Genomic DNA, 265,962 nt, shown 5'->3' with positions numbered 1-265,962 from the left:
AACTTTTAATTGCAGCTCATCTTCTGGTCTGTTTGGAGTTCTTGAAAATATTAGAACGAAGATCAGAGAAAAGATTTGAATGAAGATCACCCTTTTTTTAATACATGAAACTTTTTTTTTTTTTTGTTGAATGCAATACGCTTCCCTTCAGCCTAAACTTTTAACCCCAAAAATCAAAATTAAATGTGTCACGTAAACTCAACAAAAGACTTCAGATCCGTCTTCTGTCTTTGGAGGAGTTCCTCCACTTTTCCATTTTTTGTGTTTGAACACATTCAGTTTAATTTGAAGCGTTTACAGAGAGAATCAATGAAACTGGAAATGTTGGAATAAATGTTTTAAAGAAAAAAGGAGGGAGAATGGGCGTGGCTTAGCTTAATGTGCTTTGAAGGTCATCCTTGATGGGGTTGGTAGGATTTTGGCGTCCGTCCTCTCTGACGTTTGACCTCTCAGAATGAGGATCAACACGCCGCCGCTCAGCACACGGATGCAGCTCTGAGGCAGTGGCGTGTGGATCTACGCCTAGACTCATCGATGAGGAGAGGAAGGGGAGTCGCTGCCGCCGATGAGCCACTCACCGCCCTTCAAACTGCTCGATGCAACCATTTGTGGGGCCCAGGCTCATTGCGTGGCTCCGCCAGCAGGTGGCACTGTTGCTGCGGGAATGAATGCGACCTGTGGGGGAGGAGTTGGGGGGGAGGCGGCCGGCATGCTCCCAGATATTTGAGTTTCTGTGTGAAATTACTGTGGAGACCTTTCTCTCCTCTCTGAGGCTTTTATTTGCAGAACTGAAAACTGAGAGGAGCCGGCGGCGACAAAGACGCCGTCGCCGCAGCATCACATCCAGCCTGTAAATACCCCCCTCCCCCCATCCTCCTCCCACCCCTGCATGCATCAACACAAACAACAAATGGATGAGAAAATGGAGAGGTGGAAGGACAAACAGGGAGCGATGGATGGTTAAAAATACAACAAAGGCGTACCTGCCTGCTGACAGTTCCACTCTTCACTTTGAGCGGATTCTTCTCTTTGCCGTTTGACCTCATTCAGCCTCCAGTTCAATAACTTGGCGGTCTGACGTGAAAGCCGGCTGTCAACGCTTAACGCAGCAATTCAGATGACGCTCGGTGGTGGCGCTGATGACCTTTCACCGCTTTCCTCCAGAAAACAATCTGAGAACAACATCTAAGCATAAAAAACGTGAAAAAGGACCCAAATTGGTTAAAGGTTCTGCTGCATTGGTTTTGATTTTGTTTTACAAAAAAAAGGGGGTTCCAATTTCTTGCCACTTTTTTCGGAAGAAAGAAAAAAGCTAAAAAACATCCAAATCACTAGAACACAGGTGCTTTTATTTTTTAAAAGGAAGTGCTACAAAAAAATGACAATTTAATTCACATCTGTCTTCCGAGGTGTTTCGTATTTTTTGTTTGTTTTGTACAGAATTTAGACGCCCCCACTTCTCCTGACCTACACTAATTTTTCTGTATAATACAAAATAAAATTTAAGTGAGCAAAAAAAAAAACATTTGAAAAACCATCCAGAAAGAGAAAAGGTAGTTTTGACATGGTGGTGGTAGTGTAATAATATGGGGCTAAAGCCTGTTTACTGTATATATTGGGACAAAAAGGTATTTTTTAGTCACATGTTGTGAGTTGTTTCACTTAAAAAGCTGAGTTTGGTGTATTATGTTTATCATATAAACACTTCAACTGGGAAAGGCAGAATATCAAAAATAAAAACCAAGAAAATCACAATATTTGATTTTCAAAGAATTTATTGGTATAACAACGCAGAAATAAACTAGTAAGAATTCTGTCCATCACAGTAACAGTTCTGTAACGCAGAGCTCTTCCATCCTCCACTTCTTACCTTAATGTCACCTGTCTGAACTGGTTACCTATGTAAAAACACCTGTCCACACTCTTAAAGAATCAGACTGCAACCTCTCCACCAAGACCACATGCTGTCAAAGGACAAGATGGTAGACCTGAACCAGACTGGGATGAACCAATCTACTTTAAGCAAACAGTTTGGACAGAATCTACATCAACTGTTGGAGCAGTCATTTGAAAATTGAAGGTATTCAAGATTCAAGATTACTGAAAATGTCCCTCCACCTGGAGATCCATGTGGAGTCTCACCTGATGTGGGAACAAATGATCGTGAGAACGGCGAGGAAACACCCCAGAGCTGTAACTGGCCATTTACCCAACGAGAACAGTAACAAATGTTACTATGGTAACATCCAACGTCTTCATGGATTCAAATCCTGCAGAACTCCAAAGGTCCACTGGCTTAGGCCAGCACACGTCCAGACCCGTCTAAAGTTCTCCAGAGACCATCCGGATGATCCAGAGAAGGAATGGGAGAAGGTTGTGTGGTCAGATGAGACCAAAATGGAACTCTTTGGGATAAACGCCATTCGCCGTGTTTGGAAGGAGAAGAATGTTGAAGAACATCGTACCCACTGTAAAGCATGGGGGTGGAAACATCATGGTTTGGGGCTGTTTTTCTACAAAGAATGGCTGAATGGAGCCATGTATTGGCAGATTTTGGAAAAAATAACCTCCTTCCATAAGCGAGAGGATTGACGATGGAACATGTCCGGATCTTCCAACACCACACGATCGCCATGGCAACAAGGGAGTGGCTATGTAAAAAGCATTTCGAGGTTCTGGAGTGTTCTAGCCAGTGTGTGGAACTCATTCCAACCGAGAATTGTTGGAGTTGAAAGTATGTGGGGGTTTTTTTCAGCCAAAAAACATCACAGCTCTAGAGGAGATCTGCATGGAACAATGGGCCAAACAGCTGGAGACATACAGGAAACCATCGACCGCAATCTCTGAAACCAATTATTGTCACCAAATACTTATTTTTTGCACTACTAAACAAAAAGAAATTTAATAATTTGACACAAAAATGTACCTTTTTCCTCTCTGTACCAAATATTGAGGGTCCAAAACCCTGACAGCAGCCACCATTTTCAGAATGACTTCAGGAAGGTTAAGAGAATGTGTTCACTTTAAAAAACTTGAATCATTGATCGAAATGAAGGTTTTACATTTTCTTTTTAATTAATTATTAACATTTATTAAAAAGAGTTTCTGCCTTGGTGGTCATAACATCTGGATCAGTGGAGACGAAGAGCGAAGCTGCTTCAGATGTGAAAGTGGGTCAGCGGTGCGAACGAGGCGTTCATGAGCTTCTCTGACCATCTTTGAATGGAACTCGCCATTATCTGCAGATCTTGTAATCTCTAATAAACCGAGTGAGCATAAAACAGATTAATGACATCATGTTAATCCGTTGGGAATTAATAAGAACCGATAATGATCGATGCTGCTCTGTTGCTCCATCAGATCAGGCTTTTGGTGGGTTGATGCTGCAGATACCGCAGAAACTTTCATGTTTACCTCATGGGGTTTAAATATCTGCCTTTCATACTTAGAGTAGGAAAAATACGTCGGAGGAAGCGCTGCTCAGATTGGCTGTAACTGAGATGTATAAGTGTGATTTCCTCCTCATATTGCAGACATACGGGAGGCAAAGGCCTTCTTTCACACTCAGCCGTCGCCACAGATAAAGTTAAATTTAAATGCTGACACGCAGAGCGCGAAAGTAACACCACGAGCCATCTGTTTGGATCGCAACAAACAGTGTTGTTATGCGACGTGACAGCGGAGTTCTCTGTCATATCCTCTGACATGTCAGATAATAGCGTTATTGATAATCTGTCTCCTGCGGCGCTTTATGAGTTGCTCTGCCTCAGACGGGAAATCTGAGAGGAAGACGCCTCCGGTCTTCATGGACTGTATCCATGCCACACTCCATCGACCCCACAGGGACACCCGAGCTCCTGCGACTTTATTTACTCTAATAATCACTTTACCAAAAGTGACATTCTTAATAAGTTTCACCCCCAAGACAGCAAACGTAAGGTTAGAAGATTAACCCTGATAACGCCGACATAATGCGTTGGTTTAGGAGGCGCAAACGATGCTAACAGTGCTAATTTTAAGCTAAAAAAGGCTAAATCAACGGCTAAAGGAGAAGAAAAATCTAAAACAATAAAAGGAAGCTAAACAATACGAATCAAAACAAAAACGTTTTTCATTATTGTAAAAAAAAAAAACCTCAACAAATGGGCAAGAATCCTAAAGTCAAAAAGGATCCATTGATCTAAAAAAGGATCCATTGATCTAAATCGATCCAATTAGAGATCGAAACCCTTTTCCAGTGACCTAGCTACTCTCGTGAGATTTGGCGAGATCAAGTTTTGCAACTTGGTGAAACATGGTAGATGACTGTTGGAGAGTTTACAAAATACAATCGGAAGGTTGATGGAGCATTACTAGAATACTCGGATACATCTAGAGTGTCATTTTAACAATAGCAGCAGTAAAACCAAAGTATGCTAGCTTGATGCTAACGTATAATGGAATTTCCCATTGGACGGCTAATGCTAATGCTCGGTTGTTCTAAACGTACATTTTTGACTAAATGAATATTTTTATAGACTTACAGGCAAGAATTTTCCAAACGCTGTGCTATCCTAGGCACTTTAATGTTGGGAGTTGGGTCATCTAGACCCACTAGACAGTGCGCTGAACCTTTTTTCTTCAATGATTTGTGATCTTCACTGGTATCCATGGATTACATGAAATCTTTCCACCTTTATCCACCTTTGTCATGGTAGGGAGAACACGTCAATGTAAGGGTGGGGTCATCTAAGATAGCTATCTTAGTAATCCATGAAAAAACATTAATTATTGAGCAGTTCGCTGACGATTGAATAAGATATTAAGACGTAAGTGAGAAATCCAAATGAAAGCTGAATATTCAAAAAGAATAATGTCATTATTTTAAAAAGATCAAGTTTATAATACGAGGAACAGAGAAAAATTCAACAAATTGGAAATAAATACTAAATCAATTAACAATGAGAGAAAAAACACCTCAATGTTGTGACAGTAAAATGTCAAATTCCTTGTTAATGAAGAAAATTAGCAAAAGAAATGTTAAAAATGTAAAAGGTTGTAAACATACATGGAAATTATGCCATTATAATTACTCTTCATCCCAAACAGACGTATTTGCTCTCCTACTCACGTTACACGACACATTTAATAATCAGAATAATAATATATTTTATTTGGAAAGAAATGCGCTTTATACTTTGAAAAAAATCTCTAAGCGCTGCATTATACAGCAGTTATAAAAACAGTTTACAAATAATGAGGACAAATCGCACGAAAAAGGATCATTGAAAAGGAATGTCTCTAAGCCTTTTTAATCTATCAAAGTCTGTAGATTAAAAGAATGAAAATATTTAATTAACACTTCAAAAGGAGGCATATCTACAAGATCCCACTTCTTCTGGTCTTGTTATGATAGTAAACTGGTTTATAACTTCTAGCTGGAGTAATTAATACTTTACAAGTCCAAATGTGATTTAGTCATTCAATCCAAAAGTGTTAATATCAAATACATAATTTCAATTTACAGAACCACACTTACTATAAACCATCTTAAAGGTTTTGATTCTATGCCTTTTAGGAATTAAAAAAAAAAAATTTGAATTTTATTTGAGTTTTTATTTTATTTTTTATAGTCCTCAACTGTGTCTGAGAACCGGACTGAGTGAGTGTGACGTCATCATAAAACAAGAAAAATATATGAAAAGAACAGAGCAGAACAGAACAGAACAGAGCAGAGCAGAGCAGAGCAGAACAGAGCAGAACAGAGCAGAACAGAGCAGAACAGAACAGAACAGAACAGAGCAGAGCAGAGCAGAGCAGAGCAGAACAGAACAGAACAGAGCAGAACAGAGCAGAGCAGAGCAGAGCAGAGCAGAGCAGAGCAGAACAGAGCAGAGCAGAACAGAACAGAACAGAACAGAACAGAACAGAACAGAGCAGAGCAGAGCAGAGCAGAGCAGAACAGAACAGAACAGAACAGAACAGAACAGAACAGAACAGAATAGAATAGAATAGAATAGAATAGAATACAACAGAACAGAACAGAACAGAACAGAACAGAACAGAACAGAATAGAATAGAATAGAATAGAATAGAGCAGAGCAGAGCAGAGCAGAGCAGAGCAGAGCAGAGCAGAACAGAGCAGAGCAGAGCAGAGCAGAGCAGAGCAGAGCAGAGCAGAGCAGAGCAGAACAGAACAGAACAGAACAGAACAGAACAGAACAGAACAGAACAGAGCAGAGCAGAGCAGAACAGAACAGAACAGAATAGAGCAGAATAGAATAGAATAGAAAAGAATAGTATAGTTAGAATTTCAAATATGTAATTTTTGGGACTTAATTTTAACTTCCTAATCAAATTCTACTGAAATCTGATTCTTACATTTAAATCTCGTCCTCAATCGTGATCCAAAATTTTGATTTTTTTCTCAAAAAACATCACATTTTCAGCTCAATATCGTCTGTTCATGCCACCAAAATCTGACGTTTTCTGCCATGTTGGAGCCAGATGACATTAGTGAGCGGCGAACGGTCTGAGTTAATGTTCCTGTGGGATTTTGGCTTCTAGGAACCGCCGTGTACTTCCTGTTTGGAACGCCAATGTCAATTTTTAAAATCTTATATCGAACTGAAACTAAACAGTGACCCGAAAATCAAGGTTTGAGCCAAATTATGGGGAAAAGGAATCGTTGCATCTCTCAAAAACCCAAAAACAAAACACCTTTCTGTGCATTTTATAAATCCAGTTCAAAATAAAAGCGTTTAGCCGTCTTTACTGCTCGTCCGCCTCCTCCAAACACATTGAGTTTATCTGAAATCCATAAAAAATGTTTAAAAAAAAACTTTTGCAGGTCTGATGCTGTTTCTGGACACTTTGCCTACTTTTTTTGTTTCCATTTCAGCTCTATCTTGTTCTCAAGATGTAAAAAGTCACGCAGAGCTGCAGCTTCCTGTTGACGTTTGAGCTGCTTTGGCTAAACTTTACCGCAACATTTCTCCTCATCTACGCTGGTATGAAACACCCGTGTGTGAAATTAGAGTTTGCACGCCTCAGAGGCGACATCTTTGTCTCTCAATTGAAATGCAAAAGCTTTTGCAGAGACCGCCGGGGCCTAAATCCAAACGCAGATTGCAGGTCTCTGAATGAGCTAATTAGCCTTTCTGATAAAGACTTGCTAGATAAATTTGATGCAGAGAGGAAGAAATGGGCCGACTCAGTTATCTTTGTGCGGATACAAATGGTTGCATTGAAAATGCGGTTTCCGTATCTTGAGGAACAGTCCTGTTCAAAAGCAGCGCCTCTGAGAACGCCACGTGTGCATCGGCCTTCTCTTTGCTTCCCGCACCTCTCTCCCTGGGAGCGCTCAGGTGAGGAGCGTCCAGGGTGATGGACATGCGCGAGCAGCCTTTCGCAGGATCTGGGGAGGAAGCGAGCGGTGAAAAAGAGCAGCGAGCTGCCTGATTGACACGCAGCAGCTGAGCCTCCTGCGGGGCTGTTAATCTTCCTCTGCGAGAGCCGCAGTGATCCTGCCAGACCTCACCGCCTCCTCGCCGAGAATGAGAAGTCAACTTTGAGAGTCAGATTACACCAGGACGTGCTCTGCCAGGTGGAGTTGCCAAAAAAAAAAAAAAACCTGCAGATTTTAGGTCAAAATTTATCCGTCAGAGTCAGGAATGTCCAAACTTTTCAATGGTCGGGGTCACGGTCAGAAACTTCACCATGGAAGGTGGGGGTCACCGGCCAAGCGGAGGTGACTCTGCTCATTATCTGCGTTTCTGTTCTTGTTCTGATCTGTGGGTCTGACGTTTGCTCCTCATGCATTTATCCTCTTTCATCAACGCTGCGGTTTCAAAGAAAATCTAAAGTCAGCTTTAGTGTTTGAAGCTCTCGGCGCCCATCAGAACGGCTTGTTGCTTCTGTAACAACATGAAAACGTTCTAATATGTTTAAGAAAATACTTTTAATGAGCTAAACTGACTGAATTTTTAACCTGGCATGACCGAGTTTAACCCTTGTCCTATCCTATGACCCCACCCTTACATTGACGGGTTCTCCATACCATGACAAAGGTGGATAAGATTAATGTAATCCATGGACACCAGTGAAGATCACAAAAAAGGTTCAGCGCACTGTCTAGTGGGTCTAGATGACCCAACTCCCAATGTTAAAGTACCTAGAATAACACAAGGGTTACAAACTGTTTTTCAACAGGTTCCTGCTCTGCAGTAGGTAACAAAAATCTAACATCATATCAGTTTTCTAGATGATGTCACTCTTGTGGGTGGAGTCTCCTCAATGTCATCTCGACTTCTGTACACAAACATTTTTCTTGACTTTGCTGCTCTGGTGACTTCTATGGATAAAAGTTCAGAAGTTGAAAAAATCCGGTTATTATTTTGCAATTCTTATTTTCCTGAAGTTTCTCTGTTTATACCGGAACATGTGAAATCTGTCATCCGTTTTTTTGGGGGGAGACTGACAGAGACCTCGGTTGTGTTTCTGTAAAGCTGTTACGGCGCTGCTGGGTGAAAAAAAAAAAAGTGTTTCATTGAGCGTAGACGCTCTGGCGTGTTCAGCACTGCTTCCTTTCGCCTGGTTGCCGTTGGTGTCATTGATGAGGCAACAGTCTGCTGTTTGATTTGGTGAAATAACTATTCCTGGTCGTGGAAACAGCTCGACAGCCTAGAGAGGCGTTCACGGAATAACGATGATTCCTGGAGCCGCGCGTTCAAACCCCGCCACGGTTTCACGGAGATGTTAGGACAAACAGAGCTGCTGAGCGCCGCCTGATGCATCCAGTCGTCTCTGCTGCTGCTCAACAAAACAACAAAGGTTGTTTCTGCTCAAGTTATTCATTCTTTCATTCATCAAACAGATTAAAACACCATTGGCTCTGACTCAGTTTTTCAGCAAGTTCCTTCTCTGCAGAACCACTGACTGTACCTGAGAACTGAACTGAGTAGCTCCTCCCCATTGGCGTGTCAAACAGGAAATCATTGTTTTTTTCTTAAAGGGCCTGTATCATACAAAATCAGCTTCAAAGTGTTTTCTAATGTTCTTTCCTCATAAAAAACAACAACCCCAAATTTATGTTTTGATCCATTCACGCATTTCTGACTTATCCTCTAGAAAGCTGCACTTTGAGCACCAGTACCTCCCAATCCACATAAAAAAAGCGGCTCCTTGCATTGTGACATCACAAAGTGGGGAACCGCCCCTTCTACCCCCAGGCTAACACACACACACTTTCTCAGTGGAGCTAGCAGTGCTAGCTGTGGTCTTTTGACTGTGGTCATGTCGAGGCGCCATATGAATGAAGGTGATTTTTTGAGCATCTGAAGCAGCTCCGTCACAGATCCTTCTTCTCTCTGAGCCTCAGTCTGTGAGGACGTTCGCCGACAGCCATCCTTTCTTCTCACCAATTAAAAAGCAGAGGTCCTGTTGTCAGGAACCTGACAGGCCTCCTTCCTGGATTCAGGTGTTTTTGTGGCAGCTGCTCCTCCTCCATCCTTTGGCGTTCCTCCTCACTCACCTTCTGACGGGCCGAGGATGGAGGAAAGCGAGGGAGGCTGCAGGTGAGAGTCAGGTGACGATTTAATGAGGCAGCCGTTCATTATTTCAGCTTTCCAGAGCCTAAACTGGTCATTATGTGCATGTAAACGGGGCCATTGTGAACGCTGAGCAGCTCCTCCAGTTGAACACATTACTATTCCAGTCTGCTCTGCGTCTGTGCTTTTGTCTGAGCTTCTCAATTTCTCACTTCCACTTGAGAGCAAGCTGTTGGTTAATTGGATTTTTCTTCCTCAGCCGGCAAACGGAGGACTGCGGGCCTGCGAAGGCGTCTCGCACGCGCACAAACACTTGCTGCATACCCAATCCATTAGTGTTTGGCCCGGACAATATGCTGATCGCAGCTGCTGTCCACTCGTGTCTTCTAATCGCTGTGATTATCGCCAGAGAGATGATGCTGGTCCACGGCAGAGAAGAATCAGAGACGAGTCCAACGCACACGCCGCCAACCCATCAACCACGCCTAAATCAAAGCCAACCACCTTTTCTATGTTTCTGTAACAACATTGGCGTTTTAATATTGAAGTTGATGTTTTAGCAACGATGTTTCGGTGACAACGCTGATGTATCCTTAAGGAGATTTCTTGTTGTTTCTATAACAATGTTGGTGTTTCTACAAAAAGGTTTTTGTTTCCACAACAATGTTTTTGTTTCCAAATAAACGTTGATGTTTTGGTAACTATGTTGGTGTTTCCACAAGAATGTTGGTGTTTCCACAACAACGTTGGTGTTTCCACAACATTGTTGGTGTTTCCACAACAACGTTGGTGTTTCCATAACAACGTTGGTGTTTCCATAACAACGTTGGTGTTTCCATAACAATGTTGGTGTTTCCATAACAACGTTGGTGTTTCCACAAAAATGTTGGTGTTTCCATAACAATGTTGGTGTTTCCATAACAATGTTGGTGTTTCCACAACAATGTTGGTGTTTCCAAATAAACGTTGATGTTTTGGTAACTATGTTGTTGTTTCGACAACAACGTTCTGGTTCCACAACAACGTTGGTGTTTCCACAACAATGTTGGTGTTTCCATAACAACATTGGTGTTTCCATAACAACATTGGTGTTTCCATAACAACGTTAGTGTTTCCATAACAACGTTGGTGTTTCCATAACAATGTTGGTGTTTCCATAACAACGTTGGTGTTTCCATAACAATGTTGGTGTTTCCATAACAATGTTGGTGTTTCCACAACCATGTTGGTGTTTCCAAATAAACGTTGATGTTTTGGTAACTATGTTGTTGTTTCGACAACAACGTTCTGGTTCCACAACAACGTTGGTGTTTCCACAACAATGTTGGTGTTTCCATAACAACATTGGTGTTTCCATAACAACGTTAGTGTTTCCATAACAACGTTAGTGTTTCCATAACAACGTTAGTGTTTCCACAACAACGTTGGTGTTTCCATAACAACGTTGGTGTTTCCATAACAACGTTGGTGTTTCCATAACAACGTTGGTGTTTCCATAACAACGTTGGTGTTTCTACAACAACGTTGGTGTTTCTATAACAACGTTGGTGTTTCCATAACAATGTTGGTGTTTCTACAACAATGTTGGTGTTTCAATAACAACGCTGTTTTTTTCATAACAAGGCTGTTGTTTCCAAAACAACATGTTTTGGTAGTGAAGTTGGTTTTTACATAATGACAGTTATGTCTTCTTAACAATGTTAATGTTCTTGTAACAATTTGTAACAGTTTTTAGAAACCATATTTTTCGCTCTAATGGAAATTTTTGTCTGATAAAACTTTATTGCTATGTCTGGCTCATCACCCTAGAACTGTTTTTCACGGGAGACCCTTGCAGGATCTGTTCTAGGGTTACTAGACGGCTCAACCCCTCCTTTCTCGTGTTCCCAAATAGGAATTCCCCTTGCTTCCTGATACGGACACAGCCATGTTGAAACCAGTCGACAATGATTGGTCCATCTCGGTCTGAGTCATCGTTCGTGAAATATTGCCTCCCTATGCGAAGCCGTGGATGAGGCATTTTCTACGAGGGACGTCACACCTCGATTGTATTTAACGGTCTTTGCTTCAAAACCTTCCACCACATTAAGGTGATCGTTCTTGGAGGGGGGCCTTTCAAACAAATGAAATTACATTTTAAGTAAAATAAATAAATAACATTTCTCTTTTGCTTTTAATTTTCACAGAATTTTGCCATGTGGATTTGTAACGAGTTTTTTCCCCGACAGCAGTATCACAGAGGGAAGCGTCTCGTTGTGTTGTGTAATTGCAATTATTTTTACAATTTTCTGTCATTAAATGCAGTATTTGAACACATTCAAACTAATTTGAATGCAACATTTTTATTTGAAAGAGCAGTTTCCTTGAATAAAAGCATGCAGGGCATTAATTCTTATGTATGGTATGTTAGTCTCCAAACCACAATCAGATCATAACAGTCTTTGTCTGAGGAAAATCCTGTTAGCAAATATAATAATCACTTTTGTTTGTTCATAATAATAATACTATAAATAATACATTGTATTTGTCTGGTGCCTTTCTTGGAACCCAAGGTCGCTGATAACTAGAGACAAGAAATATTTGTTCTCCTATCAGGAAATATCAACAAACAAACAAAGTTATTGACCGGCTCAGCGGTGTATAATTCTGCACATGATTTCTCTTTTGCTAAATGCTTTACTTTATGTCTCATTTATTGTTTCTCTTATTTTTCTTCTGTTCTGATCCGCTCAGAAAAGCATAGTCAGAAAAGCAGTGAAAGACAGACTTTCACCTTTAACTTAAATATTTCAACCAAAATACACAACATGTGCAGAAATCATTTTTGGTTTTAAACCAGTATTGAGTTGATGTGTGATTAACACATTAATCAGTTACTTCCTGCCTAATCCTGCTAAAATACAAAATCAAGTGTCAAAAGGAAATTTGAAGTGTAAAAGAAAAGAATCCAAAAGTTAAGCCTCTAAATATTAAATAAGCTGCTCAAAATCGTAGTAGAGGAAGAAGCCGAAAAGATGATGCTAGGTAAAACACTTACTTGGTTAAAAAATGCTAATACAGCGTAACATTTAGCACTTTAAATGACTTTGGTTTATGACATTGTCTAAGTGGTTCATTAGCTAAATATTAAAACTAAAATACAGCTAAAATAAAGTTTATAAATCTTAAAAATGCTAAAAATGTATGGCTATATTAACGTTAAAAAGTACAAGTTAGAAAACGGGGAGGTTCCTTAACTGACTAATAGCACTTTTTTGGCTTTAAAGGGCTTATATCATGCTTTTCTTAAGCATAAGTTCAAATATCTGACCTTTGGTGAGCGAGGTTGTCATGTTGTGTCAACCAATCAGGTACTCAGCTTTGGGTGCGCGACATTTTCAGTGACTTGATCAGCGAGTGAAGCACAAATCCAGTACGGCGGATAGATGCGAGGGTTCTGGTTCATCCATCCATCCATTGAGACCTGGACAGAGTAAAATTACAATCAGACGATTAAACTGACTGCTAAACTATTAATCATCTGAACAAAAGGTCTGATGTTTGAAAATGAATTAAAAAAAATAAAACAAATGGCTTTTAGATATTAAATGAACTGAAAAAAAGGTCAGACAGCCCATAAAACTTAGCAAAACCTGATGCTAAACCTGATAAATTTGCAGCTTTAAAGTGAGTCAGACAACAGAAAATGTATTCCATAAAGTCAAACAGAGCTAATGTTGCTTAAGTGATTGCTAAACACCAAATAAGTCAAATAAAAGGTGTGACAGAAATAAGCTTAATGAATGTATTCAATACTGAGAAAAACCCTAAATTAGCTAAATGTAACTAAATAAAAGCAAACGCTGCTTTGACTGTCAACAAACTGCTAGATACTAAATTAACCAAATAAAAATTTTAATCAGCTTTGATGTAAATTTGACTTAGTAAAGTGCAGAGGCTGATAAACTGATCACTAATGCTGCTTTAGCTTAATTCTTAGATGTTTGTGTATAAATGTGAATTTATTTATTTTTAAAAAATTAATAAAACTAAACCGAAAAATGAATGAAGATTTACCAGTTTGAAAAACCCTCTTAAAATTTCTAGATTTTTCTGATTTTTCAAAGTAAAAACTAAAACTAACATGTCAAACATTTGTCTGTAGAAGCAGTCAAACGCTTTTTCTTTCTCTGAATCACCTCAGATTGATGTCTTACAACAATTTAACAGTGTGGTATTGGATGCTGGTACACATATTTTTTTTTCTTTTACTCAGGTGTATCACCATGGCAACAGATGATAGAAGATAAGGGGATCAACAAAGCTTTAAAGCTTTCTTCACAACCAGTAAATGTGTTTTTTGGGTCTCAGAAGTGAAGGCTGCTTTCTCAAAATTTAAATGAGGTTTACACACACACGCACACACACACACACACACACACACACACACACACACACACACACACACACGTGATGTGTTGAAGCTCATTCACATCACTCGGGAACTGAAAGCCTTTCTTTCATTGAACATTTGAGACGCTGGACGGCAGAAAATGAACAGAGACGTTCCAATCAGCCACTGACCGCTGTTTGTTTTGGGCTTCATCACAGAGCGTTTCTAAGAGCCACATCTCATCTGACAGAATCAGACTGAGACTTCCCCACAGCTCAGCGCGTTCACCTCATCAAACACGTCGCCCTCGGAGCGGCTTATCCGTGAATACATTCGCACGGGCGGCGTTCTGCTTCGTCTGGCTCCACAGTCATGGTTTTTCACATTAAAAAATGTTCTCGACAAACTAACTTTCCAAGATGAGATTAAAGGAACTGGATTAAGGCCGTAGCGTAGAGCTAGAGCGGTCGAAGGTTTGATTCCTGGAACAGTTCTTCTCAAAACAAGTTAAAAAATATAGAAAACAAAATACATTTCCCATGTTAAAAGTGAAAAAAAATGCCAATAAAACTTGTCTTGGTAAGATTTCTTAAAACAAGTTGTGATGTTCTCCACCAAAACGTAATCTTTGAATTAGCTATAAACATTGATGATTAGGTCTATGTTTTAAATATCAAGGAAAGCTGAAGATAAACTCAAACGTCCAGCTCCATGATGATGATGATGAAGGTTCTTGTTCGTCCAGGACGTCATGATGACGCCACAAGGTTGAGCGAGGTTATGTTTTCAAAAAAATAAAAAAATAAAAATAAAAAAGAGCCCAGGTCCAGCCCGTCAACTTTTTAAGAGAACTGGAGTGAGTGAGTATGACGTCCCCCGTAGAAAAACGTCCATCCATCCATCAGGGTCGAGGGGTTGCCGGAGCCTGAGCCCCCACAGTTGGGCGAAGCAGACCCTGGACAGGTCGCCAGGCTGTCACAGCGCCACACATACTGTAGGCAATCAACCCATGAAGCATGTTTTTGGACTGTGGGAGGAAGCCAGAGTGGGCTCCAACCAACTGAAGTCGCCTTTTTTTTTTCTTACGATATGGACCCCGCCCTGTTGGAGACGTTGTCAATTTGGGTTTCTATGGCAACAGCCCTTCCACTTGAAAGTGGGCTACATGACATTTTATAAGTTGGACGTGGGGGCCAGCAGCCTCCACCTACTTATTGAGGCATCTGATTGGTCAATTTGAATAACTTGAACTACAGAAAAATGTAATAAAAAAAGGTAATTATGTTAAAAAACAGTATCGGAGCAAGAACGGTTATTCTGACCAACAGAATGACAAGGTAACAGCTGTTTGTTTCTCTATAGAAGACTGTGAGATTTTGGGTTCTTGGGGGCCAGCAAGTACTTCCTGTTTGGAACACCAGGGAGAGGGGTCACTCTGTCCAGTTCTCTGAACCAGCTCCATATTTACCATCACGGTTCCTGAATGCACCCCAGTGACAGCTGTGAGTCTGAAGAAGTAAAAAAGTCTTGGAGAAGACTTAAGATGTCGCTCTGTAGACCTAAACGTGTGTCTCTGTGCTCTCGCTTGACTGTTCAAATAATTCACTTCCTCTCCCTGTTGGATGCCCCCTTAATGCCCCATAAATATTCCATTTGGTCAAACTGCTGAATGTGTGGAGATCTCCACCCCGTAAAGCCAAATGGGTTTGTTTATAAACTGATTCAAGCGAAGAGCATCGTCTCCAGCGCACCTCATTAACTCAACCTGCCTGTTTCTTCAAGCTAAAAGCAGCACCTGTGCTCCAGGGGGTGGGGGTGGGGGTTTCTCCCACTGCACAAACAAAACTCTAAGGAAGTCAATGAAATAAAAACTGGCGTTTCTGCGGGTTGTTAGACTCATGGGCGAAGCAGGAGACTCAAACTAGGGACAACAGTTGGTAAATGAAACACATGTGAACCCATCTGGGAAATTCAAAATGAGCAGCAGCTGTGAGATTCTTTCCAGCATGGAATCATTGCATTACTTTATCAAGCTGATAGAGCTTTGCTCGTCACAATGTGTGTCTGCTGTGCTCTGCCCAATTTAGCAAGATTGGTATGGATGATTATGCTCAGGAACCTCGGTGTACACAGATGGCGTCCCGTCGCACTGCACGCTCCCAGCTTCCACGACAAGGATGGCAACCTTGACAAATGTGGCTTTGGGTCACAAAAAATTGGGTGTTTTGTGAGCAGTAGGGAGTGCAGACAGGAGCGGCAAGGCGGGGAGACGTCGAAGTAGTTTATTTAAGATCCAAATCAAACAGGAAAACAGCAGCTGCAACACAAGGAGGAGAAAACCCGGATGCAGGGGAAGGAATCCAATATGGCACTAGGGGTGGGTACCGCTTGGATTTCTGAAAGGATTCTGAACGGTACTTTAAAAGTGAAGAATTTAGTCCAGAGAGCGCTTGAATGTGCCTGAAGGTATGTACACGACAGCCTTGTTGACTCGTGTTCAAGCAGCAACTTCCAAGGAAAAATCCACGCAAACATACGTAAACCCTTGTTTCAGGCTTCCACATTCAAAACTCTGACGCTCATGCGTCTCCACGCAAGGTTTTAAGTCTGGTCGTGGCTTCTTCCTATTGCGGCTGGGTTGGTAAGGTGAAGGACTGACATGCAGGAAACCAGGGTTCGATTCCCGGGAGGGAATAAACAAACAAGCAATTGGTGAGCAGTTAACGCCACCCCTTTACGCTACTGCCTAATGTGCATGAATGACCGCGAACTGGAAGCCACGCCTCTACCATCTCCGAGTATGAATGAAGAGTGAATGAATAATGGACACATTGTAAGCGCTTTGAGCGTCTGGAAAGGCGCAGATTACGTACAAAACGAGCGCCAATTGATTGCGAGCTGGAAGTTCAACCAGTTGGACAGGGACTCGGCTTAGGCAATGACGTGTGGGTAGCGTCCTTTCCAAAATACAGGAGCGCTAACCATTTTAAACATGATCGCGAAGGAGAAATTAATCATTGCAATTTGTGCCCAGAATTCTATGACCCCAGGGCTTTAAAGCATAATACATCAGAATTGAGCTCTACAAACTGTAGGTTGCCATGACGACGCCATGTTTGAGTTAAATTTCAATAACAGTTAAAGCTGGGGAAGCTGGGGAAAGTATGGTGCCCTGGGTTTCTGTCCTCTATTCTCATCTTCTTTTCTCCTCCATTCTTTTTATAATTTATTTATCATTTAGTTCTCCATGCTTTTGGTTGGTTTAGTGCGATTCACTTGGCCATGGACCTCGTCTCTGACTCGTCTCGTGCCCCCAGCTGTAGTTGTAGAGTTAGGTCAGCTAATTCTTCCTTAATAGTCCTGGTACATCGCCTGTCTTGGGCTCAAAGTCAGAAAAAGGGCAGCAAAAAAGCACCTTTTATGTCCTTTAAATAATACAGAAATGAAGTAAAAAACAAACAAACGAATAGATAAATACTCAGCTACTGAAGGTCAAAGGGATACAATTGTCATCTTTTTATGTAAACAAATTATTGTCAATTATTGTGAATTCTTTCGCTTTATCATAGACCTAGAGGACATCAAAGCAAAAAAACACCAGAGGCTATTTATGTCGGCACAATGTGCTGCAAGCACAATAAACATGAATAAAGTTTTATACAGATGGTAATATTTTAAACACAGACGTCTTACAACTTTTGTCCCCAGAATTCGGAAATTACTAATAATATTTAATGTTATCATATTGCTGCTGTGAGGATTCTGCAGTTTGGTTCAGTTTTTCAGTGTTTTGGTCATGTTCTGTCCACTGTCAGTCACTTCTGGTTCATGTCAGTCATCCACAGCTGTCTTCATTTCTGTTTCGTCAGTCAGTCGTCAGTCAGTAGAAGAAGTGTCTGGTTTTTCAGCTCTGCGTTGTCAAGTCATCTGCATTTTGTTTCTCCTCTGCTTTTTTCCTCTTTAAGTTTAAATATTAGCCCTTGTGCTATCTTGTGGGGTCAAAATGACCCCACCCTTACATTGACGTGTTCTCCCTACCATGACAAAGGTGGATAAAGGTGGAAAGATTTCATGTAATCCATGGACACCAGTGAAGATGACAAACCATTGAAGAAAATAGGTTCAGTGCACTGTCTAGTGGGTCTAGATGACCCAACTCCCAACGTTAACATGCCTAGCAAGGTCATCTGGAACCCACAAGATAGCACAAGGGTTAAATGTTTATGCCTCTGCCTCCAGTTTCCCAATGTGACTCTTGTTCTAATTGGGATTCACAGCCAAATTCTCTTTTGCATTTGTTCCTCTAAACAATTTTGTTGTGATTGGAAAGAATTTAATAGTTTAATACAGAAGATTGTGAATGAATGATACAGAGTTTAAAGAAGGCATTTCTAATTAAAAAAAATATTACGTCAAACAGATAAATGTAGTGCCAGACCCGTAGTGAGAAAACTATGAGCTAGGACCCCCCCCCCCTTTGATTTTGTTTGTATTGATTAAAATGAAAAACCTTCCTTCTGGATTCCGAGGGATCCATGTCCCTCACTAAGCCTCACTTACATAAAAGAGGCTGCAGTCATCGTCCTTTGGAGTGACTTTTTTAAAGTGTTCAGTCCATCTGAACCACTTGGTCAGTCCTGAAAAATCATTTTTCTATCAAACCAAACACAGAATTCCTCTGCAGGAAAAAGGAACATCAAAAGATTCAAACCCACATCCCTAAAGGCTCACAAATCGACTTTCCTGCTCTCCTTATCTGCTAAATTCCTCAATAGCTTGTTTTTTTTATATTTATTTTTTTCATTTTTTGCCTTTTACTGATGCCAGCATGACGCAAATTTAGATAAAAAGTTTGCATAGAATTTCTCTATTTAAAAACTGCAGCTTTTGGGAGATGATGAAATATAAGTTATGCAGTTGAGTAAAACAAGTGTAGAAGTCCTCTTTCCTTTAAACCCCCCCCTCAAGTTTAAGCTAATCTGTGTTTATTGATGGTAAATACTCTCCCATTTGCCATGAAAATAATCCCCTCTTGCTTTGGACCCATTTGGTATTCTGGGATGTGTGATTATGTAAATGAGTCTCCGTGCCGCCTGCTGGCTGTCCCTGGAAGCCCGTCGACTGCTCCCACGAGGTCGGCCGTGTCGGTCAACAACCCGCAAAGCGGTTTGCTTTTTCACGCTGGGGAGGGAAGCCCAGCTTAGAGTTGAAACGCGCACGCAGGCCGGCTCTGCTTCAGCAGATTAACACCTGCTGGGTTGGAGAGAAGTCACTTTCATCCAGTGATTTGACAAGTTGTCAGTTCCTGTAACTTCTGCCCCCTCTTAGCACGGCTTAAATCTGCTTTGCTGCAGAATCACAGCGCGTGGAGCTTCGGGTCAGCTGGCGTTCAGCTGCTGGGAGTTCACAACCAGAGCTTTGTCACCTGAACCATGAGGAGTTCTGTTTTAGCATTTTAACAGTTTAAAAACAAAACACAAACACAACTTGTCTTGTCCAGGGGGGTCCAAACTTCTTGCAAAGACGGCCACATTTAGTGAGGTGATAATGTTCGAGGGCCAACCCATCAGCCGGGCATTTTTTGAACCAAATAAATGCAAATGAACTGTTAAATTAACATTTTATTGCAAAGGTATAATTTTCCTTTCTTAACATAAAAAAACAAGTAACCCTTGTGCTATCCTAGGCACTTTAACATTAGGAGTTGGGTCATCTAGACCCACTAGACCTTTTTTTCTTCAATGATTTGTGATCTTCACTGGTGTCCATGGATTACATGAAATCTTTCCACCTTCATCCACCTTTATCATGGTAGGGAGAACACATCAATGTAAGGGTGAGATTATAGGATAGCACAAGGGATAAGTTTTTACCTAAATTACTGTCAACGTTTCACACCGTTCATTCTCAGTTAGCTTGTCGTGGCTAGCATGTCTTGTCTGCTCCTTGAAAACAGTCACAGTCTCTTGGCTTATTAGGCAGACACAGTTGGTTCATATTTCACTGAAAAATGTGGCCCTTAACGGTCAACTTCTATTTTTTAATTTACAGTTGACATTCAAGAAATGAGCTGGGAAGTGTCACGAAAGGGTCACACAACAATGATGTCACAGGTTTACAATAGTTTAAAAGGTAATTTCGCCAACCACAGTCGATAATCTGCAAATGCAGTTTTTAGAAAAATCTTGACACAGCATATTATTGATTTTATGGAAGAAGCCTGTGGGCCGGTGGAAATTTGAACATGGGCCATTTGATCCATGGGCCGGACTTTGGACATGCCTGATCTAGTTACAAGCTACAAACTCTCCAGTGACGTGCGGCAAGTGAGGCACAGCTTCACCTGTCATAACCGTGATAAAATAGAAAGAGGTAAATTAAGTAAATATTATTTTCCACTGATCTGTGTTAAATATGCATTTTCAGTCAACTCAACACATTTTTTCACAGTTTCTGAGGTTAAAATCGCTGAATTTGAGTGTTGCGCGATCACAGACGGAACGGAAACTCCAGGTGAGGCTCTGAAGCGCTGTGCCTCATGTCTGACGGCAGGACTCAAACAGAGACGTGCGGTGGAAGCCCTGCTATAGGCCCGCAGAAAAGGCTTTAGGTAAGGCAAGCCTCACCAGGGGGGAGATGTGAGCTGACAGCTGCCACTGGTGCCGTAGAAACAGACTAAGGATGTTTGTCTCCATTGAGAGGGAGAAGCTCATATAAAATAAAGGAAAATAAGGAAGACTTTTCCAACAGACCATAGAGCTTTTTGTGGAGAAAGATTGACACACGGACTCTAAAAACAAGGCCATACATGTTTTTCAATGTTTGTTTTTTAAAGATAACATGGGAGTGAGAGTTAAAAAATGTAAGTAAAATCATTTACTTTATTTTTTATCATCATTTTCACAGATAACATTTGATAACACTGATTACAGCTCCAGAATTTGAAGTTGGAAAATGCCAGAAATAGTTACAGAGGGTCAAATGTGTGCTGAACACATCTATATATTTTAATTTGTTTACAGTACGTATGAATAATTTGTACACAAGAGTGTTCTATCCATGTCTACAAAAGAAATATTCTCTGTAGGACAAATATTTTCTTGTGTGTATTTTATAAACTGTTAGCTGCCATTAACCTCACCGCACGTCACTGAAACTCTCTAATTTTATTCTAACTTTCCCCTTTTTTTTTTAAATCTACAAAAATATTTGCCTTTTTTACTGATATTTGACAACACACTTTAATATAGGGTCATAAAATGTCATTTGCCATCTTTTGGACGTTTTTTTTACTTTAAATTACTTGTGTACCTGGACAGTGTAAAAGAGTTATAAATGTACTAGAAGTACTATTTTAGCTCTTTTTTTCATGAACAAATGCTTTGATAAACGTTGAATAAATGTTTTGTTTTCATTTAAATGTGTCCATTTGATCGTTTTAGTGTCTTAAATGCATTCCTAACAAAAACAAGAAAACTACAGTCATTTATCAGAATATATCAAAAGTATTATTATTTTGAATTGTTTTTGCCTTGCCTTTGCCTAATATTTCATTTTTATTTCTTTTTTTTCTATATGTGCATTTATAACGTTTGTTCACCCTAATTTGGTTTGTATATGAGCATCTACAAAAAAAAAAAAGGTACACACATTGTTAAAAATATTACTGTTTTTTGTTTTTTCGGTCTTATATGTGTGTTAGATATTAACAATTGTTTATTGTGCAAGTGACTGTGAATGTCTGTAAATTGAAAAATGTACAATAAAAAAAAAAAAAAAAAAAAAATTTGATCGTTTTAGACGTTTTCTTTTGAAAACCGGATGTGCGCGCGGTTTCCGCTGGTGCCATCCCGCTCACACCATCCTGCTCTCGGTGCGTAGCGAGCTGTGGAGGGTAAGCCTCTGTTTGCGGACCCCCCCCCCCCCCCCCCTTATTTAACGTTTTGATTTTGTTCACACCTTGATTTGTTTGAACAAAACTGTGTTTTTTTTAGACGCCGTGGTCTTCGTTTAATGTCCGTTTATGAGTTTAATATAAATGTTCTGTATTTTCCCGCCCAAATGTATTTTAGCTAGCTTAACAGGTGCGGCTAGCAGAACGTACATGTAGGTAAGAAGCGGCCATTTTATAATGCAGTTTGGGGTTTTTAGGGGCCCAGATGTGTTTTTGATCGTGGATGCAAACAGTATTTTCTTTCAAGCCCGTCACAGGTACATTAACCCTTATGTGGTGTTCGGGTCTGTGGGACCCGTTTTCATTTTTTATCAAAAGAAAAATGATACAATTAATTAATTTTTCAAACTCAGACTCACTGGCCTTGGCTCATTTTCTGTGAAGAACATATATCAGAATACATTTTTAATGACCACACACCGTATAGCCCCCCCAACACATTTCTATTACATATAGATGTTCGGGTCCACTGGACCCGGGGCTAATAGAAGTGTGGAAATTGATGTTTTATTTACCTACACTCTGTCCTCCACCTGTCTGGGCCTGCTGTGTGTGTGTGGGTGTGTGTGTAGGTGTGTGTGTGTGTGACCAGTGAGAAAGAGAGAGAGAGAGAGAGTGGCAGAGAGAGAAAGTTTCACTGTAAATGTGAGTTCTGTTTCTGCACCTGCGGTTCCCGCACAAGGTTGCAACATTGCTAGAATAATTCAAGCATCAACTCTGTTTGCTCTCGTTCTCCCGCACATTTGACATTTAACCATTTGACTTTCTTGCGGGAATCTTTAATATCTCGCTCTTTATCTGCTACAAATTGGAGGCGGGACACGTTAAATATAGATTGCCAGTGTGGTTTCTTATCACAACTGATCAAAATGGCCAAAAGACTTTCTGCGCAGAGGGCCCTGGAATTGATTTTAGAAGAGAGAGACATTTTTGATGATGATGTAGAGGGAGACGATTCAGAAGAGGAGGTTTCAGAATTAGAGGATCACATTTCTGAAAATTCAGAGTCTGACAGTGACTCTGAAGAAGATGATTAGATTGGGACGGCCGTGGAGCAGCGGTAGGGCGGTCGACCCATGATCATAAGATTGCAGGTTCAATTCCCGCCTTGCACGCCCATGAGTCGAAGTGTCCTTGGGCAAGACACTGAACCCCACCTTGCCTCTGGTGGTAGGCAGGCGCCTGTGCTTTGCAGCGGAGCCGCCACGTGTGTGTGACTGGGTGAATGGGTCTGTGACTGTAAAGCGCTTTGTCCTTGTTGGGAGAAAGGTGCTACATAAGTATACGCAATTTACAATTTACCATTTAGATTGAGCATCAGCCAGTTCCAAAACGAAGCCATCAGCACCCAGCCACAGGACCAGGCCGTCAGCAGCCAGGACCATGTGTTGCACAGGCTAGTGGCTAGAAGGCCATGTGTTCAATGGGGCTGATGTGTTGTCTTGACTAATAGGTTTACTCCTTGTGTTCAGCTTGTGTTGTGCAGCTGAATGGGTTCAGTTTCTGTGTTCAAATAAATAAAAGTCAGTAGTTTTGAAAACCCTTGCTTCACTTGAAAATTTGTTTCCACTCATATCTTGATTTTAATTGATTTTCTTTATCATGTTTTAAATAATGAGTTATGAATGTGATCTAAAAAAGGTAAAGGGCAAATATTAACCAAATATACTGATTGTAATTGGATGAGGTAAACATCTGTCGAGTATTTTAACATCAAAGTGTTCGATTGTGAGGCATTAAAAACCACAACATGCAACGGGTCCACCAGACCCACGAACACTGGCTGAGTAACAACAATATGAACACCACACAAGGGTTAATATCATTTATAGCAGTGTTTTTCAACCTTTTTTGAGCCACGGCACACTTTAACCCGGACAAAAATCCCGCGGCACACCAGCATCCAAAAAAAAAGAAGCAGAAATTCATGGTCTGTATTGATCGACAGCCCCCCCCCCCCCCCGCGCAATCTCACGTGGATTTTTGTGATAATTGTGGCAGAAAAAGCAGGAAGTTGCGGCTGTTTTTTTCTAAGAGATGAACCACCAGCTAAAGACGAGCTCTAGCTGGTATTTTTGTTAGAACTGAGCGACTTTATCAGCAGAATTAAGAACAAGGAAGTGAAGACTTTAACCACTTCTGATTGGTCAGACTGATGACATGTGATTAAGTCTTCAAGAATGATTGGCGGAGAGAGTTAAAGGGGCGGGACTTTTCCTTACACAGTTATAGCTGCAGCTAAATCGCGGTACCGTGATTCTTATCAAAATGTCCTTAATAGAATTAAATAAACACAAAGAAAAAGTAATTTTAAGATCTTTTATATTCCTAACTACTCAGTGTTTTATCAGGGCCTGTTTGGATGAACAAAGAGCTGATTTCCTGGAGATGGAAAATGTTTTTAGATCAGTTAATGAGGGCAATTTCTCCACGGCGCACTTGACCATCTCCCACGGCACACTGGTTGAAAAACACTGATTTATAGACATAGAACATTTTAATTTTTTTTATCTTTCATTTTGCCATTTATTCTGCGTTTCTTCATCCACGGTAATTTCACATATTTGATTAATTTATTTTTGTTTGTTCATATAAAGTTAAACTTATTACAGTTGTAAGAGTTGATTGTATTAATTTAATTAATATCGCTGTTACAGACTCACCGTTAGGGCGTAGACCTCCACCCGATGTCCCTGGTTCCTGGATGGACGGAGGTCAAGATCCACACCCGTTTCACCTGATCAGGTGGGGTACAAAGGGGTCAGAAAGCTCATTAGGAGTAACAGTAGGTGAACTGCATCATGGGATGTGACATCATGGAGGCAAATAGTTCCTCAGTTGTTTTTTCTTTTTCTTTTTATCCGTCCGTCTTAAAATGTCATGTTAGCAGACGAATCAGTTTATCTTATATTAAGTTCTTTTTTTCCCTTGTTGCTGAACATTTTAAGGAAAGTAAAATTCATCTTTGCTTAATTTAAACAGTTTTTCCTTCTCAGTACAACACAACATCTAAGGGACTTTTTGTTAGATCAAAGTTAATTCAGTCTGTTTAGCTTTTATTATAGCATTAATTAGCATCAATTTTTTACAATAGTTTAGCAAAATCAGAACTTTAAAGACTTTGTTTACACATTTGCTTACTTGCTAATTTCACTGTTTAACATTTAAATTCATATTATCTGCAGTCTGTCTAACAGATGTCGTTTACTATTTTTCACTTTTAAATTTTAGCTTATTTTAGTCTCATTAGCATCAATAGCCTTGGGATTTTTCTTTTGTTTCATTAATTATTACTTCGTTAAACTGTCATTTTAAAATTTTCCATTTCTAGTTAAATTAGTTATTTAAATAGTTTTTTGGAGGTTCTTCAAATAATTTTGTGTTGAGTAGTTTTGTTTTAGTAGATATTTAGCATTTTAGCTTTTAAGCTTGGTATAGAAGATTTCTATTCAACATTTAACGTAGTTTTCATTTATCATGTTAAGCTTCCAAATCTTGTATTATTATTACCTTTTTTATTTATTATGTTTTAGGCCTGCACAATAGATCTCAAATTTGTCGTTATCGCGATATCAAGCCGTGCAACACGCAAATCGCAAAGATGGCAAACATTGTGATAGATGGTTACCTTAAATGTACTGAAACAATCTTATTGCAGCTCGAAGTATTTAACGAATCAAATAAATCCCTTTATGGATTTGAAAAGATTAGATGGACGTCTTCAAGTTTTTTGCTATTTGTTCATGTATCGCAAGTTATATCGTCATCGCAATATTGATCACTAATAATCGCAAATCGCGAGTTTTCCTCATATCGTGCAGCCATATTATGTTTGATTTAAATTTTGTTTATTTTTGGCTTCAGCATGCTTTATTGCGTTAAAAATTACAGGGACTGGGGTTTCCCTTAAATATTTAGTTTTTTTTATTTATCATTTTTAGCATTCTTAGAGGTAAATTAGAAGTTTTAAAAACTTCACCAGTTCTTGTTTCATTTAGATTATGTAGAATGTTGCTGTCAAATATTTGGTTCAGTTCTTGTACATTTTCTTTAATTATAACAGTTATTTATTCTTCACTCTCTTAAAATTACCTTAATATCTACTATTTATTTGTGCTAATAATATACCCCATTTTTTGAGTAAATATTATGCATTTATAAGTTGTGTCACCCTAATTTTCTTTTGCACTTTGCGTCTTTTAGCAGAAAAAACACAAATCTTTTAGGTTTGAGTTTTCAACACTAAAGATTTTTGCTTAAAATAAATGCAAAAAAATGGTTAAAAAGTTTGGATTATTGATGTTTTATGATTTTGGCTCCTATTTCTGTCCCTGAAATGTTTTTGGTGCATGAAGGGTATAAAGTGTGACTGTGAAGGTGGAGTTGCCAAACCAACGACCCCTGATTGACTTTGATTGCATTATTACGGTCAATCATAAAGGAGCAGCACATTCAAGTTAATGTATTTCATGATGATGTTGCCTGACAGCGGATGTTGGAACAAACATAGCTCCCAGTACATAACCCTGTGGAACACCATAATTAATTGCATCATCGCTAAAAAGAACTACAGAGTTTAACCCAGAGGACAAAATGGTGAATTGAGGATTTGTGAGTTTCTTAACCTTTCTTCAATTATGTTAAACTAATGTGGACTATAATTAGAACATGTTTGACAAAATTTAATTAAAGCGATCCTCACAGATGATAGATAATTGGGTTAAATGAGACTGCATTCAGTTTATGTTAAATTAATGTTCTGTGGATTGAAGTTCGGCTTGTTTGGTTTCTCTGCTTTGTGCGACTTTTGTTTATGAAATGACGCTGCGTGAGAAAGCCAAACCGGCTCCAATTGATCTTCCTGGGCTCTTGTTTTGAGGAGGAAAAAGTGCGTTATGACTCTCATCAGGAGTGTTTAGAAGACTGTGCAAAACTGCATTCATGTGCACCTACTATGAATGCAAGTTGATTAATGGAGCGAACGGCGTACAATAAATAAATGAGCTCTTGTGGCTCCAACTCACCTCATTTCTTTTTATTTCTTGTCCTCAATGGGCAGTCAGATCGAGTCTGTCACCCAACCAGAGAGATTATTACGCTGATTAATAGACTGGCTCACAGGATAGTGATTAACCACCACAACCCTGCAATTTATACCCCGGCCCTTTTGTGAACGCTACAATGCGCATGAAGCGGCGAAGCGCCGGCCTCTCATTTTCTTCATGAATTGGTTCAGACTGCAGAGTCATCCCGAGCGTTTACTCTCCGAGCCCTTTGCTCCACACACATCGCTCTGACATCACAACAGATTCTTTGATGGAATCAATGAGGAACTCGCTCACTGGAGAAGTTCACTTTCAGCTTGATTTTTTCATTCAGCGCCAGCGTGGAACCTAAATGTCAGATTTGTTGATTCAGTAAAAAACTTCAGGTCAGAAAACTAAAGCGTTTCATAAATTTCAGATCTAATTCAGCATGTCTGGCAAATGAAAAAGCATTTTGGGTTTGTAATTGGCATTTGAAGTAGTTTAATTCAGCTTTATTGGCTTTTATGTCTTCTTACTTAACATTTTTGGCCTTTGAACTTTTGCTTCAGTATTTTTACTTTTAGCCTTTTTGTATTTTTAAAGAATTTGTATTAATTTTAGCAGTTTTATTATTTTTGCCTTTTATCTTCATAATTTTTAATCTCCAGACTAGTTTTTCAGCCTTTGCTTTGGATTTTTATTACTCTAGTGATTCAGAATTAAAATAACAATCTTTATTATGTTGTAAATGAGGCTCGTTTTGGTGAAAGTCTCTGTTGATTGGAACAAAGACCGCCTGTTGCTGTCAGAGCTGACATGTCAAACGTCTCCTCTGACTAACAAACACTCCCAGAACATTTCAGAAACTCCTCATCCTCCGTTCTTTCTATAAGAAATAACATGAAAGTCCTCCACGCGTTCCCTGTAATCCTCCATAATCATTCGCCATCATCGGAGGCTTCAAAGTGAACGTAAATAAGCTGCTCGTCCGTCACGAGTGGCTTCCTAAACATAATTCACGCCGTCACACATCCACTGCTGCTTTCAGCCCCACTTAGACGTGACATGGACTTGGAGACGGGAGGAATATTTGGAGAAAGCTCGATAACTTCTGATGAAAGGACTGTTGGAATGAAGCGTGAAGCAGCAGAGAGCAGGTGAGCTGAAAAACTCATTTCTGCTGATGTCAAATGAGAAGCAGCTCTTAAAGCAGCAGGGGGGCAGAACAAACTCGGATTCCTGTAAGACACTTAACGAGTCTCTGCAATGCAAAAAAAAAGAGAGAAGAAAATCTAATTTAAGAGAATATTTTTGTTCAACAAGAGGAAAGACAAACAAAGTGACCTGTCTGGGGTGTACACCGCCGTCACTCAGCAGTAACTGGGATAGGCTCCAGCAACCCAGAGACCACTGAAGGGATTCAGCAGGTTTAGAACATTGATGGATGGGAAAGGATGACATCTATAAAACCTCAAGAGAGCTGTACCACATGCATCAAACCAATTTGAATTGGAATTCAGGCCGTTTTTCAGAAGAACCAAACTCTGACGGTGACACGTCTTTAGAGGCGATACGAGAAAATGACTCTTCCTCGAACCATCGGGTCCTGTCAGCTTTTAATAACAGAAGCTTCTTTTCCACTGAGTGGTCTGTTCCAGTTTGGTTTTTTTAGGCATTTGTATTATAAAATGGCTCTGTTAAGCTGGACCGAACCAAACCATTTTTGGGACCCCCTTTGGTTGTTGGTCCATAGAAAAGTGAAACGGACTTGTTGGGCGGAGCTACTGTTAAAACCCATAGACTTGCTGAAGGTCACTACGACACTCAGAAGTTCATCACAGGAACTGCAGGCAGTTGCAAGCAAAGCCAGCCGACATTGGTACGAACTAGACTGCGCGATTGTGTATACGGTTGATGCGATGGTATAAACTGGGCTTTAAGCATTAGTCACAACTGCCCTTAGGGCTCGATACTGTGTATCTGTGTATCTGTGGGCAAATACATGGGCAAACCTGTACAGGGCACGTAAGGATCGCACACATACCACGTGAACAGCACTGACAAGCCCTTTGCACAGTCTGCAGGATTGGAAAGGGTTGAAAAAAATGTAAAAAATCCATACAACACGCCTGGATCTCACTTACTTAACCCTTACTTACCTTTGTGTGGCGTTTCAGCAGTCAATACAAAAATGTGCATGAACATTTTTGCTCTGTGGCAGGGGTGGGCAAACTTTTTGACTCGGTGGCCACAAAGGGTTCTAAAATTTGATGGAAGGGCCGGGCCAGGAGTGGATGCGTGGCGGGATTTGGCAATCCACCTCCACAGAGAAAGAAATATTAAGGAATCTGAAAAAAAAAAACATGTTTCATCTCTGATTGAAAATGATTATGTATATTTTAAAACCAAACATTTTGGTATTTTTATCTTAAACCTGTGACTTTTGTTCTCACTTTTAATGCCAGTTGCAGCAACGGCGTGATGTCCTTCACAGAAAGAAGCAAACTTAGAAAAACTGATGCATTTTTCAGCAGTTGTAATGCTTAGACAAACTAAACATTAGAAAAACAACAAATCTTCCAACACAACACCAAAGCTTTACAAGTTTCTTCACCTAAACAATAGTCATTTTATTTGTGAAGTGTCATCTATGGGGAGGCACCAGAATTACAGGGAAAATAAATCAATAAGAGCTATCAATATATTTGATTTCAGTGTGGCGGCCCAGATTAAATAGTTTGAGGGGCCGCATGTGGCCCCCGGGCCATAGTTTGCCCACCCCTGCTCTGCGGGATCTATGACTCATATTTCGTTCAGGCCATCCGAATTACCTGTACAGGTTGGTCCATTTTTTACCCACAAACAGACCGTATCCACCCTTAAGGGCAGTGGGGACTAAGGTTTTAATGGAGGATAGAAATAAATCTGCAGCAAACTTTTCTATTAATTTTGGACATTTAAAGAAGTGAAGCCCCACCCCTGATGTTGAGATGCCAAACTGAGGCCTCAGCAGAGTATATTTACCACAGGGGGCAGTATTCAGGGATGATTCAAGAAGATTTTTTTGTCCCAGAAAAGCAAGGTTTTTTTTTTTTGGGCAAACATAAGTCTTTTGCTGGAGGTTTTTCTCAGGCTTCAGATGTGAAGCTGCTGAGAGTCTGTTGACTAAAAATCTTTAACTGCCGCCTGATTCACCTTATGATAGTTTGGAACGTTTGAAGGTTAGCCGTCAGACTCAGAACACTGTTGGACTTGAAGAAAGTTGTTTTTTTTTTCATTTTAAAGAAGTGTTTTTGGTCTTCATTAAAGCATATTTGTTGGTTTGACGAAAATCTGAAGTTGTTCTGTTCAAAGTGGCGTCTTTGATGAGGACATTTTTACGGAAACGATAGGATCCCGGCTCTTTCCCGGACTCTGGCTCAGTCAGTCAGTTGGCATCCGTCTGGTTTCACAAAGATCTGAACAACCGTCCCTTTTGAAAGCTTTACAGTCAAAGTGCTGCCAGCCTGTGAGCCTCCTCTGTTTGACAGCACTTCACACGATTCATGGTGGAGGAGCATCATCGCCATGCCGACACAACCACACAACAGAGCACTAATAATATATTTGTTTTATTAATAAATTATACATCTATACAATAGATCCTTAATAAAACTGCAGCTATACAAATCATTAAGAAGTGATCACACACTGCGTTAAAACCTAGACACTCAGAGGTATGTTTTTATCCACTGAAGGAGGAAGTCTGCGTTCTATCACACCCAAACTAGCAGGACATGCACAGAGGGGGAGGGGGAGGGGGAGGGGGAGGGGGGGGGGTCCTGTTCATCTTCATCAATGGGCTCCTCTTAATTGCTCTTTCGGTTCCTTTGCTGACCGAATGCGGGGCTGTCGTTTGGATGGGTAAAATGTTTTCTCTCATGAGCTTCACTTTCTGCTCGTGTTTGGCTCGATGGCGTATCCGTCATAACGGAGATCAACCCCCCCCCTTGTTTCTGCATTTTCTTTTTTTGCGTTTCTCGTGAAACACGTGAATGAAAGTGCTAAATGTGATGATGTGAGATGTAAAAAGCGTGGGACCACTGAAAAGAAGCTGAATGATGCCTGGAAATCGTTTTCATGCTAAGAGCAAAAATTGCAAAATATGAATTAAACTAAAATGTGAAACAGCTGAAATAAACAGAGAAGAAGAAATCAAGTCCAAAAACCTGCCGAAGAAAAGTTAAAGGAGGCTGAAAAGACACAAGCTGATAGATATCCTTAACAAGTTAACAGAAGCAGGAGACTGCAATGCTAAAAGGTTACGAAACTATAAACGGAATATTACAAAACAAAATAAAACCAAAGCAAATCAAAGACCAACAAAGAATGAAAGTAAAGAAGCTGAACAAAAAATAAAAATGAGAAACTGAGGACCAGTGTATCTAATTTACCAGCCGGACGCAGAACGAACCTGAAAAAAGGCCAATAAGTCTAACATAACAGCAAAAGGCTGAATGAGGTGCTTTACATCCACGGTAAAGGTTTAAAAACAAACACTTCAGTTTAGAAAAGTTCTAAGCACAAAACAGATGAAAAAGCTTAAAATTGTTGCAATGCAGAATCATCTTCCTCTTAAACCAGTTGTCGCATTATTTGACATTTTCAGCTTAACCCTTGTGCTATCCTGTGGGGTCCAGATGACCCCACCCTTACATTGACGTGTTCTCCCCACCATGACAAAGGTGGATAAAGGTGGAAAGATTTCATGTAATCCATGGACACCAGTGAAGATCACAAATCATTGAAGAAAAAAGGTTCAGCACACTGTCTATTGGGTCTAGATGACCCCACTCCCAATGTTAAAGTGCCTAAGATAGCACAAGGGTTACACACAGCAGTTTCAGGAAATGAAAGTCTGAGCAGACATGCTGTGATGTTTTAAGGGTTCACACAGTGTTTTGGATTTTGTAGAGAGGCTGACTTTTTTACCCCACGCTGATGTCAAAATTAACTTTACAAAACTTTACATTCTGAGCTAAATTTTAGGTTATTTTTCATTAAACATGGGTTGAGGGGCCGATTAAAGACCATCTCAGATGGGGTTTGGATAACACAGACTCCACGGTTATTCAGAATTCCCTGGAGAAAAAGCAAATTGACCCAAAGATGCTGAAACGAACCCAGAAATCTATGTTCTGCTGTCAGCCACCTGTCCAGCGTTTCTTTGGACTCGACCTCCACTTGTCCTGTCAGAGAGCAGCTAATTATGAGCCAAATGAGACCAGCTGACTGTAATGTGAGCATCAGCTGCAGGTCAAAATCTTCTTCTGCCCCTCCAGAAGCAAAGATCTGTGAAAAGCAGTCGCTTGGATTTTTCTTTATCAGTGTTAAAAACAGCATAAATATGTAAAAAAGAAATGAAAGAGAAACAAACCCAGGTAGCAAGTTGGGGCTTTTTTTTCCCCTCAATTGCAGAAAGCTGCTGCTAAAAAAACGTTTGTACAATCCGACCTTCTGCTGCAGATGTTTGGACTCACCACTGCCTGGAGAACAAAGAAGCTGCTGCGTGAAGCACAAACTGACGATGGAGCCGCGCCTCCTGACAGCCTGCGGCGTTCGAGCTCTTTTGTGTTGATGAAAATGCATCATATCAGTTCTTATTTCTGGAACTTTCAAGTATTACCTCATGCAGACTCACTGCAACAGAGCCTCATTCATCAAAGAGCTTAATGTAGAGTAGAAAACCTCCAGTTTCAGAAAAACGAGAAATTACTTTGCACTGCAGATTAAAAAAAACATTTCTAATGAAGTACAACTAAAAGCATACATAGTTAAAATACTTTTTTTGTTCTGGATCGTGTTCTCATGTGGGTTCTTCTCTGACCGTTATGCACTGCTGGCAGAATCACAGTTTGGGTTATAGCGGTGCTGCCCGACATCCATTATGATGTTCTGTGATGCACAGAGATTTCGTCAAATACTTTTGACATGTTTATTTTATAAAGAACTATAATGAAATGTTCCAAGTCTGGAGATTACATCAGAAGATCTCCACATCGCTGACCTGCTGTCAGTTATTATTTAGCAGCAGGAGTGAAACTTGCAGGGATAAACGACAGAATTAGTCTTTAACCTTCAGCATTTTTGACATGTTCAACAAGAGCAAATGTTCAACCATTTATATGGTAGAAATGCAAAGATTATAAATTAAGAAGAGAATAAGCAGTCAACCGTCAGTGCTAATTAATTAAATGTCCAAAAACACTCAATGCTGAACCAAACTAAAAGCAAAAACCATGAAATACGTTAAAGAAAGCTAAAACAACACTAAGGAGCCTAAAGCATAATACTGCATAGCAAATTAAAACGGTAAAGGGTGGGTTTATGCTAAAGGCCAAACAAGCTGACATGCTGGCTACAACAGCCTAAAGCGCTCCAAAAATACTCAATGCTAAAAATCTCAGTCAGCTGATAACGTTTTACAGAAAAAGATGAACAATAAAATTAAATGTTACAATAAAAGCTAAATAAGCTGAAGCTAAAAAAGAAAAAGAAAACTAACTACAAGCTAATCAAGCATAAATCTAGCAATAACGCTGTTCTAAAAGCTAAAAAGAAGCAACATACCAGTAGTTCTGAACAAACAAATTAAACTTCAGCAAAACCTGTAGGGAAATCATAAAGACTCAATCTTAGAAGAAAAGTTGGAGCAAAACCCTAAGACACTGAAACCATTTAACCCTTTTCAATTAATATATTTCTGGTGGATTCTGAAGTGGAGAAAGCAGCTTTGCATGGATGTGCTGTGTTAACCACTTTATTCTACTAACATGGTGTGTTAAACTTGCAGTAGTCCAAAGAGCAAGTGATGTTTAGGCGTCGCCGGCTACAGCTTTAGTGTTACAGGGTTAAAAACCACAAACATGTAGAAGTAGCTTTTATCTTCAGTGCTACCTAATGGTTTAGAAATTAAATTTCAGGTTTCAAGACTTTATTGTAATTGCAGGGGCAATTAAAGTGCTTTGTTTTAAAAAGCGCTTTCTGTGCTTTTCTGATTGAACTTCAATTTTTCGACATTTACCAATGGTTGTCCATATTTCCAATAAGTTGTGTTTTTATTTACTTTAAAACTTGTAAAAAAAGTTTTTCACACTAACTTTATTATCTCGACAAAAGTAGAGCCTACGACTCAAAATAAACAAGTTATTTTGACCAATTATGTTAAAGAGCCATTCAAGATGGTCTAAAACAAAGCTCCAAATGAACACAAGGCTTTCTTTCTTTTAGCGACTATCAAGGCTGTTCAGGAAAACGTCCATCCTTTTCCGTCAGAGGTCTGACCAATCACCACAGCTTTTTTTCTTTTGTCACAAAATCCATCAGTCTGTCAGCGTTTTACTTGCACAGCCTTTAAAGCGTTTATCTTGGTTCTCTTCCTTCCTGGTACATTCATGTAAATGAACATTAAATCAAAGGATGGAGAAACTTCAAGGTAAAATCATCAAAAAAAATAGACACTTGTCTTCACTGTTTTACAAATTGAACCTTTTTTTTTGATGGGTCATCGAATTGGCAAAGGGGGCGGAGCCAATTCTAACCCTCAGAAGATAACAATGTTGCACTTCAGTCATATAAATTATTTTTCGTATTAACCACAGAAACTCGAATCAAATTTGACAAACACCTCAGGCTAGGTCTTTCACTGGCCACTCCAAAACGTTCCCATGGCAACTGCGAAACAATTTTTGATCATCAGTCTATGAAAGCAAAACAAAACAAAAACACAATTAAGAAATTTGGTAATAGTTTGTTAAAAAGTAGTGATTTTAGAAGTCTGTCACGTCAGATTACAACATTTCAATGCTTCTTTGTGAAGTAAAAAAAAAGGTTAGCATTTAGTTTAGCTTTAGAGCTTTTCTTACTGTGACCTTACCGAGAGGACGTCTTACTTTGGCAGAGAAATCCTTACAAGCTACGCTTACGATGTGAGACCGACACAGAAGCACAAGGGATAAAGATCCTGTCCATATGTGAGCACATTAATACAAAAGTTTGTCTTGTTTTCATTGAGGCTAATAATGTTAGCGATGCTAGCAAAAAAGCTAAGGTAAATTTTAGAACCCCTTATCAAGTACGGACACGAGGTATTCATCTGCCCCAAACGGGATGAAACACTTCCGGGTTTGACGTGCTTCAAGTTTAAGTTGTTTTCCTGAAGTGAACCGAAAGGGTCATCGCTGGTTTGTTGAGCGTTTTCTGCTCTTTGTTTGCTGAATGAGGCTCTGGGAGTGTTTGGAGCTCCTGATCGCAGCAGACAGCCGGTGTAATGGCTCAGCGTGTGAAGGTCAAGCCCGACTCGGTGGCATATCATGAGCACGACTTAGAACATGTTAGGAACAAAAGGAAAATGCAAATTAGGCACTCATACAGTATAGGCAGTTTTGTCCCTGTTTCTTGGAAAGCATTCAAAACTACTGGAGGTCCAAACAGCAGCAGCATCCCACAGACCTGACCTCAGCATATCCGTTCAGGGAGTCTGCTTAGCTCTGTAGGAAATATCCAGGGGTGTGGCCCGCGGTGCTGCCACCATGCCATCCATCCCTGCAGCGCGCTCATCTGATGCTTTTACACATTTTTGCAATGACAGAAACCACAGCAGCTCGATTCTGAAAACGTCACCAACATCAAAGACACTAACAGCTGCAAAGGTTCAGCCACTAGCTTGTAAAGGAGCGAAGAAAGAGTTTGGAGCGTCCCCGTGAACCTCCAGGGCGCCCACACGCGTTGAAGAAGACCCAACAGCAACGCCTCCACCTGCCGGCTCTGTCCCCAGGAGATACGGAGGCGGAGCAGGCTGCACGCCCCCAACCTTTAGATGTAGTATTCCTTCACGCTGTCCCTGATAGTGTTGTGGACGTGGAGCTCAGTCCTGTAGTCCGTGCACATGCCGTGTCTGTGCTCGTCCTTCATGCTGCCCCCACCGTTCCTTTGGGCTCGCCTCTGCTGGTAGAGGAGGCGGCTGATGACAGCCAAAGCGCACACAGCGATGAAAACCACCGCCGTCACCACGCCTGGGAAAGACAACAGGCAGCTTGTATTAATGTCTGCGACTTACATGGAGGCCAAGCACCAGGTGTTCTGTCATATCCGGACATTTTGCCTCCAAAAAGTGAAATGTCTTCAACTTAAATATTTCACTTAAATATTGGACCATGTTGCATCATTGCTTTGGTTTTCTTTGGAGAACATTTGACCTCAAAGGTTCTTTTGGTTGGTAAGATCTTGCTGTTCTTAGGTCAGACATGATAAAGCCAACCTTCTGGTTCTGGACCCTTAATGGTTCCAATGGTACAGATTTGGTGTAATCCTAAACATGGTGAGGTTAATCGTGTTCACTCTGTTCCAGTGTGTTCGCCATAAAACCACCAAGTAAAAACCAAACAAACAAGCAAGACCAAAATGGAAAATAGAAAATTAGGCTTTCTTTCAGTAACAGGAGGTAGAGCCACCTACAGGGTGAAGCGGGTAAAAACATTGGCGTTGCATTTGCGCTTGTTATAATCAAATAAAATGTTGGCTAAGAAGGTCCAGAATAGACACCTGAAAAGTTCCTACAAAGTTCCTAAAACAGATGACTTTCACTTATGTGGGTCAACTCTCTTGACTGTCATTTTGGGATTTCAACCCTAAGTTACATAAACAATTGTCAAGATGATTGTGTACCCCACTGGCATACAACACTACTATTTTTTCCTGTCTTGGGTGGATAAATATGTGCACTACCAATTGTTTTTTCTCTGGCTCAAAGCCATTGACTATATAAGAACTGGACTCGTGAGTGTGACGTCATCCAACTCAAACAAGATGAGGTCAATTCAATCGCCATTTTTTAATGAGTGAGCTTGTCAGAAGTTCACACCCCTACCACTAAAATTTGTCAACCGTTTCCAGCATTTGATGTGAAACCACATGCTGTTATTGAGGCATCTGATTGGCCAGTTAATAACTTGCACTGAAGAAAAAATATGGAATAAAAAGAGAATTATCAAGACTGTGCTAAAAAAATGTATCAAAGCCAGAATTATTATTCTGACAAATAGAATGACAGATACAGCTGTTTATTTCTCTATAGGCGTCTGTGGGATTTTGACTTCTTGGGACCGACGGGTACTCTTGTTTTTGGATTGCCAGCGGGGAGTGGTCACCTGTTTTTATAAACAGTATTAAGTAAAAGTACAATTTTTCTAGATTTCAGCTTCTGTCGCCATGCCCATCTGGTTTCCACGACTTCTTTAGGTTCTGGACACAAAAACTGAGTTTGATGCCTTTTCTGTTCAGGAATCTCTCCTACAAAAAAAAGATCACCACAGAAATGCCAGGTCTGTTGCTGAAAAGACTTAAACATTTAAAGTTCAGACACATAACTTCATCTCCAAACAGGCAACATTTGTCTCTGTTGCTCTGCAAAGTTCACTGATGTTAGTTTTACATTTTGAACTGTTGCGTCTTTTGGTCAGCAGGCAGACATGGTTGGAAAACATAAGCACAGATTATCTCCTAGCAGTTTTTCTCTGAGCTCTTTCACTCTGCATTCGGTTCGGCCATTGGACGTCGGAGATTTCAGTTGCTTTGGAGTGAAATTGCGATCCGACGATCGTTTCTTCCACTACAGAAACATTTACATCAAGCCTCCTGCTCCTCTTGCTCCCCGCTGGGGTTTTTTCTGTCACGGCTAAAAATGCAACAAGCAACACATTTGAACTTCTTGATTTCTCTCCAACATTTTATCTGGTAAATCTGTGGAGAAAAGCATGTGTGACTCATATTTATTCCTGCCTCATGTTTAGGAGCAACAATGAGGATCTGCCTTAGTTGAGGCACAATATTGAAGCTTGAATATTTCATTTCAAGTTGGGGCCATAAAAATCAATTGAAACGCATATCTGTTCATAAAGCTCCTCCTGGTCCATGAAGGTTTAGCAGAGGAAACATCCAACGCGAGCTTCCCATCAGATTCTTTTTATCCTTAGCATCTTCATCTTTGCTGCCTCAAGCCCCGCCTCCTCATGGTCTGAAAACTGACCACCATTTTGCGCTCTCACCACTGTCCACCCTTTTTCACTTCTCTTTCCAGTCTTAGGAGATTTCAAGATACACGGCTTCTGCTACACAGTTCAGCAGAAATCTTATTGACTGATGCTCAGGTGACTTCAAATATTTGTCGGTTCTTTCTTGGTTCCATACATTTCATTACAGATACATTTTTAGTGGGAACTTTTGGATTTTTTTTCCTGCTGAATCATTTACAGTTCAAAGTTGGGATTTGAACAGCTAACCAATTGACTGGCAGACGTTTCTAGAAGGTGGTGGTGAATAGAAGAATATCTGCTCTTTGTAAATTTCTGCGAACACTGTTTAGTGCAAACTCCAAATCTTTCAAACAGTTTGTGTTCATCATTCTGTGGAACTGGAGGAGAACCAAAGACCGGATCAAGTCCCAGTCCCGGTTTCTTACCAGCCATGGAGACGCATGGTGACAGTGGGCTTCCAGCTCTCAGCCTGGACAGCAAAAGCACCGCAGCTCCTCCTCAGTCTGCCTGATCGACACATTTTCCGTTTTGATAAACATCTCTTCCAACCACTTGATCATCTGGGCTCTACAAAGCTCCTGAAGAGAATTCTTTGAACCATAAATAAGTTTGTTTTAAGACTTTGTTTTCCTGCATCTCTGCCCCCCTCAGTGATATCAAAGTGGACTCCATTAACTTTTGGCAGATGACAGCTTCTCCTGTCATCTGAAGCTGCCTCTAAGGGACTTGCATGAAAAGAAGAAGTTCAAGTTGTATTTTGTTGACAACAATGACAACAAAATGGTCCGATGAGCTGAAAGACACAGGAGTTTTTTTTTCTGAAGTATTTGAGGAGACAAAGCACAAAGGCTTCCTCCTGAGAACGAAGGCAGCTCCGGTGAACGTGACGAGAACAGCAGGAGAAATGGGAGGAATAACAAACAGCTGGAGTTAATTTCAATTAAACATGGAGAGAAAAGCAGCAGAGGAGACAGACCTGCGATCACTGCCAGATCCTTCTGGGTGCTGCCGCCATGCTGCTTCTTATCTTCACTGGCAGCTTCATCTGGAAAAACACAAATGAAGAAACACAATCACTCATTATGGTCATGAAAGGAACATCGAGATGTGGGATCCCTGCCTCTTTACAGCAGAACTTCATCTTTTGAGCTTCTCGTTTGAAAAGGTGATGAGATGTGAGCATCTTTGCACCTCAAGCAGCGGAGAACCCTGAGCAGCGTTACCCGTAACGATGGAAACGCACAGAAATGTTCATTACTAAAATAAATTCCCGCTCAGCTCTAATTATGAAAACGAGCTGTCAGAGAAAGAGCCGGAGGCCTGAGTGACAGAAAACAAGGCTTTAACAAGAGAGCTGTCAGCCCAACGCCTCCTCAGACCCAGAATTCAGTGCAGCCCATAAAAAGACAAGGGGGAACACATGGAACCAGAGCAGAGGGTCATGGCAGACAATGACAAAAAAGGTGGAATGACAAAAACATCTTTTCTTAGTTTTACTGACATAAAACTCAAAATAAGTTCCATCTTTTTATTCATGTGTTCATGAAATTCAGAAAAAGTTTGACAATCGAATTGGACATTTTAATAAAATCAATATTTTTGTGTCAAATTTTGTCAAAATATTCCTAAATTTTAAAATATTTAATTTTACAAAATCCCATTGTTAAAATGAAGTTTGTCTCCTGTTTTCCTGAATTTTTTCTGAGTGCTTATGATGGAAATGTTTTTATTTTACAATCGGAGTTGTGCGATACCTCCTCAAGTGTGTTGCCATAGAACCCTTTTGTAGATGAAGCTGATCTTTAAGAACTGCAAGAGACACACCAGCCCCCCATCCCCAGCCACCACAGTGCACACAGCCCCCAGGGAGGAGCCAGGCTAGATACCAGAGCAAAGCAAATCCCCAACTCCAAGCGACCAGGTCCCCAATGGAAGCTCTGGTCCCCAGGCATCTGAACCCCAGACCTATCAGGCGACCCCTACCGATCACCAAGCACTCCCACCAGGGGGCTGAGGGCTCCATCCCCACCAACCCATAAGCCCTGGCAGAGACGAAGGGAGACACCTGGGCCACAGGCAGGCCAGTCAGGATGGCCCCAACCAACCCCCAGAACCAAAGGCAATAGGGTCCCAGCCACAGACGTAGGTGAGCACCTCACCTGGCGCAGCCCCAAGCAGCCGGGGAACTGACCCACTACAGCCACACCTGGAGGACGAGACAACCCCCCCCAGCTGAGCAGACCCCCACCCACACCCAATACAGAGACTCTGCATCCTCCACCCGCAGGCCCCGATGAGGAGCACTGATGCCACCCACCCCACTAGGTGACTGTGCTGTGACTGTAGTTCTTGTCTATAGTTTTTGTTAGCAGCTGATGTCAACTCCAAGCTTATATGATCCAAAAGCAGATGGATTATAACTGATGCCGTTCTTACTTTTCCAATTCCCTTCTCCTTTGTTTTAATTCAAGGTCTTCATGAAGGTCATGGTCCATAGCAACCTTTCGAAATCCTTCATGTCTTGGGCAGATAATTATGGGCTGAGATTTTGATGTTTCTACCTCCAAGTGATTTTTGTTATTTTCCTTAGCAACCAGTGTCTCTGCTCGTCATACCCATCATTAAACGGATGTTGTTGAAGTCACTCATTCTGCTGTAAGTTGTCCCACTGAAAAAGACAAAAAGGTCCGTATTCCATGCAGTTCTCATTCAGAGCTGTGATGTTTTGGGGCTGTTGCTGGGCAACACAAACTTTCAACTCCCTCCACAGATTCTCTATTGGATTGATGTCCACAGACTGGCTAGAACACTCCAGAACCTTGAAATACTTTATATGAAGCCACTCCATGGTTGCCATGGTGATGTGTTTGGGATCATTTTTCTGCTGGAAGATCCAAACATATTTCATCCGCAATGCTCCCCCTGATGGAAGGATGTTTTGTCTAAAATCTCATCATACATCGTCCCATTTATCCTTTTCTTAATATGGATCAATCGTTTAGTCCCTTTTGCTGAAATGCAGACCCAAACCATGATGCTTCCACCCAAATGCTTCACAGTGGGTATGGTGTTTTTGGGATGAAACTGGATTAAAAAACAAACGATAAAAATGTTTAGCAAGTGGCGTTTATGTGAGAGGCTTGCATCTTGGTGCTTTAAGCCTTCTAGACTGTGGAGCAGCGGGCACTAAACTGGACTGGTAATCAGCAAGATTTCTGTGCAAGACTGAAACTGAAATCACATAATCAATGAAGAATGATTGCTGAAAAACATTTTTTGAAGACCACTTTTTCCACTTCAATACCAGATAAGCCCTATTTTAAAGACCAGGGAAGAAGGCGGGGCGTTCAAGTCTCAGTAAGGCTGTTATAGAGCTGAGGATGGAACCTTCACAAGTCACTCAAATGGACACGCCCCTGTTTGGGTGAAATTTTAACCTTCAATAAACATTTTTAAATAGGTTATTTAACTTTATGGATGTGATCAGTAACAACTCTAACCTCAGAAGTTAGATAAAAGCTGTAATTTCATTGCTTTTTGTAAGTTGGGGTGTTTTATATTGAATAAGAAAATCTCCCTAGTAGTTATAAAGTGAACTGACCTTGCAGCAGATTGGTTTCATATTTGAAGCAGCTTGAAACAGGAAGTACTTCACCTTGTAGAGTGTGTGAGGTTGACTCGGCCAGAGCGCCACAGTTTGACTCCACCAGGTCACCCCGAATGGTGACCAGTGAGCTTCCCCGATTGGTCAGAGCCGCCTTTAGCGGGGCCACGTGGTTGAACTGCACGGAGGACAGGCAGCCAAAGAAACCTTTTAAAGCCGCTCTCCGAACCTCCTCGTCCAGGTTCTCCATACCTGCAGCGGGGAGGGTAAAGGAAAACGTCCTGGTGATTCACTGATGTCCCTGACCTCACCTGAACAGAAGCTGAGCATGAATTCCTACCAGTGACTTTCCCTAAAGTCAAGGACCTGATGGAGATCAGCTCTGCATCGGATGACAGTGTGTACTTTCTGTGGACGTCCTGGTCGATCTGGTTGAGTGGAGACAAATCAAATAACAGGGCAATTACAGGAAATGTAAAGCGAGGCAGGAGCAGCATCAGCAGCTTGTTGTAATATTTTATGGATTGTTTTTTGTGTTCTTTGCGGCCTCGCATGAAACCGCCCCTGCCCACAGATGGCTGATGGAGGGATTCTGACCTGCCCTCAGTGCTCCGGCATGCTGACTCACTCAACACTTAACACGAAGCCCTGCAGGGCTCTCAGTCCTCTGCCTTTAACCCAACATGATCCAGAGGAGAGAAAATGCTTTAAGCAGAGACCACTTTACCACGTTTAACTTCTTAGGTTCTGTGGCGACGCAATCATGACCGAGACCTCAGAATGACGCGACAGAGTCTAACTCTTTCTGTGCTGGCTCTGTCCCAACGGCATTAACATTTCACAATGGCAACAGGGAAAAGCTCACCATTTTGATCAGTCTTATGAGCAAAAAAAAAAAATAAAAAATTACTTTTCCCTCCAGTTCAGGATTGTTGGAGACTTGGTCCATTATATCGAGAAAATGGCCTTTAAAAATCCAGAAAGGCTTTTTCTTTAGTCCAAAATCTGTGGTTTGAACCTTTATTGAACCACTTTATTATTATTGAACCACTAATCATCTTTTCATCTATTTTCAAAGTGTTACCAGTGGTCTTTTAGTCATGATTATGCAGTTTTTAGCCAAAATCTAAAAAAACTGTCGCTTTCTTGGACACAGTTTGTGTAGAGGGGCAGGAGTTCATTAGAAATTGCCCGAGTTGTGGGCGGGACCACTGCAACGGAGTTGCACTAACTTACAGCTCCCACATCCCAACCTATGCAACAAAAATGGCGAGCAATATTGGAGCTATCCTGCCATATGGTTTTGAGCCAAATGCCATCTCAAATAAAGACAACAACGACATACATGGATCTTTTAGTCTGCAAGTGGATGCATCAGAGTAGAGCAGAGCAGGAAGGGGGAGGATCCCTCCAAGTGGACACCCCTGAGGTTTCTTCTTTTTTGTCCCTGCTGTTTTCTTGTTTTTAGGAGTTTTTTCAAACCGCAAAGGAGGGTCTAAGGGAAGGGGTGCCCAGTTAAGTATTTTCATATTGGATTCTATGAATTCATGATCCTTTTGATTTTAGGTGTACTTTACAATTACTGGTACGAACCGGTACGGTTGTTATGATTTTGGGCTGTATAAATAAAATTGATTTGGATTGAAGCTCGTGGCCTGCTCAGCGAATTTTCTGTCACAAACACCTTTTTCAAGCAGCTTTTTTATCCTCTCTTAATTCATTGATTTGAATGAAGAAATACTCAGAAATGCATTTTTTTCCGTAATTTTCTTTATGCTTTAAAAGAAAAAAAAATATTCCAAATGTTATGAAAATTTATTGGAGGAAGCTTCATCCTACACTGAAGGCATCAAAATATAAGATCATGTCAACATAATGATCCGATTAAAAACTAAAAATTTGATGCTAAAAGAAATTCTAAACTCTACTTTCAAGCAGAGACAAACATCGGAACAGACAACATTTAATCGGAAATAGTTATGGTTGCTATGGAGATAAGCTGATGGAGGCCAGTTGAAATCCGCAAAATTTTGACTTTTTAGTAAATTTAATGCTTATAAATCAATAATCAAATTAATTGGTGGTAGTGGGGGTGTACATGTGCTACATGGGGGGGGGGGTAGTTTTTTTTTGCAATATTAGCAGCACAGTGTGGAGATCTTCTAAAAAGTCGTGATCGATTATGTGTACTTTGCTAGGATTTCTCCGTTTTGTTGTTGCTGTTGAAGTCCACTCCACGTCATTGTTCTGCTTAATTTGTTCTTATACTGATGAGAACTTTCTTAAATGACTGTGATCTGAAGTTCTGGACTGGAAAAAAAGCCCAAAATAAAGATCACAGAATTTAATCTGAACTAGAGCCCGTCACAATGCAGATCTTCATACATGGTAAAAATGTACGGCTAGACTGCGATTTCTTCGTTTTCATTCAATAAATAATGACAGCGTGTAACGTGTCGTATGTTGTTGTTTATCTGAGGTCGCGTTTATCTTGTTTTAAGACCCGCTGAGAACCACACGAGCCCTTTTCCATTACGTTTTTCATCAGCCGAGTTAAAAGCTTCTGTGAAATGTCAGCCAGTGTTTCATTTGGTATTCTTTCAACAACCTGGGATCCAGGCCACTAAAACCACTTAGAAAAGGTCACAGGAAAATGTGGTTACAAAGCAACCCGACACCGCCTGAAAACCTCTGGCTGACCTTCAGCGGCTTATCTTGTCATCCTGCTGCGGCGTTTTCCACATCGGCTGGAAGGTAAAACAATCTCCATCACTGCTATGAAAGAAAATTCCCCCAACAATCAATGCCAAACTGATAATGAATAATTTAGAGCGCACATATCTGCTGTGTCTGGGTCAGCCATCACTCCATCAGGCTGCAACAACAAGATACGCCTTATTGGAAAAGAAAGAAACTGTTACATGAGATCACAGATCCTTAGTGAAGAACAGAGATCTTCATCAATCAAGTTCAACTTCCTCACACAGCAGCGTGAAAAATGAGCATTTGTGGACGCCTGTCACACTTGGTTTGTTTGTTTCCTGGAGGAAAGGTGCTCTGTCCCCCAGAGAAATGACTTCATCATCAGCAAACCTAATGACTTTTCTACAGGCCCGTCCGTCTTTGTTCACTGCTCCATTGTCCCGTCGACTGCAGGCTGGCTGAATGTACTCATCTCTTTCTTAATCTCGTTTCTTTCTGATAACTTTATGCAGAAGAACCAGTTTTGAACCGTTCTTGCTCAGAGGTTAAGATCCAGCTAAGCAAGAAGAAGCTACATAACAGTGAAGGAGTTGAACGGGTTTAGCTGACAGCTCTTGTCTTGGGTGGTGTTTCCTGTCAATCATTTGGCAGCAATAGCTCGTTAGGATCTGGATGCTTCCTCTGTTAACCCAGTGGTTATTTGCATACGGCAGCTCCAAATGCGTGGTGATTCCATCCTTTCATTCTATGCATAAATGCAACGATTTAATGCAGGATTTGAATGTATAAAACACGATGGTTCAAGTCTGTCATATCTGTTAATTTCTTTTAACCCCTAGGAATAAATCTGAACTCGAACTTCGGCAAAGCTAGGGGGCCGCATGCCTTCAGTGGGTAAATCTAATGAAGCGCTCTGCTTAAATGGCTTCAGCCTGCATACCATTATCTTCCTTTCACAATCTACCCCCTCCACCCACCTCCTCCTTTTCACAGTCTGTCAGACTAAATGTCATTTCTGTCATTGATAGGTCCTTGCCTGCTCTCTGCTCACTCACTACATGACATGATAGAAGCACTTGAAGGTCCCAGAGTAGAAAAATACGATCGAATTTCAAATGAATTCATGCAAATGTACATTATTAAAAGGCCCCGGCACTGCCAATGAGCATTCCTACCCATTTGGAGAGTGGTTGTAATGAAGCTACCCCTCAGCATCACAATAAAAGGATAATGTAAAGCAGCCATGACTGCTTTAAAGTCAAATTGTAATTGCAAAATACCAGCCTTCATGAAGGCAGTGGGCCATAACAACGCGTACATTCTCTTTATGTCTTGGGAGGACAAATATGTGTATTAAATTTTAACTCTCCATGTTAAAGTAAATTTACCTTAGCAACAAATACTTATTTTGCCCCACCCACAGGTTTAATGTGATAATGATAAGCTGTAGTTTGAAACTTTTTTGTTTTGATAACAGACATATATGACCTACAGGGAGGAGTTTAAGTTACAAAACCATCAGTTCAAGATAAAACAAACAAAGAAACATGGCAACAAAAGGCAATAAAAACATATTTTGATTTGTAAAAATGGCCTCAGTGAGTCCGTAATGTCTGAGGTAGATTGTTTTTAATCAATTAAATATATATTTTTAAGTTACTTTTTTTTTTTTTTTCCACAACTTTTTATTTAAAGAATTAGTCATGACAACACAGCAACTTCAATAATACCAGTTACGTTTTCCTTATAAAAAGACAAAAAGCAAAAAGGAAATAAAATAATAAAAAAAAAAAAAAAAAAAAAAAAAAAAAAAACTAAATTGTATTGTATGACATTTCACTCAAAACAAATAAAAATTATAATTACATAAAACAAAACTTAACAACGAACATTGCTTCTCTTACATGATACCATCACAGCTCTCCTTTTCAAAAGCTTTTAAACTGAGGTTGCAAAATTCCGTGCGGTTGAGATCAAAAATCTGTTGAATCATCTATTAGTTCTAATTTTTGAATATAATTAATAAAGGGTCCCCAAATTTCCTCAAATAGGTGTTGTTTGCTTTTATGGATATACATTATTCTTTCCAAAGGAAGGCAATACAACATTTGTTTTAGCCACTGATTTATGCTAGGTCTGCTCATGTTTTTCCAAGCCTGTGCAATACACCTTTTAGCCGTTAAGAAACTGATATCAATAAATGTACTCTCTGTATTACTAAAATTATGTTTCACTGGATATATAGTCAAAAGAAATAGGGTAGGGCTCAATGTAAGTTGTTTTGAGATTATTTTTTCTATTGTAATTTTAACTTCTTCCAAAAAGATTTGTATTTGGTGACATTCCCACATGCAATGCTTCAATGTGCCTTTAAATCCACATTTTGCACAAACATCTGGTATGTTCTTATTATATTTATTTAGTTGCACTGGTGTCGTATATAAACGCATTAACCATTTAAATTGTAGTATTCTCAGTCGACTGTTAATAGACATAGAATGAATCTTACAACATGCCCTTGTCCAATCATTTTCATTAATATTGAGTGATAAGTCATCATTCCATGATTTTAATTTACCATTTGAGTTCTCTGATGTATTAGATGTCAATAAGTTATAGAGGTCCGAAATTATGCCTTTTCTTAATTTGTTTTTCATCATCTGGGTTTCCAGCTGTGAAAGAGGAATTTTGTTAAGACTCTTTTGGTTTGCATTCACAAAGCTTCTTAACTGAAGATATTTAAAGTAGTGTTTTTTATCCAGGTCGTACATAGATTTTAGCTCCTCAAAGGACATAAAGGTATCAGACTGTGAGGGGTACAAATCTCTAATTGTTCTAAGTCCTTTGGATGCCCACGTTTTAAACGTTGTATCCATTCTTCCTGGTACAAAACACTGGTGACCCCAGATTGGGCTGAATTGTGATAAAGAATTTACTTCTTTTAAATAGTTTTTGACCTCAAACCAGACCTTTATCATGTTTCAAGATAATTTTTGATTTGTCTTTGTAACTTTCTTATTTTATCGGAGTATAAGAACGACGGTAAAGGTATTTTTAAATTGTGGGACTCCATTTCCACCCAATGTGGATTATTCTCATTAGAGAAGTAAAACATAATGGAACGCAGATGTGTAGCCCAGAAGTAATGCTTAAAATTAGGGCATTTTAGCCCCCCTCCATCAAATGGTAAGTATAGTAAAGTAAGACGGAGTTTAGGTTTTCTGTTGTTCCATATAAAGGCTACTGTGATTTTCTTTAACCAAGCAAATAATTCTAGAGGGGGTGCCAGAGGGATATTTTGGAACAAGTATAGCAGTTTTGGCAATACGTTCATTTTTAGGATATTTATTCTTCCCATTATAGTTATGGGCAGCTTCATCCATCTGTCTATTGAATCTTTGATTTTTTCTTTTAAGTAATCATAGTTACGTTGGACAACTTGATCCAGCTTTGGTACAATTACCACTCCTAAGTATTCAAAATGTTCAACTACTTTAAAGTGAGATGTTTTGGAAGTGGGGTTTTGCCTTTCCATAGAATTTAGCATTAAAATTGAGGATTTTGCATTATTCACTTTATATCCTGAAATACTTCCAAATATTTGAATCACTTCCAGCACTGCTGGGATTGATGAAGTAAGGTTACTCAAATATAAAATGACATCGTCTGCAAACAAAGAAATTTTGTGTTCAGTGGGTCCTATTGTGATTCCAGTTATCTGTGTATGTGCACGAATCGCTGCTGCAAATGGTTCTATTGCTAAAGTAAAAAGCAAAGGAGAGAGAGGACATCCTTGCCGACATCCTCTCTTAATTTTAATTGGCTTAGAGAAATTTCTATTTGTTAAAACTTCCGCTGTCGGGTCTTTATACAAAATCTTGATCCATTTTATAAAGTTGGATCCGCATCCAAATCTTTCCAAGATACTGAAAAGATAGGGCCACTCAACCCTATCAAATGCTTTTTCTGCATCTAATGACAGGAGAGCAGTATCTCTGTTTTCTTTTTTATGATGAATGATATTTAAAACTCTTCTCACATTATGAGATCCTAGTCTTCCAGCAACAAAGCCATTCTGATCTCTATTTATTATATGTGGCAGAACGTTTTGGAGACGCCTTGCTAACAATTTGCAAATAATTTTAAGATCAGAATTCAGTAAACTAATAGGCCTCATATTCTCGCATTTGTTAGGTGGTTTACCTGGTTTTGGCAGTAATGTGATAAGGGCTTGATTCATGGAGAGTGGAAGACATTCTTTTTCAAATGCCTCAGTAAACATTTCCAGTAGGGGTGTTAGCAATTTATCCTTAAATTTTTTATATATTTCAATCGGAATACCATCTGGACCTGGACTTTTTCCTAATTTCATGTTTTCAATAGTTTGTGCGACTTCTATGTTATTAAACTTTAAATTCAAATTGATCTTATTCTTATTTGAGATAACTGGAATATTCAGCCTATTTAGGAAACTATTAATGTCAGTAGGATTGCAGTTCCCTTGAGCGTCATACAGTTTCTGGTAATACTCTCTAAAGGCGTCGTTGATATCTTTTGGATTGACTAAGTTTTGTTCATTTTTTGTGATACATGTGATAGAGGTTTTAGTTTCCAGTTGTTTTATTTGCCATGCCAATAATTTTCCAGCCTTGTCACCTTGTTCATAAAATGTTTGTTTTAACCTTAAAAGGCTTGATGCAGCCCTGTTACTGGACTGTTTGTCATATTCCGCTCTTAGGAGTAATAACTCTTTTGCTTCCAGATCCCCATTTTCGTAAATTTTTTGTTGTGTGTGTTTTATTTTGTTCTCTAGTTGTGCAAAATTTTGTTTGTCTTTCTTATTTTTATAGCTTGTGTAACTAATTATTTTTCCTCTAAGAAATGCCTTAAAGGCATCCCATCTAATGCAGGCTGAAGTTTGATCTGTGTTGAAGTAGAAAAAGTCATCTATTTGTTTTCCTATGTATTTAACAAACTCTCCGTCCTGCAGCCATTTGTGTTGGAATCGCCATCTAGGAGGGTCGCTGGATATTTTTTCATCCCTGTATACTAGGCAACATGGAGCATGGTCCGAAATTACAATATTGTCATATGTACATTTTTGGATTTTGGACATCAATTCAGAAGAAATTAGGAAGTAATCTATACGTGAGTAGGTTTGAAATGTTGCAGAATAGCATGAATAGGCCTTGGTTTGCTGATTTAATTCCCTCCAAATATCTAGCAGTTTTAGTTCTTTCATTGATCTCAGAATACTCAGTCTACAGTTGTTATGAGTTTGGTCGGTTCCTGTGGATCTATCCTGGCTTGGATTTAAGGTACAGTTAAAGTCCCCAGCTATTATAAATTGCCCGGGCAGCGCTGAAAGTGTAAGGAACAGGTCTTCATAAAACTTAAAATCATCAGAATTAGGACTGTAAATATTAACCAAATTTAATGTTTCCAACAATAATGATCCTTGTATTATTAAATATGTCACGGTGAGGGGGTGGCTCGAAAGCCGGTTGGACCCAGATGCAGAGGCAGGAGGCAAGGATCAGGGCTAGTGGGTTTTAATGCACAAAAAGAACAAACAAAAAGCGCTGCAGAGCAGGATGACAAAGGAAACAAAAACTTACTTGGCGTGGCATGAAACATGGACGAGGAACATGGCATGAACACCATAACAGGGGTAACTAATGGACCAACACAGGAGGAAGGCAGAGACAAGACTTAAATACAGACAGGGCAGACAAGACACAGGTGGACACGATCAGGGCTGATGGGGACCAAAGGAAGCAAAACTCAAGAAAACAGACAAGACAGGAGACTTTCAAAATAAAACAGGAAACAGAAACAAGACAGAACAAGGACCAAAAACAAGACAACAAATTCAAATCATGACAGTACCCCCCCCTCAAGGAACCGCTCCGAGGTTCCAAAAGTCACATGAGGGGGGGGCCCCGGAGGACAAACCTCGACGGGCACAAGAGTCCAGAGGACGGCCGGGGGTCCGAGCGGTCCGGCGAGGCAGGTCCGGAGGACGGCCGGGGGGCCGAGCGGTCCGGCGAGGCAGGTCCGGAGGACGGCCGGGGGGCCGCGCGGTCCGGCGAGGCAGGTCCGGAGGACGGCCGGGGGGCCGAGCGGTCCGGCATGAGAGGCTTGGAGGCGTCGTCAGGCTTGGAGGCGTCGTCAGGCTTGGAGGCGTCGTCAGGCTTGGAGGCGTCGTCAGGCTTGGAGGCGTCGTCAGGCTTGGAGGCGTCGTCAGGCTTGGAGGCGTCGTCAGGCTTGGAGGCGTCGTCAGGCTTGGAGGAGGCGTCAGGCGTGGAGGCGTCGTCAGGCGTGGAGGCGTCGTCAGGCGTGGAGGCGTCGTCAGGCGTGGAGGCGTCGTCAGGCGTGGAGTCGCCAGGCGTGGAGTCGCCAGGCGTGGAGTCGCCAGGCGTGGAGTCGCCAGGCGTGGAGTCGCCAGGCGTGGAGTCGTCAGGCGTGGAGTCGTCAGGCGTGGAGTCGTCAGGCGTGGAGTCGTCAGGCGTGGAGTCGTCAGGCGTGGAGTCGTCGTCGGGCCAGCAGTCAGGCTCTGGCGGGTCGGGCCAGCAGTCAGGCTCTGGCGGGTCGGGCCAGCAGTCAGGCTCTGGCGGGTCGGGCCAGCAGTCAGGCTCTGGCGGGTCGGGCCAGCAGTCAGGCTCTGGCGGGTCGGGCCAGCAGTCAGGCTCTGGCGGGTCGGGCCAGCAGTCAGGCTCTGGCGGGTCGGGCCAGCAGTCAGGCTCTGGCGGGTCGGGCCAGCAGTCAGGCTCTGGCGGGTCGGGCCAGCAGTCAGGCTCTGGCGGGTCGGGCCAGCAGTCAGGCTCTGGCGGGTCGGGCCAGCAGTCAGGCTCTGGCGGGTCGGGCCAGCAGTCAGGCTCTGGCGGGTCGGGCCAGCAGTCAGGCTCTGGCGGGTCAGGCGTGGAGCCGAGCTCAGGCGGGTCAGGCGTGGAGCCGAGCTCGGGCGGGTCAGGCGTGGAGCCGAGCTCGGGCGGGTCAGGCGTGGAGCCGAGCTCAGGCGGGTCAGGCGTGGAGCCGAGCTCAGGCGGGTCAGGCGTGGAGCCGAGCTCAGGCGGGTCAGGCGTGGCAGTGGAACCGGGGAACCGTCGGGGCGCAGGCGGCACCCCCCTGGGAGCCGGGACGGGTCGGGGCGCAGGCGGCACCCCCCTGGGAGCAGGAACGGGTCGGGGCGCAGGCGGCACCCCCCTGGGAGCAGGAACGGGTCGGGGCGCAGGCGGCACCCCCCTGGGAGCTGGGATGGGTCGGGGTGCGTCCGGGACCACCACTGAACGTGGTTGTGGTGCATCCGGGACCACCACCGGAACATGACGGGGATGGGGTGCATCTGGCACCACCACTGGAAAGCGATGTGGTGCGTGCCGGACCACCTCTGGAACAGGAAGGGGACGGCGGGGACGACGGCGACGACCCCCCCTCAGGGCAAGACGGCTCCCTGTGAAGTCCAGGTGGCTCCCACTCCAGGCATACGAGGCAAACTGGGCCTGGTCGAAAACCCAGTAAGACCTCGTGCGCTCGGCTTCCTGACAATAAGCCTCTAGGAGCTGCATGTCCCGCTCTGCTGGGTCCAAAAAATATGGTTGGTCCATTCTGTCACGGTGAGGGGGTGGCTCGAAAGCCGGTTGGACCCAGATGCAGAGGCAGGAGGCAAGGATCAGGGCTAGTGGGTTTTAATGCACAAAAAGAACAAACAAAAAGCGCTGCAGAGCAGGATGACAAAGGAAACAAAAACTTACTTGGCGTGGCATGAAACATGGACGAGGAACATGGCATGAACACCATAACAGGGGTAACTAATGGACCAACACAGGAGGAAGGCAGAGACAAGACTTAAATACAGACAGGGCAGACAAGACACAGGTGGACACGATCAGGGCTGATGGGGACCAAAGGAAGCAAAACTCAAGAAAACAGACAAGACAGGAGACTTTCAAAATAAAACAGGAAACAGAAACAAGACAGAACAAGGACCAAAAACAAGACAACAAATTCAAATCATGACAAAATATCTACCCCTCTTGTCTTTAATCACATTACTGACATGGAATGGTACAGATTCATGAATAAGAGTCATCACTCCTCTTGCTCTGGAAGAAAATGCTGAAGCAAATACGCTCCCTCGCCACCTTCTTCTAATTCTTTTTTCGTCTTCCTCTAGAAGATGGGTCTCCTGAAGAAAGACTATTTTGGACCCCATATCTTTTATTTTGTTTATTACTTTTTTGACCTTTTTGAAACGTTGCAATCCCCTGCAATTCCATGTTACAAAGTTTAGATCTACTCCTTGCATTAATTTGGACAGATCAAAGTATTTATTTGCATTTAGAGTAAATTGTCTCTTGAAAAAAAAAAAAGAGATCTGTATTTCTTTTCAGCTGCTGTGAAACTTTCACATAATACAATGAACATTTTTTTAAAGAGAAGCCTAACTAACCTGGATATAAGAGAACATATCCAAAACACCAAACTTGAACACCCGTTACCCCATTTACCCAACTGAATGGGTTTCCCTCCCCCCACATTGTGTCTCCCGCCATGGCACGTGCCTGATCCTCTCTCTGGGAGGAGCAGTCTGCCCATGTCACTCAAATCGAACATTAACGCACGCCACTGCTGGTCGTGCCTTGACCAAAAATAATTTTTCTACGCTGCTAATTTTCACTTAATGTATACAGTTGTAGAAATTGTTTCAAAAAATATTATTAATTAAGAAAAAGAAAAATAAAGGAAGAAGAAAAAAAAGTCACTCAGATGTTTCCATATTGGAATGCCAATTTTCCCGTCCCGTTACCTGTTTCTCACAACTGTTGAGAGAATAGTATGTCAGATCAGAATCACTTTCACTCGGAGTTCTTCTGGATCTTCTTGAGAAACTCTCGAGCCTCTGTCGGTGTTTTAAAGGCGTGCGTCTTCCCCTCGTAGGTCACCAGTAACTTTGCTGGGTGAATCACTCCGTGCTTTATCCCCAATCTGCGCAGATCCTCTCGAACCGAGTCGAACTGTTTCTGAAGCTGGTGCACTCCCGCCGCGAGGTCCGGGTAGAATCGGATCCGCTGCTCCTTGTAGCGAAGATCCTTTTTGGCCCGCGCCGCAGAGACAACAGCCAGCTTATCCTTATAGTTAAGGAATCTCATGATGAGAGTGCGAGGTGGAGCGTTGCCGTCTCTCCGCGGTCCGATTCGGTGCGCTCTTTCTATGGTCAGCGGAGTCTGAAGCATTTCGGTGCCGAGCGCCTCTGGAAGCCACTTTTCCAAGAACAGGCACGGGTCCTGTCCTTCAGCTCCTTCTGGCAAATTGACAAGTCTTAAATTGTTCCGCCTTGATCTTGATTCCAAATCTAAGACTTTGTCCTCCAGAACTTTTCCTTTGGCTTCCAGTGCGCTCACCTTGGCCTGCAAAACGCTGATGTCGTCCTCCGTGTTGGAAATGCGCACCTCCGTTTGTGTCACTCGTTCAGCGCAATCATTCAGTTCCTGTTTTATGTCTTCGACTGCCAATAAAAGTTTGTCAAATCTTGTAGAAAAGTCTGTCTTCATGGAGGTCACAACAGACAGTATTTTATCCACCTTGCTGCTTTCCTCCTCGCGCGTCTCCGCCATTTGGACAGTGGCAGCGTTAGCCTTCGCTTCCCCTCGAAGACGAAACTCCGTTAACTTGGGTTGCTTAGAATTTTCAGTTGTTTCTTTTGCAGTTTTAGGTTTTTTAGGCATTATTCCTTCATTCCTCTTGTAATTTAGTTTTGGATAGCAGCAAGTAAAGTTCTTGGTATAGCACGAGCTGCAGAGCGGCAGAAAACACGACTTTTCACATGGCCGCCATAACCGGAAGTATTTTTAAGTTACTTTATTAATAAAATAATGTTCCATGGTGTTTATCGACTCAATTATCAAAGAAAATATTAGTATAGCCAATATTGATGAATATGTGCAAGTTAGAAAGGTTTTTTGTGTTTTTTTTAACTGAAAATTTGCAGGCCCTCCAGGCTGTTAGGTAAAAACAGTCAAAAGTTTGAAAAGTTTTATGTGGTTTTTGAAATATTGCTAAATCAAAGGAAGGACCAAAAAAACAAAAACAAACTACTGTTAATAAGACTATTCCTACACACAGAGATGTTTATTACCGTCCCAATTTTTAAAGATAATTGAGAATTTATTTGTAAAATTACAGAAAAACATATAATATTGTGTGATAAACAATATAGTTATAGTGCCAGCAGATCCACCACAAAGGCTGTTATGAATTTGATTGAACACATTGCTGGTGCAATAGACTGTAAGAAAAATTTAGTGGAGTTGTTTTTAAATGTTTTGATGTACACATATAGATCTCAGTAAACAGTTGAATAAACCAGGAAGTGTTGCACCAGAGGGCCTGTAAATATATAAATCACTTAAATACTTAAATACATGCTTAAATAATTAAAAAACAAAAACCAGTTTATTACAATGAAAAATCAGAAATGCTAAAAGGCTTCATGTGGCCTTCAGAAAGCATTAGTGTTTTGCCACACTGTTCTTAATTGTTCCATTTAGTTATGTATGCAGGTGATACCACCCAATATTGTTCAGGGCAAAACCTGGAACAGCTTCTCAAGGATGTTTAGAAAAAGATATAGACAGAAAATATTTGATACCTAAAGACTAACCTTAAACCTGTATATAACTAGTCTTAAACTAAATATATTACATTTAATAATCCACAAAATAAAAAAGTTGTTTTCATTATCGTGGCGCAGTGGTTAGCGCTCCTGCCTCACAGCAAGAAGGCCCCTGGTTCAAGTCCTGGCAGGGGGACCTGAAACAGAACACCAATGGGGGACCTTTCTGTGTGGAGTTTGGATTTTTTCCCTGCGCATGCGTGAGTTTTTACTCGAAATCTGATGATACATTGCCCCAATCATTCTTTCCTTTACACGTATCAGTCGTCCTGCTTCTTTTGCTGAAAAACAGCCCCAAAGCCTGATGTTTCCACCCCCATGCTTTACAGTAGGTATAGTGTTCTTTGCAACTCAGTATTAGACGGGCCTGCACATGCACTGGCTTTAGCAGTGGGACACGTCTGGCACTGCAGGATTTGAGTCCCTGACAGCATAGTGTGTTCCTGATGGTAGCCTTTGTTACTTTGGTCCCAGCTCTCTGCAGATCATTCTGTAGGTCCCCCCATGTGGTTCTGGGATTTTTGCTCACCGTTCTTGTGATCATTTTGACCCCGCGGGGTAAGAACTTGCGGAGAGCTACAGGTGGAGGGAGATCATCAGTGGTCTTGTATGTCTTCCATTTCCTAATTACGTTGATTTCTTTACACCAAGCTGCTTAGCTATTGCAGATTCAGGCTTCCCAGCCTGGTGCAGGTCAACAATTTGGTTTCTGGTGTCCTTAGACAGCTCTTTGGCCTTGGCCACAGTGGAGTTTGGAGTGTGACAGTTTGAGGTTGTGAACAGGTGTCTTTCATAGAGAAAAGTTCAATTAGGTGTCATTTATACAGGTAATGAGTGGAGGACAGAGGATCCTCTTACAGAAAAAGTTACAGGTCTGTAAGAGCCAGAAATCTTGCTTGTTTAAAGATGACCAAATAATTATTTTTCCACCAAAATTTACAGATAAATTCTTTAAAAACAATTTTTTCTCATATTATCTCTCATAGTTGAGAAAATTACAATTACATCTTTTTAAGTGGGAGGACCTGCACATTGGTGGCTGGCTAAGTACTGTTTTCCCCCACTGTTTTCTCATGTTTATGCCACCAACTGTGTTAAATTATATCCAAATACTCATAATAACAAAAAAACTAAAATAGCAATTCCAACAGCTAAACCCATTTATATTAAATTTAAAGCTCTATAGATCTATGATCTTTTTAGTCTTTATGTAGCTCTGGTTAGGTACGAAGTTCAAACTATTTTAAAATAACTATAATCTGTTGAGTTTGGATATGTTTGAAAGACAGTTGTTAAAAAAACGTAACTTTCTGTTAAAGGTGTAAAACTGGAACTGTTAGAGATGTAACTTCGTTTCATTCTTTAAATATTGTTTAAAACTTGATCAATACAGGTGTAAAATCTGTGATTTTTTGTTTTATATAGGAACATTGGTTGCAGAGTGAGGTGGAAAAGGATGATTCGCTGTGGCGACCCCTGATGGGAAAAGCCGAAAGAGAAAGAAGATAGGAACATTGGTTGCAACAACAATATGAAAAATCTTTGTGAAAACTTGACAATAAATGTTTATCATTAGGACTGAAATGTCATTGAAACAGGGCAGAGTAAGCCATGGATTTGGCCGACATCATTCTGGTGAAATGTTTTGCTTTTTTGAAGTAATAATTAACTATTGACAACTTGTGGCAGTTATGTCGTCATGACAACAGCACGTGAGGGGAAGAGTCATAGATAATGCAGTAAAAGTCTGCTGAATTTGAGATTTTGAATGTTGTGATGAAAACGTATTGTTTCAATTTCACAATATTATTTCATTTATATATGTAACTGTTTATGATACAGTCGTATTGACTCAAACAATTTTTTGTGTGAAACGTATGCTATGTACAGCAGAAAAAAAAATCACTTTGATTCATTTGAACTTGCACTTTAGCATTCTGGAGGCAAAATTTCTCTCATATATAATTACATTTTACTAATCACTTTTTAATGAGCAAACAGAGCGTGGTACCACTACAGTAATTCTTCATCATGATTTTTAAATGATGGCTGCTGGCCAAAAAGATGCTAAAGCCCTCTGTGTGTCTGTGGCTCACCTGCACATAAAGGTTTTTGCCCACTCTGTGAATTCTGATCCGATGAAGACGGCCGTCTGCCAGGTTACCAGGGGTGGGATTGAACACATCCGGGCTCCTGTCCGTCTGAAGGCGATACCAGATCTGCAGAGTCCCTGAGAAGAGAGCAAAAAAAAACATCTGAAGGATTGCACTTTTGTTTTAAAAGCTGGAGTTGATGTAGCAAATAGACAGAGGTGCAAACTCTGTCTTCTTTTGCCATCTGTTAAACACTTACTCCAAGGATAATAGTTTTTTGTTTTTTTTAAACTCATTCTTGTAGCATTATTCTCATGATGGACCAGATATATCAGAAAATTGAAATAAAAACTGTGTTACTGAGTATTTCCTTTGTCAAATCGTGGTAAATCAGGAGCAGACAAAACAATGTCATTTGGGTCATGGCGTTGTTGGAGCCTATCCCAGCTACTGTTGAGCAAAGTCCGGCTCACCCTGGATGGTTTGGCAGTTCACACAGAGGCAGGAGATTGTGTATTTAGTATGAAAACATCAGCAGCAATAAAGTAAATAAAACAGCACAAAAGCAGGAAGAACAATTCCCCCCCCCCCCCCCCCCCCCCCCCCCAAATTAGGATTTTTCCAGTTATAGTTTTTATGAACAAGACGCTGAAAGTTTATGGAATGGTGGTACACTTAACCGGTGCTGGTTTACATCCAGTTTACACCTTAAGGTGCTTTGCAGAGAAGGACTGTAATGATCTAGTCCTTGTGGATTTTAGTCAACAATGGTCCTCCAGCTGTCCTGATTTTTAAATCAAAGAGTGTCGGAAAGGACTAGCAGTCTTGGACCAAACCGCATGACTAGCATTATGACTCAAGGTCTAGCAGGCCAAAAACAAGATCAACAATTTTATCTAACAGTGAAGTTTAAAGTCCAGCCTTGAAGACCGTGAAGGCGCCTTCCTTCTAAACCACAGAAGCTTATTCCACAAAAGAGGAATTAGAGACTCTGCCCCCTCACAATGATACAAAACCTAAGACGAACACATTTCTAAATAGAAATAGTAATTTATAAAAATGCCAATAGATAAAAGGTCAGAAAAGTGAACAATATGACTTGAAGTTTTGTTAAAAGGAAAATGACAATGAAAACTGAAGCTAATTTCTTGACTTCTGTTAGTGAATATATAAACACTTTGGGATCCAAGCATAACTTGAGGTTCCACAGTTGGATCAGCTAGCGACCTTTATGTGAACTTCTAGAATAACTAAATAGTGCAAAAAATGTTTAAGGAAGTATCGAACACAGAAAACTCCTGTTTTTTTCGTTCACCTTAGTTAGTTTGGATCAAACAATTTTCTATCAGTGACATCAGACGATAAAATAATCCCATCCAGTACAATGACATAACTAATCTAATTTTAAAAACCATCAGAAATTATCTTTATGGTCAAATTTGAAGTCAACTCAACAATTTTCTCCTGGTTTTATCAGATATATTAAAGTGTCATCAGCATAAAACTAGACTTTAACAGATTTTCTTCGCTGTGCAGTCTAATAAATAGTTTTACGTGATTGAAGCATGAAAGTGGAAGTCTGAGTGAAGAAGTCTTCATGTTTATATTAAAATAAAACACCTAAAAAATCTAGACTTGGGTTGGAGACATTTAGCTAACGTTCCTGCATAAATTCAGTCTTGTCCATGCAGAGGACATCTGTGTATGGAAACAGTGGACGAACATGTGTACTGTGCTCTCCAGAAGAAAACTTTATTCTTTAAGAAAAGAGCCTTATTTTTGAGCTTTGTCAGATCTTTTCTGAGAGTCTACAAATATTTATCTCAAAGCTCTTCTTCTCAGAAGTCTAGTCAATATGTGCTCAGTGTTTCTCTGTCTGTAACACACACAAACACACTTGCACTGAGCCGCTGCCAGATCAAAGAGTCAGAAAGCTATGCATTGTCAAGTGGAGCTGGGTCAATATTACAATTCCCACTGTGCGAGTGAAGGGCTTTGTGTTGTGATTCATTTCAGATACCCAGAGTGCTCCAGCAGATGAAGGTCAGTGTGTATAAAGTGTCTCCCCTGCCCTTCACTGTTTGCACACACCTGAGGGGCGCTGGCGTCAAGCTTCAACACACAGCGGCGGATTTCGGGCTCCAAAGTGCACACTGAAGCCACACATGTCACCGTGGGGGGATTGGCGTGGAAACAGATTAGACATTGGCAGATGAATCCAGCCGGAAAATGCAGGGATCACAAACATGAAACGTGGAGTGTGGAGGGTTAGGCCCAGTTTTTGTTGTTTTTGCTGAAATTCTTGGTTCTTTTGAGCAGAGGAGCATCAGAAGGAAACTTTACATCATCTTCTGAACAGCAGCGTCAAGGGTGGGGGCGGTTCAGATGACAGAAACCGTCCCGTCAGGCTCCCTCTGCGTTAAGAAAAGTATTTAACATAGCCTGTGCAGGAGCCTGAAATATTCAGAATAAGTCTGAGACCGGAGGTGAGTGAAAGATGAAGGTGGGATTTGATCTGAAAAGGTTCTGCAGCGTTTCCTGATGTTCTTCAGGTCTGCCATGGCTGCAGAACTCTTCTGTTTAATTTCATGCTACAATGGCATGAGTTTGCTGCCCCCAGAGTTTGGCTGAAGCTGAATAGATGATGAAGAAAACTACTGCTCCACTTCCAAACGGTGCCTCAGCTCTACCGTAAAGCCTCTGCTGCTGGAGCGTCAGCCTCCTCTCAGGCCTCAGCGAGTCGTCGTCTGACAGCACAGACGGCAGCCTGACAGGCATCCGCTGAGCTGAATGGAGGAATCTGCAGCAGCAGTGTCCTCCGGTTATTCCTGTCTTCTTCTGAAAGCAACGATTCAACGTTTTGTGGAGCTTAACAACGTTTAGAGTCAGTCATTTCTGTCAAATGAGCCGAGCGTTGTTCAGGTGGAAGTCATGAAAAGCAGAAATATGGTTTCTGCTGATGGAACCAGTCATGAACACAAACAGGAAGTCAAACAGGCAGAGAGGGGCACTGCACCGCTCCAACATGACTGCCAGTGTAGGTACCGTAACCATTCGGCCTGCAATAACCGTTTGGGGTCCTTTCAACTGAGGATAACGTCACACTACGGTAGCCCCACTTGGACAAACTATGTAGCGTGGAGGTCTACATATTTCATTTCACGTTTCCTTTTGCAACCCAAAGTTCTTTTCCCTCATAATTTGTGTCTGACATTATTTTTTGTAATGTTTATAGAGAGATTTTGCCACAACCCACTTTGTAAAAGATCTGTGGCTGTTAGAGTGAACCTGCTGCTCTACATGAGCGAACCGTGTCTCTGATCAGAGCAGCTGGAGTATCGTAGCTTCGCGTTAACAGGCAGGGAAGGTGCTTTGTTATAGTGTGCGGTCCAGAGAAGAGTTTGGACCGCAATCTGTTCGGCTGCAAAAGCACTTAATAATAATTATGACAATAATAAAAGCACGTTCAGAAGATAATCTCGCTCCACGTTGGAGCTCTGTTTGTTTACAACGGATCGCATAATATCTTCTTCTATGGTAGTATCGTAATTTGTCCAAACCAATCACTATCTGACACGTCATCTGACCAACGGACAGCCAATCACTTAATGTGACGTCAGCACTAGTTGAAGGACCCCGAACGGATGAGCAGGCTGAATGGTTATGGTACCTACACCGTGACGTCATTTTAGCACTGTTGAACTTTTTGATAAAGTGAATGCACTTCAGAGAAGACGGATACTATCATTCTTACATATTTCTGTAGTTTAGTAATTTTTTACATTTAGTTGTCATTCTTTTTCTCTTTTTGTTTTGATTCCATTATAATTAAGGATGTGTTGGAGCAGTCGGGGGTCCATAAGGTGTGATATTTTACCTATTTCATTCTTAAACTCCACCCTCACAGGAACCTTTTCATATCAATCCAGGCTGGTTTTGTCTCAGCTTTGGCTCGAATGTTGGGAGTAATGGTTTGGTGAGAATGTGGGTCAGAGAAACGGCAGATGTAGGTCAGCTTTGAGTCTGAAAACACCTGCAGTCTGATGCTCCTCGTGTCTAGAATTTGGGAGACGGCCGTTTCAAATAAAGGTTTTTAAAAAAAGAGTCAACTAATACACTAAACATCGCTTAAAAAAATGTTAAAATTTAAGTTTGCACCTGTTGCAACTGTGACATCCTGGATGTTTTAAAAAACTTGCTGTACTGTAGTCATGTGAGGATTTTTTTCTGGTTTTGGGCAGTTTTATAAATTGTATATTCTTATTCTTGTTTGTCGAGGGCCTATATCACATTTTCAGAATAAGCTATATCCATATATGAAAATATATTACCTTTGACACACTAAAGATAACTCATATTTTTATGGAAATTAGTTATTTTTCGCAGCTCATTTTTCTACCCGGAACTAAGACGACCCCACTTGCTCAGGCTCCGCCTTTTGCTCCTTGTGGGTGTTGCCCAATTTCATAATGGCAACCTAGATTTGGCCTAAGCAGTAAGTCCAAACTTTAGCAAAGATGGATGAGCATATAGTGCATATAAAATGGAAGCATTTAGCAATCACCGCTAGCTCCATGGAGAAAGTGGGTGTGTGTGTTAGCCTGGGGGTGGTAAAAATAACCTGGAATAGAGTAGACTTTTTTACTTTTTACAATTATTTTAGATGTTTTAAGGCAGTAGAATTTCTCACTACACACGTTCTACACTTTTCTTAGACTGACACGAACATTCTCACGTCTTTCTTTCTCATTTAAACCCGTCGTACAGAATCAAGACCAGTATTATAGATGAAAACAATGATTTGATCACGATCAAAAATTTAGGTAGGCAAACTGAATGCACTCTGTACAGGAGAGACATGACATGGAGCAGGGGTCGGGAACCTTTTTGGCCAAGAGAGCCATAAATGCCACATATTTTGAAATGTAATTTCGAAAGAGCCATACAATAATGTAGTGTTCTTTTCCCACACTGAGGCACGGAGACTTAACCTCTTTTAAAGTTCTTTATTCCGATTACTGCAGACCGTAACAAACGCCGTACAATTAATTCAGCAACTCCTGAATCTCTCCCGCCGACACGAGAGAGAGCGCTTCTCCCAACTTTTTATTCCCCTGCTCCTGCTCCAGCCCTCCCATTTCCCTTATTCGGCCCATAGCTGAACCCCATTGGTCCAAACTACCTAACAACAGGCTGAGCGACAGAACTGAGAGCCAATCAGATCTCTGCTTGACGCGTTCAATGAACTCCAGAACTTTTAACGCGGCCCAACAGCCAAGTTAAACTCAGTCCGCGACAATTTGTTTAAAACTAAATATACAAATGAATGTGTGCATTTGATTTAATTTCAACATTTTTAAAGTACAATAAGTCTGTGGATTCTTTTTAATAACATTGTTATTCTGTTGCTAATAAATGATGAGTATTTCTCGTGGTAGTTTTGCTGATGGTCTCTAGTCTGGTTGATACGTGGTGAGTTTCTGCTTCATGCAGGCGTTGAGACTTTAAACGTGATCGTAGGTCTGAATGTTCTGTAGATGTGACAAAGACTGCTCACATGCAGACGGGGAGCCAAACACACACTCACACGCCGCAGTGAGTGACGGGCAGCGGGTTTTACGTTTTTATAATCCCTGCGCGATTCACCTGCAGCCGGTCCCCACAACACCTCAGCCCCACCCTCTGCTTTCTCCCTCACACATCCCGTCTCCGCATCTGCGCGCTCTTTCTCAGAGACGGGAGCGCGCAGTTTTAGGCACGTCAATTCACAGGTTTCCGGCTGGTACAAACTCTGTGAAATAATAGATAATAATAACTGATAGCGCTGGCGCAGATTTCTCTCTCTAAGCACTGCTACTACTGCGCGCCTCTGGCATCGCGCCCGAGAAGGACTGGTCTAATGAAAGAAAAAAGTATAATTAAAGATTTGTCTGCGAGCCACATGTGACCATCAAAAGAGCCATATATGGCTCGCGAGCCATAGGTTCCCGACCCCTGACATGGAGGATTGATTGACAACGGTCTACAGCCAATCAGAACACAGAACACAATTTTCTGTAAAAAAACTTAAGTCATATTGCACTAAAGAAATTTCACAAAACAGTCAGGCAGCAAAAGATGAAGTGCAATAAAGCGAGGGAACACTGCCGTTCCTAACTCTACTCATATCCATGAATGACGGCAGGAAGTCCCGCCTGCTGCAACAGACATACCGTTCCTGGCGAGGATGACTGCAATGTATCGCTGGCCGGAGGTGCTGACGGTCAGCAGCATGGCCGGCCTCTGGGAGGTGACGAAGCTGAAGGCCACGTCCTCTCGTGCCCGGCTGTCCGGGGAGACGCCGGAGGCCTTTGAGCTCCTGTTCTGCATGACGGAGAAGGGCTCCTGGAAGGTGTAGGTTACGGAGGACTCCCTGTCAAAGGACACAGAGACCTCTGCAGAGGTCCAGGAGGAAAAAAAAACAAAAGTTAGACAGTGCTGCAGCCCACACAGTCATCAACTGCGACGGACATGCACTTTGCTGTGTAAGTGCAGCCGCACTGAAAGCCACTCAAGCTGCATCAGTGGATATTATTGACAGTTCATCAGCAAACCCACAGGGTTTCTGGGAAATGTGACCAAAGGAAACGTGTTCCTTAGACATCGGGTTGTTGAAACAAGGAACTCTTTCTAAGAATAGCCGGCAATGGTGTCCGTGCTGCAGAGCCCGCTGCAGGATTCCAGGTCACATCACTGGGGGCAGATTTAAGCAGCTCCCTCTGGAGCCGCAAAATCCTTCACATGAGGAGCTTCTGCAGACCTACAAACAACCGCCACGCAGAAAAATGCCCTAATCCCTTTTTAAAGCCCTCAATCCAGACAATCCTTCCACCTTAAAACAAGCCTGGAAAGTAGAACAAGGACAGCCTGCAAAGTCATTTCTAAGAACAAGCAATTTTTTTGTTTCAGAAATGAGGTAAATGCAGGAACGTTTTGATCAAAATAAAAGCAATTGTGTTAAAATAAACAGGTCCCCTGCAGATGCTCAGGTTGTGCAGGACACCAGCGTACTTGATGACTCAGAAGAAAACAGAAGTTACCAACTGAATGCTGTGAAAGAGCTCGTATCTGAAGTGAGATCAGGATCTCCTCAGATCCTAACAAGTGATGCTGCAAACCAGCTACTGGTTTATGGTCTGAATGGATCCTGGGTCCAGTTCCAGCTTTACTTTCTGGGTTGTTGTGGAAAAACATCACCATCCTCCTCATCCTCAGCAGCATGTTTGCATGAAAGCAGAGGAATGAGGCAGATCTTTGGGAAGGAGCCGCTGTGAGCCAAGACATTGTCAGATTTATGCCGTCTTACCTCACAGCAGAAGACACATCAGTGTGTTTGATTATTCACAATAAGAAAACACTTGGAGAATCATTTTGTCTGGTTCTGTTTGGTTAGACACAAATATGATAGGATTTTGAATAGACCAGGGTCTACTCCACCAACTTAAATGGAGGATTGCGGGGGGGCAGAGTGAAGTAATAAGATGGAGAAAGGTCTCAGGATCTCACATGACCCAAACCACCTGCTAAATAAACATGGTAGTTGTACTTTGACTCAAATCGGTGACCTTAATGAAGCGAAGGTCTTCAACCACAGTATTTTTTTGGACATCTGTAGTTTATAAAATGGTCAAATGTTTTAAAGTCTCTGCATTAAAGTAGATTTTAAAATGTTTCCATGGAACAAATGTTTATTCTACTCACACTCTGATAATCAGCTAATACCATTGACTGTATCTGATAACTGGAGCGAGTCAATGCGATGTCAAACAGAGAAAATGGTTTACTTCTGGCTCCAATTAAATTAAGTCAATTCTCCACCATGTTCTCGCCAGAAAACATCAGTAAGCAGTGATTTATCTGAGTCAGTCTGAGTCGATGTTTCTATGGAAACCAGTCTGGCCAATCAGCTTGTTGGAAGGCCACACCCTTATCAATTTGAAAGCAGTCTACACAAAATCTGTCAATCAAATGTTTTGAACGTTGGTCGTGGGGAGCCGACAGGCACCACCAACTTTTATTGAGGCATCTGATTGGCCTGTTTATAACTTGAATAATATGCACTCAAGAAAAAAATATTATAAAAAACAGAGATTATCAAAAGCATGTTAAAAAAAGTTGGGCAGTTTTGTTTTGGTTGATAAAAGTACGCAGAATTAAGGCGTCATCTTTTCTAGCCACAAGCTTTCCAATTAATTAAGAGCGCCACAGGAAAGAAGTTTTATTTTTTCTAATTAGGGAGAACCATGAGAAAGCTCTGCTAGACAGGTCTGCCTACATCCACATTCACTTAATTTTGGCATTTCTAATTTTTCCTTTGGTTACCATGGCAACCTCAGGGGCAAGAGGTGGATTCTTTAAATCTCTGATGTCTGCTCCAGTGGAAGCAGGTTTTGTTGAAGGTTCATGTGTGAAATGTGTCATTCTATGGTGATGAGCGAAGGAAGAATTGGTTTCTAGTCTGAGCGTGTGACCTTCATCGTGCTGAGGCTCCACGCCGCAGTAAACCAGCTGACTGAGGCGTGAAACACAGTCTCATCTGTGAAATGAAACGGCGTCTTTACGACCAAACTCCCTGAGAGCAGCTCACCCGAGCTGGACCCAGATCTGCCTCCTTCTTCCAGCTTTGCTGTTTTGTTGGCCCCTCGCAGACTGCAGCAGATAATTTGTTCTAATGCATTTTAAATGTTCTCCGACTCTGCAGTCATGACAAGTATTAATTGTCTCTGGCGCTGCTGCTGCTTGCATTGGTGCTCTGTAATGAAATAACCTTGAGAGTGATCGAGTTTCTGTTGGTTATAATCAGCGCTCATTGATGAAAAACGGCGCGCGGCTTTTGTTTGCGCTCGTAGCGCCTCACCTTGGTTGCAGGTGGTGCCTCCGTAGGCGGACTGCGAGCAGTCGCAGATGTAGCCATTGCTCTTCTCAATGCACTTCCCTCGGTTGTGGCAGAGGTTGCTGGAGCCGCTGCAGTAGCCGGGGCAGCCGGCGCTAACTCCGGGCGTCATCTTGGCCCGCTCCTCCAGGTCAAAACCCATGCCGTTGACCGTCAGGGAGCGAATGCAGCCCAGGAAGCCCCTCTGCTGGGACGCCGTGCCCCCTGAAATTAGCCCAAACAGACGCGCGCACCAACTTTAAAATCCACAATATGATGGACAACTCAGGTTTTTCAAAAGAAATCTGGTGACAGCTGGGAATTTTTACCCCCCAGGGGTAAAAGACTGATGACTTCAGAAGGAAAATGAATCACACTGTTGTGCTGGTGATTTGTCTGAGGGAAAAATATAAACCTGTGGGTATAATCTCCTTTCATGATTCCTTAAGGCTGATAAATGATGCTTGTTAAACCCCATATTGTTTGAGATGAAGAGAAGCTCTGCCTCTGTATGTTGCATGCATTTCTAATGAGATCCCTCATTTGAAATCTGCTACCTCGACTGAACTGCTGTGTGCTTCTGTAACTGGCTGTAATATTCTTCCTGAATGCTATTCTGAGAGCTATTAACCCTTCGTGCTGCTCAGTGCTCTGCAGCCGGAGCCTCGTCGTCATCACTTTACCTAGACTCAAAGGATAAAGAGACTGCAGCTACCGCAAAAACACAAATGAAGGTTCTGGCTCTGTTGCGGGGAGTGGGACAAAGATTTCTACAAGTGAACATCTACCTGTGAAAAATTATATAGATAAACCTCGAATTACTTGTTGCCTCTTTTTTTAATCTAACACCTTGTGTGTTTAAAAAAAAAAAAAAAGAAATCTCCAACTTTTTTACCACGTTTTTCCCTTGAGCCCCATCTCTTAATATCTCACTCTCCTTCTGTTTTTCATCTGGTCCAAAAAGAAATGCCCACAGATAAAAATATAGATTAGCCTTCAATACAATACGGGTTTATACAAATATACAACTCGTGTGACCAAAGCTACAAAACCCCCTATTGCAACAGTAATGTCTCTCAGCTAAGGCTCTTGGTTCTTATCCATTTGGTTAGCTGCTGGACAAGAGAAAAACAGATTTTTACATGCAGGTTTCCTCTATGGTTAGGGCCTTTTGTGGCTTTGTTAGCATAACATTTGACAACTATAGCTACATTACCTCTTTTGGTAAATTGAGTTCTTCAGCATAGTATCTCAATATTTGATTTTGAACATTTAGCATTTTTAGGCATGATTCCCTGTGAAATTTCATCGTCCCTCTTCACCACCAACTCTATCACAGGTTTATGTGCTAATGTGGAAATAAGCATTTTGAGAAAAAACAAAAGTCTTTTCAAATATTTAGATTTTCCTACAGCCTTTAATCAATTAGATGGTAATTAAACTCAAAGGTAAACTGCTCACCATTGTTCTCCTAAAAAGTTGTTCCAAATTAGTCATATTCTTTTTCATTTTGGCCACTTTTTAAACCCCTTTGGCGATTTTTTTAACTGCGATTTGCAATAAATCTGGAGACCTTATATGGAGTTTGGAGACAGATTTAAAAGCATGTATAGTTTTGCGTGTTCTCATCAAGCACCAACAGGTTGTGACAGTTAGCTCTGAGCAGCTGCAGTAAAACAGAGAAATGAGTGAACCATTTGTGCTGTTGCAGCAGATACAACCCAATTTCAGTACAACGTTCACGCTCTCTTCTTTTTTAATTTTAACGATAATTTAAACAAAAAGCCAAAAAAGACGTTTGTATGAAGTTCCGTTTCACTTTTTTTGTCTTTCTGGTCTCTTTCTCCTGCAGAAAATATGCTAATAAACTGATGACATAATCTAACCAGTTTTTAAGTCAGCCAATAGCAACTTTTCTTTTTGAAGAGTTGCAAAAACTACATACAGCTACTTTGGGATTGCACTTTAACCCTTTAACGCTGGTGCTTTGGCTCCATCGTTGACCTTCTTTGAACTACCGTAACTCTTCCAATTGTTTACGCAATTATCATAATTCCAATGGATTCTGGTGTCGAGAGAAGCAATGTTTATGCAATCAAGGAAATTTACCCGTAAAGTCAAGTGTTGCAGATTGGCGCAAAGCCGCTTTTGTAATCCTTTGGGATTACATTAATTGAGTCAACAGTTAAAGGGTTTTGGTAGCTCAAATAGCGTGTAATATTTTGCCAGCGACGGCTCGGGTGTACTACTAGATTATGTTTTTAGCTCATTTTGATGCTCTTCTTTCTTTTTGTCTGATAATCCTGTCATTTGCATTCAGACTCCATCGGTGGAGGAAGATGAAATCTTTCTACATTCAGACAAGTCTTTACAGAGATCTCGAACTGAAAAAAAATGCTTCCAGGTGTAACAGAGAGCCAAATGTTGCAAAGAAACACTAAATTACAAGTGAGAGCAGAAGACTTGAAGCAAATAGAAAGACATGTATTTCAGACGGTGTTTCTCTTAGATTTAAGAAATACTAAGGAAGATAAAAACATTCGATGAGCTCTCTTGTTCCAACAGCAGTAAGTTGGTCATTTTTTGTTGAAAAATGAACCTTTCATTTCTTAACATTCAAGCCCTAAAAGGCACACTATTCATTTCATTTTTTTTATTATTAGCCCATTAACTATGTTTTCTTAGAAAGAAATGAAATCTTCTACACTCCACTTGTCCTTTCACACAACCTATAAATAATTTTAAAGGTAAATGATCCATTAGGTGGACTAACTGTGGCCTCAGATGGAGATAAAATTCAAATGAATATAAAGTTTTTCATGTTATCTGTGCCGGAGTGTCAGTAAAGAGGCAGATTTAAATGTCAGCAGCGATGGCTGCAGCAACAGTGTGACGGCGAAACGACAGCGGCCACGCACCTTGACCAGGGCAGTAATGAAAAAAACAATAAAATAAATTAGTTTTCTAGAAATTGGATTTTTACCAAGAGAGACGTGCATACATTAACACAACGCCGCAGTGATGTATGCTTTTTTAAAGAGCTTTATTCCATGTTACTTTGCATGCTGGCTGCAGGGAGATGATAGAGAGACGTCCCTGTGAACGGAAGCTTATCTTTACTGTTAAAAAATTGCACCATGTTAAAATTTAAAATATGACAACCAAAACTGTTTGATTTGTGTTTTAACAAACCTGCAGGGAAAGATTTGAAGGTTTTACAACTAGAATAGCATGTGTCACACAGACGAAAGCTTTTACTTTACACATATTTACACTGCAACTTAGAAAATGAGAAATACATTATGTATGTGTATATATATATATATATATATATATATATATATATATATATATATATATATATATATATATGTATATGTATATATATATGTATATGTATATATATATATGTATATATATATATATATGTATATATATATATATATATATATATATATATATATATATATATACACACACACACACACACACACACACACACACATATACATATACACATGTTTACACACACACACAATATATATATATATATATATATATATATATATATATATATATATATATATATTCACATATTCTTTATTTTTCAACTATTAAGCTACCATTCATTTAGCATTTTACAGTTAGGGATTCACAGTAATTGTAAGCTGTGTTTTGCACAAGACTTACAATGTTTAGTGTTTTTTCTATTTAATGATCTTTAACTAATAATTTGCATTCAGCAGAACATTTACCTTTACTGCTGAGGTTGATGGTTCTTCAAATTCTTTTGTACATTTTCTCTCTTTTAGGATTTATTTATAGTTGCACTTTTAACCTTTAGTTTTTACTATGTTAGTAGTTTGTGTTTCTTTTAAGCTGCCTTCCTTAAAAGGTTTACAGTGTTTTAGGTATTTAGGTGTCAGCCTTTGAAGATTTTAATTCTATTTCTTTAATTTATTGTTCAACTTGTTTAAAAATAAATCAGACCAACTTGGTAAAGGATTTAGTTAAAACGGAATTTTGTCTTCATTAGGCTTAAAAAACAGCAAAATGTGAACTTTAAGCACTGTCCAGGACCATTACATTCTTTTTGGCCCCCTTACACTTGTTCGGAACATTTAGGCCTTTCCAAATCTCGTTCTTTTTCGGTCTTTCGTGTTACATGCTCGATATACGTAATTCATTGGTGTTTCTTGTCAATGTGCACAGATGTCTGTCGAGAGGTTCAGCCGTCGGATCTTTATCCTTTAGTGTGTGAGCGGTTTAAAATTTCTGGTCGGATGAGAAATACACAGTTATGGATATTTTACGTAGTTTAAACAGAATTATTATGTAAATCTTACACAACTGTGCCTTATTTTTGCAAGATGCATCCACAAATTTATGGCTTTCCCTGACAGTATGTCTAACGAACTTTTCACACATGTACCTTCAATGTATAACTTTTATATTGCGTATTTGGCGCACATATGGCGTTAAAATGAAATAATTAACGCACACATTTTAGCTTTGACTTTTACGTTGATTTACGTGTTCTTCATGTGATTTATTTGTACTTCTTCTGGGGTTTTAATGTGGTTCACTCAATACATCTGTGAAAATGTCGCGTAAAGGCCACAACATTTCTGACTATTTCCATGTATATTCACGGATGACCAATTTTCATCTGTGCAATATGCGCAATGTGTACATAGAGGCTGTGTGACATGACCTTAAGAAAGAAGCCAGGTTTGAACCGAAGAGCCAGCACTTGAATCCGGACTTTGCGTCCTGATCTGCACTAGTTTAACTGGACAGATTTTGTTGTCTTGGTTCACCCTTAAAACTCTTTTCCAGCAGCTGCTGTTGGTGAAACAAACCCTCTCCACCGTTCATCAGCTGCAGCAAACAGCAGATGGTCAAAGTCAGCCACCAGCTGCCGAGCAGACCGGATACTTATCAGAGATCGAGCTTTTCTACCAACATAAAACTAACATTGAATGTTCAGCTCTTTCCACTTCTGTTTTCTGTGACGGTAACGGAGAGCCGGACGAGTTGTTGCCCACGGAATCTCACTGAAAAACATAAATTCCTGTTGCTGCTGTCAATCCGACCTCTAACTGTCAGAGACTTTCTAAATCTTTCTGGTAGTCCTTCACAATAAAAACCCTGCTTGGAGAGTAGGGGGCTGCAGTACCGCTAACACAAAGCCAGACTACTCGCTCTGCTGTGCCAAGCCCCACATTAAGCTAACGAAATCACACAAACATACATTACAGGTGCAATTACATAAAAGTGGAAAGACACTGGTGGGAGGGGGTGCAGCTATCATCTTCCTGAAGAACAGGCTTAATAGAAAACTCCACGAAGGCCTCAGAACCTCTGAAAGAGAATTATTGCTTGCTGCGCCTGAAAGTTTAATCTTCTCTAACTTGACATTTTTGAGGCTTTCAATCAGCTAGCTGTTGTGAGTGGGAGGGGGTGCATATTTATCTGAGGAGGGTTTGTCCTCCATGTGCTGGTGCTGGAAAATGACAGAGTGAGCTGAGCCAAAGAATCTGGAAGAAACGGCTTCCAGTTCGGGAAATATTAGTTTCCAGAAAGACAGGACAAGGTGCATAGCCTAAGAAGAGTTTGGACTCTTCTGCTGATTTTTATTTTCTGTAGCTAACTTAGCATTTAATGTAAAGTTAACATTTGTAGCCTTTTATTTAACATTATAAAAGTTTGTTCAAAAGTTTTAGGAGTTTTTAGGCTTGATTCAGTATCAGTATATGTCAAATGTCCTACAAATTATCAGCAAACAAAGCATTTATTATATCATTCTATTTTAACACTTATTGTTAGAATGGTGAAACAATCTTTAGCCAGCTCTTGAGTTGCACAGAATTAGCATTTTAAACTGTCCAACAGCTGAGCAAACATAAGAGCTGAAGGCCTCTAGTGTTGAACAGATTTTACTGCTACAACAGGGGGTTATAAATCTTCCGACACACGTGGTGTTTATCTGTATAAACCCCTTTTGTAGTTGAAGCTAAACCTTTTCTGTATTGAGGGGAAAAAGGGAAGGAGAGGGTGGGATGCGCTAATTTGTCTGTAATTAATTAATCATTATTATTGGGATAATTTAAACCACTACCAAATCCTTCACACAAAAATATGCAAACACAAAACAGCAACAGCCCACACACACATACTTATGCATACAAAGAAGCACGTCAACCAGGACAAGGCCCAACCCACCAAAGAGTTTCCCCTGCAGCCTCAGACGAGCAGCCCACCACCACCCGAGAGTTTTAAGCAACCTCCCCACCCCAACCCCAGACACGAAGGGGCCCCCCATGGAAGACCCACCCCACGCTCCAGGAAACCACCTGCCCAACCTGCGGGAAGTCTAGTAAAAAGCAAAGGAGGGGCCTGTCCCCCCTCATCCAAGAGGAGAGCGCCTAAGAGGGATGTGGGTCCCTGATGAGCATGAAGCAGCACACAGAGGCAAGAACCAGAACCAGAACCAGCACCATAGGGACTCGGAAACCCTCAGGCTTGGATGCTATCCCAAGCTCATGGCTTAGCCAGACAACTCAGCACCCAATGGGACATGGGAAATGGTCACCGCCGCTGAGGGCCTGGTTACCCCCATAAATGATAGGGTAGGGGACAGAAGATCAGTTCTTTCTACCTACTTAAGTAAATTCCACTATAATTTGGCCTTTTTATTCATCTTGCACTTATAGCATTTTGTATCGTAATGGTCGGACTCTGCAGAAATGTGGTGAGACTTTGCATGTCAAAGCTTTATTTCTTTCAATCTTTAGCCTTTTCTTTAGATATACAGCTTTTAGCCGATCGGCAACACCATCAAGCTTTCAATTGAAGTCATGATGACTTTTTGCATTTGTTGGCTAAGGTAATTTAGTGTTTTGTATTAGAACATCAATGGCAGATAAAAAAAAAAACAGTTTCAGCTTTTGGAGTTTACTTATTAACCTGCTGTTTTCAAACACATTTTAAAATGGAAAATGTATTTGTGGACATTAACAACAACAACAAAAAAGCTTAAGCTTAGCTTAAGTTCAGAGAAAAGAAAAAAAAAAACTTTCCTTTGGAAGGATAGGATCTTGTCACCGAAGCAGCTGCTTTACCAAAAGTCCTTGAGCTTTTACTTTGTAGGGAATTCTGACTCTAGTTACTTTAAAAATATTAAATAGGAAACATTTTTTTGTTCAAATTTTAAGAAGAAATAATTAGCAGAGGTCTGGAGAAACCTCTTCCTTCCTAATAATAATCGTTTGGGCTTACCCACAAAAAGCTGGCTGCTGAGCCGCAAGCGGAGCCGCCCGTCTGCCGGCGCCGCCAGGATGCGGAGCGGCAACTGGTCGACCTGCAGCGAGGACTCCTTGACGTTGCGCTCGGCCCTTACATAGTGCCACTGCCTGTCGTTGAGAGGGAGGGGGGACTTCACGGACAGCAGTGCCGGACCGTCGCCCACATCAAAGGAGAACGTGACCACGGACGGAGCTGCACACAAACAGATCAGACGGAATGAGAAATGAGCCTCCTCCTGCTGCAGCACTGATGCAACCCGATACAATGCTGCTGAAAACATGATGACCTGCACACATTTGGGGGGTGGGGTTGTTTAGGTGACAGCTTGTCAATATTTTACCATCTGTCTGCAGCTGCAGCGATACATGAACTTCCTCCAAGAGTCAGGTTTGGGAATAAAGAAACAATCGGCATGTAGACGTAACTTCAATCTCTGATTAAAACTTTATTGATCATGAAGTTAAAACAGTGATGTCAGAGTCGTCATGAAAGGTCTTGAAGTAAGGCGAGCACCGCCTCAAGCTTATCACACGTCTACTTAAAGGGTGGCAGAGTTTTTTAACACAAACTTGAACTTTTCATTGTTGCGGTAAATCTTTTCCTTCCTTTCTTCGTCTGCCATCTTCATGGCGCTTTGAGCGTCTATGACAGCACACGATTGAAGCTGACTGCGCCGCTGGGATTACATCACGCCGCGCAGACCTGACAGCCTGCTTCTCTGGGAAATTGAGCTGTCAGCTACAGTGCAGCCAGAGAAAAGCAAAGCACATCCTTGATGGCTTTTGTAGTCGCTCTTGTGTACGGACACTCTCCTGCAGTTTACAGTCTAATCGTGCTTTGAATTTCTCTTATTGGAGCGTGAACGGTCACTCACAGCTCAGCTCCACTCTGATGAAGTCCTTGAGGCCCTGGTTCTCCAGGAAGACTCCAGAGGGAGTGCTGGTTTTGAAGTAGAAAGAGATGTCGGAGGCCAGCTCTGCCTGCAGGGTGGGGAAGTAGAGGTACGAGGACTCCTGGTAGAAGGAGGCTGCGTTCCATATAGACTCTGGAGGGACAGAGAACGTTTTCTCACAGTGACATGAAAGCAAAGCAGAATGTCTGGAGACATGAGGACACGGTTCAGGCTTAGAATGTATCATCTTGTTGTTGTTATCCACCCTTGTCATTTTCAGAAGAGAGCAAATATTTATCAACATACCATATTTCTGGACCATACAGTTTGGTTTTTGCTGTTTGATGGATTTGTTTTTACTTCTCATATTGGTTCACTCCATGTTGTTGCTCTATGTCCAAACCTAATGCTAATAATAGAATCAGATTAAAGCATCAAGACTTTTGTGTGTCTGCATGTACACCAAGCTCTGTTATGTCTCCTAAAGACCCGCTCAAATTGAAATGGTGTTTTTTGGTGTTTTTAACGGGTTCTTGTAGCATTTTTTTTATGATGGAGGACATGCGTAAAGAAAATTTAGCTTAAAATTGCATTTCTTTTTTTATACAAATGTGTTGGGAAAGCCACGGTGTCCCTGCTCCTCTCCATTCCAATGCATCCACTTGCAGACAAATACAACCATTAATGTTTTTATTTTTGTCGTCCGAGCTGCCATCTAGCTGAAAACCATACGGGGTTGGGCTGGTGAGGGGCTGTAAGCTAGTGGAAGAGAGTGTAGGCAAAGTCTTGATGGGATATTAGTCCAGGCTTACTTACAACGGTTCTGCCCTCAAATCAGAGGTGAATTTCTAATGAGCTACTGCCGCTCTGCAGAAACTATGTACTAGAAAATGACCCAGATTTTTCAATTTTGCCTAAAAACTTCAAAAATCATAATTAACAAACCACTGGGAATGATTTTACAACAGATCAAGAATGATTGGAGTTTCATCAATTTAACCCTCTGTCACAGTTTGTTCTTGTTTTTTGGACCTTGTAAAAAACACCTAAATCCCTTCAAGTTTCTCATCAAATCAACAATGTGTTACGTCTAAATTCTGGTGCTTTTAAATGACCTGGAACAGATTTTCTGTGGTACACGGCACTCAAAAACCTGTCAAACGGTTGTAGTACAACTGGTAAACTATGAATCTGCACCACTTGATGGATAACTGAAGCATTGTTGTACTGTAATCTGCAGTCTCGCAGAGTGGTACCTACTGTGCTTCAACATAATAGTGAAGCTGCCAACTGAAAAAAAGTCGGACTATTGTTTTATATTTTATGTGTTTTGACTGTGTTTGAAAACTGGACAGAGCGAGTGTGATGTCAACCAAAAATATGGCTTACTTCTTGCTCCAATGAAATTAAATCAATTCAGTTCCAATTTATTTTGCAATACAGACACCGCCATGTTAAAGCCAGATGACTTCAGGCACCAATGATTTGTCCAAGTCATTGTTTCTATGGCTACCACTCACCAATCAGGGAAAATCCACACCCCTTTTACTGAAAGCGGGCTCTAGAGAATCTGTCAAATGTTTCAAACGTTGGACGTGGGGTCCAGTGGGGGCCACCTGCTTTTATTGAGGCAACCAATTGGTCAGATTGTAACTTCAAAAAAGAGAATGACCAAGAACATGTTAAAGAAAAGTAGTAAAGCAAGAATCTGAAAAGCAGAATGACTAAGCAACAGCCGTTTGTTTCTCTGTAGAAGTTTGTTTGAAATCTGGGGGGAGGGATCAATCACTCCAGTTCTCCTATTCAGTCAATGGTTACAACTGCACAATATTGAAAGTTATTGTGAATAAAGTTTGACTTATCAATCGTGTAGAACATTAAGAGCAACACGGTTCTCTAAACAAAAAAAATTCCCATCAACCCCTCTGATCTACTCCCTGCCTCTTCAGCCTGCTTGGTATTTTGTGTAGTGTAGTTGTACCGCACTATAAGACTGTTTTGATTAGGTTAATGCGCTTTATGGTCCAAAAATACCATAACTTGTTATTGACTTTGAAACCTTTTTTACAATATTGTACATGCGATTATTGCAATGGATGGATGGATAGAAGGGCTGGTTGATCTAACAATGCACATAGATTTTATTATCTTGCTATACTTGATGTTTTTTCTTTCTTTTCTTTGTTGTCTGGAGACGACCTCTGTGGTACAATTGGCACTTCATGAATAAACTGCATTTCCTTGAAGGTGGTTGTATAAAATCATTTTGTAAAAAAGCTCAATTAGCCCGAAGCTTTTAGCTTTAAAGTTTGATGCATGTATGATTCTTCTTTTAGTTGCAGTAAATGTAAAAGAAAAGGCATTAACATTGTTGTGTGAGGAGCATCATTAGACGGAGACAATCAAAGGTCTCTTGATGTACAGACTCTCACCATCGCTGAAGAGATTTGAAACACGCTTTTCAGCTTCTGAGTGTTTTGCTGCTTCGCCTGAAAAAAAACCCCTGCAGACGCCAAACTGTGCAAAACAACGACAAAAGCAGTGTTTTGTTGTGATCACACGTTCAGATGAACTTGGATGGGAGCGAGCTTGTAAACCAGCGGCACTGATGTTTTCCTGTTGGCTGCAGGTTGCGCTCAGATGTTCTTCTGCCTTTGCTGCTCTGTGTGGGAGCAGACGGAGCTTAGCTCTCAATCCACAGACAAACACAGAGGCTGCCGACACAAAGTTGTGGCGTGAACACGGTTCGTCTCTAATCTGCCACCATCTGCAGCCGGCTGGCAGCTGCAGCGGTGAGGTGATCACCTACTGTCTCCATAACAACGCAGAGGCCCGGCGTGGACCACGGCCCGCGAGCCCGTCCTGTTGGTGTCGCCGATCACAATCTGGCTGAGCGGGAGGTGCTCTTTGTAGGAGAGTAGTCCTGTGTCGTTAGCCCTGCAAGAGACAGCAACACAGGAGTCAGGCGGGCCCTCCGGGCTCGGCTACACACACCTTTTCTTCTCCATTAGCACAGAAAGCGCAGTAAACACTCTGAAAAGAGAGCAATCAATCACAAGGCAGACAGGTGCCGGTGGAAAAGCGCGCAGAGCGCAGCCGCGCTTTGGAGCGGATCGCCGAGCCGTAAACAAAGACATTGGGAACGCCGTTTCTAAATCCACCGACAGAAAACCACAGGGATCTAACGAAGGCGCCGCAATTAATCATTTCTAAGGAAACGCTGGAAGAAGAAAAGAGGTGGACACATTTTCACACATAAAACATTTAATGAGGAGAAGAGGTGAAGAGATGACCGATGGCTGCCTGGGGGATTCGTGAAAACAGACGGTAAATGTTGAAAGGCTGTTAGAGCTGCGTTTGAAGTCACCACTGATTTCTGTTTAGGAAAAAGATGAATGAAAGCTGCTATGAGTGGCCCTCGCCTCCGCCCCGACCCGCCCTGCACAGTGACCCCTGTGGCTCATGAGCACAACAAGCCGTGGTTCAACGCCCTCATCATCAACGGCCCCGCTAAGTGACGTGGTCAGTTCATGACAAGCGCTCATTTCATCTAACTTGGAAAAACTTTTGAAGCTGTGCGTCTGCCGTGTTGGCGAGCACGCCATGTGGAAATCCTGTGAAGAATGAGAAAAACATCCGTCCTCTTACTCAACCAACCAGAGTCTGTGCATTAATCAAAACGTTGAGTTTGAAAAAGTTAAGAAGGGATGAAGGTCTGTAGTTTCTGTAGGTGGCTCAAAGTAAAACCATTTAAATGATCTCTTTAGTGACGTTTTTTTTATGTCTTGATTTGAAAAACACGTGTGGGAACTTTCGTGGCTCTACGATCAATTTTCATTTTTGCAGCTCAAACATGAAACTACTTCAAAGAGAAAAATTGACATTATTCTAAGATATCAGTTGGAAAAATCCAGATGGAAGAGACTCAAAAGAATTTCAACATTAAAAGATTCGTTTTCGATGATTTCTGCAGCTTCATAGCAAAATAATGGCAAACAATCAATCAGTTTAAGCCTAAATCACAGCTGCCCTTATGGGTGGATACGGGTTGTCTGCTGGTCAAAAACGGACTAACTTGTATCTGGTTCGCACGAAATACCAAGGTCATTGACCGCTCAGTGAGCCTGTGGAGAGAAAATGTTCAAGCACATTTTTCTACAGGCATTCTGCGGGCCACAGGTTGTGTGAAAACCTAAACAAAAAGGGTCAAGTAAGAGAGACGCAGGCATGTCGTACAGATTTTTCATTTTTTCAACCCTCCCAAATCAAATACGTGTGCGCTCAGGAAGATCTGCAGTCCAGAAAATCATGGCCCCAAACATGAAGGTTTGACCACGCGATTCAGGTTTCACACGTCCAACCTTTCAAATCATCAGGACCGCTGGTGACAAAGGTTTTGGGTCTCATGACCAGTCAGGATGGGTCACTGAGAGACCAGCATTGGACTGTTCCCGTCTAAACACACAGAGGTTAATCTCCACTCCACTGTTTGTAGAAATCCCGGACAGAAACCAACAATCTCATCTCGTTGTTTTTTCTGTAATGAGATGCTCCCATGATATTTATATTTTATTTAACAGATGTAGTACTTCGCCGTAAAGGGTTTAATCTTTCTACCTTTCATTGCAATTTTGTAGAAACGTCCATATTTTTCTGAAAGGATGATGAGCGTTTCAGCGTTCACCAGTTAATCAAAGGTAAATGTTTACATTCAATCTGAACACGCCCAATCTCATCAGTTTGTTTACATCACAGCAGATTATTGTAAACAAATCTGTTTTTGTGTTCTGTTTGACTCTACGCTCAGCCGGGATCACAGCTTGAGCTGAAAAGTCCTGAACTTTCAAACTGCAGAGCTTTGAAAAGCATGAAAGCTTTTTCGTACCAGCAGAAATTGTGAAAGTGCGACCTCGATCACACAGGGTTTGCTTCATGCTGCTGCTTTGGCTTTCAGTGTTTTGAGCAAAAGCAAGAAGAACCAGATTCCAGTAAGAGACGACAGAAAAATAGTTTGTGACGTACCAGGCGTCTGTATCGGCATCACAGTTGCAGAAGTAGTTCAGGTCTAAGCAGTTCTCCTCCAGGCTGCAGGAGCACTGCTGGACTCCGGGCAGAAATCCACCCCAGTAGCTCCTCCGCTCTCCTTCACGGTCCAGCCACCATGACAGTGGGCTTCCATCTGCAACAAACACCATCAAGAAATTAGCAAGGTCAAGAAATGCATTACATCAAACCCCACAGGGAGACAAAGGTAGACAGATAACTTACTGTAAAGTGATTCATCAGTGAATGTTGCCTCACACTGAATCTACAGCTGAGGAAAAACAGGACGTTTACTGCTGTTTCTCCCCAGAAGACAAAGCCAAAAGCTGTCCCTTATTTCACGTAGGCTAGTTAGCATTCAACAAACTAAAGTCAAGCCCACCTTCTGATGCTTTTGGTTATTTTAGAGTGTCTTTTTCTTTGATAGAAATACTTTTAAAAAGGGTTGAGACAAAGAAATACCAACAGCATTGATTTCAGGTGTACCTGGAAACAGTAGAGTTTCTTCTGTTTTCAAGTTCTATTGAAATCAAGCCCAAGAAATGGTCCAAGATCCACAACACAGGAGGATGCAGGCTCCAATCTGAATAATGCCACAGTCAGAGAGCGCACGGTGAGTTAAATCTACGTTTTTCAGCAAGTGGCCGTGCGGCAGCATTTGTAATCTCGCTGCGGGTGGCTGCCTAGGTTTTATGGAAAAGTGACCGGACAATTGTTCTCTAAATGTTCACATCAGTCATTGGCCACCCAGGCACTTTTCGAGGCCATGCAGTGGTAGTCCAGTGACAGATGGCCATGGCCCCATTATCAAATCAGGCAAAAGTTGGGCGGCCACAGGTGGTTGGCAGCTATGATTGGACAATGTGTACATTTTTCCAGACGGCAGCCATCCATTTCATGTGCCACGGGCCGCTAGTCACCTGGTAGTCCCGGGACTATTTAAAAAGCAGGCCATTCTGCACGCCTGACTGCCGCTGTCCACAATAAGAAAAAATTGGGCAGCGGCAAGAAATCTTGAAGATTCTGTCGATGCCTCCCCATTGTGCAGAGGCAACTGTATTAGCGACCGTAGCATTAAGCGCAGAGACAGAAGCTGAAACACATATGTTTAGGATAAGCCTGTCTGAACCGGTCCTCGCTCTTAATTCAGCTCCGTCTGTCTTTTCTATCGGGCCTGTCCAGTCTCACTCTTTTGAACTTGTAAAATAAACCACCCCCTTTTCTGAGAAAGAAAAAAAAAATCAGATTTTCTTTTAATCTGAATTTCATGTAAGGAACCGTGTTTTAATCCTGACATTAGAGAATTCAGATTAAAAAAAAACTACAGGTCAACGCTCAGAACTGAACTGTACATAAAACCTGCACAGGAAGATAACCCCATTCTTCCAAGTCCAGGTCCTCAAAGGCGTCCCTCGTCTTGTGAACACAGGTGAAGTATGGTTGCTCTCCTGAAGGATCATATCAACTGACAGACAGACTTTAGCGCTGCTTCAAAGGCATCACTCATCACCTGAGCGAAGGGCACAGGTGTTTCAGCTTCAGCCATCCATCACACAGCGGGACCCTTTATTGCAAAGGGGCCAACTTCTAGAGAAAAGCCCATCAACCATTTTGTCACAATTCATGATCGCATGTCAGTGGTCACACTGCCTCTCCCCCTCCCGCAAACATTATAGCTCCACAGATGCAAAGAGCCATACGGAGGTCTGAGGCAGAAAACAGCTTTCACTTTCATCGCTGGACCAGACAACATTTGCATCACAAAGACCTGTTCTCCACCCTCGTACGCACATCTCTGCTACCGCCCTGATTTGCTTTCAGGCGGCATTCAGACACCAAGCAGGCCAACAAATAAGAAAAGGCAACAATCAATAGCTCCTGTGGGGGAGGTCACCCTCTCCCCTTAAATTGCCTCATATTGACACAACTTATTCTCATCAAGAAGCAAATGCATCTTCCTGTTTCACTGATGCATGAAACTCCAAAGCAGCAGCGCTAACAGCACAGGGGTGACACACAAGATACACAACAGCGGGGTGAAGCTCATTCCCAATAAGCAGCAAGAAACAAAATAATTGCTTATCCAACAACTAAGTCATAATTGAATCCCAATAGAATTTACAAGTACAGCACAACAATCTCTTTACACGGTCTCAGTCCATCCATACAGTTGTCTTTAACAGTCGAAACACTGGAACTTTGAATGTAGCACAACTTTTTGGACAGCTTAACCACATCTACTAAAAGAAATACACATAAAAACAATTCAAGTTTGAGTAAAATACTGTAATGCCAACTGCAGGACCTGTAGTGGGTATAATGCATTGTGGGAAGTTCTGTTCGGTTTAGGGTGTTTTCTGTGTTCTGGTACAGGTTTTGCAATGGTTTTGGTTGTTGCCTTGTTTAGTGTTGTGGTTGTGTTGCTGTGGTTTGCACCACAAGTTAGTGAGTTTCTCACAGGGGTGACATTGCCATTGCAAAAGCGGTTAAACATTTGTAACATCCTACATCAGCTGGATTACCACTTGGCTAACCTAGCATGTAGTATACAATAAACAAAATGTTTAGGGGTTCCATTTTTCATCATGCCATGCATTATTCTAGTTTTTTTCCCTAAATTTAGTCAGTAGTGAATTTTTATTTCATTAATCAATTTAGCTTTGTTTTTTGTCAAATTTGGATTCTCCTAATCAAAGTCATTTTGCTAGCTTAAACTTCGATTAGCACACTTCCGTTTTCAGCTAGCATCACGTCTTTTGGTATGGTTTATGTCGTAGTACGTTTTGTCCCCATAATTTGTTTTTAAAACTCAGTTTGTTCAGCTTTTAGATTTCGTTTTTGCTTTGAGGAAACATATTGGAGCAGAAACTCAAAATCCCATGAATGCTTTATGAGTTTTGATGAAAATTAGACCCGTTTGTTTTTGACAGACGTTCTACCTTGTAGAAAAGAGGAAGACTTCCAGCTCAGACTGTCTTTCTGTGGTGATTGCTGTCGCAGCAAACCTGAACAAACTGAAAAGACATTCTGTGACTCTTGACTGTCTTTTTGTTGACTCACAGGAGAATTTTAAAAAGCCTCTTGATGCCGTTCAAACAACAGCAGCAGCAGCTGCTGGAACACAACAGCGTCCTCTTCCTGCTTCATGAAAGCGTACTCCAAACACCAACACGTCTCTAACCTTTGTGGCCTCACTGCCGTTAAATCTACATAAAGTACGGCGGCACAGCACCATGTTCCAGAGAAGACACGAAATAAAAACCCAGACTAGAAAAACGGTTCTGGAAACAAGTGAAAGTGTGAAAATAACAAGCAAAACAGAAGGAGGACAGTGAGAGGAGCCACAATTATCCTGCTGCTGCGAATGTTTTCATTTCGACGTAAATGCTGGCGTTACCTCGCAGCAACCTCAGCTCATTACAGCTGATAAATAAGGAAAAAGCAAACAGAGAAAACAGGCGCCTGCACGTCCGTGTTTTAAGTGAACAGCACAGACATGTTTTACAGTTAAACTCCAGAGCTGGAGGTGAGCGTCAGACGTTTTGGCATCCGCCTGCATCTTGTATTCCCAGGAGGCTTCTTTGAACAGCTGCTGCTCTTGTTATTTTCCTGTAAATTAGCATGATGAGTGGCATTTTGTCAAAATCTTAGGATAAGCCTTAGACTGTTGTTCTTAAAAGAGATATTGTTTGCATCAGTAACTCAGAGAAGTGATGTACAAAGGGACTCTGCACTTTTAAAAGTTGTTTAAACAACAAAGTGGAGCATTAAAAAAAATGCAGGAGTGCGTTTGCGCGGCTCCAAAATGGCTCTTTCAGCCTCTCCCAGCCTCTCTTTGATGTCTGAGGCGATTATGAACTTGTTTATTTGTGTGCGCTGCATCCGGGGAGCGGCACAAGCCGGGACTTCATGAATGTTTCATGACTTAAGAGTAAACGTGGAGATGTAGGGACCAAAGGTGCCGCAGCAGCTGCAGATGAATGAATGCCAGCACAGAGCGAGCGTCGCCTCCCCACTTATTGTTGAGAAATAACAAGAGGAGCGAGCAGGGGGCTGCTGAGGGGGCAGCCGCTTCCCAAGAGGGAAAACCCACAAATGTGACCTCGGCCTCACAATGCAACATCGGAAGGCGCACAGCAGCTAATCTGGAGGGACGCTGACGTCGCCCATCGTGGAGAGGAGGAAACTGGGGGCAGAAAAGACGGAAATCCAACTGCAGCCCATTTTACTTGAGGTCTATTCTAAAGGAGACTTTCAAAATTCCTCATATTTCCCCTCACAAACCCTCTCTATACTCGAGCACTGAAGGACTTTCTGAGGTACTCATGGAAAAACTACTTTATGAAGTAGGGATGTAACAATTCATAGTCATCGGTTCGGTTTAAACAATTCAACAGTTTGCCTCAGACAGATTGATCAGATAGAATAAATTATTTAATATTTACATCCAGCGGCGGAGCCACAGGGTAGGTTAAGGGGGGGCGGCTGTCCCCCAGCAAAATATTTTGCTGCACACTTGGCCCCCCAATTTTTAAGTCAATAAAAGTATCATTGTTGACAAAGAACAATAAATCATCAATACAAGCTCATTTAAGCATTGCAAACTGAACAAAAAGCAAAATTTTTAAATACAATCAAAACTGTTAGAAATACGTATTTTTTATCCTTTCTTAATGGCCTTTCACGCTTGTTCTTGTTTTAACAGAATCATGCTGTGCTTCCACTAGCACCCCCCCCCCCCCAAAAAAAAAAAAAACAACAACAACAAAACACAACAAAAAGGCGGGAAGCAAACAAAACATTTACAACTTTTTTTTTTTTTAGATTTTGCATTTTTTTGAGGATACAATGGGGGACGTGAGCAGAAGTTAGCTTTGCCTTCCTCTAATGTCTTTACCAACATTATCATAAAAGTAGCACTTTTGTTAGATAACTAGCATCGTTAGCTGGAGCTTCATCCTTAGCTTAAAAGTTTTACATTGGTTTACCTTTTCCAGATGACCTATAATTTATTTAGGAGTATTTGCATTTGTTACATTTTTAAAGCATCTCAAATGTCTACGATTTAACACATTAGTGATCAATATTGTGATAACGATATAACTTGCGGTACATGAACAAATAGAAAACCAACCAAAAACATAATTTCCATTTCACTGAAGCAGTTTAAAAATTATACTCCAAATGACCCTCGTTTACATCGTCAAACATAAAAGGGATCCATCTGATTGGTCAACAACGTGAAGGGGTGCATCTGATTGGTCAAATGAATAAATAGATTAATTTGATTCATTAAGTACTTCAAGCTGCCATAAGATTATTTTAGCACATTTAAGGTAACTATTTATTGTAATTTCCGCCGACTTTTGCGATTTGCATATTGCACAGCTTGATCTCACGATAACTATAGATTTGCGATTTATTGTGCAGGCCAGATTTACATAATAATTGCGTATAAACTAAGTAAAATACACGCAAACTGCGCAATTTTCAACAGACCGAACATTCTGAACAGCTCAAAACCCAATTCGTGCAAAGACCCGTTTGCAGAAACCCTTGACGGACATCTGCACACATCGACGAATGCAAGAAATTACGTTCAGTATATCACGCATGTATCACCAAAATTACAGACATGGAAAATGGGCAAAATGTGTGGAGGGGCTGTATGAAGAGGCCTTTAGACTGCAGGCTTTGTTTTCAATCTCCTTATAATATAGCGTCTCAAACAGGAAGAAATAAAACTAAAGCTTTACATTTTGAAGCACAGTGAACTCACCCTTTGCATTAAAGAGGCGGGACTTTTTGCAGTTGTACACCACTTCCTGCTGACAGTGTTCCGACCCAGAGACGATCGAGCGCATCTGTTCGGCCGATGCGTTGTAGCTCAACCTCACGATGTGCGGCCTCTTTGGCGAGGAGCCTTGGACTTGAATGGGAGCCGTGCCGTTATGTGACAACACCGTCCACACCTTCTTCTCTGCAAAGACACGTTGACAGGTTACCATAAAACCATTAGGAGTAGAGCATTTTTTTAAAAAATGACGGCGAAGTTCTTCAAATTTGATTCATCTATTTAAAATTCATGAACAGTCAGTCTATATTCGGGTCAGGGCGGTTGAGCATTTAAAGGGATATTCTGGCGTTTTGAAGTGAGGCTGTTTGAAGTACTTGAAAGCCATAAGTACATATTGGATTTTGGTCCAAATCTGAGATGTTATTTTAAAGCCAATGTCGGTCCATCACATTGAGGACCCTGACAGTACTTGGCACGCTGTCACATCTGCAGCGGTCTGCCTATAAATGCAGATGCACGTTCAGGAACGGTTGATCAGCTAAAGGATATGCAGAGCCAGAGAGCACACGCCGACAGCGCTTTGCATTTTCTTCTCCTGACAAAACAGTTTATTTCTATGCAAATGTGTTCAGATACAAACAATAATTCACCCGGTAATCACATCGCACATCCAGGCTCTCCGATTGTGCAATTGCTCTATCGCGTACGTGGCACAAAATGTTTTCTGTTCATCAGTTCAGGATCATTATGCTCACCGTGAGCTGGACCTGTCATTCCTAAAACTGCTGCTGCCGCAGCAGCAGAGAGCAGCATGAAGAATAAAGTGGAGGACACAAATGAGCTGATTTTAAAACTACAAAATGTACAATCAGCAAATAAAACTTTTATAAATTATTAATATTATAGTCAATGTCTTTTTTACTATGCACTATTGAGCAGGGCTTTCACAGAAAGGCTCAGGATCCCGTTCAACATTCTCACAGAGAATAGGAAAATTAGATGAGGCTTCGCTTTTTTAAACCTCCTGGTTTTGGCACTAGGTGGCGCTCCTGCCATCAACAGCTTTTTTACAAAACAAGATTGTTGCGTCAATGCTAACACAGTATTCCCTCGCTCAATTGCGGTTCATCTTTTTGGTTCTTGCTGTTTTTGTCTTTTTCAGTACAACTTTGTTTGCCTTTGCATTGTGGTCTGCAACCTGACTTGCTGCAGTCAGTCAACAACCTCCATGCTGTGTCTGCTTTACAAAATTACATAAGTCTTCAATGGCAATCAGATTACTGCATAACACTGGACTAATTTTCTATAAAATCTTTGAACTTTAAGAGTTTAAACAAGAGAGAAAAGTGTGAAGATGTTGAATGTCTGAGAAAGTCGAAAAAAGTGTGTAGAGAGGAGTTTTACAGCCTTAAAAAATCTCACATCACTAAAAAAGAAAGTTAAGTGATTTATAGATTTTGTGAATCGTAGGAAGTTTTTAAAACAACTCCCCTGATAAACAAGGTACTGATATACTTTGTTCTGTAAAAACTGTTCCAATTTACAAAAAAAAAAAAAATCAGCAAAAATATTTTGTTTTATTTAAATTCTATTTAAATTAACAGAAAAAAATCAAATCATTACAAAAGAATTTCTGACCACAAGGGGCATGGGCATGGATTATTATTCTTTTTCGTGTCTTTGTTATTGTACTGAAGACCCACTTTGGGGAACAATATCCTCAATTTCAACAAACTCAAAGAGTAAAAACAGAAACTCTAACGATGCAGCGGATAGATTTGTTTCCCTGACTTGGTGCGTTATTTCATTAAACCTTCAGGACTTTTTTTCCTCTGCAAAGTCACTTGCTGCATTTCAAAAAGCAAAGAACTTCAACATTAATGTGCACGGCAAGTTCTAATACCTGCATACGTGTAGCATCCATCATGATTTAGGAATATGGGATTTGGTCTTTGAAATGTTGAAGATTCAGACGGTAAAAATGTGATGAAGATTGAGGGCAAAGCAGAAACCCTAAAGGCTGATTTACACTGGTCTGTTTGCGGTGCAAAAAAAAGAACAGATATTAATCAATCAGAATGTTTACATCTCCAACTTTATATCTGCGTCTGACGTTCGTCCCGCTGCAACGGAAACGCAAGCTTGATGCTTCCACTTCCAATTTTGGAAGCACAAAAACAACAATTTATGACACAAAACATACATTTTATATAAGGACTCAGTGAGGAAAGGCGATAGCTTGAGTTTTGAATGATTGAAGAGAGAGGGACAAACGACTTGACACGGGGTGGCAGGACAAACCACTCCTCCGGGTGTGAGGAGGGAGGGAGGACGGACGGACCGGAGAAGCAACAGAAACAATGTAAACTAACGAACGGTCGTGAGACGGACTCTGGTTTACCAATGCAGAGACGCACCGCAGACCAGTGGATATCCAGGGTACAGAAGAAAGTTAGGAGTGTTTTCATGAATCTCACAACAGAAATCCTGATACAAGAGCAAATACTCCGTTGCAGATGTTCCTCACAGATTCAGCAGTTCAGTAACTAATGAGTCTATGGAAGGATACAAATCTGTTTAATCTTTCACAGATGATTATTCAGCTGCAATATGTGATTATTGTCTAAAGATGAAGAAGATATTCACTGCAGAAACCTTTCTAGCAGATGTTTCCCTTTTGGGAAAAGTAAACTGTTTCAAATCTGACAGGAGAACATGGTTTACGTACAGATTTTCAAAGTTTTTAAGGAAAAAACCCCACAAAACATGAGATCAGCCTCATATTCACTGAATCAGAATGCTGCTGCTGACAGAGGCCAGTGAAGATTTTGTGAGATGGGAGGTGGCACGCTTATTGAAAGTCAGCTAAATATCAGTGAACTACGCCGTCCAAACGGCCACTGTAATATGAAACCGATGCTTTAATAGGCAAACGGAAAGACCTCTAACCAAATGCTGACAGATGAAAGGGCTGACTCATCAAAAATGCAGAAAGGTGGGTCTGTGTGTTAAACATTTAAACAGGACAAAGGAAAGCTCAGTTCCAAACGTGACCATAGAGGTTTGTCGGTTATGATGAGAAGGACAAGTTTTATCCATCTTATGACTCGTACTCAATCAAATGTAAGGTTTGTGGTGATAAAATCAACACAACATTGGTGTGAATCAACACAAGAACAAGGAGGAACAGTTATGCAGGTGTCCATACATGTCTGAGGAATCACAGTTTGGGCAAATGACACTACAGCCTGGTGTAGAAGCCACTCTAAGAAAAGGTCATTAGTTTCATGGAAAATCAAGAAACAGCCTATGGCAGTATGGGTGTATATATTTAGAGGAGCTATTATAATGAGTGGATGATGACCAACATTCACAGACAAGAGTGAATGAGGTCAAGCAGCTTTAGCAAAAAACCCTGTGAGTCCACAAAGGTCCAAACATGGGGAGAATGAAGAGGAATTGGTGAAATCTATTGTTAATGGAGATATGTTTGATATATAGTTGATACTACAACCAAACTTAGTTGTAGGTTTAAGCCTTAGTCGTAACTGCTCTTACGGGTGGATATGGGCTGTCTGCAAGCGAAAAATGGACAAACCTGAACATGAAAGGTCGTAGACACCTTATTGAGCTTGTAGAGCGAAAATGTTCATGAAGCTTTTTTTTTTTTCCTATGGGGATGTTGCAAGTGACAGGTTGTAGTGAACGCTTACGCAACATGCAGGGGTGAGTAAGGATAAAGGAGTAGGATGCCGATTTTGTATTTTGTCGACCACCAAAGAAATTCTGGGAACTGCACGAGGAGCCTGTTAGTGCTGTTCACGTGATAACTGCGCGATCCTTGTGCACCCCATCAGACCTGCCAATTTCCTCTGCAGACAGCCCATAACTAACTGACTGTAAGTACAGTTGTGTCTTATGTATGGTGTAAGGTCACCGCACTTTATAAGTGCATGCAACTTCCATTAGTCTTAGGAAAACTTAACAATTCGCTTACCACGTGTGACAATAGTGCATTTCACTTTCATGTTGCATCTTAAAGGGGCTGCTACACACTTGCACTCCCTTTAAGATGCAACTACTCCTCTCTATGCCCATCCACAGGCCTGGATAACCCAAAAAGCTGCAGTGCCTGTACAGGTGCATAAGACTACACCTTAAAACTTTGGAAGTTTTCAAACGTCATGTTTGTTGCCGGTTAGAATGGCAGAGATCCACATTCAGTCAATTACTGTGTTATTATTTAACTTTGGATTTAATCAGTGCGAGTTCTATTGGGATGTTGAGAGATTTTATTTATGCAGTAACGTTGAAAATGGGATTTGTACCTCATTACTGGGGCATCTGTTTGGTCAGTTCATAACTTGAATAACTTGCGATACAAAAAAATGTGATAAGATGTTAAACAGGTATCAGAGAGCAAGATGGATAGAATGATGAGCAATATCCATTTATTTCTCTATAGAGAAAAATAAAGAGCCAGCAGGTGCTTCCTGTTGGAACGCGATTGGGGAGGGGTCACTCTGTCGAGTTCTCTATATCTAGTCAATGGTTTTGGCAAAATGTAGATGAAAACCTTGTTCAGTGAATGACCCTCCCTCTGTTTTTTTCCTGGATGAAAACCTCAGAGCAAAGGTAGAAACCTCTGAAGCAAAACGTTTGCTACAACAGCACTTCGTGCCGACGGTGTCATATCACACGTAAAGGTTTTACATCTCTGAAAACCACATAAACAGCCCAGTTTCTGGGCAACAATCAGTGCAAAGACCTTCTTCTCATATCCTAAAGATAACATGATCTGAGCTGATGGAACACTTCAGCCAGGAAGGCGCCCTGATTCCACACACTCTCCTGAACGAGGACTTGATGTTTGCTTTGCACCAGAGGCATTCCTCCTCCACTTCATCATTATTCTTCTCAGGTTGTCTGGCTTACTCTTATTTACATGTCTAATTGATTTGTTAATCGAGGTCAAGCTGCGGCTGATCCGCTGCAGAACGATCACACTCCAGAAAGTGGATCATCTTTACAATAACCCCGTGGAGGAGAAAACAGCAGGAAACCTCAGACAGCCGACAGATGGAAACCATCTCCAGAGTCAGAACTTTGAGAAATCTCAGCTGAAAGTACGAAGATCTCCACTTTCATCAAAGTTCACAAAAAGGATGTAGACATTCATGACAACTGTTTTTTTAAAATCTGTTAACAAATTGAAGGAACTGCTTTCATTTCTGGTCCTGTATGTCAAAAATACTGACTCGTTTGGAAATCTAGAAAAAGACCTGATGCAAAGAAATGTGACAATTTGGGTTTGGTCCTGAAACGCCACGATGCTAACTTTCTGCTATAACGGCCGTAAATGAGGTGCAGTATCAACATTCCTGTATTTTCTTTAGAAACTCCCATTCCACCTAGGACAGGGGTCGGCAACCCAAAATGTTGGATGAGCCAAATTGGACGAACAAAACAAAAAACAAACATGTCTGGAGCTGCAAAATATCAAAAGCCCTATTTAAGCCTTATAATGAAGGCAACACATGCAATATGTATCTATAGGAGAACGACGCGTCACGTGACTGCTCTGTAACTTCAATACAATAATATTGTAACCACCCAGCCGGGACGTCTTTTTAGCTGGGAACACAACGCCAAGCTGCTAGCGTAGTGCTTAATTGAAAAGCTATCCATATCTCAAACACCGCACGACCCCGGATAGTCTCTAGCAATAATAAACAAGAAGGGGACCGAAATTCCTTTTCAGCATTAAACCTGTTTATCCAAGCACATGAACAGCCGAAACAGCATGGAAGTGACTTCAATTCACAACACTCTCACTCAAGGTTTTACCCCGAAACTCCCCACTTCCCATGAGCCTTAGGGGCTGAAGGCGGGGCTAACCCCCAGGTTGCAATGAATATGAACCACTATCAATGAATTATGTTTCCTTGCTTTGATAAAAAATAAAGAAATGAAATAAAGAAATCCGATTTTTGATGTCATTTTTATTTTGAGGATTCGAACAAAAGAATGCTCCCCTAGCATATCTGAAGTTTAATTTGTAAATTTGTGTTTTGTATTGTACTTTCGTTTTGTACAATAAAGTTAAAAAAAAAAAAGTCATGTGCATTTTAGGTCTGTTAGCAGCAGGGGATTGTGGGATGCGGTTTCCTGATCTAATTAGGGCTCAGCATGAGCGTTTCTGTTTGCCCACGTTTCTTTTCATATGGCAGTTTTGTTGTTCCACCTTAGTTTATTCTTCCTCTTATGTTGTTTCTTTATGTTGGACCGTGAGTGTGGGAGGGAGAGAGGTTGATGACTTCTGTGCAATGTTCAATGTGGTGTGTGTGTTAAGTAAACAGGCTTGCAATGCCAGGAAGGAGTCTATACTCTCAGCTAAGTTTGCTGCCTGCTCCTCTTAGAAACTGTGCGGAGACGTGGCTTTCATGGGTCACGGACATTTCTCTAGCGCAGCCAATAGATTTATAGCTCTACTTTTTGACAGTGTGGCTCCCGTTTGGCCCTCTGCAACTGACGTACCTGCTTGACAATACAAAGTTTTTTCTACACATTCTTACAGCATTGGAAAACGTTAATAATGTTTGTGTCTTGTTTTTCCTCCTATATAAACCATATTAAAACAAAAAATATATTTCTCTTCCCCATCATCTTACATTTTCCAACATTTTTGAAAATGCTCCAGGGAGCCACTAGGGCAGCGCCAAAGAGCCGCTTCCGGCTCCTGAGCCGCGGGTTGCCGACCCCTGACCTAGTATGTAAAATCATTTGGGTGGGATATGAATGTAAATTCTGTTTGTTATTTTTCTTTAGTAGTTTCTAAATGGTCTAATGGTCTGGCTTAGAATGGTCCCGGTAACTTAGGCGAGCGTTCCACTCAAAGTTGGACCGTCGGTGCGGGGTGCAGACCGATTGCGTTGCTTTGCATCATAGTAGTGCGACTACTCCTAATGAGGTCTGCTTGGCTTTTGGTACCTTGTATATCCAAGTCATTTGATGTTACTTGGGAGAAGATTGCAGGCAGTGAAGAGGAATACGCTGTTGCTGGTTTGGTGCTTTTTTTGTTGAAAATGACCTTCTGCCAATTGGAGGGCTTAAAGAGTTGCTCCGGCCTAAACTAGGCTGTTCCATTTTTCTAAGACCTACAACCAACGAGGGCCCAAAAAGCTCCATTTTATAATGGAAACGCTTAAATTACCGGACCGTACCGCTCAGTGGATACGAGGCTTCGGTGACAGCGGGGACAGTGATGAGGAATCCAGGTGGTTACGCAGTCATGTTATCACATATCAAGGGGTTAAAGCCCTATGTGAAGCTGTACTAATGTAAAGTTTAACATAACGTGTTTTCAAAACATTTTGCTGATGAAGAACACTTCACTACTGTAAAGAGTGAAGTTATAAAGCTGCTTATTTGCGCCCCAGAATCCGTTGGATTTACATTAACTGTGCAAACAGCCGAAGAGTAACGGCAGTCGAAAGAACATCAACACTGGAGCTAAAGCGCTAGTATCAAGATTTAGATGAAGAAATTTGAAACTTAAAGGTGTCTATTCTTGAATGTCTAACAGACACAATGACCTGCGTGGTTTTTCCTCAAAAAAACTTGTTTTTTTTTCTTCTGGTCCTCTCTGAGCTGAGCAGCTGCAGATGCTTTCTAGTTGTGTTTCTGCTTCCTTCTGTTCGCGGGGAGTCCTTCCTCTCCACAATCGCCTCACCACATTGTTTTGAATTCAAATTGGACGCAGAGCATCTCCAGTCTGTTGCATTTAGGGGACAACTCGGCGCCCTGCAGCTTCTAAAATGGAAATGCTCACTCATGATGTCCTCCAGTGTGTAAAAAGCAGCCTATGAATAAGTTAACAAGGTTAAAAACTCAATTTCCCTTCAAGTAACACATCACTGGTTTCTAGGTGACATTCAGGTTCTGAGCAGGACACCGAAGGCGGCCAAAGTCCCAAACGGTCCCTGAGAGATCCCAATGTCAATCAGCTTTAGAATAAACACAAATAAACACGAGTGAGGATCATTAGCTCGTCCATCATGCGTTGATGAGATCAGGCCGTCCGCCCTGCACACACAAACGCTGATTGATGCTCCGCGGGGGATTACCCCTTTTGACTTGAACGCTCCACAGAAAATTGCAGCCTCTGGAGGCCGCTGGCGAGAGGGGGTGGGGTGGGGCTTCAGATCCATAAGCTTGTTAAGTTGTAATCTGTTCCTGCACGGCTGCTCCCGGTGACACTCCAGAGCACGAGATACCCTTTTAACAGAGGCACGCCTGCGTGATTCGATTTGGCGTCTTGATAACTTGTTTAATTAATCTTCACGGCGGGATGCGCCACAAACACGGCAACGCTGCGCTCCGAGGTGGCGGGTGGGGATCGACTCTGTGATTTTTAGGCAGCTGTTTTAAGACCTCACACCTTTTCTTCCTCTGCTTTGAGGATCTCCCCCCTCATAGTGAGGCTGCAAAGGTCGTAAAAAGCACAAGGGCTCCAATGATCTCACCTGTCATGTTGCAGTAAACCTGTGTGGGCCCCAGGGGGCCACTCCCATCTGGATCAATGAAGTAGAAGCCCGACGAGCTGCCGCTGAGCTTGTAGGCCTCACAGGACGACTCGTAGATGGCTGAAAGAGAGAGTTGGGGTTTACAGATTTCTATTTATTTAAAAACGGGCACAGTGGGGGGGCAGAGTACGGCTTGAGGCTGATATCTAAATATTCCTCTACAAATATTTGTGTAGTCATTCAGCAGAGGATTTATCCAAAACATCTCACAGGTTTCTGACGCTTAGATGCCCCACCCACAAACACACGGAGCATCACGGCTGGGATTCGAACCCCCAACCAGCAGCTCAAACCGTTGAACCACAGCCACAGCATAATAAAACAGCTCAAACATGAGGACTTTTTTCATGTTCCTCATTTTGAACCAGGGGCGGAGCTACAGGGGGGCAAGTGTGGGGCAACAGTTTTTGCTGCCCCATGTTTTGAGTCAATAATAGCATCATTGCTGCCAAAGATTAAGAAATCATCAATACTGAAATAAACATAATAATAGAAATACATAGTTTTAATCCTGTTATGTGTAATGGCTTTCTTGGTGTTTAGCCACCCTTCCACAGCCTTCTGCCCCCCCCATATAAAATGTTGTACCTCCGCCCCTGTTTTAGCCTTCTTATGAACAATTCAACAGAGAGAACGCTCCATTGAAATAAGTTAAAAAAAACGTTTTCAATTCTCATAAACTTTGCTTTTTTTAATCATCATTTCAGCTTTCACTGAAATCAAATTAAAATCCTCAAGAACTCAAATTATAAGATTTTAAATGAAATTTAGGTTTTTAACTGTTTATTTATTGTCTAGTTTTGCTGAATTGTCATTGTCCAGATGTTAGTTTAGTGTTTCCCATAAACTTTGTCTTTTTAATTCATACTATTTCCGCTTTCACTGAGAAGTTAGAATGAAGTCCTTTAAAAATTACAATATTCATTGAAATCGTTTCTTTTACACCTTTCAGAAAAACCAAACTTTAAAAAAAATCTCCAATCAATCCACGCACTCCTCCATCCATCAATCATCCATCCATCCATTCATTTATTTATCCATTCATTCATCTATGGAATCAGCCTGATTCCACATTTTAAAGCTGTTTGTTGCTAAAATTAGCATGTGGAGGTTTTCAGAGTTAATTTGCGTAGCTTTAATTTATTTTATTTAATCCACACTTTGGCAGGTCTTTAATATTATATTTGTATTAAATTCATAGCTTATATTCTTTAAGCTCGCTTTGCATTTGTTTCATTTGGGATTCATGTTCTGGTAATGATTCACAGCATATTTATGAGAACATTTCTTCAACTCATTTCCAGCGTCTATATAAAGGATCTTAAGTTAAATTTGTAGTTTTAGAGCTTAATTTTTTTTTATTTGATTACTTAATTTTCCCCCTCCTCTCTTATTCAGGGTTTAGTTTGCAAATTTTTTTTTTACACTCTTGAGGAGTTTGAAATTCCTCCAGTCAATGTGAAATCAGCCTTTATTTGTGCTTTAATAAGTAAGATGCCATCAATTAAAACAAAGTTTGTAAATAGATAAGTTAGCCTTAGGAATCGCTGCTCTGTGGACCACTTCCACTCTTTGTTGAACTCAGAATTTCCACAAAGGAGAAACATTTTCTAAACATTTGCTTCCACACGAAGCGTCTAGCTGTGAAATAAAGAACTTTACGTTAAAGTCATGTTTGGTGTTGGATAATGACACATAAAGGAAAAAGTGTTGAAGAAAGCAAAGAAACTACCGCCGCCGCCTGCAGCAGCAGCAGCAGGAAGTGCTGAGCGCAGGAAACAAAGTCTCCATGAAAATGGAATGTTCTTATTTTCTCACTCTGTGAAAGGATGGAGCCACGCCGGACTGTGACAAAAGGAAACGGCGGCGAAGGAGCGGGGGAAACACAATCGAGTGAGTCTCTGCAGCTGTTTATAGGCCGGATTTATCAGCTGTTTATGTGCGCATTCACGGCGAGGAAATCCAAACACGACCATGAATTATACAGGTGTAGGAGAGCAGGGGCGAGACGGAAAACTACAGACTGTTGGGGAATGTTGCCACGGGAACATCCCTTACTGCAGCTTCTCATGTTGAATTTTAATCCGTCTACATTTACTTTCACTCGTTTTCTGGATTTTGGTCCATTTTTTTCTGTGAATTTATCTCAAAATGATCAAAAGTATATAAAAAAAATCTGGTTTTTGAAACATCAAAGCTCTTGTAAAACTCATCGAGTGCTGAACTCCAACTCTTGGTGTCGCCATGGCAACAGCACAATGGTCCAATTTCGACACTGTTTTCCGGTTCTTCTCTGGTTTTGTTTTTCAGTCTAGAACCTTAAAAGACTTTAACCGAAAAGTCGATCTTATGGCAGGAAGTTGATCTTTTGGCACCTAAAATCTGCGTCCATTTAAAAAAATGACTGTTTTCACATTTGCAAAGTGGGCGGAGCAACAACAGTTGCTTTTGGACCTTTCAAATGCACTGTGCCATGGACGTATAAAATCTTGTTTACGTGATCTTCATCCTCTGATATGAAGAGGGCTGTAAGGTTGCTGTGGCGCTACTGTCACAACTGTTCAGCTTTTTATGTTTGTTTTTACTGTTGCTGCTGTGACGTCTTCTCAAACTTTGTGTGATTTTAAGGGGAAATCGCTCCCTCCGCATTTCTCACTTTAAATGATTAGATCAACTTCTATTCTACAAAGAATTCATTCCCTCTTTTTTGAATTTCAAAGCATTTTCTCTACTCTTTCCTTTTCTTCTGCGTTTGCTTCCATCTTCTGGTCTCTTTCTCCCCGCAGCGTCTCGTCAGAATACTTTTCCTCACATTTTCCTTTTGATGTAACCTTGAGATAAATTAGGTCCAGAGACGGATAAGGTTCTCTCTGAACGCGCTGCTCACATGCCAGCTTGCGTGCACGTCCCGGTGCCGGCTGCCTCTGCGGATTTCACAGGCACTTAAAGGATGAATCTGTGCCACAGCGGCAGAAATCACACCCAGTTTAATGTCACATTTCAGGGGGGGTGAAAGTCACGCTGCTGAATCGGCAAAATTTCAGCAGAGAATGACAACTTTGAGGATTAAAAATGAGCGTCAACAGATTCTAATCCGAGCATTTTAAACACTTAAGAGAAAACCTAACAATTAATTTATAAAGATAAATTAAGTAAGGATTAATGGCCGACGAAGTGTGCATTATCACTTTTTAACGCACGCCATGGAAACCTGAAGACGGTTGCTTCTGCAAAGTGCATTAAAAAGTGATAATGTACACTTTGAAGGCCATTAACCCGCTTATACCATGGTTACTTACAAAAGAAATAAATATTAACCAGTTTTTAGTCCTTAATTCTTGTTTTTTTTCCGATTTGGATCGCTTTTCTCACAAAAAGTGAACTATTTGTAACGTGGTGCGGCGCGTAACAAATAGTCTGCGTCGCGCCGCACCACTGCAGCAGTCAAGATTCGACGATATATATATATATATATATATATATATATATATATATATATATATATATATATATATATATATATATATATATATGCTGATCTTTCCGATGGGTTGAATAAAGCATCAGTTCAGAGAGAAAGTTCTCCTCTTACCGCTTGATTTTGTCCTGATGTTGAAGCAAAATGTTGTTTTAAAGAAGCCGGCGCAGTGATACAAAACATTTAAGCTAGGTGACCGGAACTTCTTTTTTCACCGTGCGGTTATCCTGTGGTATATCACTTTTTAATGCACACCCAGCAGCCAATCAGAATCGAGTATTGACCCGGACCATGGTATAAATCACAGTTAAAACATGAACATTTCGTTTCAGAAGCAGTGACAACGTGACAAATAGTCCGCTTTTTGTGAAAAAAAGCTATCCAAACCGAACCTATAACAAGAATAAAGTACTAAAAACTGGTTGAATATTTATTTCTTTTGTAAATGACCATGGTACAAGCGGGTTAATGGTCTTCATAGTGTGCATCCTCAGAATTTCTGATAATGCACACTACCAAGGCCAATAAAACGGAAACTAAACACAGCGCATCATCGGAAATACAGCATCCCCACTATGAAGCATGGTGGTGGCAGCATCATGCTGTGGGAATGTTTCTCGGCAGCAGGCCCTGGAAAGCTTGTAAAGATCGAGGGCTTAATGAATTCTGCAGAATACACTGAAATCTTTTTCGGTCTTCAGGAGAACTACGGCTTGGGAGGAGATTCATTTTCCAACAAGACAAGGATCCAAAGCAGACAGCAGAAAGCTACACAGAATGGTTTAAAAAGAAGCGGGTAAATGTTCTGGAGTGGCACAGACCTAAATCCCATGGAGAATTTCTCACTAAATACTGACTTGAAGGGGCGAATAGTTATGCAAACAATGATATGTCATTTCATATTTTTGTTTCATTGAAATTACTTTGTAGAAATCTGTTTTTACATTGACATTGAAGGTTTTTTTCTTGACAGTTTTTGTGTGAGGACAGACAAATTTCACTGACCGTGAGTGATTTGCGAAACAGCAAAAGAGTCAGCAAGGCACTGCAAAGGGGAACCCAGTTCCAGAGGGGTTATACTGGTGGGAACGAGCTCTTATAGAAATCATTTTTTCTTTTGTTTGGGACTCATAAATCCCATCATTTTTTTCTTGAGTGTCTTATTTTAACGTTAATAAGAACCACGTCATAATTTGAATAAACTGTACAGAGAAACGCGACGGACTTAATGTAAACAACAGAACTTCCTTTGGCTTCATCTGATGATGTTTGTTCTGAAACGTTTCTGCATAAACTGAGTTGAAACCTCGTCAGTCTGCCAGCGTGTGGATAACAAAAGCTGCTTCAGATGCAGCAGAGGCTCTTATCTGCCATGTTTCCCCAGGAACCACACAGCAACGTGTCAACCTGACATCGGCATTCAGCCGGAGCCGTCCTCTGAAGAGATGAAGGCCATGTCAGGAAGTGTCACCTGGAAGGGAAGCCTTTGACACACCGGGTGCCTCTGAAGCTCCCGCTTGTGTTAGTGTGCGGCGGAAAAACAACACAAAACCCCAAAAACAAAAGAAATAAGGAGCGCTAAATGTGTGAGACTCAAAGAGCTGAAGCCGCTTGAAGGCAGAAGAAGAAGCGCTTACAGGTGTGACACGTGGCTCCGGAGTATCCCGTTCCAGAGCAGTCGCAGGAGAAGGAGCTCCACGTCTGGGAACATCTGGCTCCGTGTTCACACAGGTTAGGGAGGCATCTGGGAAAAAAACAACACGTAAGTTCAGAAAAACATCGCCATGACTGCTATCACTTCAGGAAAAGACAGATGCAATAACAACAGGAGTTTTCGCTCAAATCGTTTAAAACATTTTAATCGATTCAACCCTTTAACACAGCAGCTTTTGCCTACTGCTACTCTTTAACAGTTATAGCAATTACCGGAATTACCGCAGTTAAAAGCGGCTTTGTAGAAATGCAACACTTAACCAGTGAAGTGTTTAAACAGTCATCTTAAATCAGCTGATTCCGATGCATTTTCATAATTTCCCACATTTTTCCACTTCTTTTCAGCTCTCTTAAAAGCTTTAGCTACTTTATCCGTTCATGCAGATTTATTTATTTGGCATTAGCATCCTTAATTCTCTCTTACTTGTTCTTACATTATGAAGTTTTAAGTCTTTCACAAAATGTTCAGCTTTTTTACTTTAACAGTTAAGTCAGGACAGACCAACCGGACTGATCTTTTGAGACATTTATGAATTTCTGCTGCTAAAAACGACATTTAGCCTTTTTTTGTTTAGCTTAGAAGTTAAAAAACATTTCAGCTTTTTCTGCTTCTGTCACTTTATCAGTAGTAGCTTAACAAAAAAACAGAAAAATCTTCCTTGTTGCGTTATTGGCCTGTTAATGATAATTTATCATTAAGATAGTTTGTAGTTGTATTTTGTAGTATTTTGTATTTTGAAGTTTAAATAATGAAAAAAGAAGGTAATTAAATATTAAATCCACTTATTAAATTGTAAAAAGAGAAAAAAAAAAAAGAATCAAGAAAAAGCACAAAAGCGGTCAGCCAAAAATACTGCATCCCAGCTCACCCCCCACCCCCCCCCCCCCTTCCATCTTACACAGAGAAAAACCACAGGTGAGTCAAAGTCAATTAATGTCTCCGCCCACAAACATGTGACCCACCAGCTGATTACCTACTCAATAATCAAAACATAGAAAAAATATATTTATTCACTTTTATAATAATAATTTTGGCATAATTCAGCTTTTAGATTTTTTTCTTCATTTTTCTTTAAAATGAGAAAATTCTCTAATTATCTACAAACATAAATGAGGCATAAAAAAGCAGCCAGTTTCAGATTTTTGGCTTGAATCCAGGCTGATCTGGGGATCTGAGATGGTTTGTCGCTACGCCAACATCTGTGTTGCTTTCAGCTTCTCCGTAATTATTCCCTCCACTCGTCTGCAGGCTTGGAGGTGAGGGACTTCCCTCTGTGCGCCGGTGTTGCAGCTTTCTCAGCGCACAGATGTTGATCAGGCCGTTATTAATCCCCACTGCGGCGTTCTCTGCAGGCGCTCTCGTGATGGACGCCTCGGCTGCTTCCCTTCACTGTTGTGCGGCAGACCTGCTGTGTGACAGAAGCCACGCCTCCATCTTGATCCCGGCAGCACCGGGAGGCCTCTCCGCCCTCCACCAACAGCAGCGGGCGCATTTTAAGATCAGACACAGCTCGGTGCTCGAACCTCTGGGCTGCGAAGGGGCTCGCCTGGAGAAACGTTCAGTTATTTCCTAGAAAAAACGACCCCGGTGGGCGTCTGTGAAGCCAGGCGGTGTCCTGCACCGCTGTGAGGACATGACATGAGAGACTGATTACAAGCCTGATATTAGCTGTCATTTCTCTTCCCCTGGCCTACTTAACGACCCCAGAGTCCAGCAGAAAATTAACTTTTATCAGAGCTAATCTGCTCTTCTCTCAGTCTAATTACACCTGATTTTTTTTGGCTTCTCTGCACTTAAGCACACCGTCTGCTGTGATTCCTGTAAGGGCAGCTGTGGACACAACAACAGAAAAATAGCACGGCGGTAATTAAAGCGGCGGCGGCAACCTTATCCATGTTGCGGCTGGGCTGCTGTGCTGCAGTTAATAGGTGAAAGATGAAGTGTCTGAAATTATAGATGCATGCCAGAAAGGCTGGCAATTACGGGAAACCTTAGGAGCCTCAAGGAAGGGACTATTAATCAGACGAGCGAGGGTTGAAATTTTCTGAGCCCAGATGCCGCTAATGGCCGTTCTCTGAAGGTGACGGCGTTTGGAAGGAGAGGCTTCTCATTTGGTTTTTTTTTTCCACCAAACATCAGCCGTCAGCAGAACCAGTCGTCGACCGGACAAAGATGAGGAGGAGGACAAAGGGGAGCGAGCGGCGTCCCGGTACTGAAGAACATCGGCTCGTCTCGGTTCTACGATTTTGTGCTGACCGCCGCAAAAACCCTGACAGGTCTCACAATGGAAGACAAAATAACGAGGAGGTTTTCAATTAGTCAGCTGACAAGAAAATTAATTAGCAACTCCACTGATTATCAGTTAATTACAAGAATCACACTCATTACAGAATTATGTTTTCTCATCGCTGGTTTGAAATGTGATAATTGGTTCAACTCTTAGTCTCATGGATTTCAATTTACAATTGTGGCAATTTCTACGACCAGCTCGGCAGCAAACGACAAAAACGGAAAGGTGTGTGAGCTGTCGACACATGCAGGTGAGGCTCAGGTGTCACGATTTAACATTAATCTGCTAACGACGGCTAACACTTCATGCTACTTCACAGTGAAGAGGTGGAGCTAGCATGGGGAGCTATGCTAAGCTAAAAATCCAAAATGCTGACGCCAAACACAAAACTACACAGAACAAAAATAACATTAGCATAAGATGGAAAAAAATCTAAAACAATAATGTTGTATGATGCCAACAATTCTTACTAGTGTTTTTTTCTCGTAGGAGTTACTTTTTAAAAATAACTGGCAAAAGACAAAATTCAAAAGTCCAAAGCTTACATGTTCACATTTTTCTCTCGTTTCAACTCAAAGTACAAACTTTCTTTTGAAGAAAAACAAAGTCCAGGATTACACGAAGAAAGATTTTGTTTCAAAAAGAGAAATTTAAAAAGCAAATACAAAAGACATGTCACGAAGGAGATAGATTGACAGGTTTAACAGCCAATCAAGGCACTAAAAAAACTTGTGAAACAGTGAAAGGTGAACCATGATATAGAGGGAACACTAGTTTGCTAAATACCAAGTTAGATGGTAAAAGAGCGAGTAAACCCCTTAACAATTCAAACACACAGAGATGTTAAACAGGTCAAAACATGCTAAATATAGAGCGATATGGCTTATAGGAAACAAAACAATGATTCATAAAGATGCTAGACAACTGCCTTCAAAAAGTAGGCGTAAAGCACTGAGACTTCATTGTTCTACCAACCTGCCAATCAAAAAACAGTAACGCAGAAATGTGATCTCTAATGATGTAATACACCAATATACTTTTGAAATCAGGATTATTATTTTCAAACTTAAAACATTTTGATTTGCTCCAACGCCAGCCCCCAGTGGTCATTTGAGGAACTGAATTTGAAAGAACATTTGGTTCTTTAACCCTTGTGCTATCCTATGACCCCATCCTTACATTGACGTGTTCTCCCTACCATGACAAAGGTGGATAAAGGTGGAAAGATTTCATGTAATCCATGGACACCAGTGAAGATCACAAATCATTGAAGAAAAAAGGTTCAGAGCACTGTTTAGTGGGTCTAGATCAGTGTTTTTCAACCAGTGTGCCGCGGCACACTAGTGTGCCGTGGGAGATGGTCAAGTGTGCCATGGAAAATTGCCCTCATTCACTGATCTAAAAACATTTCCCATCAGGAAATCAGCTCTTTGTTCATCCAAACAGGTCCTGATAAAACACTGAGTAGTTAGGAATATGAAAGATCATAAAATACTTTTTTCTTTGTGTTTATTTGATTCTATTAAAGACATTTTGATAAGAATGATGGTAACGCGATTTAGCTGCAGCTATAACTGTTTTCTGAAAAGTCCCGCAGCTTTTACCGTCTCCACGACTCCACCAATCATTCTTGAAGGCTTAATCACATGTCATCAGTCTGACCAATCAGAAGTGTTTAAAGTATTCACTTCCTTGTTCCAATTTAGCTCATAACTCACTCAGTTCCAACAAAAACACCAGCTAAAGCTCGTCTTTAGCGGTGTAGCTTTCCACAGCAGTGATGAAAGTCTTCCGGGAATTCCCGGAAATCCGGGTTTTTGAGCAAACCGAACGTACTTTCCGGGAAATAAAGACCTGATCTCTACGGACAAATCGCTTTCCGGATTAAAAAATGGTCTGAAATCAGCTAATTTTTGCTTTATTTTCTATATTTCTCCGCAGATCGCTTCCTCTATGGTCGTGGCCATCTCTCGTCTTCCCGGCCTAATTGACCAATGACGGGACGTTTTAGTTGCTTTCGGATGCGTCGACGGGTCTGATTGGCTCTGTCTGCACCACGTGGTCAGCGTGACTTGCTTCCCTAGAGACCAAAACTGGCGGACCCACGCTAAACTTTCACAAACACATCTGAAGAGTTTGCGATCAAATTTGTGTTAAAATAATGGCAGGCATCGTCATTATTGAGCGTGGTCACGACCTCAGTTGTGAGAAGACGATAAAAAACAAATTGAAGTGGTCTTGGCTGGAAAAAAAAGATTTTTAAGGTAGTGTAGGTCAAATACTTTTTTGTGTAAAATAATCTCAAAACCACATTTTGAAATAATTTCAATTTTAGTTTTGAGTTTCAGTTTTTATTTTGAATACATTTCTTTATCTAATTTATTTGTATTTCCTAATTACCATGATTTAGTTCAGTATAGTTGACATTAATTACAAGTATTTGATGGTTTGGACCCGCACTCCCTTAAAAAATAATGTTTACAATGTTTAGCTTAGTTTGTATGTTTGTTTTGATATTTCCCAGATTACTTAGTATTGGTGTTAAATAATTGATGTATTATGTTATAGAATTATAGTTTAAAGCAGATCCCATATTTTGATGTAATTATAGTTTGAGAAAACAGTGCAAGTGGATGTTATACATCAGTCATTTCTAAAGCAGAAATAATGTATAAATAACTGAGGTATTTTCATAGAATATCATAGTTACTGGTGTTCTTTTTGCCATTTGGGGCTTTGATGTTACTATATTTTAGTAATTGTATGTTTTGCAGCTTTAAGGAAAAGCGTAGATTGTAGGATTGTGTTACTTTGAGCAATTTTCCAAATTCTTTTTTAGGACCAGCAAGTCTTTAATGGAGAGTCAAACTAGGGGTTTGAATGACAAATCATGATGCTCCAATTAGTCTTAGTTTCTTGATTCTTTTCTTCTTTCTCTTTCGGCTTTTCCCATCAGGGGTCGCCACAGCGAATCATCCTTTTCCACCTCACTCTATCATGAACATCTTCTACCCTAACGTTAGCCAACTTAGTTTCTTGATAAAGAAGTGAATAACTAGCTGCCAGAATGCACCAGAATGCATCTAAGACCACGTATTTTTCCAAAATTTCGCTCTGTGCCCGCCATATCGCTCAAAGAAAAGTTCAGGGATTTTTTCCTTGCCTGACTTTCATCACTGCACGCCGGTATCAGACCGTGGAACAAGTGAACAAAACCATGAAGCTCAGAGACGCGAGTCTTTCTGCCGTTTTCTCGCAGGTTTTACACTACATCTCCCATGATGCATTGGCTTAAAGGGACAGCGCCTCAGCGTACAATAAGTCGTCCTTACACGTCTTGAAACCACAACGAACATACAGTTTGTATGTAACTTAACTTTTATTACATCTTTTAGAAAAAAACATCTGCAACGTCCTGCTTTTTCTGCCACAATTATCACAAAAATGCACGTCAGATTGCCGGGGGGGGGGGGGGGGGGGCTGTAGATCAAAACAGACTATGAGTTTCTGCTTTTTCTTTTTTTTGGGGATGCTGGTGTGCCGCGGGATTTTTGTCAAGGTTAAAGTGTGCCGTGGCTCAAAAAAGGTTGAAAAACACTGGTCTAGATGACCCAATCCCAACGTTACAGTGACTAGGATAGCACAAGGGTTAAGTCAAATTGGGAAAGGGGGGGCTTGAATGTTCGTTGGAGGTGCTCCCTATAGAGTCAGCACTAAAAATTATAATAAAGTGAAGGTTGGAGACCTGTCGGGTGATGCTGAGCCGTCTTTTCACACGGTGGTCATCAAACGGTAGAAGCTCTTCATTGGTGGAGGCTTCGGTCGTTATCAGAAGGAGGGATTTTAGGTCACTGAGTCTGAAGTTTTTTCAGAGAGGAAGAAGATCCAGAGACATCTGTTCACGCCCGCAAGCTATAAGAGCCAACGTGGCAGAAGACTCGTTGCCTGTGGGTACAACGCCGACTGCTGCAGGAGATCTTTGTTACCTGCAGCTATTGGACCGAGTAATCGCTGCTTTTGTTCCAGGGAGACCCCCCCCTACATAGTTCTTCTCTGTATTCCAGTGTTTTATCGTCCATTTTTGGAGGAATTGGTGCTGTAGATCTTTTTAGCAACACACAGACTTCCAGTTTTCTTCAGAATCCAGAAATAAAGCATCAAAATCCAGAAAACACATTCCAACTTTGTAAAATCTTTTCTGTAGACGTCCGGTTCTCATCTCATTCAAGAAGCTTATTGTAATTCGCTTTTTACTTGTTTTAACAAAGCTCATGAAAACTTTGTCCAAAACTCTACCGCGAGGGTTTTACCCGAATCAAGCTCACATAACTCCTCCACTGTCCTCTTTACATCCCATTGGATTCTAAAGTGGAGAAAAGCAGCTTTGTGCTTATATGCAATACTTTACAAAGTAGTGAAGTGTTAACGCAATTAACATAAATCAGCTGATTCTGTTGTGGAGAAAAGCCGCCTTTCTTTGTGACAGAATCAGCTGATATACATTAATACACTAAATTACTAAAGGATTGGCTCAACCATTCAAATGATCAGAATCGGGTGTCCTAATCACTTAGCCTGGCCACAGGTGTATAGAATGAAGCACTCAGGCATGCATACTGTCTTTACAAACATTAGTGAAAGAATGGGCCGCCCCCAGGAGATCAGTGAATTCCAGCGTGGAACTGTCACAGGATGCCACCTGTGCAACAAATCTAGTGGTGACATTTCCTCAATATTCCATAGTCAGCTTTCAGCTCTATCAGAGCAAAGTGGAAGTGTTTGGGAAAAACAGCAACTCAGCCATGAAGTGGTAGACCACGTAAACTGATGGAGAAGGGTCAGCGGATCCAGAAGCGCATAGTTCAAAAAGGTCACAGACTTTCTGCAGTCAATGGCTACAGAGCTTCAAACTTCATTTGACCTTCATATTAGCCCAAGTCCAGCACGCAGAGAGCTTCATGGAATGGGTTTCTATGGCTGAGCAGCTGCATCCAAGCCACACATCACCAAGTGCAATGCAAAGCGTTAGATTCAGTGGAGTAAAGGACGCCGCCACTGCACACTAGAGTGGGGAGACGCCTTCTCTGGAGTGATGAATCACGCTTTTTCATCTGGCAATCTGATGGACGAGTCTGGGTTTGGAGGTTGCCAGGATAACGGTACATTTGGGACTGATTTGTGCCAAGAGTGACATTATGGTATGGGATTGTTTTTCAGGCCCCTTAAATTCAGTGAAAGGGGCCTTTCACAGGATACCAAAACATTTTGGACAATTCCATGCTCCAACCTTGTGGGAACAGTTTGGAGCGGCCCCTTCCTCTTCCAACATGACTGTGCACCAGAGCACAAAGCGAGGTCCATGAAGACATGGACACAGAGTCTGGTGTGGATGAACTGGACTGGCCTGCACAGAGTCCTGACCTGAACCCCATTGAACACCTTTGGGATGAATTAGAATGGTGACGGAGGGACAGACCTTCTCCACCAACATCAGTGTGTGACCTCTCCAACGTGCTTTTGCAAATATGGTCCAAGCTTCCTATAAACTCACTCCTAAACCTTGTGGACAGCCTTCCTAGAAGAGTTGAAGCTGTTATTCTAAGTTTTTTTTTAAGGTTTTCACCCTATCATGTTCATTTAATATCAGAGAACTACCTGCCAAAATAAACGCAAAGGCAAAGCAGAGTATACGAGTGATTGAGTTGATTCCATGTCCTTCGGAAAACATGGTCTATTGAGTCGAACAGGAGCTGGGGGAGACCAAAAGACTCAACCCCAGAGTGTATGTTTGGTTAATCTTCAATCTGCTACTTTTTTCTGATAATTGGTTGAATGCTGTATAGCATTCAACCCTTTGTTTTCCTCTTACGCTATCTTCCGCCGTTTTTCGGCACTTAACTCCTACAATTTTCAACCTATTTTAACCATTCAACTATTAAACTGTTCAGCTCTTTCAGCTTATTACTGCTATGACTTTTGGTTTTTCAAATCCTTGAACTTTTTAAGATATTCCAGGATTTTCCATGATTTTTTCTCCATTGAAATACATGAAGAATTTTTCGTGCAGAAGTTCACAGTTAAACTTCTTCTACAATTTTTCACCTATTTTAACCATTCAACTATTAAAATGTTCAGCTCTTTCATCTTATTCCAGCTATGACATTTTGTCCTTCAAATCCTTGAACTTTTCCAGATATTCCCGGTTATTCCCGGATTTTCAATATTTTTGCTCCATTGGCCACACCTTTGCTTCTTTAAACAATTGTAACTTTAACATTCTTTTGGCTAGAGACACCGTTCAAACATTGAAATGTTCACAAGGTTTTGGACTTAAATATAAGACTCAAAATTATTATGGGATGGCAACACCACCTACAGTTTGGCGGCCATTTTTTGCCAAAATGTGAGGCAATTTTAAACTTCTTCAAACTTTCACCTATTTCAATCATTCTACTATTTCAGTGTTCAACTCCTTCAGCTTATTCCTTTCGGCTATTACTTTTGGTCCTTCAAATCTTTGAACTTTTCAAGATATTACAGGATTTTCCAAGATTTTCGCTCCATTTAAATACATTGAGAATCCTTGAAAACCTTTGGTTCTTTCAACCATTGTAACTTCAACATGCCTTTAGCTAGAGATACCGTTCAAACGTTAAATTGATCACAAGGCTTTGTACTATAAAATAGGTTTAGAAATCATTATGGGATGTCGACACAACCTACTGTTTGGTGGCCATTTTTTGACCAAATCTGAAGCAAATATTGCATTTAACTTCATCCATGGCTGGAACTGAACATATTGAAATTCACTGGATCTGGACTTATAAGGAATGTGGGCGTGGTTAGCAAACAAACTTCGTTGCTATGGACGTCCAAAGGTTTACTTTTTCTGATTTGTCTGAAACTGACGTCGATTGGTTCGTCATCCCCAGGCGACCTAAACATAAAATGGTTGCTATGGAGATAGAATTAATAGAAAAGCCGCCATTTTGAAAAAAGTGGATTTTCTATCAACTTAGACATGTAGCTTTTACCAATATGATACTCTCAAACAATGTGTTTTTTTGAGTCGGTTGATGATGCTGATTCCAATGCTAGCACTTTTAGCCATTTTAGCAACATCTTCAAATTTTCAACAGTTCAGCCATTTTTTCAACAATTTCAGCTTCAATGCTTAACTCCTTCTACAAATTTTGACCTATTTTAGACATTCTACTATTACAATGTTCACCTTTTTCAGCTTATTCCTACTAGGACTTTGATCATTTAACTTTTCAAGGTTTTTCCAGTACAGTTCAGACATTTCTTCAGCAAATTTAGCTTTCATTCAGCAGTACAGCATTCAACCCTGCATTTTCTTCTGGAAATGCAGCTCCTTCTAGTTCAAAATAAAATCCATCATTTAAATGAGAAAACTCACATCTCAAACCTGCTGAAAGCACAGCGGTGGAGGGCTGATGATGTGGGCTGGCGGGGAATAAAACCTCTGTTTCTAAAAGCTATTTCGGGCTAAACTTGGTCTTCAGGAAGTGGTGGAGCTGAGAGAGCAATGCTGAAACCTGAAAGTACATTTCAATACAGAAAGGTTGCCGCCGCTGGAAACGGCGAGCACGCGTTTTTACCTCAGCTCAACTCATTTGTGGCCCATTATTAGGCTGTACCATGGAGGACAGAAGCAGTTTCTCTTTCAGCACCAGTATTTTTATGTCCAAAGCGTGTTTCATGCCTCCCCAGGCTGAGGCTGTTCAGGCCACGCCCACCGCTGCTCCGACAGAAACCGTCACACCGCATTTGTACGCTGCACTTCAACAGTCACGGTGGAAACTTCCTTTCTTCGGATCCCTCGGGCCACCGGGGCAAAGCGGGAGTCACTGAGAGGAGCCCCCCCCCCCTTCCACCTATTCATCTGATGTGACCAAAGAACAGCAAAGCCAAGTCTGCCTTCGCCTGGGAAAAGAAAACGTCCTCCATCATTCTGTCCTTTCCTACGGTGCCTCCCTCCCTCGCCGTCGTGTTTGTTTTTCCTCCAGCTGAGAACAATCTGGATTCGGAGCAGACGCCAGAGTCTGACAAAGGAGGGCTTCTCCCCCGGGGAAAAACACGAGGGAAGTGGAAGTTTTCACAAACGTTCAGGGGCTCCCCCAGGTCCGCCGGGTCCCACGGCTGCGGCGGATAATGAGGAGGAGCGTGGGGCGGGAGGAGGCGCCTCATTAGCATGGTCCTCCGCTGGAAAAGGTACAGCAGAACCTCCGCCACGCTTTAATTGGACGGTTCGATCGTCTCGTTTGTCAGCGACTCTCTGACGAACGTGGTGGGGGTGGGGGTGGGGTGCAGCAGTGGCATCAGGCCGCCGGCCTGGATCGGCTCTGACATTCAAGTTTAGATTCTTCACGGCTGATTTCTGCCAGAACTGAAGCTCAAACCAGCTCACCTGTCTTTGATGTTGCAGATGTCAAACTGCAGCTCGTTAAAATTTCCCAGCAACCCTTGCTGCACAAGGCTGAGGCTCTGCGGCTGGTTGTCGATGAAGATGAGCTGCATGCACCCCCGGAAGGCCGGGGTCTCCAGCCGGCAGTCTTTGGGAGGACAGCCTGCACACAGACAGAGGTCAGCGTCTGCGCTCGCAGACGGCGGCGAGGAAAACGAAGGCGGCGGTTCTTACCTCCAAAGAAGAAGCTGCCTCGCACTTTCACCGGCTTCCAAAGCTCAATGTTGGAGGGGGGGTCGCCGTCCACGCTCAGAGAGAGCTGCAGGTTCTTGCAGGTGAGACTGAGCGAGTGCCACAGCCCGTCATTGACCTTGCGACCTGCAAACCACAAGAAGACTCGCTTTGATCAGCAGCTGTTTGATCAGAATCCATGTTTGATGAAAAAAGAAAACTTTCTTAAAAAAAGCTGAAAAAAATGTACATCCTGATGGTAAACCACCATTTTAGCCTTTACATCCCAAACAAGCCCTTGTGCTATCTTGCGGGGTCAAGACGACCCCACTCCCAACGTTAGGCACGTAAACATTGGGAGTGGGGTCATCTGGACCCCACAAGGTAGCACAAAGGCTAGGGGTGTGTGGGATACTTAGGTGGCGATCGGATTCGATTTACAAATCAAGCTCAACGGTCTGCAGTGAGAACCATGACACACATTCACACACACACACTGATGTAGACATGGAGTTGTCCGATCAGTGGCTGACCACTCTACCTCTGCGCCGCCCCAGCTGTAAAGTAAAATCCTCTGAATGGTGGTGAGATGGTTTTATTTTAAAGACTGGTTTTATAGACCATAGAGTCAAAGTGACTTTCGTGAGTTTATAATTATTTCATGGATTTCTCCGTCTGTCGTTCCCTTTTCCTGTTTTCTGCGGAGCCTCAACGTGTCACGTGGTTTAAGAAATGCAAACATTGAGCTATAAGGGAAACCTTTGTTGCACAAAATGCCTTCGCTGTTTTTTTTATTTATATCAAGATATAAGCAAACACTACGGGTTGCCATGGAGACGGTTGGTTCAACCTGAATGTGTCATGTGGACCAACTTAGCCAAACATAGAACCGGTTGTTGACGCTCATGTGAGTTTCTCTTTTTAACCCCCTACAGCTCACACAAGTGGGATTCTGGTTGAACAGAAGACCCGCCCACCCGAGCCAGATCCTGGTTCGGATGAACCGTAGAGGCCAACCTGTGTTCTGGTGGAGCTCGTGAGCTCGATTCCTGCCGGTTCGTGATGGCTTTACATAAGCGGAACGGCACAGACGAACTGTTTGACTTTAGGAGAGCATCTCCAGCTCTGAAGAGCCTTCAAATGGAACCAGAAGCGCTGTTCCTCCGCAGCTCCCTTGGAGAACGCAGGTGCTTACCGCTGCTCATCTATGTGGCGCCGCAGCGACGAAAGGCCAAAAGGACGTTAAAAAAAGGTAAAAAAAGAGCGGCGAGGACCAGGAACCTCCGCTGCCTTCTGAGAGGGGCACTTGTGAGGCTGCACGCTCTCCCACTTCTCCATCAAACTCCAGCCGTGCGACCGCTTCATCACCTGAAACGGAGCTGAAGGGCGCCCCAGAGGCTCCGGCGTCTCCGCCTGCTTTGGCCTCGGGGCCGCCGTCAGAGGTGAGCAGGAAGAGGCGGAGCAAGGTGAGAAAAAAATCTCTCACATCCTTCCTGCTGCATCGAAAATTTCACAGCTCCGTTCCCACCGATAATGTGACACCTCTCTTCACATCACGCTTGCATTTCCACTTAAGGCAACCCTGACGGCGCCGCCGCCGCCCCCCCACGGCCCGCCGTTTGGCACCGCGGGAAGCAGATTTATCAGCGGCGAGTCCGGTTTTCTCAGTTTGCGTCTCACAGCTTGCTTGTGTTTCAGAGCATCCATCACAGAGACGCCTCCAGCTGCTGCCAGCCCCCCCCCCCTCCTCACAGCGTCGATATCCTGCTGTAATTAAGGAACCGGCCCCCCCACCAGGGAGGCACGTTCGCTCCGGATCAGCGCCGATCTCAGGGATTGCTCTCCGTCTGTTTGATATGATAATGCGTCTCCCCACCGCCTGAATTTGCAACCGAGATGCTATCGGAGCTTCAGCTCGATAATGAATTCAGCTGTGACCTCCAAGAGTCCCCCCCCCAGAAAGACGCTGGACAAATGATTTCCATCAACCGGCGTCAGATTACAGCAGAACCGAATCCATTCTGGAATCTGCTTTGATCCGATTAAAGCCAAACTTCTGTGTTTCTCTTTATTTGAAAGCTTCCTGACGACCAGAACCTGAACCCATCAAACTGGATGGGACGCTCGCGGACAGAACTTCCACGGACTGAACACTAAATGTTAAGAAGTCCTCTGAAAGGAAGTCTGGACTGTTCTGGATTTAACCAAACACACTAGAGGCGAAACAACTTTATTCCTTTTATTTGTATCTGTTTTTTTATTTACTTCTTCTGTAAATTCAGTGATCCTGACAGTTCTTAAAAACACACTCCGATAAAAATCGTGGTCTTGTGCCGTTTTTCTGATGAAGCAAAATAGGCTAAAATAGCGTTTCTGAGTATTTCTTTATTTTTTAATAATTTTGAATCAGGATCAGATCAAAAAACACAGCAGTAGTGACGCAGAAAATACGCCGGGCGGGCCGCCACAAATGTTAGGTGGGCTGTTAGCTAGTGGGACAGCATGTAAACAGAGAGCTCTCAGCAACAGGGGAAGGGAAGAGGGGTGGGGTTGCCGCCCACAACTCGGAGGTGAATTTCTAATGAACTGCTGCACCTCTGCAGAAACTACGTCCTAGAGACAGTTTTGTTTGCTTTGGCTAAAAACGACATCAACGCTTTGAAAAGAGGATGGGAGAGGGACTTTAAAGTCTGTGACAGAACTTTCTTTGCATACAAATTTGAACTCAGTTTGGATCTTTGTTCTGCTGCAAAACAATGAAACCGGCATCCGATGGAGCCTCAAACCATCACACTACCACCACCTGTCTGACTGGTGCTCTGATGTTCAGAAATGTTATCAGTCTGACTCCACACGTAATCCGTCCGGTCGGTTCCAGATCTGCTTCATGTCTGGTCGATGGATCTCACTGAAGATTTCTAGAGACTCAAAGCTGCAGAAATTTCCGATCTTCATCTGCAGCCAGATGACTTTTGTTTACGTTTTTATTCCTACTTAATATACATTTTTAGCGTTTATTTCATATGTTGAATTATTTTTCTTTTTAAAACAGAGATGTTTGTAGACCTGAAAACGACTCCACATCCTTTATTCAGAGGAAGAGCAGAGTGGAGCTTGTTGGAACTCACCGGCAGTGACCTCGGTCCTCTGGCCCCCGGCGCCGTGGAGGGTGAGGAGCAGCCAGCTGTTGCTGATCTGCATCTCCAGTTTCTGTGGGCTGGGGTCGAGCTGCACCGAGAGCAGAAGCCCGTCTGGGTTCCAGGTCCTGAACTGGAAGCGAACGGAGAAGTCCCCCGCGGCGGGGGCGTGTGACGGGAGTGTCAGGAAGCTGCTGCCGGCGCTCAGAAAGGTGCACGCCACCAGCTGGGGCTGTGAACACGAGAAGGTCACATTGCCCTGGAGGGGAGCAGGAGGAAAAAAAAAAGAAGAGCATAAATAAAATAAAAAAACAAAAATATTCACGCGCAGTTTTAGCGTCCTGTCAGGAGAGGACGCTCTCGCGGGAATTCCCCCGCGGTGCGTCTGCAAATGTCATGACAGCCGACGGTTAGAGCGGCGTGACCTTATTCCAACCGCACCAGAAATATTAATGAGGCGGAGTACCTGTCACACGCAGCAGCAGCCTGTATGAGCAGAGAAATTCATGAAATTTATGTACCAACGCTGCAACATCGCAGAGCACAAAAATAAAAAATTTATTTAGTTCCACAGCGACCCGCCCCGAGGGCCACAGCCTGGCGGGGTGTGGGTCCGAAAGAAAGACTGTTCTACACAAGTGGTGGACTCTACCGGTCAAAGGTCATGAGCTTTTTTTCATCGGTTTGACTTTTATTATCGGCTGCCCCTCATCTCCCCCATTTTAACCCCTCATCCCCCATCTCTAACATCCCACTCTCTCTCTCTCTCTTCTTTTCTTCCGTCCGTTCTAACATGGAATGCATCCAAATATACTTTTCAGAAATAAAGCTTAGCCTCAAATACAAAAGGGGTTTATACAAATATACTCCGAGTATAAACCCGTAATGCAACAGTAAAATCTGTTCAACCCAAGAGGCCTTCAGCTCTGATCGGTTTACTCATCTGTTGGAGAAATAAATAAAAAAGCTGAATTCTGTCATCTGGGCGCCTCATTGGTGGAAGGTTGGCTCACAGTGACGCATCAAATGTCTGCTTAATGCTGTTCATACAATGAAAGCACACCTGGAGCCGGCTGATCCACGGATGTATGCAGGTCAGAAGGATTTATGGAGTTTATGCAACAAACCTCTGTACCTATTTATGCAGCAGTTTTCCGCTCCACTGTGTTATGTTTATTCCTTACAGAAATTCAACTCAACCTCTGAGCAGCAGCCCCTGTCATAATGGGTCCCCACATTATGACATCACAAAGTGAGTCCGCCCCAGGCTAACACACACTTTGCAGAGGTAGCGGTGATCAGCAAAACGCTTTCCTTTTATGTGCACGCTATGCACATCCGTCTTTGTAAAGGTTCGGATGTTGTTTTGTTTTCGTGGACGAAACACAGACACGCAGCAGAGGCCGGCTCAAGGTTGACGTCATAAAAAGGTGCGACACTCACAAGGAGAGAAAGGCGGAGCCTCAGAGATCGAGTCGTCTTGCTTACGGATAGAAAAAGGATGAATTTAGTTTAAAAGGCCAAAGAAAAGCGTGAGACCCTTTAGGGTTTGCTTTGGTAACAAACCTCGTCCAAGCAGAGCCAAGTTTTAGCTGTGAGTAACTTTGTGTTTAGACGTTGGATCCTTATCATTTTCAAGTTATCACACAAAACATATAGATAAATGTAAACCTATAAATCCATTTTCTAATCCCACTAGGTCATGTTTTGGGGTCAAAGGGTCACTGGAGTCTATGCAGCCTCTGTTCAGGTGAATGCAAACATTCCAGCTGTTTGGCTCAGTCCTCACTGCAGAATATATGTTTGGAGGCTGTAGAGTTAACTCCAAAGAATTGGATTTTAAACCAGCTTTCCAGGGCTCAAATGTCACTAAATGACAGCCAGCACCACCTCCTCCCTCCACGTCCCCAGGACCACCTTAAATCACGGAATGATGTGTAAAAGTTTGGAGACGGTTCCCACCTGTATCTCCTTTGAACAAAGTAAGTCCAATTCCCTCACTGCTTAGTGCACCATGTAGTGCATTCGCCATTTTGTTGGTAATCTGCAATTTCAAATTTCAGTGCCCTGGAAATTTCCCAGAAGTCTCGGTGAGCATCGATGCTCACTAGATTGGCAAATATAGACCACAATGCAATGTGTTTGAACAGTTTTTGTATAAAGTAATGTACTATTTTTTTATAACCCTTGTGCTATCTTGTGGGGTCCAGATGACCCCACTCCCAATGTTAGCGTGCCTTTTTAGGATAAACCATCTTTGATAATATTAATGACGTCATACTTGCTGTTTAAGATAAATTACAGAAGAGTACTGAGGATGGTGTCTGATGTGCTTTTACCATCCGGGGCAGTAAATATTCCCGTGCTATATCGCTTTTATTCGTTAGGGAGTAAGGAGGGAATTCGGACACAGTCATGATTACTCTTTAATGTACGGCCGCCATCTTTGGGAGGCGGGAACAGGAACAGCAATCAAGTAACAACACATTTCTGATCAAATCTGATTGAAAAGTCTGCTTCTCGGCCGCTGCAGCGACCAGATGATTGGCAGAGGATGGATGGATGGATGATGGCCTAAAACAAACCTCATGACTGAAATTCAAGAGGTGGCTGGGTCCCAATTCACACTTTGACCCCTAACTACTAAAAGAACTATGTAGTGCCCTGAAACTTAAAAGCAACTCTAACTCCACGCTCACTACTTTTTTGTTGTCGTTCTTTTTAAACGGCGGATATGACATCATCAATTTCACAAAGTTAAAATCTAATTCAAATGAGCGTTTTGCGACGATTATTATGAGTCCACCGTCTTCTGAAGACAAAAACGTTGATGGTTTATCAAAAAAAAATACATTTTTTTTGAAAAAAAAAAACAAACATTTTTTTGGATAGAAATTGTTCCGACGCAATGCATTGTGGTCTATATTCGCCAATCTAGTGAGAATCGATGCACACTGGTTTTTCACAGAGTCTTCTGGGAAACCTCTAGGGCACTCGATTTTGGAATTGTGGATTCAGACGGGACTAGAAAATGGCTAGCGCTCTAGATAGGAGTGAAAGAATTCAGAAAGAAGCGATGCGTTTGCAAAAATGACCACATTTTGAGAGGATGGCGGCGTTCTCAAAAGCCAAGCAACAAGATCCCATCCTGAGGTTTTTAACCCCCTGATGTGGTAAAAACATTTGTACCCATTTTGCTGACAGTAGGTACAAATATTTGAAATAACTTATGTGCCTCATAGACAGACTTTAGTCAATTTCAAATGTATTTGCGTTGCCATGGAGACATGAGTTTTATAGAATAATGTTTTCTACACGTCTGGAATTTAGAAGATTCGTTTTTGGATGGGGGTCAAATTTTTCTTTTTTTTCAGAGAAAAAAAGCCAAACCACGATAATGAAATATTCTTTTGTTTAGGGACAAAACCAGGACAGAAAAGATGATTGAAGGAATTGTGTGACATTTATTATATAATGTCTGCCTGTAACACGTGAGGGCCGGACTTACAAGTGAAACCTGTTCAGGACATCGTTTCTCTGTAATGGATGAAGTCCACACAGGTCAGGGACAGTCCACTTGGGAAATCACAGAATCCCTCAAACTGCATTCAGATTTAATCCTTAATTTGTGTTCTGAGCCCAAACATTCATGACTTTAGACCACTTTGATGTCTTTCCCTCCCATCAGGCCATGGGAGAACGTCCCATTGAAATTCCATTACAGCGCCCATCATTCCCACTGGAGCGTCTGCTGCTGTCACAGAAGGCAGCAGGCACCACAGATGACGGGTAGGGGCTGACTCCAGGTCTATCATATTATTGTGGGGGCTTATTAACTGGACCATTTTTATCACATTTTTAAGAGTTTAAAGTCTTGGGAGGGGAGTTTGATGGCCTTCAAAGTGGCCGTCAACTTCCGAAGTGGTTTCGCCAAACATGGCAACGTTTGGCAATTAACGCGCTTCTACCATGGTGACTTACAAAAGAAATAAATATTCAATCAGTTCTTGGTACTTTATTCTTGTTCTTTCTTCGGTTTAGATCGCTTTTTTCACAAATAGTTGACTATTTCTTTCGTTGTGGGTCAAGTTACCGTCAATGCACCGTTTAACCGGCGCCGACCTGGAATGCAGCGGCAAAGAAAAGCAATATATATGCTGATGATCACGATGTGTTACATAAAGCATCTGTTCAGACAGAAAGTTAAGAAGAGTTAAACTATGTGACTGGAACTTCTTTTTAGGTGTGGATGATCACTTTTTAACCCCTGTGCTATCTTGTGGGGTCAAAATGACCCCACCCTTACATTGACATGTTCTCCCTACCATGACAAAGGTGGATAAAGGTGGAAAGATTTCATGTAATCCATGGACACCAGTGAAGATCACAAATCATTGAAGAAAAAAGGTTCAGCGCACTGTCTAGTGGGTCTAGATGACCCCACTCCCAACGTCAGAGTGCCTAGGATAGCACAAGGGTTAATCCACACCCAGCAGCCGTTCAGAATTGATTAATCACCCAGACCATGGTATAATATATCAAAATGGTTTTATCTCTAGATTCCACCTTAAATATGATGGCGGTGACTAACTAGACTGTGGCAGATCAGGATAACCGCCATCAAAGTAGCAACATTTTTATCTGGAAAGGGCTTTGAAAGGAAGTTGCTCAAACAAGTTTGGTTAAAGGTTGGTGCCACGGCCGCAGGGACCGTAGAGGTTTTTGTGAAGACCCGCCTTTTTAAAGTCACATGACTACTGTAATGGTTTAGTTTGATCTTTTCTATTGATTTTTTTCCCCCCTATTAAAAACATTTTACAGTTATTCTACATACATGAATATTTTTTTAATATATTCATTTTAGTATCATTAATATTCACATTTTTAAGGTTTATGCATCCCCCATTTTTCTGGGGAGCCACCGGCTGTTGCTGTGGTTTTCATTGTGGTCTAATAGCGGCGGGGGGGGGGGGGGGGGGGGGGGGGGGGGGCTGTGTTGGGCGGGGCCCTGCATTAACTGGATCCCCGTTTCTTTTCCCAGCCAGACAGTTTCTTTCCAGCTGCAGCTCTTCAGTCTTTGTTACGTTTTAATATAAGGCACAGGTGTCAAACTCCAGTTTTGCATATTTTCTAACCAACCTGCCATTAAAGCTCCTTATTGGTGGAAAACACCTGATCCAGGTAATCAACAGTCAGGATTTCTGAAAAACCAGTCTGACACCCCTGATATAAGGGTTCTAGTGGGGGAACTGGGCGGGTGGAGGGAGTGTTTTTATTTTAATCACATAATTTTTTACGAGCATTTTATTTTATGTAAAAAGCAGTTGAATAAAGTTTGACATTCAAAGTTTAAAGTAAAAAAAAAAAGTACTGACCAGGGTTTTGTCTGAATTCCTTAATATTCACTACATAGTGCACTTTATAGTGCGTTGGCCGTTTTCTAGTGCTGTCCGAATCTCCGATTCCAAAATCCATCGATGCTCGAATATAGACCACAATGCATTGCGCCTGAACATTTTTTGCCCCCCCCCCCAAAAAAAAAGTATTAATTTTTTTTTTTTAATAAACCAGTAACGTTTTTATCTTCAGAGGAAAGTGGATTCAAAAATAATTGCTGCAATACGCTCACATTAATTCGATTTTAACTTTGTTAAATAGTAGTGAGCGTGGTGCTAGAATTGCTTTTAAAATCCGGAGGACTACATAGAGCCGCACTGTCTAGTTTTTTAGGAGTTAGGGTGGATCTCTGATTGAGGCTCTGCAGCTCATTTAGGGAAACTGAAAACCCTCTGAAGCTGTTGTGGGATGTTTGGGAATAAAGTCTATATTTTAGTTAAAATACCTTTTAAAACAAATTATTGAAAGGAAACCACGATATTTTTTCTCTGCATCAGGTCTGAAGCTGAATATCTGACCTGTAACACAAATACTAGATTATCATTTCAGCGCCTTCCACGATCTGTCCTCCAGTGGGTGACCTGAAGGGGCCCCAGAGGCCGTTTGGCCCCTCGAAAGGCTTCCGCTTCAATCTGGAAGTTTCTCCTCAGACTGTGAGGATGCAGAGCAGACGTCACAGGAGCAGCAGTGGGCAGGTAGGAGCTTCACCTCCACCGTTTTCCCTTCCAAACGCTTCTGAAGCGGCATTATGCAACCGCACTTCACATGAGAGCGCGGTTACCAAATTAAACTGTTACTGTAATAGTTGCATTCCCCCCCCCCCCCCTCCCTGCGGTTCAATCGCCCACTTCCTCCTCCTCGCCCACTCCTGCGCTCAGCCTCTCTGATTCGGTTCCATCGTTCTCGCCGCTCTGAGAGGAGCTGCTTCACATTTCTGAGCCGTTAGAGGAAGCACATGTTCCTTTAACGCCCTCATCCTGAACGGGCAGCAGCTCGCCATTTCCTAACCCTTTGCTATCCTGTGGGGTCAAGATGACCCCACTCTCAATGTTAACGTGCCTCCAAGGCACGTTAACGTTAATGGGGTCATCTGGACCCCACAGGATAGCAAAGGCCTAAAAGTCGGACGGGCGTCAGACTCACCACGCTGTGGATCTGCGGCTTGCGCCTCTTGGCCAGGTCGATGATGTTGATGCCGTTGTAGTAGAGGTTCTCCATGCAGCCGTGGAAGTTCTTCCTCAGGAAGGTGCCGGGTTTTCCAGGCAGAGGGATCCCGCCGAAACTCAGCTGTGATGAAGGAAAACACAAGACGTGGCTTCAGGAACCGGCTGGAGTCTCATCCGCCAAACCTGGGATTCGCTTTTCCCAAAAAACCATCGGCAACATTTTTCTCACTCGGAAGGTTTTGGTTTTTTTTTCCCCCAAACTCAAAGCAACAGGTTTCACATGTGAGGCTTCAAATGCAACTGCAGGGAGAACTTCAGGGAGTTCATGACGGATGGAGGAGAACTTGCTGCAGGACGTCTTGATTGATGTTGCAGCTTTCCATTTTCATTTCCAGTTTGGCAGATGACCGTGTCTGGAAACTTTCACAAGTTTTAGCAAAGCAGACGAAAAGAAATGACAGAGAAACAGAAGAATTTAGTCAGAAAATGAGCTAAAAGAAACGCTTCTTTCCTCGTCTGTCTCCATATTTGCTTTCTTTAATTCGGCGTGTTTATCCGGAAATCCCTCCTCTGGTTTAATGTTGACAATAGCAGCTCTGCAGTTTGTTCTGCAGCTCAAAGCTCAGCAGACGTTCCTCAGTGTCTCCCACTGACGCCTCATTAGCATTTGGAACAGGGAACATACATCACTTATGCTGGTTTTTGAACTCGTTTCTGGATCATTCAGGAATTTAAGGCTTTTTTGAGTTAAAGGTCACGTTCATCCCGTCTGCTGATGGGGTCACTAGCGGCGTTGCCATCACACATACGGGCAAAAATTCATCAAAATTCTAGAAATGTCGAGAAAAAGAAACACAATTTTGCATTTAATCATAACTAGACGAATACACACAAACCAATTCATGCAATAAGTCACTCAAAAACGTGGATGTGCACAAGATTTTGATTGACAGCAGATGCATTCACACTAGCGCTCATCATCATCGATCAAAGGAGACGTCGGCGTCTATCGTGAACGCAGCTTTACAGGTAATGTGCAGACGCTAACGTGTGTAGCGTGTTTTCCAATGACTGAACACTGTTTAGTCTGTGCATCTTTTATGTGATATAAGTTTAAATCATTCATTGACATAGTGCAGAAATAACAGTTTAAGTAACAGTTGGCTGAAGGAGATAATTGTTAAACATTCAAAACTTGCTTTTGTGTTTTAAAATCCAGCGTCATGGCGATGGCTGCTGGTTTGAGCGTTTTGCTGTGTTTGCAGCAGTAAAAGTCTCTTTACGGCAGCTCGGGCGTTTGCCCCCCGTCCCCCCCATCCCCTCACCTCGTAGTCCACCTCCAGCGAGTGCCCCTCCCCGGCGGTGTGGAAGTGCTGCGTGTGCGAGTCCACGGTCAGGTTGACCTGCTTGTTGAAGCGCTCGATGTGGACGGAATGCCAGTGCTGGTCGTCCAGCAGGCTGCCGGCGCTCACGGCCGCGCGGCGGCTGCCGAACCTCGGCCTGCTGTCGTCTGCAAACACACACGCACACACACACACGCACACACCCGTCATCCTTCACGCCTCTGAGGAGAAACCTTCTGGGCTTCTGTTGTCAGATTTAGCAATTTGACCAAATAACTTTGTCTGGGAATGAAATGTCAACTCAATCATGGAGGCTTCCTCCAAAAGTACAGCTCTCATATCCTCTCAATCGCTGCCAATCTGGGGTTCAATCTCAGCCGATGATTCCCACGATGACCACGGAGGACAGCAGCTGATTCTGCAGAGGGATAGAGAGGAAGCCCCCTCACCTAGATTGAGGTAGAGGTCCAGCCTGCCTCGGTGCAGCTCCAGGGTGATGTAATCTCCTCTCTGGCCCTCGCCGTGCAGCAGGACGCCCTCGGCCTGGTGGCTCTTGAAGCGCAGAGAAATCACGTCCTTCACCGTGGAAATGGACTTCTGGTAGAACCGATACAGCAGGGAGCTTCTGCCGTCAAAGTCCGCCACGTACGACTCTGCGGGGAAATCACAGCGCATGAGGAACCGAGGAGAACCGGCCGCTCAGGAACGCCAAAGGAAACCGCTTTTCATTCCGTTCCTCTCCTGTTTTCAACAAACCTTCAGGGACTGGACGCCATTTTTCTGTTTGATGAACCTCCAGTTCATAAGCAGTGAGACGCGTTTGAAGAGATTCTGAAAATTTGAATCCTTTATTAGGAAAAAAAGGAAAATAATTTACATCTGAGTGTTTGGTCATTTAGCAGCCTTGACGGTGGAATCTGACAACCAAACATTTGAAGTTTGTAAAAGAAATCCCTATATTTTTAAATTAGGGTCCATTTTTATTTAGATAACACTATTTTAAATCAAATTTTTAAATTAATTCTATGTAAAAATATGCATTGATATATATTTATTTTTTGTCTAAAGCAAATTGTTAGTAAAAAACTAAACATTGATATGATTCAAACTGGAAAAAATGAGGAAAGTTTTATGAAAATTAAAACAAAACAGAAAATATGTTGTTTTTTTTGTCTTAACATGTAAAAAAATAAAATAAAAATGCGACTCAGATGAATACAACGGAGTTTTACGACCACCAAAAAAAAAACATTAAAACGTTATTGATAACATTAAAAATGTTTGGAAGCTCCTTTGTTTGATTTACGATTTATTAAGGTTTAATCAGGATCTCTGCAGCCGTTGATGAAGACGTCGGTGTCCCTGCAGGCAGATGTTCACTTTAATCCTTTGTCCCTTCACCAAAGACCAGATCTCTACGTCTGTGTGACGCTTCCCTCTGAGGAGGAGCAGCACTTTCTGGCATTTTCAGCGTTCTAATGCTAATATAACAGACTATTTTCATTCCTCTTTGTTGTTTTATTTTAAACAGGACGTTTCATCTGGAGGAGGGGGGGTATGTAACTGTTTGACACATTAGTGTTCTGAACATGACCGGTTCATGACGTAATGAGACAAATGCACTTCTGGGTACGTGAATGAAAAGTAGCGGTCCTCTGCACCCAAAGGTGTCTCTGAGCTCCTTATGTTCCAGATGAAACTCCGCTTTACCGACACCGACAGACGGCTCCACTGAAAATAATCTGATTTTGAGTCACCAAAAGGTTCAGACTCTCTTTGTTTTTGATTTGGAAATAAAGCTTCACAAAAGACTCCACATATTTCATCTTCAAGCTAGGCTCCGATAAATGACTCTTTTTCTTTTTCTCATAAATTTACGAGATTTTAAGTAGTAAAACCACAAGCTCCCCGCTCCACTCCATTTTAGCCCTTGTGGGGTCCAGATGACCCCCACTCCCAAGACAGTACAAGGAAATGAAGCATACAGATGTTAGAGGATGAAACAGGACTGGATGTTCACTTCCTTCCCGCTCCCGTTCATTACGGTCCAGCTCCCTTATATTTTTGTCTTTGTTATTATTTGACTCTCGCGAATTTTTAAAAATCGTGTCCGACTTTCCCACCAGATCTCTGAACGTGACGTCAATCATCCTGACGCCACATTGGACGTCATGGTTTCCGTCATCACGCTTGCCGTGGGCTGCAGTTGTCTCCGTCGCTGACGTTGATAGATGATCGCTGCGCTTTAGATTTTAGTGGGGGGACCGTCACTCAGAACACAGATGGCTTCTGGGTAATGTAGTAGTCATTTTTTGTCAATGGAGTTTCAAAGGGATAATGGGAAATAAGCGGAGGCTTACTTCCACACCAACAGACTCGTTTTATGGAGACTCTGTCATTGAAAATCAGGCTTTGGGAAAAGATCAAAAGATGATCTTAATTCTTTTAATAATCTCTCATAAATTCTGTTTTCACTTCGGTATCCGACTGAGATCCAAATCAAAATCCCTCCCCTGACCACAGATGGATGCGGTTACCGTGGTGACGATGTCTGAAGGATGCAGCGATTTACTGAATGAAAAGTGTGGGGTGAGTCTGCTAATTTCTTAAATTCTTATTTAAAGTTAAGGGGCCAAGATGGAGAGGAATTAAGGTGGAATGAAGACCCCCAAAAGTCAGCGGTTGACCTTTCACCCCCACGCGGCGCTGGAGCTTTAATTAAAGCAAGTGTGTCTCCTAGAGCGGCGCCTGCTGCTTGTGGATGCGCTGGATGGTCGCAGGAGGAGGCGGGATTGAGCTGCAGACGCTACTTGGAGTAGAAACACACAGATGGAGGGATCTGCTTAAGTCGGGCGGATTTCCGTTGTGGTGGATCGGAGCCTCCTGGAACTGCAGATGGTTTTTTTGTGGAGCTTCGCTCAGCCCGTCGCTTTGTTTCAGGGAAACACGGAGTGGCGAAGGCTGCCGCCAACTGAACTGTGACGACGAGCCCGGACAAACCCCCAAAACTCTGAGAAGGAGGAGAAGTCCGATGTGGAACCGCTCGGCGTGACGCGTCCCCGCTTTGTTCCACGCCACGCCTGTCGAGAGCGGCCGCTGTCGCACAAGTCCACCCTTCCCCTGAATCGTCTCCAAATCCTATAACTTAATGAAATCTTCCACAATTGTTCTCAGACGCGTTACTGAGCGGATTACAGGAGCCTTCGTGGTCCTAAGACGGTTGCATAAAGCGCGGTATTGAGGGCAGCTCATTTGAGCGGCGTGTCCAGGACTCCTCAACACGAGTGCAGATTGTTTTTGATCGTAAAGCTCCGCCGTCCAGCTCTAAATCACTGCTGCCGTTTGCATATCTGCTGCCGCCGCTGCACAGCCTTCATCTGCTGAGAGGGGCCGGGGGGGGGGAGATGATTTAGTTTCCCTTTTATTGCTCCCAATGCGTCAGCAGAATCCAGCACGGAGGAATTATGGTCCGCCCCTCTTTACGGCATCACTTCAGTCCGTTGAGGTCTGGGAGACGATCCCGGCGCAGAATTTCAAAGATCTGGAGGTGAGTGGACCGTCCCAGCATGAACCCTCAACCACGACGCCACGTCTCTCTACATTGTCCAACCAAAGTTTCATTGGTTCTTGAAAGAACCTTCTTGTTCTTTTGGGACAGATGAGGTTTAAGCTTTAGCCCAACAAACAAACTGCTGGAGAAGATTTTCCTGCTTTCAGGCGAAGCAGAACTCTTGAACCTGTGGATCTCCTGCATTAAAAAATGATGATTAACCTCAGATCACCTCTAATCTGTTCGTATTGGTTACCATCAGCGGTGTCCTCCTTTCACCATGACGACGCTGCTTCTGAACTTCTGCTTTACTGTAGTTTAACTGGCTTTGAGTTCAGGTGGTTTCTGGAGGTCCGTCAGAACCCGACCTCCTTCCACACAGAGATACAGACCAGCGGGCAGATTTCCCGTTTGACACAGAAACTATTCCAGCTTTGTGAAGCCTGAAGGGGGGGTTGACATAAAAACTGCCGGCTTTTAGCAGGTCATTGGTGTTACAAATAAAAACAATTTGGTATGGGCTTTTTTACAAATAGCTCCATGACAGTTAAGAGTTTTTTTGGGTGTTTTGGACATGTTCTTGTAGGGAAATTAAGTCTAAATCTTTTTTTAGTCAAATCGTTGTGAATCAGGAGCAGACAACAAAAACAAATGTAAAGGAGCTTATTCATGACGAAGAAAACACGAACTCCCGCTCCATTCTGAAGCATGACAATAGATCCATGAAGGTCTTTGTTTTCTGTGTTTCAGCTGGAATCTGGATCCAAACTGTACGGCTACCGCTAATGTTAGGTTGGGGGTTTGAGGGGCTGTAAGCTAGCAGGAGAGAGTGTAAACTGTAGGGGGATAATTTAATGATTCATCTCAATAAGACTTTAGAACAAGATTCCTTAATAAACTACCTAGAAAACATTTACAATCATCTGTGTCGTAGTTCTCAGTTCATTGAGTGTTTGGAATGTTTTGGAAGTAGTTTGATCAGGAATCTTTTACTTTTATTTTGAAATCACGTGTGAGTGAAACCAAGAGAGAGTCCAGAACTCAAAGAAACCTTTCCTTAAACCCTTTGTTAAAATGAAAAAACGTTTCAGGACATGTCAGTTACCGGTTCAGCAGAAGTGGGCGGAGCTTTGGTACTCACTGTAGGAGCAGCCGAACACCTCCACCCTGAGGCCGATCCAGCCGCTGGGGTTCCAGTCGAGCGGGACGAAGCGCAGGAAGCGCGCCCTCACCGTGTGGGAAAGCTTGTTCTGGACCACGGCCTCGGCGTTCATGTTCCCCGCCAGTCTCTGCGGGGGGGGCAGAAGGAGGGATAACCCGATGCAGGAGCGGGAAATACGTCAATGTTGACAGGAAGGAAACATGAGAGCATCCGTCTAAAATGAAGCCAGTGACACCAGTGATAAATTAACCCCCCCCCCCCCCCCCCCCCCCCCACATACTAAAGAAAAAGCTGGAAAACAATAACTGCTGAGACCCCCCCCCCCAGTCTGCACCAGAGGCTGAGTGAAAGAAGGAGGCCAAGACAAACTGCCTTTCCTCCTGGATGACTGATGAGGCCCCCCCCCCTGCTGTCCCAGCCAGGTGACACGTTCAATCAGCGGGGGCGAGGGGGTGGGGCTGCAGAGCTCCGAGCTTTTTAGGGAAACTTCAGCACAGTGGGACAGGAGAACAGCAACAGCAGAGCGAGGAGATCCCTCACCTTCTGCAGGGGGGTGGGGTGGGGGGCATTTAGCTGCTTTCCCGGGTACCAGAACAGTTTCCTGCAGCGGGCCGGACCCAGGACTGAAGCTCGATTCCAAACAGAAGAAGAGCTAAACCGTTTCTACAAATGACACATCTTGAGAGGAGTCTTTGGTAGAAATGTCATTTGGCTTTGATTTGGTAAACTATGGTTTTAGGGGCGGAGCTATGTATTTTAAATTCATTTATTCATTTTCTAAACCCGTTTTGTCCCTTTCTGGGTCACGGGGCTGCTGGAGCCTATCCTGGCCACTCATGGGCGATTGCAGAGGACGTCCTGGACAGATTGCCAGTCTGTCCCAGGGTCACACCCATGCACACTCACACACACACCTGTGGACAATTCAGAGAAAACAATGAACCTCAGTAGTTTTTGGACGGTGGGAGGAAGCCAGAGTCCCCGGAAAAAACCCTTGCATGCACGGGGAGAACATGCAAACTCCATACAGAAAGGCCCCCCCCTCCCATCTCTGCTGGAATGAAAGCCTCTTTTTTCCAAAGTCCCACATTAGCCGTCCCGGTAAATCCTATATATTCTTCCTTTTGTCAGAGTCACTGCAACACAAAAACCTCCTAAGAAAAACATTCAGTATTAAGATTGATGAAAGGACAGACATTTGTCTTTAGAACCAAATCTAAACAGAAAATCAAAAGGAATACTAAAGAGAATAATTTCTTCACGTCTTGTATTCTTTTTTTCTCTCAAAAAAAACACACGGAAAAACCTTTTGAAGAATCTTCCAGACCGACGAGTAAAGACGTCGACACAAATACAAACAGAACAAAACACCAGAGCTTTGGCTCCAGTGTTGCCGTTCCCTGAATTACAGCAACTCTTCAACCGTTCACGCCGTTAAGGTCATTCCAGAGAAAAGCAGCTTTGTGCTGATATGCAGCACTTTAAAGTGCTGATGTCACCAGTTTGGGCGTGGACTAAATGGAAACGTGGTCAGGAACCTGGACTTAATGGTCTTGAACAAAACTGGAGCTGAACTGGAGAAACTAAGAACAAAGTTGCCGCCCCAGAAATCACACCAGCTAAAGCGCCTCTCCGTAAAGTCCCGCCCCTAAAAGCAATTCTCATGAATTCTGACGCAGAGAAAAGCAACTTTTCATGTCAGAATTACATTCATTACCTAAACAGTCAAAGACTTTGGGTCATTCTAATTTGGTGTCACGGTGACATTACTGCTCTCAAAGGGTTATTAATGTGCGATTGCTTCTACTAACTTTACGACTCACACACTCCCGTTTTTAGTCTTTGGTATGATTCGGATTCTAACTCACGACCTTTCAGTCTCAGGGTGGACAAGGGCTAAACTGTCTGCCCCCCCCCCCCCCCCCCATGCTCTGTATGCTGCTGGATGTCACAACACGCCTTAGTCAGAGTAGAATTTCAATATAGAAGTAGTTGGGGCTAATTGTTGCAAGGTTGCCTCAAACTGCAAACCTGCGGCACTTCCGTGTGGTTTTTAGAGTCTCGTGACAACAAAGACCACCACGGTCGCGCTGCTGGGTCTTCAAGTTAGTCAAGCATTGAAATCAAAGGATTCAAACACGGACAGACGCTGCCACACAGTCTCCAGGTTCATTAAAAGGTGAACCTGGTGAAAAACCATCATCTCATCCACCTCCGTCTGAGCCACAGTCACACACCTGAATCTGCTCGGTTCTGGACGCCAACACCCCACTGATGCTGAGACGGATCTAATGTTTGTCTTGGTGACGCCAAATAACGACTTCTCCTGTTCCTTTTGGCTTTTCTGTCAGGGGTCGCCGCGGCGAATCAGCTTCCTCCATCTACCCCCGTCTTCTGCATCCTCCCCTCCAAAACCAGCTGCCTCCATGTCTTCAGTTCTCTTTTCTCTGTTCCTTTGAACATTCCTGCTGTTCTTCAACCAACAGCAGTCCAGTTTCCACCGGCAGCCCGTCGGTGAACACCACCAATGGCGCTCGTTCTGGACCCCGGCCCGACCGATCCGGTATGGATGTCAAAGGTCTGATTCGCACATTTGGTCTGGCAAGGTATTGACGTCGGTTGCCCTTCCTACCGAGGGTTGTGTCACCCCCCCCCTCCGAGCCCCACTAGCATAAGTCCCATTTCTATCAATTTTCTAGTTTTGAATGTTTGTCCTGAAGGATCTGGGTCGGGTTCCTGCGGCGCAGCAGGAATAGAAGATGGATGGATGTTTTCAAATGTACCAGACGGCTATGACAGCCTAACCCCCCCCGGGGGAATGAATCCTGTCGTCCCTCTATCCCTCTATAACGCCATCAGACCCGTTTGTGTTTGGAAACGCTGCAGTCCAGATCAAGTCTGCGCGGTTGGAACCAAAGCCTCAGCGGCACAGAGCGCCGAACATCAGAACGACTGAAACCAGAGGTCAAAGTGTTTTTGAGGTCAAACTCAACAGTTTGTCTCCGTCGGTTCTGTTAGATTTAGTTCAAAACGCAGAAAACAGAATTCCAGTTATTTGTAAAACGAATCCCGTTTGGTTTTGAGAAGAACTTCTCGTAACTATTGATACAGACCGAACAGAACGGACCTCTTTCAGTTGGAACATTCAAAATAAACCCAAAACTGTGTTTTGCCTAAAAAAAATGTCTTGATGGTTCTGCAGAATTATTGTTGCAGTATTAAGTTCAAATCGATTTAAGAACGCGGACGTGAAAAAGCTGCAGAAGGTTCTTCTTGGGTCTCATTAGACGGAGGGGATCAAACCTCAGAGCGACGTCAGCCGGAGACGTCGCTCTGGGATCTCTGCCGCCGCCGCCCCTCCCCGTGACGTCCTCAACCGGCGGAAAATCCTACGACAGACGCTCCCACAGCTCCGACCCGGGGGTGAAGTTTGGTCCGTGAGGAGCCCGGCCGCCCCCACCTCCTCCTCACCAACTCCATTACTTCTATTTATGTAGCCGTCACTGTGGAACAGCCCCCCCACCCCGTTAATTAAGACTCTTTATGCTTCCCCTGCGGTGATGAGCTCCCCTGGGTGACACTTTTCCTTTTCGGCGCACACAGAGGCGCACATACCTTTATTTTAATCAATTCACCGGGGGGCCTTAAGACTCCAGTCTGTTCCAGGAGGTTAGCGGCAAGTTAAACAGCCTGGGGGGGGAACGCCGAGAGCGACGCCGCAGTGATTGTCTGTCAGCTGAAAGACTCGCTGCCGCTCTGAACACGGAGGAAAAAACCTTTCTGGGTTTCTTCTCTTTTACCGAAGACAGGGACGAAGTTTAGCGACACAAAAACGACTGTTTTAAATAAAGATTTGTTTTATTTAAGAAGAAAAAACCCTGTCAGAGCTACTGATGCTCCTTCATAATCTGTAATCAGTCCCTGATGGACTTATGGAACTAATAGTGAAACAGCTGACAGAACCCAGTCAGAACCTCAACATGCTGCATCTAAAGTAAGTCGAGTCGAAAAGAGTCAGAAAGTCCTCTTTTTTTAACCCTTGTGTTATCTTAGATGACCCCACCCTAACATTGACGTGTTATTCCTACCATGACAAAGGAAAAATTTCATGTAATCCATAGACACCAGTGAAGATCACAAATCATTGAAGAAAAAAGGTTCAGCGCTCTGTCTAGTGGGTCCAGATGACCCAAACACCAATGTTAATGTGTCTCCAAGGCTTAAATGTAAACGTCTGTGCTTCAGAGCACACCCATGTGCTTCTCCTCCGCACCACAGCGGGCCGCGGATCACCCTTCCGGCAGAGGGATACCCATCCCTAAGTCACACCTAAAAAAAACAAAAAACACTACAGCTTCAAATACCCCTACAACTGCAGCACTAGGGAGGAGCCAGAGGGATAAGGGAGCAATTCAGATTTAGCTGTTGTGTATTCAACATAAAACCTCATGAGAATCCCAAACAGAACAACTTGGTTGTGCAGAACACAGAGTTCAACAGGAGAGAATGTTTTCCGGTGGCGACCCCTAAAGGGAACGAGAAAGAGGCAAAGAACAGGAACTGCAGTCTCAGAATAACTCCTCAGACAAACCCGGGTCCCACCAGGCGCCGTCACAGAGCGCCACACATGAAAACCCGCCCCATCCAGAGCATCTTCTCTGGTCCCACTGAAGCATATCCACCTTCAGCACAGCTTGACCCACTTCTGAAATCTCCCGAGTTTAATGTCGAAAGAAAAACAAACAAGCAGGAAGTAGGCCAAAATGATGTTTATGCCAAGAGTGACTCCTTCCTCTGAAACGAGCTTCTAAACTCCAGAAGAAAAGGTTCCCTTTTCTGAAACGCTTCACATGCCTCATCTCAGCGTAGCTCAGGTGAGCTCTCACACCTGTCCGTCACAGACCGCCAGAGGTGGGAACAACGTGTTCAGAACCGTTTCCAACTCCACTGAGATGCACAGATCTGAAAGATTTAGGTAGAAGTAAGAGGCGGGCCCACTGAGTGGGACGCTCCGAATGTGCAGCTGCAACGTCCGAGACTTCCCACCGCAACTCCAGGAAGAACATATGAGATCATTGCAGCAGAACATCACCAAAGAACCTGCAGAACCCTAAAGTCCATGAAGCTGGACGGAGGCCTGAAGAACGAGCAGAGCTGGAAACGCTTCTGTTCTAGTCAACAACAAACCAATGTGTAAGACTGATGGGGGCTTTTATTACGATTCGATTTTTATTTTTTTATAACAATAGAGTTCATTGCGGTAGTTCTGCTTTAAAAATAACCCATAATAGACCAAATCAGCAAAGTAGTCCTTTTTTACCATTTACAATAATCCGAGATTAAGATGTAAAATCCCTCACTACAAGCTTTTCTCAGACAGACTTTTTAAATGCAGAATAATCTAAAAAAGGTGGAATTTTAAAAATTATGCAATGAAACGGCTAACCAATGTAAAGAACTTTGAGGTGTTCTGCAACAAGAAAAGTGCTCTATAAATGAGGTTGCAGTTGAAAACGGTTTGTCGTAGCCACGCCCACAAAACACTGACCTGTCAGAAAGTAGTGAAATAGAAGGGGAGGGGCTTAACAGAGTTTCCGTTGAAAACTCCCGCCTTCACGTGTAGCTAAGCAGATTTCAACGATCGCTTTGGGGCTTGACAGGTCAATCTTTAGCTAATTAGGGACTTTAGGGACTTTGATTAGGTAGTAATGTATGGATGGGGTCCCCTTCATTTCAATGCTCGTTGTGAACGTAGCTTAAGAACCAACAATGTTTACTGTAAGCGTTTTACCTCCACTAACATGACTTTTTTTTCACTTTACAGAAGTGGGGTCCACAGATAGATGTCTCTTCATACTGAGGCTCTAAATCAAACCCCTCTGATTGGTGAATACATTTCCTATTTAAAGGTGTGTGCGCTTTGCATAACGACCTGCTAGCCTTTCTTAAAGCTGCCAGAACGGAAGCTGAGCAGATGATTAACTGCATAATGATGAGCAGGCCAGAGCGGACGGCAGCGGGGTTTGAACCCCGTCAGCTGCGCCTGTCCGTCATTATTCCGGCCTGAAGTGTTACTGCCGGTCTGTTAGCAGAAGAAAGGATATTAGCGGCCGAAAATGGTCCTTTAGCGCTCATGCAAACACATTTTAATCCTCGTTAGATCCCATCTACCTGTGCCGTTAACATGCAGCAAAATGAATGTTTAAACAGCCCCCCGGAGGAGGAGAATTTGTTTCACACATTTATTCAATGCTGCATTAAAAAGAGATTTTTAAATAAGGCTTTGCAAGGATAATGAAGGATAATATGGACTCCCTGCTGGAAAACATTCCTCTTTTCACCTATGAATATTTGCATCTAATAAACTCTGGAGGAGACGGCAAATATCCCAGATTTAGGTTAAAGGAGGATTTCAAAGTGGGCCATTGCCGCTTTGATTAGTTCAAACAGTTTGCTTTGAATGTGCGAGCAGGAAACTCCAACGTGAGACGGCGTCAGCTTCCTACTTCAGAGAAAATAGACCTTCAGGAGGAGACGTCCACGCTGAAAGGCAGAACCTGCTCAAACCAACACAACCCAGAAGGAACGAGGGAATTAAAAAAAAAAAAAAATATCTGCCACACAACCACCAATGACATTTATTTTGTTTTTTTTTAAAGAGAGCAGATCAAAAAGAGCACAGGAAGTATCAAACTATCAAAATCCAGATCATCCAAGGAGGCCAAGCTGTCTTAACTTGATAGTAGTGCCCGAATAGTAAACCAACATTGAACATCAAAGAGTTTTTGGAATAAAATCCAGATTTACAGAAACAAAAAGGAGAAATCGAGACCAAGAGCGTCCAACCTTTTTACCCTCAGTGTTTCGCGGATGGCAGAGCGCTTGTCAAACTCATACTGTGAAAGTGTTCATGCACAGCTTTTTCTACAGGCGTGCTGCAGGCAACAGGTGGTGGAGAACACTCTCACAACATTAAAGGGTGAAGTAGGTAAGATGTAGGGATTTCACATTTCTTCAACCCTCCGAATCCTGTTGACTGCAAAAGCTAGTGCTGTTCATGTGATACGTGCGCGTTCCTTGCATGCAGCCTGACTGTTAGAAATAAGGAAATTAAACAATCAGAGTGTATTTTGTGTGGACATCCTACATGCACATGCGTGCCACCTAAGTGCACGGTCAGTAAGGAGCCAGTACTCACACCGTCCGACAGCATCACCTGGACCTCCCAAGTGCGAGTAGCTTCCATTATCCTTCCAAAGACTTCCCGGTACACCTACCACTCGCACCACAATAGCACGTCCTTTGTTTACCCATTGAGGTGGCCGTATTAGACCCTAGGGAACTTCAAGACAAACCTACACCTCAATTCTATTCTATTTAGCTCAAATTCACAACAACAGTTGTCTCAATGGACTTAAGATGTGGCTGCTCTTCTCTACAACCCTCCACGGGGGGTGGGGGGGGGCACACTATACAACCCCTGCATGTGACTAAGGCTTTAGGATGTCCGTCAGTTCACCGCGTCCTCAACATCAGCAGTTTAATGACTTTTTGATTCCAAAAGACTTGAATGCAGACAGGTGCATGTTTGCCCCACGACACTCATGAGGTCAGAAAGAGCAACATTTCTATCAAGTTTAGCTCTTCTGGCACGAGCTGGTTAAACTAGATCAAACTCTAAAATTAATTTGTTTTTGTTTTTTTCCCCCACAAAAGATCTTGGAATGCTGTATGAATCTAAGAGAGAGGAGTTCAAGGAGGCGTGGTGCTCAGAAGTGATGCATTTCTTCTAAAGCTTCGCTGGAAAGTACATTTTGTGAAGCAGCTTTGGACATTTTTCCCACTGAGTCAAACTACAACAGCAACAGTTAGGCAGCTACACCCAAATCCTCCAGGGTTTTGTCTCAAAGTGCAGATCGGACCTCAGAACCGAACGTCAACCTGACAGCGCAGCGTGTGACGAACGTTACAGCTTCTGCTTTATGATGAACTTCATTTCTGCAGATTAAACCAGCAAACAATGGAGCCTTTTAACTCTCAGCAGGTGAGTGACCCAGATAAAAGCAGACGGTAGGAAAAGCTCAGAATAACTGGTCCAGACGGCTACCCTGTGATGTACATTAATTACTATCGTCAACTTTATCCCCAAAATTTCAAGTGCTTGTGTAACCGGATCACTTCTGCGTTGTGTTTTAGGGAGTCAAAAGATGTCGAGACACAACAGCACCCTTGGAGACCACCTCCACTTATTGCGGATCTGACAATTTTCCAAAAAGAAAATAGAAACCACTGTGTTAGCATCCCGTATGAGCGCCTACATGAGGGTGAGAGGTAGAGGGAGCTCAGGAAATTCTTATTCTGAAATAAATGTCAACATCCATAAAGGTTCATAACAGATTTTAAATCATAACAGTATATCGGACATAACTAACATAAAATGAGGATTCATATCGCTAACATTACAGGACACCTACCTCTACGCTGGACGATAAGAAAGAAAGGGGAGAGGGAAAGCAAGCGCCAAACTTATGAAGGGAAAACCAGCGAAGAAGAACACATTAAGGGGCTACAACCCAACACTGAATACAGGGGGGAAAGAAACTTAGGGGCACCCAATATTTTGTGTAATTAAAACAAACAGATCTCATCCTGTTACACTTGGCTCCAGTTTTCTGGCAGATGCCTTTCCAGATCCAGCCATCTTCATTTGCCGACAATTGGAATCCCAGGACAGCGCCCTCTTCAGGCTCAGAGCACCTTAATGGTGGTTTCCTAACCAAACTCAACCCTGTTAAGCATCATTTTGAAGGCGGTACGGCTGTATAAGCTAGTCCACACATTTGTCTAAGACACACGTTCATCAGTCTATTATCAGCACATTGTTCTAATATTCATCAATGTTTTAAACATTTGTGTTTCCATATTTCATGGAGTATAAGTCGCTTTTTTTTTGCTAAATTCTTTTTGCTTAATTCTCCCTGATGTTTCATTAAAACAGACATTAATGTGTTGGTGGTGAAGCGTGTTTATATTCCATTCATTATTACTATCTATTTCATTATGATTTGCCTTTCAAGATCAAATTCATGTGAGTACGACTTATTACGGTGGCCCAGAAGGGTCACAACACAACACATTAACTTTATACACAACACACTAACTTTACACACAACACACTAACTTTACACACAACACATTAACTTTACACACAACACATTAACTTTACACACAACACATTAACTCACAACACAATAGCTCACAGCACAACACATTAACTCACAACACAACACATTAACTCACAACACAACACAATAACTCACAACACAACACATTAACTCACAACACAATAACTCACAACACAACACATTAACTCACAATACATTAACTCATGGCCCAGAAGGGTCACAACACAACACATTAACTTACCTCACAACACATTAACTCACAACGGAAGTAAAGCAGCAATTGAAGTGCTTTTATTCTGAAATTTCTACTGGGCTGAGCAGCTAACTACCTAACAGAAAGTAATGTCACAGTAAGCTGTGGAGGGAGCATGTTATTGCTACAAGAGAAGCTAGCAGCAGTGTTGCCAGAAACTTTGTCTTTACTACGGTTCTCCTTCCTCTAAACACACACAATATGAACACACACTCCTCCCTCCGCTCTGACACCCCCCTCTGTCGCTGCACGCGCGCTCCTCTCCTCTCCTTTTTTCCGCTCCGTCCTGTGTGTGCGTGTGTGAGAGGACGGAGCGGAATAAAAAAGGAGAGGAGAGGAGAGGAGCGCGCGTGCAGCTCCCTCCACAGCTCACTGTGACATTACTTTCTGTTAGGCAGTTAGCTGCTCAGCCCAGTAGAAATTTCAGAATAAAAGCACTTCAATTGCTGCTTTACTTCCGTTGTGAGTTAATGTGTTGTGAGGTAAGTTAATGTGTTGTGTTGTGACCCTTCTGGGCCATGAGTTAATGTGTTGTGTTGTGAGTTAATGTGTTGTGTTGTGAGTTATTGTGTTGTGAGTTAATGTGTTGTGTTGTGAGGTGTTGTGTTGTGAGTTAATGTGTTGTGTGTTAAGTTAATGTGTTGTGTGTTAATGTGTTGTGTGTAAAGTTAATCTGTTGTGTGTAAAGTTAGTGTGTTGTATGTAAAGTTAGTGTGTTGTGTGTAAAGTTATTGTGTAAAGTTAATGTGTTGTGTGTAAAGTTCGTGTGTTGTGTATAAAGTTAATGTGTTGTGTTGTGACCCTTCTGGGCCACCGTAACTTATAGTGTGGAATATACGGTAGTTAGAAAAGCAGAAAATATGTAAACCAACTTTTGATTTTCCATTTTGTACAATTTTGCTCTCCACATTTCCTCACCCACATCAGCTACGAACTGACCGAGTTTTTTGTTATACGTTGGACTTCTCAGACCATTTCGACAATTTCTCAGAGGCGGCTAATGATAGAGCAAAAAGCAAAACAACAAACACTTTTTTTTTAAAAGGATCTATAGAAGAGTTTAAGTGACTTAGGTGTGATGCATAGAATGCGGTTAGCTATTTTTGGCAAACAGCTGATGTTACAGCCAGTGACTCAGCCCCTCCCACAGTTAGCTTAAACATGCGTTTTTTTTCTAACCCTTGTGCTATGTGTTAGTTAACCCAACCTTAACGTGCCTCCCAAGGCAGTGGGGTCATCTGGACCCACAAGATAGCACAAGGGCTAAAGCAAGAAAAAATAAATGAATTCAAATGTAATGATTAAAAAAGCAAAATACACCAAATTGTTCAGCTATGAATTCTTTGTAGCAGGCATTTGATGATGACATGAAAACTGATTCTTTTTTACGCTTGAACTGTTAAATCAACGGCTTTAACGGAGAAAACCCTTAAAATGGAAGGAAACTGTTCAGACAGCAGCGTGTGGTTTGCTACACACAGACTTCCTGGGAAGATGTGAAATATCCCACAGAACCTCACTGCAGGCTTCACACCGACGAGCCTCGCTGAGGTGTTTTCAAATCATGTTTGATAGAAAATAAATGTGAAGGAAATCAGACCGCATGCCGACTCTCCGCTGAATCCAAAAACGGATAAATATGTGGAAGTTATGGGAACAAAACCATCAATTGTTGATGGTTCTGGTTTAGTAGAAGGGGCAAACGTTGGGAGAGGTCTCCCACCTTCCTGCTGGGTTGCTTGCTTGTTAGAGTTGGTGAGATGGTGCAGGACTGGAAAGACATGCAGCCTCTCGCACACGGAAACCTGAAGTAATTAAGCAGCCGAGAGATGGAGAAGAAACTGCTGAGCTGGTCTGCCTTGGGCGATGGATTTAAATAGAGTCTGATTGATCAAAACTTCAAAAGCTGAAAGGAAAGGTTTTCACCGCCGTGTGTACAAAACGGGAGAAACAAAAGAAAATGTGTGTTCTCTGCTTGAAGGACGATTAAAGCCGCACTCTGTGTCAGAACATTGAACCAATAGTCAAGCTTTAGGAGTTTTAGGAGTAGTCAGTTTTGTTTTTTTCCCCAATACTTCTAGATGTTTTCATGCACTAACAGTCCTCATGACACACTTTATAGATTTCCTCAGACAGACATGAACATTTTCATTTTTCTCTCTTGTTTTAACTCTCAGAGATCAAACCTTCACAGCAACGTACGTCCAGTTTTATTAAATAAAAAACACAGATCATCTTTGCAAACTGAACGCATTCTGTTCAGGAGACACGACATGGAGGACATGGATTGACAAGGTCTACAGCCAATCAGGACGCAGTTAAAAAATAAAAGCACAAAAAAATTTGCTAAATAGCGAGATGACGACAGGTGATCCGTAATATAGCAAGGAAAAACTGTAGAGCAATTCAACAATAACGTGCGGAGGTTTTATCGCCTATTTAAAGCTCAAAGAATGACAAGTAAAAATAACACTAAGCAAAAGTAAAAGTGAATGCAATAAAAAGTGTTTCAATCATGTTAAGTTGAAGTGGTCACAACACTAGGAATTCTGACCATAGATGGCGCGAAACGTAATGTTAGCTAATAACGATAACCGATATTTCAGCATTTTCATTCATCGTCGATGTCAAGAACTGCAGGTGAAAGTCCCAAAATGCAGGAGACCATGAGGCTCAGCGGCAAGAACGTCAACTATTTAATAAATAAAACTCAAAGTGAGACAAAACCATGAAACAAATTGAGAAATAAAAAGATGAGAGTCCAGATGACCCGACAAGAAGAAAACCAGAAACTGAAAAACACTGAGGATGATTAACTTAACCCTGTAAACTCCCAAGATCAAAGAACAGAAAATTCTTTATTTTGGAATTCAGATGTTAGAATAATTCCACTGAGATCTAGATTGTATCAATTATGATCCATTGGGTGATATGGTCAGTTTTTGCTCACAGCAATGTTATTTTAAGAAACAAGAAAAGTGACACAAGTGTTCAGGAAGAAAAAGCACCTTATTTACCCACCGTCTCAATTATGATCCACACATTTTTAAAAAGGTGTAACTGTATTAAAATGACTTAAGGATTTATCAACTGATGTTCCATTCTTTCAAAAATAGCTGACAATAGATGACTTTTTCTCGACACAGAAAATTAGCAATACTTTTCCCGCCAAAAACATTTCTGGGTTTTCAGTGAGGCAGCCATTTTGAAATAAGCATGAAAAGCCCTTCTACTGCCTCTAGTGGAATGATGAGGAACTACAGAGTAAAATACATGAATCTAGTTCTATCCAGAGGGTTTTTAGTGAGAGTTTGGATCATGCTGATGAGGTGGGGCTCCCAGAAATGCGTGGATCACATGATCATGATTAACAAGTTGAATCTACGTGACTGACGGTATGTAAACTTGTAGATGGAACACCAGAAGAATCATACGGAGTCCGTGATCGGACATGGGTTAAAAAAAAAAAGTATTCATTCCCAAGAAATAATATTTCGTTAACACGAAATAATAATTAGTTTCCACGAAATAGTATTTTTTTTCATGAAAAAATTAATTAGTGGGAACGAAATAATAATTCAAGTAATAAGTCATTCAAAACATGGATGTGAGGAATACTTTACAGCAGATACCTTGACATTTCTGTCTATGTGTATCTCATTACAACACATTTACTGTCGAACAGGAATAATAATATTCAGGACTTGTCTTTTGTTAACATAATCGTTAGCAGTCACTTTACATCCGAAGGCTACATGCTACGTATCCAATCATGCATCACACATATCCCATAATGCATCTCGACCAATCACAGTGTCCCTGTAACTGTGGTGCATTCAAATACAACAGGATCAATGTATATCAGAATATTATTTCGTGGGAACAAATAAATTTATTTTTTTATCTGTCAGGCTCCACAGAATAACGAAAACAGTAAAGATTAGACTAAAAAGCTTACTATAATGTAGAAAAAACTCATTGCTATAACAGCATTCATATGCACCTCATTATGTATATGTGGATCTAAAAGTTTGATGTTTTGTGCATAATTTCTCTTTTTTTTGCTCAAAATACATTTGAGGATGAGCAGTTCTCATATTTTAAAGTCATTCTATCCCAGTTCTCAATTCTATTTCCTGTGAGGTTTTTGTGAACGAAATCAGGAGCAAAGGCTAATTTGACAAGAAGTCGGACCAAAAACGCAATTAAATGGAGAGTTTTTCACTGTGGGAAAACTGTGTGGTTGCCATGGTGACATTTTATTTTCTAAAGGAGGATGGGTGATCATCAAACATCCTGGGAATAAATCTCCCTCCCTGCCTGGAGACTAAGCCACTTTTGATGTGTTTTATATAAAGATGGCCGAGTTGGGGTTTGACGCCGTGGGAATGAGTGGATCTTGAGGAGACCACACCTCCACGAGAAACCCCGCCTTCGCTTCGCTCTGGAAGGATTCTTGGGGTTCATAAATATTTAAGGTGCAATTAATGAAGATATTAATAATGGCACGTTACTGAGGTAGAAGTACACATCTCGGCAGGGATTCATATAATTATTGGAACAAAGGAAAAATGTTTTCCAGGCGAACAGAGCCGGACTTCCCAGCAGTCCGTGAGAGCGGCGAGCCACCAATTCTTCAAATCCTTCCCCAAAAGCGCGCTTTCATTATTGTGCTTTACTCAGCCCGTGCTGCTGCTGTTTAACTCTTTTTTTTCCCCCATATCATTTAATATTCGATTTTCTTCTTCCAATGCTCTCTTTCTTCTGCACTTTCATTTAACTACGAGGCAATTACGCTTTGAGCGGGGCAATAAAAACGCAATATCATTATTGTAGCTATAATAAATATTCTGTGCCCAGTTGAAAAATGACTTTGAAAACATGAAAACAATCATCTTTTTTTCCCACATTTCCAACAGCACAGAGCTTGTTTGCAGCTCGGAGCCGTTTTTCTTTTTATACCTCTGAGCCTCCAGACGGACGTGGATGAGATCAGGGGGGCAGCAGGGATGGAGGTGGGGGGGTGTCTGCAGAAATGTGCTTTCTAATACAATAAATCAGAGGCTGCTTTTCTGGCCTGCAGCAGCTCTGCACAGCGGCATCACCTCCTTTCCGGCCGACAGCTGCAGCAGGAAGCCGAGAAGCCGCTCATCTGAACGCCGCAGCCAAGCTGTCAGGCTGCACCTGCAGGAGCGGCGGCGCGGCCCCACAGCGTCCCACATCGTGGTGCCTAAATTCTCCAAAATGATCCCAAACACATTTACAGAAACAAAATGTCAACTAGGGAGTTGGGATATTACTATGAGATGACTAATAATGATAAAAATGAGAATGTAATTCACATGATCTCACCACTACAGACACCAACACACACATCTTCTGCTCCGAGATGATTGATCGCTTTGAATGTTTGGATTCATTCCAGAAGCAGAGACATAAACCTGAGCTTCATCTAAAGAAAACAAACTAACTTGATCAGGAAAAACTTTTCACACATTAACGGTAAGGATATTTGCTTTTCTAACAAAAAAATCAGTTTAAACGGTCAGAGATTGCATGTTTGTTTCGGGGCTGAGTCTGTCTCCCCCTCTGGTCACCGCCGGGAGCCGTCCCCAGAGTTCCAACCACACTACATCTCCCAGCAACCCCGGCGCACACTTCCTGTCACTTCCGCACACCTGACTCATTTATTCAATCAACCACAGTCTACTTAAGCACTGCACTGAGCCTCAGTCAGTGTGAAGTATTGTTTGTGCCACTCTGCCTTCATTACCGAGCGTTAGATCTGGACCTGATCTTTAGTCTTCTGACCCTGACTCTGTTTGCCTGCCCCGACTCTCCCCTGATGATCTCATGCTGGTTATCGACCCCAGCCTGCCTGTACCTGATTTAGCTTTGTGGACTTTTAGCTGAGCTAATAAACCTGCTGCATTTGGATCCAGCCGTCTGCCTGTTCCTGCGACACTGGGTTGCTGATTCACTTTCTTCACAGCCAATCGCAATCAAACCCCTTCCTCGTTTATCTGCATTCCAGACATTTCGCCGGCCCGACTCCCCCCCATTCTCCTCCTGGCTCTTCTCTTCAGGGTGGTCTGGCCTTGACCACCACCTGCACACGGTCATCCCAAGCAAACAAGATGTCTCCGGCTCAGAGTCTGACAGCCAGGAACTTTAGACTATTTCATGCTCAATTCCTTTTTCACTCTTCAATCTTTCAATCACACTTTCAGCATCTCTCCTCATTGACATTTAGCTTCATGAAGCACAGGGTGAATCTAGTGCCACGTCCGAATTCCCATCCTAACCCTAAATACTAAAAAACTATATAGGCACTATGTAGTGCCCTGGATTTTAAAAGTCGGACACCATGCTCACTACTTTTTTTATTTATTTTTTAACTGCTGATATGACATCATCGATTTCAAGTTAAAATCGAATTAAAATGAGCGTTTTGAGACGATTATTTATGACTCCACTGTCTTCTGAAGATAAAAACGTTGATGGTTTATTAAAAAAAATAAAAATATTTGGGCAAAATTGTTCAGGCGCAATGCATTGTGGTCTATATTTGCTGATCTGGTGAGCATCGATGCACACTGGTTTTTCGCAGAATCTTCTGGGAAATTTCCAGGGCCCTTGATTTTGGATTCATAGATTCCAAAATGGCAAACGCACTATACAGTGCACTATGTAGTGAAGGAATTTGGACACAACCCTAGTATTTTAGCGCAACTTATGAACAAGTACTCAGATAATCATAGCATGAAAATCATGCTAACAAGTCAACTAGACTCTATTTACCGTCAAATCACTAAATCAGTTGAATTTTTCATCCCCTGTGTCGCTTTGGAACAACCGTCTGACTCCTGGCTACGTGGAGTTGCGTTGCTGTCAGTAGAAAATACTGATCTAAATGGATAGCTCCCTCTAGTGGTCGTCAGTGTTGGTGGGAAACTAAAGACACACGAGCATATTTATCAAATAAAAAAAAATATATAACATAGAGGTCGCACCCCCAGCCAACAACTATGCAAAAAGCTGTGACTCCAGAAAATAATGGTACATATTGAAAACTCAATTAAAAAAAACTGTAGAGCTATTATTGCCGTTCTTTTAATTTTCAACTTTAGTTTGTGGTGACGCGGCGTGCAGTAGTGACAACGCTCTACCAAAGTCGGTTACATCATAGGAGGGATGACGCACAAGCAGCCAGGAGCAGGAATTAAATCACCGTCAAATCATGACCAATGAGCTCAAAGCCCCGCCCCCATGAAAGATCAGGCTCCAAAAAGGAAGATTCAGATTTCAAACCAGATTGAAAGTAAAAAAAACATGAACTGAAAATCCAAAGCAGAAGCTGTTACTAACAAATATTTTAGTTATTAATATTTTCTCGAGTTTATTTCATTTCAAGGTTTCAGTTTCTCTAGAAATTATTTTTTTTCCAAATCTTTTATTATTTCTTTTAGGTTTTGTAATTTAAGTTAAATTTTTTTATTTAAAATCCAGTTTTTTATTCACTTAAAGTTGACCTGATTTGACCCCCTCCTCTAATGAACTTTGAAAACTTTTCCCTCCATATTCGCCTCTTTGTTCGGAACCATGTGCCCCCCCCCCCCAGCCCCCCCTTCACACCTCAACGCCGTTAGCAGGCGTGTGGAGGCGGCCTCAGACTGCAGCGCCTTCTTATTTTAGCCTCCTTCATTCCCACACTCTCCTGCATTCCCGATGATCCATTTTTAAATAGGTGGGGGGGATAAATAATTGAAAGCTGGCACAGAACTACAGAAATTGTTCGCTTTTTGTGTTTCTCCATAATTTCAACACAATGAAAAAAAGATCATTCTGCCGCAGCCAGTGGGCAAGTGCCGCCCGCCATGCTAATTGGAGCGGCGAGTAGAAAAACACTCCGAAATAGAGTCGAACATCTCGTTGGCAGCCTTTGACATAACTGGGGCAAACACAATAAAGAATTGATGACATGTGCCAACGTGGGGGCCATTTTCGTAGCCTCTGCACCCGTGAGCGGGCTGCTGGGAGTTTACACGCGGGACAGAAAGAGGCAGCATTATAATCGTGTTGACACCAGACACTTCCCACACCTTGAGAGGCGTCGGAGGAAGTGAGAGGATGTTATCCCACGCTGACCCGCCGCCATCAATACTGCAGAGAGTCCGGATCAGGAGACGGAGATGCTATCGCCCATGACTGAGGCCAGACCATCGCCGCAGATAAGCAGAGGCTGGGAAGCACAAAGCTGCAGGAATCGGGAGCGTTTCCTGATGCTGCCTCCATCTTTCTATTTAAAGACAGTTTGAGCCGTGGAGCGTCCTTCAGCTGTAGCTCTACCACCGGAAAGGCTCAGATGGTTGTTTTTGTTTAAATCCTTACAACACCAGAGCTTTTGACTACCGTAACTTTCGGTAAGCGTAACTGGGCGGCAGTTTACCTCAGGCTGTAGAGCAGGTCCAACAACCGAAGGGTTGGCGGATCGACTCCCGCCCTCCCCAGGGGATGGGTCAAATGCGGAGAACAATTTCCCCAATGTGGGGTAAATTAAGGTAAACAAAAAATAAAAATAAAAAACTCTTCAACAGTATGAACGGAATTCCAGGTGATTCTGAGGCAGACGAAAGCAGCTGATATACAACATTTTATATTTTTGTGTTTGCATATCATATAAAAAAACGTTTTTCTGTTCGTCAAAATCAGCTGATTCCTGTTGATCGACTGAAAAGTCAGATTTACAGTATGTCAAAGATGTTATTTAGGTGTCGCCAGCGCCGGTGTCGAAAGGTTACAGACCCCCTCCGATCAAAGGTTTTTGGTGTTTTTGGCATTTTTCTGACGATAGAGGACAACTATAAAAAAATGAAGCTTAAGATGTATTTATTGATTGCATTTCTTGATTCAAAATGTGAATTAGGAGCCGTGAAAAGTTGGAAAAAGATTGTATCAGTGACATAGAAACTACGTCTCCCTACGAGCTCCCTGCTCTAAAACTACGACTGGATAGCTCCGACATCGCTCGCCATTTTTGTTGCATCGCTAATGTTAGGTTGAGGGTGGGAGGGGCTGTAAGCTAGTGGCAGATCCTGTAAATAGAAGGATGATGGGAAAAGAGAGAAGGCTTACTCTGCACCAACAGTCCCGCCCACAACTTGGAGGTGAACTTCTAATGAACTACTGCCGCTCTGCAGAAACTATGTCCTAGAAAACGACACTGGTTTTTGATAATGATAAAATTCCACTGGGAAGGTTTTGGAAAATAAGATCAAACGATGATCAGAGTGGGACTTTAAAGGCCGTCTTCAGCTGTTAAAATGTTTATAAAGAGGTGGACCAACCCTGATGATGACTGGAAGAACCAGAAACTGACGACATTTTGTGTGACCCTTTAACACCGGAGCCGTCGCCGGCGACAGCAAAATAACACACACCGTTTGATCTACCATAACTGAGCGTTCACGGAACAAACATAATTATAATCAATTAGATAAACGGGTTATTTTGTTCCGCGTTAGAATCAGCTGATACACGATGTTTAGGTAAACACTTCCGACTGTAAGGTGTTGCTGCTTTGCTTCAGAATCCACTGCAATCACATTCATCGCCAGAAGATTTAGGGACGTTTAAAAACATAAACACTGGAGCCAAAGCTCCGATGTTTACTGGTTAACCAAACTAAAAATACAGTTTTCCTCCAGCAAAATTGGTTCTAAAAGCTTTAAAATGTAAAAAATTCAGGTTTTATTAGTGTTGAGGCTCATTAAAAACTTTCACTTGGAGGTTCCACCTCCGATTGGTTGATTGCAGGTTCGATTCCCAGCTTGGCTGCCCATGTGTCCTTGGGCAAGACACCGAACCCCACCCTGCCTCCGGTGGAAGGTTGGCGCCAGTGTGTGAATGTGTGACTGTAAAGCGCTTTGGGACTCTGAGGAAGGTAGAAAAGCGCTATACAAGTATACAAGTTTTTCGAGTATACAAGTACATAAGTTGCACAGTAGATCGCAAAGTTATCGTCATCGCGATATCAAGCTGTGCAATATACATATCGCAAAAAAAGACGAAAATCCCAATAAACGGTTACTTTAAATGTGCCAAAACAATCTTGTGGCAGTTTGAAGTATTTAACGAATCAAATAAATCCTGTTATGCATTTGACCAATCAGATGGAAGCTTTGATGTTAGATATAGACGGGGTCACATAGAGTATAATTGAAGTTATGTTGACTCTCGTTCAAATTAAACGGTTGCAGTGAAATGGAAATAGAAACGATGTTTATGCTATTTGTTGCTTTATCGCAGGTTATGGGGTCATCACAATATCAATGACTAATATTGTGTGTCGCGAGTTTATCTCATATCGCGCAGCCCTAACGCAAGTATACAAATATACAAGTAAACACCATTTACCATAAAGTCTGATCGGGTGTCTATTGTGATTTTTTTGTACGTTTTTGTCCCCGTAACAGAAGGATAACAGTATTGTGTGTGAGTGTGTGTGGGGAGTGATTACACACACACACACATTTGTGCAACAAAGGTCATCGGAATGATTGCGTGTTCAGGAAGTGTTCATGAAGCACTTGAAGCCTTTTGGTTGTGTCGTTGACCTTAACGCCGCTCGCTTTTTTGTCTTTTCTTGTGCTTCCAAACACGTTTTTCTGTTCAATCCTGACACCACAAACGGAGAATCCAACTGCTGCTTTTGCACATTTCTCTTTCTACTATTGATTATACAAACTGTCAGTGACCTTCTAGGTACAGCCCCCCCACCCCCCTCGCTCAGCTTCCAGAGTTCATGCTAATTCATGCTAATCAGCTCCATGTTTTGACAACCGACAACAATCGCTTCAGAGTGTTTCCGTGAAGCCCCAAACAAAAGCAGAACCCGTCAGGCTGGATGGGGCAGCAGCGGACGGTCAGAGCGCGACTCACCTCCACGCCGTCCTCCTGCCTGTACTGCTTCCAGATGCGGCCCGTGTCGCTGAGCAGCAGCAGGTAACTGCTGACCCAGTCCCAGCTGTCGTGGCGGCCCTGCGTGGCCACGGCCGTCACCTCCATCTGTTCCCCGAGGTCCACCTGCAGCCAGGGGTTTTGGTCCGTCACCATGGGAGACCAGCCTCCTGCTCCTGGAGGAGAAACACAAAGTGAAACCTCCAGGCAGATGTTTTTGGAGCCTCCTCTGAGGGGCAGGCGCTCATCAGGCGGGTTTTTGCTTGAATGCTGGTGCTTGAAAACAGATTTTCAGGTTTTTGTTTGACTGAAAATGTTATTCTGAAGTCTCCCTCCGATTATCTTTTGATCTATTTTCAAAGTGTTCTCAGTGGTCTTTTAAGCGATGATCCCGTGTGGTTTTATAGGACATAGTTTCTGTAGTATGGCAGAAATAGAGTTGTGGGCGGGACTATTGGGGAGGAGCAGCTATTTTGGCGTCTGCTCCTGATTCACAACGATTTGTATCAAGAAATATTCATTGTCAGAAAACGTTGGGAGTAGGGTCATCTGGACCCTCAAGACACACAAAGTACACTCTGTCTGATTTCCTCATGTCAGCATCTTCTAACACTTCTAACATGAACAGCACTACAGGACCGTTCTGCAGGATTTAGAAGGTTGTAAAAAGGAAAATCCATACGACTGCGTCTCACCCGTTCTTTACGTTACATGTTGGATAAGAGTTCGCTATGACCCGTCGCCCGCAGCATGCATGTGGAAAACATGTGCATAAGCATTTTCTCTCTTTGGCTTCATCATCCGTCCTGTTTTCTGACTGCAGGTGGCTTCACCGCCGACAGTCATCCTCTCCATTCCCTCCTCTTCCAGCCGGGCTGTACTTTGGTGAGCGGTGGAAGCCGTGCGCAGTGGTGTGTCCAAACGCTGCCGGTTGTTTATTTATGTCATTATGTTCTTTTTTATCCATTTTTGTGACTTCAAGCAGGATGTCTGAAGAAAAGCCGAAGATCTCAGATCTACAGACCCTTCATCGGTGTAGTAATGCATGCGGAGGGGAACCGAGGGATTCTTCTTCATAAATAATTATGAGTGCTAACCTTTTCCTGCAGGGAGGGAAGTGCGGACATCCAACGCTGTAATTATCATGTAATGTCTCATGTCAGCAGCTTCCACATACTAATTCTGTCATCTGTGAACCTTTTGGAATTTAGCGGCTTCTTCCACACTTCCCTGCTTCAGCTGGCATGTGTGTGAATCCAAAGTCTTCCCGCGTCCGCAATCGATTCTGAGAGGCGAATCCGATCGTCGTGAGGAAGCTCCGCCCTCGCCGCCTTCATTTAACCTCCATTTACGACATTATGTAAAGACAACTCTGATCTGAACGGCTACAAACTGGAAATCACAGACGACTGTCAGACGCGGGAGCACTTTGGAAAACTACAGTCAGTGAAAGCATCACTGCATCCAAACGTGAGGCTAAAGCCAGCAGAGGAGAATCCACAAGCTTGGCTGAACCCCCCAACATTAAAATGTGTCCTTGGAGGGTGAAAAAATACACGTTTAGAGGCTAAATTCCCAGATTACGGTATAAGTATAACAAAAAAAACAAAAAGTGTATTTAGTAGGGGTGTTTGTTGTCAATAGCTAGCATTATGATACTTATGTATCTCACAACACGATGCGTATCGCGATACTTCCAACGACTCTACCTGAACGATTTCTTAATATTTTTAAAAGTATATGACAAAAAAATCTGCCGGAATATTTATTCGCTTTAACATGGAGACATTCATTTTATTGAATGTACCACAACTGTGGTTGTATCCGAATTCCCTCACTACTAACTACATAGAGCACTAAATAGTGGGGTCGCCAAGTCAACATTGTCCGATTTACACAACAAAATATTTCTCAGTGTAACAAAAACAAAACAGAATGAATGTTCTTTAACCAATGAGGTTCTGTAGGTAGAGCATGTCTCCTAACAACAAAAACCGCAAGTTTGACTGAATATTTAATAAGAGCTGCTTCTGCCTGAGATCTCTGTTTTGTGCGTTTAGAGCTGCTCAAAGACGCTCGTTGTGTTTTCAGCTAGAGGTCAGGTGTGGAAAACAAAAGTCAGACGCTCATAAAACAATTAAATACCGTCTTGACAGCATTTTGAAATTGATTAAAAAAATACATTAAAAAAAAAAAATCGATAGAAAATGCACTTAAAAACGCATAATCTGGAATGCTATTATCAACTAATCAACTACTGTTTTGGGTCATGTTGACCCATCGCCACAACAGAGGATCTTCATAGTGACATATATATATGTATATATGTACACACACTAATTAAAGTACAAAAGAAAGTTTTAGTGAGAATGATGAACTTCAAATGTGGAAAGATTGTCATCTTTTTATTATTTTGAAACTGACATTAATTTAAATGTTCAGAATTGGAAAAACTGTAACCGCTGGGGTTGCTGGTTCACATCAAGTTATTGTTGAGCGATATGGAGGACTGATGAGGTCTGCAGCCCGGCCCCCCCTGGGTTCCTTTTCTACAGAACTGGAAAAGATGGCCTCTGGGTGGAGGTCCCACTCACCGTCTCTCCTGTTCAGGATGGCGTTGAAGGCGGCGGCGCTGGCCGCCGACTGCGAGGAGCTCTGAAAGGACGACTGCGGCAACGCAGACACCAGAGGACCATTGCAACTGTCTGGAAAAGCAGATAAAAAGGAAGCAGATTCTGATCAATTTTCAGTGAAATCAAATCACTTTACAAATGTGCGCAGTCATCGTCTCCATTCCTGAAAGCAACAGGGATCTGATTCACTTCTGCGGCCCACAAATGACTCCAGCAGTCCATTAACCCCTGCAGTGACCCTCCAGAGAGCGGCGCAAAGGCCGCGGCGCCCGCTCGCTGGCTTTACGTGTGCTCGTTCTAATCCCTCACTGTGAGATTACATCATGCCAACAGGCAGCAGATTAAGAGTGCAGCGATCTAAAGCTGTCAGCGTTTCATCTGCGCCTCATTCCGGGTCTGAGCTGCTTTAAGGGGACGTGATGAGAACTGGCACCGGCCTGATTACAATTATCCTCCATCGGGGGGTGAGGGTGGGGTGGGGGGCCTGGGCACATCTGGAGTTTAAAGTCAGAGCCAAGGCTTTCCTTCAGGACAACCTGCAGAATTTCTGCCGACCCGATTCCAGCGCTCCTCTCATCCGCTGCCAGGAGATTTCTCTAATCCTGATTTCAAGTGTGACTAAAGTGGATCAAGCCGTTTGGTCCAAGTGTTCTGCGGCGCCTGTGCAGATGTTCCACCGGCCGAGCCACAGCATCTTGACGCGAGCGCCGGGGGGGGGCTATGCAAGGACCGCTCCCCTGTCCGTCAAAAGTCTCCCCGCCGCCGTCTGTCTCACCTTCATCCGCCGCCCTTTGATGTGAGCGCCCGGGAGCCCGGCCAACCGGTTCTATCCTCCATTCGGTCCACAACAACGAGGAACACTTTGAAGATCCTCTGTTGTGGCGAGGGGTCATAATGACCCGAAAGCGAAGAGTATCCCCTCGCCTGTGATTGGCTGCTGCTCAGCTCCACCTCCAAAGGTCTCTGCTGGTATTGAGGTTTACTAAATATTCACACTGCATAAACAGACCCCCCCCCACCCCCCGGAAGAAAAATCTGGTCTTCTGGTCACTAAGACGCCTTTGCTCAACCTAAGATTTTGTTTTAAAACTTTCTTGCAAGACAGAAAATAAGAATTTTTCGTGAAACACGTTTTGTTTTTCTTCTTTCTACCGAGTTCCAAAACTCCAGGGACACAAACCGAAGCCGCCATGGGTCACATGACCACCAGAAGAGGGTGATTTCACCCACGAGTCTCTGTTCAGTCGACACAAGAAAAAAAGAAAGACGGAACAAAGCCAAAACTAAGAAATTATATTAACCCTATCCTATGGGGTCCAGATGACCCCACCCTAGCATTGACGTGTTCTCCCTACCATGACAAAGGTGGATAAAGGTGGAAAGATTTCATGTAATCCATGGACACCAGTGAAGATCACAAATCATTGAAGAAAAAAGGTTCAGCGCACTTTTTAGTGGGTCTAGATGACCTCCAGGTCCCTTGGAGGCACATCAACGTTGGGATTGGGGTCATCTGGACCCCACAAGACAGCACAAGGGTTAAAGGAAAAAAACAAATTCATGCATTCAGGAATATTTGCTGAGTAAACACATTTGACGTTCTTCAGACTGAAGCTTCTTACAGCAGAATCCATGAAACGTTCGCTTTAAGGTCGTGTCACACGGTCAACGCACATTTTGCGAATTTTCCACGCATGAAATTTCAGGTTTTTTTGTGATTCATGTATCCTTAAGTGTTTCTTGCGTTCGTCGATGTGCGCAGACGTCTGTTAAGGGTTTCAGCCGACGGCTCTTTACGTGAATTCGGTTTTGGTTTGAAAATGACGCACTTCATGGATATTCTACGTAGATGATACGCAGTCATTACGTAAATCTGACGCAATTGTTCGTGATTTTTGCAAGATGCATACGCTTTCCAAGACCACTCCACGTGTGTCTAAAGGACTGTTCAAGCATGTACCAATTTTACTACACGGATGTCTCAATGGGCTTCACACCGGTTACTGTAAACAAACAATAAATCAGTTCTAAAATGCCGTCACTGATGGCTAAACTAAACAAACTAAGCTGAACTGGGCCTCCCTGTTTACCACCAATGTATAACTTTTATATCTCGTATACGGCGCAAGAAATATTCTGTGCGTCAGTTATTTACGTAACTGACGCACAGATCACTAATGAATTGCATATCAACAGATCACTGACAGTTCATGTTCTACGTCGTTTTACGTGTTCTTTGCGTGGTTTATTCGTACTTCTTTCGTGGTTTTTTAATGTGGGATACATCGGTAAAAACCACAACTCTTCTCATTCTTTCCATTATATTTATGTTATGACCAATTTCCATCTGAGCGATATGCACAAAATGTTCGTAGCGGACGTTTAAGTCCCTCTCTGATCATCTTTTGATCTATTGTCAATTGTTCCCAGTCGTCTTTTTAGTTATGAATTGATCTAAAAATCTGTCGCTTTCCAGGACATAGTTTCTGCAGAGCTGCAGGAGTTCATCAGAAATCACCTCAGAGTTGTGGGCGGTACTGTCGGCGCAAAGCAACCCCGCCCTCCTTCTCTCCTTGATGTTAGAGCTCTCTGTTTACATCCTCTCCCGCTAGCTTACAGTCCCTATACCTAATATTAGCAGTGCTACAAAAATGGCAAAGAATTTTGGTTCCATCCAGTCGTAACGCCGGGATCCAGATTTCAGCTCAGACCAGGAAAACAAAGACAATCGTGGAAATGGAAGCAGCAGAAATGGGGCGGAGCCTTTTATAAATAACTCTAATAACTAAATAACTTAATATTTAAGTTCATATTGATAACCATTTCTTCTGCACACAGAGCGCCACGCAGGCGCAGCCTTTCCACACAACTGTGACATGATTTGTCTTAATGATTCCATTTTTATCCTCCACTACAACAAAGAAAAAAAAACAAGTAATGAAAAATCTATTTTATTTGGAACCAAACGTTTCACCATCGGTAGTGAAATGTTCCCAAAAATAAACTGTTTTCTGTTTGGATTTTCTGCTCGCTGCACAAACAAAGTGCAACACGAGTTTGTGTGCACGTCTGTTATTTATAGCAGTGTTTGTTCGTGCGTTATCCCTAACGAAGATAAGAGCGGCGCTCCACGGCTCAGAGGAATCCTGCCCGGCGACACAGACAATCCCCCATAATAGGATCAATTCACACTCAGTTGAGGATTTTTCAAAACCGCTTTCTGGCAATAAAAACACAACATATTTCAAGTCTTTCAATAATTCTGCAGCTTCTTATTTCAGAAGGCAAAACGTGAATTCCTCTTCCTTCCTGGAATCGATGGCGGCCGCCGCGCGGGTGAGAAGCGGCCTCGTCTTTGTCCTTTTCCCTCCGTTGCTAAATCGATATCTGCGTCACGTGAAGGGAAATCTGTAATTAACTTTGCAGAAAATTATCTTCTCGGTTCAAGGACGCCCAGAGAAACTGGAGCCGCGCTCGGCTGCAGGTTTCACTTCAAGTGGGATGAAAGGAGACGCGGCCCCTGCCTCGCATCTGCACGTCGAGAGAGCCGCTCCCTCCCCCGGCGCGCAGAAATAGACGCCGCCGCACAAAGACATCAAACGCACATCACAACAGAGCGAGCGTGGCGGCGCGGGCTGCACGAGCACCTGAAACTCTGCGGAAACAGCCGGAAAAACGCCGCAGGGAGGGGCTAAAAATAGAAGAAGTAAATGTTGAAGGAAAAGAGCAGCCTGGGGAGGGATGTGTGTGTGGGGGGGCCGTCTGTGCCGGCTGGATGGAGCTCAGGTGATTAAAGTTACACTCGCCCAACTAAGAGAGCGGGGGGGGGGGGGGGGGGGGGGGGGGGGGGGGTTTGATGGAAGACAGACATTCCTCCTGCTGAGGTTCTGCCTGATGTCTCCTCAGATCTCCACGCCGTTCTGTTGTGTCTCCTTGCTGGCGTGGACCCATAAACGCCAGCAAGTTTAGGAACTTCCACTTAATGACGCCACGTTTAGAAACCAACAAAGAAAACGCCAGAAACAGAAGATCTAAAGGGTTTTGTATGCAGGATCGACACAACTTTCATTATCAGTGAGAAGTCTTTGATGGGGGAGAAAATGCCAGATGTCTCCCTTCTGAAACCAGCCTCCAGCGGTTTTTACTTGGATTCTAACCCCCCTGTTATGTTCTGGGTCAAATGGACCCATTTGAAATGTAAAAGTCTAACAATTGATGCACTTAGAAGTATTGCTTCACTTCTCCTGCTGGCCTATTTACTGTAGTCAGCATAAAAATCAAAAACATGTTCAAGGGTCAAATTGACCCAAGGTTGTTGTTGTTTTTAGTGGGGGGGGGGGGTTTACACTATTTTTACCCATCTCCTTTTTTATTTATTGTGGTCAAATTGACTCGTTTTGAAATGTTAAAGTCCAACAAATGACAAACTTAAAAGGTTTTTTTTTCACTTCTCCTGCTTGGGTTATTTACTGTAATCAGCTCAAACAATACAAATGGTCCGGTTCAAATTGACCCAACAAAGGGGGAGGGGGGGTTAAGTGTTTTTTTGCACTTATTTTTCTTGTTTATTTAATGTAATCAACTCTAATAAAAAAAATTGCCGTGGATCTTATTGACTATTTTTAAAATGTTATAGCCTAATGTTATATATTTAAAATGATGCAGGTATTCGTCCACTTACACTTATCGGGTCACTTAATGTAATTAGCTTAAAAAATTGAAATGGTCTGGGTCAAATTGAACCGTTTTGGAAATAAAGATTTAACAAATTAAAGGTATTTTTAGGCATTTTCTATTTTTTATTTAATTTAGTCAACAAAAAAAATACAATGTTCTGGGTCAAATTGACCCGTTTAAAGAAAAATAATTGAAGCAAAAAAACAAACAAACTCAAAAGTATTTTTCCACGTCTTCTGCTTTGCTTGTTGGCGTCATCTCCTCCATTCATTCATCTTCTAAACCCGTTTTTCCTCCCTGTCGGGGTCACGGGGCTGCTGGAGCCTATCCTGCCCGCTTATGGGCGAAGGCAGGGGACGTCCTGGACAGGTCGCCAGTCTGACGCGGGACCACAATCACATACATGCACACTCTCATTCATGGACAATTTACATGAACCAATGAACCTATGGAGCCTGTTTTGGGACGGTGGGAGGAAGCCGGAGAGAAAACCCACACATGAACGGGGAGAACATGCAAACTCCACACAGGAAGGTCCCTGAACCTGAAGTGTCATTAAAATAAATAAAATAAAACAGTTCAGCTATTCTGTTTGTAAATTAAATGGTAACAAACAATAATACTGGTCATCAAAAATTAACAAAACAGGGGAGTTAATTTAGAGCAAAAAATATTCTCATATGAAAAGAGGCAGATTAGATGCGTTTTCAATCCATTTCTCAATTTACTTTTATATCCGTAAACCAAGTATTATTATTTAGGCAAATATGAAACCTTTTACCAGTACTAAAAAGCTAAAACTGTCCTTCCTCTCTGTGCATCGACACTGCTGAGCCAAATGAGGAATAACCATGAAATGTAACCGTTTTTTACAGTAGCTTCATATAAACTCTCACTGACCCGTCAGCTTCATATTCAGGAAACCTGTACCGTTTTCAGCTTAAATCAAGGACTGCCACACAGCTTTCATTGGATCCTGCTGCAATAATCTTCCTGAACTTCCTGCAGGCGAAAGCAGAACGTAGACAAAAGGCCGACTGCTTCAGGAAGCAGGAAAAGCAATCAGGAGGCGATCAAAAGAAAAGCAATAAAAACTTTCACCAACAGAAGATCAAGCAGACAAACAGCTTCTTCTCCAAGAATCAAGTCAAACCTTCATCTATTTCGTTTTTAGATCTACAATATCTAATCATTTCAGGGGGAAAAAAATTAAAAAAAGAACTTTCCCTCTTCGTATGTCAATATTCCATATGTTAAGAGTTTTCATCGTTTTCTCTCAGATTTCATGATTCCTTTACGTCTCAACGTTATTGCTAAATAATTTCTGTGCCTTTTGTGTTAAAACTTTTGGCAAAATATATAAATTACACAATATTTATATTATACTCATATTTACATCTCCATACAAACATGAGCCAAAAGAAATGCTGCAGCTTTATTACAGCAGTTTCCGAAGTTTTGTACAAAAATAAATAAAAAAACAAACATAAAAGGTTTGGTTTAAGAAAATTACTCTGAGGACTTCTTTTTACATTTTTACATTAAACTGAGTAAAAATGACCTTTGCAGAGAATCGTTTGTATCAGGCCTCGGTGAAAAGTCGATTGAATGAATTAATTCAAATTCTTTGTTACGGGCGATTTAAAAAAATAACTAAATCGAGTTTTTGTGTAATGGCACATTTTTGGCTCCCCAGAGCTTCCGTAGCGTTAGTTAGTTTCACATGTTCTACAACACCGATACAGTTAGTTCATTAGTTAGTCGTTAGTTGTTACTGTTATTTGTTAATAAAGACTACTGCGTTGCAATTATCAATTGTATTCATTTGCGACGTGGCCACCGGGGGATTTTGTGTTCGGCGGGGCGGTTGTGGGGGGGGGGGGGGGGGGGTTGACCGACTCCTGTTTGCTTTCACACCGTCACAGCTCTAGTTGATTTCTCCAGTACCGATAGCAGAACCGTTGAGGTCAGATCTTAACGATACTGTGGTCTTGAAGAATGTTGCCCCGGGGATCGTTCAGTACCGGGGATCGGTACCCGTAGGAAAGGGGCACGGTGGAGAACAGTCACCGAAGCGGTCGCTTTGCATATCGCCAAAGACATGGGACCCATATATACTGTGGAGAAGACGGGGTTTATTAATTTAATTAAAACCTTAGACCCCAGATATGAGCTGTATTGTTAATCCTTTAGAAAATGGTGCTACTCTGAAGGTGAATGTTTGTCTCCTTTTAGTCTAGACTACAAAGAAAAACACAGCTGGGACTTTGATTCCAAGAATGTTCATTTATTTATTATTTATCCCAGAAATGGGGGTTACATTTGTGCTGCGTTTGATTAAATAAAAGCAAAATTTGCTTTAAGTTGTCTGCTGTTTGTACTTAGTGCTTTCCTTAAGGGGGGGGGGGTATCGGAAATTGAAAAAACATCAAATCTCCGAGTTGATTTTTAGGCCATATCGCCCAGCCCTAGTCTGTATTGAGCTACAGGGGGGCGGGCAAAAACCTTTGCCCCATACTTGCCCTCCCCATTTCCGAGTCAATCTCAGTATTATTGACAAAGGTTAAGGCATTTTCTAAACAAGCTTCCTTAACCCTTGTGCTATCTTGTGGGGTCCAGATGACCCCACTCCCAACGTTAACGTAAATTGGTGAAAATAAACATAAAAGGATTCACTGAAGTGAGATACTGGACAGTAACTTAAAGAAACGTTGGGACTTTTTTTTGAAGGTCTGTTCTGATGTTGCACATGCGAAGGAAGAGAAGACAACAACAACAACAACAACAACAACAACAACAACAACAACAACAACAACAACAAAAGAAACTCTGCATCTAAGATTTTATGACTTGTCTGCCCTTCTGTAAAAATGATGGCCGCCTCTAAAGATATGTAGGATTATATAAACTCGCTTCTTCCCACCCCCTTTCAAGCTAACATACAATGTGTGTGTACTGTATCCCTCTTGTGGGGTCCAGATGACCCCACCCTTACATTGACGTGTTCTCCCTACCATGACAAAGGTGGATAAAGGTGGAAAGATTTCATGTAATCCATGGACACCAGTGAAGATCACAAATCATTGAAGAAAAAACGTTCAGAGCACTGTATAGTGGGTCTAGATGACCCAACTCCCAACGTTAACGTGCCTCAAGGCACAAGATAGCACAAGGGTTATGGATGAGTGCAAGTCTGTCCATTTATGATTAGATTCAATAATAATGTCGAGAACACGGCATCCTTTTCTTCATTTTCGAATATATTTATGAATTAATATATCAAATAGCATACTGTGTATATTTATTTTACACACTCTACTTGAAACAAACCAATAAAAGTACTTATGGTCAAAAAACGGACCCTCCAGTCGTGCCTTAAAGGTGTAAAACGTTTCTATTGTTGCTGGTTCTTTCTAACTGAAGCTGTTGGTGGACCTGCAGTCAGTTTGTTTACAGGATCCTACAGAGAAGAAGCAGACAGAGTAACCTTCACTCAGACGAGCACATCTACACCAAGACCACCTTTAATTGTCTGTCCCCCTTTTCTTTTTCCTGGTACTCGTTCTTCTATAATTACTTTCTTTTTCTGGTGAGGAGAGACGCATCCATCAAACTGACTTGTAGGTAAAACAACACAGGTGTGTTTCTCTTTGATGGATGCTTGGTTTGTTTGAGGAAGCCGATCTTTCTGCGGGAAGAAACGCGGACGGCCTTTGATGTGGCGCGTTCTAAAGGAGACGAGCGCAGCGATCCGTCTGAAGATGGATCCCGAAGGACGGCAAATTCTGTAGGAGGCGATGCCAAAACATTTTCCATCAGGTCTTCAACAGTTCAAGCAGTTTTTTTTCTTGTTTGTAAAGAATACTTATACCAGGAAGCAGTGGATGCAGTTTGTTTTTTGGACATAAACAAGCTAACTAAGTTTTTTGATTTAACCCTTTAACACCAGGACTTTAGCTCCAGTGTTAATGAACTTTGAATTACCGCCAATCTTTAACCTTCTACGCAATTATCGTAATTCCACTGGATTCTAAAGCGGGAAAAAATTATACTTTTAGATAATAAACCTTTTTTTTTTAAACGTACCATAATGGCCCAACATGTAAACACTTTAATGAGGGAATGGCTTGCTTTAACAAACACACTCAATGTAGAAATCTTTACTTGTTTAAGACAAATCTACCAACACAAACAAGTGAAATGTATGAGATCATTACAAAATATTTATATTTTAAAAAACAAGTCATTTTAATTTTGTGGAATGTCAACTCACATCAACTCACATCAGTTAATCCGACTAGAAATGAGAAAATCTGTTAATTAAGGAGATTTCCTCTTTGTGTGAACACTGGATCTGCTTAGTCGGGTGGGCGGAGCTTAGAGCTTTCTGTCGTCCTCCCTTTGCCTAAAACGTTCTGTTGTGGAGCCCCACAGTTATGGATCGCTGTGACCGTTTCCTGCCGCGCCCCGCTGACCTCCAATTAGACGCCAAACTTCAGCGGCTGAACTTTTCCCTCCGACTCTCTCCTTTCATCTCGCCGTCATTGGCGTATTTGAGCTGTCAGCTGCTGCTGGCAGCTCGTCAACACCTCCACGCCTCTGCCGAGTTCAGGGAGCAGGTTAGCGTCTGCACTCGACACAACCCCGAGCCTGTCTTCACACCCAAATTAACAGGAGCCTCCAGTCGCAGCCGCTTTCGTTGGGGGAGACGCCTAACGCCATCATTAGATGCTTGAGTGGCAAAAACATGTAGACAAAAGGAGAAAACGTTTCGCCCATTATGGGCATTAATGTAGAAATTCACCAGACGTCATTGTCATCTGTTGTTCCGCCAACCATCTCAATGAGGAGAAGACACAAAAGCAGTAAAGAAGAATTAAAGAGTCCAGCTTCTCAAAGCTTCCTGAAGAGCAGACGTGGACATTTAGGAAAACCCCAGATTCCCCCTCGTTATCCTGTCTGAACTCGTTAGGACCAACAGGAAGGCCTGCTCTCTGAAGGGAAGCTAAGGCTACAGATACAACCGCCACCACGCCATGAGAGGACACATCGGCAGAATCTTTAAGGTTGGCTTCTGCCACCCGACCGTCGGCGTCGTCATGAATGTAGACGGTGGCCGTCAGTCGGGCGGGGCTGATGGGATTAAACTGAAGTTCTTCGGAGTCTTCGGCTGTGGTGCTTTCACCGTCACGATGAGTTTTGTGCAGCATCGATGCCGTCTCCCCATTCGGACCCACGGAGGACGAGATCGCCTGGGTGACGCCGGGTTATCGCCGGGCCCCCGGCTCATGCCAACAGCCCTCATCAAGTCCCCGCGCTGCTGAGGTACGACTCCTAACAATCGGCGGGTAGCAGTGGGACGGCATGATGTGACCGTAGTCCAAGAGAACAAAACCAAGAACTGGGCTTCATACGAGTGAGGACGCCACCTCTCTGGTCTGCAGGGATGGCTCCTCCCACAACCAGCAGGTCCAGCCCAGTGATCTTTATTCTACGAGCTCTGCTGAACACGACGTCAATGTTGGACTTTTACATTTTCCATCCCCGCTCTGACTCAGCATTTGTTTTAGTTCTTCGCATTTGTCCAACGTTTCCTCGTCTTTGTAATGATGTTCAGGAGGAAAACACTGAGCAGATTAGAGCAACCGTCCTGACTTGTGAGACACATTCCTCTCCTAAATCTCTTTTCCTCCCAGATAAACAGAAGGACAATGGAGGGAGAGGCAAATTCAGAGGGATGTGTTGCTGTCAGGAGCTGCAGCTGTGAACGCCATCGTCCACAAACGTCAGACTATCACAGAAGAAGCTCAAAATAAAACTTTATTAAGATCCTGTCTGCATGACGGACAACGATCCATCCATATTCAGACATTTCTGACAGCAGATTTTCCACCCAGGAGCTTCAGTCTCTGAATAAAAACCCTCTTTTACTCATTTTTGGAAATGTATAAATTACAACAAAGCTCAGTAAATGGTTAATGTCAATAATTATGGGATGGAATCTTCAGCTTCCTTTCACGGATGCTTCCACTGTGGTGACTGAGGTAAATAAAAAAAGCAGTCGTACTATTAGAGGAAATACATGTCACAACAAACCTATTTCCGTGTGAGACGCATGTCTTTTTGGTTTGCCAACTCGACTTTTTTGATCCATCATCATTGTGTGGGTGCCATGGAAACGCCTCCAGAGGGGCTGACTCATTGACTGCATGATATACACCAGCTACAATCAGTCTGTGGTCTTTATTCTGACGCCCAAACTACAGAAAAACATTAAAACATTTTATTGGAATGTAAATCTGACTTTAGAAAAATTAACAATCAAACATGAAAAATTTTAGGTGGTTATTAAACCACACGTACATTTTTTTTGGTGGATGAAAATGCTTCTAATTTGGTCATCACCCAGAAAAGATTGGACTAGTCCATCACAGCGCCCTCCTGTGACCAAAGGGTCAACAGGAGCTTGATGGGATCCGCCTCAGACCTCAACAGGTCATGATCCAAACCTGGGTCTTGTAGCCCAGCTAGGGAAACCCTCCTAAATGTCTGATGAGGACGCTTTCCTGGGTTCAAGCTAAAGTGCTTTAGTACCTTCTTAGAAGGCCCAAAGCGCTGTACATTCACCCATGCACACACTCACACACTGAACCTATAACCACCGAGAGCAAAGTGGAATTCAGCATCTTCCTTAAGGACACTGAGACATGGACAGAAACCAAACCTGTGAAGTTCTAATCAGAGGGGGACGCTCTACCTCTGCACCACAGCAGCCCATTAAAACAAGACCCTCCAAGAGTGGAGGGCCTGAGGTGGTTCAGGGCCCGCTGTAGAGACCTCAGTCCCCAAACGGGGGCGAGGATCTCCATCCATCCTGATGTAAAGGTGCTTGGGGTGGAGCGTCTCCTCCGGCTTCATTTGAGCGTGTGCAGCAGCTTCAGAGCAAAGACTGAGACTGTGCAGAAGTTAATCAACACAACAACCACACAATCAATGATATCAAAGGGTACAGTGATAGTATCTGGTATCAGGGCGGCCTCAGCCCTCTGTGCCGTATTGATGAAGCTTCATGTGATACCTCGATTGGACGAGCGGCTCAGCAGCCGGGTGACCTCTGTTCGGCGGCGGCCCGGGTGGAGCTGAGGGTATCGCTTCACAATTAGCTCCAAACGCTAGCGGAATTCAGGAAGCACTCATCAATATAAATGATTGAGGAACACGGGCCGCTTTACTGTAGCACTTCATTTCTCTGAACGCTGAAAATGATCTGAAGGGAGCTGCCACCGTTTACAGGCAGCCGCAGGATGATTCATCGACGGCTTCAGAGAGGATAAAGCCCTGAATTATTCAGCCCTCTGCGAGGACGGAGGTGAACGGGAAGCAGGGTCCATTCTCCGCCCGATCGTCGAGCCCCACTCCAACGGCTGAGGCTGGCGAGGACGCCGTTGACAAAAGGAAAGCTGACGAGGAAAGAGGGGCGAAACACAAAGGCGCCATGGTGAGCTAATGCGACGGCTGGTGCAGAACAGGCATGCAGGGACCTCGTGTCAAAAACACACCATCGAAGCACACACTCACCAAAGAGCGACTACAGGAAGCGAGGAGAAGGTTCTCGCTGAAAACATTCAACATGGCGACCCAAGGAAGGCGACAAGTCCATAGCAACCATAGTGTTTTTGGCAGGTCTGGGGCTGATGACAACACAAATCTAACTTGGTTTCTTTACGTCAAAGTAAAGTCCCTGGCCTTCCTTAGCAACCAGTGTTTACACTCACCATAGCAACACCTTTAAGATTGTAACTTTAGAAAAAGAACAAGACTCTACATTCTACTGACATTTCTCCTGAATGCTTTAGAGTCAGATAAAACCCAGATCGACTTTTAAAGTTTTATCTTCAAAAAAGGAAATGAATGCAACCACATGGAGGCACAATCCAATGCTTTGGAAAGCTTGTCCTAAGTCCAGTTAAAAGCAGAGTCTTGTGTCAGGCGTGAAACCAAATCATTCATGCAAACTGCTAACAAGAAATCTTTTTAAAAAAAAACAAGACCAAGGATGCTAAAACCAGCATTTTAAGCAAAAGTTTACCAACTTTTTTTAAACTTGCATGTTTTGAGGAAACAAAGACAAAATGAAATAATTAATGAAACCTTTAAAAAGGAGGATGGTGACTCAACTCGCAAACAAATATAAAAGTGTGCTGACATTTAGGGAAACTAACAAACACGTTTTAAATAAAGTGAAAATGTGAAAAAGCAATAATAAAAAATGTTAGCTGTTAAGCCAGTTTTTTGGCAGTTGCTCAGCAAATATACAACGCATTACAAAATAAAAGTACATCAAATGACTGCATACAACATGCAATAATAATTAGAATAACATTTCATAAAAGTAGAAATATACATCAAAATAATTTTATTTTAATTTAACTTATTATATAACCCTCACATCAGCACATAAAATATAGTAAAAACTGGAATCTACGTACATAAAATGCAATTTTTGGGGTAAAGTTCTAAGAACTCTGCAAAAACACTGATCTGAGATTAAAACACAGCCTTCAAAATTCACACCTAATTAGTCTGATTGTAAGAAAACATGATCGGATTAAAGCCTGTTCACTCAGTTACATAGATAAGTTAGTAAAAGGCTGTTTACTGTAGCCTATTAAGCATTACTTGGCTTATTTGAGTTATAAATCGACCAATCGGATGCCTCAATAAATGTAGGTGGAGCCTGCTGGCCCAACACTCTTAGCGTTTGACAGATTTCGTGTGGCCCATTGTCGGAGGTAGGGGTGTGGCCTTCCAACAAGCTCACTCCTGATTGGTGAGAGCTGTTGTCATAGAAACATTAACTTAAACAGACTTGGATTAATCACTGCTTATTAGTGATGTCTGGGTCCAACATGGCGGTGTCCATTTCGCAAAAATCGCAAATGAAATGGCTTCATTTTGTCAAGTCATTTCCCATGGGTGACATCACACCGACTCGCTCCAGTTCCCATTTACAGTCAGGAGTTTGAGCTCAATCTTGTTAATCGATTGTGGAATAGACTTGATTAAATGTATATATGGTTTGGTTACTAAGAAAAGACAAGCAGAGACACTTTTCTCCGTTTGCAATCGAAACCTGACAGGACTGGAGTGACTATGAAACCGCGGTGAACTCCAGCTTGCAGCTCGGGCTGCTGATCTCGGGGTCATACAGGGTCGAGTGCAAACAGCAGCAGCCGTGGCCAAAGGAAGTTCAACTATTTCGTTTAGATTCAAAACGCGTGTAGGAGAAAACGCCAAAAGCATCGGTTGCGCTTTACACAGAAATTCTGTTTTTTTTTTCCAACAGTTTGTGTTGTTTCCTTTTAACGATTTGATGATAATCGTCATAACAACACGAGGAATTACAGAGACAAACAGTGGAAGAAGCTCGTGGCGTGTGGAGTCACGTAAAGGACGTCCTGCTGAACAGATCAGAGTAATGGCTCCAGAGCCACAGGAGAGCAACGCTGCCCTGCATTAATGCTGTCGCTGTCATCTGGAATATCACTGTACAGTCACTAGCAATAATGGCACTCAGTCAGATGAAAACGTATTGAAGGGAGATTGTGTTTACACATCGTTAGTCCTCTGTCACGCAGCGCACCACATAGGGAGGTGTCGCCAGTGCGACGGCGAGTCCTCCAGCAGCCTCTGTGTTTCTGCTGCGTTTCAGGCGTAACTCTGTTGTGACGCCTGCGCTGGCAGAGCACGCTCACCCAACTGGACTCGCACCGACGGATGCGCTTCCTGCACGGAGGCTGCAGGCTCATTCCCAACATCTGGCCAGCTGAGCTTCAGCTGCTGAAAAACGGCAGAACACGATGAACCGTGGGTCCATTCAGCCCGCCTGCCCCTAACTTCACTGTACTCCCTGGACGTCTGGGAAAGAAAGGCATGAATGGACTTTTGGCCCCATTGTTCGGTGTAGCTTTAATTCTTTGATTCAGCATGGCAGCTTCAACAAAAGTGGCTGTGCATCAACGTCAAACCACTGAATCCATTTTAAATCATTTCCATATAATTTCAGATTTAGCACAATTCAATTTTTTCATTTATGTGTCAAATTTCGGTTCTGAAACCAATTTTATTCAGCTATAATAACAGTTTTTAGATAAACTAGAAACTTAAATTGAATAAATGTGGAATATTTTATAATAAAAACTGAAAACCCCATTTCTTTCCTTAACAAAACATTAAAAGCTGCATTCAAAGGCAATCGATTCATAGATTTTAGGAATCCATATTTTCCAAGAGAAGATTGATTCCATGAAGCAATATTTTAACACCCAGCCTGAATCACAATGAAAGGTCTTTAGGAAAGTATTTTGAGGTTTCAAGGACTGAATATTATCTTCGATGACTGGAAGTGAAATCATTAGAGGTGAATCACAGAGTTGACCTTTATTTTGAAACAACCTTTATTGGTGTCCACATCCTGGCTTCCTGGAAGTTGCATCCGCCCAAACCAAGAGGCTACACACCCCCAAGCTAAAACTACGAGAACAAATCTCTGTTTTGCTCCACTTTTCCCCTGGGAGCTCTTCTGTGAGCTCTCTGGATGTTTGTGAGGCTTAGTTTCGTCTTAAGGTCTGCCTGATTGGACCTGCCAAGTTGCAAGGACTATCTTAATTACAGAGATGGAGTCTAGTTTAGAAAGGGTAAGGAACAAGGGACCTTCCGGCCTTCTCCTTCAGGGCAACGTGACAGCTGGAGCGCCGTTAGCAGGAAGGAATTCTAAAAATCACCAATTAGCAGCAAGAAACAAACAAAGAAAGAAGAGCTTTCAAAAAGCACAGAAACACCAGTGCAGCTGCTTTAGAAAAAGAACAGGAAGGAGCAACCATTTTTTCACAGAGGAACATAAAATTAAAGCAGCTTCTGCCTTCAGGAAGTTGTCCTTTGTGAAGTGGCGCAAAAAAAAATTCTGACTGCAAATAATAAAACCGTATTCACTGCAAATAATAAACTGCATCCACTGCTAATAATAAACTGCATCCACTGTAGGGTTGGGCGATGTCCCTTAGATTGGCCGTTGACGATGTTTTCTGTCAACCATCGGGATGGACGATGATATCGTCAGGGGGGGGTATTTTTTACATTTTTCGTTCTTATATAATTGCTATTCGTTATTTTACTTTATTACATTATTTGTTTTATTTCCCAACTAATGACTCATCCGCGATGATACAGTATAAACTGAAGGAAGTGACTTTAACAAAAAAAGTAACAAACAAAATAGACAAGAAAGAAGTGGTCCGCTCCCGCACTTAACTAGTCAAGTGGACCGGCGGAGCGCGGACTTACAGCTTTGTGTTTGATGGGAAGGGAGGGGGGATGCTTTGTTACATGAGCGGTATGTGTGGGAGATTTAAGACTGCGATCCGTCCCGCAGCTCTAGGGGTACGAGCAACCGAACTCAGAACCGGGTCTAAAAGTGTGTCTGAGCACAGCTCGGATCGTGAGCACACACAGCGGTTTGAGCTTCAAAGCAGAAATGTCGCTCAGTCCTTAGAAAACATTCAAACAATCACGTGGATTTGTGTTTCCAGTCGTGTCCCGACTAAATAAAGGCTGATGTTATTCCCACATGTTTACGTGCAGCCAGGATGCAGCGCCACAAAAAGGTAATGCTGTTAGCCCGTGTTAGCAAACTGCTAATTCCGGCTCCGTTCTTCAACAGAAAAAGCACTGACCACGCAGATTAAAATTCAAATGATGAGCAAACAGGTGTTTCATAATAACCGTAACATTATTAAAAGCACGTTTAGAAGATTGTCTCGTATATTACCGAGCTGATATGTCAATGTATATAGCCGCTCGGCGCTGTTTAACATTGTTTTGTGTTGAATTGTTACATTCAATAAAGTTTGAGAAAAAAAATAGCCGCACGGCGGAACTTATATCCTCTTCCAGTTTTTCAAACCCTACTGCGCATGTGCCAGTGATTTATTCCAACCGAAAGTGTGACCTTAGTGAGAGTTTGTTATATTCTGAAAACATTTTTATGTGCCATGTACACGGTTGGATTCTAATCCGACCATTGATCCTATCAAAGTATTTGGCACATGTAACCGCGACTTATGGTGTCGACTCGCAACGTGCCGGCGGCGTGGCATCACGATGGTGTCTCTCCATCGTGATGTCACTCACCCATCACGATGGACGATGGTATCCTCCATCGGCACAACCTTAATCCACTGCAAATAATAAACTGCATTAACTGCAAATAACAAACTGCATCCACTGCTAATAATAAACTGCATCCACTGCAAATAATAAACTGCATCCACTGCAAATAATAAACTGCATTCACTGCAAATAATAAACTGCATCCACTGCAAATAATTAACTGCATCCACTGCAAATAATTAACTGCATCCACTGTAAATAATAAACTTCATCAACTGCAAATAACAAACTGCATCCACTGCTAATAATAAACTGCATTAACTGCTAATAAACTGCATCCACTGCTAATAATAAACTGCATCCACTGCAAATAATAAACTGCATTCACTGCAATTAATAAACTGCATCCACTGTAAATAATGAACTGCATCCACTGCAAATAATGAACTGCATCCACTGCAAATAATGAACTGCATCCACTGCAAATAATAAACTGCATCCACTGCAAATAATAAACTGTATCCACTGCAAATAATAAACTGCATCCATTGCAAACAATAAACTGCATCTACAGCAAATAATAAACTGTATCCACTGCAAATAATAAACTGCATCCACTGCTAACTGATATAACTGGCCTTTGGTGAAACAACAGAAATCCTTCATAACACAAAAAAGAATCAAAACAACAAAACAAAACATACCTTTTTTTTTAAACTTCTGGTCTTACTTCTCTTAAGCAGAACAGCAGACACATTGGGGAATTTCACAGAGTAAATGCTTAGACAACCAGTCCTCCTGCTCTGGCCTTTGTGGCCTAACACAGCCGAAGATTTCTTATTTAAAACGGCATTTCAAATGAAAAAATGTTTCTAAAGCTGGATGAAGGATGACTAGGTATTGAATTGGCATACTGAGAAAAAGAATCATGGGAATTTTGTCCTAAAAACATCAATGAATAAAATAAGATATTTAGTTCAAAAAATATACACAAAAAATAAACAATAAGTTTTGTATTTCTAGGCAGACACAACAAATAAAACAGGCACTTGTTTGTTTTTGGTAGAAAAACTATAAAGAAATCCACAACCAGGTCAAAAATTAGACATTCTTAAAATTATCAGAGGGTTAAGTTAGCTACAGTTTCAATTGGAAGGGTAAAAAAATATCATCCCCCTATTTTACTTTTTAAAGGAAAGATGTGTCAAACAGTAGACATGTTAACACAGACACTGGACCTGCTGCTTAAAGACTGGAGAAGGGTGTTTGATGCATCCAGTCCAGAGCAGACTGAGTTAACAGCAGCTGTGTGCAGACACTACAGAAGGTGCAATGATGTGACACTGGATGTATTCTCTGCAGAGCTCATTTCTTCATTCATGAGGCCGAGCTGCAGTGCTATTCACAGGCAGGCCGTCTGTGCCGGTGGAGGCTGTGGGGGCGACTCAGCCGGCAGCTGCATTGATGGCTGGCTCTGATCCGATGGATACGTGACAATGTGACTGATGGCGTGTTCAGACCCGACTCGCGATGAAGTGCTTAAGCAGCAAAACTGCTTTCAGCTCGACACAACTCAGCTCAGTTTGGAAAACACTTTTCAGTGAGAAGCTAAACACAAAAAGAACTTTACAAAGTAAAGAGTTCACAGAAGATCCATAAGAACTTCAGCTGAAGGTTCCTCCCCTGTTTTACCACCTGCCACAGTCTGCTGCAGGAGGGGGGTCATACAAGTCACAAAGACATAAAGGAGAAAAGTGTAAATGTACAAGTTTACCACTGGTTGTTGTCATAGCAACCACATATGAAACAGTGAGTCCAGACCTTGATAGGTATGAAGTGTAGACGTGTCCACAGGTATTTGAAGTTGATTTCCAAACCACTGCTGTAGATTTAACCTCAAATGACCCAGCTTCGTGGTTAAACACAGATCCTCACATATGGGCAGGAAGACACGGCTTACTTCACCCACAATCCCCTTCTTTGACTGACAGCGGTGATCCGCCCAAAGGTCAGAGGTCGGTTCACACCTGGCCACATCATCTGCATCCAAGTTCGTTTCTGCCAACAGTCCGCCATGTTTAGAAAACTACACCAAACAAGTGTGTTCCCAAAGCACCACCAACATTCTAATGACCATAGACTGATGGAAACTTTGTTAAACTGAGATGCAAAAAAGCTTTATTTAAAAAGCTCTTACAAACAACTATCGCTAAGTTAAAATGCTACATCGTTGGCATGACTGTGGCCAGGTCAGGAGAGTGTGTGACCATCAGTGAAGTTTGAGGTTTGACAGTCCATGCTGACCCATAACGGTTCATGGATGGAACAACGGTCCATGCTAGTCCATAACGGTTCATGGACAGTACAATGGTCCATGCTAGTCCATAACAGTTCATGGACAGTACAATGGTCCATGCTAGTCCATAACGGTTCATGGATGGAACAATGGTCCATGCTAGTCCATAACGGTACCGTCCATGCTGAGGTGTGACACCCACATGAGTTATTACTTATATTATGAGTTTACACCAAACAGTCATTGATGTGTTTAAACTCCATAGAAGACATTTTCATGTTTTGTGTCCATAGATGTAACTAACTTCGGGTTGTAAGTTTAGGCTCATTGGGTGAAACATTTGGAAGGAAAAAAAAAAAACAACGTTACACACTGTCCAAAGATAACCCAAGGGTGTAAAGATCAAGTCAAGACGCAAGACTTGGTGGGACAAGAACATCACAAAAGACTGGAGCTTTGCAGGTTAGAATAATGCAATACAGACACAAAATTTGGTTAAGTAGTCCTAATGATCAAATGAGAGGGAAAAAAAGTAGTAAATGTTTTTTAAGACAGAAAATACTTTACGAAACACCAATTAATCATTTACTTTGTTCCAGGCCTTATGACATGTATATTCAGTGAAATATGTAAATGATGTCAGCTAGTTTAAGATCTCTTCATTCTAAAGTAAGACAAACCCATAAAAAAAGTTATTTTTTACAAACTCTTCCCAGCTTTTCCTCAGGCAAACTGTTCAGTCGGATTGTAATTTATGAGAAAAGTTGTCATCCCAAAAGGCTTTGATGTGGAAAAACACATTTATGGAAAACAAAAACAAGTAAATCTTCCATAATAAATGGTTCACAAATAACAGACTCACTTGCATATGATCAATTTTTAAAGACATTTGGTATTCCAGCGCCAGAGTTTAGATTCTGATGCAAAACAAGCATTTTTCTGAAAGACTTTGAAAATTCAGACGCATTCAGACTCAGGAACAATCCGGGTTTGTCAAAAGGATTCAGCTTTAAGGAAATGCAAAAAAAGTTAAATTAAAGCACAACCTATTATTATCGCCCGCAGCCTTCAGAATAAAAGACCACAATGAAAAAAACAGTAGCGTACATTTTTCCAGAAGAAAATGTGATAAAACTTGCAAAAGAAATGCCACCAAATTAAGCTGAAATCTATAAATTGCATCACCATGGAAATGATGTTAAAGACGGTTAAAGTTATTAAAGTCCCTTTGGAGTCCACCAAAAGTTACTCCTGGAAAAAAAACAAAACATCTTAAGACATATTCGTCACCAACAGACATTGTGAAATAAAAGAACAACCAGACTATAATCCAAAAATCTGACTCTTGTGAAGAGCTGCATTTTATGTCAAAATTTTAAATTTTATCAACAAAAAAAAAAAAAACATGTAACCGCTTTTTAACTTTTAGTAGCCACACAAAATGGATTAGACAAATACAATCCAGATTTAAAATAATCCACAAATCAAAGGTTTTACCATTAGAATTAAAATATATATATATATATTTAAATGATTCACCATCAACCACAGATCATCTACCAAAGTAAGCCTCACAAATGAAAATGCAGACAGTCAAGTTGAAGCCCGATGTTGTCCTGGTCTGGGTGGGCACGGTGGCGATGTTCATATAGCCAAGATGGCTATATTGTTTCCTCACAGCAGAGCCAAGCCTTACATTTCTTTAGGAAGTTACTTGGTCAGTATTCATTGTGTGTGGGGGTCAAGGGTCATATGTTTTAACGGAGGGGAGTGGGAAGGGTGGGTTTTTAATGTAATATTGTGTTGTTGTTTTTTTTTTAAATGTTAAAGCGCTTCGAGCTGCGCAATGCATGAGACGCGTTTTTTTTTTTTTTAATAAATAAAGTTTGATTTTATTCGATCAGATGTTGCACCCCCAGAGAGAGGTTTGAGCCCCCTAAACTCATACATGTTTCAACAAGAGAACTCGTACAAGAACACATCTGGAAATCAATTACAGTGGGCGGGGCAAGAACAGCAGCATGAACAATGGACGCAAAAGTTGCTCTGACTTAGTTTTGAAAAAAAATTCCGCCCCAGAGGTTCAACAAATGTTCTGGTTTGTATTCTTATGGAAAGGCTGCTGCTGTTATGAGGAGAAACTGGGACCCAATTACGACCTGCACTTATTTTTTTCCTTCAATTGTATACAACGGAAACCTATATTTATGCTCATAAATCATATTGAGTCAGAATATTTCACGGGGCGACATAGAGAGCATCAAGACTAACATCAAAGGGTGCAAATATTAAAAAGAAATAAGAAAGTCTGGCTGCTTTTACACGTGTGGCCAAACAGAAAAATATTTGTAATCAACTTAAACAGCGGCTCCTGACTGCATGTTTACAAAGTCAAGAGCAGAAAATGTCACTCAGCCGTCCTCTAGTGCAACATGTTGAACCACAACACGGCAGGAGCGCCCGACAAACACACTCACACACGCTCGCCACGCCGCAATCTTCAGACACACAAAGCCGCAGCGATAATCGTAAGAGGCGACGCGCAGGCCTTAATCACAGCTGCGGCCGCTCTCAATCAGCCCAGCAGCAGGTGGTTATAGTCTAATAACACAGTGTAAAGAGCCACATTAAGCAGCTCCGTTTACAGTCGCCGCCGCTTATCTTCTGGCCACGACGGCGGCGACCTCGTGGCGGTGACAGGCCGCGATCTGAGACAGTGTGTTCCTCCTGAAAGGTCGATATCAAATCATCCAGTGGGAGCATGCAGCAGGTAACCACACAATCTAATTACGTCAAATAATAAAGTGTGAAATCCGGCGTGCGCGAGCAGGCCTCTGCGGCGCTTTCTCCCCCCTCCGTTTAACACCCAATTTGTTCCTCCTGCAGCACGAATACACGTTTTGGTCTAATTTTTCATCAGCGTGAGCATCCCCACACATTGCTGCTTCCATCTCATTGGCAAAGTCGATAAGAGGTGGGTGTTCATAATCCTTCCAGCCTCTGCCAGGAACCGGGAAATAAATAGAGGCTGAAACTTACAGACTGCATTACACATTTCAGCATATTCATTGCACTCTATGGATCTGGAAGCTGCAGCGGCTTCGCAGCGCGACCAGCTGGACGTGGAAGGGCCTCCGCCGGCGCCACATTCATCACCAACGATTTTCTTCAGCTCCTGAGAGACGGCCCAGAAATTATTCCTCTGAATGGTCCGATATCGAGTATCACTGCTTTTTCTTCATTCCAATCAAAAAGCAGCTTGTGCTGCTCACTCCATCTGCAGAGGACAACCTTTCAGCGTCTGCGCTCTGCAGACTGAAGGGGGTGATGGGATTTTTTTCATCTTTGCTCCTTCAGTCTGATGTTCTGCTGCAGCTTCAGTGGCGTCTGCAGACCTGGAAGCCGCTGATGTTCGCTGGATCGCCAACTCTCCCTTAACCCCTAAAAGAGGGCCGCGTCACACAGCCACCATGTACATTTAGCGCATATTACACGGATGAAAACTGGTCATGCATGAATATACGTGGAAGAAGTGAGAAAAGTTTTTGTCTTTACGTGAAATTTTCACAGACGCATCACGAATAAACCACGCAGCGAACACGTCAACCCGCACTTCGTTGATTTTCTTCACTACTAAGGAGTCAGCACCATGGTCAGCACCATGGTCAGCACCATGGTCAGCTCCATTGTCAGCACCTGCCTCATGCTTGGTTTGAATCAAACAGTGGGAGCGCCCTGGTCTGCTCCCGTTGGCAGTCAGCTGCTAGGCGCCAGCTTTGGGAAGCCAACCGGGGTTGGGTGGGGGGCTGCCCAAACGGGGGTCCCAGCAGAAGCCGCAGCCGGGAGGATCCGCGAGAAGGGCCCAGGATGTGTCCAGAGTCACAGTACCCGGACCCCCCCCCCTGCCAGGATGAGCAACACAGGGGAGACCCCCATTTAGGAATAAACTGCTGGAGGGGTGAAAGATCCTCCGATTTATTAGCCCGTCACACAATACGCCAATCGTGCATGGATGGATGCATGCATGGATGATTCAGGAATCGGTACAAGCAGATGTGAAATATTCCTTAGCCGACGGGCCGGCGTGCTCTCCGTCTCTGCGCCCCTCCTTAGAAATTCACACAGCACCTTCCTCAGACGCAAACGTCCCATGCAGGCGTTTTGTCTGAGTTTTTGTGATGAGTCATGTGACTGAAAAAAGAAAAAAACACCCGCAAATACGTGAAACCACAAATCTTAAAATGCGAATAAGCGGGGGAACACTGCACATACAATTTTTCTAATGACAAATCTTTCAAACGTAAAGCATTGTGGTCTATATTAGCCATTTTTTTTCCAGAGACTTCAAGGAAATTTCCTGGGGAATGTAGATCCGAACACGACGAAACGGCGAGTACTAACCGGGGAGTAGTGAGTGGATTCTGACACAACCCCAGAGTTCATCCAGAGAGCTGCGCTTTAGATGAACTAACAAACCTCAACCTCCACAGGAAAAAGTGGATTTGTAGTTTCACGGATGCATTTCTGCACATCTTCCCACTAAAATCGTCAAACTAGATCACAAAATATGAACCGGCCTGTGAAACTTTGAGTTACTGACAAAAAGAAAAAGTCAAACATGGCAAAGCAAAAGCCTAAAGATGACTAAGCTGAAGAGGATCAGGCAGACGCCGACTCCCAACCACAGCCTCAAACCAAGCTGCTGAACGTATTGATCACTGAGAGCCGGTGAGAAGACGGAGAAGACAGAAACCATAACCTGAACCGAAGACAAAGAACGACTGAAGAAATGAGGGAAACCTCAACACAAACAAACCGTTGGTGTTTGGATCAATGTACAGGAAAACAACAAGAGTTTTTCCACGGAAACCAGCTCCAGTTAATATAAAAAACAAAAGATTTGTGTTATCAGACGGTCAGAAACGATTTGGATCAAACCTTGATTTTTGGGTCACGGATTTGTTTCAGTTCAGTATAAGATTTATGTACAAAACAACAAAACAAAAAAACGTAGAAAAATATATTTTTCAACATGTGTTAAGCTTTCAGCTGGCTTTTACTGAGCCTGGTCTTATGAAAAAAAAAAGATAAATAATGAATCTTAAATTATTACAGTTGATACATAAACTTATTATGACATCCCAAGGGCTGATGGGGATGATGATGCCAAAAACAGAAAAACAGGAAGTGATCAGAACCAAAAAAACGACATGAGTGGAGTTCTTCAGATTCTGGTGGAAGCCATAGACTGTAGATGAGAACTGGACCGGGTCAGCATGACGTCATCCATACAAAATCATTCATAAGCCTCAAGAATAGGAAGGCTAGATTGGACTTTGCTAAAAAGCATCTCAAAAAGCCAGGACAGTTCTGGAAAAACATTCTTTGGACAGATGAAACCAAAATAGACCTCTACCAGAATGATGGCAAGAGAAAAGTATGGAGAAGGCGTGGAGAAGCTCCTGATCCAAAGTACACTACATCATCAGTAAAACACGGTGGAGGCAGTGTGATGGTCTGGGCCTGCATGGCTGCTAGTGGCACTGGGACACTAGTGTTTATTGATGATGTGACACAGGACAGAAGCAGCCCAATGAATTCTGAGGTGTTCAAAGACAAACTGTCTGCGCAGATCCAGGTGAATGCAGCCAAACTGATTGGATGGCGTTTCATAATACAGATGGACAACGACCCAAAACATTCAGCCAAAGCAACTCAGGAGTTTATTAAAGCAAAGAAGTGGAATATTCATGAATGGCCAAGTCAGTCACCTGATCTTAACCCAGTTGAGCAGCATTTCACTTGTTGAAGACTAAACTTCAGACAGAAAGGCCCACAAACAAACAGCCACTGAAAGCCGCTGCAGTAAAGGCCTGGCAGAGCATTCAGAAGGAGAAAACCCAGCATCTGCTGATGTCCATGAGTTCAAGACTTCAGGCTGTCATTGCAAACAAAGGCTTTTCAACCAAATATTAGTAATTTTGTTTTCAGTTATTGCATTTGTCCAATTACTTATGAGCCGATGAAATGAAGGGATTGTGTTTAAAAAATGCTTTCGTTTTTCACATTTTCATGCAATCTTTTTGTTCAACCCATGGACTAAAAGCTGAAAGTCTGCACTTCAATGGCATCTGAGTTATTTACGGTTCACTGTAGTAATGTACAGAAACTAAATTAGAAAGAATGTGTCTCTGTCCAAATATTTATGGTCCTGACTGTATGTGTGTCTCTGCTCAGGTTTGGAGCCCATTTAGCTGCTGTGATTTCTGCTGCATTGTCATCATTAAAGAGGCTCCTGTGAGGCTCATGTTAGTGAACGCAAAAAAAGACAAGAAGAAGAAGAGGATGAGGATGAAATGATGGTGTTAATAGTTATTGTCAGTGGCAGAAGAAACCGCACGCGGACCTCAGAGAGGACACGACATTCATGTCTGCTCGCAGCAGCGAGGCGGGAAGCAAAGACGCCGCGCCGCCTCATTAAACCGCATCTCTCACAGCTCCCTGACGCCGCTGCCTGTGACATCAAACACAGAACTCTGGGAAGCGGCTCCTCACCGGTGAGACGTGCGCGCAGCGTGAACCCTACCCAGCACTAACAAGAGCTGCGTTGCCATGGAAATCTAACAAAAAGCTGATGGTCCGGAGGCTGAGCTAGTGCGCTAGCTGTGACGTTTCATCTGGACAAAGATCTGCGTCTGACTTGCGGTGGTACAGATTCCTGTTCTCAGCAACCGCGATGAAGACGAGGAGAGATCCTCGAGACGGAAAAACAAATGTCAAGAGAAACCCGGATAGTTGGACCACTTTGACAAAAAGTTAGCTTAAAAATGACTCCTATCCTACTAGTCATGTTCTCCGTGGTTGTCACGGTAACTAAGAAAACAGAAACAATGGTGACCAGACAACAGAGTTCGACTAATCAGATCTCATCCTTAGTTTGCCGTCACGTCTGTGGACAGGACCTGCAGCGGTCCGCCGTAACGTCACCCTTAAGTCTCACTGGAATCATCTTCTTCTGAAAAGCGTCTTTTCTGTAGAATTATGCCATTTTAAGCCAAGATCCAAAAACCTGTGACGTTTTCAAGGACATAGCTTCTGCAGAGCGGCAGGAGTTCTTCAGAAATTCACGTCTGAGTTGTGAGTGGGACTGTAGGGGTGGAGCAACCCCACCCCCACTTCCTTTCCCCGTTCCCGAGCGCTCTCTGTCCCGCTAGCTTACAGTCCCTCACAACCCCAAGCTAACATTAGCAGTGCAGCAAAAATGGCGAGCGATGTCGGAGTTATCCTGTCGTACAGTTCAGATCCAGATTCCAGCTCAGACGAGGAAAACAAAGACGAGCATGGATCTATTTGTCTGCCAGTGGATGATCAGAATGGAGCAGAGCAGGAGGCGTGCCGATTGTAACTTCTACATCACAAATAGGATCTTTTTTCATCTGCTCCGGATTCATAACGATTTGAATCGAGAAATGATATTTAACCTTTGTCTTCTATTCTCAGAAAAATGCCACAAAGAAGTGTAAAAAACCCACCGTGGGTCTTTATTATCTGCACCAGTTCTGTTCACATCGACCACGAACGGCTATGAATACATTAATTCATGTCATCTTTAAAATGAAGCTTTATTTTGAAGGGGTCAATTAGCTCTAACACCTAAGTGAACAGATGCAGAGGAGAACCGGCGTCCTTCCAGTAACCACATTGCACCCCCCCACCCCAACCTCCACCCCTGGAGGGCTGCCCCCCCCCCCCCCCTACCGCTTTTATCTCTCTGTGCGTTTAAACGTGAGGAAAAGCAGCGGCGGCGGCACGCTCCGCCTCATTTACCTTCTGACAAATTCATCAGGCCTTGGATGTGCTGCAGGAGCGAGCGGCGCTGCGTTTGGCGTTCATTAATGCAGCTGCACGCACACGCTCACGTGCGCTCCCATCCTGGTCCCGGGTAAACCCCCGGCAGCTTCAGCCGGGAAATAATTAGGAGTGAAGTATCTGCTCGCTGAGCTAACTTGAAGCATGAAATTTTAAGTAAATATGTGTGTGCGTATGCAGGGGTGTGTGCGCGTCATTGGGGGGGTGGGGGGTTGCCACTCCAGAAACCGATTGCATCTTTTAAAAAATGGATGCGTGTTGAAGCGGTCTCCGGTGAGGATGACTGAACGCGCTGCGATATTCCTCCCACAGACCGACGCCGTCACATCGGCCACCGAGTCCCTTCATCCCTCCACGCCAGGCGCCGCGTGGGCCGAGGCCCCCCACTCCCCTTGTTAAGAGGCCGGGGGGGCTCATTAGAAAGGATGTCGCGCCGGCAGAGGAACAAGCGCATTGCTGTGTTGGGAAACGTGTTGCAGAGATCTTATCAGTCTGAAGACATCCCATCGTAAATATTTGCAGTTTTCTGGACTGTTCTGGAACCCCACCCTACCCTAATCCCCCCACTTCACCTCTGCTCCAAAAGCAGACAGTTTAGAGGTCATGCCATTGAAGAAAAGAAAACAGAGTGGAGCAAAGCTGCTCCGTCTGCTTCCCCCGGTCTGCCAAGAATCCAAAGCCCATCCGGATCAGCCTGCAAATGCAACAGCCTGCCAATATAAACAAAACGGCCAGCAAACCCAACAGCAGCCAGCAAACAGCAGCCTACTCAGGATTCGTGGAAAAAAATAACCAAGGAGAGTCAATCCAAATACCTTCAGCTTTCAAAGATTTCATTTTCTCATTTCTGTCCGCTACAGTCTCCTTGAAAACAGCATTTTTTAATTTGGAGTTTTGTTGCAGATAAACGCCGCAGAGACTGGTCCCTGACACGCGCTTTTATAGGAAGTGAGACATTAATGAGCCAATCAAGGGATATCTGATGGGCGGACAACAGCCGTTCTCTGTGGACCTTCAGAAGGTCGTGGTTCAGTTTACTGGAGTCTGAAGCAGCTTGTTAACTCAGTCGAGGACGCCCATATTCTTTATTATTTCACTTCTTCAAGGATCTGGCGTCAATAAAGTTTAGTCCTAAACTTGATGTTGCTTCACAAAAGACACAAAAAGAAGGGACCTTTGGTTCAGGTAACTAAGTTGAAAGTAGGTCTAATGTACAAATGACAAAACCAACATTCTGTCATCTCCTATAGAGTCCATCTTTATTGCCAGACCAGATTCCTATTTCTGTGGATCAAGAATAGTTGTAGAAATTCACCGTTTCCACATTCTACGCCTGAAAAGTGAGTAGGTTTGGGGAGAAACCAGGATTTGCTGCTGTATCTTCAGAGTGTTGATCATCTGTTGGATAATCGGTTGGTTACGGTTTAAAGACTAAGCTTGAAACAGCTCATACCACCTTAAAAACATTTAAAACATGCTGCAGACAACACTAGACAAAAGCAGCAACAGCTCTGTGGTCCTTTATTTCATAAGATAGGAGCCACTGATAACGGCTTGATTCTCAGATCAATAAACTGGAGATTTGAAAAATTGTATAAAACAATTATTACAATGCAAAAAGGTGATGTTAGCAAAGACAGGGTTCTCTTTTAGCGCAGACTTATGTGCGTTAGCACAGACTGAAGTGTGTTAGTGCAGACTGATGTGTGTTAGCGCAGACTTATGTGTGTTAGCGCAGACTTATGTGCTAGTGCAGACTGAAATGTTAGCTCAGGCTGATGTGTTAGCGCAAACTGAAATGTTAGCTCAGGCTGATGCGTTAGCGCAAACTGAAGTGTTAGCGCAGGCTGATGTGTTAGCGCAGGCTGATGTATTAGCGCAGGCTGATGTGTTAGCGCAGGCTAATATATGTGAAGAGCAGATTGATATGTATTATAGCAGTTGTATGTTAGCACAGACTATAATATAAATCGCAGACTAATATATGTATAAGGGCAGACTGACGTGTGTTAGCGCAGGTCGATGTGCGTTAGCGCAGACTGATGTGCGTTAGCGCAGACCGATGTGCGTTAGCGCAGACCGATGTGCGTTAGCGCAGACCGATGTGCGTTAGCGCAGACCGATGTGCGTTAGCGCAGACCGATGTGCGTTAGCGCAGACTGATGTGAGTTAGCACAGACCGAGGGATGTGTGTTAGCGCAGACTGATGTGCGTCAGCGCAGACCAATGTGCGTTAGTGCAGGTCGATGTGCGTTAGCAAAGACTGATGTGTTAGTGCAGATTGATATGCATTATAGCAGTTGTATGCTAGCGCAGACTATAATATAAATCGCAGACTAAAATATGTATAAGGGCAGACCGATGTGCGTTAGCACAGGTCGATGTGCGTTAGCGCAGACTGATGTGCGTTAGCGCAGACCGATGTGCGTTAGCCCAGACTGATGTGAGTTAGCACAGACCGATGTGCGTTAGTGCAGGGCGATGTGTGTTAGCGCAGGTCGATGTGCGTCAGCGCAGACCGATGTGCGTTAGTGCAGGTCGATGTGCGTTAGCAAAGACTGATGTGTGGTAGCGCTTGCCGATGTGCGTTAGCGCAGACCGATGTGTTAGCGCAGATTGATATGTATTATAGCAGTTGTATGCTAGCGCAGTTTATAATATAAATCGCAGATTAAGATATGTATAAGGGCAGACCGATGTGCGTTAGCGCAGGCCGATGGGTGTTAGGGCAGACTGATGGGTGTTAGGGCAGACCGATGTGCATTACCGCAGACTGATGTGTGTTAGCGCAGACCGATGTGTTAGCGCAGATTGATATGCATTACAGCAGATGTATGTTAGCGCAAACTGACATGCCTTTACGCAGACTAATATATGTGTTAGCGCAGATTTATATGTGTGAGAGCAGACATATGTGTGAATGCAGAAAGATATGGGTTAGCACAGACAATGAGTTAGAGCAGCCAGATGTGTTAGCGCAGACATGTGTTAGCAAAAGTTTAAAAAAAAGAAAGTAAAACAAAAAAATAAAATCAACCCAAACTTTTGACTTAACGACTTTTGTTGTTCTAAATAAAAAAAGAGAATTAAAGCAGCGACCTCTTCTGATTCTCAAGACGCTTATCTGGTTGTTTTACGGCAAAGTCAAGTCTTCAGACTTCTGTCTGAAATTTCACTGCAGTGTATCTCAAGTAGGGTTGGGCGATGTCCCTTAAATTGGCCGTTGACGATGTTTGCTGTCAACCATCGGGATGGACGATGACATCGTCGGGGGGGGGGGGGGGGGGGGTATTTACACATTTTTCGTTCTTATATAACTGCTATTCGTTTTTTTGCTTTTTTCATTTTATTTCCCAACTAATGACTAATCCGCGATGATCCAGTATAAACTGAGGGAAGTGACTTTAACAAAAAAGTAACAAACAAAATAGAAAAGAAGTAGTCCGCTCCCGCACTTCACTAGTGAAGTGGACCGGCGGAGCGCGGATTTACAGCTTTGTGTTTTAGGGGAAGGGGGGGGGGGGGTACATGAGCGGTATGTGTGGGAGATTTAAGACTGCGATCCGTCCCGCAGCTCTAGGGGTACAAGCATCCGAACTCAGAACCGGGTCTAAAAGTGTGTGTCTGAGCACAGCTCGGATCGTCAGCACACACAGCGGTTTGAGCTTCAAAGCAGAAATGTCGCTCAGTCCTTAGAAAACATTCAAACAATCACGCGGATTTGTGTTTCCAGTCGTGTCCCGACTAAATAAAGGCTGATGTTATTCTTACATGTTTACGTGCAGCCAGCATGCAGCGCCACCCAAAGCTAATGTTGTTAGCCCGTGTTAGCATACTGCTAATCCTGGCTTCGTTCAGAAAAAGCACTGACCACACGGATTAAAATTCAAATGATGAGCGAACAGGTGTTTCATAATAACCGTAACATTATTAAAAGCAGGTTTAGAAGATCGTCTCGTATATTACCGAGCTGGCATGTCAATGTATATAGCCGCTCGGCGCTGTTTAACAATGTTTTGTATTGAATTGTTACATACAATAAAGTTTGAAAAAAAAAAAAAGCCGCTCGGCGGAGTTTATATCCTTCCGTTTTTCAAACCCTACTGCGCATGTGCGAATGATTTATTCCGACCGAAAGTGTGACCTTAGTGAACGTTTTTATATTCTGAAAACATTTTTTCTGGGCCCATGTACACGGTTGGATTCTAATCTGACCATTGATCCCATCAAGATATTTTGTACATGTAACCGCGGCTTATGGTGTCGACGCGCAACGTGGCGGGGGCGTGGCATCACGATGGTGGTCTCTCCATCGGGATGTCAGTCACCCATCACGATGGACGATGATATCGTCCATCGGCACAACCCTAATCTCAAGTGTCAATGCGAACAGAGTTTAAGCATCAAGTCCTCACTTGTGAAGTTTTACTCAAAATTGTATAAACTACTCTTGTCCAAATGCAGCAGAGGAGACAATCCTGTCTGTACGCTGAACCCCCAACATCCAGTCATTCCGTATTCCAAACACTGACTGCTGTTTTTTTACTCTCAAGGCTGCAGGTGAGTTCACTCTGCCTGGTTTGTATTCTGCAGGTCTGGTTTCAGCTGCTATGAGAAGAAACCACAGTTTAGACAGGAAGACCAACGATTGACAGAGAAGATTTTTCTACAGACCAAAGACTTACCAAGTTAGTATTAATCTCATAGATGCAAATGATTTGGTTTTTAACGGCACTCCTGCATTTATGAGCAGCCTCTTATGATTCTGGATATTTCCAGTCTTGTTAATGATCTGCAAAGGTTTAAGGAGGAACAGCATTCTCGCTCCTTCTGCTTTTAAAAACGGGCATGACTCCCAATGTTATGCAATGCCGCCACTAATACTAACTGCAGTGTTTCCAAAAGTCTGCTCTGTTGTGTCTGAAAAGCCGTCACTCTGAGCTGCAGAGGCAGCAGCACCACTGTTCTGCAGCCTCCACTTGTTTTCGCTTTCAGGTCAAAACCCAGTGGGGAGGGTGGGGGTGGTGGACTATAGAGCGTGCTCAGTGCGTAGGCCACCTTAAGGCGCCCTGAACGTATACATGAAGGACTCCCGACAGCTTGCAGCCTTACCCCCATCCCCTTCACGGGGAACCGGGAAGAGAGTCTTCAGTTGCAGTTTATGGCAGGAGCTGTGCTCTCTGCTCCGTCTGGACTGAGCTTCAGCCGTGAGAATCACCACCAGCGGTTCACGCTGGAACTTTATTTTGAAAAATCGTACACACATTTTTAGGTTTTCGATGGATTCTAAAAGATCTTCCACTAAAGTTTGTCCCCAACCTTTGATGCGTGTTCCTACATTAGCTAATCACACTTTTCCCGTCAAGAGGTCATCCGTTTCATCTCACATGATAGTCGCCATGGCAACCACGGAGACAGTACACAAAAGTGCAGTTGTACTTTCACAGTAGGTTACACCGCGGTTACATGCGCAAAATGACTTTGATTGGACAGAAGATCGGATTAGAATTGAACCGTGTTCATGGGCCCAGAACAACAAATGTGTACATACGCTACACTTTGGGTCGGAATAAATAATTTAGACAAGCGCAGAAGTCTCTAAAATACCGGAAACATCCGTAGAAGAAGACAAATTGAGTTACGTTGTAAACTGAGCTGCAGCATAAAGGAAGATGATCTTCTGAACGCGATTTTATTATTGTTATAATTTTGCCTATTCAATCATAATTTTCTAAATCTGTGCGGCCAGTGCTTTATTCTTGGCAGAACTGACCCGGAAGAAGGGTTAGGATTGGGCTAATGCGTGCCAACAGCATCCAGCTTTGGATGAACCTAAAATCTGTGCGGTCAGTGCAGCACTGTGCATCCCGGCTGCACATATATGTGGGAATAACACCAGGCTTTATTTTGTCTGGACAGGACTAGAAACACAAATTCACCTGATTGTTTACACGGTTTCTCAGGACTGTGGACCGGCGTTTCTGCATTCAAAACCAGCCTCTGCCAACTCAAACACTGTCCCAAAGCCGCCCCTCTGCTCAGAGACACAGTTCTACCAGGAGACACGGTTCTCCTGAGTCCGCGGTCCAAAGACTCCTCCAGAGCGCCACACCGTGACAAAGCACCCTCCTAAAGACTCCTCTGGAGCGCCACACCATCTATGCATGACCTAAAAGCCAGAGCAGTAAAGACCCACGACCTGAATGCATTTTTTACATCCACCACGATCGGATCAACAATCGGCATAACCCACCTATTTCGATCGGAAGGACATTTTGATCCGAATAAGTCTGATCGGATTAGAGTATTCCAATTGAAGAGTCTACACAACGCATTTATTACAATTGTTCTGATTAGGCATTTATTACGATTACTTTAGTCCATAAACGCAGCGATTGTCGGTGTAAACATCGTCACATAAAGATTTTTGATCTTTTAACCCCGTGCCACCTTAAATCATAGCACAACATCCTAAAAAAAGAAAATCCTAAATCTCATATAGTCACATGAAAGCAAACAGAGCTGAAGCTATCTGGGTCTTCCAATGTTTTAAAGTTTCAAACTGTTGGAAGAATTTTTCCTCAAAAAATAAAACCTCTTTTGCCTAAAATTAGAGGAAAGATGGACTTGCGCTGGTGACGTTTTCTAAGTTTTACCTGCTTGAAAGAAAAAAAACATTGAAAAAGCCTGGACATATGATGGATAACAGGACATAACTCTAAAATAGCCAGACGGAGAGCCTTTCATCAGTCTTTGCTTCTGCGATTATGTTTAATCTCTGCAGTCTGGAGACTGTCCTTGATCTGAACACAGAGGCCAGAAAGGCAAAAGCAACAATGTGGCAAAAATGTAGAGACCTCATCATATCAAACACCTGATATGAAGACATCCGATTTCTTCAGCAAAAATGTTGATAGAAACATGAGGCACCATAACGCTTTTTAAAAATACTAAACACTTACAGAAAAGTCTGTGTTTTAGTCCCACAAAACTCTTAACTCACCGAGGCACAGTGTGTTGCTATGGCAACCATCAATACCTTTATATACTGGTATGAAAACTTTACCTCCCTATTGTTATTTTAAAACTTTTGCCCAGCAGAAATGGATTTAACTTTAACAAACAGCTGCACCTTGACTCCTCAAAAAGCCTCGATCTCTGCGGGTGAATTTAAACCTGGACACTGCAGTTCCTCATACGACCACTAGAGGCTGGTTTTTAAGGGGGAGCAACTTCTCAAACTTTTTAAAACGTCCAATTCTAAACCATTAAATATCCAATTTTTAGCTTAATTTGTGTTCGTTGTTTTATTTTTTCACATTTATAAAAACTGTGGTTTTGAACTATTACTCAATCGCCCACATTTAGAACGTTGTTTAAAACTACGTCACATATCCCAAAATGCCACACAGCGGCGACCTAAATGCAAGTATTTTAGCTAAATCAGCATGTCGCCACATGGTTGTATTCGTAATCAGGAAGCAGCAGTTGCATAGTGGGAAAGGTTCAAATTTTATGGCCCCCAGACCTTTTTTTCTAGCGGTGTAACTGACGGATAGGAGGATCTCCAAGGCCCACCAAAATCGTCTGATGATTGCACGTTTTCAGACTGTCAGCCGCCCCCGTGCTGCCGTCCCACTGCCAAAGGCACTCAACGAGGGCTGTTGACATGGGCCGGGGAACGGCGATGACAAGATGTCAATCTGGCGATCCTGGTCACCGTGGGTCCTACATATCAATACTGCCGTGTTTGGACCGCTTGGACCTTCGTATCGGGAGACGGCGTTTTTCCCCTGCTGGGTTTCTTGGGAGGCATGTTGTCTAAAAATTACTGTATAACGTAATTTTTTTACATCACCGAGCTACCGGGCAGCTGGCGGCCGGTAGCACCTAATATGGACCGGAGAGATCATCCAAGCAGAGCTGCAGCTACCTGGCGATCTGACTACAATCAACCACATTTTGTGATGACGTCATCGCCGCCTGACGGCCATCGTCTACATTCATGACTACACCAACAGTTAAGAAAATAGGCTGCAGTAGCTAAGCCAATCTCAAAGATTCTGCCGATGGCCCCCCCATCACGTGGTGGTTGTTGTACAGGTGACCGTAGAATTAGATGGGCAAAGTAAACTCAGGAAAAAACTTCTTTCCCTTTTTTATTGCTCAGAAACCAGAGTAACTTCAGAGAACATCAATGGAGGACAAAAAAATTGATCAATCCTGTGATTCTCCACTTTCAACATTAACCAGACGTCCTTAAATTTCAAATGTTGTAAACCAACGTATACATGATCTAAAAGTTAATGTTTAGCACTGGCACTATTGCAGCTTTAATGAATTCATCTTTAAATGGCCTTCATCAGTGCAGTTATTCCTCATACCACTTCAGCCTCACCAAGGCACCAACCAGGCCAACGACAGTCAATGATTGGCACAAACCAGAGTCCACATAGTTCTCAGACTGTCTGTAGCCTTTGATCTGTTCATAGATTCCACTGGCTTTGAATGGGATTTGCAGGTGATTTACTGACTGATTGTACAGTGGATAACAGGTACAAACAGGAGTATTTAGGAGCATGTTGTGTGTGTTAAGGATTGTAGACATTGGAGTAGGGTAGTTTTAGCTAAGTGGTCTGCAGCATCGGAAGAGGGTCTACATCCACCAATACACGTGTGCATTCGGATTTATTTTGTTATACTAGCTTTAAGGCAGGATCTGTAGACCCACAGTTTGTGTCTATGCCATTGAATGTATACGAGAACTGGACTCAAGAACTTCCCATAGAAATGTTGACACAGACTTACTCTGACTAATAACAATTTACAGACCATTTCTGGTTTCGATGTTGATAATCTCTGTATCCTGGAAAAAATGGCAACTGAATGACTTCACTCAGTTGGAGCCGGAAGGAAACCATTTTCTACAGGTGACGTCACCCTCGCTTGCTCCGGTTCTCAGATGCAGTCAATGGTCTATACCGATGACGGTTAGTAATGCTCCTGCAAGAGGGATTCGTGCTGGGGTACAAGCAGCAGTCAGGGCTCTCAGATGCTCCAAGGTGCAGCAATAATTAGGGCAGCTGGGAGGAAGTAAAGTGCAGGAGAAATGGAAGATAGGAACAGATTGTGTAAAAAAACAAAATGAGACATTGGAACAAGTGGAAAAAGGAGGAAAGCATTGGTAATGTTAGCTCTAATTTCCACCACTGCTTCCATCATCAGCCTTTTATAAGGACATATATCAAGAAAATCAACCTAAAAAAATAGTGCATTACTGAGTATTTCTATATTCAAATCGTTGTGAATCAAGAGTAAATGAAAAGATGCCGTTTGAAAAGCTCTAAGTAGCGTCATAAAAACTGAAATGGGGGGGCCAAAGTCTCCCTGCTCCGGTCTACTCTGTTGCATCCTCTTGCAGACAAATACATCCATGAACGTCCTCGTCTGAGCTGAAATCTGGATCCAAATTGTACGGTTGGATAGCTCTGATATTGCTCCCCCATTTTTGTTGCAATACTAATGTTAGCTTGGGGTTGTGAGGGGCTGTAAGCTAGCAGAAGAGCATGTAAACAGATGGTTGATGGGAAGTGGGAGCAGGCTTACTCCACACAACTCAGAGGTAATTTTTTTTGACTTTTCTTAAAAACAGCATAATCAGAATTAAAAGACCAATGGGAACGCTTTGAAATAATAACAGATGACCTGACGTAAAGTGTTGCATATCAGCACGAATCTTCTTTTTTCCGCTTCAGAACCTGTTGGAATTAACTTATTGGGTAAACAGTCAAAGAGTTATGGTAGTTCACAGAACTTAAAGGGTTAACCTGATGGGGAAATTCTGCATTTGCTATGGATTATGTAAGGGACAATGGCCGACAAAATGTGCATTTGCAGAAATTAATGCCCGCCATGGAAGCCTTTCGCGTCAGACGGTTGTTTCCGCAAAGTGAAGTCTTTTTAAATCCTAGCATCTTAATTTCAGACATATTTACATCAGCAGAGAATATTTGATTTCTTTGGGTATTTTCTATTAAGTTGTGCCATTTCCAGCTGCCTTTTAAACATCCAACTATAGACACAAATGAGTGATTTATTAACCTCAACGGTGTGCCTTCAACTCATCTATTAATATCTGCTCCCCCAAGTTTAAAGTGCACAGAGCCAAAATTCCTCATGTTTCTAATTTGTCGATGGAAAATCGATTGCAAAGCTGCCCGTTTAACAAAATCCAGCCAGTAAATCCGCTGAGAAGGGATTCTTGGGACATCGGGTCACAGATCTAAAGGGAAAATGCTGCTGTTGACTGGTCTGAAAACTTCAGAGACTCCAGAGAGGAGGAGCTCATTTCATCTCACAAATCAGTTTATTTATAAATTCACAACCAAGGTTGTTTCAAGACGCAAGACAAAAAGAAAGAATCCGGCGACGGTTTTAATCCAAGTCATTCCAAATATTCCAGAATCCAGTTCAGTCCAGATTATTCAACTATATTTAAAAAGGTCTGTTATGTCTGAATCAACTCCAAACACTCGTGCATCAACTCAGTGAGAGAAAAATCTGAAAGTGAACCGAGACGGCCGTCAAGACACAAACAGGAGCGGCGGGATCAGGGTAGGTATCTGAGGCGGCGGCGGGGTAGCGGAGGCCTCAGACTGCTGCTGCATGTTAACGTGGCCAATCGGTTCCATCTTCCTATTACTGATAGTGCTGCTGGAGAGCCTCCTGCGGTCTGCTGCTGTCCAGATAAAGCTCAGCTGTGGTCAATGAGGCGGCGTCCAACAACAACAGCCAACAGCTGATAACGGACGCTCCTACTCCACAACATTTCTCAACACCTTCTCTGATGCAATTACTGGAGAAGCCACACTGGGAAAAACACAGACGCCCGCCGGAGATCCGCTGAGGTCTGAGGAGGACGGCGGAGGAGCCTCTCAGAGGAAATGGCTGCCGCCTCCTCCTCTCCTCCCACGGTAAATATGAGAACGGCCCTTTGACCTTCCGCAGCTTCTCGCCGTTTCACGTCAAGACCCATTTCAGAGCATGTTTGACAGGCTGTCAGTCCAGCTCAGCTAACCGACTGTCTAACCTGAACGTAACCAGCTTTAACACAAACCCACACCCAGAGCGGGAAGTTGCGGGCAGAACAGATCCGTTAGGAAACCATGTCGGCCGTTTTTGGCTCTCCCATGACCACAACTTCCTCCTTGATGCTCCTTTCTCGCTGAATGTCAGCTTCACTTTATAGGATCTTTTCTCACAAAGTTGAAGCACATTTTTTTATTTTCCCGCTTCATGAAACTAACTTGAGAAACCGTTGAAAACAGGTCCAAAGACGAGTGATTCTTAACCGAGAGGACACCTTATGGGTGAAGTCTCAACATTGTGGCTCAAGTTGGTAACAAGAAAATGTAAAGACGTACTCCGATCATCTTTTGATCTGTTTTGAAAGCGTTGCCGTAGTCTTTTAGTTATGATTATGCCGTTCTTCTGCCAAAAATCGAAAAAACCTTTGTCCTTTTTTAAGGACATAATTTCTGCAGAGAAACAGGAGTTCAGTAGGAATTCCCGTCTAGATTGTGGGTGAGACTGTTGGTGCAGAGCAACCCCACCCCCTCTTCCCTTCTCCACTGCTGAGAGCACTCCGTTTACGCTCTCTCCCGCTAGCTTACAGCTCCTCACACCCCCCAACCTAATTTTCTACACGCCCATCATCAGCAAAATGCCACAGGAACATGTTAAAAAACACCAAATACATATTTTTCATCAGAGTGGGTCTTTAGAATGTACTTTCGTGTTCTTCACATCTAACTGAGGCCAAATTTGACCAAAAGTATTGAGAAAAACAGCCGATTGGATGGAACACGAGGCGAAGTGACCAACAGAGAAGCAAACATTAAAACAAAACCCTGGAGAACACCATAACAAGAATATACACACAGATATTAGCATGCTAGATGTGATCTAAAGCAGTTCAAATAACTGTCACAAACAGAGAAACAAAGATTTCTTCAGAGGTTTGAAAGAACTTATGACCTGAAAACCCTTCTATAAAAACGTGTGTTTTCCATGTTTTACGATGATTTTATGAAGAAAACTGACCTGATGTTATTCCAAACCTGCAGATCAGGCGTGGGCTTTTAAAGTAATGGTTTAATGACAGCAGACTTTACAGCCAGCGGTTCATAACCCAGAGATGGAGCTTAATTTGATTAAATATAGATGAGCTAACAGGATGACGGTAACCGTTTCATAAAACTGTCCATCAGTTCAAGGAGGATTAAAACAATCCACTGTAGTTTTAGACCATATGGCACCCAGGATTGTAGAGCGCATTAAGAGAAACAAAAGAGTCAGATAATGAGACATGACTACACTACCCAAAAGCTAAAAGGTGTCAAGCGGTAGGGGATTGGTCAGAGGAGTTGATGGGAAGTTTTACTAGTGAACTGTGCCGTACTTCATGTGAAAGGAAAACGTTGACAATTACTTTCAACATTATTCCGTTGGAACACATAAAATACAAAACAATACTTTTTCAGTTCATTATGTTGAAGTACAGTACTCTGCCATGCTCTAGACTACAGTACCCACAATGCCCCAACAATCCATTACTTAGTGCAGCTTTTTAGTTTACGAAAATCTTTCTGAAACAATGGGACCGTTTTAGGAGCACCGTGTACCACAGAACATTGGTTCAAAGTCAGTAAACAAAACCAAAAGTAAGACATAACGACATCAGATTATAGAGAGTGCTGTTGATTTTTATGGTCTAAAAAATATTTATATATATGGGTAAGATTTGAAATGATCAAGAATAGGAAGGAATTATATGGACTAAATAGGAAAAATAAGAAATCGTTCCCCTTAAGAGGCAAAAAGTGACAGTAACGGAGAGCGTTGTGTCATCAGCGAACATGCAGACACACAGAAATCTTGTTGTATTGATTATCCTCTGATCTAATCCCATTATCAGAAATTACATTAGAACACAGAACAAGAACACGGATTGAGCCAAGATAAGAAGTTTTAAAAAAGAAAAATGCAAACCATCAAACAGCTGTTAGGATCAATTGAGGGGAACAAAGCGCGAACAAAGAAGAGCCAAACTTCGTTGAGTCTTTTAGACTTAGAAACTTGGAGCTAAAACACAAATGAGATGTTGGGCAAAAAGAAGAATATTACTGTTTCCGATATGTGGAAAACTCACCACGGGATCAGACGGAGCAGGGAAACAAACGGTTTTAGCCTAACTCCCTGTTCAAACTCATGACCGTTACACACAAGGGGGCGCCCTTCTACCACCGAACACAACAAATGATCAAAAGTAATAAACTGTCAATTGGTCTTGTCCATATTTATATTTGAGTTTTAATTACAATAGAGAGAAAAGGCCAAATCTCCAACTGGAATGAATAAAGATCACAGAAGCGAAGCGTCAGAGAACAAACCCTAAACAGAAGCAGAGACTCCTAATCTGAAGGTTCTCCTTAGTGGTTTTTCCAGTTCAGCAACAACTTCCTGATCAGAACCAGGATTCACAGCAGATCTCAGGCAGGAGACACCTCAATGATGTTCTCTCCATAGAACCTATGGGAACATTCCCGCCTCCGTCCATCCTAATGTTGTCATTCTCATAAGCTGTGTGTGATTGTCATGCACACGCGCACGCGCACACACACACAAGTTGGGAAGATGCGGAGGAAGCGCGTCCCTGCTCCCGCCCGGACCCCGGTCGTTCCGGCGGAGCTGCGGCAGCTGCGTCTCCCGCTGTGACGGACTTCTGCCACGCATGATTCATGAACTCAAGGTCACAGATCGGATGGTTGCGCGGCACGCGGAGTTCACGCAGCCACAACCCGACTTTTATTTTTATTCTATTTATTTTAGCGGGAGCAGGTTCGATTCCGGGACACACACAGAGACACACACAGACACAAAAAAACCCAGATGATCTGCACTCAGAACCTCTCAGTTCTGCGTCAAGTTGTTGCAGTAAATCCACGAAGAGGGTTGCGCGTGCGACTTTTTCCATGCGCGCGCGCTCACATCAGCGCACGAGACCGCCGCACCTGGAGCCTGTTCGTCCTCTGCCCGATCAAACTTCCCTTCCTCATCCCGGTGAAGCCGAACAACCAGCAGCAGGTGCCGGGAGAGCGCGCGCGCGGTACTCACGGTGAGAGGCGGCCGACGCTCCGCCGAGGAGCAGCAGCAGCAGCGGCGGGGCGAGCATCTTCGTTCGGTCCGCAGAGGGAAGCAGAGCGCACCGTCCTCCCGCTCCTCCGGCTTGGAGGGACACCAGGAGTCTGACGCTGTGGAGTGGACCTCTCCCACGACGGCACGCCCTCCCCTCCTCCCCGCGAGGAGCAGCCCTCCTCCTCCTCTTGACTGTTTGCACCGTCAAAGGCGCGCGCGCTGCCCAGTCAGTCACAGCCGGAGAACAGAACAAAGGTCCGCGGAGCGCGAGGTGCCGCGTGCCTCACTCGAACCGAAGGACAGCGCTGGGCGGAGGGTTCTAATGGCGAACCGGCTGTGGTTTGGTCCACATGGAACCAGGAAGAGACCAACAGCGCAGACAGGAGTCATCCTGAAATTCAAACATCTCTGAGGAGCTCCAGAACGTTTGGACACGCCCACCTGACCTCCATCACCTGTCCGGCCACGCCCTTTTATTAGGCTCATCTCCTTCAGAGTCCCTTTTTCCTGAAAAAATTTGTGAAAATCATTTTTAAAAAGTTATATTTTTTCTCTCCTTGTTTAATTATCTAAAAAAATACACTGAATTTGTCATGTTTCCCCCAAAATTAGTTATTGATTAGGAAGCTAAGACATTCAATTCTAAATCACAAACGAAGAAAACAAATCAAGTATTAATGCAACACAGAAAAAAAGAGATTTTTACTTTTAAAATATCATATTTCTGTGTTTTGGTAAAACCACTCAGACTCACTAACTGCTCAAAATCAGTGAAATGCAATAAAGTTTATATATTCAAATCTGTCCTTTTTAATATTTTTAACTTTCTCCATTAAACATCTATTTTACCACCAACACCACTTCTTTACCGAATAATATGCATAGACAACAAGTCAAACATTTGGTTACATTTTTCTTATTAATTAACTCAGATAATTATCAGTTAAATTTTTTATGATAAATGATAACAATTTATGAGAAATATGTGATTAAAACCCACAAATGACTCCTGAAAAAAGGTCTAAAAATAGATTAAATCAAGATGACAATCAGCTTGATTTAATCTGATTAAAATTCTAGCCAATGTAGGAAATTCAATCAGATGACAATGTAATAAATCAAATGTATTCAATATTTTCAAATGTATGTAATATGTGAATACATTGATTTGTTTTAAATTTATAAATCCTACAAATAGTAAATGTCTTTTTTTCCGTTTACAACTTTTTCTGTAATTATTTCACTAAACAAACTTTAAAATACAAAAATACGTATTGTTCATTTGTTCATAAAATCATCTACAAAGGACTATAAACTCAGCAACACTAAGCACAGCAGCGACTCTTCATGGACTTTTAGACGTCTAACCTATTTTTCCCTGAAAGCTAAAGTCAGCTTTAGTCTAAATGACATTAGAGAGAAAAATCCAAATCTCCAACTGGATTGAATAAAGATCACAGAAGCTCGTCGGACAGTTCAGGCTTCCACGGCGTGCGTTCATTGCACACTTTCAACCCTCACATGACTCCTCAACTGTTTTTGCAAGTAACGACATTGTAATGTTACGCAAAGTGTTGCAAATGGCCACAAATTGGTGCGTCAACACTTCAGTGATGCATGTCGGCGGGAAGCCGCTCTTCCCCGCTTCAGAATCCGTTGGAATTTCGTTAATTCCGTAAACGATTGAAGGGTTTGGGTCGTCCATCGAATGCAAACATCGAAGCTGAAGCTCCAGAGTCAAAGCGTTATAGAGAACTGTGAAGAAACTGGATTCTCTTGAAAGGACTGTATTTAATATTATTAGGTTCGTAACCCCGTCAGTTTCTTGCACACAGAAATAATGAATAATGACTCAGAGACAGTAACTTATCTTTTTTAGGTTTACTCCGCACAAAGACCACAGATTTGTACGCAGGGTTACAGACAGATGAACACGGTGCATTCAAAGTCCGAACAAAGGAGTTCAGAAAAAGGGTTGACATATATACTTTGCATTTGCATATTCAGAACCTCATTCGATGGATCATGGTGTGAAAAACCCACCCACAGACTGTTGCAGGCTAGATGTTCGAAGGTCAGAGCACCTAAAGTGTCAGATCTCTCTGGGATTATCACAGACATTTGCCAGAACGCATACACCAGAACACACAAAGATGAAAAAGGAAGATGTTAAAGGAATGTTTGCGAGACAATAGTCTTGGTTGTGCTCTGTCTGGAGTGTAATATAATTTTGCGATGATAATACATAGTGAATCGAGTTTAAGCCATTAATGTGATAAAAGGTAAAAGTTAGTATAATAAAATGTAAAAAGGGAGTTTCTAACTATTCTGTTTCTAATCACTCCTAACAAGAACATATAATGTCAATCACAACACAACCCTATGTGTGTAGTAACTACACAACATTCAGGTGGCTGGAGATGACAACATTTTAGCCATAGATTTAAAAAACTGTGTGTTTAAAGCCGCACGACATGATGGACATGATCTCCAACCTTCACAAATAGACACACCGGAGTTCATATTTGATATCAGAGGAATGGGCCTTATGGGCCGTGAGCCTTTCTGTCAAAGATCCTTCCTGGGGGAGACTTTAGACACCAGCACGCTCCCCGTGCTCCCCCCTCTCCTCCGCTTCCTGACGCAGATTTCCGACGGTCCTCCAGCCTGGAGGATGACGCCTGATAAATGAGACGCGTTCCACGGGATCCGCACACAACCACGAGGGGCAGCGGCCCGTCTGCGTCTGAACACTTTCCCGTTACCGTGACAACGGCATTCGCCTGTAATATCAGACGCAATCAAATAATTGAGGCTCCGGCTCTGCCGATACGATTATTGTGATTAAGTCCTTTGAAATTTAAAGCTGAATAGGTGGATTTTCTTTTCTCACTTGAATAGACACAGAAGTGAGACACGAAGGTGTGACAGATGTAGAACCAGAAGCAGGTTGAGGTTTTAACTGGGAGGAGAACAGCTGGACTTGTCTGAGATACAGAAGAAAACACAGAAAAAAACGTTTTTGTTCAACATCTTCATAGAAGGAGGACAAACAAACAAGCAGAAATGGACTCAAAACATGAAGACAGACGTAAATGCATTGACGGTAAATGAGAACAGGACTGAGTTAGTGTGACATCATCAACATAAAACAGTTTACGTCCGGCCGCATCCAAAGGAAGTCAATTCAGGCGCCATTCTTTTGCCACATGGACGCCGCCATGTTGAAGCCAGAAGTCATCAGTGAGCAGTGATTGTTTAGAGTCGGTGTACGTTTCTATGGCAACCACTCTCACCAATCAGGAGTGAGCATGTTGGAAGGCCACACCCCTACCACTTGAAAGCGGGCCACATGAAACGGATTGAATGTTGGATGTGGGGGCCAGCAGGCTCCACCTACTTTTATTAAGGCATCTGATTGGTCTGTTTATAACGCATACGTTTTACCACCAAAAAAAAAAAAAAAAAATACATATACCGTGAAAAGAAAATGGATTAGCAAAAATAAGCAAGGGGGGGAGGGGTCAATAGTTACCATAGACTGTATAATGTGTAAAGTCTGGGGCCAAAATGGGGGCTGCGTTTTACATTTAAAATAATTAATAAAAATGGTGACTAAAATTTCTTGATTGTGATTGGCTAAATTCCCTAATAATCCGTTGTAAACCATCCATTACTGAAATAAAAAACTTTTGTGTCTGTGGTTGGTACGTCTGAACAAGATTACCATTTATTATTATTGAAGTGTGAATATGAATTTTTTAAACATTTTCTTGATAATCCTCTTTTTGATTCATGATATACTTTTAGGGGTGTCAAATTATCCCATTATTCGCGATCAGTTACAGAAAAATTAGCATGTAATGTTTTTTACCGAGTTGAATATAATTTTGAATCTGTGACCGTTATCTATTATGCAAGGGATAATGAGGCGTACGTTATTCTGAATCAATGAGGCCTGATCGCGTCGGTCTGTTGCTTCTGTGAAGTCTATTTTTCTTATGCCAGACACCTGCTCCATATGGTCTCTGCTGAAAGAAATAGATATTCAATCAATTATTTGTGTTGTTTTTTTTACATTTCAATCGTTTTTCACAAAAAGCGGACTATTGATGTGTCCTGTTGTCATGGTAACGTCTACAGAGGCTGCACTGACCTCGCTCTGCAGCAGCGGAGGAAAGGGCTACCTATGTGTTGACGGTCGTGATACAGTGATAGAGTGAAAGTTCACCTCTTCCTGCTTGTTTACGTGTAGATGATGAGGCCAGAAGGTGTTGTCTACCCCTGCGCCCGGCGGCTGGGAAAGGCTCCAGCAACCCTCAACAGGACAGAGCAGGTTTAGAAAATGGATGAAAAAGCTTTTCAACACGCTCCTTACAAAATGCATGAGTTAGGCAGAGGATTTCTCCCACAATGCACTGCTTCTCTGGTATGTCAGGGATTCTTTGTGCTCCCAGAACCAGCTTTCTGTGTTTTTCTCGAAAGTCCTCGTGGCTGCATGCAGGCTGCGTTGGCAGACTTGAGTCAGTCTGTTCTCTCTCTGACTTGGCTGGGAGATTCTCCGACAGCCGAAGTTGGCGGCCAATTTGTGGTCACTCAGTCTTTTTTTCAGACGTGCCTGATTGCTCATCCCGCCCAGATAATCTGCTGCTCAGAGCTGGATGTTGATCGGCACTGAAACTGTTGGGAGTCGGTGTCGTCGGGATCGATTAGGAATCCTCTGCTGAGCGTGGAACAAACTCCTTTGGTTTGTTTGTTTCAATGGCGTCATCCTGAGGAGCGCTCACAGACACGAAGCTAAAAATGTTCGCTCTCCTGTTCAAATCTGAGGAGCTGAGAAATCTGTGAGAACAGTGAGGAAGTGGAAAGGCTGAGCAGTGACAGCGATGAAGACGCATGCCAATGAAAATGGTATTTCTGGTTTAACGTGTTCTTGTAGCATTGCTCTGATGATGGAGGATGTCAATATGTCTAAAAATCTGAATATCTGAGTATTTCTTCATTCCGATTGTTGTGAATCAGGGCCAGACGGAAAAGAATTGAGCTGAAAACAGTCAGATGGATGATGGGAAATGAGGGGAAAAGGCTTAAAAAAGGTCCCGCCCACAACTCGGAGGGGAATTTCTAATGAACTCCTGCCGCTCTGCAGAAACTTTGTCCCAGAAAACGACACAGATTTGCTGATTTTGTCAAAAAATGACATCATCATATGAAAATAGATCTAAAGAGATCGGAGTGGGACTTTGAAAACATGTGAATAAAAAACATTCAAACTCAAAAAAAGACAGAAAAGTTAAAAAATATTTTTGAAAAGTTGAAATAAATCCAACAATTCCAATGAGTTAAATTACATTTCAAGAGCTGAGCCATTTGAATTAAAAGAGAGAAGTAAAAACACGCTGAATATCTGATTGTTGTTCATTTCATGTTCATTAAAATACGTTTAAACCCAGACAGAATAAACAATTAGATAAAAACTAAACAAGAATTTTTATTCAAATGAAAAATCTAAGTGTTTTAGGATGGAAAAGTTGGAAATCTTTCTCTTTTCTTTAAACTGGAGGATCCGAGAGTTCTGCAAAATGTATAGAAATCTCTAAAAGACCAGAGCATTTCCGCACAGGAATGAGTTTTATCAGAATAAATAAAACTGTCTTATAATTTACATACAAAACTATAAAGATTTCCATAAGCTAAAAAGCAGAAAGCATCAAATTTGACTTCTTTTTTATTTTCTCTGCCATCAGAGCGAAGAACCGTGCTGCCACGGCGTATTTTGGAGAGTTTCCATCAAAAAGTGCAATATTAGGATGAAATGAAAACATAGCCTCGAAGGCAAATCTATAAATACGGCAAACATACAGCGCTCGGTTAAAATTAGATGTAACAGCTTCCTCTGAATCCTGCGACTCCAACAGGAACAAGCCGAGCAGACAGACTTTTCAGAAGAAGCTCTCTTGGCTTTTTTGTGTTTTCTCCGGTTTTTCCCCACGGCTCTGACACATATTGTTCCTTTACTCGCTGTCAGTTAATTCCCGGCGCTCCGGCTGGATTTCACTTTCGGCTCCAAAGTGTGTCCAGCCTGAGAACTGCCTCAGCAACCGCACCGTCTTCGAGAGGCCTCGTCAGCAGTTCAGCATTTTCCGCTTCTGTTCTTGGTCTGTTTTGAGCATGTTGTTGGTGATTTTCCAGATATTTTATTTGTAATTTTTATTTGTTAGAAATCGCGACATCCCTGCAGATTTAGAAATAAAAGTTGCCATTGATAACCATGTTCTGGAAAGAGTGTCTGAAATCAAGTTCCTTGGAGTAATTCTGGACGACAAAATTAACTGGAAACCACAAATAAAGGATTTCAGAGCTAAAATTACTAAAAGCAAAGCAGTGTTGGAAAAAACGCGCCATACTCTCACTCACAAAGCACGTTTACTAGTATATTGATCCATAATACTACCATATTTACAGTACAGTGTAGAAATTGGGGAAATACTACTGTGTTTGTTTAAATTACAAAAAAAAAGCTTTTGGAATTGTTCATGGAGTGGACTGTGGGTCACATTCAAATGCTCTGTTTTTAAAGTCGGGTTTATTAAAAATATGGGATCTGTCATGGTGCCTCTGCCAGCTACTCTCCCCTCCCCCGCCTGCTCTGTTCCTGACGCGACCAGCTGCCACCACTCACCTCATTATCGCCGTTACCCTCTTAAGGAGCACCTGGACCTCCACTCGACGCCAGTTCGTTGTTCCTCCCATGGTGCTTAGTCTGGTCTGCTCATGTTCCTGTTCCTGTTTGTTGTCAATGCTTCAAGTTACTCATTGCTCCTCTCGTCTCTGTCTCAGGAAGAATCACCTCTGGAAATCACCTGGTCGCTGTTCTCTGCCCGGTCTCTCACTGTCTCGCTCTGGAATCCTGCTGCCACGCCTCCTCTGGAGAAAAGCCATTACTCACCCTTTGCTATATAAAATCAAACTAAACTTACCCCGTTGTCCGAGTCTACTTTTGGGTTCCAGCATTTGGGTCACTCTGAACTCTCGTCGTATCATGACAGGATCTAATGACACTGAAAACAGCTCTCGTCATGTACAAAGCCAGATACAGCTTACTGCCAATAAACTCACAGCAAATGTTCAAAGACAGAGACGGGAGTTACAATCTAAGAAAAAAACTGAGTTTCAAAAAACAGTGCATTCAAACAACAAAAAAGTAAATGTGTTTGTCTAATTGTGGTGTGGATTTATGGAACGGATTGGATGAAGGTTTAAAACTACGACGGAGTATTAGGGCCACCAAAAAAAAAAAAAAATTTAGAGCCACCAAAAAAAAAAAAGTAAAATTACGAGATTTTATCTCGTAAATTTAGGAGATAAAAACTCGTAAATTTAGGAGAAAAAAACTCGTAATTTTAGGAGATTACAGTGGAAGTTAGCATGCAGAGCAGCAGGTGAACGCCGTGCAGCCGCAGAGAAGACCGAGTAAACTTTGTTGAACAGGTGAGCTGAATGTTTATTGATAACGTTCCAAATGTCTGGAAGGTCATTTGTTTGATTTACGATTCATTAAAGTTTTATTTATTGATGGTTGGTTTGCAGGATCTCTGCAGCCCGATGAAGCCGTCGTCGGTGTCCCTGCAGCTGTTCGCTTGAATCCTTTCTCCACCAAAGACAAGACTCTACGTCTGTGTGACGCTTCCGTCACACAAAAGGAGGAGCACTTTTTTTGGCATTTTCAACGTTCCAAAGCTAATATAAAACACTATTTTCATTCCTCTTTATTGTTTTATGCTGAAACGGGACATTTCATCTGCAGGAGGGGGCGTTTGTAACACTGTTTACTTCCGCATTGGTGTTGGGATGACAGGTTCATGACGTAATGAGACAAATGAACTTCAGGTTATGTGAATGAAAAGGAAAATAAAGGCTGCAGCGATCATCTGCACCCAAACGTGTCTCTGAGCTCCTTATTTTACATATTAAACTCCGCTTTACTGACACTGAACCCCGGAAAGACTGCTACACGGAAAATAATCTGATTTTGAGTCGCCAAAAGGTTCAGAATCTCTTTGTTTTAAACCTATAATAATCCGGAAATGAAGCTTCACAAAAGGCTCCACATACTTCATCTTCAAGCTAGGTTCCGATAAACGGACAACTTCGGTGTTTTTTCCTTAATCTACGACTTTTTTCTCGTAAATTTATGAGATTTTAAGTCGTAAATTTATGAGATAAAAAGTCGTAAATTTACGAGTTTTTATCTCCTAAATTTACGAGATAAAATCTCGTAATTTTTTTTTTTTTTTTTTTTTTGATGGCTCTAATTTTTTTTTTTGGTGGCCCTAATACTCCGTCGTATAAAACAAACCAAAGTTTACATGTATTCAAAAAAACCTACAAGAAGTCACTAATAGCACTGTTTAAGGCCTGTCACTTTAGCACAGTTGCCGGGCAGAATTGTGCCGTGAATGTTATGTACCCATCTGTAAATAGTAATACGCGTGTTGAATACGCACATCATCAGGTTTTGTAAAAAGGGGTGGGAGCAGACAAGATTTCTCTTCAACCTACTCCTTTTCAAGCTCACTGTATTGTTGTATGTCTTTTAACCCGCTGTGTTGATTTTTCCTTTGTTTTGTGTTTGAAATAAAAAAACAGAAACTGACACTGAAACTGAAAAATCAATAAAAGTTTGATCTCAAATGTCAGCCATAAAAGCTCAAACTGTAAGACGATGTGTTTCACAAATATCAGGTCATGCAGATACGTAGAGAGGAAAGCAGAGCAGAGGAGGGAGTGCCGGTCAAACTACCAGAAAACGAAACTCCGTGATGAAGATTTCAGGGATTCACCGCAGCAGCAGTTTGTTAACGTCACGAAAAAAAAAAGGCCTAACGGTAAAAACTGCACGAGCTCGGACAACAGCCTCTGTAATAACAAAAAAAAGGTAACTAAAAGGAAAATAGTTGCTGGTGTCATGCAGACATGTTTGACAGGATCCCAGGCAAACCATTGCAGCAAAGAAGAAAAAGGAATTATGGGTAAATTCAGGGGCTTTAATGTTCTGAGGGGGCCATTAATTGTGATCACACCAAAGTGAATTTAATTTAAACGTGATTTTTTGAATGAAACATTGAAAGGCAAAAAAATATTTTGTCTTTTGCTTACTCAGACGGGGGGGGGGGGGGGGGGTAGTGTGGGTGTGGTCTTCTTTAAAGATGACTCTATGGGTGTGGTTTACTTTGAATATTAGAGTTTGGGTGTGGTTTACCTTCAAATGGCTGTTTTATCTTCAAATGGGTGTGGTTTACCTGCAAATGGGTGTGGTTTACCTGCAAATGGGTGTGTTTTACCTGCAAATGGGTGTGTTTTACCTGCAAATGGGTGTGTTTTACCTGCAAATGGGTGTGTTTTACCTGCAAATGGGTGTGGTTTACCTGCAAATGGGTGTGTTTTACCTGCAAATGGGTGTGTTTTACCTGCAAATGGGTGTGGTTTACCTGCAAATGGGTGTGTTTTACCTGCAAATGGGTGTGTTTTACCTGCAAATGGGTGTGTTTTACCTGCAAATGGGTGCGGCTTACCTTCAAATGGGTGTGGTGTACCTGCAAATGGGTGTGTTTTACCTGCAAATGGGTGTGTTTTACCTGCAAATGGGTGTGGTGTACCTGCAAATGGGTGTGGTGTACCTGCAAATGGGTGTGTTTTACCTGCAAATGGGTGTGTTTTACCTGCAAATGGATGTGGTTTACCTGCAAATGGGTGTGGTTTACCTGCAAATGGGTGCGGCTTACCTTCAAATGGGTGTGGTGTACCTGCTAATGGGTGTGTTTTACCTGCAAATGGGTGTGGTTTACCTGCAAATGGGTGTGTTTTACCTGCAAATGGGTGTGTTTTACCTGCAAATGGGTGTGTTTTACCTGCTAATGGGTGTGTTTTACCTGCAAATGGGTGTGGTTTACCTGCAAATGGTTGTGGGACGGTATGGGAGGGATGTGTCCTTTATAGAATTTGTCCCTGAAATCTTTTTTAAGGTAAATATCAAAGATGTGGATTTGAACTTGAAACTTGAAGCTGAGGTTCAACCTCAAAGAGGTTTATATTTCTTTATATATTTAGATCTAAAGCCTTCTATCAGGTCCAAAAATTCTCTTTGCAGTTATTTTGCATTAGGAATACAGACACTAATTGTGATTGTGTCGACATGAGTTGTTTGGAATAGTTTAATAAAGCTTTATGACAATAAAATATATATTTTGACCAAACATTTCAGGACTAGAAACTTGTGAATAATGTCTTTTTGTTTATTTTTTGAGCGTTTGCTCTCCTAAGGTCCTACAATAAAAGCTTTTCTTACTAAACAGTTTGTTATTGAGTTCTTTAAAGCAGTTTAACACTTTTGGACGATACGTTTGTTACAAGTGCTTCCGTATATCAGCGATGTATTAAAGACAGGTGCACCTTTCAGGCAAACTGGTCGTATAACTGAACACAAAGGTTTACTGGTCTCACAGCTGTCACGAAGCCGGGTAAAAGAACTCACATAATCATATAAAATAGACCATTAACAATTCTTAAAAGACTGCAAAAACAGCCCTGATTATTAGAATCCGCATTCATGCCAGAGCCTCACCCTACAGGCGTCAACCGTCACAAAAGATTCATTTTAACAGGACGGCTAAAACTTTACTTCCAGACCCACTCAGATCATCTTTTGATCTGTTTTCATTTTTTTTTTTTTACGACGCTGATGCCGTTTTTAGCCCCAAAAAAATATTGGAAAAACCCGTGTCATTTTCTAGGACATAGTTTCTGCAAAGCGGCAGGACTTCATCAGAAATTTGCCTTCTGGGCTGTGGGTGGGACGGTTGGCAGGGCGTCAACCCAGCCTCATTTCCCATGATGCCTTTGCTGATACTCAGAAATGTCATCTGAAGCTTCATATTCTTTCTATCTTTCCTCCATCATGAGAAAAAAGCCACAAATGTTAAAAACTACAAACACTTGTTTTAATCCAAGTGGATCCTCAAGTGTTGATAACTTCATCGTCAAACCTTCAGGACATCTCTGGTAAAAGCTACAGATGCATTTTGCACAGAAGGAGACACTTTCTTTACTTTTACAGGCTGAGATTTTCTTTTCATTTTTTGGTCAGTTTCCTGTATTTGAACTCCTCCAGACTCGATTGTTTAAAGACAGACATCGTCATAAAGATGTGAGCTGCAGTCAGACACGGGAAAGAATTAAAAACTGCTTTTTATTTGAGGATTTTTAAGAATTTTGGTTATCTAGACCGTTCTGCTCTTTTGCGCTTCCGCCTGAAGCCACAGACGGAAACTGTTCCACAAATCTCCACGAGAATCATCGGGAAGGAGCAGCCGGCCGGCTCTGACTGGAAGAGGATGTGAAGCCTTGAACTCTGCAGATTGATCTCAGCTTCCTCCTGTTTTCTGCTCAGTCGCTCTGTGATTGTGAGGCAGAACTCCACCTCAAGGACGCCGTCAACGGAGCCGCTCCAGACCTCTTTGCATCGGAAAACAGCGGTTCATCCATCATTGGCGGGAAGATAATCTGTTTCTCAAATTAAACTCTCCACAGAGGCAGAGCCAGAGGAGAATTCAGGCTGTCGCTCTGCTATCAGAGAGGTGTCACGCCAGGTGATCAGTCTGCTCATGGAGGGGAACCTGAGCTCTCACGAAGGAGAACCCGTGTTCTCACAGAGGAGAACCCGTGTTGTCTCGACTCTGCCACGTGCTCCAAAGCTGCAGAGAAGCAGTTGGATTCTCTTTGTTCTGATATCCTAGAACTGAGTTAGACTTTGTAAATGAAACACCCTTGAAGTCATTGTTCCTAAATGATCCGCTGAGAGGCCCAGCGCTCCAAGTCGTGACGTGAAGACTAGCTGAACGAGGCAAAAACCCGCCATGTGACTCTTCGTTTTAATTGCACGGATTATGAGACGAGTTTCCTCTTTCACGGCGTTCCACTGTTCCCATCGCCTTCATTGTTCAGGAGAAAATCCAATTCCTTTCCTTCATGCTTCCATTGAAATCAGGAAGTCGTCTTCATTTCACCGCACGGCTCCTCAGAACCGACTCCGAGGCTCCAGCGGCTCAGATGAAATGATTTCAGACTCCACTTCTCGTATTGACACGAGTTTCCTGATGAATCTTTTCATTTCATTCTTCAGTAGAAACAATATCGACAGTCTCGGCCTCAGAGGCTTATCGGAAAGTTCAGACTTTTTCCTGCCTGAGAAACTTCAGGAGAGAGAAGCCACTAATCAAACAACACGGCGAGAAGTGAAGCAAACCGAGCAGAATGGAGGGAAAGCAGACGGACACCCGGGAGCGTCTTTCAGCAGGAAGAGGAGAATAAAACCTCCCCCAGCAATCAGCTGTTTGTGCATAAGATCAGAGCGTCCACGTCTCTCCGGCTGCTGACCCCATAAATCACAGCCGCACCTTGTCGCCGGCTGCATGCGTTAAAGCAGCGGCTGACTCGCACTTCCTGCACAAATCTAAATCTCGCTGCCGGGCTCCGGAGCTTTCCAATTACCTCCAAACACCAAACAAGGAACAATTTTCTGCTGCAGCTTCACGTGTTTACTCCTCCACGGCTCCGTAATCGGGTCGCATCTCTGCAGCTCATCCCGGGTTACGGAAGCCCGCAGTGGGGAAAACGCCACCAGGAAAAGGCCTTTTCTGACTCGCTGATGGGAAATAATCAATCACTGTTTTCCTGTCCAACTTGTTCTGCACTCCTGGATTCCACATTTCGAGGACTGCTGAGGTTTTTTCTTCTCTTCAACCTCTTTACCTGTTTGCATTTTTTCATAATTCTTAAGCATTTTGAACTTTTTTTCACGTCTTTTAACCTAATTTCATCATCTTAAGATCATCAATCACTAAAAAATCATTTGAGCATTGCTTTCCCAGTTTCTGATTCCTTGCACCTTTATTACACCTTTTTAGTGCGTTGCCGTGGGTTACAGTTGAAGGGAAAAACAGGATTTATTTTTTATTTTTTATGCAGAAATAAGCCTTCAGCTGATGCAATATTTTGTGCACAGACCTCATCAGCGGGTGACATCTTTCAGCTTCAGTTCGTGTTCCTGCATGAAAAACAAGCGGAGAAATGAGAAAGCCAAACAAACATTTGAGAACTTAAAGCTCCAACCGGCAGGAGAGCGGGACTTTTTAAGCAGAAGTTGATGGTTTTTGAGCGGAAAGCCTCAGATGTTATGCAGGGGCGCCTCCACAGAGCTGCTGCTGCTGCTGTGTCCATTGGTGAACTGTGTCAGAGTGATGCGGACCTGTTTTCCAAGCTCAACGTTGTTCCGTCTGGGGTCATGTGAAGGTGTGAGAACGTCCATCATCGCTGCCCGGTGGATGCTCGCTGCTCCTCCCTTTAGGGGCCCCTCCTCTCCCGCCGAGCTGGAGCTCCTTCTGACGGAGTCACAGTCTTCTGTGGGACTTTCCAGCTGGACCACCTCCGACAGAAACAGGCCGCCGGCGTCACCTTCCATCAGATTTCTGACCCTGCGGATCGCCGAGACGCTTGTGTTGTCTGAATGTAATCAGCCGCTCTGCTGCTATGATCCATGTTTGAGTGCAGACGAGGCCTTCATTCATCCCGCCGGCCGGACAAAAGACTAATGTTTTTGTGAGATAAGTGGAAGTCAGGGAGCAAAGACACGAGAAATGAGGCGAGGAGCAGAAACGTCATCTTTTATTAAAGGCATCGAATCAAAGTGTGGGGTTAAGATGGATGGGGGGGGGCTGCAGTTGGTAAGACGGCCTCCAGCGTTCAGAGAGTCAGGAGGGAAACGGGAAGATCCAGAGTTCAGACATCAGAAATAGGAGGAAGGAGGAGCTGCTGCTTTCACGCCAAAGTTAGAACGGCAAAAGCTTTTCAGAGTAAAAGTGTTGCTGGAGCCTATCCCAGCTACTGATGGCTGGTCAACCTGGTCCATTCCCAATCCCCCATCCGGTTTATCGCTCACCGTAAATCTAAAGCAAAGTTTTCAAAGATTCTTAAATTCTTTCTGTTCATTTCAGTGATAATTAAATAGTAAAAAAAATAAAAGTAATAAAGAAATTAAACCAATAACAGGAAAATCAACAAAACTGTTTAGCACAGTTTCAAAACATGCAAAGTTCTGGAGCTGAAATGTGTTTTAGATATTTACAGTAAACGAAACAAATGACCCCTTCCATCAATTTATCCACTCATCCTCCATTAATCCATCTATTAAACCATCCATCCGTCTACCACGTTTGTCCATCCATCTATTTTCCATTCATCCATTTGATTATTGATTTATTTATTTATTACTAAATATGTTTTATTATTTATTAATCCATCCAAATTCTATACATCTATTAATCAATCCACCCACCCATATATTTAACCATCAAAGCACCAAACCTTTCATCCATCCATTCATTTTCCATCCACCTATTAATCCATCTATGTCTCCATTCATCTGTCCATCTATTCACCCACTTATCCATCCATCCGTCCGTCCGTCCATCCACCCACTTATTCATTTTCCAAACCTTTTTACCTCTTCCCAGTGGTTGCTGGAGCCTATCATTTGGATGAGCGGCCATAACCTGGATGTCTGGTCAGTCCACTGCAGGGCCAAAACTGACAAAGAAAACTCAGACGACATACAGAAGTATAAATGTGCACTCATGTGGAGAACATCATTTCACCTTAGGAGGTTTTGTTATATAAGATTGAAACTAAACAAATATGAAATTCTTGCTCCAATAATTCTTGCACAGACTTAAACTTTTCATTTGCCAAAAGTAAAATAATCAATTCTTTGCAGTGGTTTGACTTTAGCTAATGTAGCCAATGGCTGCTCTGTCTAGGCGGTGTAAACTTAAACAAAAACAAACTAGAAAGGCACGCTCAGCTTTATTCTGACTCCGGAGTAAAGTAAACAATCATAGCTTCCAAAGCCGCTGGAGAAGATGAACCGTCATGAATCCCAACAACGACATTGGCGTGTGAGTGGAGCAAGAAAATGCCTGAAGCAGCTGTGAAGAACCCTGAGCTGCAAACATTTGTTCTCACACACGTTTTCTGGACGATTCAGTCTGTTGTTTTCACAAAACACTGACAAACAACACAACACATCAACACCCTTTAAATAAGGTCGCCGCTGCAATTTCAGAGGTCCTGACTGGGTTATGTGTACGTTATCTGACAGACAACGTGAGGCTACGAACATGGAGCTAACTCTAAACTGAATGAAGCTGAGTCAGATTTGCTCATAAAGGCTGTTAACCAATTTGAGTGACATTAAATGAAGAAAAACAAAAATTTGGTGGGGAAAAAGAAACAAACGTCTGACCTGAACGTGTAGCAGATGCTGCATGATTGCCAAAGCCTGACACCGACTTAATTGAGTTGGCAGATCAGACAAATGGGGAGGTACCATCTGAATGAAACCAGTCAGTAATTATTAAAGTGTTGTCCAGCTGCTGTCTTTCTGTCACCTGACATCCTTGTGACTTGATGATTAGTAAATAACTCAGTTTACCATCAGATTTGTTCTTGTAATCCAGATGATTCAAAGCCTCTTAGCAGAGTATCAGTAACAGTGCAACGGAAACTAGACCGGGAACGATGAACTGTGACATAGAAAGGGAAGAAAGTAGAGTTTCTGTTAAAAGCAACAGCACTGAGTATTTTCTGGTGGTAAATGGTTTTATACTTACCCTAAAATGTAGGATAAGTAAAGCCCAAGCAAGCAACGGGTTTCTATGTTCAAAACTCCTGCATTCACGCTTCGCATCAAAAGTTTTTAAGTCCATCTGTACAAAACGCACGACCACTAGATGAGCGCTGAAAGTAAAACCAGTTGAACTTTGACCAATCAGTAGGGATGGGTACCGAGCCCCGGTAACCCTTGTGCCATCCTAGGCACTTTACCATTGGGAGTGGGGTCATCTAAACCCACTAGACAGTGCTCTGAACCTTTTTTCTTTAATGATTTGTGATCTTCACTGGTGTCCATGGATTACATGAAATCTTTCCACCTTTATCCACCTTTGTCATGGTAGGGAGAACACGTCAAAGTAAGGGTGGGGTCATCTAAGATTGCACAAGGGGTATTGAACGAGCCCCGGGTAAACATTCTTCAAGACCGCAGTCTCGGTAAGATCTGACCTCAACGGTTCTGCTGTCGGTACTGGAGAAGTCACATTTCTTTGTGTCCCACAAGATATAAACTAGAGCTGTGATGCTGTGGGATTCTTGATCACCGCATCGCGCGCTCAAGAACGCACGCAGCTTGTAACGGAAATGTTTGAACACAGGACTCGCAAAAAAAGTAAATTATTAGCAAAGATGATTGTATTTATTATAGTTCAAATCACACACCATATGCAGAGCTTTCAAGAAGCTTTCTGCAATCAACCTGCACACTCCACCATGTTGCCCTAAGCAACTGATGATGCTGCTTTAGAGTGAACAGTTTATAGCTATATGTCAAAACATTACTGTTTATTTTTCTTTAATTAACTTCTTTTCTCATGTATTTGCTTTTCAAGTGAGAAAAATGTATAAAGTAAAATGTTTTATTAAAAAAAACATAGTGAGGAAATGAAACACTTTATGTTCTTAATTTGTTATTTATTTATTTTTCGTCCTCAAAATGTATCGATAAAAGTATCGTTAAAGTACCGGATTGATAAGCAGTATCAATAAGAGTAGTAGTACTGTTAAAACCTTAATGATGACCATCCCTACCAATCAGGGACTCAGGTTTGGTGGTGTCCGATTTAATACACAGAAGTACCAACTGTTTAAAAACTGCTCACGAAGGAGAACTTAATCGTTTTTTGTCCCGGATGGATTTCTATGACATCAAGTCTTTCATGTATCGGAACAGAGCTGTGAAAGCAAAAGCCTCGAGTGAGATTCACCAGATTTGCACCGCTTTGACACCAAGCCTCCTCCAATTTTCAGTACATAGTCTTGGATAACGAATAAAAAGGAGAAAAAGAAAGGATAACCCAGTTAACTGGAGGGTTGTTGGACCCTCCCCACACAGGTTCAAATCCTCCTGACAATGGTTTCCTATCTCCTCCTTATCTGACTTATGTCCCTATAGAGGGTGCATCCAGTTTTTTCCCCAAGAATACGTTTATTTTAAGGGTTTTTCCTTACGGCGAAGGAGGGTCTAAGGGCAGGTATGCCCAGTTTAGTTTAGTTAAGAATTTACCTAATGAATTGTATGACGTCATGATCCTAATGTTTTTACCTTTACCATACAATTGCTGGTATGAAGCCCATTGAGATGACTGTCATCGTGATATTGGGCTATAAAAATAAAATTGAATTGACTTGACCTCGAAGTATCTGAAAAAGACTCCAGCTGCCCCAAGACCTTGAACAGAACTTATAACTGGGTTTTAAAAATTCGTAACTAACACAAGGCCACAAAAATGAACCCAAATGGGGCGTGGTTCTTCATGTGACAACTGAGCTTTGAATTGAGACAATCCATCCCTTCATCCCTTCATCTTCTTCCGCTCATCCAGGACCAGGTCATGGGGGCAGCAGTCTAAGCAAAGATGCCCAGACTTACCTCTCCCTAGCCTCTTCCTCCAGCTCTTCTGGGGGGACCCTGTGGCCCCAGACCCCACAATGGCGGACGCTGCACCAACCACCTGTCAATTCCGACATTTGTGAACAAGACCCCAAAATATATAAACTCCTCTACCTGGGGCAGGGACACTCCACCCACCTAGAGAGGGAAAAGTACCTTTCTCTGGTCGAGAACCATGGCCTCAGATTGAGCGGTGCTGACCTTCATCACAGCCGCTTCACACTTGGCCGCAAACTGCCCCAATGCAAGCTGGAGGTCCTGGCCTGATGAAGCCAACAGGACAACATCATCTGCAAAGAACAGAGGAAATCCTGTGGTCTCCAAACCAAACCCACTCCAGCCCCTGGCTGCGCCAGAAATTCTGTCCATAAAGATTATGAACAGAACCGGTAAAAAAGGGGAAGCCCTGCCGGAGTCCAACATGCAACGGGAACAGGTCCAACTTACTGCCGGCTATGCAAACCAAGCTCCTGCTACGGTCATACAGAGAGCGGACAGCCCTTGGTAAAGCTGCCCAGACCCCATACTCCCAGAGCACCCACCACAGGACACCATGGGGGACGCAGTTGAACGTCTTTTCCAAATCTACAAAACACACTGGATGAGCGAACCCCCATCAACCCTCTGGCACCCTTAAGGGGGTGTAGAGCTGGTCCACTTTTCCATGACCTGGACAGAAACCTGGTCCTGGATTTGAGGTTCCACTATCGGACGACTTTCCCAGGGAGGCTGAGGAGTGTGATTCCTCGATAGTTGGAACGTGAAGAAAAACCCTCCCAGTCATTTTCCTGTGCTATGAACAGAATATGGAACGGCTGTATGTTCATCATTCTAGAAAAGCCTACAATGCATTTGTTAAATGTGTTATTTTTAAAACTGTTAGCAGGAATACGGAGGGTGGGCTGAAGAAGAGATTTGTATGCATCCTTTCAAGTCAGGGTTAGCAGGATAGATTAGCACACCCAACTGAAGAAGCTAGCAGCCTGTGTTTGTGGAGGGAAAAACTGCATTGCAAAAAAAAAAAAAGAAACTGTCAAGAAGTGGAACTTAGAATAGAACAGGAGTCTGTTGCCAGTTAGTTCAGTGTTCCCACCACAGCTGCTCATTCTGACTAAAACCACCTATGACACACAAGCTGCTGTTAGCACGAAACCGCTTTTTAAATAAAGTTTTTTTTCTTAAAGGCTGAATTCCAGCCATAAAAACAACCAAAATAAATGTCACTGTAAGTTGGAAACAAGTAAAATTCTTTACAAATGTGCTGTTTTCACTGTTTGCCGCTCAGTTGTGAATGTTTCTGCACCTGTTTGCTAGTTAAAAGAGGAGAAATAACGAGAAGCCAGACTGGATGCTAAAATAATGTTATATTCATGAGCCACCTATTCGACTCAGGAGGAAGTGTCATTTTCTCAGGCATATAATGGAAGAGGCAGGTGGGTGCAGCTGCTGGAATCATTCTGGGCCACGAGGATCCTTCCCAGAGCTCTAATATATCGCAGGCATGCTCTCATTTTTGGGGAGATTTGTCATAATATCAAGTCGGTCAGTTGTAGAAGCTTTTGCTTGCCCAGTGGGTCATCCTGTCAGCCACAGAAAAATGCACTGTGTGTCATCCTCTGGCTGTCAGCATCCTGCAGAACCGGGCGGGAGGAAATGGAACCACCTTGGCTGGGAAAGCCGAGCGAGGTGGAGCCGAGGATTCAGACGCAGCAATTAACTGTACGTTTCTGAGAGAATGAGTCTGAAGAAAACCAGGAGCTTTCGCCTGAACTGAAAATGTGAGGAATGAAGGAGCCCGGAGCTTTCTGAGGGCCGATTTAAACGCAGATCAATACACGGGGAGGACTTACACTATGAAGTCAAGAACCATTGAAGAGTTAAATCTGAATGCTGCAAGCTAATGTGATGTAAATATGATAAAGTGTCTGAGAAAAACCACCCCACCTTCACGATACAAATCAGGACAATGGGATTTTTACACTTCTGCCATCTTCATCAAACCAAACGAAACACATGTTGAGATCAGACTTTTCACATTCAAGTTTCCTACAGTTGCAGACGGCGTTGGTCTCCCAGCCCCCATAGGTCTGCTACAACTAAGGCTTGAGCCCCCGAAGAGGACAATTTACAGTACGACCACTTCATAGCAATTAAATTCTTTTGTTGAATGTGTTCCAGTTTCTCTGTGAAAAACACAATTCTTTGGCCACCCCCCAAATCATCACCGTAAATTTAAGGTACATTGGGTTTTTGGGGTGTAGCCAATGCATCCACCCCAATGAAAAATAGTGTTTTTGGTGTTTTTAACATGTTCTTGTGGCTTTTTTTCTATTATGGAGGACAAACATGAAGAAAGTTCATCAGGAGCAGACAAACACCTGCAGACAAATGTATCCATGTATGTCTTTGTGTTATTTTTTTGTGTGCAGGGCGTGAGGGTTTAGAGGAGAAACGCTGAAAAACAGAAGAAATACTTGGAGCTTTGCATGAATCCAAAAGGAGAAGAAATCTAACGCTGCGTCGTTTAGCTGCTGTATTTTTTTACATTCTTGCTTTTTTTTCTTGCTCTGATAAAATGAACTTCATTCTTTTGCTGTGATCTTGAATGTTATTTTTATTTGACACTTTCATTTGAAAACATCTTGTGGTTGCTGAGATACCATCAGCAGTGGCGCAGTTCAGTCTAAAGGGAGAGGTGAGTCTGTAATTCAGACAGTTGCACTTGCAAAGAAAAAAAAATGGACTCCGCTGTTTATTTATGACGAACAAAAGAGGATTTTTGTGTACGAAAAACAAGGGAAATAGCGTCTTTAATGGGGTCAACCTTTGAGAAGGAGCTGATGGGTTTCATGTGAAGGCCTCATTGAGGCTTAATCCTTAACGACTTTATCCGGATGTGATAAAGGAGACTTGGATCCAGTCATTTTCCTCCCTTTTACAGCCTTTTGTGATGCCTGCTCTCAGCGACTCCGCCGCCTTTTCACTGTAATTTTCTGTGTGTCGATTTGACGACAGGATAGAGGTCAGAGCAAGTGCACTTAGCCGGTGGCGGAGCTGCACCGGCATCATAAAGAGTCTCATTCTGGGTGCAGCTCTTCACCATCAAAGTGCTTGCTGCTGGATTTAATTGAGAAGTGAGCTCCCAGCAGAGGATTCTCCACAGCGGCCTGCTGACACCGCCGTATCAAACACCTCCTCATAACCCAACGCCGCCGATCTTGCTGAGACAAAAAAAAAAAAAAAAAAAAAACTTTTAACTCCCAATTACCTTCTTCTTTATCACCAGGAACAAAATGATTCCCTCCTGACGGTTAGGACGCGCACACGCAGTGCTAGCATTCAAGAGCCCTGTTCTGCTTTCACGGCAATAGCTTTGAGCTTTTCTCTGAATCATCCAAAAGTTTTAATAGACATGCTTACGTCACGTCAAAAAAAAGCTTCATTCATTATCTGAAAGTGATGCTAAATATAGGCATAAAGAATCTGAAGGAATCTCTGTGTAGCCAAAGAACTCTTGATGTTGTACATTTCAGATTTAAATGTTCAACCAAAAAGATCTTTTCTTAAAGGACTATAGCAGGGGGGGGCAAACTGTGGCCCGCAGGCTGGATCCGGCCCGCTTCCATGTTTGGTCCGGCCCACTGAACAATATCAGAGACAGATGTTTTTTTTTTTTTATCTGGCCACACGATCGTGACGTGACATTTTCTTCCCCCCTTCTGCAGTCTGTGCTCCAACCTGAAACACTAAAATCTCTGTCAAACAGAACAGAAGACAGTTTTCCCTTTCTGTGTCACAGTTCATCGTTCATCCCGGTTTAGCTTATTCTTTAAGAGCGATTATGCTGCTTTTTTTTTTTTTTCAACTTGTCCTGTCCAACAGCTGGGCAGACAGATGAGAACTGAAGGCCTCTTGTGTTGGACATATTTTACTTTAACAAGAGGGGTTATTAATCTTCAAACAAACCAGAGGTATGTCTGAATAAACCTCTTTTGTAATCAAGGCCAAACTTTATTCATTTGAATCATATTTGAAAATCTTTTGTGTTGGACCCGATGGAAAAGGAAAGAAGGGAAGAAGAGAGAGGGACGTTAGAGATGGGGGGATAGGAGGGTGATCATAGGAGGGGGGAAGGATAAAACCATGAAGCAGCATAAAGCAACAAGCTACTGGATGTTTATCATTACGGTAAGGTACAGATAGACTACAAATCTCAAAGGGGCGGGGCCTGTCCACACACACACTCAAATGTTATCAACACACCTGCTAGCTGCAAAAACGTCCATATGTCAACATGTACACAAAACAGATAGTGTTCACACACGCATACTTATGCCTTCAAACCAACTAGAGTGAAATATTTAATTCAATCAATCACGCAAACTATTAGTGCAAAGGTGAGCAAACACCTGTGCTCAGGTGAGTGTTTATCTTCTTCTAAATTGGATGGTGGAATGTAAAAAGAAGGAGGGAGAGTGCCCACCTACCCCCACACCAAGACCCCCGCCGCGGCAGCCAGAACCCCCCAACGCCACACGACAACAGGCAGGGAACAACCGCCCCCCGGGGCGACCACATCCGCCACCCAGGCCAGGGCCAGCAGGACCGCCGCGAGGCCCCCAGAGCCAGAGAACAGGGAGGCACGGGGGGAAAGAGTGCTGCCTCACCCCAACCAGGAGAGCAGCCCCCCGCCGCGCCAGGAGGCCTAACGCAGGGCCCCACCCGAGAAGGGCGCCCACAGCCCCAGACGAGCAAACCATGTGTGCATGTGTGTGTGTTTATGTTGGAATGTATATTTTGAGGGGTGAAGGGTGTGCAGTTAAAATTGGGGGGTAGGGCACTGAGGGGACATCTCCTGATTTCTCACAGTGATGTCCCATCACCCTCCCCACCAAGGGGCCCTTAATGTCTGGGGTGCAATTAAAATTGGCAGGTAGGGCGCTAAGAGGACATTGGCTGCTTACTGGCAGTGTTGTCCAAGCACCCCCCCTACCAAGGGCCCTACATGTCTAAGGTGCAAATAAAACCGAGAGAGGGGGGGGCCCACTCCATACAGCAACCACGGAAGAGGGACCACTGCCAAGTAGCTCCCCCCCACCCCCTCATCCTATTATGAGATTATATGAGGAAGGGGTTAAGTTGGGGACAGCTGGCAGACTGTCCCCCGGTGGTCCTCCAGAGCAGTGTTTTTCAACCTTGTCTGAGCCGCGGCACACTTTAAGCTTAAAAAAAATCCTGCGGCACACCAGCATCCAAAAATGAAAAAAAAAGGAGAAACTCATAGTCTGTATTGATCTACAGCCCCTCCACAATCTCACATGCATTTTTGTGATAATTATTGCAGAAAAAGCTGGAAACTGCAGCTGTTTTTCTAAAAGATGCAATAAAAGTTAAGTTAGAAGATTTAAAAAAGGTTTGAAGTGTGTTCGTTGTTTTCAAGACGTTTAACAACAGAACTCCTTTTACGCTGTCACTCTCACAACCCAATGCATCATGGGAGATGTAGTGCATAAAAACGGCCGGCGGAGATCGCTTTTCGGAGCTTCATGGTTTTGTTCACTTGTTCCACGGTCTGATACCGGATTCTGTGGAAAGCTACACCGCTAAAGACGAGCTTTAGCTGGTATTTTTGTTAGAACTGAGCGACTTTACGAGCTAAATCGAGACAAGGAAGTGAAGACTTTAACCACTTCTGATTGGGCAGACTGATGACATGTGATTAAGCCTTCAAGAATGATTGGTGGAGACAGGTAAAGGGGCGGGACTTTTCCTAAATACAGCCGGAGCTGCAGCTGAATCGCGCTGCCGTCATTCTTATCAAAATGTTTTTAATAAAATAAAATAAACGCAAAGAAAAAGCATTTTATGATCGTTTATATTCCTAACTCCTCAGTGTTTTATCAGGGCCTGTTTGGATGAACACAGAGCTGATATCCTGGAGATGGAAAATGTTTTTAGATCAGTTAATGAGGGCAATTTACCACGGCACACTTGACCATCTCCCACGGCACACTAGTGTGCCGCGGCACACTGGTTGAAAAACACTGCTCCAGAGACCCCCAGCACAAGGCCCAGGTCCCCCCCAGCCCAGGGGTCCCACCCCCCGAGGTGCCGTCACCCCAGACCCAGCACCACCCACCCCACACAGAGAGAGTGGAGCCAGGAAGCGCCGCCCCCCGCGGAGCAAGTCCAGGCGCCGACCCCCAGGCACCGGCCCTAGGAAAGCTCTGGTCAGGCCTCGGTGGGACAGAGGCAGCCAACCGGCCGGGGCAACCGCCGATTGCATGAGGGGGAGACCCCGACCCGTCACCCCCCCAAGGTCCCGTACTGGTAGTGCCCCCCCCCCGCCCCAGAAATCCCCCTCCACAGGACAGGGCCGACAAGCCCCATCCCCCCACCCCTCCAGACCCCGCAGCCCCATGGGATAACACCCAGAGCAACCGGGGGTCCCAGGGGGGTTGCCCCGCCCTGTCCCAGAGCCAGGGAAGGGTTGATCCCAGCCCCAGGTGTAGATGGGCAGCCCATCCAGCGCCGCTGGCCCCCAGCAGGGCCCCCCGCCAACCCCCCCAGCATGCTGCTTTTTTTAGACAGTGCACCCTGTTCTGTGTCCTGATTGGCTGGAGACCCGGTCAATCAATCTCCTCAGTCCGTGCCGTGTCTCCTGTACAGAAAGGCGGAGCTCTTCAGATTAGAAATCTGTGATCGATCAGATCTTTGTTTTCATTCTAAGATCCTGGACCTCATTTCTATGAAGGGTTGAGAATTGAAACAAGAGAAAAGTGTGAAAATGTGTATTTAGGCAGTGAGAAGTTTAAAGTTTTAAAGAAAGAGGTATTGTGGCCCTCACAAGAAACGTTTGGGGCCCCCGCTCTAGCATCCATGTGGTGTTGGAGGATTTGTTGTTTTTCATTCGTACAATCATTCAAACACCACATGAATGCAGCGTTTCTCTAAGTTTTCATGAGGTGCAATTGGCTCTAAAATGAGAACAAAAGTTTTAACCTAAAAACTCTGAAACGCTCTGTTTTAGAATATAACTTCAATCCAAATGTTTTCATCCAGATTCCGTATTATTTCTTTCTCACTCCACGCATCTGCTCCTGGTCCGGGTCTTCTACCCAATTTTAGACCCCTATGTGGCCCGCGGGCCAAAATAATTGCCCACCCCTGGAATACATCCTACATCTATACCTATAACATACAACAACTGATTTTAATGTTCATCCCTCAGCATTCCTAGCGCCTCCCAGGAAGAAACGGCGCTGCCAACTCCGCCCCCAGGCTAAGACACACACACACACTTTCTCTGTGGAGCTAGCGGTGATCCGTTACAGACTTCCCTTTTATTTGCACAATGTGCTCATCCATCTTTGCAAAAGTTGGGATGTTTTCGTGGAAGAAACACAGACACTAGGTTAACGTCATGAAATGGGCGACACCCATAAGGAGAAAAAGGCGGAGCCTCAGAGAACGAGTCGTCTTACATCTGGGTTGGAAAATGAGCTGTCCCTCCATAGTTCAGGGGGATATTCCAGAAGGCGTGTTTAAACTACCCTGACTTTAACCCTGAACTCTGGCTGAACCCCATGCCTGGTGAGATGGAGCCTGAGATTTAAATGACGGCGTATGAAGATTATATGTCCATCAAAAATTAATACAGCTGCATCATCAGCAAAAGAAAGAGTTTTTTCGTCTCACCCAGGGTTACCAAGTCTAGCGTAATTACGCTAACTCAGATACGGTCTTTTGGAACCGACATACCCAGAGTAAGCAAGTTCAGGCGGATTTCAGCCAGAGTTCAGGGAGTTCAAACATGCTTTCTGGACAACAAATAATTGGGTTTAATTTCTTTAACCTAATTTATTACATCTATCCAACTCAATATTCTTTTACAACTCAAATTTACACATTTATCTAACAAAATGTCACATTACTCCAATTCAATTAAATGTTTTTCCATCTTAATTTATTGAACCACTTGAACTCTTATATCTCTTTTTTTATTTATTTTTATTTTTTTTTACTTGTCCTGTCCAACAGCTAGGCAGGCAGATGAAAGCTAGAACTCTTATATCTCTAAGTTAGAGGCCGTAGATATTCTCATTTTTATAACATTAAAATGAAAGAATCAATGAGGACTTACAACATGAAGCACAGATTCATTTACCATGACTCAGACTTTAACTTCAGTTCTTGTGCTATACAGCTCCTCTAGTGGTGCTAAATAATCGCATCATCCTCTCCATCCCTCTCACTCATGGTGCAGAAAGAATTAAACATAACTGGACAAATAACACGGCAAAACACAGTAAAACAGCTAAACAACTAAACACATTTGGTCAAAAACCCACACTTAAACCCAAATCCGTCCAGACAGGCAAAGGGAATGGTATCCCACAATTCCTTGAGGTGCTGATCTAACAGCAGCACCAAAGTTACACCTACTTAATTGAATTAATTTGAATGAAAGTAAAATAACTGTCTGATAACTACATGTTATTGTTAAGCTGACTTAACTAAAAAAAATATCTATCTTAACTGAAGCAAATAATTACATTAGATCAAAGTAAAAAGTTTATCTTTCCAACATCCATACGTGGTCTTATCACCCTCTCACATGGAAAAAGTATTATCTGAGCTTCTTCATCCACTAAATCATCTTCAAATGGACACGCCATGCTGCTTCACCTCTCTGTAAACAAACTAACCTTTAACTAAACCTGCTCCCGACCAGGTTATGTTCAGAGCATGAGTTGCCATGGTAACTTGACCTACCCTGAAACATACCTCCATTTCTGGAACTGAAAGCTGAGGTTATCAACTTCCTTAGCCTCAAACTTACTGTGGTAACTAGCACAACATGCTTCTTGGAATACCCCCCTGTTGTATTGTGGTTTATTGCCGTTATTTGTATTGTTGTTGACTCCAAGCACATATGGAAAATCTGGAAAAGTTCAGGAGGACAAAACTCTTTTCCAATCTTTTTCTGGATTTTCCTTTGTACACTCCGCTCAAAAATCCTTCCAAATGTTTTAGTTCGACTTTAGTATGACGCCGCAGCCCGTAGACGGACTGGTGGAGCATTATGGGTACTGTAGTGATGGCGGAGTGATACGTTCTATGCTTCAACATAATGAACTGAAGAATTGTAGTTTTGTATTTTTACGTTTCAACTGAACCATGTTAAGAGTTATTGTCAATAAAGTTGGACTTTACGACAGTTCACCAGAAAAACTTCCCATCAACCCCTCCAACCTATCTCTTTCCTCTAGGCATTCTGGGTAGTGAAGTTAGATCACATATTAGGGAGCCTTATATAGCAAAAATTCTGGTATACATGTGTATTTATACTTTCAAAAAGATAAAAAATAAGAAAATCCACACTGTAAAAATTCTAAACTTCATTTCAAGTAATCCCAGACTTCAAATCTCTTTTTCTTAAATAAATTTGACTTATATTACTTTTTTATGCCGTCATTAGAGGAACTAATCTCTCCTCAGCACTTCTATAAATTAAAGTCTTGAATCACGGCGTTCTTAAACCTTAAACCTGTACATTCCCTTTTGAAAGGGAATTTCAGACCAGAACATATTTGATTGGTGGAAATGCTGAGGATTAAATTCAAACAACCTGTTTGTTGTCACTGGAACAAAGGCAAAATAAATACAGGCGTCCTCATTTGGTTCTTTCTGTTCTTCATAACTGCCTAATTATTACAATTGCTTAGACATTTTATTAAACTTGTTAACTGCATAACCATCAATCTGTCCCAAATAAAAAACATATCAATAACATTTAAAATCTATTTTCAACAGTTGGCATTGAACAATAAAAACAGATGTTTTTAGCAAAATCAAAGCTCTCATCGGTCAAATGCGCATCGTCTGCCTTCCAGCTCACGTCTGCGGCTCCTGCGCCGCCGCCGTTGCTTGTTTTCTCCTCCCCGGTGCTGTTGATCACCGCTGGGGAGGGTAATTCAGCGTGGACTATCTTCCAGTCCACGTGTCAGCTGCAGGAAAAATTCATTGTGGAAATAACCATGCGATGTGATCCTCCCGCGCTGCCAGCTCCGTGAGTCACATTCTCCCGGCTGCACTTGCTCAGTCATTTTCCTCTGCTGTCAGCTCCGGTTTCTCCCCCGGCGGAGACACTCCTTCCTCCTGAGCCTGTCAGTTTTATCGAGAACTACCTGCAGTGTTTGTGAGAGGCCTTCACCATTTCCCATCCTGCCGTCTGAGAGCAGATTTACTGTGCTGTGTTCTACAACAGCACTGCAGCATGAAGGATGTTTGTTGAGACTTCAGTCAATGTAATGATCCTGTACAGCTGCCCCTGGCGATGAGTCCTGTCAGGAGCTCCAACCATCAGACACATCAACACCTTCAGACCCGTGTAGACAAGATGGGAAGTGAAGTCTCATTAAAATGCAGCCAAGCATCAATAAAACAGCTCGGTAATATTTCTGGGCTGCATGTGGAGGCCGTCCTCGCTCGGCTCGGCAGTAACAGAGGCAGGAAATGGGGAAGTAGCTGCCGGGGGCTTCTGGGTCTGGTTTTTCCTGACAGAGAGCTGATTGGCTAATAGATCCGATCTACTGGATGGAGTCTTAACCTTTGTCTGTCTTTATTGTTGGTTCTGTCTATGAGAGCTGGACTGAGTGAGTAAGTGTGACATCATCCATGGAAAATGGTTTACTTGTGGCTCCAACCAAATGAAGTCAATTCAGTCACCATTCTTCCGCAATATCGATGCCACCATGTTGGAGCCAGACAACATCAGTAAGCAGTGACTGGTCCAAGTCAGTCTAAGTTTCTATGGGAACCAATCGGGAGGGAGCTTGTCGGAAATCCACACCCCTACCACCTTAAAAGGGCTACACAAAACCTGTCAATCAAACCTTTCAAATATTCTGTGTGCAGCCACACACTTCTGCTGAGTCTTACACTGACTGCATCATCAGTGCTGCACTTAATGCAGTGGACTGGCACAGGCTGGCGGTCAATTAAATGATAATGGACAGATTGAAGGCAGAAAGAGGAGCAACCTGGAAATCTCTCATCCTGAAATGAGAAGGCAGAAAGAAAGGCCTCCTGAAGATTTTCCTGAACAGAAAAAGAGCAGAGACCTTTATCAAAAAGGTAGGCAGGAAGAGGAGCGTCCCATACAGGCAGACATTAAAAGGAGTTTCTCATAGACAAGACTTCTCTAAACAGAAGGCAAGGCAAGAAGAGGAGCATCTTAGAGACCCCCCATGAAAAGGAACTTCTCAAACACCCCACCCTCCTTTAATCAGACACGGAGGAAGAAAGAGGAGCATCCCAGAGACCACCATGAAACTGGAAAACAGGAAAACAGGAAGAGGATCATCCCAGAGAGCATCATAGTAAATGATAAATGGTGTATACTTGGATAGAGCTTGAAGGCCTTCGTCTTGAGCTCGAAGGCCCAAGGGGCTTCACAGTCACAGTCCTATTCACCAATGCACACACACATTTATGCACTGGTGGCTCCGCTGCGTACAGCTCATAACCACCAGAGGCAATGTGGGGTTCAGTTTCTGCCCGAGGACACTGCGATACATGGGCGAGCAAGGTAGGAATCAAACCAGCAATCTTCCAATCAGAGGTCGATCGCCCTACCGCTGCTGGCAGGAAGAGTAACCCCCCCCAAACAGGCAGTCATGAAAAGTAGTTTCTCTGAGAGCCCACATCACCTTCAAACAAACAGGCAGACAAGCAGAGGAGTGTTCTAGAGACTACGCAGCATCATGTGAGCTCCAGTGGCAGTAAAGCCACACAGCATGGCCAGACGTTTAAAAAGACACTTTAGAAAACTTTTCTTGTTGTATCCTAAATAAATACTTTTGAGAATGAATAAAAAAAAAAAAAAGAAATTCCGACATTTATCTAAAGCAAAAGAGGGAAATGACAGGCACTGACATGGGACTACTAAACAGAGGACCTAATGGGCGGCTATGTGTTCACTTCCACCCCTGGTAGTTCCTGACTCACATGTACTTCTGTGAAAACAATCAATAACAGACCTTTAAAGTGCTAAACATGTCTCCACATGATAAAACTCAACTACAACCGGGACTTCTGACCTGCAGAGGAGACGCTTTACTATCCCATCACACATGGTCTCTGCATTGGGGACTGATGCTTGGTGCTCTGGTGATTTGTAGGCAGCAAAGGACCAACAGCATTTTTACATTTCTCTGCCTGGAGCTTCTGTGAAACTTCCCAAACTTGGTGATCCAAGTGGCGATATTGAGACAAAGGCTTCATATTTGATCAGCCGGTCAAAGAGGCTGACACTTTGCCAACATTTGCCCCATGTCATGACAAAAATAATGATGTTCAGCTCAACACAGGGGTCATTACAGGATTAATGTGCGTTTTGGCTGCCGGAGGACATCTTCAATCTGATATATCACCTCCTGCAATTTGTTAATGCTGCAGAAAGCAAAATCTCATTCCCACGAGGGATGGTGGAGACTATAAATGTCTGGCTGTGTGATATTGCCAATAACAGCTCTGTGCAGACAAATGGTTTCAGCCCGAGTGTGATTATCTACAACCAAATCATCAGTGACTGCTGCGTGCTGCTCTCTGGAGGAGACACAAGGACTTCATAAAGGGGGAAAGGCTGTTTTCAGAACGCCATCGTGGTGCTGCCGCAAGAAAAACATCCGTTCAGCAAGTCAAAAATCAGGTCACGCAGAAACTTTTCAGAGTGATGTTTGTGGGAAAATAATAAAAAATAAACATCAAACAAAAGGTCTCCAAAACACTTTGGGAAAATCGATTTTCAGGCAACAAGTAACGGCATCAGTACACAGTTGATGGCTCCGCCCCCAACAACATGTTTCTAATCAAACAATTATCGGTTCAAAAGCTGCATTTCCATTACATTTGTCACACTAAATTCACCTAATGGAAACACGACAACCTCAAAAAAAACATGCATTTGCCAATTTTGCAAATCTGCAATGGAAACGCTTTTTTCAAATTAAACAAGTCACGTGACCAACAACCGTGTCGCTGCAAAGCGGGCGCCCCCAGAGGTTCCACCGCGTCACACCGCTCAAAAGTTGAGCGTGTCATGTGGAATCGTTGGATCCACAGCTCCTCTGTACAACCACCATTTCCCAGAATGGTTTCATCCGTAGCCCCTCCCATGCGTAAGGAGCTCGCCGCTCCGTGGCCTGAAGAAGACGCCGACGTCCCCTTTGATAGACGAGGATGAGCGCTAGCGCCGTGACAGAAATGTGAAAGGCTCTGCTGTAAATCTAAGTATTGTTGACATCCACGTTTTTAAATGACTTGTTGGTTTGTTTTTATTCACATGATTAGGATTTATTAAAAACTTTACTTGCTAAACTGAATTTTTCAACATTTCTAGCATTTAGATAAAGTTTTGCGCATATGTGTCATGGAAACCAAGCTTTGTTCCATGGGTTCATGATTCTCACTGAGTCCATTTCAAATATCAAAACATTAAAAATAATTAAAATAGAATTAAACTTGGACTGCACCATGTTGAGTCACATTTCTGTGATTTTGACTTTTTTCGGACCCTAAATATCTGCAAACTGGACTGTTGTAAGTAAAGGTCTTTCATTATGATGGTGGATTTCATTCTAGATATAGATAAAAATGTTTTACTTTTCTTTAAAGTAATTCATCCTCCGACTCAAAGTTGTCATTAATATGAAAACACATACCATAATCAAATTACATAAAAAAGCCTCCAATGGTTTGTTTTGGTGTAAAATTAGACTTTTTAACCCTGGAGTTCAACTCCCAGTGTTCATTTAAGGAACTGCAGCGTTTTGTACTCCCAGTTTGTTCAGGGAGCCACGGCTGGGGATTGGTTCTCATGCAGAAACATGAAATTAAACAGATTCCTCAGCATCAGACACACAAGATGGTAAGCTGCCTTTGAATCGTTTGCTGTGATGAAAATATGACGACCGCCGGACAGACAGTCTGTGATTCCGTTGATGGTTCACTTTGATCCAGTTCTTGAGATACTTTTCCAAACTGGTTGGGGGTCTGTTTAGTTTCGGTGGGTTTCAGAACTTTTTCTTCTGCTCTAGTGCATCTAGTTCTATCGTTTGGTTTCTATTTTTCTGACATGTCCACACGAGGTCAACATGAGAAACATTGAATGAATGAGGAGCACTTTGTTTGGACCTGCTTCTTTCCTCCATCAATCATCAATCAGGAAGCGTTGGAAACTGTTTTACCAACGCTGATCACTCTGGAACTACGTTCACGCCAAATGGGATTCGTACATCCGGTTTCAATGATGAGTTAGTGTACAGACACAAACAGAGGTCCTGCGCGACGCCCGCCACAGCGGTCTAGCAATGGCGCATTTCAGGCGGCGTCGCGGCACGATCGGTCCAGAATTCAAATGTCAACCAATCAATACTGTTCGGAAAAATGGACGGTAAAGAAATGCTGTTAGTTCTTCCTTGTTTTAGACACACAAAATAGATTCCAATTCAACTCAACAGTCAAAAACATATCTTTTAGTTTTACTTGTGTCATAGGGCACAAAAACAAAAAGTTTGTGTAAAGGTTTTTGTGTAATTTCTTAATTAAGAAAACTCGTGATGTGTGATATTAGTAATCAATATTACGATGACGATATAACTTGCTATACATGAACAAAAGGCAAAAAAAAAACAAAAACACAATTTCCATTTCACTGCAAAAGTTCAATTTAGATTACAGTCCAAATTAGACGAACATCTAGCATGGAAGGAGTCTGTCTGATTGGTCAAATGCATAAAGGGGCGTATTTGACTTGTAAAATGGTAAATTGCATGCAATAGTAAAGCACTTTTCTACCTTCCTCAAAGGCCCAAAGTGCTTTACTGTCACAGCCTCGTTCAAACACACACTCACACTCACACACTGCTGCCGAACACTGGCGCCAACCTCCCACCTGAGGCAAGGTGGGGTTCAGTGTCTTGGAAGTGGGGATATCGCAATAACGTATAAAATGTGTGATTTATTGTGCAGGCTTAGATTTATAGCTCTCTGGTACAAGCAATGTGCATTAAAAGATCCCAAATCTTAGTTTTTGTTGTAAACGTAGCAAAATACTTAACTATGTGGATAAAAATGAGCATTTTCCAGCTAATTCCCAAATAAATGGGAATTTTTCAACATAATGTAATTAAAAGAAATAGTTAAAAATAATAAATCTGGAGATGTTTGTTTTCACCTGCCAAGAGGTAAAACGACCTTTGACCTTCGGTTTGTTTGGATCTCCAGAAACAGAAGATCTGTTCCTTACTGAGAAGATGGCGCCCGATCTATCACCTGTTGGTTTGGAATCTGCAAAAGTAATTTTCCAGATTTGGGAGGAAATGAGGGTCGCAGAGTACAGAACTTCCAGTGTTGTTCCTCTCGTAACTCCTGGCCAATGACTGAAGAGATCTTTAGTCATGTGGTTTAGTTTCCAAGCCTATGTTTGGAACAGAAGTGTCCGGTTGACGGCAGTCTGAGTGCAGACCAAACGCGGCTCAATCAGACCAACAGATTTTCCAGTCTGACATTAACGTTTTTCTTCTGGGGCCCTGCAGCACAAATCAAAAGCCGACGTTTCACCCGTCAATAATGATCACTGAGCTCTGCTGCAGAGCAGCAATGATCCTGAACAGGCTGAAACACAACGGCTTTGTCTGGTTTGTAAAGACGCTATCGTGTCCATCTTTGTGTTCTGAGGCTGGCGTTTATCTCCGAGACGGATGCTGGTTCTGTTTGAATGAGTTTCAGTCCTGAGCCCGCGGCGTGCACGCTCACCGCTCCACTTCCTGCTCCTCAGACGTGAACCAAACAACCTTCAGGACGGAACAAACAGGAGAAATCCTCCCTGGGAGTCAGGGATGTCTGCAGGGAGGTCAGCTGATCTCCTCCTGGTGTCACGTCAACAGTCTGTGGACAGGCGCAGCTAATTTTGTGGGAGTCGGCGGCGTGATGCAGCAGAACCGTCGGCGCTTCAGGCGGCGTCTTGTTTACCGACGCCCCTCCTCCCTGCGCCTCATGTGTCCTTCTGCTGAGATCTCTGCTTTTTTTTTTTTCCTCTCGTTCAAAGGGTTGTGGTGTTGCCACCAGGGTTTCCATCTCATCACAGAAAGACATCAAAGGGAGATGAAGCGTTCCACTGATTCTCCGTTCGTGCCTCCTGGAGGAACCCGTCTCCAGAGCCGATGCGCGTGTTTGGGTTCACTCTCTTTTGATTTCTCTTGTGCCGGCTCTCTGAGGGCGCGTGAGAAGGTGATCAGCCCCGGGAGAAACTCGGTTCCTGCTTCAGTGACAGAAGCTGCTGGACGTCAGGAGAAGATTAGAGAACCTGACCAAACGTCTTCTCCGTCAGAGGACCACAGAAAAACAGGAGGGTGGACTTTAGTCTCCTTTCAGATCTGCTGCATCGCCCACAAATCACCTTAGGGCTCCTGATTCTACAATGACTCCATACCTGATTGGAAAGCAGAGGAAGTGTGACGATGCTGAATGCTAATAAACCTAAAGTTTGACCCTTTACCCCTTGTGCTCCTGATGATGACCCCAATCCTGACGTTAACGTCAGGATTGGGTTCATCTGGACCCCACAAGACAGGCATCAGCTTGTTCTGTGCACTGTTGGAGGCATGTTTCTGTCAGGAGTCGGGTCATCTGGACCCCACGAGACAGCACGAAGGTTAGCTGCGTTCACATCTAAAGCGATAAGTGCGGCGGTGGCGTCCCATTTCAGTGTCAGTGTCAGTGCAGTAAAATGTGGGCTTGAGTAGAGGGACTTTTCCCATCATTCTTTGGGATCCCAATGTGAATGTTAACATTAGAAATAAGGAAAATGGCTGAAACATTATTTTATTTGTAGTTAAGCACAGCTGTCAACATGTTTGGGAGGGGGTCACATGGGTTTGGCTGAAAAAAACACCGTTTTTGGGGAGAGGCAGCAAAAAAGTGTGCAGTCGACCACCAAATGTGAAAGTTCTCCCACTGAAAAAGATGAGAGGCCAGTCGTTTTCACCATAAGTGTACCTCAACTAAACGAGACAAAATGAGAGCTTTAATGTATTCATTTGTGAGAATGCACACTTCGTCGGCCACTAACCTTTACTGGATCCACCCAGCAGCCAATCAGAGTCGAGTATTTACCTGGATCATGCTATAACTACATTTTAATGTTAACGGTTAACTTTAACTTTGTTTTTTGCTAAATTTCTCGTTTTTAAATTGTTACATTTTCTTTTTAATTAAAAAAAAGGTATATTAAACATTTTGGGATTTTCAAAGTAAAACAAATAATTTTTCTATTTGAATTTTTTGTCCGCTGAACTAAAACAGGATGGTAAAAATAAATTAAAACAAATGAAGTTATAATAATTAAATGTGATCAAAATAAACAGTTTTTCAGGTTGAAACATGAAATCAGACTCAGACAAAAACAACCAATTATCCTACGGACTCCTGAGGATTAAAGCTGAACTGTTTATTTTTGTTATCATTCATTAAATATTCATGTCTCTGTGCTTTTACTTACTAATAAAGTGACTTAAACTTTATAGCCTTTATTTAAACACCCCTTAATGACAAAATAAAACATTTTTATGTTGTTTTTTTATGGACCGAAACACAAAAAGGCTGCTCAGTGACACAAAATTCTTTTACAATTTGACTAAAAATTTGAAAAAAATGTGATGAACTAAAAAAAGCAGAAACTTTGTGTTGAAAGGGTGAAGGACCAGCGAAGATCTGACAGTGAAAAACCTTGGAGAGGGAAAAATAAAGCTTAATTGGAAACTAAAAGTTGTGCAGCAGCTGCAGAAATCACGACTAAAGATGAGAAAACTCTACTAAAACGTCACCAGTCCTCAAACCCGGACCCCACATGTCCCACCTAGGCGGAGTCTGGGATGGATTTGTGAGGGTTGGCGGTTGCCATGGTTTCACGTGAAACAGCTGAAATGAAACAAATCCATCCCAATTCAAAGATGGGGTTCATGGGGGGTGGAGCTCCACCCTGAGCTGTCATCAGGTAGCTGCTCCTCCTCGCCCCGTTCCCCCTCTGGTAGAACCGAATGAAAGGCAGCGGCGGTTTGTGAGGGTCTACATCACTGCGGAAACGCTCGCCGTGGCGGCACAAATAGAGATTGATTTGATGATGTTTTCCTGCAGAGGCCTTGGCTGCACAGCTCAGCACCTCCGGCGTCTCCCGGGGAGGAGTGGGAGCCAGGAGTGCAGCCGCCTGTCGCCACAGTTTGTCAGCAGACCCGCTCCCCGCCATCCATTTTGATCGGAGCGCCGCAGCCTCGTCACGGGAGCAGCGGAGAGCATCTGCAGGGGGGGTCACCTCCACCTTCCAGAGGTTTCTCCTCATCGCTGCAGAACAAACGGTTTTTAACGGAAATGCGCGACGCTTCCAATGAAAAGCTTACGTAAACGCACGCTTAACCTTTGTGCTAACCTATGGGGTCCAGATGACCCCACCCTTCCATTGACGTGTTCTCCCTACCATGACAAAGGTGGATAAAGGTGGAAAGATTTCATGTAATCCATGAACACCAGTGAAGATCACAAATCATTGAAGAAAATAGGTTCAGAGCACTGTCTAGTGGGTCTAGATGACCCGACTCCCAACATTGACATGCCTCCGAGGCAGTCCAGTTCTAATTTACTGTCAATGGTAGGTATGCATGGATAAACTCCTGCATACATTGGTGACCTTTTAACCTCCTGTTCTTCAGCCCTGAAGTCCTCAAACCGAAAACTTTTATAAATTACAAAAAAACCTGCTGTGAAACCAGAGGAAGCCTCTCAAGATGTCGCTCCTTGACTCCGTCATGTGATTTAACAGTCAGGTCGAGGTGGTTTCACTCAGAAGAGTTTAGTTCCGTTGACCTAATTTAGTCTTTTTACTGTCTCTTTGTTTGTCTGTGCTGTCTCTTTGTCTGATGGTTGTAACTTTTTTTGTTTTTACTATGGTGAGGCACATTTTCATCTGAGAAAGGTGCTACTGAGACAAACGTTTATTTACTTTACGTCCGTTCCTGCAGGCTTCCATGTTCAATGCTCTCGCATTCACGCGTAGCTACGCAAATTTTGAAGTCAGTTTTAGAGCTTCACGTTCAAAATGTGCGGCCATTGAACGCACATTGGAAGTTTAACCAGGTTAGACTTAGACCAATCAGGGATGGTGATTTGGTAGTGACATATAAATGGCGTTGCTTTTATTTCACGGAAGTGTCTACTGTTCAATTTAATTCAGTTCAAACAGCTTCCTTCATCTCCGAGGGGCAATTTGCTTCTGTACAACCCGAGTTCAAGGCTGACTAAGGTGCAACCGATGTTCGGTGCACCTGGAACAAGATTCACCAGATGTCCACCGCTTCAACATTTTTCACCAAGCCTCTTCCAGCTGTAGGTGGCGGCCATGTGTTGGTGAAGAAGCCCCTCCCTGCTTGTCCAGTGTGAACACCATGTGTTAAATGCACATTCAAGAACCAGTGTTTAGTGCGTTCAAGCACGTGTTCTGAGCACCACTTTCCTTCCGTGTCCTCCCTGACCTTCATATGCGGCGTTAGCAGGCCGACTCAAAGTCCGGTGAGGAGCTGGCAATCCCGATGTCCTGGAGACCAAGAACACGTTTGTCCACGGCGACGGCAGTGAGGGGGGTGTCACTTAAAGTGAGGTCGGAAGGGGTCAGCGGCACGCCGAGCAGACAGCGGAGGGGCGGACAGGTGAGCCGCTTCCGCCGACTCCTTTGAGTTAAGCTAACGAGCCGCTTTTGAGTCCACGCCACAGAACGGCGGCGATCCTCCCCTCAGACTGTCAGCGCTGAAGCATCACGACCGTTTCATTAGAGCACGTCTGCTGCCAACCCAGGAGTATGTCCCCCAAATGAGATCCTGCACCTCCCCCTCTGGAAGATTCACTCCAGGAAATCCATTCAAGTCAGCTGGAGATGAGGCTCAGCGTCAAAACTTAACGCAATAAAACTGAAATCTGCTTCAACAAGAACCTCTGCCTACTTTAGACGTAAAGACCCAAGTTAAAAAATCCTTATTAAACGAAACGCAGGCACTTCATCGTTTTCTCAAACAGAACAAGAAGCTCAGAGCAACTTTAGCTCACTAAGGACATTCCTGGAGCAATTTTCACTTTTTCAAGCTTTTTCTTCTTCTTACAAGTTCAGTATGTCTTCACCTGCAGACAGAAGTCCAATCTTGTCAGCCGTCTAGCGGGTTTCTCAGGAAGTTTCATCTTAAATTTGGACATTTTTAACATTAATAAAAGAGATAATGGCTGATGAGGGGTGTCTTTAATCAGACATTAATGGACGACGCGGAGGCAGGAAGCGTCCAACGCGAAGCGGAGGACGGTGGCTTCAGTGAAGAAGAAGCCCCTCCCTGCTTGTCCAGTGTGAACAGCATGGGCTCGACGGGTGTTCTTAAGGCCGTGTCACACAGCCACTACCTAGATTTTGCTCGTCTTGGGAGGATGAAAGTTGGTCATACGGGAATCTACGTGGAAAAAGTGATAAAGGTTGAGGTCTTTAAGTGTAATTTTCACAGATGTTTCTCGAATTATGTATCACGCCGAAACCATGGAAGAAAGAACGAAAAAAACAAGCAAACAACACGTAGAAGATGAACTATGCGGAATCATTGCGCTGTTTATATGCAATTCAGTAGAGATTCATCAATCATCTAAGTCATTTTAATGTGATGTGTGTGACAATACAAAAGTTATGGCCACTTCGTCGGCCACTAACCTTTACTGGATCCACACCCAGCAGCCAATCAGAGTCGAGTATTTACCTGGATCATGCTATAACTACATTTTAATGTTAACGGTTAACTTTAACTTTGTTTTTTGCTAAATTTCTAGTTTTTAAATTGTTACATTTTCCTTTTAAGTAAAAAAAAGAAGGTATATTAAACATTTTGGGGTTTTCAAAGTAAAAACAAATAATTTTTCTATTTGAATTTTTGTCCGCTGAATTAAAACAGGATGGTAAAAATAAAGAAAAATAAAGGAAATTATCCTAAATAAATGTAATCAAATTAAACAGTTTTTCAGGTTGAAACATGAAATCAGACTCAGACAAAAACAACCAATTATCCCACGGACTCCTGAGGATTAAAGCTGAACTGTTTATTTTTGTTATCTTTCATTAAATATTCATGTCTCTGTGCTTTTACTTACTAATAAAGTGACTTTAACTTTATAGCCTTTATTTAAACACCCCTTAATGACAAAATAAAACATTTTTATGTTATTTTTTTATGGACCTAAACACAAAAAGGCTGCTCAGTGACACAAAATTCTTTTACAATTTGACTAAAAATATGAAAAAAATGTGACGAACTAAAAAAGCAGAAACTTTGTGGTGAAAGGGTGAAGGACCAGCGAAGATCTGACAGTGAAAAACCTTGGAGAGGGGAAAAAGAAAAGCTGCAGCACAACTTTTACTATCACGCCAAATTATGTATCACGCCGAAACCAAGGAAGAGAGAACGAAAAAACCACACAAACAACACGTAGAAGATGAACTATTATCGCGCTGTTCTCAGTAGAGATTCGTCAATCATCCAAGTAATTTTAATGTGATGTGTGTGACAATACAAAAGTTATGGCTTCATGTGTGAAAAGTCTGTTAGACATACGAGGAACGATCAAGTTTGTGTATGCATCTAAAAAAATACACATGATTGTTTGAGATTTACACAATGATTGGGTACAAACTATATAAAACACGCACACTGCCTAATTCTCAACCAACCAACAATTTCACGTAAAGACCGGTCTGACGAAACTCTTGACGGACATGTGCGCACATCGACGGATGACGAACGCAAGAAACACGTATGCATATACTGTGTATTTTGCTACGTACATCACGCATGTTTCACGAAAGAACGAAATCTTATTGGGCGGAAAATGCAGGAAATGTAAGGAGTGGCTGTGTGACACGGCCTTTAGCGTTTGTTTGATAGCTGTAGGACATCATCCGTTAATGATATGAGAAAAACATATAAAAGGGCTGAAAATTCATTTTAAAAAAAAGTCAATTCAAATTCAGAATGTTACGTTTTGGACGTATATTTAAAAGCTGTGTCTTTGTGTGTTCTTTGTGTGATTTGTTTGTATTCCTTCCGCGGTTTTAACGTTGTTTATTCTTGAAGCATCTGTAAAAATGTTCTCACTTTATCACCTATATTCATGTACGACCAATCTTCATCCGTGTAATATGTGCTGTGAGACACGGCCTTCAAACTCTGCATGTTGTTTTAGCATTTTTAGGGCCTAAATGAATCCATTTACTCTATTTAGGACTGAATGCAGCGTTTTCAGGGGACGTTTGGTGTGAATTTCTTAATTTTCAACTAAACGAAGTCACCGAAGCAGCCGAACCTCTTGATTTGAAAGTAGAAGACAGGCTGTGGAAGTTCTCGCAGTGGCAGAATCAGGATCCTTTCCACGTTTGTTGTAGTTGCTGGAGAGGAACGCCTCTGGAGAACGTCAGGAGACACCGGAGCAAACTCACCAACAGAGACCGCTTTGGCCTCAGGTGAAGAACTCTTCAAACACTTCCACTTCCTGTCTTTGCAGATAAAGCCACGTTTCCCAGCGAGCCGCTGGAGCTTTGCAGCTCGTTGTGTGTGTGAGGGATGAATAATTCAAAGCTGTCGGAGTTGTGTCTGCTCTGAATGCGTTAGCTGGTTAGTCCAGTTCAGGAGTTAGCTTGGAGTGATCTATAATTCATCGTATTACCGCGCTTTTGTCCCGAACTCTGTCGGACGCCGCCGTCACATCTTTCAGGAGACGGCGTCTGAAGACACGGGCTCGGCTGGCGTGCTAACCCTCCGCGGTCGGCGTTCTTCATTTCCACCACTGTGCAGTGAATATCAATGCAGGCTGGGCTCTGGCTCGCTGCCACATATGATAATGGCTTCAGTCTTAGTACCAAGCTGCCACCAAACCGCAAACAGAAGGTGGAGGCGTCAGACGGTCTGGTCCGTCTTCGGCCGCGTGAACAGGAAGTGTTGAACCCTGCAGGGCCTGATGTCACCAGGTGGACCCAGAAAACCAGCGTCCATCCATGAAGATGGACCTTCTTCCTGCTCAACCCAGTTTCATGAAATTCTTAACAAAGAATCTGAAAAAACTGATGGCTGATCATCTGATGTAGAGAACTTTCTCATCAGATATGATGACAAAGCTTGAATAAAAACCTTTCAGATGAAGCTGTTTTTTTTTAAGCTTCCAGCTGCATGAAAACCCAAACTGTAAAACTGAACATCTTCTTTTCTCGTTAGCATAACATTCTGTTAGCTTAGTTAGCATCATAGCCAAGGATTTGAAGATTTAAAAAAAAAACTACGGTGGCCCTGAGGTGCAAATCACATCAACAAATCACGTTGCAGCAAAAACATTTTAAAGATCACAACAACTTTAAAAAACAAAGCAAAACAAAGACTTTACCTTTTAGAAAACAAAACAACATTTCCCTAAAAACATAGAGAAAAGGAAAAAAAAAGTTTAAAAAAAAAGTGGTAATTTCTAGAAAACAAAATCAAATGTTAGCAAAATAAAACAATAAGAAACCGGAAAAGGCAGGAACAATGGAATATCGCTGATTGGATGATTGACTTTCCACTTTCGCTGTTTGTCAAATAACTTTCAGATGAAATGATGGAGAAACGTCGGCATCCAACCAGACAAGGTCGCAGCATTTTTTACAGTGTGCAAATTTAGGCCAATTGTCAATAGTAACAGTTGAATATTAGACTTTTTCTTTTTTTGCACCTATGCATAAAAAAAAAAAAGCAGAAATGTAATTTAGTGTAAACTGTTGCCTTAGTTTAAACAGACATTTTTTTTACATTTGTTTTTGTTGGAGTAGAATGCCGTCAACTTTGTTTGAATCGTAGCCCAAAAATTTGAACATTTCCCCCCAAAAAAACAACCAACAATTGAAAAATAAAAGTTCCAACAGTGAATTTAGAATGATTTCTTTTTCAGGAATATTGTCTTGTGCTCACAATTCTGTTTTTTTCAAACATTATTAAGCTAATTTATTATTCCTAAGGTAAACTTTAGTTTACATTTAGCAAATATTAGTTTTGCTTCTTTGACCAAAGTTTTGCTTCTGTCTGTTTTCTGAAACTTTTCTTCATTTCTTCTTCAATAAATTCTGTATTTTTTTTACTCATTTATTATTTTGTAATATAGTAGAAAATTCAATTTTGCTGTGTTAAATGTTTATTTTTAATTTTCCTGCCCATTTATACTAAAATGATTCATGTTAACTAATAATTTTTTATTATAAGTATTTTTTATATTTCATAATTTTCTTTACCGTTCTTTGAAATCCCCACTTTAGTTCATCACATTGTATGTATTCATCTAGAATCTAGATGAATACATACATAGATCATGACTTTTGTTCCTCTTTTTTTTCTAATTTTTTTATTTATTTTTATTTTTTCAGCATAATTTTAGTATTTTCTGTTTCTTTTCTTTCTCTCCAGGTTGAAGTTTGAGTTTTTTTCTAAAACAATTATGATCTTCTTTAACTGTTTAACTGAATTCTTTTCAAAAGCTGGTTTTTAAATGTTTTTTTTTAAGTGTTCTTCTCTTTTGGACATAATGTTCTGTATTTTTGGATTATTTATTGTTTGTTTGTTTGCATCTTTTCTATCCTTTTACTCATAATTTACAGATTTTTACATTTACATCAATGGAAATATAGGTTTAAATGCTTTTGCTATATCTTTTATTGTAGTTTACTCTTCATTTTATATTTTTATTTTCTTAAAACTTAGAACAATCTCCTTTCGTTTTTTGCTTCTTCTTATCTTCCGTCTTTTTTTAGCTGCTTCCTGTCTGCCTGCAGACTCTGAAAATAACCGTCGTTCCTGCATCGCTGCTGGGAAAAAATGGCTCCTGAAAGGTAAGCCCCCCCCCCGACACTCCCCTTCATTTGCCTGAGCGGCCCTCAGTGCTGAAAGCCGGGACGCCTCCCTGACCTGCAGGCTCAGGAAGGACTCCAGTGTGGCTGTGGGGGGGTGAAGGGGAGGCGCCGCATCACTCTGAGGCGATACATGATAGATCCCGCTCCTAAAAGCTCTCCTCGTGTAAAACTAGAGTCTGGACGGGACGTTGGAGGTTGGATGGGACCTGCAGGAACACGAGCAGGAATACGATCTCTCCAGTGACAGCCGCTTGACCATCAGGGGGACAGAAAGCGCGGTGGCGTCCTTACTTCCCTACGATTAAATATTTAAAAGAAAGATATTATTTTATATCCCTCTGACCCGCCTGGCCGCCCTCAGGGCACCTGCACTCACACAGACGGGCTCAACTTTTAAAAAAGCGAAAAAATGATGTGGAGAGAATAGAACCTATTTCGTGTTCAAAGGGTCAGCAGCGGTTTTGGTCCTTCAGGTTGTAATTCAATAGTCGTAATGAGTGTGTTATTGGAAAAAGAGTTGGAGCGTTTGCTGCATAGATCTTCAATTATCACATCAGCAGCATCAGATTCTGGGCGGATCGGACTGTAAATGTGCCTCTAAATGCTGCGGCTCCCCTGGTTTCATTCTGACTCCCCGTCGGCTCAATCTGCATGAAACCATCAGATAAAAGTCTGAATGTAAATGTTTCACAGAACGATGAAGACCAGTCTGAGGCGTTAACGTCCGTTCAGTCAACAAGTGAAGCCTTAAGCTGAAGTTTCAGAGTTAGCTCAATGGTACAGCTGTGAGCTGAAGGTCTGTGGCTCGATTTGAGCTTTGGGCGCGGCCCGGCGGTCTGGCAGCAGTGCGTTCTGAGCGACGTTGATGTGCCAACCAATCAGGGACTCAGCACTGCGACGTGTTCAGTGACTCGATCAGCCGGTGGAGTACAAATCCAATATGGAGGATCGATGTGAGCGTTCTCGTCCCTCCATCCATTCACATCCATGACGTAAGGTGCCACCACTCCTCTGCGGGACTGGAAAGCCTAAAAATCTGCAGCCCCCCCCCATGGGCCTAAGGCATGAGGAAAAAACCAAAAGTGAAAAAGACGAGTCCTGCGGCAGACTGGCGACCTGTCCGGGGTAAACCCCCCCTTCACCCAACAGCAGACGGGTCAGGCCCTGGCAACCCCCCAAACCCCAAAACAAATGCAGAAAACTGACATAAATAGAAAAAGAAGAGGAAGTTCTCTGGAGAAAATCATCACTTAAATTTAACACATCAAAGTGAGTCAGATGCCCACAAAAATGTCCCACAGCAGTTGGTGAAAATGAACAATTTTGTCTTTTAAATACAATTCTGTACAAACTCTTCATCTTCCTTTGATCCTCGTCTTCAGTCTCAGTTTCATTTGTTTCTTGCTTTTGTGAATAAAGTTTTCTCTGTTGACTCCCATGAACAGACGTCCGTTTCCCGTGTTTCAGATTTCCTCTTCATCTGCCTGTTCATCTCATGTTTGTGTCTGAGCGGGGATTATGCAGCACGGCAGAGTGGGACTGAAATCACATCCTTCCCTTGAAATGGATGTTAAGTAGCAAAAAAAAAAAAAAAAAAAAAAAAGAGTAAAATTGTTTCCCTCCAAGCTGGAACTCTATCCCTGCTGCAGTTGGGATAGGCTCCAGCAACCCCATGCATCCCCTTTGGGGAGTTTGGGGTTGCTGGAGCCTATCCCATGACCCCATGGGATGTCCCAGCTACAGTTGGGAGAAGGTGGGGTACCAGCTGGATGGGTCACAGAGCCATAGCACAAACTCACCGAGAGACAATTTACATCCAGCAGGGAACCCAGGAAGCGTGTTTTTGGAGGGTGGGTGGAAGTGCCCGGAGAAAATCCCCACATACACACAGGGACAACATGCAAACTCCACACAGAAAGGTCCCAGCTGGGAATCGAACCGGGGCTAACCACTACACCACTGTGCAGCTCATGCACATGAAAATGGAAACAAACAAATCTCAGTTTTGGGGTCACGGGGTTGCTGGGGCCTATCCCAGCTGTGGGGCGTAGGTACATCCTGTAGCGCCGCACAGCCACATCCAAATGCCTGCTGTTTGACTGAGGACTGGCATGTTGAATAACATGTTTTGTAGACGCTGTCATGTTTGTGACAAATGCTGCACCTGCTGACAAAACGGAGCCGGCTGGTCCTCCGGAACGTCTGCTGATCATCAAGTGAAAGAATCGCTTTGAACAAACTTCTAAATTTGGTGAAGATGTTCTCCAGCTGCTCCCCTCCGCAAACTGAGCATGCTCAGAGCTCCGCCGGCTGCCGGAGACACTAAATTTGACAAAACAGCTTCCTAAATAAACATGTCTTTAATCTCCTGCATTAAAAGGAAGTGGAGCCTTTAAAGTCGCCGTCAATTTTATCGCTTGAAACGTTCGGCGGCCATTTAACACGTTTAATTTACGCCAGTCGGAGGAAACGCGCAGTTTCATCCCAGAGCTTATTAAGAAAAAGGATTAAACGCCGTTTTAGTGGCACTAAAAACATAGTCTGCCTACTTTCTGGTGCAGAAGCTGTTGAGTCCTCAGAGCGTGACGTGCAACGGCGCCCCGCCGACGCCAGACCGTAGAGTTAGAGTGGATGCCGCGAAGCTGGGAGGAAAAGCGCCGCTCATTCTGACGCCCAGCAGCCAATCATTAGCATTCTTTTGCCCGTGGTGACGTGGAGCCAGCCCCATTTCAGACATCTGAGCCTCAAACGGCGAGGCAGAGCTGTCCGTCATGCGGCCCTTCGCCCGCAGTTTAGAGACAACACCCCGCCTCAAAGGTGTGCGCCCAAGGGCGGGGCCTGTGCCCCAACTGCGGCCTTCTATTTGTACACTCTGGAGTGCTCCCTCATTAGCTCCTCTCAGATCTCCTCATTAGAGGCTGCTACGGCGCCACGGCGCTCTTTCAAGATGTGCCGCCGCCGAAAAGCTTTCATCTCTGCCTCCGCCGCCGTATCTGTGTCACACGCCGCCCTCTTCAAAAACATTTAATATTTTAGGATATTTACCAGAATAGACGTACGGATCAGGCAGAGTTGCACCTCATTACAAGACGCAGCTCAAACTTCAGCTGCTCGCAGCCCAAATCCACGCCGCGTCTGTGCAGACCCAAAATCGAAAACACCCATCTGACCTTCTGTCGCCGCCGAATTGAATTTCCTCCCGCCGTTTGGCCTCAGGAGGCGCCGCTCTGACAAAAGACGCCTGACCTTTCGCCGCTCCGAATGAGCCACGTTCTGTCACCTGCTCTTTTAGCGAAAGTGAAAACCCCAACAGGGAAACAAATGTCACGTCAGGGAGCCCCGCCCACGCTGGACACGCGTGTCCCCCCAGGTGTGTTTGAGGAGACCTGGAACAAAAACAACCTCAAACCAGAAAGTTTCTGTACAAACGTCAGAGAAATCAATTATAAACACAGAAACGAGCAAAGAAGTTCTTAAAAGATCTCAGAGGAAAACAGTGAAGGTGCTCCGGCCCCCCACTCTGGGGGTCTGAAGCTACGTTCACACCGGTCATGTGACGCGGGTTCAAGTTTCTTAAGAGTGCATTTGGTGTTCACACTGGACGAGCAGGGAGGGGCTTCTCCTTTTTCCCCCTGCTGTTTGCTAACGCAGATCTGCCACCTACAGTTAGTAGAGGCGCGGTGCAGAAGGACGAAGTGATGCACGTCTCACAAATCTCACAAATATTGCTACAGGCGTTGTCTTTCACATGACAAACATCAACAAACCGACAGACATCAACAAACCGCAACCTTTCACTCGCCTCCATCATCAACTTTCAAACGGTTGGTTGTTGTTTCCGTTTCGGCTTTTCCCATCAGGGGTCGCCACGAGTGGCACGGTAAACTTGGCAATGTTTTACGCCGGATGCCCTTCCTGACGCAACCCTCTCAAAGCAACCGGGCTTGGGACCGGCACAGAAGTAGAGAAGGGAACAGGGATCAGCCGGGAGTCAAACCCTGGTTTCACGGACGGAAGGCGCCGCAAACCAGCACGAGCTAAACCGGCTTTCAAACGGTTGTTACTTCCGTGAATTGAAAGGCACGCCATCCGTACGCCACGGCCAAATCAGGGTCGCACGTTCAATGGCGGCATGTTTTGTACGTAAAACGGTCGTAGAAAGTTGTGAGAGTTGTGATTGCTGAGTCCCAAAATGCACATGTACTTTTTACCTTCAAGGGGCGGAGCAAATGCACCTCCTATGGTCAAGAGGGGGCGCTGTTCTGTCCCCTTTAGGGTAAAACAGTCATTTAATGCAGCTGAATTCTCTAAAGATTGTTAAAATAAAGAAATAAACGGATATATCAGCATGAAAAGATTCCCAAAACGGACTAATACTAAAAAGTCTAGAAATGCTAACTTAAAGAAAGTGTAAAAATACGGAAGCTGAACGCCAACAAAGTTTAAGAAAACAATCATTTTTGTACGACATCAGAACAACAGCTGATTAAAATTAAAAAAAGCGGGTCAAAGCCAGTAAAATCCTGAAATAAATGTAAATTTCATTTCACATTTTGGGCAATTAAAATATTTGCAACGGATTCTGAAAACTGAGAGAAGCAGCTTTATGCTGAAATGCAACACTAAGAGCAAAGAAGTGAAAAACATGGCGCAGAATTGGTCCAGCTCTTTTTTCTTTGTATCTGCCGCCTTCTGGTTCTGGCATGATGGCTCTTTAATGTTATGCTGATGATCTGCAGATATATCCAACCATCAGTTTGAGAGAAAAAAAAGAGTGCATTTACGGCATAAAGCAGTGGTTGAGCCAGAACTTTTTGTATTTGAACGAGTCAAAAACAGAGAGATTTGTTTTTGGTGACACCTCTAGAAATCTGACAGTTCTCTCTGACGGCTGCTTTAAATGTGACAAATGTGACAATGTTGTCAAAATGGGCTCAGTAGTTGGTGGCATCTTATTTTCTTTTGTTTTATTGCATTCTTATTTATCTTTTATGTGTTTTGCTGCTCTTTGTAACTTTATGTTGCTTTTGATTTTATTCTTAATTTGCCTAAATCTAAACTTTCTTCTGTCTTCCTCTTGTTGTGAAGCACTTTGGTACCCCGAAGGTGTTGTAAAGTGTGATATAAATAAAGCTTCATATATTCAAACTGTGAAGTTACAGTAATTTATATATATATTTCCTGTCGCCAGCGACCAATCAGGTGTTGAAGGGTTAATACCACTTATTTAATAAAAAACAAACAAACATTTTTTTAATGAAAAAATGTAAGTAGCTAAAAACCGTGTGATCGTGTCTGACGCGTATTTTATCTTAAAAGCAGAATCTGAAAACTCTCATGTGAACCGCTGAAGCATAAAAAGCACAAAAACGTCGAGATAAAAGGAGAAACGATGAAAAGCAACACGAGGAATCTGTCAAAACCATCATCACTGACAAATCAAACTCCTTCCTTCCCGCTTCTCTCCTGCAGCTTTACCTCCTCCTGCTCTCCTTTAGGTTGCTACACAGTCGACCTCCTGTGGATGGCGCCCAAGGCAACCGCCCACGAAAAGGAGGGCGCTGACGTGATGTCTGGGTTTGTACGTCGGCTCTGCAGGAAGAGCCGTTCAGCCGAAGGGAGGAAGACGACTTTAACGAGACCAAAACTCAACTTTATAATCAATGAGGGACTTTGAATTAGTTACGTTGGTACATGGTAGAAAAACAAAGGGTGGGGTGGGGGGTCCTGACATGTTTACATTCACTGACTGGGATTTTTTAAGTTTGGGTTTTTTTCACACATTTCCAAAAGCTGGAAGGCTGGAGGACAAGTCCACGTTTGTGAAGACCTCGGTTTGGTCCCCAGACATCTTAGGATGGAGCTAAATTTGGCGGAAAGAGTCAAATGCTCATTTGCTCAGAGTTCAAATCTTTTGGCGCTGTCGCTGTCAGGATCTGTCACATTTGGGATATTTTATAACAGAAAAAATCCTTTTACAGACACAAACATGTATGTGTTTACTGGTTTTATGTGCTTTATTTATTTATTTTATTTATTCAGTGACAGGAAACCTTCGGGTTTTTTTATCTTTGAGTTTGAGGATTTCTTCCAGCTCCAGACCAACGACTGCAAACTGAATGAAGTCGGTCCTGTTGGCCTTTATTTCCCAATATGGACGCCGCCATGTTGGAGCCTGAAATCGTCAGTGAGCAGTGATTGGTTTGAGACAGTCTGAGTCAACATTTCTATGGCAACCAGGAGGGAGAAGCCTACATAACCAGAAACTTGAACTACAGAGAAAATATCATGAAAGAAAGAGAATTATCAAAAACAGGTTGAAAAATTGTTATTCCGACAAATAGAATGACTGAGTTATTGCTGTTTATTTCTCAATAGAAGTCTATGGAATTTTGGGTACTTCCTGTTTGGAACGCCAGGTGGGAGGAGTCACTCAGTCCAGTTCTTGTGTACAGGTTGTGTCAGAGATCCTTCACTACTCTGTAATTAATGCACTCTATAGTGTTTTGTCAATGTTTGAATCTACTATTCCAAAATCCAGTGTCCAAGAAATTTCCCAGAAGTCTTTGATGCTCACTAGATTGGTAAATACTACAGTGAATTGCATTTGAATTAGCATTTTTTTATGTGGAAAAAAATGTTTTTTAATCCAAGTTCAGAACATAGAAAATTCATCAACAGAATTTGTGACATTTTCATGGTTTTTAGATTTTAACTTTGGGAAAATCGGTGGCGTCAAATTTGAAAGTAATGAGCACGATGTCTGAATTGCTTTTAAAATGCAAGGCACGAGGTAGTTGTATTTAGAAGTTAGCGAGTAGGGAGGAAATTTGGACATGGACACAGTCAACGGTCCAACGGGGGGGGGGGGGGGGGCATGGGGGCGGAGCCTCATTGGAAGGAACCAAACTCTAGGTGCAGCGGGAATCTGGAATCTTAAATTTGCTAAATTTGTTTTTCTTTAAAATTGACTGTGTTAGTCCTTTTCTTGAAGTAATGTGGTGAGTAATGTTAGTTTATTCAAGCTGATGTCGTCCACAGGCGCGTCTGGTCTGGTGCTCTAATGGACATATTTTTTGGACATCTTTGCTGCTGTTTGTTTTCTTTTCCCTCGGCTGAGTTTTTAGTGTTATGAATGTGTTTCCTGCTTAAAGCCTCGTTTTCACCGACCTTTAACCTGTAGCTGAAAAACAAAGACTTTAGCCTTTTGCACTGGGACACACAGGTCCGTCAATCGGTCCAGTCGGGAGATGTTATCATGTAAATGGGCATATTTTTACGAGCAGCTTTCTCTGTGGTGAGGTGGAGAATCCAAACATCAGAAGGCTCTCACATTTTCCGGCTGAATGTTGCATCAAAAGCTTGTCATGAAGTGAAAACGGTGATGTGTCGGCGTGTTCTAACAATCTAGACGGTTCAGCTGTGGATGCTGAGAAAAACAGAAGAAACGACTTTGATGTTGAAACGGGAAAACTGCATGCATCACCTTTGTCAGAAGTTAAAATGGATGCCTCCACCTTGAATCAAAATGAAGACTAAAATGGATTTTTTCATGAAATATGGAATTATGTTAAATGTGCATTTCAGGCATCCGGGCTTTTTAAACTGTCGTGTCCATGTGTCCCAATGCAAGTTTTTAAGTCTGTTTTCAGGTTCTACGTACAAAACACGCCACTCAACGCGCAATGAAAGTTGAACCAGTTGAACTTTCACCAATCAGAGATTAGGATTTAGTAGTGACTGGGTATAAGTAGCATCCTTTTCGAAAAGCGGATCCACCAACTAGTTGGTCATAAAGGAGAAATTGATAATTGCACTATGTACCCGGATGAAATTCCATGACACCAAGTCTTTCATTTATTGGAATAGAGCTGTGAAAGAAAAATCCTGGAGAAAGATTCACCAGATTTACACCACTTTGACATTTCATACCAAGCCTCTACCAACTGTGAGTACATGTGCTGGGTATTGGGTAGCGACAGTCATGTTATGAACACCGTATGCTAGGTTCACACCGGCCACATGTGGCACATTCAAGAACGCCCTGTATCCTATATGCGGTTTCATGAACGCCTGTTCAGCCGGTGGCAGGGTGGGGCTTCTTCTTTTTTCTGTTTGCTAACGCTTGTCCACCACCCACAGTTGGCAGAGTTTTGGTATGTAAAGTCAAAGCGGTGCAAATCTTGTAAATCTTACTTTAGGCTGTTGCTGTCGTAGAATTCCGTCCGGACATGAACTGCAATTATTAGGTTCTCCTACATGATCACGTTTACAACAATTGTGTTATGAAAAAGATGCTACCCAAACGTCACTGCCAAATCCGAGTCCCTGATTGGTCATTGTTCTGCCAGCCTAGTCATGATTTAGAGTCAAAAAGTTCAACCAGTTGTATTTCCAGCGTGCGATCAATAAACGCCGTGTCTTATGTGGAGCCCGTGACCGGACTCAAAAACTTGCTTAGCAATGCATGAGTGTTCTGGACATTCTGATTGAGACGACACTTTATTATTAAAAGTGGCCACTTGAAGGCGATATGACGCGGTGGGTGTGTATGTACCGGCGATCAAAGACCCACATTCAGCGCGTTCTTGAACGCCACAACACGCTTGTGGGGTGACAAGTATTGGTGTTCACTAATTCCAACAGAGTTTGATAGAATGACTGATACACAAGATCATCTGACACCATTTCAATGATCATCCATCTAAAATCTGTTTTTAAACTGGTCAAAAGTAAAGGGTTTATCCATCCAGTTAGAAAAAAACATCTTTCCCACAGCAGCTTTTATTTTTATCATTGTTAAAGTAAATCTTTTAATATTGTGCTTCTCTGTTCAGCAGAATTGCCTGATCTAAGTGTAAAAAATATGATTTAACCGTCTTTGTGGGTGTCATTGAAACTGGTCTCAGTGGACCTGCATTGGACTCCTCGAGTCCAGCTAAAGCGCAGCTGCAAAGCTTTTTTTCAGGACCATGATGGATTCATCTAGAGAGTAAACAACAGTAGCGTGTGGAGGAAAATCCCATTCCTCTGGTGTCTCAGCAAACCGCACAGTTCCTGTCCTTCAGCGCCAACATCAGGGTTTTCATTCTGCGTCTGCTTCACCCCTCGCTCGCTCTTATTAGAGCATCAAAACAGTGTGGAGATGGTGTGAACGGAGCAGAAGAAACGTCCCTGACCCGGCAGAGGATGGAGAGGCGGGGGCCTCCACAGCAGATGCTTCTGAGTCATTTATCTCACTTGCACTTTGACACTGAAGCCGTTATTTTCTGGCGTCTGCACAGAACACCTCAAGCCTCACGCATCCCAGCAGCTGCACCAGGCGACTCGTAAATGGAGCCATTTTCTGAAGATTTATGAATATTTTGCAGCTTTCTGCTCAGAACAGGCTCATAAAGAAGAAGAAAGGGAGCAGAGGAAGTACAATCCATTTAGCCGTTACATAAAGGTTTTAGTCTGAAATGCCTGCATTGCTTAAAGCGGCTGACGTGGATGTTTTAATCAGAGAGCCTTTCCCAGCACGAACAGGCTGAAGGCCTGGCTGCAATTATAAAAATCGGGATGAAATTAGGACAGACTACAGACCCGGAGGCTTCAGACGAAAAACAATGCAATGTTAACACCATTTCAATTATTTAATTACGCCTCATCATTATGTGGGTTAACCAGAACTTTAATTAACAACAACAAAAACAAATTTAAATACACTTCACAGGAATTTCTTCAGTGTTTAGGCTGCTAAATTATTCAGGAAAATTGTGAAACTCTGATAAGATCCCAGGTTAATTCATAAATAAATACAGACAGACAAAAGCTTACTGTGCTCATTAACACATAATCTCATTCATCCAGTACTTTTTAATCATTGATGTCGGAGGATCACTTGTAATTAAAAATACCAGGTAGAATTGTTTTTCCAGCTCAGCTACAGAAAAAAAACCCCAATAAAATAAAATGTTGGTTTATTTTTTATCTTTATCACAGCTTTTCTAAACTTTCTCTAAATTATCTAAAGGCTAATGTAGTTTATTTTTACTAGCATTACTTGCAATGTGTTTTAATGATTTACTTTTAAACTTTTTATTAGCGATTATTTTAATATTCTATTTTACAATTTCTTTTGGTAAGGTAGCCTTTTTTGCATTGTTTCGTATTTTTCAACTTTATTAACACGTGTTAGCTAATGTAGCATTTAACAAACAGTTTAGCATTTTTAATCCCACTTAGCATTAACCCTTTTATTTTATTTTCTTACTGATTTAGAGTGTTACATATTTAGCATTGTTCATCATTTTAATTTGTATTTACAAATCTCAGCTAATGTAGCATTAAGCATACAGGTTAGTATTTTAGCATGAGTCATCAGTAGGCCTTTTTCTATTATGATTTAAAATGTAACAATTTTTATATTTTTTGCATCATTTCATATTTTAAAATTGCTTTACATGCTTTAGCTAATGTAGCATTAAGCCTACAGATTAGCATGATAGCATGACTTAGCATTAGCCTTTGTATGTTTAGGTCATTTGGCCTTTAAATTCTTGAAAAGTGAACCTTCCCTTTTACATATTCATCAATAAGAGATAGTTATCTATCAAAAGCTTGATTAGTGCAGCTTACTGATTAATTGCACCATTTTTTATTACATTTAATACTTTATAGAACTTTTTGCAGTTAACAGGATTTCGAATCTATGCTAAAAATAGCTTTCTCTCAGGAGCAGAAACTAGCTGTTTGGCTAGCAGTCATTGATGACCAAGAGGGCAAACTTACTGAAATGAATAAGTAATATATAGTAATTGTTGTCTTGTTCTGATTATATGCGTAACAGACCTGGGGGGTATTCCAGGAAGCATGTTTAAACTAGCCTGACTTTAAGCCTGAACTCTGGCTGAAATCCGCCTGAACTTGCTTACTCTGGGTATGTCGGTTCCAGAAGACCGGATATGAGTTGGCGTAATTACGCTCGACTTAGTAACCCTGGGTTAACGCACGTGCACAGAAGGTACATAAAGACATTCTCAATAGATCGCCGATTTCCGGAGTCACCATGGAAACGCGTGGAGAACCAAAGAGAGCGCAATACTTTAGTGAGACAGAGTCTGAGATTTTAATGACGGCATATGAAGATTATACGTCCATCATAAAAGTAATACGCATATATATAACTTATCCAATTTTGCCACCTTAAATGAAATACTTCTATTGGTAACAAATAATTGAGTTAAATTTAATCAACCTAATTTCTTACGTCTATAAAACTCAATAATTGTTTATACAACTCAAATTTATGTATTTATCTAACTAAATGTCATATTACTCCAATTCAATTAATATTTTTTCCATCTTAATTAATTATATTTCTTGATCTCTCATATTTCTAAGTATGAGCCGGCAGATATGCTCATTTCTATAACAATAAAAAGGACGGGAAAAAAATGCACATTGCGCACAAATTCATTAAAGAATTCTCCATCATTGTCATTACAGCAATGCCAGGTAGGGGTGCTATATAAACTCATCAGCCTCTCCTTCACTCTCACTCATGGTGCAGAGACATAAGCACAGTGGGACAAAATAACTCAGCAAAACATGGAAAAACACTGTACAGCTAAACAACTAAACACATTTGGTCAAAAAGCCACACTTAAACCAAAATCCGTCCAGACAGGCAAAGGAAATGGTATCCCACAATCCCTTGCGGTGCCGACCTAACAGCAGCACCAAAGTTACACCTACTTAATTGAATTAATTTGAATGAAAGTAAAATAACTGTCTGATAACTATGTGTTATTTTTAAACTGACTTAAACAAATAATTTATCTTAACTGAAGCAAATAACTAAATTAGATCAAAGTAAAAAAGTTGAATTTTCCAACATCCATACGTGGTCTTATCACCCTCTCATGGTGGAAAAAGTATTATCTGAGCTTCTTCATCCACTAAATCCTCTTCAAATGGACACGCCATGCTCCTTCACCTCTCTGTAAACAAACTAACCTTCAACTAAACCTGCTCCCGACCAGGTTATGTTCAGAGCATGAGTTGCTATGGCAACTTGACCTACCCTGAAACATGCCTCCATTTCTGGAACTGAAAGCTGAGGTTATCAACTTCCTTAGCCTCAAACTTACCGTGGGAGCTAGCATAACCTGCTTCCTGGAATACCCCCCTGGTTGGGTAGAGTGAAACATACCTTTGCTTCTGTTTGATGATGTCAAGTCCAGCGAGTCATGTGATTGGCTGCTAGGTTCTTCTTCTAATGTGACAATAAAAGTAATGGTGACCAGGTTATGTGCATGTTGTGGGAATGAATCATAATCATTAATTGAAATAGTTTGCTTATTAAAACAAAAACTCCCATAGTTAAAAAAGACACCTAAGAAAATTCATACCAAAAAAAAATTCTTTTAAATTAAATTTTTACTGTTTTAATGTTAAAAACACATTTTAAGCGGGAATTCATATTATTTAAAAACATATTTCAACCTTTCTTTTCTCTTTTGTAGATTTGGTCTAAAGACAAGTAAATTTAGGCAGAAACGACCTGTTTTAGTATTACTTATGTGGATTATTTGATGGGTAGAACGTTAGAATGACCTCCAATTCTGGAACGACCCTTTTTATCGTCACTAAAATTGATTTTTTTTTTGTTTAAAAGCCTTTAGCAAAAAAACGACACATGTAACGCATGTTTTGAATTATTCTGTATGGAAGCGTATGAACAATTTTTTTCATGTTTAAAAAACAAAAATTAAACGTGTGATCTTTGTTTAAATCTTTTACATGATTTTCATTCTAATATTTTATGCTAAAAATATTTTCTAATAATTCCAGTATCTGTTGTTTCTAAGTTTTTTTTTTCTAATACAGTTGTGCTCATAAATTTACATAACCTGGAAGAAATGATGATTTCTTCCAAGTTATTTAAGTCACTTTTCAGAGAATATAAATGAAGTGATTGGGTAAGCCATTTATTGTAAAAAAATCTGTTTACCCTTTTTTAAATCTTACTGACAACAGAAACAGAACCACGGCTGAAGTTACTTGTCCATCTTTCTTTGCATCACCAACGATTTTTCTGGCAGAAACGTTTGCAACCGTTCACGTCCCACTTCCTGATCAAAGTCTAAATACTACTAACATTCGGCATTCTCGGTTCTTATGTCTCTTTTCTGTTTTGTACGGTTCAGTTACCTTTTTCCTGTAGATCTTTCTACAGCTCTTTAGCTTTCCCCATGACTCAGGATCCAGAAATGTCAGTGCATTGCTGGATGAAGGATGCAAGGGTGTGTTGGGAGCCTAGAAGCATTGATTACAGACAAACAAGTCACAGGTGAGGACGGTTACCTGTAGCGGTCAGTCAAACCCTTTTGGATCAGTTTGTGTGGATGTTTTCACAAAGTCATCAGGGCATATGACCTTTGAACAGGGTCGTTTCTGGTTGTCGTTAGAACTGAAAAATTACCAAGAAATCATCATTTCTTCCAGGTTATGCTAACTTATGCAAACACTAGTAGCACAATAGAAGGTACAATGTCAAACCTTCAAGTGTGACCACACCTACAACATCTGCAGAGAAAGCACTAACAGGAGAAATTTGATTAGACAGACACTGAGCATCGACAATGAAACCCTTAAGAACAAAAGAGTGACCCAGATCTCTGCTGGTTGAATGCCACTCCGGAATGACTGCGAGGAACTCGGGAGGAGCCAGCTCCTGCATATGGGACCACAGATACACGCATTTGCAGATTTGTATTCATCACTTTCTTTCAAGGCGCATTGACGGATTTAGCATGGCTGTTTCCGACACGTCTGCAGGCGTGAAAAACGTCTCAGCGCTGATCCTCACCGACGGCAGAAGCTTGATGACAGAGAAACCTGATAATCAGGTGAAATGAAACGTTTTTTGGTCAATTAATAAACTGTTTCCAGTTCGGTTCAATCGGATTTAGCTTGTTTGAGATTGCAACCATGGCACTTTAACCCTTGTGGGGTCATCTGGACCCCACAAGATGTGCGCTGAACAAGCCGATACCTGTCTTGTGGGATCCCAACGTTTGGAGTTGGGTCATCTAGACCCACTATACAGTGCACTGAACCTTTTTTCTTCAATGATTTGTGATCTTCACTGGTGTCCATGGATTACATGAAATCTTTCCACCTTTATCCACCTTTGCCATGGTAGAGAGAACACGTCAATGTAAGGGTGGGGTCATCTGGACCCCACAGGATAGCACAAGGGTTACGGCGCTACACAGAAAAAAAAGTCAACGAAACAAATAAAAAGCAAAACCTTTTTTGGATTATTGAGATCCACTTTCATCAAAATGATTCCTGTGAAACTAAATTATCTTAAATTAAAGTTTAACAAAGTTTCGTTTAAACTCCTGTTCCAAAAATGCAGGAGGTGACTGTGGGGAGAAAAGTCCTCCAACAATTTTTATGCCTTTAGGGTTTTTGTGGCATCATTAATTTTCATATGGAAGACAAAATCTTAAGTGGAGACGTCAAATCTGGACTTTTCTTCTTTGCTGAGTTTCTGCGTGGAGCAAACTTTTCCACTGCTCCAGCCCCTTTTGGATGGTGGTGTTGTGCACCACCCACAAGGAGACACGGGCTTCAGAAAAGATTTTTTAGGGAAAAGTAGGACACTTCAGAGGATTATGCTGAGTATTAGACAACCTTGTTGGGTTTTTCTTCCAGGAGAAAGTTGGAGCTCAGATGAGATTACCACAGATTTACAGAAGCTGGAGAGCCGAGAGGAAGCGTGGAAATGTGTGGTGTCAGCAGGACGGAGCCTTAAACACAACCACAGCTGAGTTCATCACTTCCTCTTCATCTTGAGCGGCGCTCACGACGGCCCGCTGGATGCTGAGAGTTTCAGAACAGAGGAACGACGGATCAAAACAGCTGAGAGCACAGCGGGAACAGCCATCTCTGCTGCTTTGTTGCACGCCTGCGTCGCACCTTTACTTTGAAGTCTGAATATCACAGGGTCCCATCAACAGCTTTTTAGATTTTTTTTTCCAACCATGAGTTGGTTTTGAAGAAATTCTGACATTTCAGATTTTTGGGTTTTCAATAAAACAGAAAAAAAACAAAAGAAACGTGAACACTGAAGCTGCAGCTCAGCTATCATCTTTAATTTTCTTTTAGCAAAAATATATCGGAGAATGTCCGCATGTAAAACCTGTGCTATATTGTGCTATGGTTAGCTTTCGACACTAAACTGCTTCTAATTATAAATGTGTGAAAGAATCCTGATACTTTATACTCGACTGCATTAACACTTCTCTACTGTAAGGTGTTGTATATCAGTGCAAGGCTGCTTTTCTTCTCTCAGAATCTGTTATAATTATGTTGAACGATTGAAGAGTCAGGATGTTTGAAAGAATGTAAACTCTGGAGCAAAAGCTCCGGCGTTAAAGGGAGATTATTTCAGCTCATCACTCAAAAAGTCCTATGGGTTAACCCTTTACCACCAAAATGACACACGTTTTTGATCTACTGTAACTCTTCGACCGTTTACGGAATTCCAGCAGATTCTCACGGGGAGAACGGCGCCTTTGCACCGACATCCAACGTTTTCTGCGTCAGAATCCGATGGCTGATCAAGTAAACACTTCAAACGCTGCCTGTTGGCACAAAACCGCTTTTCTGCGCATCAGAATCAGCTGATTGACATAAACACTTCACTTTGGTACAGTGTTGCAGTATCATATACCTGATAACTGTATATACTATATACTATATCTGATATCCTATAACTGATCACATATCAGTTCAAAACTTCTTTTTCTCAGCTTTCAATTCAGTTGGAATGATGCTAAATGCATGAATTTTGGTAATTCAAGAACATCAACACTGAAGCTAGAGCTTTGCTGTTAAGGGGTTTGGAGTGGATAGAATAGAATAGACTAGAATAGAATAGAATAGATCTTTATTTGTCATTGTACCTGTAACAATAAAAACTAAAAGTGTTTCCTGGTCCGTTCAACTCTCATACTTTAAACAATCTGTTACAACTAAACAGATTGTACAACTAAAAATCACAATATATAATATTAATAATTAATTGTTAGGACCAGAAAAAAATTAAACTAAATCGGAAGAAAGTGATTTATCTTTGTGGGGGGAAACAGGACTATGGTTTCTTGAGTGCAGAAAGGTGGTGAACAGTGTGAAATGAATCCTGCTGCACTTAAACTGCAGTGAAACGGTTGCAGAGCAGAGAAGTGATGTTGTACGCGCCTGAAAGCAGACATCAGACCTCCACGTCCTGCATTACAACCAGAACACCATCAAGCAAATAAGTCAATTTACTGCGAATTGATGGAAGTGCCTCACATTCCATCGGCAGGAGCTTCTTCTGCGGCGGCGCGCCGACCTCGCATTGGCGTGAAAGTGATTCCAGTGGACTGGAGAACGCGGCGGCGCTGGTGGCGGCAGAGGTGCAGTGACAGCTCGGCTGCACAATTATCCATCAGTGTTAAGTGGAGCAGATTTCTCCCTGACTGAAGGACTTGGGCAACTGTTGTGGAAAGGTTGGGCTCGACTGGCCCGCTTTAATTGTATAAGCCTTGGCCTTTCTCCAGGGGCCCCCCCTTCAGCTGATAAATCACACCAATGTCTGTTTTATTCCCCAGCACTGCAGTCATTGGTCATTTCTGCTGCAGGTTTTCAATCCGCACTTCTCCAATATTACTTCCCTCTCCACCTAATAATTCATAACTTCCATCAATCCTGCTGGCCGATAATCTTGCTCTGCTGATCGATTCGGGCGACACGGACACTGAATCATAATCACGGCGCCGGTTGCTGGGAATTGTTTGCAAAGTTAGAGTTGCTGCTGCGGCGGAGGGTGACTCACAAAGGCAGAGAGACGAAAAAAGCTGCAGTGACGGAAGGCCGGCGTGCAGCCGTCTCCTCTCATCTGCGGGCCGCCGCCACGCCGTTCGCACAACGCCAGATCGATTTCACAGCTCGGTTAGACGGATTCCTCCGCCCGGCCTCCTCACAACACAGCAACATGCAAAATCCACAGACTCCACGCCGGCTCATGGACACTTTTCAAAAGGGACAAAGAGCCGTAAGTGGATCATTGAGTACGCCTTTCACCTCCTCAAATCCTGACGGAAACACCTTCTTGATGAAACGGAGGAGAACATACTCTGCTTGTTTAACCCTTCCTTCCAGATTCTGATCCTCCATGTGGATCATCTGCCCACTTCCAACCAATCACTGGTCCTCAACCCTGCCACCCACGGTACCGGGGTGGCAGGGGTCACCTAAAGCAGCTGCTCCATTTGCAAAAAACATTCAGGCTAGCAAAAACAAACGGACCCTTTCGGATAAAGGAGCCAGTGAGGAAACAGAAAGCGTGCCTTCGACTTCAAAATAAAAGACAGCTGCATTTCACAGGCAAAACCAGGCCTTCCACTCTGCATAATATGCAGCGACGGACTCTGTGATTTTACAAGAATGCTGCTAATAAAGTTGCACAACATAGTGGGTTTGTGTTAATTATTATATTTAGAAAATACCAGTTTTTGTGATGGCTTTATCGTCTTATTTTGTTGTATTTATCTGCCACGCCTTTAAAGTCAGATGATGGGATGTTGGTATGTGATTTGAGGCTTTGGCTTTGACAGTTAAGGGTAAAGTTAAGGGATTTGTCACATTTCAATGGGTCCTATTCAAAATATGTTTAAACAGACTTCAGATAATCCACAGAAAAGAAACTTTCAACAAAATAAAGCTTCTGAATTAAGGAAGTTGTTTCTGATTTGTAAAAGCTGTTTTAAAGGTTTTTTCCTTTACTTAGAGTTAAGCAGGTTCCGAAAAATCAAGTTTAAATGAAAAAAACTTGGACTCATGATCATCTAAGACAGAACGGAGTTGTCTCAGTGCTAAAATTGAACTTTATTAAAAAAAATGTAATTTTGCCTTCAATTATTTTTTCCAAATCAAAGGTTTTTTTTTTTTTTTTTTTTTTAAATTAGAAACTTTGTTTTATTGACTTTTCATGTTTTGTAAAAGATCTATATTTTCACCCTGTATTTTTCAACTGGACTTCACGTAGGGTCATTTTATTGTGAAAAATAGATTTCCCTCTGAGGTTAAGGGAAACCAGAAGCTTAAAAAACAAAACGTGTCAGACGCCGACTCAGCTTAGCTCCTTCGGTCTGTGAGAAAATTGTGAGAAACATGCAGGATGTTTTCTTTGCCCTTACGTATAACTTGAATAAAAACCGTCTCCTAGCAACCTCTGTTTACGTTTGACACGTTAAACAACATTGTTGGGTTTCGACCATGACAGGCCTTCACCTTTGGTGTCTTCACGTCTGCTGCTGTCTCCTCCGGTTCTATTTTCCCATCATCATCATCATCATCATCATCATCATCATCATCATCATCATCATCATCATCATCATCATGTCTGTGATGTTCTTTATGATCTCTGCTCTTCTTCTGTGGTCCATGTTCAGAGTGGTACGCACCAGAAACAGTTCAAACCCGCAGATCACAGAGTGAAGACGCCAATAATGATGCTGACAAGTTGAGGCTTGAAAAGGACATGTGATCAAATCATCTCTTTATGACTCAGGCAATAACTCACAACGAATTTTTATCTATGATTATTTTGGTATTTATTGCTGTTGTGTTGTTTTCTTTCATCACAGAGGCCTCAACATTTACAAGCATCTCATAACCCTTTCTGTTGTCATGTTGACTTTAAGTGAGAAGTAGAGTCAGAAGTAAAGTCTTCTTTCCACTTTCTGATGCGTGTTGTGGTTCATGAGTTCCACAAACACATAGATGTTCTACAGTCAGACTGATAGGAATTGCAGCACGGCTTCCAAACACTGTAGGAAAATCGGGACTTGAACAGTGGAGGGTCTCCAACAAGGAAAGCTCAGTGATTCCTGCAGGTTCTGAGTTTGGAAAAGTTGGAGGGCAGTGAAACGGCAGAACGACACTCGTCCAACCAGCTTTCTTCCTGTCATCATTTACCAGTTTTCATAGATGTGAATCGTTGACTGCATAAGAGAACTGGACTGAGTGACCCAAAAGGGTTTGTGAAAAAACTAGCAGGAGGCCGGCCCTCGAGGCCCCGATTTGGGCTGACCAATCACACATCTCAATGAAGGAGGTGGTCTCATGTTGAATGTTGCCATAGAAAAAATGATTAATCTGGGACCGACCAATCACAGCTAACTGACGTGCTCTGACTCCAAAATGAAAAAAATAGTGCCTGATTTGACTTAATTTGCAGGAAAGCCACTTTGGGTGACGTCGCACCTGACCAGTTCTCATAAGCCCTTGTGCTATCTTGTGGGGTCCAGATGACCCCCCCTTACATTGACGTGTTCTCCCTACCATGACAAAGGTGGATAAAGGTGGAAAGATTTCATGTAATCCATGGACACCAGTGAAGATCACAAATCATTGAAGAAAAAGGGTTCAGCGCACTGTCTAGTGGGTCTAGATGACCCCATTCCCAACGTTAACGTGCCTTGGAGGCATGTTAATGCTGGGAGTGGGGTCATCTGGACCCCACAAGACAGCACAAAGGATTAGGATTAACAGTCAATGGTGTGAAATAAAGTTCTTTGTTAAACGCTTGATTAGAAATAAGCAAAACTATTGCCGTGGCAACAATTTCAAAAGGTTCTCATTGATAATAAAAATAAAAACACGTCCCAGTTTTGTGATGTGTGTCCCATTTTATTCATAATACTTGTATTTGTTTTGTTTAAATCAAATTGTAAATCATTTTTAACATAAATTAATAAAACAACAACTATTTTTAATTGTTCCATTAATATATGAAAAACCCAATTAAACGTTCATGCTGAGAACCTTCAGTCTAGGAACATGTTTGTGTATCTTAATAATGAAAAGAACATTTCAGATCTTTACAGACTTTTATTTTGAAGTCTTCCTTAGGAACCACAACCACAGGTGTAAAAACAGGTGTCTTCCTTCTTTGATTGGGTGGTAATTTATGCAGATTTTAGGACTTATAAAGTACTTTATTTACAACCTGGCTTCTCTGGTTTAATTGGATGGCATCATTACTGTCAAGTAGGTTAACATATCTGCATGTGCCACTACATTTTAAACAGCAATGCTTTATTTAAGTCACACTTACAAAATCTGTTAATATAACTCAGGTAGATGCATTTCAGAACCCGTCCCAGTCTTAATGAGGTCATTGCAGGTTCATTTACTGTTTTTGTTCCGTCTGAGGAGCATGGAAAGCTTCCTCAGATAAACGGAAAAATCCATTTCTGTGGGATTCGGTTTTATCTTTGCTGAGAGCAAGTTTGTGGTGCCGACTATTCGTCTTCTGATGGTCCATCAGACCAGGTGATAACTGCACAGATCCAGCAAATGAAGAGATATGAGGGGATGAGTGGGACCTTCACAGGTCACGGATACCCACTCACACTTTCTCCCTTTTCTCCTTCAGAGGAGTCTCAGCTGAGTTTACGCTCTGACCCAATTCAAACTGTTCGGCAGAAATACGTTGAAGAAAACGAGTTTAAAAAGTCCAAAACACCAAAAAAATATTAGAAATTATTTACTGACCTGGAACACTGCTTTTTACCTTGAAAGTACTTCAGCAAACGTTTATTTCGTTTTGTTTTTTATCACTCTACTTCCTTAAAGTATCTTCAGCTTGTGCAAGACATGGGCGAAGAGCTGAAGTTGCTAGTTGCCATGGTGATTCCCGCCTTTTTCATGGGACTACTAAAGCTACTGTAATAAAATCAGCAATTTGTGATTAAATAAAAATGCCTGAGCAGATACAATGGACATTTTCTGAAATTTAAAACCAATATTTTCTTTAAATAAATGTAAAGTTTATAAACCACAAGAACAGACGTTTGATCCAAACACTAATGACTTAAATTTTTGTGAATCACATTTTTACTTTTTTTTCTTTAAATTAATTTTTAAATGGACGTTCTGGAAATTTCATCCAGTCTGAAGTCAGACATGGGCAAGCTTGTCATTATCATAGGAATAGTAGCAGTGTCCGCCTATACGTCTACAAATTTCCAAGAGAGATTTTGTTAAAAAAACAAAACAAGAAAAAAACCCCACAAACAGTTAGTTTGGTAAATTTACTGCTAAATGCTAGTTAGTCTGTGATGCAATAAGACAACTTATCTATCCTAGGTTAAGCTTATTTACAAAAACAACCTCTCTTAAAGTGACTCGTTTAACCTAAATCATCACACTTTTTATCTCAACCACCTGATGTTTTGTGTCTTATAATCAAACTTCTGTTGTAAAATCATTTATCTAACGATGATGAATGTTTAGGGGACAGTGTGGCGTTGTTATGGCTCTGATAATCATCTAAAAACTAAAATCCCATTTAAATATTAAAGAAATGTGTTTTAAATACATTATTTTTACTTGGAAAAAAACATAAAATATATTTTGAATGAATAATTTTCTTTAATTCGTTAGGTGTTTACGAAGGAAGACAAAGAGAAAAAATACCTAATGGAACAAAACTATACCCTATGCTGTTATAAAAATAAAGAAATATTCTCAAAATGACCATTTTCTGTCTCTCTCTCTGGCTTTTCTGTCCACTTTCCCATCCTTTACTTACCTTTTTTAGGTACTTACTTACCTGTTTTGTCTTCCTCCAGTTTTGGAAGATTTTCTTGCTTCCTCTTTGACTTTCTCGCTTTTTCCAATAACCACCTTTTAAATATTGTTTCAGTTTCTCTGCTAGCTAACTGGTGTTGACAGACTTGTCCATTGCTGCAGAGGGACGGGGGAGGATGAAACCCTTTCACCAAAGCAGTAATGCCAGTTCAGAGATTTTATTATTTTTTTTATAACATATTTAAATGTTTTTAATACTTAGTTCATCACCAAGTTTTGCATAATAGTAAATCCACCCCTGCTCAAAATATGTTTTTTTCCTTCCCCTTTTATTGGATTGCTTATAACTTTATTTCCTTACAAATATACTTCAAAAAAATCTGTTAAAAAAAACCCCGAAGTTGTTGTGAAGCTTTTTTCACTACCATGTTGCACTTTAAAATATTTTAAGGGTTTTAAAACTAAATATCTTTGCTTGTAAAACTCAATCAAACAACGTTAGCATGTAAGCTAGTTAGCATGTAAGCTAGTTAGCATGCTACATTACAAGTAACCAAAGGAGTGAGGCAGGTTTTGTTTAAAAGTTAGCCGTTAACTCTTTATTGTGGATTCATCTGTAACCGTTTAATGGTCTTATGTAAAAAACAAAGTTAATATTTTGGTAAACTATGGAACTAAGCTAACGTTGAGGGTGCCCTCAACGTTAACGTTCAACGCGTTCAACGTTGAAGTGTAAGGGTGCGTTTATTTAAACGGAAACATTTTTCTAACCCTGTTTTTCAAAATTCTCACCAAATAATTTTGACAGTAAAAGTGAGTATGTGTTTTGAGTGAAATGTCATACAATACAGTTTAGTTTTTTTTTGTTTTTTTTTTAATTATTTTATTTCCTTTTTGCTTTTTGTCTTTTTATAAGGAAAACGTAACTGGTATTATTGAAGTTGCTGTGTTGTCATGACTAATTCTTTAAATAAAAAGTTGTGGAAGAAAAAAGTGAGTATGCATCAAGGCTAAATTAAAGAACGTGTGAAAGTTTCCTAAATGGAATTCAGTGAGGGTACAGCCTCCATTGTTTGTGAGGTGAAGGTTGAGTCGGAGCTTCAAAAATCTGATTAACAGGGATGTCCTTCATGCTGTAATGATCTTTAATAACAAAGAACACAACCGAATCTGAGGAAACTTTCAGCAGGTACTTCTCTGATGCTTTCAGACTTTTTTAGGCTTTAATTTAATTTCTACACCTGCCTGTGCTTTTCTGTCCGACTTTCTCAGCTAGGACACTTGAATGAATGAGTTTCTTGATTGCCAACAGCTAAGAGGCTTCACTAATGTCTTCTTTGTTTATGAATCCACAAATAAAAGAGAGCTTGCAGCTAAAATGGAATGAATGCTAAAGCTTTCCAATTATGAGTCCTGAAATGGCAGCCTCCCACTCAGCGTTTCAGAGTTTGTGTCTGGATTTCGCTTTGTAGAGCATTAAATTGGTTTCACAAACCTTTGATTAGACAATCCCCCCAACTTCCATTATGTTTGCTGTCCATGAGTGATTGCTCACATGCTGAGATAAAAGGCTGGTCCAGGAACTGAGGCGATGAGGCGAACAGGACACGATAATGAAATGAAATGAGGCATGAACATTGTCTGTTGCTCTTATCACTTAAGAGTGTGAAGAAATGGTAAAAGGACCTGAGAGATCCCGGCTCTGCCTAATCCTCCGCTGCCTCCCACTTCCTCTAAAGTTCATCTGTATGCTGAGGACGCCTCACAGTGTTTTGATTCAGAGCCCCTGTGGACGGGAGAACCACAGCCGGAAAACATTTAGCCGCTAAGCCTCAGACCTAAATGTTTCAGCTTAGTTAGCAAAGTGTAGATTTGAAAGGCAAATTCTGGGATGTGCTTGACTGCTGTTATGTAAAAAAAGACACGCTTTATTTCCCACTTAAAGTTCCCCCATCACTAAAGAATTCTGAACACAATATTTTTGATGATCTCTGCAACGGATCGTAGTATTCATCCATTCCTCTTCTTAATCTGCTGTCAGGAGGTTGCTGGAGCCTATCCCAGCTTCTGCGGGGAGAAGGCTGGGGTACACGCTGGATGGTTTGCCAGTCCATTGCAGGGCCACACACACATATTCCCACTGAAGGGACCATTTAAAGTCATCAAATAACCCGTTCATTTTAAGACTTTGGAAGGAAGCTGTAGAAAACCCACACATGTACGATGAGAAGAACCCAGCCGGGATTCGAACCTTCTCGCTGTGAGGCTAGAATGCTGACCACTACTTCACCATGAAACACAATGTTTTAGTGGGATCACAATAAACTGCATTTAACTTAATTAAAGTACGTTTATCAGATCAAACTAGTCATTTTCAAACATAATTAGTTTTGGCGTACCACAGAGCTCTGTCCTCGGTCCCACGCCTTCACTGAGGAAAGTTAAATGCATCAGGATGCAGCTTTCTATCACTTGAATAGTCTTTAATAGTATAAAGAAACACACGTTTAATAAGAATTGCTTTTCATAAAGCATTTAAAGGATTCCTGTGTCTCTGCTGATGTTATTTTTGTGCAATTAGCAGTTAAATTCCAGCAAAAAACCTTGAAACGGATACAAATCTGCTGCTATTCAAGTTTGGCTGAAGAGTGAAAGATGCACAATAATCATCCAAAATATAAACCTTTTTATCTATAAGATAGAGATCTTTTATTTGACAATTGTCTTTAATGAAAAACAAACACATTTCAATAACTTCTGATAATATAGTAAAATAACAAAAACAATCTAAAACCTGGTTAAAAAATGTTTATGAAGTTAAATGACGGTAAAAGGGTCACTGTACAAACAACAAAAGGTAAATCCTTGACAGGAATCTAAAGACTACTAAACAAAGTTAACCGTGTAGGAACTGTGGTGAGGTTAACGCTAGGTTATGTTAGTTATGTTTACTAGGTAGTTTATTCATTCATTCATCTTCTAAACCTGTTTTCTCCCTTTTTTGGGTCACGGGACAACTTTTATTGGGGGTTACGGGTAGGTAGTTTACTTTAATGAAACCTCAGAATTAAAAACTACAGTAAAGTACAATGGTCCCTCGCTATAGCCCGGTTCGTTTTTTAATTTCTCGTTTTTTGCTCATTTTGGAACCTCATGGGTTTTGCGTCCTGATTGGCTGTTGATCTTATCAATCTCTTCCGTGTCTGTCTCCTGTGTCGGTGCAGTCCATTAGAGTTACAAAAACCTTTGATTGCGATGAGATCTGTATTCATACTTTGAAACTGGACGTATTTTTCTGTGAAGGTTTGAATTTTGAGAGTTTAAACAGAAAAGAAGTGTGAAAATGTTCATGCCTGTCTGAGAAAAGTGGCTAAAGTGTGGATTGAGGAGTTTTATGGCCTTAAAACATCTGTAATTCTACTTCATGGTAGGTTATGTATCAGCGGTCCCCATTCCCCGGGTCATTTGGTACCGGGCCGCACAGAAAGAATAAATAACTTACATGACTTCCGTTTTATTTATTTTGGAATCTGAAAGACATTTTATTTTGAAAAATTGCTTGATTCTCTGTTCCATCCGTCTACGTCACTCTTGACACAGGCCAAGGCGCTCTTCTCGGTTACGTGATAGGATACCGCTAAAATAAAAACCACAATGCATAGATAGTACTTCTTTTTTTCACCATGAGTGAAGGGGAGAGGATAATGACACCTCTGCGATGTACAAAATCTTGAAATAAAAGCTAAGGTTTCTCATTGTCATGTTTCTGTTCCTGCTCCATCATTGCATTGCCGCAATAATCGTCCGCTGCATCCCAATTACCGGTCCGTGAGAACTTTGTCTGATGTCATACCGGTCCGTGGTGATAAAAAGGTTGGGGACCACTGGTATATATGTAACGTGTCCCCCGTAATAAACAAGGGAACGCCGTACGACCCTCATCTGTGGACAAAATCATTAGCAGTATTTATCCGTTTTCCATTTGGGGGTTAATTAGAAACACAGGAAGCCACAGTTGTAAAATCTTGGATTTTGAACTTCACAATGTTCACCATAGCGTCTGACCTTTAGTTCCAGTCGTTCTTCTGGTCTGAACACGTTCAGGTCCTGAATGTCGTTAACTGACTCTGAAGTCCAAAGGAAGCAGACGACACTGGGCTCTTCCCGGATTTCGCGTCTAAGTTTGTGAAATAAACAGTGGTGCAGTAAAAGCCTAAATTTGCCAAAGAGGATGTTTGAACATATTCCTTGACTGACTGTTGTTCAGCCGTTCGGACCAACTGCCTCTCCGTGTTCTGGCTCTGTCACCTCCAGTTATCGTCCAGGCTGCTCATAAATCACGCCCGATCTCTGCACCGCTGATTATCGCCCAGGAATTATTCAAGGCTTAAATTATAATACTGATGGTTTGCTGGAGAGTACCACACATTTTAATATGTTATTATTCAAATAGAGAGCCGACGCCATAAATCACAGCCTGGACCGCACACACACCAGCAGACCACAGAGTCTCTGTGAAAGCACGCCGTGAGCCGGCGAGCGCTGGGGGAAAGTCAGGGCTGCGCCCCTGAAGCACCACCCGGGTTAAAAGTAATCACATTACTTCAAATACAGCGTTCATTACCATCAAGATGAAAAACACACAATATTAGGAGCAAGCAGCTCCATCCTGTAAACTGCTGACTAATAACTAACAGAACTTAAGTTTCCTGGCATTTAAAGGAGTCAGCCATAAAGAGCAGAGACGCCTCCTAATGGCTCCAAACGGTAGAATATTAATGCCGCTGAACTTCAAGCTAAGCTCCACGGCGAGGCTTTGACTTCTGATGTCCTGCGCAGGGTTTGCTACAAACGTCCATGACGGTCAGGGAAACAGAAAAGACGGACGGGATCGAACGCACCGGCGTCGACGACACCGTCCACTCCACACCGCCGTAACACCTGGGGCATGCGAATGCGCGTTCAGCTGGTGGTGTTCACACCGGACAAGCAGGTTGCGACAGGGAGGGGCTTCAGTTGGTCGAGGTTTGGAGGGAAATATCAAAGCGGTGCAAATCCCATGAATCTGGCTCCAGGCTTTCCTATTTTGATATATGAAAGACTTGTTGTCATGTTTCAGATGGAAACAAACCTCAATCCTTCATATGTCCTTCGTGATCAGGTTTACAAAGGTTGGCACTTCCGTCTTTGGAAAAGACGCTGACCACATATGACTGCCAAAACAAGTCCCGGATGTGTCAAAGTTCAGAGGTTTTGTGATTTAGCCGCCAGGAAGTTGAACTAGTTGAACTTCCAGCACGATCGATGAACGTTCAATTTGTCCATGAAGCCTGAGAGCGGACTTAAAAACGTTTGTAGCGACGCGTGACGGCGGGTTCTGGACACGTAAGCCTGAAAAGAGACTTGACGAGCGTTTGCACAGACTTGCAAAATCTCTTTTCCAGTCATGTTTAGAGGCTGTTTTTGTTGTAGATTGTTAGAGCAGCTCAGTATGTCAGATTTTGTTCTTCTCAGTTGATGCTCATGTGAACGGGAATCAATATATATTTACTTAACATAATTACACTCATAAATACATTTGAGTTCTTAACCAGAACATAGACAGTGTTAACACTAAACTATAGTGTTAACTCAGTGGGCGGGGCTTCAGTTTGTTACCTGCATGAGCTTTTCTTCAGGAAGTCAAAGCTGTGTTGTCTTCTTCCTCTTCTTCTTTTCTTGTGTTTTTGCTGTCAACCAACTTGCGTTATTGTGCACTACTGCCTCCACCTGGTCTGGAGTGAAACTGTTTTACCCGAGTCTACAAACATTACGTTCTGTCCCGATTCCTTCATTACGTAGTGCATTATATAGGGCATTCGCCACTTTTTAGAGCTGTCTAAATCTATGGTTTTGTCTGAATTCCCTCCCTGCTCATCACCTTAGCAACCAGACAGGTGTCCTTGAGTTTGAGGCTTATTAATAGACACAGATGAGTTTTTATATCTCAGTATGTAATTATATGAAATTTTATGTTGCAGCCAGTTATATAAAGCTATAAATTTGATTCAAATCAGGACATTATGTTGCTGATCTTATGCAACTGTATGCAATTTAGTTCGGATGAAGCTGGAGTCATATATTTATTTTCGTTTTTTTTCCCCCCCTAAATTCTGATGGATGAGGTTTTTGGTCATCAAGCAATCGGGGGTATATTCTCCATCATAAATTCAGGTAGAAATCAGACACAACACCAACTTTTTTTATTAAACTTCAGCAGAACGATCAATAAATGATCTTTTTTCTATTAAAACTGTTTGTTTCGATCAAAAAATGAGGCATTTTCAGAAAATTTATTTAATAAAAAAGAAAAAAACACATATACTAAAGGTAAACAGCAATTTTGTGAAAAGTTTAAAAGAGAAGCTCATTGTATATAGGCAAAATCCAGAGATTAGAACATAAAAACCACAGGAAGACCTGGAAGGAACAGAGAGTTTGAGGAAAATGAGGAGATGCTCTTCAGTTCTGATGCAGAGGAAGTACAAAAGGACACTTGTTTCATTACAAATGGTGCCTGAGCCACATAATTAAAGCCAGCGTCTCTTTTTAATACTCGCCGCGGCTAAATCACGTATTGATCAGCGCTTTGCAGATGAAAGTCAACTGATGATGCTGGAGGAGGCACTCAGACTGATTCCAGGATCTGCCTTTTTTGCAGAAAATGGGCCGATCCGTCTTGACACTTGCTCGACTGTCTCCATTATGCGGCGCATTTCTGAAACAATGCCATTGATTAATCGTGTAATTATAGCGGCGCCCATCTGCTGAAACAACTTTGTTTCCAAAGGATGCTCTGCAAATGGAAAACCAGCCATCTTTGTTCGTTTGTAATCACAACCAGCTTCCCGGTCGGATTCTGCCGTCACCGAAACTAAAACCCTCAGGAGTTTTTACTGTTTGTGAGTAAAAATACTTTCTCTGGAGACACAGCGAACTCATCTTTGAAGGCGGCGAGACGTGAAAACCAGGAAATTCTTTGACTCAAAGGAGTCTATAGACGGTCGATTGAGGACACGCCTCACTGCAGCCCTCGCCGTCTTTCATCATTAGCCTGACGAGCCCTCCTCATCAGTCACACTGCATCATGGGAAACAAACAAGCAGCTGTTTGTGAAGGCCGGCGTCAGGAAGCAGGGAGAACTTCCAGATAAGTCCCGCCGAACGAAGAATTCCTTTGATGAAAACGTGGGGGGCGGAGCCGCGTCCAAGCTTCAGGGACACAAATGCAAGCACGGGTGCAGATATTTAAGGGAACACCTGCTGTCACGTCTTCATGACAGAATAAACACGGACTCTTCACTGCTGACATCTCCGCCCGTCTCATCGAGGAGAACTCCTCCAGCTTCAGGGCGATTCACACTCTTCAAGCAGACTGGACTTCAGGCGACACTAAACTCTTTGTCAGGCTTTACGATCAGTTTCAACAAAGAAAACTTCCAGGAAACCAGAAACACTGAAGACGTTTGACACCTTCAGGTTTTTATGTGTTTGGGTTTCTAGATACATTCAAACATTCAGTACAAACACATAACATGAGTTATGCAGGCCTCGGGGGTCAGTGTGTCTGCAGATATCCTCATGACTCATTACCTGGTTCAGGTGTGGTGTGGAAAACATGCAGGACCTTGAGTTGCACATCCCTTAAATCTAATTGATTACCATAATTTGCTCCTTTTTTTAAGTTTTTTATTATCTTTTTTTAGGGTGTTTTCAGACAAATCTGTCGGTCCGAACCGAGTCCAGGACCTTGCGTCTTGGTCTGCCTTCAGACTGCCGTCAACCAGACACCAGAAAGCTTTTAAACAAAACCATGTGACTAACGATCTCGTCACCCATGTGTCAGGAATTACGAGGGCGGGGCAAAGCAACTACAGGCAGAAATGATGAAAGTCCTGCGCTCTCTACTCATTCAAACATTATATTTCGCTCACACATTTTGAATAACAGCGTCCAAGTCAGTATCAACACATTCAACCTGTTTTTTCTTTTTGACAACATTTTGGTCATTATTGTGTCACTACTAATCACTCTTACAGCAATCCAAGAGCGGTGAGGCTCGCGGGGAACCAAACTACATCATACTCAGACACAATTGATGAAGAACGAGGAAGAAAAGTTATTCATTTAACCCTTCTGCTATCTTAGATGACCCCACCCTTATACTGACGTGTTCTTCCTACCATGACAAAGGTGGATAAAGGTGGAAAGATTTCATGTAATCCATGGACACCAGTGAAGATCACAAATCATTGAAGAAAAAAGGTTTAGAGCACTGTCTAGTGGGTCTAGATGACCCTAGTCCCAACGTTAAAGTACCTAGGATAGCACAAGGGTTAAAACAGTAATAGGAAGTTCAGGACAAAAAAGCTGCATTGATTGACTGATCCATTGGTGGGTTTATTTTAAGCAATTTTGTAACTTCTGATTCAGAAAATAAAAAGAATCTAAGTTAGCTTGTTGAATTTTTTTCCTGTCTGCGGCTCGGTTCCAAGCGGACCGTGGACCGGTACTGGTTCACGGCTCGGGGCCCCTGGTTTAATGGGAACAGGTTGCATGTTGAAAAACAACAAGTTGGGGACACCCAGAACCAGGGAACTGACAGTGTTTTAGGTGTTAGGAAGCAGTGAGGGAATTCAGACATACTGTGGAAAAAGAATAAATGTGAAAAATGTGATCATCAGAAGCCACAAAAAATGTAGAATTACTGCTAAATAAGCAGAAAACTGTCAAATAATTATAAAAAATACTAATTTAAGTCAGTCAAAAGACGATAGGAATTCCAAACGAAGCTAAATTAACTCAGAAAAATTAACATTTTTATGGATTTTATGGAAAAGAACAAAGTTTTGAGTTACTCAGAGTTAAATAAAGTCAACTCTCTTATGTCACTTTAGACCCTGAAAAAAGATTTCATTTGTGAAATCCGCACTGAAGGGAAAATATAAAAGAACATTGAAATATGTCTGCAGCAGAACAGATGACATGGTCAAACATTTGGGAATAATTTGCTTTTGCAACATTATATTCAGAGTATTACTGCAGACGGGGGCCTAAACTCTGCAGCACTTTATAAATATGCTGGGATTTTAGTGAACAAAAGAGTGGCGAGATGAAAACACAACAATTTATTATCTGCAGGCTTTGAGCTCCAGCCGACCTCACCGATCCACGGCTCCCCTGTCTGCCGGCTCCGCTCGCCGTCTCATTAGCAGAAACGCAAACGAATCGCTCTCCCACATTTCTCCGGTGTCGTCAAAGGTTCAAACGTTCTCCTCCGTGTCTGAAGTTAAATGTAGAAACAGGCCGACCCCTCCCAAAGCAGCGTTTTCCCTCCCGGGATTAGCAAACAGAAGGACAGCTGGGCATAAACATTGGCTAAAACAGAACGCAGCATCGTTTTATTCCTGCTAATTACTCCAACTCCAGCCTTAGACTTAATTACCGGCTATCTCCAGGTATTGTTGTGTAACACCTGTTGTTTTGCAGCTTAAAGCTCCTGAGCAGCAACAGAGCCCAAGATCTCCTTCAACTTGATGTTTTTTTAAATAAACTTTAAACTCTATGTAAAGAATTAAACAATACTTTGCTTCAATAAAAATAAATGTGTTGCAAAAAATGTAAAATACTATTATTTCCAGTATAACCCTTGTACTTTCTTATGGGGTCCATATGACCCCACCCTTACACTGATGTGTTATCCCTACCATAACAAAGGTGGAGAGGATTTCATGTAATCCATAGACACCAGTGAAGATCACAAATCATTGAAGAAAAAAGGTTCAGTGCACTGTCTAGTGGGGTCCAGATGACCCCACTCCCAACTTAACGTGCCTTGGACAGCACAAGGGTTAAGGAGCAGCTTCTTTTTACCATTTCAGAGCCAGTTTAGGACTCGGTAAGTATTTATCACTCTCACTTTCTTGCATGATAGACGGTGGTCCAACAGCCCCCTGAAAACGGCCTTAGTCGCATATACCCCCTCCAGGGGTTGACCTGTGCGGGTTTTTGGGTCGTCCGGGCCTGTAGAGGATTGCAGACAGGAGAAACGTTTTAAAGGGAGCGCAGGTCTGCCTTAGACTTCCCTTGAGGCTCGTACGGCCACCTCAAGGAACGTCACAAACATGGTATGGACCATTGTCCTGCGTGTGATAAATGTATCATGAAGTATTCGTAAAAACAATGGAAGTTCATCTGTGACATACAGGTGATGCTGTTGTATGGTACGCTACGCTCTAGCCCTTAGCAAGGGGAGAGTAATGGCTCCTTACTGATTGCATGCACAGGCTGCACGCACGGGGTGTGCAGGTGATCCAAAATTGCCTGTAGGAGTCCATGCACCGCTCCTTCTAAAGAAAACACATGAATAACCTGTTGGTAGACATGTTCCTTTTCTTTCTCCGGTTTTAAAAAGTCTCTCTGTCTGATTGAAAACACTGCCAGAGACGCGTCATATCAAAATTCCTGGGTTTAGACACGTCATCTTCCATTTAGAAAATGATGCCACACAATTTTGACTTGCCACCACTAAGTCTTTTACTGTGTGTCACATTCTCTGGGATCACCAGCGCCTATTGTGTACTTTGTGCCTCACCTCCTGGGTTTCTAATCTACATTTTTAGCAGATAAAACATACTAAATGGGTCACAGACTGGCACCAATGTAATCAGATAGTTGGTGAGAAAAAAGGAAATGAGGCAATTTAAAAAATAAAGTGTCTCTTATGGTGACAGGAAGTCCAAACAATAACAAGCATACAACAATAAGAGGATGCATCAGCTGCAGCTATTTAGCAGAGGGGGCAGAGGCTGGCTCTCGTGAACAGGAAATTTGCTACTTTTTTACCAAAGAAATGTTGAAAACCCAGACAGGAAAAAAGTAATCATAGAATAGATATGTCTAAAAATGCATATGTCATATTTGATTTTTAATTCGAACTGAAAATATACATTTATTTTATGTATTTTTTTGCTATATTTTGCCATGTTATAGTTTACCATATTTACTTACCTGTTTTAAAATACATATGACTGCATATGAAGGAGTGAGTTCATGCTAAATAAGGCTAACTTAATATTTTGCTTAAAAAAGTTCATGTTCATTCAGAAGAATATTACTAATATTATTTGAATATTAAAAAAATGTAAATGGCTCTAGTTCCAAAAGCAAAATGAAACAAGAAATGATTTTTGACTGCTGAAAGAATTTCAAAGTAAAAAGACAAAGAAACAGGCTAACATGCTAAACTAAGAAGCTAACAATGACGGTCACCTGTTTCCTATTCCCGTCGAATAGTAATCAGTTATATTGTGGTGCAAGTTTATTTATTCTTTTCACAGTTATGTAAAAATGACAAAGTCTGCTATATCAAAATGTGAAAATGAAATAAATTGTTGCTAGCTTCATCAGCTAAAGCTAACAGTGACGATGTTAGCAGCAACATGCTAACCTGGAAAAAATATGGTCATGTTAGATATAATAATAATGATAATAATTATTATAACATATTAATGTCATTATCATTATAAGTGCAAATTAATAAACAAATGCTATTTAAAGAAATAAATAGTAACTTAAAGCAAAATGATGCTAAAAAAAACACTTAATGTCACGTGCCTTTGGTTTAGAAACCGAAACATGTTTAGCAAAATGAGGCGTGAACTTGTGGATTAATTATAGACATATCTTAGGTTGTATGGACACCCCCCCCCCCCCCCCCCCCAGCTATGAGAAAACAATTATAAAATAATTATTACTTATCAGTGATTATTAACACAGCTGGGGTTTCTTGTCTGATCAATAGTAATGATAAAAAAAGGCCTGGAGTCGGCTGGTTCATGGTCAGTGTGTGTCGTTATGCGGCAGGGAGTACTGTTTGGTGATGTAAAAGGCCCCCAGCGGTCTACTGGCCGTGCACATCGATGTTCTAATAATAAACTTATTCAATCATGCTGATACTGTCTGTAA

At 42.3% G+C, this 265,962-nt stretch overlaps 1 protein-coding gene and 3 long non-coding RNA genes across 6 annotated transcripts; 3 read left to right on the top strand and 1 right to left on the bottom strand.

Annotated features, from left to right (window-relative positions):
* Positions 1–33,928: 33,928 nt before the first annotated feature.
* LOC101169574 (contactin-associated protein-like 5) lies at positions 33,929–190,493 on the bottom strand. The gene is made up of 24 exons (XM_011489979.3): positions 189,675–190,493; positions 148,451–148,561; positions 145,839–146,032; positions 125,439–125,586; positions 121,197–121,400; positions 120,730–120,914; positions 119,382–119,525; positions 112,833–113,100; positions 109,708–109,851; positions 109,477–109,636; positions 98,679–98,785; positions 93,504–93,623; positions 84,961–85,161; positions 79,161–79,317; positions 76,948–77,075; positions 74,121–74,291; positions 73,220–73,438; positions 65,924–66,163; positions 63,240–63,461; positions 57,031–57,164; positions 41,897–41,984; positions 41,608–41,808; positions 38,929–38,997; positions 33,929–35,933 (listed from the first exon to the last, which is right to left on the bottom strand). Exons 1-24 carry the CDS (start codon positions 189,730–189,732, stop codon positions 35,734–35,736), a joined length of 3,873 nt encoding a protein of 1,290 aa, XP_011488281.1. The 5' UTR covers positions 189,733–190,493; the 3' UTR covers positions 33,929–35,733.
* Positions 109,722–112,842, top strand: LOC110017394. The gene is made up of 3 exons (XR_002292801.2): positions 109,722–109,808; positions 110,640–111,170; positions 112,757–112,842. It is a non-coding gene; the product is annotated as an uncharacterized LOC110017394 (long non-coding RNA).
* On the top strand, positions 113,078–114,952 carry LOC111946706. The gene is made up of 3 exons (XR_002872437.1): positions 113,078–114,093; positions 114,231–114,435; positions 114,541–114,952. It is a non-coding gene; the product is annotated as an uncharacterized LOC111946706 (long non-coding RNA).
* LOC105356859 lies at positions 122,634–134,467 on the top strand. 3 transcript variants are annotated; one of them, XR_002872436.1, is made up of 4 exons: positions 122,634–123,336; positions 131,284–131,368; positions 133,176–133,503; positions 133,656–134,467. It is a non-coding gene; the product is annotated as an uncharacterized LOC105356859 (long non-coding RNA). The 3 variants fall into 3 exon arrangements; XR_002872435.1 differs by having other exon boundaries at positions 131,284–132,447; XR_002872434.1 differs by having other exon boundaries at positions 131,284–133,503.
* Positions 190,494–265,962: the final 75,469 nt, after the last annotated feature.

The sequence above is a fragment of the Oryzias latipes genome, chromosome 21, assembly GCF_002234675.1.
Source record: "Oryzias latipes chromosome 21, ASM223467v1".
Taxonomy (NCBI): domain Eukaryota; kingdom Metazoa; phylum Chordata; class Actinopteri; order Beloniformes; family Adrianichthyidae; genus Oryzias; species Oryzias latipes.
This window is presented reverse-complemented; position numbering and strand designations above follow the sequence as displayed.

What these genes read in the sequence shown, in the direction of transcription:
- LOC101169574 (XM_011489979.3), bottom strand. Translation starts at nt 189,732, where the DNA reads ATGCTCGCCCCGCCGCTGCTGCTGCTGCTCCTCGGCGGAGCGTCGGCC. An exon ending in AGCGTCGGCCGCCTCTCACC is followed by an intron (nt 148,562 to 189,674) that starts GTGAGTACCGCG and finishes CTGCTTTTCCAG; the next exon opens with ACAGTTGCAATGGTCCTCTG. An exon ending in GGTTTACTGCAACATGACAG is followed by an intron (nt 85,162 to 93,503) that starts GTGAGATCATTG and finishes GTGTCTTTGCAG; the next exon opens with AGAAGAAGGTGTGGACGGTG.